Source organism: Sus scrofa, chromosome 5 (genome assembly GCF_000003025.6).
Source record: "Sus scrofa isolate TJ Tabasco breed Duroc chromosome 5, Sscrofa11.1, whole genome shotgun sequence".
Lineage (NCBI taxonomy): Eukaryota > Metazoa > Chordata > Mammalia > Artiodactyla > Suidae > Sus > Sus scrofa.
Window position 1 is genome coordinate 73,979,033 of NC_010447.5, and position 240,152 is coordinate 74,219,184.

At 39.9% G+C, this 240,152-nt stretch overlaps 1 long non-coding RNA gene across 1 annotated transcript; it reads left to right on the forward strand.

Annotated features, from left to right (window-relative positions):
- Positions 6,378-126,830, forward strand: LOC106510382. The gene is made up of 3 exons (XR_001308832.2): positions 6,378-6,623; positions 66,494-66,666; positions 126,658-126,830. It is a non-coding gene; the product is annotated as an uncharacterized LOC106510382 (long non-coding RNA).

Below are 240,152 nucleotides of genomic sequence, written 5' to 3' on the forward strand. Positions count from 1 at the left end.
TTTCTCTTGTAATAGTCTTTATTTTAAAGTGTATTTTGTCTAATGTAGGTATCACTGTTCCAACTTTCTTTTGATTTCCATTTACACAGAACAACTTTTTCCATCCCCTCATTTTCAGTCTGTGTGTATCTTTGGCTCTGAAGTGATTCTTTTGTAGGCAGCATATATGTGGGTCTTGTTTTTGTATCCATTCAGCCAGTCTATGCCTTTTGGTTGGATCACTGGAAAAAATTAAAGAGGATATCAAAAAATATCTAAAGACAAATAAAAATGAAAATACAACAATTCAAAGCATATGGGATTAAGTGAAAGCAGTTCTAAGTAGGAAATATAATAGTGATAAAAATTTGCCTCAGGAAATAAGAAAAATATCAGGTAAACAATCTACCCTTATACCAAAAAGAAACTAGAGAAAGAATAAATAAAACTCAAAGCTAAACAATCTACCCTTATACCAAAAAGAAACTAGAGAAAGAATAAATAAAACTCAAAGCTAATTGAAGGAAAGAAATCATAAAGATGAGGGCAGAAATAAATGAAATAGGTGTTGAAAATAATAAAAAAGATCAATAAAACTAAGAACTGGTTCTTTGAAAAGATAAATACAATTGATAAAATTTTAGCCGTACTCATCAAGGAGAAAAGGGAGAGGACCCAAATCAATAAAATTATAAATGAAGAAGAAGTTACAATGGACATCACAGAAATACAAAGGATCATAAGAGATCAGTACAAGAAACTATGTGACAATAAAATGGATAGCCTAGAAGAAATGGACAAATTTGTAGAAATGTGCAGTCTCCCAAGACTGAACTGGGAAGAAATAGAAAATATGAGCAGACCAATTACCAGCAATGAAATTGAATCAGTAATTTAAAAACTCCCAATAAACAGACATCTAGGACCAGAAGACTTCACAGGTGAATTCTACCAAACATTTAGAGAAGAGTTAATAATTGCCCTTCTCAAGTGAATCCAAAATATTGCAGAGAAAGGAACACTTCCAAATTCATTCTATGAGTCCAGCATCACTCTGATACCAAAGCCAAAGATATTACAAAAAAAAAAGAGAAAATTACAAGCCAATATCACTGATGAATATAGATGTTGACTTATATTCCTTATTGCTTATGTGTGCTAGTAGGTTTTATCTGTTTCTCTATATCCATCTACCCATTTATCCATCTGCCCATCAGTCCATCTGGCATGCTTGTATCCATTATCCCTCCATTCACCCCCCCCCGCCCCCCACATTATTCCTGCAAGGATGTCAGGGAACTTACAGGTAATACTATATTGAAATGTTAAATTAAAAAAAATTTCAGAATCAAGGAAAATATAGATAAGAACATATGTTAGTCACATGGTAAATGCTCCAAACAATTTTAATTGATCAAATAGCAAGCCAGCAAAAAATTGTGCTCATAGACCCCACTCTAGAGCTAGGATTTACACTTTAGGAATCTATCATTGAAATTAGTTTATGCTTTAAGATAAAAAAAGGAATTTGAATAAGTTAACATGAAAAGAAAGTAATATTTAAATCATAAACTCACTATGGATAGCTTTTAGTTAAAGCAAATTCTCCTTTGTATATTGAATTACACAGAGAAAGAAATTATTTTTATGTAATTTCTTCTATTCTTATCAGACCATATGATTTATTTTTCTTGTCATACCTATCCCTTAGGACAGATAAAACAAGTAGTGTTTTCAGTTGTTAGACCTTAGGGAATATATTACTATTTATCTTCTACGGAGTTGGGGAAAAGATTGCAAAATACATATTGAATTCCATTTTTTTTTGATACTTGAAAAGTTTCTTCTGCCTCCTTTAAAAGGAGATCAGTTTTTCACTTCACTTATTTACTTCATAATTCATACCTAGGAAATGTAAGATTATTTTTATATTCAAGAAATTTTGGTCAAAAACAAGAAAAATTTGGCTATCTTGATTAATTAATGCCTTTCCCAGCTTCTCTTCAACTGGTAGTGTAATAAGCCCTATATAAACCTCAGAGTTCACAATTATGCTACTGTTAATACTTAAAAGATAGATTTAAATGACTGGTTCCATCTACTTTTTAAGTTTAATATTTGTATAAATTGAAAATCATTTGGCAAACATTCCTATGTATCTCCTTGAGTTCCCTAAATAGCCTTTTAAGAAAACAAAATATAAACCAATCCAAGTCACTTGTAATCTCAGTCTTCAGGATGTTAATTTCCTCCAAAGTTTCTGGCAACGCAATTAATTCCAGTTATTTCCCAGACGCTTCCTACATCCTAAGAGCTGCTGTGATCATCTAGTGACAGATCATCCTTCTAAATGAGAGATAAGCTTTTCATGATGCTACCCAAGGTTTTATTATTGCATATCTTCTCTTGACTTTTAGAGTAGCTTTTCCTTACTCTGTTGATCAGCACCTCGATTGAAACCCTTTTGTAGAATTCTCTGAAATTCATTTATTCATTCACTAAATATATTTTTTAGGCCTTCTATTTGCCAGACATTGCACTAGGTCCTAGGAATACAATGGTGAACCAGACTGCAGTTCTTTATGGTACATTCTCTTTTGTGCTGGAGACAGGTAAATAGACAGGGCAAGAAAGCATGATAAGAACTCTTATTACAGAATTGGTTGCTTGGACTTGTGATGGGGTCCTAGCAAGGGCCAAGACCCTTTTTCTCAGCTGCAGAGTTTCTTTTCCCACTCAGATTTGCATGGCCAATAACGAAACTGATGCTGAGACTGAAACAGCATAAGCTTTATTTAATGGCCAGAGAACGGAGAAGCAAGAACTTCATCTGCAAATCACCTTCTCAAGCCAATTTGTGCTGAAATACCATGTGTTGGAGAATTGAAATAAAAGGGAGGGAATTGAATAAAGAGAGGGAGAAATATTCATGACTTATATGAGAACAGGGGTGTGGTTTGGGCCTGCAACTGTGGCAACACTCCTTTTCAGTCTTTGTTTGGGCTCTTCTGGCTATTGTCAGGGCAATTGTCAACTGTGAGGGGCTGGCGGGTGGGTCACTTAGCATGCAAATGTACTACAATGAGCTTGTAATGAATCTCAAGGTCCACTGGAAATCAAGTCTTCCAACCTCTTGGGCCTAACTGGTTCTAATCAGTTCTTATCTCTTTGCAGCTCAGATTAGAGCAGTTGTTTTCCATTTGAGGGAGGGGGAGGGGTCTGATTCTGGGGCATCAGCCTGGTAACGCTCTCACCATATTTATATTTTTTTTATTCCTCTTGCTGGATCAAAGCTTCTAAACTTGGGGTAGGAGAGTGGTAGTCTATGAACATACCCTTGGAAATCTAGGTATTTTCTATAATAACTTAAAATTTTTAAATTCACTTTGTTGATCCTAAAAAAAAAAAATTAAGCATATTCTTGGTTATCTGGATGACTAGTTTATTAACTGAGTGGTATTCCTCAATGTTTGTGCTTGTGTGTATTTTACAGTTATTTGAAAAAAAAATCAGTTGTGACACACAGAATTTTATTCACATTGTAAGATTTATTTTGTAATCAACAACATCATTGGTTGTGTAAAATTAGAGCTATTAATCCATAATGTATTGGTTTTGTTTTTACTTAATATGTATATTTTTTGATTATATAGTTGATAAGAACGTAAGCAGAAATAGTTAATACTAAGGTTTATGCTTTTATTATTAACATTTAGTAGCATTCTGATAGACTCCATGTAAGTCAAAACGGATGGGTCTGCACATAAAATTGTAGGGTAATTTTCCTTTGAAAGGAGTGCTTACATTGCTTGTGTTCAAAAAACTTAGTTCTAATTCTATGTCAGTGATCATTCAGGGATGCTCTTCCATAAAAATCCCTTTTCTTCATTCCCTTTAAATGGGTGGTAACCATCGACTGCCAGTTTATAATCTTCCCTATTTCCACCCTCAGCTGCTGAAGTAAGGGGAGGCCCAGTTATACACAATGGCAGAATATATACCCCAAGGGCTGAGAATTTTTTTTACTCCCTTTAACAATTATCTAAATGGCACACAAAAACATTCAAGCAATGTTAAGCCCAATAACCCTCTAGGTTATTTACCGGTTGTGTTTTCAGTTTATTAAATGGGCTATGTGGGAGTTTCCTTGTGGCCCAATGGGTTAAAGATCCAGCATCGTCACCGCAGTGGCTTGGGTTGCTGCTGTGGTGGTGTGGATCCGATCCCTGGCCTGGGAACTTCCACATGCCATGGGTGCATCGCCCCCACCTCCACCCCAAAGGCTATATGTACTCCCAGGGAGCTTAGCAGAATGGAGGGCATAAGGCAATCATGTTTTAATGTTGGTGAAAATTAGAACATAAAAAAAGGCTGTCTATTGATAGAATACAATGTACATGCTTATTAAAGTGAAATCTTCAAAGAAATTCCAGGCTTGATGCTGCACATCACTTTGCAATGTGCTAGGGAATCTCCCAGTCTCTGGCATGGTCCCTTCTCTGTCTTCAAGGACTACTTTGGTGGAAACTTTTGGAAAGCATTGTGCATGGGAAATGCTCCAAAGAGCTAGAAGCCCGAAGTTGTCCTCTCCCTACCAGATTCTGAGAATTTGCCTGGGAGATTAAGAAAACTTCATGAGATTCCCTTGGGATAGCTTTGTGGGTAAGAACCCACAAAGATATATGCAAGAGCATATATCCTCTCACTCCCTACGCCCCCTGCATGACAGTGAGGGCACTTTTCTTTGTTCAATTTAGAGCAAAGTGTTCATTGCAGATAAGGAGCTGAAGACATTTGCAGTAGTTACTAGGCCCCCCTCTGGGATTTTTCTGTCTATAGGTTGTAAACCACTGGAATAGTTGAAGTTCCTTTCATCTGATCATCTCATTTTCATCATCTCCTGGTCGCTGCCTACCAGTGAGTATGGAGTTCACTCATTCAACAAAATTGGCTGGGCCCCTGAAATGCAAGGAGCCATTTACGTGTAATTGGGTGCTTTAAAAATGCTTTCCTGCAACTCTCTTCTCTATTAAATAGGATATCTCCTTGATATCTCTTTTTGTTTAAATGCATTTGTCTATTTAATGCGGGATCTTTAGCTTTAACATCTCTGTTCTAGTCAGACTGAATCAATAAAGACCTATAGTTAATTTGGATTAGATCTCCAGATTACCTTTCCAATTTGGCAATCAGTAAAATCAGCAGACCAAATAGCCAGAGACATGAGCCCATTTATCTTCTTGGTCTCCCCAAGCCTCTTGTGAAACCATCTACCATCATCTTGTGTCTTATCTTTTGCTTGACTTTGCTTTTGATCAGTGATTCTCAAAGCAGGTGGTGAATGTAGGATCTCCACTGGCATCTGTATTTGTATATTTGAAGCATATTCTAAAATTATCATGACCTGAGTTATTTCAAATCGTATGACCTAATTTAAAAATTTTTCAAATAACAGTAAAGGAAGGCAGATGAGTTTATGTTTTTAAAAGAAGGCAGGGATTTTAAGAGATTATAAAACATGGCCTCAGCTTTTAGAGGGAGAATGGGATCTTGCCTGCTTTCCAGATTTTATCCAGCTCTGCACACAGTGTTAACACTCTACTTTTAATGCTCCCTTCCTGAAAAGTCAGAATAATTGCTGCTCATCAGTACAGTACAGTAATCTGTACATTTTAAGAATAAGGAAATGGGGGAGTTTCTGGTGGCTCAGTGAGTTAAGGATTGGGCCTGGGTAGCTGCTGTGGCTTGGGTAGCTGCTGTGGCGTGAGCTCGATCCTTGGCTTGGGAACTTCTGCATGCCATGGGTGTAGCCAAAAAAGAAGAACGTGGAAATAATAAACAAACAGAAGCCTTTAGAGACTTTGAGTATATATGTAACACGCTGGTCTTGAGAACCTTGCCTTGGTTTTGGTTAGGTTAGGCCAAGTTTTGGTCCATAAACTGTAACAGAAATGATGATAGGACTTTCAGTACAGTTCTGTACGTAGAAGAGTCGTATCCTTTGACTTTTCTTCCTTTGCTACTTTCCACGTCTTGGAACGGGGCTGTAGCAGCTGGAACTCCAGAGCCTTTTTAGAGTATGGCAAGTCACACAGAGCAAAGACAGAGGCCTTGGAGAGCAATTGTGGAGTCCTCCTAATTGTGGAGAGTGCTCGCCTCTGGGCTCCCTTTGCACCAGTGAATATACCTTTGCATTTAAGCCACTGCTGTCAGGTTTCTGTTCTTCGCAGCTGAACCTAACTTTAACTGATACACCTTGTTAATTTGGTTTCTCAGTAGCCTAAAAGGACCAAATTAGAAGCAGGAAGTGCTGCTTCCGGCAGCAAGTGAGGAAACAGAAAAATTATTCTAGGCCAGGAAATCAATTAATGGGGATGTGGCTGACGTCAATACAGCAAGAAGGCAGGAAAAGATGTAGAATATTCCACAATTTGTTGTTGTTGTTGTTGAAGATGGCTGATGTTTAAAAAAATCTCTGACAGTGTAAACTTCGGTTACTTTTAGATTTGGCATTTTAGACCTTTATTTCTCCTCAGTGCCCCCTTTGTCAGGGCCATTGATGGAGCCAGCCATTGTGTGAATGAGGACAGAAAAGAAACACAGTATGCTCGGCACTCAAGCTGTTCACAGTAGACCCCTGGAAGGTGAGACATTGTCTGAGTGAGTATTTGGGGGGATGGATGGACATTTATTTTGTGTGAGTGGGTAGCTGGGACAGCTTGTTAGTTCAGAGAATGCTCTTCTGGCTACCCATAGTTGTGTAAGTTGTCCTAGGTCAAGTGGGGAGAGGGTGGCCGAGTGTGAAGCCCAATAATCTAGCTCCTGGTTTGGTTCTCCAACAAATGACACTGCCTAGCTTGTCCTAAGCTCTCTTTAAATAACTACAATTTATTTCCCTCTTGACTACCTTCTGACAAAGGGGCTCCTGTTTTTTTCCTTTCTGTCCTTCCCAGAAATACCAGCACAAGAAAGCTTCATCAGCAACGAGGGTCACAGTGTCAGACAAAGCGTATTGTCTGGGTTGGTGATTTTTATTCCAGGAAGAGAGGTCTTAAAATACCAAAACACCAAAAAGGAGAGCTGGAACTTATTCATCTCCAATCTTTTCATGGTTCTATTTTGTAAACCTAACACAATGAATCATTAATTTTCAAAAAACTACGGGACACCTTAGTAACTACCCATTTTTGTGGATAGAGATAATGACTTGAATGGAACATGAGCAGAGAGTTGATTTTAAGTAAGGAAATGGGGTCAGGGAGAGGTTAAGTGGCCAGCCTGGGGTCAGATAGCAAGCTGGTGACTCAACCTTGCAGCTCCTGGATCTGAGGCCTGCAAAGAAAACCAGAGCCCATTTCCTTTTGATAAGTTAACGACGCCATATCTGCGGTCCGCATAAGCTTTTAAGAGACACATTCCTTTTGTGATTGCAGACCTGAGCTCCTGTAATTTCACCAGAGGCTGGAAAATACTTTCAAGGTCAGACTGTGGTATACAGAGGGCAGAACGGCACTTCGTTTACCACTAAACATCGTTATGCGATTCATAGGAGCTGCCATGTTTTTGGTGGCTTATGATCTCTGTCCAGTATATATTACTGATAACTGGACCACAGTTATTAGATGGCTTAGAAATGATGATGGCCCTTGCTATGTGTCAGGTACTCCGGGAAGAGTTTCCCATGGATCATCTCATTTGATCCTCACAATGACCTTGTTGGGTCCTTTTTATCAATGAGGATGGTGACAATTTTCAGGGGTTAAGTACTGAGCCCATGTGGACACTGCTAGAAGGCCACTCTGTGATACCAAATTCCTGCACACTCATGTTGATGTTTTCCACTCAATTCTATTATTTCAGTATTTTTGTAGATTAAATCTGTATGTGGCTATAATTTTCATCCTAGCTTTCGGCAAAAGATCTAAAAAAATTGAGATTTTTTCATAGTGAGGTTGATTGTCCTCCCTGCAAACAGATCAAAGGTGCCTTCTCTCACTGGGTGTTGTTTGGAGATCTTAGTTAAATTCTTCAGAAGATAACTTTTTCCAGACTAAAAGGCTGAAATTCAAAATAGTTGAAAGTGGAACTCTCTTTGAAAGTTCATGATGTATGGTAACTCTTCCCCAGTCTTTCTTGGGCTTCTTCCAATATTCTTCATTTTCTGGAAAACATGACCCACTAAACTAAAAACAAGGATGGAATGGATGTCTATTGAAGTTTCCGTTACTTGAAAACTTTGTTCCTAAAAATGGACTTATATGTAGATTCATTAGAGAAGCAGTTATTTCTTTTGGATGGTAGGCAATAATTACAAGAAAAGTAAAAATTTTTTTTTTTTTTTTTTTTTTTTTTTTTGTCTTTTCAGGGCTGCATCTGTAGCATATGGAGGTTTCCAGGCTATGGGTCTAATTGAAGCTGTAGCTGCTGGCCTACGTGAGAGCCACAGCAATGCCAGATCTGAGCCATGTCTGCGACCTACACCACAGCTCACGGCAACGCCGGATCCTTAACCCACTGAGCGAGGCCAGGGTTCAAATCCGCAACCTCATGGTTCCTAGTCGGATTCGTTTCCATTGCACCAGTACGGGAACGCTGAAAAGTACAATTTTTAGTTAGTTAGTTGTTAGTTAGTTGTTGTTGTTTTTTTTTTTTTTTCTTTTTAGGGCCACAGGTGTGGCATGTGAAAGTTCCCAGGCTAGAGGTTGACTTGGAGCTGCAGCTTCTGGCCAGTGCCACAGCCATGGCAACGCCAGATCCAAGCCGTGTTCGAGAATTACACCACAGCTTCTGGCAACCCTGGAACCTTAACCCACTGAGCAAGGCCAGGGATCGAACCCACATCCTCATGGACATGGATTCTTAACCCCCGATCCATAATGGGAACTCCAAGCATTAGATTTTTAATGGTGTTAGATGGCAAAATGTCATCTTAGAAACCAATAGTTAGATATTTTAATTAAGTTGAAAATATTAGTAAATAATTTTATTAAATAATATATTGGACAGATCATGGGTGTGTGTGTGTGTGTGTGTGTGTGTGTGTGTGTGTAGATGTCTGAGGTTTGGAGCATTGATAGATTTCATCTTTCAGTTAACCCAACTCTGAAATCAGTTACAAATGCAAGAGGGAGGGGACCAAGAGAAAATAAAAAGAATGAGAGGGGGATATTGTAATTTTTCAAGATACGAAGATTTGGAACTTCTAAAATGGCACACATTATGAATTTGCAAGAGTATAAAATGTTACGGTGGAAGCTCAGGGCCTCTGTGTTAAGTAAAATGGCTAAAGCATCCTATCACCTCTGGCAGCAGACCTAAATTGTAGGCTACTCTTTGGGAAGTGTGAGCAAATTTCTGAAAACTAAAAGTACAATTTAAAAGTTTTTATTTATTTATTTATTTATTTTTTGTCTTTTTGCCTTTTCTAGGCAAATGGCATATGGAGGTTCCCAGGCGAGGGGTCTAATTGGAGCTGTAGCCACCAGCCTACGCCAGAGCCACGGCAATGCGGGATCTGAGCCATATCTGTGACCTACACCACAGCTCAGGGCAACATCGGATCCTTAACACACTGAGCAAGGCCAGGGATCGAACCTGCAACCTCGTGGTTTCTAGTCGGATTCCTTAACCACTGCGCCACAATGGGAACTCCTACAATTTAAAAGTTTTAAAATAACTTTTTAAAAAAGTTTCCAAGGCAATGTTCATTGTGAAGCAATAAAATAGAAAGTACAGATAAGTGAAAAGGAGGTGATAGTTATTCACAGTCTTATCACCTAGAATAGCCACTGTACATATCTTGGCATTTGTCCTTGCTGGCCCTCTGTAACTGTGTGTTATGCATACACTTGGCTCATTTTACGTGCTGTTTGATAACATATTTCTTTCATTTCATTGTAAACCATGATTATGATATTAATATCCATAAATGTTCTTATAGGACAATCTCCCATGGCTGCTATTGGACATTTAAGATTCTTTTTGACACTTTGCATCTATGAAACCCTTGGATAACTTTTCCTTTTAGGAAAACTTTGCACTTATCACTAATTATTTTCTTAGGTTGAGCTCTTATTTTTATAATTTCTGGGTTAAAGGGAATATTAGAGACTTTTGAAACGGTCTATGGGCCCTCTGGAAAGGTTTACCAGTTTACACCATGACTACTGGTATTTCTAAGCAAAGGTTAGTTTGGAAAGTCTGAGGAATTATTTTTTGTGACAGCAGTAAGTGCATTAAAAATTGTGAATGTTAGAAATAATGTTTTCCGTGTGGGTAGCTAAGAGTGAAACAGAGTAGATGTCAATACATGGTACATGCATTTATTAAATTGTTATTACCATTAAGATCTGAGTTTTTTAGAGGTCTAATCGAATGTCACGCAATTCATTGCTGGTCCCTCTAAGTTGTGAATATTTGGCAAGTTTAGATATCATCGAAATATGATATCTGAAGAAATTTTGAAAGAATGGCATGTATGGAAAGCAGATGCTTTGTACTGATAAGAGCTAAGTTTTGCATTTAGGATGAACCAGGAGTCTAAGATTGATCTCTTTGAGAATATCTGGGTGTTTTTTTTTAACAAGGAAGCATATGTTTAAGAGAAAAAAATCCCTCACATAGTTTTAATAGTTAGTTGTTAGTGGGCAATTCTTTCCTAATTGTGCTTGAATTATTCAACACTCTCCCTTTATGGGACTATCATATGATACATTGGGTGGTATTTTAATTGTGGAGGTTGCATTTTTGTTTTTTTCTTTTAATGAGAGCAATAATTCTGCTCATGAACATTTATACATCTTTGATTAAAATGGTGGTTAAATTTCGTTGACATTTTCTCAGTCACCTCAATGGACCAGAAAAATCGATGTAGTGAGGTAAAATTATGTGGGACTAATTCAATATATCTAGGCTTCTTATAGATGAATGACTCAGTCCTTCATCTAGCCATTCATCCATTCATCCATGTGTCCATTCATCCATCTACCCACCCATTCATCCAGTACATTTTTATTGAATACCTACTTTGTATTAAGTCCAGTGTTAGGACCTACGTCTTACAGAAGAGAAGGTATTGAATTGGATCCGTTGGCAACAATGGAAGTTTAGCAAATTACAAGAGTAAATGTGTGTGGGTAAATAGAAAATGAGAGCATTTGGGATGAAAAAGTCACCTTTGTCTGTTTCTGAAAGTGTTAAATAGGCTACCTTTTTGCAATACCACAGCAGGCTTTGCATAGTAAATCCTGATTTGCAACTAGGTGTAACTCTATACTGTGTTAATTAGTTAATTCTTTTACTCAATCAACATATTTATCAAATATCTACTCTGAACTGGGTCCTGTTTAATCTTTAGGGATAGAGTGATTATGGAACATAAGGTCTGAACTACAATCCCTCCCCAGGCAACCCCCCTCCCCGCCCGGGCTAGCACTCTGTATTTCCACTGCTTCACTGGATTGTAAGTACTTGTTTATCAGCCAGTCTCCTTAAGGGTAGAATCTCTTTCCGCCTTCCTGTTTTTTTTCAGCCCCTGGCATAGTCCCAACTGAGGTTGTTCCACATAATACTTATTGGGAGAATGACTGTTCGTTTACTACTATCCCTTTAGTTTACGTTAGGGCTATGTTTACCTTGTCTAAAATAATTGTGTACATCTCAGGACCACAAGAAACTTCTTTTTGACTGCAATTTACCTTTTCCAGGTTAAAGTCCTACTCCATCCTTCTGCCTACCCTATGCTAAGCCATTCCGAGTTCTCCAAATGGGCCCTGTTCCTTTCCTCATGTTTTCCCTTTGCTTAGAAGAGCAGAATTTCTTTGCTTCTCTCCTTCGAGGCCCAGCTCAAATGATCCTTCTCTGTGAAGCCTTCCCCAGTGGCCCTGATTAGAGAGTATCACCACTTACTTCTCTCATGCGGCCTCAGTGTGTGAATTGAATCTCTTTAGAATACTTTCCTTTCCCCACCCCCGCCGCCACCTCCCCCAACATCAAATAATAGCTCTTTGTTTAGTCTGTGTCTTCCTTTCCTGAATATAAGTCCCTTTGACTAAGGAGCAGGTCTCATTCATTTTGGTTTTCCCCACAATGTCCAGAGCAGGGCTTTGCACATAGTAGGAGACCAGTAAACTCTTATGGAATGAATGACAGAACGAATGTATTTTCCACAGCGGATGGACCTATGTGTGACTTAGTGGAGGAAGCTTAAAATGTGTCCTTGGGATTAATGGCATTAGATAAGGGGAAGGACAGTCCGTGGGGAGGGACACAGGAGCAGGTGCATTGCTCAGAGAAGGCAATGGTGTTTACGTAGAGAGCAATAAAGGTCTGAGTCTGACCAACAGGTAAGTTCAGCGTCCAGAGGGCTTTGAGGATGGGGCCAAGGAATCTGGCCTTGGGCCCAGCAGAGCCACATTCTTGGTTCTTTTTTTTTCCGTACACTTAAAAAAAAAATACTCTTTTCCATTATAGTTTATCTCAGGATATTGAATATAGTTCCCTGTACTGCATAGTAGGACACTGATGTTTATCCACTCCATCTATAATAGCTAACATCTACTAACCCCAACCTCCCCCTCTATCCCTCCCCTAAGCCCCTCCCCATGGGCAACCATGAGTCTGGTCTCCTTGTCTATGAGTCTGTTTCTGTCTTGTAGTTAGGTTATATTTTAGATTGCACATAAAAGTGATATCATACGATATTTGTCTTTCTCTTTCTGATTTATTTCCCTCCGCAGGAGAGTCTCTAGTTCTACCCATGTTGCTGAAAATGGCATTATTTTGTTCTTTTTATGGCTGAATAATATTACATTGTATATATGTACCACATCTTCTTTATCCATTCTTCTGTCGATGGACATTTAAGTTTCCATGTCTTGGCTATTGTGAATAGTGCTGCTGTGAACATAGGGGTGCGTGTATCTTTTTGAATTACAGTTTTGTCTGGATAGACGCCCAGGAGTGGGATTGCTGGATTATATGGTAGCTCTATTTTTAGTTTTCTGAGAAACCTCCATACTATTTTCCATAGTGGCTGTGGCTTCTTACATTCCTACCAACAGTGTAGGAGGGTTCCTTTTCTCCATATCTTCTCCGGCATTTGTTATTTGTAGACTTTTTACCCATGCTTGATTCTTTGATTCTTGAGTTGGATTTCATTTCTTTCTTTTTTTTTTTTTTTCCCCTTTTTGGTTATCCCCCCGGCATATGGAACTCTCAGGTCAGAGATCAGATCAAGCTACAGTTGCGACTTATGCTGCAGCTGCGGCAATGCTGTATCCTTAGCCCACTGTGCTGGGCTGGGCATTGAACCTGTGTTCCCATCACTCCCAAGATGCGTCGATCCCATTGTACCACAGCAGGAACTCCACTGAATTGGATTTCAAATTCCAGATATTTGTGGCACCAACTCATGTTCTCTTCCATCAGTTCCTATGTTCTCAGCCAATGCATTCAGGAGATTGAATGTCACAGATATAAATGATTTTGGTGATAACTTTCATCCAACCATAGCAGGTGTTATAGTCAACTGGAGGGTATGGAAAAATAATACTTCTAACAGTCCTTTACATTTGAATGACACTTTAAAGTGTACAAGCTGTTTCCTAGCATATTATGTTTTTATATGCCCAATAAATCTGAAAGATGCTGAAGGGGAGACTGAGTCCAAGGCAGCACAAATAGTACAGTAATAGAGTTAAGACTTCTGGGGCTACTAAGACCAAATCTAGTGTTTTTTCTCTACAATTCTCTTATCTTTACGACCATAAAAGTAGCTGGGAAAGACGAGGAATGGATGATGAGAGAAGAGTAAAGGAAAATGGGGAGGTACATTTGTGATTTTTTGTTCACTTAGTAACGATGTATCAAACACTCTTCCTCTGCTGTCCCCTCCCCATGTCACAGAACTCAAGAATTCTCCAGGCAGACAATTGAGCAACAAAGGGATTAACGGCCTTGGGAGCACTGAATGGGATACCTAGTCTAGTTCTGAAAAATCAGGAAAGTTTTGAGAGAGAGAGACATCAAGATTTAGCCTTAAGGAAGGCAAAGGAGAACCTAGGTGAAATGTGGCTGGGTTTCTGGGGGTGGGGGAATTTCAGGCCAAGCCAAGTCATGAAGTTGCACAACTGATTTAGGGAAAAACAAACAAACAAACCCCCCAAAACAAGCCCCCACACCAAAACCAACCAACCAACCAAACAAACAAAAAAGCCACACCCCCCTCCCCACATCCTAGAGTGGAAAGATACTTTATGGAAGTGAGCAAACTGGGTACAGTCAGTCTGACATGTCTGTCTCCTAGCATTGTTACGAATTTTCTCTTCCAGCCCCAGTGATGAGATTAGTGGTCCAACCTGAGCTCCTGTGACTCACATTTCCTGCATTCCCTGCAGGCTTGGAGGCAAGGCTCTATTAGTACTGGACCAGGCTGAAGATGTAGTTGCTTCCATTGCGACGAGGCTGGCATCCGTAACTCAGAGAACAGACAGAAATATATACTGGGAGGAAAGGAGTAGATGTGATGCTGGGTTACAGATGGAAAAAAGAAAAAATTAATAATTTTGAAGATGTTGAATAATTAGCTTGTTTTTAGTGATGAAAAGAATAGCTCTTGTAGTATTTGTAATTATTGATGTTTACAGACTATGTATGTTCTTAGATTATTGCTCCTTTTTTTTCCCCCATTAAAAATTAATTCTCTGCTTCGATGAAGCTTTTAAATTTTATTTCTCACTAAAGTAATGTAGCCAAAAGCTAACGCAACATAGACGAAATTATGCTTGAATTGTATTTTAAAAGACTTTTCTTAAAATGTAAAACAAAATTACCTATTTTTGAACTCAAAAGTCAGGACATGTTCTGCATCATTTCTGAACATAAGAATTTCAGTGTAACAGTTAAACATTGACTTTTAAAAAATGTATGAGTTGATTTAACCTATTTACAGACTGCCAGAAGGCAAGAAAAAAAAAAAAAAGATTTCTTCCAGAGTGGAGCTCAGAGAGTCTATTTTGCCAGAAAAATAGGGCCAAACATATTAATACCCAGTGACTTTTTAAAGTCCAGGCAACAGGAGGAATGCATTTGGAGGAGATGAATGTGTTGTTTTAGTCAGTATGGTGAGTAGGAATGGAAAAGTCAGTGACCTCTCAGCAAATCCTTTCCTACACACTCAGATAACCAATATTAGCATACTTGCAGAGCCCCGGTTCCCCTTGGTCTGGGGATGTGAAGAAATGGAACTCAGTAATGTAGCAAATAGTCTTTTCCATGAAGAAATGCTCATGTCCTTACTATGTTTGTGTGTTGGAGCAAAGCTACTGCAGGCAGAATTACAAGGACTGGGTTACAAGCTCAAAAGTGTAAAATTCAACCTAACCGCTTACATGATATCTATGTGCAACAGAAGAGCTAAGCTGTGAGATTCATTTTCTTGTCTGGTTTATGGAAATTGAGCTTATTACACGATCACCACTCAGACAAAAGATTTTGTTTAGCTAAATTCCACCGTGTGAATGGAATTGTGCATGGCTCCCCCCTCTGTATACACAGGGGATTGGTTCTAGGACCCCAGTATACACCCAAAGCGTGGATGCGCGAGCCTTACAAAGAATGGCCAAATACAGTCCTCTCTGTGTGTCCGAGGGTCCTATGTCTGGATCAACCAACCTCAGATGGAAACTCACGGATATGGAGGGCCAACCATAGGTAGACAGAAGCACAAAAATGGTAGAACACTGATCGTTCAAACTCAGAGTATAATCTGGCAAGTTTCATACATTTTATGCTGTTGAATCGGAGCAGCCAGACTCTCTTATCTGGGCTGGGAGAGTCTATTCCATATCCATGGAGAGAAGAATAGGCTTGTGGATGCGCACAACATCTGTTTTTTCCCCTTGTAGAACAAAAGAGTTAATTTTTTTCTGCTCCACAATGTGGTGATTCAGAAGATGCTGCATTGCTGCTGGGACATTTCTCCATGGTCTCCACGGTGCTGGGCAGCACTGGGAAATCATGGGAGAAGGCAAAGAGCTTCCCTTCTCGTTGGTCTAAGGAAAGGCGAAACAAGTCAATTTTCTGACAACTTAGACAATTATCTTCCTCTTCCTCCCTCCCTTCCTCTCCCTCCCTCTCTCTTTTCCTTCTTTCCCTTCTTTGCCTTTTCCCTTCCTTCTCTTCCTGCTTTCTCTTCTCTCCCTTCCGCCTCCTCCCTCCCTTCTCCTCCCACCTTCCTTCTCCTCCCCTCTCTTCCCTCCCTCCATTTCTTCTTTCCTTCCTTCCTTTTTCCTTTCTCTAGGTACTTTTCCACACAGCACTGATTGAAATGAGGCAAAAAGATCAGACTGAACAGGGTATATATGCTATAGCAGTCTTTCAAACTATTTTTCTTCTGAGGTTTGTAACTGAAATTCAAAGGAAATTCTTCAAAGTTAAATCTTGGCCCTTTCCAGGTATTGATTTAACAGCTTGGTGATGATGTGTGTTAAAACCTTACATACTATTAAACTTCATAGAGAACCATAACCCTTTAGGTTGAAGGGGAAAAATGTACATATGACTTTTAATCTTATCACTTCAAAGGATATTTGTGTTAGAAAATGGAAAATGTATGGGGCATTGACCAATTAGGTGAACTGGGGCTTTGAGGTTTTGGAGAAAGAAAAGAACTCTTTATAAGAATTGGAAACAAGGATACTGGGTATTATCCAAGAGGCTTTCATAATGGAACTATGTTCCTCAAATGGTTATCTTGGTGTGCTTTAATTTATAGTCCCTAATGGGTAGGAAATCTCCAAGTAAGAACAAAGAATTATGAACCCACTAAGAAGGTTACAAATGGGTCTTGACAGGGTAGTTTAAAAGGAGACATTACGGCATTCAGGGGACAAGAATTTATATCTTGTTCTAGAATGTGTAATTTGCTTCCAAATCATCAAAGTTATCATCAGATAATATTTCTTAAGCTCTTTTAAGAACCTGGTATCTTAAGATCTAGACAAAATCAAACACATAATCACACATAGTTAATGTAAGTCACTTTATTTTTTTATGGTAACAGTCTTTTCCCCAAATGTCTTAACTCTAAATACCAACCTCACAAGTAAGAATTTTGCAAATACCATTTTCCTCACTGATAGAAATGGAAGATATCTATATCTATACCTATATCTATATCCATCTCTCTCTATATATATATGGCCAGAAACTTGCAAATCCCTAGTAATGGAATATAAAACTTGCTGTAAATATTTCAGGGCCACATTATGGAAAGGGCAGGAAAAAAAATCATTGCAAAAATAAAAAGACCACTGTAGGCTTCTATGCTCTGAAGAGAAGGATATTTGCAAAAAACTTTGTAAAGGTAAACTACACTTGAGAGAGAACAGTTTTTTTTTGTCTTTTTTTTTGCTATTTCTTGGGCCGTTCCCGCGGCATATGGAGGTTCCCAGGCTAGGGGTCGAATCGGAGCTGTAGCCACTGGCCTACGCCAGAGCCACAGCAACGCGGGATCCGAGCCGCGTCTGCAACCTACACCACAGCTCACGGCAACGCCGGATCGTTAACCCACTGAGCCAGGGCAGGGACTGAACCCGCAACCTCATGGTTCCTAGTCGGATTCGATAACCACTGTGCCACCACGGGAACTCCGAGAGAGAACAGTTGTAATCATGAAGTGGTCCCTCCAGAAATCCAAGGGTATTTGACTTGGTTAATTTGGACCTAACAGGAGAGTACTTTCCAGGGCACTATCTGGAGGGAAGATAATGGGGCTGTGTTTGTAATTTCCCCAACTGAGTTCTAAGAGAGCCTCACAAAACACTGACGTATGAGGGTTGATGGCTGAAATTGGAATCAACAAGACAGTGGAAAAGGCTTGTCAAAAATATGGACGTCATCTGCATTAAGACTTCATGAAGAAGTGGCTTGGTCCCAGGCAAAGCATGATATTTGCCATAGATCCAATACTGAAATCTATCCACTATACAGATTTCCTGGCACAAAGTAGCTTGGGTAGAGTGAGCACGGCAAACCAGCCAGGGTATATAATTTGCTTTGTTTCTCTTTATTATGGTTTAGGACACTGGGAGAAGTAGACTCACTTTTGGATTCTCTCCACAGCTAAAAGTTGGTAAGAAGTCAGAAGCGTTAGGACAATGACCACTAGGCCACACAAAGTGGGAGGAGGTGTAGCACCTTGATTCCCAGCCCTGCACGGCCCTGATCTCTGCCGCAGGATAAGTACTCACTCCTTCATTTTGGAATAGTCTTTCCTCATCTCTATTTCGGGGAGGTCAGGAGAGTATCTCAGCTTCACTCTTCAGCCAGGGAAGTTGTCACAGGGAGGTTATGGATTGTATACATGGCTAATGGCAGATCTGAGGTTTGAAAGGGCTTGTGCTTACATGGATCCTGCTCCCTTCTCTCCTACAAATGACCTCCAAAGAATGCCAAGCAGTGAGGCCCAGGGCTGAAGGGTCAGGCTGAGGGAGAGGTACTGACCAGGTGCCCAGACAATACTCAACAGGTCTTTATTTATTTAATTTTATGGCTGCACCTGCAGCATATGGAAGTTCCTGGGCCAGAGACTGAATCTGAGCTGCAGCTTCAACCTACACCACAGCTGCAGCAATGCCAGATCCTTAACCCACTGAGCCAGGCTGGGGATTGAACCTGTGCCCTGAAGAGACAATGCAGGATCCTTAACCACTGTGCTGCAGGGGAAGTCTCTTAATAAGTCTTTTGATTTTGATTCTGTACACACACATACATAGACACACACGACTCAACACTACAAATTACTATAGGGTGATTTATTTAATTGAAGAAATTATAGGCCAAAAATAATTAGGACAAACATTTCACTGAATATAGTTAATGTAATCAGGTGTGGAAAATTTAGAACTTTTGAAGACTATGTCCTAATTTCTCAGTCTTGCGCAAGCATACACACTCATAGAAATCAGAGCTCTCCATTCTCTTCCCAAGCTTTTTCCCTCTCAGAGGATACATTTTTTTTTTTTTTTTTTTTTTTTTTTTTTTTTGCTTCTTTGTTTGGGTGTGTTTAACCTGCATCTTTCCGACTCAGAGTCCCTTTGAAGGCTCTGAAAGTAGTTGGAAGACAGAAGTGCTAGAATTTCTCCATGATGTCATTAGTAAGGCAACACTGACCTCAGAACTTAATTCATCTTGAACAGCTTGTCGCTGAGGAGAGAAAATGTCATTTTCTGTTGGTAAGGAGAGAATGGAGTGGGGGTAGAGCAAGTGGGAGGGTCTGTGTCTGGCTTCCTGACAGCTGGATCACTGAGGGAAGTGTCAGATGACTCTAGTCCCTGCCAAATAGGCTTTCCCCAGTTGTTGCAGAGTCTTCAAAAGCCTAATAAAAACACTTCCATATTTCCATTTGTATTGGCTAGGGCTTCTATCAGTTAAGGTAATGCCAGCTGCTGCAATAGATAAAATTTGAAATCTCTGGGGCTTAACACAATGGAAATTTCTCTTGAATTCCAAAAAGGTTAGGAGGTACCCTCTTGGAGGGAAGAGTCATGAGAAGGCAAGGGAGGAGGTAGCATTCTGGTCCACACAGTTATTCAGGGATCCAAGCTGATGGAGGTGCTACCATTTCAACACATGGTGTCCAAGGGGGCCCTACCTTGTCAACACCTGCTCTACCCACACAGGAAGAAAGACAAGGTGGAGAAGGCACACCTACTTCTTAATCACTTGGGTCTGAAAATGTCACAAATCACTGCCATTCAGATTCTCTAAATGACAACTATTTACACAAACACAGAAGGGTAGCAGGGTACTTGGAAATGGAGTGCAGGCTGGCAGTATCTCTCAGAAAAAACTTTGTACTCTGGAAGGAGAATACAGAAGGGGAGTTTGCATGCTTTGCTAAAATATGCTTTGGTGAAAGCAATAGAAACTAACTGGTGACCTTTAGTAATAAAGACAAATTTTTAGGAGGATATTAGGTGGCTCAAAGAGCCAACTGGAACGTTTCTGGGTGAAGTTGCAGAAAATACGTTAAGATTTTCTCAAGAGGAAGCTGAAAAATAAACATTTTCAATCTTCTTGTTCAATATTCAAATTCCCAAGTGGAGTATGTGACTTAACGTGGGTCATCTGCATGTTCCTCAGACTGTGTCCAGAGGTAAGACCTCTGGAACTTAGGGGAAGAATGTTCAGTATCAAAGGAAGCGGAATGAATGTGAAACAGCCACAACCACAAATGTTCACTCTTTGATCCTTAGAGGGATTGGAAAAATCTTAGCCATTTTTGCAGGGTACCCACAATATTCATTCTGTCTTCACCTCCTCCTCATATTTGACTTTGCCTTGTCTATAAGTGACCTCACAGGTCCAGTGCCCACTGAAATTTAACTGTAGTCTTAGTTCAAGAATGTGTATGTGTGTGTGTGTGTATGTGTATGAGAGAGACAGAGAGAGATTGGAGAGAGGGAGAGGAGCACAAGAATGGTCAAGTATCCACAATGGACTCAAGTAGTACTTGTTGGGGGCAGGTAGGGTCATACCGTAAATTAGGGCTATGCCTTTCATGGGACATGGTTGGAACTGGTTAACTTAGAAAATTAGAAGAGGATAGTGGGTCTGGCAGACCAAGCGGCTGATTACTGTCATTGAACCTAGACAGGACTGAATCCAAAGTCTTTTCTCTTAAGCCCTGGGGTTCTGTTGAGGACGGTTATTCAACTGTTGCTTTGTGAACACGCCTTAATATAGTGCTTTGCACAGGAGAGAAATAAATAAATCCCAAGTAGACTATCTGGTCCTGATGGTTAGGAATTATGTCTTACTTTTTCTTACATATGCTTGAGGCATACAGCAGGATCTCACAAATTCTTGCTGGATGCCCTTGAATAGGGGAGGGGCTGAGGAGACATCATAAACCAAACATCAATGAAGTTTAGTAAACTCCAACCTACCAGTAGTGTTTATTCATTTGTTTGGTTCTCTGGAGAAGAGCAAATTCAACACAATAAAAAACATTATCAAGAGGATAGCTTGCATTTAACTGCTGTAAGACTTCTGTTGAGAATATTGTGTTCCCTACGTTATTAGGCAGTTAAAAGGAGCAAAGAGAAATAAGGTAGGACTAGCTGGGAAATTACGTGAAGACTACACAAATCTTAGAAAGTGGAACCAGACTATAAGAATTAAAATTTAATTTGTCTTAATTCCAAGACAGAAATTTTTTATGTTTTTAATTGAAGTTCTTTACCTTATTTGGTATCAGAAAAAGTTACTATTAAAATTAGACACCAAATGAGCCCTAAGTAAATGTTCCTTCATCCTTAAGTGGCACATAGATTGAGATATAAGTCAGGCACAAGAAAAACGTCTTTCTTGGCAGAGAATCTGGATAAGAAATGATGATATTCTGGAGTGAGGAAATAATGCCTGCAGGACACTTTCCCTTCTTGTCATAATGTAACTTCTTAGTACAACTCTTATTTTTTAAATTAGAAACACTGAATTTGCATATTTCATTTCTCAAAGCTTAATAGCAATGGGAAGAAGAAAATGAGTGGGGAGGAGAGCATGAAAGAATGCAGTCGGCCCTCCATATCCTCGGGTTTGGCATCCTCAGAATCAATCAATCAACCATGGATTGAAAATACTCGGGGCAAAAAATTTTAGAAAGTTCCAAAAAGCAAAACTCGAACTTGCTGGGCCATGACAACTATTTACACAGCATTTACATTGTCTTTAAAACTGTTCATGTACCAATACATTGTATTAGGTATTATAAGTAATCTAAAGATGCTTTAAAGTATATATGGGAGGATGTGTGTGGATTGTATGTAAATTCTATGCCATTTAACATAAGGGACTTGTACATCCTCAGATTTTGGTGTCCACTGGGGTCCTGCAACCAATACCTCATGAATACTGAGGGATGATTGTAGAATTGGTATCAACAGGTACTTTCCAAGCCTCATTGATTCATTTCATCCATCAATTTAAATTTCTGCCTCCATTCCATCTGATCTTACACAGAATAACAAAAAACAGCTCAAGCACATTTCTTTATTAGTTCTTTTTTTCAAAGTGATGGGGTTTTTAAAAGGTCCAAAGACACAAAAGCAGCTTGCCAGAAAGAAGGACAAATAAGAGTGTGAAAACTTGACTAAGAGTGGCCTCTGTTAGATGTGAACTAGTTTATTGGGAAAAGGTCAGTCATGGTACTTGTATTCCATGATCTCAGCACTGGATGATTGATAGGCTGGACACCACATCCCCTGGAAGAGGGTTGGGGAATGGCACTGACAAGAACAAACTCTGTAAGAAAAAGTGCTAAGAAGCAGCAGAACAAACTGGATTCCTAAGACGTCAATGCTAAGGTTGGGAAGGGGCAAATACATCAAGATTCTAATAATCTCAATGCTTTCTCCATTTACTGAGTGCCTATTCCGTGGTATTAAGGGGCCCATGTAGGGATCCATCACCACCCATCACCATGGTTAAACCTCTAAAAGTAGCCCTGTGGGATGGACGTTATTCCCCACATCCTGCATAGCATTCCAGTCCTGAGGAGGACTTGCCTTCTCCCAGCTGAGGAGATAAACTGTAGCCCTAATAACTGGATTCCATGAGCCTCAAGGCAAGTCTTGTTTATATCCATCAATAACAGCTGGGGATATTCAGGACGGAAACTTGGCACGAAGAATGTGGTCGGCAGGTTGTGGGGGTCTCTGTGAGACCAGAGGTATTAGATGCAAAAGCAAAGTCTTTGATGTCATTTGGAAAATACGGTCCTAACTTAAAAAGTGAGTTTGCTTTACTTTGTCATTGCTTTGCCAAATCAATTCCTTTGAGAAGAGAGGCCATGTTATTCTTTTTGTTGCACCTTGTCTGTAGGTTGCTATATGAATGACCATATTAAGATAAACTGGATCTCTGGAGTTCCCATTGTGACTCAGTGGGTTGGGAACCTGACTAGCATTCATGAGGATGAGGGTTTGATCCCTGGCCTTGCTCAGTGGGTTAAGGATCTGGTGCTGCTGTGAACTGCGGCATAGGTCACAGACATGGCTTGAATCCCCGTTGCTGTGGCTGTAGTGTAGACCAGCAACTGCAGCTCCGATTTGACTCCCAGCCTGGGAACTTCCGTATGCTGCATGTGGAGCCCTAAAAAGACAAAAAAATAAAACGGAAAAAAAAAAAGATAAACTGGATCTTGATAATTCTGAGAGCAGTCATACAACAGCTTGGCATTCACAACCTCCTTTTTAATATAAGATCAAGCATTTACATAGTACATATTGTGCCACTAACAGGGTGCTGAGCTTTGTAATGTACCATGGGAGAAATGCATAGCCTAGTCATTTTACTGAAATTAGGCTTTTGCTAGAAAACAATACAATAGCTAATAAAATGCGAACATATGCATTGTACATGTAATAAAGATTCTGAAGAGAGAGTAATGAATGGGTAGGGGCTGGAATTGTGAGGAAGGTTTCTGAGGAAGTTCAAGTTTGGGTTGGACCTTAAAAGATAAATGAGGAAGAAAGATAAACAGAAAGGAGAGGAGGGGGAGACCAAAAGTAAGACACTGGGGCCCAGAAGTTCCCTCCAGCCTAGTGGGGCCAAGGTGCCAAGGTGCTTTCTATTATTAAATGATGACTTGATTCAAAGATTGTATGGGTTTAAGAAAGCCCTATACCTCGTTCTGCAATGGCAAATATTTGGCATGTGTTTCTCAGCACATTGTTTGATGTAGAACCTGGCAATGTTTCATTTATTTCTTTATCTTTTTAGAGCTACACCCACAGCATATGGAAGTTCCCAGCCTAGAGGTCAAATTGGAGCTACAGCTGCCAGCCTACACCACAGCCACAGCAATGCCAGATCCTTAACCCACTGAGCAAGGCCAGGGATCAAACCCGAGTCCTCATGGATACTACTCGGGTTTGTTACCGCTGAGTCATAATGGGATCTACCAATGTTTTAGTTGAAATCTATTTGTTGACTTTTTTGAATACTTGCTCCAGAACCACAGCTATAGAGATTTATATATGTGGGCAATGTAAGCAAACTCCTCTCTCCTTGAAAAAGATCTGTCCCACTGCTCCTCAGTTTCTTTTCTTTTTCTACTTCTGTTTAGGAAAAGTAATGAGAGATACCTCTAGCTTTAAGTAAACACCTAGGTTCTGCTAAGTAACACACACCTTCTACCTTAATTCCTTCAAGCATCTTAAAAATTAAAATCTGCATTGTTGTTGGGCCGGGCCCCTCTAATTTCCATATTTTTCATAAGCAGGATGATATGTCCAACATAAACTGGTTTGCAAAATCCCTGGACCAAGGACCTAGATGATCTGTAGGATAAATCATTCCTGACCCAACTATCTAAATTTATGAAGGATGTCCCACCATGAAGTCAAAGCATTGGATTTTTCCTTATTGTGCTTTCCCTGAACTGGCTCTCTAAAAAACTATTCTTTATTCACATGTTATTCCCAAATGATATTAAATATATATATATTCATATACATAATTTACGGCTGCACCTGGGGCATTGAAATGTCTTGGATAGGGGTCAAATTGTAGCTGCAGCTGCAACCTATGCCACAGCCATGGCAACACTGGATCTGAGCTGCATCTGTGACCTATGCCATAGCTTAGGGCAACACTGGATCCTTAACCCACCGAGGAGGCCAGGGATTGAACCCACATCCTCACAGAGGCAATGTTGGGCCCTTAACCTGCTGAGCCGCAAAGGGAATTCCAATATTAACAAAATATTTAAAGAGTGCTTATAAAATGCTCTTAGCGGCTAATGGCCGCTGAGCTTTTGGAGGAATTTGACACAACACAAACCTGTCCACTATGCTGCCCTGCTGGTAACTGGCTTCCAGAGATAACTTGAATTATTGGATTCTTTAAGGTTGGACCATATCTTACTGAATAACTTGATTTTACTTGGTTGTATGTATATTGTCGTCTGTCTAGGAGGACATAAGGTGAAAAAAAAAATAACATTAGAACAATTTATAAATACTGTAGAGCAATATTTAGAGTTGGCTAGAGTTTAAACCCAAGCCAAATATTATTCCCTTGAAGTTCTTTAAAAGAAAGTATAAAAAGACAAGATAATTTCAGTTGGTAAATTATGGGTGTCACACTACACTTAACCTTTGGCTGTTACAAGTTTCTGTCATCAGATAATATAGCTTTTAAATCAAACTGTTGATGTTTTTTGTTGATCTGATAACCCCAGTGAAATGCTTCGTTCAGTGTTGTCCTTTATCTCTCAAACTGTGCCTTCCGAGGGCTGTGTGTCCAGAGCGGATGCTGCACTTTCCTCTTTGAGTCTCCTGCAGCCCCTTCTCGCTTCCCTTCTGGGGGAGCGGGGATGTCCGGGAGCACGGGGGGATGATGTCGATGGAGGCCAGGTCGAGGTGTGCTTTCACCAGCAGCACCACAGGCCCCCGACCACCTCTGCTGAGCGCCGTTGCCTGGCGGCAGTCCTGCCATCAGATGGAGGGTGCCCAATAATGTTGCTCAAAATGATTGGAAAGGGTTAACTAGACAGAACTCCGCTGTGGCTGATTTCTGGAAGCCCATCTTTACCCTCAGGGGTTCTGGATGGATCAAAGAACTGATGATTTCCTTTTAGCTCTGTCAGGTTCTGGGGTTCTTTTGGGTACCAGGCTCAAAGTAATCCAATTATTTAACACACATTTAATCTGTATGACTAGGTACCAGATATGGCACTAGATGCTGAGGATATAATGGAGAATAAGATAAAGATGCTCCCACTCCCCCCTCCCCCCACCTCCTCTCGCCAAGAAGCACTTTTTGTAGCCTACGTATTTGGAAAATTTGAAAACGGATTTGAAAATAGGTAATTATGACACAATATAATAAGTACCATGCTAGGACAATTTAGAGTTCCTTAGGAGGAGCATTTACCCTAGAATTAGGCCAAGGGAAATCTTTGTGCAGTCTAAGTTGAAATGGGATCTGAAAGATGAATAGAATTTGATTCCAGGGTTTGGGGTCGGGGGCTAAGGAGCAGGCAAGAGTGCTCCAGAGTAAGAGTAATAGAGTATATCCCAAACCTTTAGGGAACTTTCTTTGCCTCTCATCCTTAAAACGCTTTTATCCTTGTCCTTACATAATTAAAAGAATGCATTGTAGTGCAGTTCCTGTCGTGGCACAGCAGAAACGAATCTGACTAGGAACCATGAGGTTGCGGGTTCAATCCCTGGCCTGGGATTAAGGATCTGGTGTTGCCATGAGCTGTGGTGTAGGTCGCAGACACGGCTTGGATCTGGCATTGCTGTGGCTGTGGGGTAGGCTGGCAGCTGTAGCTCTGGTTTGACCCTAGCCTGGGAACATCCATATGCTGTGGGTGCAGACCTAAAAAAGACCAAAAAAAAAAAAAATTCATTATACTAAAAGTACATATTACAAGTAATATTTATGTATTAAAAGTGTTAATTCACAGGCTGATTTTACAAGTTTGCTCCTTTGTTTATTTAATGCATGTTTTATATATCCATAAACACTTGTTGGTCTAGCCTATTTAGATCTGCAGAGAAATGTGAAACTGGGTGCTTACTAAATGATGAGGCAGATAACTTTCCATTACAATATACAAGTATATGCACCTAAATAATAGCTGCACAAATAGGAAACAGAAATAATTTATGCAATAGGGAGTGAATATTTAAAAGTAAAAGAGACCCACATGTACAAATTCAGAGATAAATGCTTTAGCTTAGAGTTTGTGTGAGCTATTGAGTCCTTGGATTTCTAAAAAATAAAAATGAAATTCAGACTTTCAAAAATTTCCATTTTCTACCCAAGGTGAAAACAGCTGGCAGGAAAGTAGGACCTTAATCACAAATCTTGAAAGCAGATTTTTTTTTTTCCCCTAGTCGAGCCTCTGGATGAGAATACAGCCAGCTGACACTTTGATTCTGGCCTTATGGAATCTTGAGCAGAGAATCTAGACAAATGTGCCAGATCCCTGACCCATGGAAACTTTAACATAATAAATCTGTGTTGTTTTAAACCACTAAGTTTGTGGTGATTTGTTAAGCAGCAATGCAACACTCATACTGACTGATAATTACATTTCTCCCAGGTCGTTTTGAGGTACACATGAGGTGATCCATGTGAAATATTTAGCATAGCACCTGACACACAGTAAACACAACAAGCATTACTTACTCACTCACTGATATTAGTTTGATTTTAGGCAAGTGATTTAATCTTGTTAGATCTTGGTTTTTCTTATCCCTGATATGAGAACATTAAACTTAAACTAAAATTTTATAGACTTTGAAATTTGATTCAGAATGTCCAAGGATTTCTAAAAAGCCAAACCACTGTTAGGATGATGTATGAAAGAATTACGTGATGCTTCAGAAACAGGAACTGTTAATTCAGCATCATGACTGGTTTCATGGACCCTATAATATGTCTTTTACCTTCCAATGTTGGGGACAATGATCAGTTAGGAGGTACTTGGCAGGCAATTCCGATTTTTGGTTGTGTGTGTGATGTGTGTGTGTGTTTGTGATTGTTTTCAGAGACAACAAATATCAGAATACCTTGTGTCTATTGCATTATGCACTGTAAGCATTTAGTAGTGGCTCATCATTTCTTTCCGAAAATGGGGCTATTTTTAAAAAGGTGAATTCAAAAGATTGAGCTTTATTAGCCAATGAATGTTGAACAAAGGACATCCTGAATAAAACAAAAAAGGCTGCAGTATGTTTTAAAACTCTTTGAAAACATCAGTGTACCAACAGAAGCCACCTGGTCTCAGGCGGAAAGTGAGATGCGGTGATTTCAATTGTTGAAAGTAAAATTTAGAGAGTGTATCAACTAGGTGCTAATGTATCTTTATTAGGGCCCATAACTTCAAAATTAAGTTTTCAGAAAGTGCTCAGATTGGCTCTCATTAACCATTCTCCTCTTTCAGGATGAGATATTAGAAGTCAGTGAATTCTCACAGCTGTTTAAAAGCAGGGTTCCCGGATTTCACAGTATTTGTTAACAATGTGCAAAGATCAGCTATAAAACCTAATGTGTTGGACCAAGTCAGTATGACATCTCAGCCCGGATGAAACGGTTTTTACCATATGCTCATTACAGAGCCTGTGTGCAGTGTGCATAAAAGAGCAAGGATAAACCCACCTTCTAGCAACCTGTAGTGAAAAATTTTGCTCCTTTTCTTCTGACAGCCTGGCAGGAATGGCTTCCTTAATGCCTTTGTTGGAGACGTTAGGTAAACTTTTTTTTTTTTAATTTAAAAAAACATTTTTTTTTTTTAATTGGGGCTGACATGTGGAAACCCCCACCAAGCCAGGGATTGAATCCAGCGACCCAAGCCACTGCAGTGATAAGGCCGGTTCCTTGACTAACAGCGCCACAAGGGAACTCTGACTTTATGTGTTGGTAACTGCAGAAAGGAACCAGGAAAACAAGCCTTGTTAATGACACGGTGAAATACTCATTTTTTAAAAAAAGGGTGCACATTCCAGATTCAAGAGGACCACCAGAAGTCACCCCCTCCCTCTCTGCCTGTTTTTAATTTAACTTTACTTATTATGGTCTATGGTTGTGTCTATGTATCTGTGGTCATATTTACCTTTGTCTTTGACAGTGAGAACCTGTTAAGCACTGACCTGTGCATTTCAACTGCATTCCATTGGCCACTCTTGCTTGCGAGAGAATTGTCCAAACGGTTATTGGTCAGAGATCCTTCTCACGTGGAGCTGGGCTTTTCAGACAGCAGCCCTTGCACACCAAAGGCCTGCCCTGTTCATTGGCCTACTACTTGCTCCCCCTTTCTCCCCTCATTCAGCCCCTCTATAGCAACTCCGATTTCTCATGGTACGCAGTTTTGTGTACTGCTCTCACTTGCTGCTGTGTATTGCTTGAAGTTGCTTTCCTAAATACCTTGGTGAAAGGCAGGAATTTTTTTTCCTGACCCTACTTTAAAAAAATTTTTTTTTTTAATTTTTAAATTTTTTTAAAGTTGTCTTGAAGTGCAGTTGATCTATACTGTTGTGATGATTTCTGCTGTACCACAAAGGGACTCAGTTATACACGTACACACGTCCATTCTTTTTCAGATTCTTTTCCCACACAGATTGTCACGGAATATTGGGTAGAGTTCCTTGTGCTCTGCTTCCTACTCTACTTTTACACAATGTGCTCACGCTTCACTTGCCGCCTGGCACAAAGTATTGACCCTTTTGTTGCTCATAACGTTAAACTGTGTAATCTGCATGTGGAGACCACCCCGAGTTCTAAAATTAAGCAGTCTTTCTGGCAGGTGGCCGTCAGTTTAACAATGCTCCCTATAGTTTATGCTTCTAATACACATGGAGTGATTTTTCAGGGCTTCATAACCTATAATTATATTACAGTCAGTGTAGATGGCCCTAAACATCCCCTAAATTATCCCAAGGATTTTCTACGTGACTCTGTGTGAGTGGGGTCCCCAAACTTGACCCCAGGAAATCTGCGACAAGTTTGATCATCGTTGTGAACCATTAACCATTAAGGGGGGCCATTGCTTGGTATCAGGGTCTGAGAGCTCAGCAGGGAAGCTTAAAATCTCAGAGGGGTAGTTTTAAGAAAAGCATTGCTTATGGAGAGAGGCATGTATGAATCTGGAGCTGGCTAGGCAATGCATTTTGTTTAACTCCTTTTCTAAAAAAAATTTTTTTTAATAGCCTAATGTACTGGGAAAAGGGCCTGCATTCATGTTAGGCAGGTGGTCTCTTAAGGTAGATTCATAACACATTACTCTGATGGGAAATAAACTATATGCTTAAAGCCCTGAGCTATTTCAGAAGGTGGTCTTTGGATATAGGTGGTCTCCTTAGCAGTTTTTATTTTCCACATTTAACGTATAGTTTGGTCAGTGCCACTTTGCTTGTCTGTGTGTCCTGGGTCTGCTTATGAAGTTCTAATGGCCAGTATCAGAATTAGCTTGCTTTTTTATAGACGGAGAACTGTCTTTTGCTATGGCTATTTAGTATGTGTTTTTAAGTATAAAATATGCTGGTTGTGTTAAGCTTGTGGGTGGTACAAGGGAAAGCGGCTTACTAGGCAGATGACTGATTTAGGAAAGTCAAGTTACCCAGCAAAAGCATGAGGCAGGAACTCAGATGATTTATACAGAGGGTTAGGGATGTTTCTATATGAGAAGACAGTGACAGGGTCTAAAGCAGAGATAGATGACAAAAGGTAAGTCAAGTATCCATTGATCAGAGCATCATAGTGGGAACCACATACTGAAGCAAAGACTAGCTTAATCAGGGTCCAAAGCATGGTCTAGTTCTATGATGTAAGGTGACGTTGGCCTTCTACTGACTTGACATTAAGTGGCTACAGCAGGGAGGGAGGAATATAGGAATGTGGGTCTGTTTCTCAGAATGTTTCTGCCACGTTTTCCCTCCTGCTTGACTTGCACTAAAGCAAAGCCACCGTACTCTTGAGTTTCAATGAACTTAGCTATCTCTCTTCTTCTTCTTCTTCTTCTTTTTTTTTTTTTTTTTTTTTTTTTTTTTTTTTGTCTTTTTAAGGGCTGCACCCACAGCACATGGAGGTTCCCAGGCTAGGGGTTGAATTGGAGCTGTAGCTGCTGGCCTACACCACAGCCACAGCAATGCCAGATCCAAGCCGTGTCTGCAAACTACACCACAGCTCATAGCAATGCCAGTTCCTTAATCCAGTGAGCAAGGCCAAGGATGGAACCTGCATCTTCATGGGTGCTCGTCAGATTTGTTTCTCCTGAGCTGCGATGGGAACTCTAGCTATCCCTCTTCTTGAAATATTAAAGCAGCTTTGGTGTTGGTAGGGGTAGACTGATCAACTGTACCCTGCCATCTTACCCGTGAAATGATTGCTCCTGATATTTGATATAGAGTGAGGCCTGGAAGCGCTGATGCCCCGTCTCAGGTTTCTAGTGTGTTGGTCTCTCCACCCCCATTCCCTCATATTCACCTGGGTCTCCCACAGTTTCCTCAGACTCAGAATGGTCAAAATGAAATCCATTGTATTTTACAAAACCTTATGGATGACTTCTCCATCTTTAGAAATGGAACCACTGTCCTCCAGGAATTTGGGAGACATTTATGATCCCTGCCTTTCCTTATCCTGCCTTCTTTTAGCCAGTCAAGCACTAAAGTCAATTGCTCCTACTTTCTTCCAGATCCCACTCTTGAGCTGCTGCCCTGGTTTGGCTCTTGTTATCTCCAATGTGGACTGTTCCAATCCTTCTCTGGTCTCCTTGTCCCTAGGTTTGATCCCTCCAACCCATTCTCAACAATCTGCTAGTAGAGTCTTTCTCAAACCCACATCCAGTCTCTCCCTTGTAGCATTTCAATAACTACAAGTGTTCTTAAAGACCCGAATCCTTATTATGGACTACTATTTAATTTGGCCCCAGTTTCTCCAGTCTCATCTCTTGCTATGTTTTTTTTTTTTTTGTATACCATGAAGTAGTTGCATCGAACTATTCATAATTACTTGAGCAAATCATACCATTTCATGCTTTCTGCCTTTGTTTAGGCTCTTCATCAACCCTCCTCTCCCTCCTTACCTGGAGAATACTCCTGTTTATGTGGGAACATCTTTCCTTCTCAATGACCACCTTCTTTATGAAGATGAACATTCCCGAGACATTCCTTCACCTTCCTCATCCATTAACTGGAGGAACTAACTATTCCCTCCTGTATAGTTCACTGCACAAACTTCTACAGTAGCAGCTATATCATTTCATTTCTTCTGTTTGTGAGTGTGTGTCCCTCTATCCCTTTACAGGACTGTAAGTTTTTTAAGAACAAGTACTGTGTCTTACTCATCTTGCGTGGTGCCCACCATCTACTAGTAAGCACACAAATTTGTTGGAAAAAAAAAAGAGAATAGATTTGTGGCATATCTGGTGACCTCAGTTATAAGACTGTTGAGAATTTTATCACATTGGACTGAATAGGTGATTGAACCAAGATAAGGCCTCTCTACATAAGCTTTTAAGATTCTGGTGGCGGGGGGGTGTGTGTGTGTGTGTGCAGAGATCTACTTGTCTTATGGCCGCCCAAGACAAGCCTTATGAGCTTTGTAAATTCTCTTGCTTATTAAACCTACCGCCCACCAATCCGGAGTGATCTGCCTCTTTTCTTCAATTTCTCCTTGCTTTCTGTGCACAGGGACCTCTTACGAATTTCACCCCAGAAACTCTCAAGGTTATGAACCAGAAATTGGTGAGCCAGTCAGGAGGCAGTAGAAATGGGTCTTGGAAAAGGGGCATCCATTGGGAAATTCCAAGTTGGCCACTGAACTCTGTGTATAGAGGGGTGATCTATATGTTAGATGCTTGAGGACCAACATGTGAATATGGATACAGCCTGAAAGCAATGGCTAGTTTAATACATTTGTCTGAGAAACTGCACAGAGGGCATTGTGGCAAAGCAGGGAAATGAATGGCTGCTGCAGTAGGCTGGCATGTACCATGGGCAGGTGGACATTGATGCCCAATGAGAGGCTACAGCTCCAATTAGAAAGTTGGAAGAAGATTTTAAGTTAGAGAAGGACATGTGGATGTTTGCTGTTGTGCTAGGTATCAGGCTGGTGACAAAGTGAGAGAGCTGGATAATAAATGGGAGAACAGTGTGGTGCTTTGCAAAGCTCAGAGGGCACGAGATGCTGTGGACTTAGATCTGGATGATTGTGACAAAGTCTTATTAGGACACTAAGAGATGGAATTTATGTGAAAGTGAGGAGAAAAAGAAGAGGTTATTGTGGTGATTGACAGGGAAACAGATGAAGCGCCTCATGGCATCTACTCCCAGTACATAGGTGTGGAAGTCATGGCAGACAGTTATGGCCCCCACTTGCCTAGCGGATGAACCTGTTGTGCTGCTGAGAACACCAAGCTCCACCATGCTTGGGAAAGGTATTATCCAAGGTAATTTGCACTGGGACATCCTACTGGGATGGGTGACTTACTTTGCACCCCTATGTAGGGTTGTAGTTTCCACTTGGATCCTGCTATCCTGCTGCAGGGTGGAACTGTTGAAACATACAATGCCTGGAATGACGTGTGCACCATAGAAAGAGGGGGGGAATTGGGTGTCCTGGTCTGACATATCCTTCCCTATTCTATCTTCTCATGCCCGATGGTGCTGCTTCCTTTGCCAACGTTTATGGTATGGACCATAACGTCAAGTGCCTAAAGCTGCCTACCTCTCTCTCCTCAAGGCTAGCTGGGACATTCTGTTCCACTGGTACCATCACTTGATTACCATCTTTGCTGCCTACATTGGCCTGGAAACGTTATTGGACACACAGAAACCCTTACCAAATTCAGCCAGCAAAAACATGATTGCCATCAAAGCCTTTCCTTACTGAACATTGAAATGTCTCTAGTGAGAAAAGTTGTCCTCCAAAAGAGAATGGCCTTGGACACTATGAGTGCCTCACCAGGAGGCACCTGCGCCATTATCTGAAGAGAATGTTGTGTGTTCCTATCAATGAGTCTGTTAATGTGTCATCTGTATCAAATCACATGAGGACATATGTGAAAAGCCTGGGTCATCTGACCTCCAGCTTATGGGAATTAGTAAATTGATGGTTTGGATCATGGGGCTCTTGGTGGAAAAATTATTTCTTATATTGGGAATCATTATCTTAATCTGTGTTTTCTCTTGCATGTACTTACATTTTTGCTCTGGTCTCCGCCTCCAATGCAGCCAGAGAGCCACCAAAGGAGCCACCTCCATGCTAATAAGACCCTTTGCTGAGTGCTCAGGGCACATTATGGAAGAGGGGACATAGAGGCTTGTAAGAGCTGGCCCCGAGGGGTAGACTATAGGAGGAGGTCAGAAAGACGTGATTGCTGGTTGACCCTCAAGCCAGAACCCGCGATCAGAGGCTTCTTACCCCGTCCCTGTCCTTGGAGTGTTTGTTCCATTTACTATTGGCATTTAGTAGCTATTTCAAGGATGTAGGCTTGAGGGAGCAATATGGTGATAGGACCATCTGCGCTGTATATGTGGCTGAACCCAAGAAAGGCCTCTCATAAATTTTTAAGATTCTGGTGGGCAGGTGTGGAGATCTGCTATCTTGTAGCTGCTCAACACAACCGGGCATGTAAGTTCTCTTGTGTATTAAACCTGCCACCTGTCAATCTGGAGTGGCCTGCTTCTTTCTTCAGTCTCTCCTTGACCTCTCTGTATGGCAGTCAGTTCCTGATTTCACCCAGGAAGCTCCTGAGGAGGTTTCAAACTGACACTCTAGCCAAATGCTAAATGTCTTCACCAATTCCATTTTGAGTTCTTATTTGAACCTTGAATGTGTTTGTGCTAGATTGTGCTTTCTGGATGCTGTTCTGATTTTCTATTTAGCATATATTATTACATATTGAGATGGAATGTTGTGATAACCTCATTTTTTTCCCCCAAATTCACGTTAACTTCATTTGGGGGTTAATTTTTATGTTATTAAGATGTGTAATGAGAAGATGAAGATTGAGGTCCATACTAATGTTCTTTTTGGAAAAACTTGGAAAAAATACAGAGGAAAATAAAGTTGGATAATGTGTACTTGTTCAGTAAATACCTTAAATCTTTATTTTTTATATAGTTTGCTATATGATATTGTACCATGATATCGCTTTGGCCCTTAAAGCTTTTAAAAAGGTTTTTCTTCTTTTTAAAATTGAAGTACAGTTGATTTACAATATCATATTAGTTTCAGGTGTATATCATAATGAGTATTTTCAGATTATGCTCCATTAAAAGTTATTGTAAAATAATGAGTATAATTTCCTGTTTTACAGTGTATCCTGTAGTTTATCTATTTTATACATAGCGTTTGTATTTCTTAATCTCATATTCCTATCTTGCTCTTCCTCCCTTCCCTCTGCCCACTGGTAATCACTATTTTGTTTTCCATAGCTGTGAGTCTGTTTCTGTTTTGCTCTATACGTTTGTTTGTTATATTTTTTAGATTCCACAAATAAGTGATATCATATAGTGTTTTTCTTTCTCCATGTGACTTAGTTTGCTATGCATGATATTCTCTAGTTCCATGCACTTTGCTGCTATGAATATTGGGATACATATATCTTTTTGAATTTTTTTTTTCTGGGTATATACCCAGGAATGGAATTGCTTGACCATATGGTTTTTCTATTTTTAGTTTTTTGAGGACCCTCCACGCTGTGTTCCATAGTGACGGCACCCATTGACATTCCTCTCAGCAGAATACAAGGCTTCCTTTTTCTCCACACCCTCTCCAACATTTGTTATTGCAGACTTTTTTGATGATAGCTGTTCTGACAGGTTAGAGGGAATATCTCATTGTTATTTTGATTGGCATTTCTGTAATAATTAGTGTTGTTGAGCACATTTTCATATGCCTGTTAGCTATATGTATATTTTCTTTGTAAAAATGTCTATTCAAGTCTTCTACCCATTTTAAAATCAGGTTGTTATTTTGGTGTTGGGTTATGAGCAGTTATGATATTATTAGTTAATGTATTTTGGACATTAAGCCCTTATTAGTAGCATCATTTGTGAATATTTTCTCCCATTCTGTAGGTTGTCTTTTCTTTTTGTTAATGGTTTCCTTTGGTATGAAAAAGCTTTTAAGTTTAATTGGTCTTATTTGTTTATTTTTGCTTTTATTTCTTTTTGCCTTAGCATACAGATCCAAAAAAAATATTACTGCAGTTTACATCAAAGAACATTCTGCATATGTTCTAGGAGTTTTATGATTTCAGGTCTTATATTTAGGTCTTCATTAATATTTTATAGTTTTCAGAGCATAGGTATTTCACCTCCTTGGTTAAGTTTATTCCTAGGTACTTTATTCTTTTTGATGCTATTTTATTTTTATTAAAGTATAATTGATTTATAATGTGTTAATTTCTACTGTACTGCAAAGTGATTGTTATACATATATAAGCTTTTTAATATTCTTTTCCATTATGACTTATCTCAGCATATGAATATTGTTCCCTGTGCTACTATGTAGTGGGATCTTGCTGTTTGTTCCTTCCATATGTGATAGTCTGCATTTGATGCTATTTTAAATGAGATTGTTTTTTGCTTTCTCTTTCTGATAGTTCATTATTAGTGTACAGAAAAGCAACAGGTTTCTGTATATTAGTTTTAATTTTGTGCCCTGCAACTTTGCTGAATTCATTTACTGGTTCTAACTGTTTCTTTGGTGGAGACTTTAGGGTTTTCCATATATAGTATCATATCATAGGCAAATAGTGAGAGTTTTATTTCTCTTTCAATATGGATGATTTTATTTCCTTGTCTGATTGCTGTGGCTAGGCCTTCCAATGCTATGTGAAGTAGAAGTGACAGAAGTGGTCGTCTTTGTCTTGTGTGTTAATTTAGAGGACGGGGCTTCAGCTTTACACCACTGAGTATAATGTTAGCTGGGTTTATTATGTGGAGATTTATTCCCTTTAAACCCTCTTTGATTAGAGTTCTTGTTATGAGCAGATGTTGGATTTTATCAAATGCTTTACCTGTATCTTTTGAGATGATCATGTTATTTTTATCTTCCTTTTATTAATGTAGTGCATCACATTGGTTGACTTGTGAATATTGAACCACTCATATATCTGGAATAAATCAGACTTGCTCTCATAGTATATGATCCTTTTAGTATATTGTTAGATTCGGTTTGCTAATATTTTGTTGAAGATTTTTATAGCTATATTTATCAAAAATATTGGCTTATAATTTTTTCGGGGGGGCTCGTATCTAGTTTTGTTGTCAGAGTAGTGGTGGCCTTGTAGGATGAATTTGGGAGTGTTTTTTTCTCTTCAAATTTTTGGAGTAGTTTGAGAAGGATAGGTATTAGTGTTTCTTTATATATTTAATAGCATTTTCCTTTGAAGCCATCCAGTCCTGGACTTTTGTTTGCTGGGAAATTTTAAATTACGAATTCAATTTCACCACTAGTGATCTATCTGTTCAAATTGAGTTTTTCTTCTTGATTCAGTCTTGGCATGTTGTAAGTTTATAGGAATTTGTCCATTTCTTCTAGGTTGTCTAATTTTTTGACACAAAATTGTTCATAGTGTTCTTTTATGTATTTCTATGGTATGAGTTGTTATTTCTCCTCTTTTTTTTTCTTATTCTGTTTGAATCCTCTTTTCTTCTTCATGAGCCTGGCTTATCAATTTTACTTACCATTAAAAACAGTCTTATCATCATTTAGTTTTCCCTATTTTTTGGTCTTTGTTTTATTTAATTCCTCTCAGATATTTATTATTTATTTCCTTTTTCTGACTTTGGGTTGTGCTTGCTCTTCTTTTCCTAATTTATAAAAATGGTAGGTTAGACTGTTTATTTGAGATTTTTCTTGTTTTTGAGGAAGGCCTATTTTGCTACAAACTTCCTTTTTAGAACTGCTTTTGCTGCCTATCAAGATTTTGGAAATGTTTGTTTCCATGTTTATCTGGCTTGAGTTTTTTCTGATTTCTTTGACTTCTTCACTAATCTATTGATTTTTTAATAGCATAAGGCTTAGTCTTCATGTGTTTGTGCTTTTCATTTCTTTCTTTCTGAAATTGACTTCTAATCATACGATTGTGGTTGGAAAAATGCTTGATATAATTTCTATTTTCCAAAATTTGTTGGGTTTTGTTTTGGGACCTAACCTGTGATCTACTCTGAAGATTGTTCATGTGCACTTGAAAAAAATGTGCATTCTGCTGTTTTTGTATGGAATGTCATATTAAGTCCAACTGGTCTATTGTGTTATTTAAAACCACTGTTGCCTTATTAATTTTCTGTCTGGATGATCTATCCATTAATGTCATGGAGTGTTAAAATATTCTACCATCATTGTATTACTGTCAATTTCTCTCTTTATGTCTGTTAATATTTGCTTTGTATATTTAGGTGCTCCTGTTTTGGGTGCATGTGTTAATAAGTTTAAGATTCTCTTCTTGTATTGATCCCTTTTTCATGGTATGATGCCCTTCTTGGTTTTTTGTTATAGCCTTTATTTGAAAGTCTCTTTCATCTGTTGTGAGTATTGCTACCCCATTTTCTTTTTGTTTCCATTTGAATGAAATATCTTTTCCATTCCCTTCACTTTCAGGTTGTTTATGTCTTTAGCCCTGAAGTGAATCTCTTATAGGAAACATATTGATGGGTCTTGTTTATTTTTATCCAATTAGCCATCTTATGTCTTTTGATTGGGGGAATTTGTCTATTGCCACTTAAATTGATTGTTGTTATATATGTACTTATTAATTTTTCTTATTTTTATAGTGGTTTTCATAGTTTTCTGTTCATTTTTTCTTTTTGTTTCTTCCCTTGTACTTTGATGATTCTCTTTTTTCTTTTTTTGTCTTTTTGCTATTTCTTTGGGCCGCTTCCTCGGCATATGGAGGTTCCCAGCTAGGGGTTTAATCGGAGCTGTAGCCGCTGGCCTACACCAGAGCCACAGCAATGCGGGATCCGAGCCATGTCTGCAACCTACACCACAGCTCATGGCAACACCAGATCGTTAACCCACTGAGCAACGGCAGGGACCGAACCGGCAACCTCATGGTTCCTAGTCGGATTCGTTAACCACTGCGCCATGATGGGAACTCCTGATGATTTTCTTTTATAGTATGCTTGAGTTCCTTTCTTTTTGATTTTTGTGAATCTATTATAGGTTTTTGAATTGTTGTTACCATGAGGTTCATATATGTTGACCTAGAACTATAGCCACTTGTTTTAAACCGGTAGTCTCTTAAGTTTAAATTCATTCTAAAAGGCCTACACTTTTTAATCACCTGCTTGCATTTTATGTTTTTGATGTCATATTTTATATCTCCATTTTTTTTTAAACTCTTTATATTAGTTATAGTCGCTTTTATAATTTGTCTTTTATTTTTCATACTAGCTTATTTAAGTGGTTGATCCTCAGCCTTTATTATATATTTGCCTTTCCTAGTGGGATTGTCCCTTTCCTGTAGAGTCTTACTCTCTTTCTATTTAGAGAAGACCCTTTAATCTTTCTTTTAGGATAGGTTTCGTATTGTTGAGTTCTTTTAGTTTTTGCTTGTCTGAGAAGTTCTTATATGTCTCTCTTCCATATAATAAATTTATTCGGTAGAGTATCATAGGTTGCAGGTTTTTCCTTTTCAGCACTTCAAGCACATCTTGCCACTTCCTTCTGGCCTGTAAAGTTTTTGCAGAGAAATCAGTAGATAGTCTTGTGAGGATTCCCTTGTAACTCTGTTTTTCTCTTGCTGCCTTTAGAACTGTCTTTAATTTTTTCTATTTTAGTTACATGTCCTGTGATTTTTTTAGTTCCTTGTTAAAATGCTCACTGTGTTCATTTAATCTTTTCCCTAATTCAGTTCGCTTTCTTATTCGTAAAGTTTTGAATTTTTTTACCTGGGAAATTGTTCATTTCTGTTTCATTATTTTTTAAGAGGCTTTCTCTTGCATTTTCAGTTGAGACCAGCTCTTATGCCTTTTCATGTTGCTTAACTTTCTCTACCTGTATGAGTTAAGATGAAACAGTTACCTATAGTGGTCTTGAAGGGTTTTCTTATATGAGGATGTCCCTATGCAGATTATTTGTGTAGGACAAATAGTACCTTTCATGGGAGAGCTGGATTTGACATCAATGAAAGCTACATCTTTCCTCAGGGTGTTTTCGTAGCTATCAACTTGGTAGAAGGTAGGGCTAGAGGTAGAGGCCTAGAGCTGGAGCTGGTGGAGGGTGGGGTTTACCCTCTGCTCAGTGGCCGTCACTACCCAGTTAGGGGTGGGTTCTCATCCAAGCTGCTGGAGGAGAAGCCTTGAGCATTGTGCCCAAGCTGGCTCTGTTCCCTTTAAGTGTGTGCTTTTCCCTCTCCTAACACCAGGATCCTTGCCCTAGAGGGGGGTAGTGTGCAGCAAGGGGAGCCTCTTTGGGCTTTTGGCTCATGTTGACCACAAACAGAGGCCCGAGCTATCTCCTATAGCTGAGCCCTTGCCACTGCTGCCTTGTTTGGAGCCACATTTCAGGGCAGCTTTGTCCCATGTGGACTCTCACTGTATATCAGGCTGTAAGCTGTGGCAGAGTGTCCAGCATCAGAGTTCTGGGCTGCTTCTGATGCCCTGCTTGAGTAAGTATCAACAATGGCTGTCATCACCCCACTCAGATGCTGCCCTAGGATCAAGTTGCCTCTGCCTCCCACAAGCAAGCTTTCGCCCTGGTTATGGCAGCCTTAGATGCAATGCTCTGCTGTGATGTAGAGTGAGTGGGGCTGGAGTGTGTGCTTGGCTTGGGCTGGAGAATTGACAGAGGTGGTCATGGGAAACCTGGCAGCCACTGGAGCAAAACTGCCCTTCCTCTCCTGCTTTGGGGGCAAGCCAGCATGTGTGCTTCTCAGGAGCAGAGTCCAAGTTTCCCACAATCCTCCTGTTAGTCCCAGGGGGTACGCCAACCAGCAAAAGGGGTTCATCTCTCCTGTGTAGGACCCCAGGACTGGAGCACCCAATTCGTGGCTCGAACTGCTCATTCTCCAGGGTAAGCCCCCTCCCAGGGCCACAGGTCCCAACCCAATTGCTTTTCCTCCTTTCCTACTTAATTATGTGTGGACCGCATAGCCTTGGTTGTACAGGACCTCGCTGACAGTTTCCAGTCAGTTTTCAGTGAGGATTGTTCCATATGTAGACATATTTTGGATGTATTTATGGGGGGAGTTGAGTTCTACATTCTCCCACTCCACCATCTGATGCTATCTTTAAAGCTTTTTAGACAAGGCATTTTTTCCCCTCCTCATGTTCAGTGCAGCCTTTTAATAATACCACAGCATGAAAATAAGCTTACTTTGGGAACTTATTTTTTATGAATATCAAGAATTATCAGCAAAGACCCCATCCATACATGTTGAGCACAGAAAAGAATATTTCATAATTAGAACTCACTTCATCTCCTAGAGTATAAAGTAATCAGTCATCTTGTACTTTAGAACTTGTTCATGAAGCTATTATTTCAGTTGAAATAAAGTTGAACAAAAATAATGGCCCATCCTTACAATTATTCCAATTTTAGTCCTTATAGTAAACAGTTTTCATACATTTAATTTGTTTGCATTCCAGGAATTAAATCTTTTCAGCTCTTGAATGCACAGCAAGTTTATTTTTATTCAAAATGGTTTTGAAAAGATTTCCTACCAGACATTCTTGTTTCCTGACTGAGGAGTCATTTCTTCTGTTTTATCCCATTTTCCCTCTCTTCGTCCCCCACATTTTAAAATGAACGCCTGTTACCCTCTGTCCTCTGTGGTGTAAGAAGCCTCATGGCATGGCTGTCTAATGAGAAATCGCCTGGGAATGGTGGTGACAGTCACTCCCCTTTGCTACTGTAGGCTTGTTCCACATACTGACCAAGAACTTGGGCTGGGTCTGCAGCCCATATGGTCTTCTGATGGCCTCATTTGGGATAATGTTTAAGAAAAGCGTGCTATAGCAATGCCCAATTTCATGACCCATAATTAGTCTGAATAACATTTTCCATTTTAAACCCTGATTTTAGGGAGTTTACTACTTGGCCCATAAAATCTTGTTCCAAGCTTAGACTTGGCATAGATTTTAGTATAAGCAAATTTGCCATAGCAATAAATCATGAACTCAGTTCTTGAACCTATGGGATGAAGAGCAAACTCCTGTTAAGTGATTGGGAAAAACGATGGTTCTCCCACAGGTTTGGGAGAGGGTGGTAGCATCCTTGCTGTCGCTAGTTTTGTGTACAAGCCTTGCAGCATCAGTGACAGACCTTACTGGGTAAGTCCAGAGTGGGATCCAGAAAATGGATACATAGATGAACTCTTGTCCTCAGGAGAGTAAAGAAGGGGCTAAAAACTTCTCAGAGAAAGAGTAAGAATGGCCTGGTTTGAGGGAGTGTGACCCTGTGGATTTGATAAATTAGGATCGGAGACTCTCTGAAAAAAATTTTACAGAGGCCTGGCATTTTTTTTGTGATAAAACATGTCTCTTTGAGTACCAGCACCTCTTTTGTTTTTTCCCCTCAGAACACTGGCCAACACCATTAAACATTCCTATTTCAAATTATTTATTTGACAGGCCCATCCGTGGGAGGAAGTACCACTATTTTAGCATCAATTAGTGAACTATAATGTGGTTATTGTCACCTGGAACTTGTTAGAAATGCAAATGCTTGAGACCCCCACCCCTTTCTAGACTTACTGAATCAGAAACTGTGGATTGAGGCCCAGGGATCTGTGTTTTCACCAGTGATTCTTACGCTTGCAGAAGTTTAAGAGCATCTGGTACACTGGTGGGTACCCTTTGTAATTGGGTGGGTCTGGCTTTTTCTCTTGGCTGCATCTCTTCTTTTGCAAATTCTTGAATCTCCCTGAGTCTCCATACCTTATTTATTTATATGCTTATGTACACACATATGTATGTATTGATGATGATATCATACAAAGAATAAACAGAGTGATCCTACCTCCATCATAGGTTTTTATAATTATGAAGTGAGCTAGAGCCCTTAAGATATTGTCTGGTGGATATTAAGTGTTTCATAAATAATTACTGTTATATCACACAAATACTGTTATATCACACAAATGCTGAGGCATTTTTTTTTTGTTTGTTTTTTGCTTTTTAGGGCTGCGACCAGTGGCATGTGGAGGTTCCCAGGCTAGGGGTCAAGTCAGAGCTACCGCTGCCGGCCTACAACACAGCCATAGCAACACAGGCTCTGAGCTGTGTCTGTGACCTATACCACAGCTCACGGCAACCCCAGATCCTTAACCCACAGAGCAAGGCCAGGGATTGAATCCATAGACTCATGGTTCCCAGGTGGATTTATTTCCGCTGCGCTACAATGGGAACTCGGCTGAGGCATTTTTTTTTTTTTTTTTTTTTGTCTTTTTTTGTCTTTTTTTGTTGTTGTTGCTATTTCTTGGGCCGCTCCCGCGGCATATAGAGGTTCCCAGGCTAGGGGTTGAATCGGAGCTGTAGCCACCGGCCTACGCCAGAGCCACAGCAACGCGGGATCCGAGCCGTGTCTGCAACCTACACCACAGCTCACGGCAACGCCGGATCATTAACCCACTGAGCCAGGGCAGGGACTGAACCCGCAACCTCATGGTTCCTAGTCGGATTCGTTAACCACTGCGCCACGACGGGAACTCTGGCTGAGGCATTTTGAATTTATCAAGTTACAGGTACAAAGCCTCCTTGTTTCTTTTAAAACACGTGGGTACATTTTGTGGGGATGTAGGTTTAGGAGTAATTGGACAAATAGCTTGCGTCCTCTGTAGCTAAGACAATTTACTCTCACCTTGGCTGCTGAAGTCTTATTACATAACATAAGCCCAGCCAATGAGGAGGGTAAGGCTGGGTCTGGAATGTATGCTTTCCAAATAATCGAAGCAATTTAAACAAGAATGGCAAAGACATCATCTTCCTAAAGCCAGAAAAAAAACTTCAGATTTTATTTTCATGTTAGATGACTTCTAGTTGTTTTTAAATAGAAATTAATCAGCTAATGGAAAGTATGTAAAGTGTCAATAGAGCATGAGAACTTTACTCATTCGTATGATTTGTGAGGATATTTTTAAGCATCAATTAGGTAATGTTTGAAGATGAGCGTTACTGTGTAAGGTACAAAAATTATTATGTCAAAGGTTATGACTCTGTCATTGCCCATAACAACTATAATCGGCAGCTCTGCTGTTGCTTATATTTATTTCATCATTTAGCACTGAAGAAAACTTAGACGATTTAAATGTAAATTCAATAAAGAGAAGTTATTTTAAATAAATATACACTGTAATGTTACGTTCCTAAACAATGATCTGTGACAGTTGGTATGTCAAAGTTTTGTCATTACTACTCTGATTAAAAACAACTAATTTTTCACTTTGAAATTTGGAATTTATATTTATATTCTGAAATCTTTTTGCATCGTGAAAGTAGCTAGAATTGCCCCTCTGTACACGCACGCGCGCGCGCACACACACACACGCGCATGTGCCTAACGTCAAATTCTTTCATATACAGAGTAATATTTAGAATTATTTTTCAAAATAAAATAACTACATGGACTCAATTCAAAGTTTTCTTTTCTCAATTGGATCTGAGGGTAGAGATGAAGACTAGTAAAAATAGGGAACCTGGGAGTTCCCACAGTGGCTCAGTGCAACACATCTGACTAGCATCCATGAGGATGCATGCTTGATCCCTGCCCTTGCTCAATGGGTAAAGGATCCAGTGTTGCTGTGAGCTGTGGTGTAGTTTGTAGACGTGGCTCGGATCTGGCATTGCTGTGACCGTGGTGTAGGCCAGAAGCTACAGTTCTGATTCGACACCTAGCCTGGGAACCAGCATATGCCATGGGTGCTGCCCTAAAAAGACCAAAAAAAAAAAAAAAAGGAAACCTCAGTTACTTCATTTTGGGGTACAGCATTATGAACTAGATAGGACTTAATGGATGATGTCAGTAATTCCACTGATCACCCTCAGAAGGCTGTATTCTCTGTGTGAATGAAGTTGGAGAGAATATTCAGGAAGGTGATGGCCGGATGACATGGTGAAGTCCTTCCATGGTGATGATGAAATGCAGAAAGCTGGGAAACCTCCTCTTCCTGAAGGTGGAGTAGAAAGGGTGAAGGGCAGCCTTCCATGTAAGACGGGGCTCATTTCCTTCTCCCTTGTAATTTCTTTTTTCTTTTTATGGCCACACCTGTGGCATATGGAAGTTGCCAGGCCAGGGCTTGAATCAGAGCTCCAGGTGTAGGCCTCCACCACAGCCACATTGATTCAGAGCCACATCTACAACCTACACTGCAGCTTGTGGTAACACCAGATCCTGGTAACCCACGGATCGAGGCCATAGATCGAACCTGCATCCTCACAGAGACAATGTTGGGTCCCTAACCCTCTGAGCCACAACAGGAACTCCTCCCTCTGAATTTCTTAACCGAAGGAGAAGGTGCGGGGAAGTAGCATGATGTGTGAAATTATAAGGATGAGATGTAAAATCATTTGGATCTGGGTGTGAGTCTCCTCTTCATTACTTTCTAGCTGTGTGACCTTGGGATGAGTTGCTTAAATTTTCTTGGCCTTTGTCTTCTCAGAGTTGTTAAATGGTCATGTTGAGCTCAAATGCTATAATATATATGAAAGCAGGTGGTAAAGCTACAAAGTCTAGCTGCTATTATCAAAGATATTATCCAACATTAAGCTCATTTCCTCTTTTCTGGGAAAATAATTAGTAGGCCAAGGAGTCTGTTTCTTTCACCCTTAACATTCCCAGGAAGGTAGAATGAACACCTGGAGCAGTTGAGCTCATAAAGTGACCATGAAGCTCAGCTCTGGTTTTCTTGAGTCTTAAATCGTTGTGGCTAAAGCCACACATACATGCCAGTTGGGGGAACTGGTTTATTTTCCTAAATATCCACATCAGCTCAAATACATCAAGGCTTCCATCTCTGGTGAATGGCAATATTTCTTTTCTCTAACTCAGAAGACACCACATGGGAACCTCCCCGCCCCCCGCCACTGCCATTTTTAGGGCCATACCTCAGCATTTGGAAGTTCCCGGTTAGGGGTCAAATTGGAGCTGCAGCTGCTGGCCTCCGCCACAGCCACAGCAGCCTGGGAACCCAGCCACGTCTGCGACCTACACCACAGCTCACCCACTGAGTGAGGTTGGGGATGGAACCTATATCCTCATGGATACTAGTCAGGTTCATTTTTGCTGAGCCACAATGGGAACCCCATTGGGAGCCTTTCTAAATGCCATCTTTAGTGTCCAGGCTGAAGGGGAGCTTCGGAGAAAACGTTTTATAGAGAGGACTCTTGCTCAGTCTCAGTCTCCTTCCCTAGATGGGATTTGAGGCACCAGACCTTGCTGTGACTTTTCCTCTGTTGGCATCTTTATGATGAGGAGGTTTCAGCACATGCGGTGGTTGTCGATCTGTCTGGGACTTTGAGAGATTGTTGGAAGGCTCAGTCAAGCTGCTTTTAGAAACAAATATACAATAGAATGATTTCCACTTCCTCTCCTTTTGTTTTCCTTTTTGTTTCTCATTATGTAAATTCCAGAAAATTAATCAGGCATTAGAATAGGACAAGCAGGGTCTTTTTGGTTCACAGTCCTTGATTCCTCTGCGGTAGATGCTCAAGCACATGGTCCAGCATTGTATGTCTTGGGAAGAAGGGAGATTGAATATATTCCAGAATATCTTTGATTTAGGAAAGGAAAAATGTCAGGCCCAGAATGTTTCAGAATACAGGGCTGAGAACCGAATACTGCAATTAGTCACTTTAAAAAAGAGGAGCTTTATTCTTTTCATTGGAGTCTAATGACTGAAACACTTTATACAAATAAATCAGAGAACTTTCCTTTCTGTGTTGACATTTCTTGGTTTTCACTAACCCATGATAAAACTCTGGCTTTAAGTAAATCTAGTTCCTGAATTTTTTTCCCTGAAAAGCCTCTGCAATAATTTTAGGGTGGATTGGGTCAGTCATGCTCTGCTTCACTTCTTTTCTGTCTTCTATTTTTTTTCTTAAAATTTTTTTTTTTTAGAGCTGCGCCTGTGGCATATGGAAGTTCCCAGGCTAGGGGTTGAATCCGAGCTGCAGCTGCTGGCCTACACCACAGCCACAGCAATACTGGATCTGAGCCACATCTGCAACTCTCACTGCAGCTTGTGGTAATGCTGAATCCTTAACCCACTGAGTGAGGCCAGAGATTGAACCCTCATCTTTGTGGGTACTAGTTGGGTTCTTACGAGGTTCTTAACCCACTGAGCTACAATGGGAACTCCTGTCTTCTCCTTTTTAAAAATATTCTCCCCAAGTTTATCTATTTGACCCCCATCTACAACTATTAATTATCAGTCATGTAATATCCACTTGCCAACGTGTTAGGAGCACTTATCATGCACAATCCTATTTTCGTTTTGTAGTGCAGATGCTCTTCTTCTTTTTTTTTTTTTTTTTTTTGTCTTTTTGCCTTTTTGCCTTTTCTAGGGCCACTCCCGAGGCATATGGAGGTTCCCAGGCTAGGGGTCTAATAGGAGCTGTAGCTGCAGCCTATGCCAGAGCCACAGCAATGCGGGATCCGAGCTGCGTCTGCAACCTACCCCATAGCTCACGGCAACGTCAGATCCTCAACCCATTGAGCAAGGCCAGGGACCGAACCCGCAACCTCATGGTTCCTAGTTGGATTTGTTAACCACTGTGCCACGACGGGAACTCCCCAGATGCTATTCTTGTCCCTATTCTTTAGAGAAGGAAATTGAAGTGTACAAGACTAAATGAATGGGCCAAGGTCCCTCAGAGTAAGTGGTGGAACAGGCATTAACTCTCAGAGAACTTTTCACTCAAGATCCTGAGACCAACATAATCCCTAATTAGGAGGAAATAAAAGAGCCTAGTCTGACAGACAGGCGACTCAGCTCTAACTCAACATTGCGACATCAGTCCTATTTCATTTATTTAATTATTTATTTTTGGTCTTTTTGCCATTTCTTGGGCCACTTCTGTGGCATATGGAGTTTCCCAGGCTACAGGCTAAGGGTTGACTCGGAGCTGTAGCCGCCGGCCTACGCCAGAGCCACAGCAACGCGGGATCCGAGCCGCGTCTGCAACCTACACCACAGCTCACGGCAACGCCAGATCCTCAACCACTGAGCAAGGGCAGGGACCGAACCCGCAACCTCATGGTTCCTAGTCGGATTCGTTAACCACTGCACCACGGTGGGAACTCCCATCAGTCCTATTTCAGTTCCACACTTAGACTTTGTTCATTGATTAATTCCTAGTCCTTGATTTTGTGTCTATAACTGTCTTTATTTTATTCCATGTACTAGGGTTTCTTGCTCTCTCTCTCTGTCTCTCTTTTTTTTGGCCACACCTGTGGCATGTGGAAGTTCCCAGGCCAGGGATCCAACCTGTGCCACAGTTGTGACCTACACCACAGCTGTGCAAGGCTGAATCCTTAACCCGCCTCACTGCAGGGGAACTTCCTAGTTTCTCAATGGTGGCACCATTTTGGGCAGAGAATTTTTTGCCCAAAAAAATGGGACTGTTTTATAGACTTAGGAAGTATGGCAGCTTCCTTGGATTCTATCCTTTAGATGCCACTGGTACACTCCTCAAGCAGGAAAACCAAAGGGTCTCCAGACATTGCCAAGTGTTCCCAGTGGGGAAAACTGCCCTTGGTTTGGAAATTTCTATCTTAGAGCTACTCCCCTGACTGGGTGGCCTGCTGATGACTCCGTCCTGCCCAGACTGTGACTGTCTTGTTGGGTGCCTAGCCCTGAGCCTTAATCCCATGCCTGAGGATCTCTTCATATCACAGCTCCCATCACACTGCTTGCTGGGATCCCCGCATACTTCCTAGGTCTGAACTCCACACCGCCACGGATCTGTCCTTGTGACCCACCGTTGTCCATCTACCAGTAGGGTCCTAGCTTGATGACAAATTCTCACCAGGTACTCTGTGCTCTGACTCTGTGCTAACTCCCTCAGTGGACTTTCTCTGCCGGTGTCACCACGTCCATCCACCTTGTCTCATCTCTCCCAATTTGTTCTATTAAGTTCATGATGAGACTCTGTTCTAAAGCCTTTGTCTTCCCAAGGGCTACCATTCCCGAGTTAGTGCAAATTAACTCTCCATTTTGATCCTTGCATGTGTTTAAACGTTCACCTTGGATACAGCTGGATTTACACTTTCCGTGGGGATTAGGTAGTTTCTCAAGTCAGTGGGAAAGACACAAATATAGAGAGTAAAATTTTCTCTTGAAAATGTTCTATGAAGCATCTAGCTGAAGACTGTTTTCATCTTTCCGTAAATCCACCCAGTCACAGTTTGAAGTCTTGTCTGATAATTTCGTCTCACAAAATTTATTATTTCAAATAATACAGCAAAATTTTCCCTGTGGGGACACAATATGTCTTCAGGATAGATTCTGGAGAGTAGAACTTGAGGGTCGAAGGTTTCGTTTCAACTTTGATACAGACTGCTACGTTATCATTCTTAAAGAGGGCTCTAATTTAAGATTCTACCAATGGTCCGAGTCTTTCCTATACTAACACCCTGACCCAATTGGGTTATTAATAATCAATTTAATTTCTGCTCATCGAGTGGGTAAAAATGGTGTTTTGTTATTTTCATTTTGTTTTCCTGATCTTTGGTGACATTTGTCACCTTGTCAAATATGTACCAGCCGTTTATATTTCTGCTGTGGATTGCTTTTTTCGAACGCTTTGTTCATTTTGTCCTTCCTGATTGCTTAACTTTTTATATTGATTTTTCAGAAACTGTTTCCTGAATCCTGTTCTTCCAGTTGCTTGTGTCGTATATATTGTAGTAGAGTCGGTAGTTCATCTTCTAGCTCTATGGTTTCTTTCATTGTGCAGAAGTAAATATTCAGCTCCTCAAATCTCTCATTCTTTTCCTCTCTGACTTTGTATTGTGTTTTGCTTAGGAAGACCTTCTTCACTGTAATATTTTGAAAATATTATTTTAAGATGGTATTTTACATTAAATTTTTTTGTTTAAACATTACTTCCACACATGGTAAGAATCTGACTCTATTTTTCCTAAATATGTAGTCTGTTTTTTAAGATCACTTTTTGAATAATTCATCATTTCTTTATTGAGATCAGATGCCACATTTTTCATTTGTTAAATTTTTATATATAATCAGTCAACTTCTGAACTCTGTATTTTGTTTATTTATTTATTAATTGTTATACCAACAGCAATTGGTACAATATTTTAATTGATTTAAAGTATGTTATATTACCCACTGTTCTTTTTAAAGTTATTTCTTGGTTCCTTTCTACATTTTGTTTCCAGATGAAGGTTAGAGTTTGTCAGGTATGAAAAATGTTTGATTGAATATAGACTAAAGCTGTATTAAAATTATAGATTACAATGAAGTAATTGATTAAAAAAACACTAAGTTTTCTTATACCAGGAATCTACTATCTCACTCTCTAAATTATTGTGGTCTTTTCTCTTAATAAAGTTTCCTTCAAATAGGTATTGGATATTTTTGAAGTTTTATACTTTTTGTTGCTATTGCGAATTGGATCTTTCTTTTTTTTTTTTTTCTTTTTATGGCTGTACCCAAGGCATGTAGAAGTCTAGGGTAGGAGTCAAATTGGAGCTGCAAATGTGGGCCTATGACACAGCCACAGCAATGTGGGATCCCAGCCACATATATGACCCACACTGCAGCTTGTGGTAACACCAGATCTTTAACCTACTGAGTGAGGCCAGAGATCAAATCCACATCCTCAAGGATGCTCTGTCTGATTCTTAACCCACTGAGCCAGAACAGGAACTCATGAGTTGGACTTTAAAAAGGCACTTTCTAATTGTTTATTTCAATGAATGCTATTGATTTTCACATGTTCATGTTGTAATCAGTCACCTTCCTTCACACCTTAATTTTTCTTAACATTTACCTGATGATGTGTTGAGAGCCCTTTGATTCTTAGAGAAGGCATTGAAGTCTGAGGCAAGATGACTTACCCGATTTCTGTTGAAACCCTCCTGGTCCCTCGTCCTCTCCCAATAGCGGTGGAGCCACACATCACACAGACAGCCGCGGCCCCACTGCAGACATCTTCCCAGGCCGCCTCCTTTTTCCCTGCACTCTGTCCTAATCACCGTTCCCTGCCGTATCCACATCCTGGCTCTGCTGCTCTATTTTGCTGAGGGAGCCAGTTAGGTTTCTGTATCCCAGTCACGCCTCTGTCCACCCCCTCGGCTTCCACACAGCCTTCAGATCCCTGGATGGGGTGACCCTCTACCAGCCTCAGCTCTTCAGAACCCCGTCCTCCCCTCCACCCCCACAACCCAGCCGGACAACGGAAAGGGCAGGGGCAACGTGAACAGCTCTGCCTCACCCTCTCTGGTTTTCCCACACACCTCCACACCATGGCTTAACAGTAATGGTAACAGCTTTAACTGAGCACGTGCGAGGTTTCAGGTGTGTGTCTGGGTTCTAGGGAAAGAGGTATGAATATTGCAGACATGCCGTCGGTCCTTCAGGAGCTTGTATTTTTTGCGGAGGCCAGCAGTGATGGGGAAGTAAGTCTTCCACACTTTTCCAGGGTCTTCTTTTGACACGGGGATGCTCTAGCTCTTTAGACTCTCAACCGTCTCCCAGGAAGCATTTTCCTTCACCTTCGATGTCAGTGTTTGGGAGAGTGGAGTGTTCAAACCCAATGGAAATGAACTACTTTCATTAAGAAAACACGTCTTGCTGAAACTTATCAGTTCTGAATAACTTTGTGGTGGTATTAATGGCCAGAATTAAAAAAAAAATTCATGATTCTTCTACTTGTTTCTAATTTCTGGTGGAAACCAGCACTTATCTCATATACTTTTTATTCTCTTGAGCATAGTCAAGACTCTTGCACAGAATCGATGCTCTGCAAGTATTTGCTGTCCCTCAAAAATTTTTTTTCTTTCTTCCTCTCTTCCTTTCTTTCTTCCTTCCTTCTTTCTTTCTTTCTTTCATGGCTGCACCTGTGGCTTATGGAAGTTCCTGGGCCAAAGAATGAATCCGAGCCATAGTGGCAACCCATACTGCAACTCTGATCCTTTAACATACTGCACTGGGCCAGGGATTGAACCTGCACTTCTGCAGTGACCCGAGCCACTGTAGTCTGATTCTTAACCCACTGTGGCACAGTAGAAACTCCTGTCTCTCAAAATCTTATTTCAGCCCATCTAGTGAGTTTTGTACTTCAGGTGACAACTCACCTCTCCTTCCTCGAAGTTGGCAGTTTACAAAAATCAAGGGGAAAAACGGGCTTGCTAAGTGAAGATGGCAGCAGTTAGTTTGTGGGCCTGGGTGGCATATTTTGTTGTGTTAAATGAGAGCATTCACTCTCATTTGTGGTTTGCTAATTATTGTTTTTTTTCTTCTTCTTGCAGAACAAAGAAGTAAGAAAAAATTTCTTTTAAAGAAAAGCCAAAAAATTATTATAGATCTTCTCTTTTGACATTCCTAAACAAGAACAGACCTAGATGGTGTCATGTTCAATTCTTGCCCTAACTGGTATTTCTTGATTTTTTTTTTTCATATTGCCCTGAATTTTTGTGTGTTGGATGAACCCTACTTCTATATGAAACAACTAAAGTTTTTTTTTAATGGCCGACTTATATATAAAATATTATATTGTCTTCTGAGTTTGATTAACAACTCACTTTATGTATGATACTAGTTATCCTTTGAGTTTTTCTTTTCGAAGGGATGTACTAACATTTTGGCCCCCAGAGAGAAAGAATCCATGGAGATTGTATTAGGAATTTTCCCCTTATTATCTCCATATGGCAAACTTACAACTCAAAGGAAAACGATGTTGTATTCTATGATTCAGAGATTTGTACTTTTGTTTTAGATTTTGTATGCTTTCTTTCTAGATTTTCTTTCTATCCATCTGGCTTAAGAGCCCTTTTTGGTACTAAGGAAAGTCGGAGAATAAGTTTCATAAGGAGCTTATGAAAAACTCCCAAATCATTTTTTTCAAGCTTCAAAAATTGCATCAGGGATTTATAAAAATGTGAGGAGAGATTTGCTCTTTCATTTGTCATATTCAAACCAGAAATACACTGAAGTTTTAATAGTTTAGGGTTGGACTGAAAGTTTCTCAAAGCAAATTTCAAATAAGGCTACAAATAAAATTTATGACTGTCATTTCGAATTCTACTTTGTGTTGGTCACACAGCGCAGAGGTGACAGAGTACTGCTCTTAAAGCAAAGAGCAACTGCTGAACAGTGCTTATTGAAGCCGTTCATCTTTTTATTTTGATTGGCTGACCATTTTAGTTCTCTTTCCAAGGGTGCCAAAGCCATTTCAGATCCGAACAGAAACATTTAGCCAAGTAAATTAGACATGCTTCATATTAGATAATTACATCTGGTGTCTGGCCAAGACTGGAAAGATGATGGTCTAATGCCATCTCAATGCATCTCAGGGGACCCTTCCTTTTGAGAATTAACAAAGCTGGGATGAAGGCAAGTTTTGAGCCTGTGGATAGCTTAGGTGTAACTGGTTTTAGAGAGGAGTTTATGAATTCCCACTCATTGCTGAAGTCTCTTGGCAGATGTGTTTGTGAGAAGGAAAGAGGGGGAGACACAAGGTTTTGATCTTGGCATTTTTATAAGGCACCATTGCTCAATGAATAAAGAAAAGGAATTCTCACCCAAGAAGGGGTATGATGGCGCAGTATACTGTGAAGTCAGTACATGTGATTTTAAATGTGATCTTGCCCCTATATTTTCTGAAGAGATAGTGAAGTTATTCTTGAATTCATACATAATACTTTAGAATTGCTAAATATGCTTTTCTTTTGTCTCCTGAGATAAATGAAATACTTATGTGTCCAAGGGTCAAACATGAAATTAAAAGTTAAGTGGTTACTTAGGCACTGCTGTGCTTTTACTGACACAATTAAATTATGCCCTCTTCCCTTACCCACCTCCAGAGATTTTTTGATGGCCTTGCATTTTTCAGGTTTTTTGAAAATGCAGGTTTTTTTATTTTTTGGTAATGCAGGATGAAAAAAGGAGGATTCTTAAATCCTTCTAGGCATTGAAATCTAATTTTTAGAGTGGTATTATGTTAATAATAATTACTAGTCTTTATTGATACCAGGTGCTAGATAGTCTGCTAAACATCGTATGAACATGATTTAATTTAATCCACAGAGCTACCCTATGGGGTAGGTACTATTTTATTGGATCTTGTACACATGAGGAAATTTGGGCACAGAAAGGTTAAGTAATTTACTTAAAGTCTTGAAGCTAGTAAAGGGCAGAGTTGGGATTTGAACCTGGGCCAATGAACCTAGGTAGAGTCATGTTCATAACTATGGCTTGATAGTGCCTTCATTCTTGACCAATCAGGCAGTCATTTAAGAGATACTGGATCACAAAGTTAAAGAGCTTGTATGCTATGGTGTGATAGACACTTGGTTGTTTACCCAGCAGTCATTTCTATTTCCTGCCAATTTTGTTTAGGTGTTGGGCAGCCAAGCACTGTCCCAGTCTCAGGAAGTTAAATAGTGATTAGATTAAGCCATGACTGATAACTCCATTGTTTTGCTTTTAGTTGACTTAGGAATGAATGGTCTTGTGACAGAATTCTTGTTAGTAAGACATAAAGACAATTCTACATGATGGCATCTGGAAAAGTATACTTGGCTCTGAAAAAGGATGAGAAAGAAACGCACTCTGACTTCCATTCTTTTTTTTGTTGGCCTTACCCATGGCATAAGGACGTTCCCAGGTATTGAACTTGCACCACAGCAGTGATCCAAGCCATAGAAGTGACAATGCCAGATCTTTAACACACTGAGCCTCTAGGGAACTCTAGTCCTCCATTCTTAATTAAGATTGATGGGTGGAATGTGCAGCTTGGAGCAGCTGCAGCCAGCTTGAGACCATGAAGACGTAAGATTGAAGAAGACAGACCATTGACATTGGCAGAAAGAACTTGAGTCCTTGCAGATGTCATTAAGCTGCTGCATTAATTACTCCTGGAACCTCTTTGCCTCTAAACTTCTTACTTTGGACAAAATAAGTGCGCCCCATTGATTAAGCCATTTTGAGTGGAGTTTTCTTTCTTTTTTTCTTTCTTTCTTTTTTTTTTTTTTTTGTAGTTCAAAACATCCTAATTGATACATCTGGGTTCCAGACCACATTGCCCTCTCATATCCACATTTATCCTCTTATAGGTGAGATCACGTTGTGCTTTTCTTTATAGTTTTTGTTAGGTTAGAAACTCGCTATAAGATTTTCTAAACAGATGTTTGAGACTTTCCCAAACAGAGGTATTATGAACAATCGTGGATAGTTTTGACTTGCAGAACTAAATATTTACAGTTTTTCCAAACCTCTAAAGCTGTCCAGGAAGAAGATTGTGAGGGAATGTTCTATCATATACAGGGTGGAATAAACAACACACACGAGAGCCCTCGGGGGCTGTCAAACTACATGACATTTTACACATCTTTAAGGACATCTGCAGAGTCCAGGGCAAAAGGGCCAATGAGAGCTGTGAGGGGGTTTGGGACCCTCCCTGGAGAGTTTTCCCCTCTCCTGGAAGTATCTATTAGTGACCAACAATGCTCATCCACAAACAGACTTGTTATCATCAGGATGCAGTTTAAAGAATTCAAATAGAGGTAGACACCTTTCTCAGTTTGTTTCAAAAATTCTTGACTTCCTTTATCTCTAACCCCATGTGTGAAAGAGACCACAGCTAAACGGAAAGTACTCATGAAATCAAATGACAGTGGAGTTGCCATTGTGGCTCAGCAGGTTAAGAACCCAACATAGTGTCTATGAGCGTGCGGGTTCGATCCCTGGCATCTCTCAGTGGGTTAAGTATCTAGTGTTACCGCAAGCTGCAGCATAGTTTGCAGATGTGGCTTGGATCTGGCTTGGCTGTGGCTGTGGTGTAGGCAGGCGGCTGCAGCTGCAACTCGGCCCCTAGCCTGGGAACTTCCATGTGCTGCAGGTGTAGCCGTAAAAAGAAAAAAATAAGAAAAAAGAAAGTGAAGGGCAGGTCTCACTTTTTATTTATTTGTTTGTTTAGGAAGCAGCTGGAATGCCTCTGAGGGAAGTTAAAGCCGTGATGCCAGGCCTCCTGGGCAGTGGCCTGTTATGACCTGCTGTGATGGGTCTTTGATGTCAGTGGTATGCATGTAACATTTCACAGACGGGTACTCAGAGAGCTTTCTTTTGGAGGGTAACCCCCTGGGGGCGAGGAGCATTTCTTACAGGTGGCTCACTTGGTTTTGTTAGGGGTGGGACATCTCCGACTCCATACTAGTAAACAGGCTTGGGATTATCTCTAGGACTGGCTCAGATAACCTGGTGAATTATGAATGCTGACTTTCCACCCCGCCCCCTGCCCCCAGATCCATGAAACTAAATATACAATGTGTCTGGAGCCCTTCCTGTGGGTCTTGGAGGTGCTCTAACTCCGTCTGCTGACCGTGTAGTATATGTCTCTAGTGTGTTTTGCCTCAGTTAGTGACCCAAGATGGTGAGTTTATCTGTGTATTTATGAGGATGTCTCCCTCAGTAGATGGTAAATTCACGGAGGAAAAAGGCACTTCCAGGTGGCATGGTGTCTGGCACACAATTGCAGATGATCGGTAAACTCCATAACCTACCCCCCCCTGCTTCATTTGCATGTGGTCACAAGACGATCTAGAGACAAAAAAATCCTACCTGGATCCCTTGCCAGAGAATGGAATGGGCTAAGGAGACTCCAACCCAGTTGGTGTTCTGTATGCAGCCAACGATTTCAAGGAGATGGATAGTCTCCTGGAACTGACTTGTCCTGGACAACAAAGGCAAAAAGCCAGATGTGTATTTGTGGAAAATCCATGGTGCTCTTGTTACAACTGAGGAGCCAAAGAGAAAGATCCTTGCTTTTCCTCTAAGCACTGGAATTTGAAATTGGCAGACATATAATAGGGCATGTCTATGGTTACTAAAGAATGGAAAACTAGAAAAATATTAAATCTAGGGTTATAATTAACTGATTAACCACAAATGGTACAAACATTGAAAATCTAATAAGAAAGCTGGCATGCCATGTAGGATTGAGACTTTCATAAAGCTGATCAACATGAAACAGAAATGCATTAAGGGCGGTACTTGTGACTTGACAAGATTAAGGTCCCCCCCCCACCCCTTCCCGTGCCAACCTTAAATCATACCTAATGCAATCCCAGAGGTAAGGAAATTCCCCATATGTCCTGTGCTTCATTATACTTCTCCTGGTGATCAAAATGCAGAATGTTCTCGCGCAGGGTAAAGAAAGCTGCATGGGTATAATTACAAGCAGAATGTCTTTGTTGCAATATATTATTTTATGCTCATAAGGTACCTTCCTTCTCAAAGTGTTCTGGGAAGCATATAAAAATATGAAAACACATTACCTTACGAAGGAAAAGCAACACAGAGTAGATGAAGCAGAGAGCAGAAAGTTGGCTCAGAAAATGAAACTCGACTCCCGTTCTTTGAAAGGGGCCAGGAGATACTGAGGGTTTAAAACAGGCCAAAAGGAGCATTCACTTAAAAATCTAAATTACATTTCAGATCAGACTGGCTTTGTAAGCACTTAACTTTGGGATGGTGTCTGTTAATCCATGCTCAGCTTTTCTTAAACAACTGGCCTTCTATCGGTAAAAATGAATATCTTCCAGTTTTGTTTTCTCCCCACTCACCTTTGCAGCAGAGCCTTACTTCTCAGTATTAAACTTCAGTGAACAGGGACTGGGGGAGAACAGGACATTCAAAGATAAAGACTGTACTTATTAGGTGCTTTAATGGGTATTTCCTCAATAACCTTTCCCCTTCCTTCCCACTCTTGCTTGTAAAGCAGCAGGCTCCAGAAGTGATGGTGTTTCTGGCTTGGGGATATGGGCTTGGGAGAGGGGAGGTATGAAGCCCAGGGAGTGTCTGTGCCGTGGTGTTAGGGCTGTTCATTTCTAGCAGACGGTCACATAAGGGATTAATGGGATTGAAATCTTGAAAGGGAATCCTGATGGTTACCATTGATCCTTGACTTTGTGTGTGGTGCTATTCTAAGTGCTTGGCTTATATAATTTTATTTAGTCCTTATAACAAGCCTATTCGTTAGGTACCTGTCTGCAGTTTAAAGGCCCAAAGAGGATAAATAACAGCTTCAGTAGAGGCCACCGTACCAGCAAGAATGGACCCTGGATTTGAGCCCCAGCAATTCTACCTGGGGCTGAGCTCAATGACCAGCTTCAGCTGCCTCTACTGGTAGCATAAGACCAGACCATGGAGGGCTTTGAACATTGGATTTACTCATTTACCCTTTATTCTCTTTGCAGATCAGTGATTTGGAAACATTTTAGAGGTTGTGCAATGCTCTTTCATATGACATTCTGCCTGTATATAAAACAGCTAAAAGTCAGAGTGCTAATACACTAAGTAAGGACACTGACTATTTAACGAATCAAAGTACACATGCTCTGGTTGAAGTGGGCGAGCCCACAGACCCCATCTACTCAGCTGCGCTCTCTGCGGTGGTCCGGGAGCCTCATCTGTGGTACTCCTAGGGTCCAGGTTGACAGTAAAGGCTCTATGCAAGGGGAATGCTGGAGGTTTTGAATTGAGCAGGGTACCATTGAATGGGGTATTCTCTAGAATAGAGAATAGAATAGGGTCTCTTCCACACTGATATGCAAGATGCAAGGAAGACAGAGTAGGCAGATGACAACCAGTCACAAGGCCCCTGTGGGACCTCAAGCTTGATTTAATGAAGACCTGGTCTAGGTGGTAAGAAGAGAGAAGGAGGTGGAGGTGAAGGGAAAATTAAGCAAAGGATAAATGGTGGACAGAGGAGAATTACAAAAGGAGAGATTGTAAATATTTCATCCAAGAATATTTTTTCATTAAAGAAATTAAATGTCAAGAGTAACAAACTTATGGTTACCAAAGGGGACAGGTGGTGGTGGTGGGGGACCTGCTGTATGGCTCGGAAATCTACGCAATATCCTGTGATCATTTATGTGGGAAAATAATCTGAAAAAGAATGGATGCATGTTCATGTATAACTCAATCACTTTGTTGTACAGCAGAATGATCACAACAAAACTTTGAGAAGTGGAAAAAAAAAGTCATAGGGCCATTTGCTGATTTTTCTCCCCAATTGTCTTCCATTTACTTAATTTCTTTTTAGAGTGATTTTTTTTTTTTGTTCTTTTTTTTTTTTTTTTTTTTTTTTGGTCTTTTTGCCATTTCTTGGGCTGCTTCCGTGGCATATGGAGGTTCCCAGGGTAGGGGTCTAATTGGAGCTGTAGCCGCCGGCCTATGCCAGAGCCACAGCAATGTGGGATCCGAGCCGCGTCTGCGACCTACACCACAGCTCACAGCAACACTGGATCCTTAACCCACTGAGCAAGGCCAGGGATCGAACCTGAAACCTCATGGTTCCTAGTCGGATTCGTTAACCACTGTGCCACAATGGGAACTCCTGTTCAAAATATTTTTTAGGAGTTCCCATCATGGCTCAGCAGTTAACAAACCCAACTAGTACACACGAGGAAGCAGGTGTGATCCCTGACCTTGCTCAGTGGGTTAAGGATCTGGCGTTGCTGTGAACTGTGGTGTAGGTTGCAGATGTGGCTGGGATCCCGCAGTGCTGTGGCTGTGATGTAGACTGGTGGCCAGAGCTCCGAATGGACCCCTAGCCTGGGAACCTCCATATGCCACAGCTGCAGCCCTAAAAAACCCCCCAAAATACAAATATATATATATACATATTTAGTTAAACATTTTTTGTGTTTTCCTTCCATATTTCATTTTAAAATGTAGGTTTAAGATGCAGGATGCATAGAACATGTTGTAATCCACAAGCACTTGGGCATTAACTAAAAAGCACACGATTAATTTAAATCCCAGAATGGTCTGTCACTACTCCCTGATATCAAACAAACAAGAGATGGATTGAGCAGCACCAGACCCACAGGGGGAAATCCTAATATGCGGAGTGAGCGGCAGGCTTGTGGTTCCGCAGCCCTGACTTCAAGGAATGTATTTCTGGTTTTAAGAATCAGTAGAACATTTAAGTTTGGTTGTATCAAGCTCTTAAATCTCTTTCCCCTGTTGATGTCAACCAATCAGATTATGGAATTTTGCAAAAACAAAACCCCAAAAACTTCTGTCCAAAGTGAGATGGATATGTTGCCATGTGGATGGATGAACTTTCCCCCTAAAGAGTACATTATTAGACCCAGAAATATGATCATTTTTAATTGACTAAAGCTGGTCCCTGCAGAAGAGTACTCAACATTTAGTGCTGGCTAATGCATCCACTTGAGAGATAATTGTAGTTCCTGTGATGGATACCATTGTTTTTTAAATGGCCACTAAATTGTTTCAATTAATTTCTTCTGCATTTATGAATAAACATTCATTCTCTTTTGGGCTTTCTAACCTGTCTTTGCCTTGGAAACCCCACCTCATTTCCATCAATCCGTGATTTTTTTTTTTCCCCAGTGGTATGATTTATACACTCAAGATTTTCTAGTTTCTGTTTTTTTCAAAAGCCTATCTCTGGGGACATGATGTTTTTGGATGGTTAGAGCAGTGTATGGGGTGAAATATATGAGAATGGCTGAACAGTAGGAGACATTATTGGAGAACTCTTTGGAAACAAGTTAGAATACTGCCGCAGCTGGGGAGAGGGGCAGAGTCCTAGCACACTCCTGGCTTCAGGATTATTCCAGAAGCTGTACTGAAGTATTTCTTTAAACCACGAGAGTGTGAAATCTTTCTAAAGCTTCTCAGAAAGCAAAGGAGGAATACTAATGAACACAAAGTACAATACAATTCCAATTTTACAGCACACTTAACATTGCTGATAGCTTCTTAGAGCATAATTAAGTCAAATCGGAAGGAGATTCTGGTAGAGCAATAGTCCTCTTGGCTGAGAAAGTGGATACTCATTTAAGTATTATTTACCCTAGGCTGACGACGGCAAGCCAGCACCATGGAGTTTATATGGGGGATTGCAAGAAGCTATTCGAACTGTTTTGAGTATTTAGTGATTTCCTTTATAGTATGAAGAAACATCTACTTTGGGATGAGAGAAGAAAAGGGGCAATTATGTTTGCACACTTAAATTTCTCTCAATAAACGACCAAAAAAAAAAAAAAAAAAAAAAAAGGCAATACTACCCCTCCAAAAATATAACATAGTTTTCAAATAACAAGTTGCTGAAATGAACTAAGGGAGCAGTCTTCTAGAAGAGTTCATTGATTTTCAAAAGCAAATTTCCCTGAGTACTTTACTTTTCCTCTCCTCTTGAGCATCATAAAATGGAAAATTCTTGCAAATGACTTCTCTATTACAACGTTACAATGCTGCTTAAAAAGGAAGGGTAATGTCATTAAACTTTGAAAAGTCAGGAAATCTAACATAACTTCAAATCAATTACTTAGGAAGGTGCTTCTCAACTGTGGTCTTTATCCTGTTGGCTGCTGCTACACCTTTGGGCTCTCAGGGCTCTTACTGCTGGTTTCACAGGAATTCCACTAAATAGGGTCTGCCTGTCAAAACCACCTCCCTTCCACTTCTAGTCTGCCTTGCCCAGCAGCAGTGGACCGGCCATGCGCCCTTGGGAAAGGGATTGAAAATCTGCGCACAGCTCTTTCTTATCTTTCCTCATCCCACCTCTTTCAGTTTTAAAGACCTTATTACATCCTAAAGTTTCTGATGTACTGATCAAAATGTTGCAGTGAAGGACAACAGTAATATCCAAAGGGCTTGTGTCAGTGAAGGAGTTAAAGGAGACATTTTCCAGGCATTTGGCCTCAAATTAGCACTCTGGAATGTGGGGAATGTTTTAAACATTAAAAAAAAAAAAAAAAAAAAAAGCTGAGTTGTATATTATAATACATGGTAACTTTTTAAATGTTAGGGTTTCATATCACAGAACATACACACTGGAAATTAAATGACCCATTGTTTTGAAACTTATGCTGTTCAGAGCCTTACCTAAGCACTAGTTATAGCTGATTTAAAGACAGGAGGGGAGGCCTCAAATGCCTTGTGTATCATTTGAGGTTCTACTTCCATTACTTTTTATAAAAGCTTGGACGAGCCAAATTCCCAAACATTGGTCTGAAGATTTAGAGCTCATTGTACAATTACCTCTGGATCAGGTCAGTACTGAATTTCTTGAAAGGTGGGGGAAAACAAAATACTAGAGCAAAGAGAGGAACAAATTGATTTTCAATCTGCCATTTTTTGAGAGAGGTTTGTTTTTTTGTACATCAGGTAGGTTTCAAAGAGATTTCTACCGTGGAAAATTTGACTCTAAGCTCTTTGAGTCAAATATATACAAAATATAAAAATATATCCTGTGTCTTTCTGATGAACCTCACATAATTGTGTCCTTTGCTTGGAGGAGGCGGACGGAGATCTTGGAAGAGCACAGAGAGTCTTGTGATGGCACAGCTGTCTGGTCAGTGGTCAGGCTGGCAGTGGCCTGAGGCAATGGCTTTGGAAGGACAGCAAAGCCTGTCTGGTCCCAAAAGGCCTCCCCACACTTTACCATTTCCTCCATTCAGCAACTTCCCCTTCTCTTCACTCCAGCCATTGCTCTTTGATGAAAGTTAAGTTCCCTGCCCTGGACTTGCTTTAGAAGGCCACTTGGAGCTAAGTCCTGGCCAAAGGCGAAATGGAGGGGATCAAACTTTTCATTCCTCTCTTCTGCCCTGTTCTTTTTTTTTCGTTCTCTAGTCTACCTCCTTCAGAAAGAATTTATGATGGTGATTCTTTCATTAATTTATGGACCTGGAATCTTGGGATAAGATTTGATAATTTAGGGAGGGGAAGGAAGAATTCCGGGCCATGATTTGCTTTTTTTCTGCCTCCAACACATGAAGAGACACCATCCTTCTTGAGGTCGGGCCTCCTGTGTTTTCTTAACACCTTCCAAATGATCTAGATTTATCATGGGTTTCTCTATGAAAGACACTAGTTAGCCAGGAAGCAATGCAGAAACAACTGACTTCTCCCCATTCCCCCATTTCCTGGGTAGGGAAGGCTTGATGATAAAAGCAGTAAGCGTTAAGAGTAGAATTACGGTTAGCCAGTGAGTGGGAAACTTCATCCTCTTCAAAATAAGAATGGCTAAAAAGCTTTGCTTAGGGTTTTCCTTCCAGTGGAGCATGATGCAGCAGATAAAAGAAGATGGTTTTAGGTAAGTAAGAGCCCACTGCTGGATCCAAAGGAGGTGCAGAATTAGGTGATGTCAAAGTAAAAAGAGAATTTTACAAGATATAAATGAGTATATCTGAATGCAATGGAGTCCTTCAAGCACCTGCTTATATATCCTCAGGCAGAAACTCTTATAAATAAACCTGATCCATTAGGGCCTTTTGAAAGCTCACCTAAAATTGTCCTTGTCTATTAGATTGCACTCTCATTTTAGGAAGATAATAGAACCTGCCAGAACATTTGAGAAGAGAACATAAATAGTGATCAAATTTGTCTTATTCAAGATTTCTATCACATATCATCTACCATCTATCTATCTATCTATCTGTCTGTCTGTCTTTGTCTATCTGTCTATTTATCATCATCATCTATCATTTATTGACTTATTTTTTGCTATGAATTTAGAATACTTGATGGTGTCTAAATTGTCATATAACAAATGTAAACTGGCATGACATTTCTTCGGACATTAGGCCATATTCTATGTTTTGGGTTTTCAGGCATCCTAGAAAGTTTTCCCCTACTCCCGTAAAATTCCAGCAATAATGCTGACCATGGTTCTAATGCATAAATGTCATTATTTTGCTGTATTATAAATAAGCTTATTTAGAACCCTTTAGAGAATAGAACTGAAAATGAGACGAGTAGAAAGTTGCCTAAGGAGTCCTAAGTTTCAAGGGGGAAAGGAGTAAGAACAGTGGAATTTGGAGTCTCACAGTCCACTTTATAATTATGTTCAGCTATTGCCATAGATATCCTATAGGTGAATGAAGAAAGCTCTTAAATGATGGATGATCTTATGTGCTCCTCGTATGCGTGGGGAAGTACATTCAGTACCTTAATTAATGTGGGTTTTGGAGACCTCTTCACGCAGAGGAGCCTTGGTTTTAAGATGGGAAGGTGGCTGTATCAAGGAGAAATACTCTGTTGTTTGTGTCGGTCACCACGAGGTAGACAGAGGTCAAAAAAGCAGGGTATGCAGGGAGCAGGAACTAATCTTAACAATTTTATGGATAGAAAGAGTGAAAACTTACTTTCTGCAGACCTGGTTCTAGAAAACGTCAGTATAACAACCATGGTACATATTAACTACAATAATATGCTCCTGAATCATTTAACAGTATTGTCTTATTCTTTTATTCTTGGTATTAGATTTTTTTATTCCCTGTTAAATATTTAAGTCTTCATAGGCATTGGCTCTATGGTCTAAGTACCAACCTAGATCTTTGTGCAACTCCATCATTAGAATAAATTGGTAGAAGTGGAATTCCTGGGGATTTTGATGCTTATCAACAATCTGTAATCTAGTGGGGTTGTACTGATGTATATAGTTACCAATAGTGTTTTTTCCCTCACATACTTGCCAATAATAAATATTCTAATTCTTTTAATATTTGTTTATGTTGGAGGTGAACAAATTAGATACCTAATTAATTATGTTAGCTTTTGGAAGCAAATACTTTATTTTCATTTATTCTTTTTACAATAACAGACTTAAGGCTACAAATTTTCTTCTAAGCACAGATTTTACCATTCCTTTTGAGAGTTAGCTCCCATTGTTGTTATTCTTTAGTTTATATTAATAATTTTAAAAATGTTTAGTTTGAGTTACTTATGAGTAGTTGAAAATTGGTATATAGTCGTTCTTGATTGAAATGAAATGAAAATATTTAAAAAAATCACATGATGAAGCCCATGGAAGTTTTTTGAAATTTTATTTATATAGCATTTCATTTTTTGCTTTGGTAAACGTTTCAAGGACATTTTCTGTTTGCAGAGTTTAGGGTATCTATTACTAAGGCTCTTAATGTTATCTAAAATTTATATTCTTTTGCACTGTCTATTTAATGTGTCAGAGATAAGCCCACTGACAATTGCATTCTTAAAAATTATTTTTGTGTTTCTAATATTTTTGATTATATATTTTGAAATTTGATATTTGGCTTTTAGTTCTGTAATGTCTTCACTGTAGAGTATAACTTTCATTGACATAAAATAGCTCTCTTTTCTTCTATTAATGCTTTTGACTTGAATTCTACTCTTTTTGATATTAATGGGACTACTTCTCTTCTTTTTGAATATTTTTATGCTGTCTTAATTTAGTGTGTCTTGTAAATAACAAACACAGTTGTGGTTTTGTGTGTGTGTTTTGTTTTGTTTACTTACAATTAGAGAAAATGCTTGGCTTTTATGGAGGAGTTTGATTCACTTATTTTTTCATAACTGGTATGTATGGCTGTACTTCTGCATTTTATTTTCTGTCTGCGTGCTGTCCTCTCTTTTGTTCTTTCCTAACTTTACGATATTGATTAGATGTTCTTAGTTTTTTTGTCCCACTGCTTTGGAAGTTATGAGCTCCATATTTACATAACTAATGATTATTTTAAAAATTTAAATACTACATTTCAACCTGTATTTGTCAATCAACATAAAGAATGAAACAGTATCTGATTATTCTTTCATAGCTGTATATGAAAATTTCATATTTTTTAGAAACACCATCTCCCCAGTTTTTCTTAAAAAGTTTTGTGTTATTAGATCTTAAAGCAATCCATATCAGGGTATAATGGAGAAAAGTATAAGAAGATAGAATAAAAAGATAGAAGTTGTTTATAAATAATGTTAGAAGCAAAAAAATTACATTAGGCAGCTAGGGAGAGGGGCTAATTTGAGCAATAATCTCTTTGAAAAAAATTAAAGATTTTATTTTAGGTTGAATGGCGTAAGATGGCTGGACATACTTTCACCAAATTTGCTTGTTTGGGATGGTCTGATTAAAAATAGAGACCAGGTGGTGGGGCCACCAGCAAGAGACACCTCAGTGAGTTCAGCCTCCAGACTGGTGACCCATATGGGGTTGCAACCGAGATGTTCCATGCAAGCAGGTCTCAGGGAAACCTAGTACAAGATGAGCCGAAATGGGGTTTCATCTGTTTCTTGATGCATAATTAGCAACTCAGAAAAACCCACTACAGCAACAGTAAACTTGAATACACTGTAGGGATCAGGTAAACCCGTTCCACAAATCCTAGGTTTCAGAGTTTATTTATTTATTTTTATTTTAATTTTTTTGTCTTTTTGCCTTTTCTGGGGCTGCTCCCGCAGCATATGGAAGTTCCCAGGCTGGGGGTCTAATTGGAGCTGTAGCCGCTGGCCTACTCCACAGCCACAGCAATGTGGGATCTGAGCCATGTCTGCAACCTACACCACAGTTCACAGCAAAGCTGGATCCCCAACCCACTGAGCAAGGTCAGGGACTGAACCCGCAACTCATGGTCCCTAGTCGGATTCGTTAACCACTGAGCCGCGACAGGAACTCCCAGAGTTTAGATTTAATATGATGGATGGGAACCTGTTTCTGGTTCCAAGAGAGAAGTAAAATCTGGACCAAACAGCATCCATTAGTCTCCTCTGCCTCTATTAGTTCCTTGGAAAATTCTAAGAGCAATCATACATTTCCCACCCTTGTGTTCACCATAGGAAATGTTTTCCTATATAGGACTTATGGATGCATAGGCAATGTGACTTCCACAATACATTTTGTTTAAATTTTAATTATTAGGATTTTAATTCCACAAAGATGTAGTTCTTATGAAACATTCTACCTCTTCATGAAAGAGTCGCAATTTGGGACCATCATAGTATATTCTGGTTCCTGTAAACTAACAGAAAATTTATACTCTTTTTTTTTTTTTGCTTTTATAGGCATCTCTTTAATTGCCTAATAAGATCTATGGTGAAACTATGACTTGCCTGACCAGTCTTCTGTTTACGGAAAAGGTTAAAAAATGATCTAAGAACACTGTTTTGGAAAGGAACCAACTCTTACTTCATCGGGAGTCAAAGCAAAAGGAAGAATCCAGAAGTATCAGTTGAAGGTAGTGAGTGGGAGTGTGTGTGTGTGTGTGTGTGTGTGTGTGTGTGTGGCGGGGGCACAGGGCAGGGGTGTGTTCATAACTGATCTGAAGGAAAACAATTGGGAAGGGTAAAGTCCACTGAGTTTGGTTTTTGAACAGCTTGGCCTGTTTTGTGTCAGTAGACAACCTCTGAGATTATATGCAAAATCTTTCTAAACCAGGGCTATTATGACATAACTGTTACCCAACCAAATGGCAATATTTGCAATATCAGCATGGAGCATCCCACCTCCCATTATCCAACTATCTAAAATGCTATTCATTTTCCTTGGTGAGACCTTTTCTGATTCCTCAAATCAGAATGTTTTGTCCTTTCATTCGACTCCCCACAATATGTTGCTTGTCTACTCACTGTAGCATTTTATGAGGCATAATTTACATACAATAAAATTCACTCTTTTAAAGTGCATATGTTGGTGCAACTGTAACATTTCTGTAGCTATTATTACAGTCAAGGTATAGAACATTTCCATCTTCCTCAAGCCCCGTTAGAGTCAATCACCTCCATCTACCCCAAGATTCCAGCAGGCAGTGCTCTCTTTCCTGTCCTCACAGGTTTGTTTGTTTGTTTTTTTAAAGTGTCTTAGGAAGGCAGCATGGCATAGGTGCTATTTGATGCAGAGGTTAAGAGAATGAATCTGTCCCTATAGTTTCGCCTTTTATAGGATGTCTTAGAAATAGAACCGCACAGCTTATAGTATTTTTAGTCTTTTAAAAAAAATTTGGCTGCACCCATGGCATGTGGAAGTTCTGCAGCAATGCTGGATCTTTAACCTATTGTGCTGGGCCAGGGATTGAACCCGCACCCCTGCAATGATCCAAGATGCTGCATTTGGATTCTTAACTCACTGTATCACAGTGCGTTTTTAGTCTTTTATTTCTGGCTTCTTTTCCTTAGCACAATGCTTTTAAGTTGTCCATGTCGTTGCATATGTCAAGTGGTCAATTTTTTTTTTATTGTGTTGTATTCCATTTTTTTTGATTACCACAAATTGTTTAGTGCTCTTTATCTTCATTAAAAGTAAACTTGTTACTTATAGACAGATGGTGACATTTATCTTATACAAGGCATGTCATAGGTGCAGAGGGTAAAAAAGTTAAGACACAGTCCTGATATTTCTGAGAGTTTTATATAAGCAGATGATATTAGTATAATAAGGCTGGGACAGAAGAGGCACATTTAGAATAAATTGAGCTTTTCAAGAGAATAAAATTAGCTTAGAAAAGAAAGGTGGAGAAAAGCAGGAGAAGAAGAGGAATGAGCATGAATAAAGGCATGAGGACATATAACAGCATAGATAATTCTCAGGACTTGCCTGAGATGTCAAAGGAGGCTAAGAAAATACGTAGTAGGCAGCTCTTAGGAGACTTGGAAGGTGCTTGTTCTTTATTATTGTCATGTGAGGGCGTCTTTGTTTGTTTGTTTGTTTTAGGGCCATACCTGCGGCATATGGAAGTTCCCAGGGTAGGGGTCAGATCAGAGCTGCAGCTGTCAGCCTATGCCACAGCCAGAGCAACACCAGCTGCATCTGCAACCTATGCTGCAGCTTGGGGCAGCAGTGAATCCTTCAATCACTGAGCGGACCTAGGGATCAAACCCACAGTCTCATGAATACTAGTTGGGTTCTTAACCTGCTGAGCCACAAAGGGAACTCCTGATGTATTTGAAGATGGGAGGGAGTCTGATTTGTGTTTTAGACTAGATTTAGTGTGGCAAATGGAGTACAAAAACAAAATCAAACCCATAGTTTTAGCTGGTCTTTGCTCTGTTGCTGACCCGTGATAGTGAGGACCTGAAACAGAAGAGGAATCTAAAGGGTAGAGAAGTAAGAATCAATTTGAGAAAACTAGGAAAGGAAAGACCTTTGTTATTGAGCGATTATAGGCAGAAAGTCCTAGCACGACAGAAAGAATGACTCCCACGTTTTCAGAAAGCATGTTTCAATGGATATTCGAGTAGCTTTGAGGAAAGGAGGTGATTTTAGACTTAGTTTTGGACATAGTGGGTTTGAGGGGCCTAGTTTGCTTTCAAGAGGAGATTTTCAGTAGGCATTTGTGTTTATGAATCTTGACTTATGTTTGAAGATAAGGCTGCGTTTAGGAATAATTAGCATATAAATGAAATATATGAAAATGGAAGATTTAAAGTTCTTGGAGAGTAGGGATAAAAATTCTATTCGTGTCTGTGTTTTTCATGGCTCACAATACAGAGCCTGAAATGCGGAAGATGCCCTGAAATATTTGTTGAGAAGATGAATGAATAAAAGCCTATTTCCAAATGAAATTCTGTGTTCTGCCTTGCACTCAGGAATTCAGGGGATTTAGACATATAACTAAGGCATGGAATTGCATGACCTAGTTAAAAGCAGCTGGATAACGTTCTCTAGCTATGGCAGAGAGAGCTTTGTGCAATGAACGAACAATCACCTTATAGTTATTTTCTGCTTCTGGGTTGTTGAGAGAAAGAGAGATGGCCACCTGGAGCCTGGATTGCGTAGGGTGCCAAACCACCACTATGTCTACCGTTAAGTTCTACCCTGATTAGACCAGAACCGGGTAAATGAATGTTTCATCTTGCATCTTTCTACATAAACAGATGTCCTTTACCCACAGATAAATTTAGAAAACCGTGTGGTTTTAAAGACAAGGGAAGCTATTTTTTCGACTTAGGAAAAAGGTGGCTGCTCATCGTCACTCTTAAAGACATGTTTATTTTTTAAAACCCAGGTAACCAATCCCAGCTCTTCTAAGAAGCCTTCTGAGATCCTGCCAGTTGGAATTAATCTCTATCTACCACTTAGTGTTACAGTATTTGTTTTAGAAACTGCGTGATACATTGGAAAGAGCCTGGATTTGGGGGTTATGTAGTCATAGGTCCTATCTTGGTGTGGGTAGTTAAATTTCTCTGAGTCTCACTCTCCTTATCTGTAAACTGCCAGTAATAATGTATACTGGGGTGGGAGGGGGCCTGTGAAATAATCGTTTCCCATTTTTAAGCTCCAAACCTTGAAAGATAATAGGAGACAGATGGGCTTAACATGAGAGTTGTTCCTTCCCAATTCATTAATCTGTCAAGCCTCTCCTTCTTTTGCAAGAGGCTGATGAAGAAGCTGCTAGGGTGAGTCATATGCTTTTCTTTCCTTTGGAGCAGACTAGGAATGGGGAATAAGTATTTCCTTATAAAAATACTTTTTTTTTTTTTTTGTTCAATCCCAGCAGAACCCTGAGGCTTTCCTTTTATTTTATTTTTTTTAGATTTTTTAAAAAAATTAATTTTATTGGAGTACAAATAAAATTGGACTTACAATGTTGTATTAATTTTGGGTTTATAGAAAAGTGAATCAGTTGTACATATAATTATATCCATTCTTTTTTCCCTTTTAGGTTATTACAAACTATTGAGTGGATTTTCCTGTGCTATACAGTAGGGTCTCGTTTAATTATCTATTTTATACAGTGGTGTGTATATGCTATTCCTACCCTCACAATTCTTCCCTCCTCTCAATGGTTTCACTTACGGTAACTCTAAGATTGGTTTTGAAATGTTAGGAACAAATCTCATCTGTTTCATTAATGTTAGATATTGAATTTCTCTCCAGAATTATTATACTTCTTTCCCCATATGATCTTTAGATATTGTAGGGCCATACGCTTTTTTTTTAACTTAAAAATAACGTCTAATTTGAAGTATAAATATATGTACAGAAAGGTACAAAAATCACATATATACAGCTTGGAGTTTCTGTTGTGGCACAGCAGAAACGAATCCAACTAGGAACCATCAGGTTGCAGGTTCGATCCCTGTCCTTGCTCAGTGGGTTAAGGATCCGGTGTTGCTGTGAGTTGTGATGTAAGTCGCGGATGCAGCTTGGATCCAGCGTTGCTGTGGCTCTGGCGTAGGCTGGCAGTTACGGCTCTGATTAGACCTCTAGCCTGGGAACCTCCATATGCCGCGGGTGTGGCCCTAGAAAAGACAAAAAGACAAAAAAACCCCAAAAAACCCAAACCCCCCCCAATCCAAAAACAAATATATAGCTTGAGGAACACATCTGTGTAACCATCACCCTTATTAAGCAATAGAACACTGCTTGCATCCTAGAATACCCTCTTGAGTGCCCTTCTGGAGCTAAGGTAACCATTAGTTTTATTGCTAACCCTTATATTAGTTTTGTCTTTTGTTTGCAGTGTGTTTGTGCATGGTCTTAATCTGCTCAAGTTAGGTACATGAGCTGCATTTACTTTGTTTTGTATAAAAGTAAAGGGTTCATTTTTACTTGCTGTATCATTTTCTCTTGCATAAACATATTACCATTTATTTATGGAATTGATTAATGGACATGTGGATTGTTTCCTGTCTTTTGCTATTATGAATAAAGTTAAAATGAAGAGCCCTGAACATTTTTTGGATATTTGAGTACATACAAAAGGAGGGAGATTGTTGTGACAGTGTAATACGTATTTAACTTTGGTAGATAATGCAAAAATATTTTTCCAAACGGTTGTACCAGTTAACATTCTCACCAGCAGGGTAGGAGAATTCTACTGCTCCGTATCATCATCAACACTAGGTAATCTCAGTCTTCTGAATACTAATTACTCTGTTGAGCGTGTTGAGATATCTCATGTGGTTTGAGTTTGCGGTTACCTGATGTTAAATAATAGAGTTAAGAAACTACTCATTACAGGTTTTTTTTTTTTTTTTTCATTTAGCATTCTCTCATGTAAAATTCTTGTTCATGTTTTTCATCTATTCTTACGAAATTATCTGTATTTTGTTATTGACTTGCAATTTAACTTAGAACCCAATGTAATTATGATTAATGCTTTTTCATGTCCTAGTTTAATAAATTATTGACTACTTCATGTCATTAAGATATATTTGTCTATTATCTTCTAGAAGATTTCCCTCCCTTTTATATATATATATATATATTTACATTACTCATAGAATTCATTTTCTGTGTATGGCTTGAGATAGTGTCCACGTTTGTTTTTTATGTGCATAACCAACTGAGCGGGAATCTTTATTAAGAAGAACATTTTTATGAGCTCCCTCATGGCTCAGTGGGTTAAGGATCTGGTGTTGTCACTGTGTGATTCTGGTTACAGCTGTGGTGCAGATTCGACCCTAGCCCATGAACTTCTTCATGCTGCAGGTGCAGCACCCCCAGCTCCCGCAAAAGAACATCTTTTACATTTTCCAATTGTTCATTAGTTTATATACAGAGATTTGTTTCTGGACTTTCTATTATATTCCATTGTTCTGTTGATATAGTCTTTATTATCATGATGTCTTAAAGCCATTGATTTGCACTGTGTTGATGGCTTGTGGCATATTTTTCTTCAAGATTGTCTTGGTTATTCTTAGCCCACAGCACTTCCATGTACATTTTAGAATTATCTTGTCAATTTCTGCAGAAATATCTCTTGGCATATTTTAAAAAAGTTTTAAACTTTGTAATGATTTTATGCTTACAGAAAAATTGCATAAATAATAGAATTCTTGTATGACCTTTATCCAGTTTCTCGAATTAACATCTTACTAGGGTACATTTATCAAAGCTAAGAAACTGACAGTGATATATTACTGTTAACTAAGTTCCAGACTTCATTTGGATTTAACTAGTTTTTCCCACTAATGTCCTCTTTCTTTCTAGGATTCAGTTCAGCATACCACATTATGTTTATTTGTCATGTCTGTCTAGTTTCCTGTGGTCCATGATGGTTTCTCAGCCTTTATTTTTTATCAAGATTTTGATAGTCTTAAGAAGTACTGATGAAGTTCCCGTCGTGGCTCAGTGGTCAACGAATTCGACTAGGAACCATGAGGTTTCAGGTTCGATCCCTGGCCTTGCTCAGTGGGTTAAGGATCCAGTGTTGCCGTGAGCTGTGGTGTAGGCCACAGATGCGGCTCGGATCAGGTGTTGCTGTGGCTGTGGTGCAGTTGCAGTGGCCACAGCTCCAATTAGACCCCTAGCCTGGGAACCTCCATATGCCGTGGGTGCGGTCCTAGAAAAGACAAAAAAAAAGAAAAAAAATACTGATGAATTTTTTTGTAGAATGTTTCTAATCTCGGTTTTTCTGTTGTTTTCCCTATGATTATTCTGGGGTTTGGGGAACTAATGCAGCAGGGTTCACATCTCATCACACTCTGTCAGGGAATACCTGATATTCACATGAAATTGCCATAAACCACATCACTTGGTTAGTGTTTGCCAGGTTTCTCCATTTTAAAGTTACATATTTTTTTCATACACTATTCTTTGGAAGTGAGTCATTAAGTCTTGCCCACCCTGGAGGTGGTGCTGAGAGGGTGATATTAACCTCTGCCTCCTGTAGGATGCACTATCTTCACATATTATTTTGAATTCTTCTGTAAGAAAGATTTATCTCTTTTATTTACTCATTCATTCATCCATTCCTTCATATCTGTATGGACTCAGGTTTCTTATATTTGGACTCAGGTTTCTTATATTTGAGGCTATAATCCAATACCACTTTATTTTGTTGCTCAAATTTGGCCTTGGGGAAATTTTTCAGTGGGGTCCTTGTGTCCCTTTGATGTCTATATCATTTTGTTTTTTAAGCCATTCCTTACTTTTTGGTACTGCAAGATACTCTAGGTCCATCTTGTATATTCCCCACCTCAGTTCCTTTTATTGGAGAATGGTAGTTAGAAATACAGATCTGGGCATTGGGTATGCTCATGGGTACCAATGAAGGCCTAGGCCCTCTTAGTGAATAGTACTAAAAATAATATATTTATATGTAAACAAATATGCACACACACATATATATATGCAAATGTATTTATCTACCTATATCTATGAATACCAACCCATGAATATAAACATCAACAGCTGTTCTGTATCTTTCCATGTATGTATAGATGTATGTATGTATCTAGATAGATAGATAGATATGGACTAAACATGAGTTTGTACTGATATTTCTGACTCCAATCCAGTACGTCCAGATTCATTTTAGTCTTCTTTGCTTGTTCATCTGTAATCCTCTCCTGGTGAGAAACCTGGTACTCAGCATGTATTATCTATTTCTTTCTTTCATAAGTATATGATTAAGGCAGTTTCAGAATTATTTGCTTTATCTAAGAAATTATCTCTACAAGAAAAATTTTGTCAACTAGAGTACAGTGTTCATGTATATTCCCTTTTGTATGTAGCCTTATAATTTTTAGTAAAAACATCACTTTTCAAATGTTTGAATTAGTTTGCACACACTAATATTCACTCTTTGTAATGTACAATTCTGGGTTTTGGCAAATGCTCAGTCATGTGTCCGTCACCCCAGAACAGTGTTTCATGCTAGGGTACCTCTGTAAGTCTCTTTGTAGTGAACACTTCCCCAACCCCTAACCTCTAGCAATTACTAATTTGTTTTTATTCCTTACGGTTTTACCTTTTCATGAATGTCATATGAATGAAATCATACACTTGTAGTCTTTTGGATCTAGTTTCTTTCACTGAATACAAAGCATTTAAATTCATCCATGTCCACATGTAAATCACTAGCTTCTTCATTTTTATAGTTGCATAGTATTTCAGTGTATGGATAGTGTCATAGTTTATCCGTTCCCCTGTTAAAGGACATCTCAGTTGCTTCCAGTTCTTAGCAACTTCCAGTTCTTAGTAAAGCTGGTAGAAACATTCACATAGCAGCTTTTGTTGGACATAAATTTTCAAGTCACTTTGGTAAATTCCTAGGAGTGTGATTGCTGAGCAGTATGGTGGTCTGTGTTTAACTTGATAAGAATGGCCAAATGTTTTCTAAAGTGTTTAGGGGTTTTTAATCACAAATGTATGTTGAATTTTTTTTCATGCCTTTTTCTGCATTTATTGAAGTAATCATATAATCTCTATTGCTAACTTTCGTTTTCTTAGTGTGGTGAATTACTTTGATTGATAACATTTTTTCCTTTCTTTCTTTTTCTTAAGGGTCGTGCCTACAGCATATGAAAGTTCCTGGGCCAGGGGTAGAATTGGAGCTGCAGCTGCTGACCTGTACCACAGCCACAGACACAGCCAGAGCCATGGTAGATCAAAGCTGCATCTGCAACCTGTGCTGCAGCTGCAACATCACACAAATTTTGAGACGTTATGGTTTTTGTTTTCCACTTAGTTGAATATATTTTCTAATTTCTATTAGGATTTCTTCCTTGACCCATAAGTCATTTGGAAATAAACTGCTTAATTTCCTAAAATTGCATCTTTCACATTTTTCTTATGATTTTTAATTTAATTACACATTAGAAAATAATCTGCATGTTTTCAAGCTTTTGGGATTTATTAAACTTTTTTGGCTTGGTATATGGTTCATTTTGGTATATATTCTTTGTACTCTTGAAATGAATTGTTATTTCGTACAGTCAATATTAATTAGATGCACCTACGTTTATACCCTTTATATTGTTCTTTATTCCTTCCTGTGTTTTTCATACTATCATCTTATTCTTTCTTCCTGAAGTACTTGCTTTAATGTTTCCTTTAATGTGATCTAATTTTATTTGTCTGAGAATGTCTTCTTTGCCTGAGCTTTTGAGAAATATTTTTGTTGGAAATAGATTCTAGATTGGCATTTAGTAATTAATGAGTTTCTTTCAGTAGTTGTTTGAATTCCATTGTTTTCTGTCAAGTAGTCAGCCCTCAGTCTTACTTTTTAAAAATAAATATTTCTTTTCCCCCCTCTGCTTGCTTCAAAATTTTCTTTGTCTTTGGTTTTCAGCAGTTTTATTATTATTTTTTCAGATTTATTCTGATTAGACTTGTCATACTCTTCAACTTTGTGGCTTGATAGCTTCTTTCAATGTTGAAACTTTTAAGGACATTATTTTCTCAAAATTACTTTTGAACTATTCTTTCTTCTTCTTCTGGGATTCTAAACACCATCCTGAAATGCCTTGTCTTCTACATTCCCCTCTCCTATATTTTTCCACCCTTTTGCTTTGTGTGCAGCAGCCTGAATATTGATTTTGACCTTTGGTTTCACTACTAATCTCTTTGTGTCTGTTTCTTTGTTAACGTACCTATTAGTTTTAATTTTAGCTAATGATTTTCTCAGTTCTGGAATTTTTATTTGATTTTTTTGAATAAAATTCTCCATCTCTTCATCTCATTTCTTCAGCACATGAGTAAGATATTTCTAAAATTACATTTCTAATAACATCTTTTCTTCGTCTTCTTTTTTGTCTTTTTGTCTTTTCTAGGGCTGTACCCGCGACATATGGACGTTCCCAGGCTAGGGGTCGAATCAGAGCTGTAACCTCTGGCCTATGCCAGAGCCACAGCAACGCCGGATCCTTAACCACTGAGCGAGGCCAGGGATCGAACCCTCACTCTCATGGTTCCTAGTCAGACTGTTAACCCCTGAGCCATGATGGGAACTCCTTAACATCTTTTCTTTATGGGTCTATTTTTGTTTTATTTATCTTGGTTTTTGGCCACATAGCCTTGATTTCTGATAGGCCTTGTGATGTTTGATTGATTGCAGGACTTTAGATAGGAACAACTGTAGAGATAAACTGAGCCTTTGGATAGTGATTTCTGCGTCCCTAGAGGATTCAGTTTTGCATCTGTCAGGCAGTGAGGTATGAGTCAATCCCTTTAATTCAATCACCAATTGAGTTAATTCAAATCTGGGATTCAATCTTTGCAAGCACTCATTTAATTTTGGTTTCTCTCTTTTCCTAAGGTGAAGGACTTTGCAGGCTGAAAGGAAGGTCTGGGTAGTTTAATATAAACTTTTCCTTTTTTAACTCCAATATTTGTCCCTAAGTTATAAAACTGTGAGAAGTTTGCTCAGCTTTTTAGCCTCTTCAGCTGTACTTTTTGCTCAGCTTCCTGATTAGCTCAGTAGTCACTTGGGAACCAAAGAGCCCCGATTTAAGCGGAAAAGCAGGACCGAATGTTGATGCCGTCCCCCTCCGTTTCCCTTACTTTGGGGATCTTGACTCCTTGTCCTTATGGCTTTTGAAACTCTCTCATGTCTTCAAAGAAATGATATAATATATAGATACACGCGTAGTTCAGGTTCTCTGTTTTTCATCAGGAAAGAGTGCTCTGCAACACACTTGTCCTTTTTTTTTTTTTTTTTTGCCTTTGTCTTTTTCGGTCTGCACCCACGGCATATGGAGGTTCCCAGGCTAGGGGTCTAATTGGAGCTGTTGCCACTGGCCTATGCCTACGCCAGATCTGAGCTGCGTCTGCGACCTATACTATAGCTCATGGCAACCCCAGATCCTTAACCCACTAAGGAGACCAGGGATCGAACCCGCAACCTCATGGTTCCTAGTCGGATTCGTTTCCGCTGCGCCGCAGTGGGAACTCCACACACTTGTCCCTTATGGAAAGGAGAATTTAATTAAAAAAAATGTACCTTCTGCTTTCATACTGAAAAGATGTTGTTTTCATGATTGTAGTTACTCTTATTGTCACTAGTTTGTTGTTGTTGAATCCATAGAGTTTGTCAAGGGTAATAGAATGTTATTTATTTATTTTTGGCCATGCCTGTGGCCGGCGGAAGCTTCTGGGCCTGGGATCAAACAGGCACCACAGCAATGATGATGCCGGATCCTTAAGCACTAGCCCAGCGGGGAACTCCTATAGTATGCTATTTTTTTTTTTTTTTCTTTCTTTTTTAGGGCCGCCTGCATATGGAAGTTCCCAGGCTAGGGGTTGAACCCGAGCTGCAGCTGCCAGCCTATGCCACAGCAACCCCAGATTCAAGCTGCATCTGCAACCTGTATCGTAGCTTGTGGCAACACTGGATCCTTAACCCAGTGAGCAAGGCCAGGGGTCAAACCCATTTCTAGTTGGGTTCCTAACCCACTAAACCACAATGAGAATTCCCCGAGCATGCTATTTTGACAGATATTCAAGATGGCTGCTACCAGTATATCTCTTTCTTTCAAGTCTACCTGCCAATATTCGTAGTGGGAAACGGCTCTGGACTGCACCCCAGGCACTGCCATTCCCTCCTCTCCTGTCTAGCTCAGGATTGTCAGCAATCCTCCACTGACCTCCTCCTTCCTTTCTCCTCTACTTCTTACTAGTTCTCACTCCTCTCTGAGCTCAAGCTTTTTGGTACATTAAGTTTTCAAAGGCCAAAGGGTGGGAATTAGCATTCTTTTAATGCCAAGCATGGTCTCCCTAATGTATAGTATCTCATAAAGTAAAAAGGCATTCCCAAATAAATCTCACCCATTTTTTAAAAGCAGATCTTCTAAGTAACTGCAAAAAAGCATTGTGTATTAGCTGAGATTGAGTTAATGTATGTTCTTATAAAAAGAGTTATAGTAAAGGTTCAAATTATTATTCAGAGTTAAAAAGGCCACCTCAAATGATGGATGAAGGGACTGTCAACAGTAATATAAAAAACAAATAGTGGTTTAGAGTGAATATGAAAGGTGAGTCCTAATGTAAGTGCATTATTTGTCATAAAAGGGAGAAAATACATGTAGTTTTTTAAATCAAAGAATAGAGATAAACACATTTTATCTAATGTAATAACAGATACTCCCCAGAAGAACTAAGGCTAGAAACCTGAGTGATTATCTCAGGGAAGGGGGAAAAGGAATACTAAGTGAAGACTTTTTCTTTTAATTTGCTATCATTCTGTGCTCTGACTTTTTAATTTACCATGCAAAGCCTTCTTTTATATTAAAAATAGTTTTAAGAAAAAGTGGATATATAAGACAAATGCACATAACATAAAATAAAGATAGCAATTATAACAACAGAAATTAATATTTAAGCAATTTCAAACAGTAAACATGTGAGGAGTTCCCTGGTGGCTCAGTAGGTTAAGAGCCCAGTGTTGTCACTAATGTGGTGCTTGTTCAGTCCCTGGGCTAGGAACTTTCACATGCTGTAGGTTGTGGTCAAAATTAAAAAAAAAAATAAAGACAACAGAAAACTAAAGATGTTAAAGTGAATCTATTTAAAATTTTTTTGTTTAGAGAGGAAATCAAAAAATTTACAGTATTCTTCAAACTCATAAAAATATCATTGGGTAGAAAAGCTGTACTGCGTGGCTATTGGTTATATTATCTCTTCATCTGTTAATGGGCATCGGATTGTTTTCAGTCTGGGGCTGTTACAAATATCTCATTCATTTACCTGTGTGGGTATCCGGATGGCGGCGCCCTTCACTCCTTTCTATAGATCCACAGTTTTGCCTGATGTGATTTTTCACTCTGCCTGAAAGACTTTATTTCTTATGCTAGGGGTCCATTAGTTTTCAGATACACTTTCAAGCTTTTGTATGTCTGCAAGAGTCTTTATTTAGTCTTCATTTTTGAAAGATATTTTCATAAAATATACAATGCTAGGTTGACATCTATGTGCTTTTAAGTTCTTTTAAGGTGTTTCTCAACTCTCTTCTCGTTTGCATTGTTTCCAATGAGAAAGCTTCTGGATTCCTTATCTAGGTCCCTCTGTATATAATACGTCCTTTTTTCCTCTTGTTACTTTTAAGATAGTCTACTTATCACTGATGTTGAGCAATTGGATTGCGAAGTACCTTGGTGCAGTTTTCTCTATGGATACTATTGTATTCTTAGATTCTTTTTCTTTTTCTTTTTTTTTTTTTTTGTCTTTTGTCTTTTTAGGGCCACACCCGTGGCATATGGAGGTTCCCAGGCTAGGGGTCTAATCAGAGCTACTCTAGAGCCACAGCAGTGCCAGATCCAAGCTGTGACCTACACCACAGCTCACCACAAGGCTAGATCCTTAACCCACCGAGCAAGGCCAGGGATTGAACCCGCAACCTCATGGTTCCTAGTTGGATTCGTTTTTGCTGCGCCATGACGGGAACTCCGGTATTCTCATATTCTTGAATTTTATTGAAGAAATTATTCTTAAAATCTGTGCTTCTTGAATCTGTAGGTTTATAGTTTTCATTAAATTCAGAAAATTGTTGGCTATTATTTTTTTCAAATATTTTTCCCATGCCCTTCACCAAACCAACCATTAGGGAATCTTATTACATATATATTCGGCTGCTTTAAAAATTTTCAACATCCCTGATGCTCTGTTCTTTTTTTATTATCTTTTTTCTTTGTTTCATTTCAGATAGTTATTTCTGTATATTCATGTTCACTAATCTTTTCTTCTGCAGTGTCTAGTCTGCTCTTCATCCCATTCAGTGTACTATTCATATCAGACATAGTCATTTTCATTTTTAGAAATTTGAATTGTGCTTTTTTTTATATCTTCTGTGTCTCAACTTGACTTTCAAACATGTGGAAGAGAGTTATATTAGTTGTTATTATTCTTGTCTGCTAACTCTAAATGTGTGTCAGTTACTGTTGATATCAGTTAATTCATTTTTCTCTTCATTGTGGTTACATTTTCCTGCTTCTTTCCATGCCTGGAATTTTTGATTTGTTGTCAGATACGGTGAAATTTAGGTTTGTAGATGCTGGGTATTCATGTATTCCTATTGGGGTCTTTAAAAAATCTATTTTATATTTTGATTTAGTTTTCTAAACTTTTAAAATGTTTTCATGTACTCATTCTAACATCTTGCATCAGATCTCTGCTTTTGTTGTTGCTGTTGTTTGTGGCTGCACCCAAGGCACATGGAAGTTCCTGGGCCAGGAACTGAATCCAAGCCCAGCTGCAACCTATACTATAGAAACACTGGATCCTTTAACCCACTGCATGGGTTTGGGGATTGAACCTGTACCTCCACAGCTACCTGAACCACTGCAGTTGGATTTTTAACCCACTGTGCCACAGCAGGAACTTGTCAGTTTTTTGATTTTTTTTCCTTCATTATGGATCATATTTTCTCTTGTTATGGGTTACTTTTTCCTGCTGCTTTTCGTGCCTGCAGATTTTTGATTAGATGCCAAACATTATACCTTTTACCTTTCTGAGTAATAGATAACTTTTGTAGTGCTTGAGCTTTGATCTGGGGTATAATTAAGTTACTTGTAATCAGTTAGTCTTTTGGGTTTTGTTTCTGTGATTTATTAGGTGGGACCAGAGCATTGTGTAATCTAGGGCTAATTATTCCCCACTACTGATGCAAGTTCCTTCTGAGTACTTAAAGCCCTGCAAAAATAAGGTTTTTTGGTTTGGCTAGAGGGAGCAGGCATTATCCCTTGCCATGGGATACTGGGTAATATTTCCTCTCTTTTGGGTAGTTTTTTCCCTGCACTCAAGTAGATTTTTTTATTCTCCCCCCCCCCACACACATTTGCTTTGATTAATATACTACTGACTCAAGGTGACCTGGGAGATCTTTGGAGTTCCTTCTGTGCAACTCTCCTATCTAGGACTCTATCCACCTTGGTCTCCAAGAACTATCTCTTCAACTTTGTCTCTTCAGCTGAGACAGTCAACCAGCCTCTGCCTAGTGTTTCCTATTTTTCTGTACCACTTCCTAGAAACTTCCTCAAGGAAGTAAGTTGGGGCAATCATAGTCTCATATCTTCTGTTGTCCATCTCTGCCCCAGTATCCAATGTGTTGACAACCAATGTTTCATAATCTTTTTTCTTTTTTGATTGTTTTAGGTGGGAGGGTATGTCCAGTTCTTTTTACTGCATTTTGACTAGAAGGGGTAGATGGTAAATTCATTTTAAAGTGTTAATTTTAGAAAGTATTTCAAGAAAGATTTTGTTAATTAATGAGATAGCAAAAGCAGTAGGAGTTCTTGTACTGGATACTAAATCATCCTAGAGTAGGTTTCATACTGGACATTTACTTTTATGAAGACACAGACTTTATACAATTTTCAAGTTTTCTAAAAATGATCTGTAATCATTATAGTTCTGACAGTAGAAATTTGAGCAATAATACATCAGCACATTATTTGAGTATACTAAGTATAAAACACATAACAACTTACATAAAGATCAAAATATCTAGAATGAAAAAAAAGGCTGATTATGCTCCAGGCATCTCATTTTAAAACATCAATGTCTTTTAGAAATATTTCTTTTATTATTCCCTTTAACACATTGCCTTTGATTTATAATATCTGCTGATAACACAAGATATTCAATGCATTTGTTATTGTGACATTGCTTTAGGATATTTCAGGACATTTTTAATATATGTGAAATGGAAAACGGTAATGAGGCACACCTTATTGCGTATTAAGTATATACAGAGGACCCAGTTTTGATCTTTAATAATGAGTTATTTTAATGTAGTTGCAAAATTTACACGTATTTTCATGTGTTCTGTGCAAAATGCATGGATAGGCTTGTGATAAATAAGACGTCAATTAAAGTGATAAATTATACATCAATAATTATAGAGTAATTTCAGTTTGAAATCAGCTTGGTTTAAAATACTTCTGAGTTAATACATGTAAAGTGCTTAGAACATGGTCTGGTATACAATGAGTTCAATAAAGGTTAAAATTAAATGATTTCCTCCTATTTGATATATATATTTTTTTTTTTTGAGATGTGTATGGCTGAGGTGTATCTGAAGTAATGGCACTGATTCTGTAAGTTACCGATTCTTGCGCTAATGGTCCATTGCAGCCTTTTACCACCAGTCAGTGTCTGACTTAAGATGAGACCAAGGTGTACCACATGCCAGTGAGGATGCTTTTTATCTCTTTCGGCCTTTTGGTAATTTTTCATTTTAATTCCTGATTGTGTGGCAGAGCTTTCACTCAAAACTGACACCAAGTGAGGTAGAATATTAAGGTAAGGAGCTGTGAGCAAAAAAGAGGATGGAGAAGGGACAGGTAGGGCAGGAAGGAAATTTCTATGGCAGAGGCAAGGGAGCTGTATAGAATCAAGATGCATTTCTTGCATATTAACTTTGCCAGAGACTTCTCAGTGAAAAGTGCTTTCCCTGAAATACAGTTCGGAGACAGAGAACGAATAGAATTTTAAAGCTGGAATGAAGCTTGAAGCCTGCCAGATAAAAGCAATTAAACAGGTGAGAATAGTGTTTGCAAGGATTGTAGCAAGACAATTAGTACAAAAAAGCTGGCAATGTAAGAACGGCCTCACTGGTTGAGCCCATACTATGGGAAAGTTGTTTTACTATATTTATAAATTATAATTAAAGTATAGCACTTCTTTAAGTAAGTAAATCTTTTTTTTTTTTTTTTTGGATAAAGCAGATCATATATAGTTGGTAATATAGCCATTATGGACATGAAAAATTGACTATTCCTTTCGAGACGCAGAATATCAGTGTTTTCCAAAAGTATAAATCTCCTTAATAGTATTGCCAAATGTAATCATTGAAAACTTACAATGATTTTATTCAATTTTAGGTGGCTGTGGGGCTACAGATTCTTCTTTATAGTGAACTTAATTATCTCTCTGTTACATTTACTCATTGCAGTTCATTTTTTTTTTTTTTTTGGAATGAAACAGAATAAGCCTTATTCAATTTAGATTTTGAAGATAGCTATGCAACCCCAGTCACCCTTTAAGTTTTCGTCAGATAACATGGCCCCTTTTCCTTCTCAATCTTGATTATCTTTCTAGATATAGAACTGATTGCCAAGGTCTATCTAGAGATAAGAAAAAAATATAAAATGAGCTCAATACCATTAGAGTACTTAGGAAACATGATTTTTTTCACAATGCTTGTTATGTATTTTTATGCCCAACAAGAAATTCTAAAAAATGAAATCAATTTAAGGGACCTGATGAGTCCTAAGGGGCAGTGAAAGTTTGGTTGTAGCATGTTCTGTCCAGATATATACATCCCACTAGAAAAGGACAAATACAAATGTGCTAATTCATTCAAAAATTATTTTATTCATTGACTCAGTAATGTGACATTTCTCAAAATGTGTTCTGGGGACCACTCTCGTGAGAAAAGTTTTCTGTAGTTAAGAAAATGTACGGTGTTGCCCCTTTGAAATTCTCTGCAGTAATTTTCACATAAAGGATTCTGGTTCATCCAAATGTAAAGAAACTCCTCTAACACTGTTTCAATCAGCTTTTCCAAACTTCACTTTGTTATGAGAAATTTTGTGTGTGACATGCATCGACTTCTTGCCGAGAATACTTGGGAGAAGAGCCGTCCTAAAGCATTGCACCACAGAATTGACTCGACTTTTTGTTCCAAACATTTCAATGTGAATATAACCATTTTCGTGAAAAGAGTTTCCCAGAGGAGGCTGAATGGCATCTGACCTTGACTCCTGTTTCTACTGAAGATTTACCCCAAAACCCTGTGAGAAGGGAAGTGAGTAAGGTCTAAGGGACAGAGGAAACCAGCAAAGGCATGTGATTTGGGGGGAAATTCATAAAAGAGCCGGAAGGAAGGAAGAGCATAAAACTGGCAGGAGCCTTGAGAGATTTGTATCTCTGTTCCATGGCTTTGCTTTAATTAGGACACTATGTATTAAACAATCAGTCATCATGAATGTCTTTGATTAAGTTAGAGTATTTACAGATAACTAACCGCAAGGCGATATAAATGGAGACAAAACCATTGTGCCAATGAGCTTATAACTTAACCACAGAGGAAAGCGATACATCCACGAAATGATCAGATAATGCTATGACGCAGTGTGTAATTAGTTGTTGAGTCGAGTGGCTCAGGTTAGAAGTGTGTGGAGTGAAGAGAAGGAAGTTATCCCTGTGAAGGGAGTTAGAGGAGGTTTTCAATTTTTTTTTTTTTAATTAATGAATAAGACCTTTTAAAATTAAAGTATAGCTGATTTACGAAAAAGTTTTCTATTTTTACGGACTCTGCTGGAAGGAGAATTTTAATTGACCTTAGTAACTGTTGTTACAAGAGAATAATTGTTAGGTTCTTTATCTTTAACAAAGATATTTATTGCTGTCGTGCATATACATTTCTTTTGGTGGGGCTTCAGTGGAAATAGAGAGTGGATGTCTCCTAGTATGTGAATAGCATTGCTGCCAGGAGAATATCTTCAGGAAAGGATCATTACAACACTCTTTTGTTACCAGAAGGTTTTACAAAACATTTAAGTCAACAACATATAGGTCTGCAATTCAGTGATAGCATTTAGAATGAGATGGCTTCAGAGAACAGTTGGAAAAACTAGAAGTGTTATGATAAGAAACAAATAAAAGACAGGATAAAATCTAACCAAGGCAATCGGGTGCAAGCATCAGAAAGAAAAGGGCTAATAGGGCACGTGTATTTAAGTCACAGAAGACAGAAAAAAAGATGCACAGAGGAAGCAGGTCCATGGGATAAACGGATGGCTGAGATTAACAGATGGAAACCAGACAGCAGGATGGGTCAGAAGAGAGGAACAGCCACCTGGGGATAAATGTAGCAGCAGATAAGAAGGAATGGAAATATTAGATGGAGGGTTTACTTCCTATCTTGGAAAGACAGGAGAGAAAAAAGGAGGACCACTTTAAACAGTTTAAAAATGACATACTTCCTCCTTTCTCAAAAGGCATATGTAATTTGTAAATCTTAAAGCAGACCTTTAAAGAAACACTGGCATCCCTCTCCATGTTATTTTTAAACATCTTTTCATTCATTAGGCACAATTAAGCTATCAAGTCCTCTGTTTTAACTATGAAGAACACAGTTCTCACAGCCAGGAGCACACCGTGGATTAGAAACATCACGAACAATTCTGAACTTGCACAAAATATAATTGGCCAATTTGGAGACATTGTTTTGCGCAGAATGATGTGTCTCATACATTTTTCATATAGAGGCAATGCATTTTATGAGACACACAATAAGCATATGGAAATGCAGGCTTTCTCAGGAGGCTGAGAAGAACAGTAGGGGGGATGGGCCACCAGGAACTGAGCTGAGTGCCTGACGAGATTTGTGAGCTCTGAAACTTGACATGCTTGGAAAAAGACTATTCTAGGCAGCTTTCTAAGGCACTTACAGTGCTAATTATATCTGGCGCACTCCATTTTTCCTGGCTATAATTTCTTTACTGGTTTTAATTAAGTGCTTTTTTTTTTTTCCCTTGGTCTTTTGTCCTTTAGAACCGCACTTGCGGCGGCATATGGAAGTTCCCAGGCTCGGGGTCTAATCGGAGCTGTAGCCGCCGGCCTACGCCAGAGCCACAGCAACGCCAGATCCAAGCCCCATCTGAGATCTACACCACAGCTCACGGCAATGCGGGATCCTTAACCCACTGAGCAAGGCCAGGGATTGAACCCATAACCTCATGGTTCCTAGTCGGATTTGTTTCTGCTGCACCACGATGGGAACTCCTTAATTAAGTGCTTTTAATGTCTATTAAGGAGGTAGAGGAACAAGGAGTGTGAGAATTTGCTGAACCAGACAAGTTTTGCCTGGCCGACACTCATTTTATGCCCTACCCAACCTGTGCCTCTCTGTTCACCTTTCATATGATTACTTGTATTTCTACTAATTGATGGCTTTTTATTCTCTTCTTTTGCTAATTCTACAAATTAAGGTTCTATTTAAATGTTGTCAAGTTCAATCAACATCCTTGTTTGAATCATATTGGAGTTAAATGGGTAATACTCTTTTGTTGATTGGCATGGAGATATTAAACATTACTGAGGCAGCCTGTGAATATCTCGGTGGAGAACACCGAAGAGGCACTGCACAGTGGCGGAAAAAGCCTCTGGTGGATGGCGAGCTCCTAACTATACATCCCTAGATCTGGGATGTAGAAGGAGCACATGGCTCCACCCAGCCCTGCTTTAGCTGAGTCTGCACTTCCTGACCACAGTGTTTGGTACAAAGCACACCGGCAGTAACTTCAGAAGTGCGTTTGAAAATGTAAATACGCATTAGAGCATTTTAATTTTTACAGTCACTGGCATTTAAAAAGATGGAATCACTCAACATATCTGTTTTTTTTTTTAACCAAAGTATAGCTGATTTACAATGTTATGTTAGTTTCAGGTGCACAGCAAATATATATATATACATATATACACATACATATTCCTACATGTATATATTCATATATATATATTCTTTTTCAGATTCTTTCTCCTTATTGTTTATTATAAAATATTGCATATAGATCCCGGTACTATACACTAGGTCGTTGTTGGTTATCTATTTACATATAATAGTATATATATATGTTAATCCCAAACTTCTAATTTATGACTCTCCCCCCTTTGACTCACTTTGGTAACCATAAGTTTGTTTTCTATGTCTGTGGGTTTATTTCTGTTTTGCATATAAATTCATTTGTATCTATTTTTTAGATTCCACATGTAAGCAATATCATATAATATTTGTCCTTGTATGGCTTACTTCCCTTAGTATGATAATCGCTAGGTCCATCTATGTTACTGCAAATGGCATTATTTCATTCTTTTTATGGCTGAGTAATATTCCATTGTGCATATATATATGCGCCACATACATCTTTATCCGTTCATCTGTTGATGGATATTTATTTATTTATTTATTTATCTGTCTTTTTAAGGCCACACCTATAGCATATGGAGGTTCCCAGGCTAGGGATTGAATTGGAGCTGTAGCCACCAGCCTATGCCATAGCCATAGCAACGCCAGATCGGAGTCACATCTGTGACCTACACCACAGCTCATGGAAACGCTGTATCCTTAACCCATTGAAAGAGGCCAGGTATCAAACCTGCATCCTCATGGATACCAGTCAGATTAGTTTCTGCTGAGCCACAATGAAAACTCTTGTTGATGGACATTTAGACTGCTTCCATGTCTTGGCTACTGTGATAGTGCTGCAATGAACACTGAGGTGCATGTATATTTTAAAATTATGGTTTTCTCTAGATATGTGCCCAGGAATGGGATTGCAGGATCATACGGTAGCTCTAATTTCAGTTTTTTAAGGAACCTTCATATTGTTCTCCATGGTGGCTGCACCAATTTACGTTCCCACCAATAGTGTAGGAGGATTCCTTTTTCTCCACACCCTCTCCAGCATTTATTTTTTGTAGACATTTTGTTGATGGCCATTCTGACTGTCATGAGGTGATACCTTATTATAGTTTTGATTTGCATTTCTTTAATAATTAGCTATGTTGAGCATCTTTTCATGTGCCTGTTGGCCATCTGTATGTCTTCCTTGGGGGAATCACCCAATATATATTCTGTACATAAAGCACTAAAATTGAATATAGAAATGGATGGAATGAGACCACCTCAAGGAGCTGACATTCTAAGGGTGGGAGAGACAAAAATAAGAACCATCTGAGACATTCACTTTTTTTTTTTTTTTCATTAAGCCTTTATTAGCTAAGTGCTCTGTGTTGATAACTATGCTGGGGATAAGAATATGAAGAGGATGAGAGCATAGTATTTGTTCCCAAAAGATTGGGTCACTAGAACAGGGGCACAGGCAAGTAAATGACCTATTACAGCAATGGACTAACTGCCTTTACATATTTATATGCAAGTAGTTATCAGAACCCTGAGAAAGACTTGCTGAACAAGGAAGAGTCAGCCATGGCTCCTGGAAATAAAGAAAACCTTCCAGGGGTGGTTTGAGTCTCAAGTTCCAGTTACTTCTCACTCTCCTGTGCTAGATTATGTGAACAAATAAAAAACCCACTTCCTTTTTGCCTCAGCAAGTTTGAATAGGAGTCCTATAATTTACAGTCCAAAGAATCCTGTAAAATTCAGAGCCAGATAAAGCCTTGTGTGTGGATTGCTGCAAAAATGCTTGGCAAGATACTTAGGAGCCATTCTAGGATACTTGGTTTGTCTTATAACCAGAAAGAGTGCTGCATTTACATTTAAATTATCTTCTTGCACATTTACAATCATCTTCCCTTCTTTTGTATTTGAATTTATTTCTACTGTTTTACTCTGTGTTTCCTATTTACCTTGATTCCCCCCCCCCCCACCATTTTCCTGCTTTTTACTGGATGGATTACTTTTTCAGGATTCCCAGTTTTCTCTTTTCTTATCTGGCAGTCAAACATTTTATGTCTATTCTTTTTGTAGTTAGCTTTAAATTTTTTAATGTCAAGCGTTAAGTAAAAAGTTAATATCTCTATCCTTCTTCCATTCAACACACATGCTTTAATGTATCATTAATCACCATTCCCTTTTATATCCAAATAATTGCTTGGCATTGTTTTACCTCCCCATTAATATTATTAATAGTATTACTATTATTATATCAATAACCTATACTTGTGTAGGTTTACCAGAAGTTTACAGATTTATTGCTTGCTAATTTGTCTTTAACCTATCATTTTATCTTGGGCTTATCTTCTTCATTTTGAAGTACCTGTGTTTTTTACCGGCTATTTCAGGTATCTGGTAAGTTAAAACTGTTCAGTCTCCATCTGAAAAACCTTTCATTTTTGATCTCAGATTTGAAAGTTAGGTTTGAACAGGGTTTAGGATGACAGTTGTGCTTGATATCATCCTTTTGCCCAAAGCAGGTTCGCTCTCCACCCTTCTATATCCTTCTCACTGCCCAAGAAGCTGATCTATATAAACAGTCAAAGCCGATCAATGTCTCTTTGACTTCAAATTAGTTAAAGCAATGGGAGTCTCTGGTGATGGGGTCTCCCACTGGAAATAGAAGGAGGATGGGTATTTATATCCTTTCCTCTTCTCTGATGGGTTTCAACGAATCTGACTGCTTCCCTTGACCAAAGGCCAAAGCTACCATTAGGTGGCCTTCCCTACCAACTTTGGATTTTTTTTTTTTAATTTTTATTTTTTTGCTTTTTAGGACTGCACTCAGCATATGGAGCTTCCCAGGCTAGGGGTCGAATAGGAGCTATAGCCACACCAACAGCAATCTGGGATCTGAGCTGGGTCTTCGACCTACACCACAGCTCACAGCAAGGCTGGATCCTTAATCCCCTGAGCAAGGCCAGGGATTGAACCCGAATCCTCATGGATGCTAGTCAGATTCGTTAACCACTGAGCCCATGACGGGAACTCCCACACCAACTTTTAAGGGTCCCAATAATAGCTCTTCCCTCTATTTCTTTGAGTTTAAGAGTTGTATCATATCCAGATGTTATTAAGCCTAAGTCTGTGTTACTAATAACATCCCTTGATGCTTTTTTCCTAAACCTACCCTTACGTTTGTAACTAGCCCCTTTATTGAAATCTCCTCAATTGAGTTGAGTATGTCATTTTTTCCTGGTTATAATATTTATTTTTCCATTAATGTTTTTATAAAATATTGTTCATTTTCTTCTGTCTTCTGTTATGGTTGGTGAGAATTACACCACCACACTAACCATGGTTCCTTTTTAGGTTATCTTTCTTTTCTTTCTGGTGGCTATTATGATTTTTATTATGTCAAGGAGCTCAAGATGGCAGAGTAAGAGGATATGGAGTTCACCTCCTCTTTCAAAAACTTAAGAAATTCATCTACATGTGGAACAATTCTCACAGAAAACTAACTGGAAATTGGCAGAACTCCTGTACAGTCAAGGCTGTAAGAGAGATGCCCATGTAAGTGGGTAAGATGGGAAGAAGAACATCAGGTCAGGACCTGCACCCCCGGGACGGAACTAAGAGGAAAAAGGGGATTGAACCGGTGAACGCGTGCCCTGGGGAGTGACAGGATAGAACCACTTACTGGATGTCCCAGTCCTGGGGTCCTATGCCTAGAAGACAAGCCCCTTTGGCTGATGGGAGAAACTCTGGGACAGATAGAAAGTCTGGAGAAGCCTAGACTCCACTCATGAGGAGAACGTGGGTGCTGGCTTGCCCCCAGGCCAGGCAGAGAGAGGTCTGCTGTAGCAGCTGCAGCCTTATTGTATTCACCAGTCTGAGCTGAGTGAATGCCCCAGCCCTGTTCACTCCATGCCACAGCTTGGCACTGGATCTAGGATAGCCAGGACCTGGGAAAAGAATCAACCTAGTAATGCAGAAGTGACCTGGGGTACTGCAGGGCAGGGGTGACCATTGGTGGTGCCTACTCACATAGTGCCTCAGAAGCAGCCTGGACTTCTGACAGTAGTGCAGCAGCTCGAGTTCCCACACCACCATGCCATGCTTCCCAGCCCCAGCAGAACAAACACTCCAGCCCTGCCCAGTCACTATGGGGAAGAGTATGGAGGTTTCTTAAGAACGAATAATAGAACTACCTTATGGCTTAACAGTTCCACTCCTGTGTATATATCTGGAGAAATACAAAAACACTAATTTTGAAAAGATACATGCCCCCCAATGTTTATAGTAGCTCTTTACAATAGCCAAATTATGGAAGCAACCCAAATGACTATTAACAGATGACTAACTTAAGAAGATAATATATACATAAAAAATGTAATTCTGCTATTTGCATCAGTGTGGATGGACCTAGAGAATATTATGTTTAGTGAAATAAGTTGGACAGAGAAAGACAAATACTGTATGATATCACATATATGGAATCTAAAAAATAATAAAAATGAATGCATTTGCAAAACAGAAGTAGACTCAGTTACAGAAGACAACTTGTGATTATCGTAGGGGAGAGGGTAGCTGGGAAGGACAAGTTAGGAGTATGGGATTAACAGATACAAATTACTATCTAGCACAGAGAATTACACCTATTATCTCATAATCACCTGTAATGAAACAAATCTGCAAAAACAATGTCACTATGCTATACATCTGCAATGAACACAATATTATAAATCAATTATACTTTAATTAAAAAAGATTTCTATTGTGTCATTGGTATTTTGTAGTCTCACTATTATGTACATAGGTGGTAGTTTGTTTTTTATTTATGACCTTAATTATACTTCTTAAACTTGAAAATTACACTCGAGATTTCCTCTTGTCTGGTGACAACCTCCTAAGTTACACTGTTAAATTTGAGAATTCTTTTTTTTTTGCCAATTCTAAATATTTCTTAGTTATTAGACTTCACAAATCCCCTCTCTTTTTTTTCTGCTCATTCTTTCCTCTTATAATTCCCATTAGATCTATGCTGGGCCTTCTGTTCTATTCTCCATTTCGGTCTTACTTTAAACTCTCTTCTATTTTCCATCTCTCTTTATTTTTCTGTACTCCTTTATGAATTTTCTTAGAGCCATATTCTAGTTCACTAATTCTGTCTTTGACTTTATTTAAACTGCTCTTCTCCAGTTCCCTTAGTTTTTACTTGAGTTACTGAATCTTTCATCTTATGATATTATAATTTCTTTTTCACGTTGCCATTTAAAAATATTGCCCTTTCCTTCTTTCTTAATATTTTACTTCCTTAATAGTTTTATTTATTTATTTTTTTCTTTTTCTGGCCACCTCACAGTATATGGAGTTCCTGGGCCGGGGATCAGATCTGAGTCACAGTTCTGACCTATGCTGCAGCTGCAGCAATGTCTGATCCTTTAACCCACTATGCCGGGCTGGGGAATCAAACCTATGTACTGGTGCTGAGAGATGTTGCAGACCCCATTGCACCACAGCAGGAACTCCTACTTCCTTAATAGTTTTAAGGAGTTGGTTTTATAATCACCTTAATGTTATTTTATCCCATATTCTTGGTAGTGCTAATCTCTGTTACATTTGCTGATTCTCTCAGCCAATCATCTCCTCTTGTGTTGTGAACGCATCTTCATCACATGCCTGGCCTCAAAGCCATATTTTTAGTCACGACTTGTATATTTTTCTTTTGGTCAAATATATCCAATATACAACCAGACTGTACTACCATTTCGGTTCATGAGTTTCATGTTCTGGCTCTGGGTCCTGCTTTGTTTCTGATAGAGTTCCATTTTTATCCCGATACCAGTAATTTTTGAGGAATCTGTGTAGTTGGCATTTGAATGACTTCAATATACTAGAGTTCCAATGTTTGATTTGACTTTCTACTTGGACATTTTCCCCTTTAGTCACACAATTTTAATCAGGTCCACAGTAAGCAGGAGAAGTACAGTTACATGAAACGTTCCACATTTTAGGTTTTTAAATTTTTTACACTGTCTTGTCTGGTGTTGAAGATAGTGCCTGCTCCTGAATCTTATTTCTAGTGGAATAATCTAGATGCTGTTCTGCAGTGCCACTTGGCTGAATTTATGATTTTTCCAAATGCACTTACCAGAGGTCCTGGATCGTGGTCTCGTTGTTAGAGAGTCACTGGTTGTACTGTGAAGCCAACGAGGCCATTAACGGGGGAACCAGGTGTCCATCCACTTCCAGGGATATGTTTTTGCCGTACGTTTCAGTAGTGTATGACCCTTCAGGCCAAAAAACTGCTAGCTGTCCTCAGTGTGTTTATTTCCATATTTGTCTCCCCCACTATGTATCCGCCCGCATGCCATTTGCCCTGAGGACAATTCATTGACTGCTGTGGCCACGCACCTGCTGCAGCTCGCACTCGCATTCAGGACTTGTGGGAATGGCATCCTGCACCACAGGCCCCGTCGCCTGGGGGGCACTGCACAAAACCCATGCAGGGATGAGGCGGCCAGGAGCAGAAGCCACAGAACAGCTGGGAGCCCAGGACAGAATGTTTCATGTGGAAGAGGATTCAGAGGTCGTTACATCTTCTTGGGGAAGAAGTAGGAGCTGATTTTATACATTTAAAACTCTTTCTTTTCATTGTCATCATAAAAACTTAATTTAGGAAACATATTAGGATGGATATACACATGTATATTTTATGGCCAAATTCTAAGACTTAGAGTGAGCAGAGCAGGGAAGCAGAACCTTCTGGAAAATGAAGCCCTAACCATTATTATTTTTTTCTGGCTATGTTTACAAAACAGCATTCAGACGGCAAATGCTTCAGTTTTAATGAACTGTCTCAAAGGGAACAAACCTGATTTGAATTTCCTTGGCTGAAAATTAATAGTTTGGAAGTTTTGAAAGATAGAGTCTTGGACTGCTGATAATTGCCATTATAGTTGTTTTTCAGTTACGGAACCAAAACTTTATATAAGATAAACCATTAGAACAGAGGAAAAATGTAAGAATACAGAGGTACTTTGAGGACCAGGAAATTATTTTGTATTCTCAGGCTTGACAATACCTAGAATAGATTGTGAGACTCAGTAAACACTTGTGAAATAAAGAATGGATGGAAGAGTGAATTCTGACTCCTTGAAGGCAGAGATTGTGTTTATCTTCTCCATTGTTAAACTTACAATCCCTATTTTGGGGTCAACCCCATATAGTGTCCCTGAGGATGCCAGTTCCATCCAGGGCCTCACTCAGTGGGTTAAGGATTGGGCATAGGCTGGAGCTATAGCTCTGATTCAGCCTCTTGCCTGGGAACTTCTATATGCTGCAAGTGCAGCCATAAAAATAAAATAGAAAATTATGTGGTCTACAGATATATCTTTGTGTGCAAATTTGAAAATATATTTTCAGTGCTGGACATTTCCAGGTATTATGTAACTGAGACGTTATACTAAAAAATAAGAGCCAATATAGTAAATGATATACTGGTTAGAGGAGTTCAGACACCTCTTCCAACCTAGTGATGAAGGAAATTTATGTTGAAAATAAGATTTGTGCTGCAAAACCCAGAGATGCTGGAGAGTTCGTCTGTAGGTTATTTCTTGTTCCATTTCTGTTTGAAGTTTATTCCAGGCTATATTAGCATCAGGAAGCTTCAAGAGCTCAAACTGCCACAAACTAGGACTGCCTGTGGTGAGAAATGCTGATTTTACAATTGATTCATTTCAGTCTTACTCACTGAGGTTAGACTTCAGCTATTGGTGGAGATACTTTGGGGCAGTTAGGTTAACACACACACACACACACACACACACACACACACCCCACTGCCTCCAGTCCTCCGCCCTCCCTCCCCTGCCTGGGATGTTGGAGAATCTCTGTGAGCCTGAAACCCAGCAGCCGTCCCCCTCACTCTTTTCCATCTGGACGCCAAGCAAACAGTAAGACCCAGTTTGGGAGGACTTGGCCATTTCTCCACTCAGCAAAAGACAATTTCCTCTGTGTCGCAACTTTCTATTTGGCGAGTGGATGGAAGGGTTGGCAGGGCCAGAGCTGGCTACTAAAAGCAGGCACAGTGAAAGCTCACAAAGATTTGCCTCTTTTTCAGCTTGGCACATCATGATAGGAGCTGGAATAGAGAGACATTTGTAATAAATTGCAGTTGGGAGGAGGGTGATGGTGCTTCTGAAGACGTCCTGTGTTTCTTCCCTCCACCCCCCCCCCCCCCCAATTTTGGTGGCATAGTCATGAGCCTCACTTTTCTTTTCCGTATTTTTAAATTCAGCCTGTACTGAACTTGCCCCAGAAATAGATCTGCACTGACACTCCTACTCTCAAGCTGCCGGCACCGCAGTTGCAGGTTTGACATTGCTTGAGCCAACCCAGAAACTAGAAAGTTGAAGTGGAATTAAGGAGGTCGCTGCATGAATAGACCCCCTCCCTGGTTGGAAAACCTGGATTGGATTTCACTTCCATCTCTGACACTCTCACACATCTTTACCATCAGCACGAGGCTCGTCACACGGTAATTGTCCATATTCCCAACGTCTTGTTAAAAAAAAAGAGTATTTCTTTATGACACAGGCATATTTTTTTGCCCAAGTGAAAGGATACAGTGGGAGTCATTCTCACTTGGACAAGCTCTGTGGCGGATGCCTGGTGCCTGGAAATCAGATTAATGGAACCACTGGGTCAGGGCCAACCATCAGAGTGGGAGGTCAGCATCAGGGAGGCCTGGAGGGAGGCAGCAGGAGGTCCTGGCAGGAGAGGTGGACAGAGCATCAAAGGTGGAAATCTGGAAAGGCAGCCCAAGATGTCAGGGACCCTTGCCAGAGGGGACCTCACTCCAGGGCTGAAAACCAGAGCTGGCCTTAAACTCTTGGAAGAATGCTAAGATGGGGTAGGAGGAAGGAGAGCTGGGAGCTCTGTCCCCAGGGTCTAGTAATACCAGTCAGCACTTATGGAGCAACGGAGCCAGTGTACACCAGTCATCACTCTTGTCCCAAAGCCTGTCATCTGTTCATTCACTTTTGTGACTCTCACTGGATGGTGAGTTCCTGGAGGGAAAGTCCTATGTATGTCTTGATCACTGAATTGGGGACCTGGCATATAGAAGGTGTTTGGCAAATACTTATTGAATGAAATAACCCATCTTTCAACAACCCTGAAAAATATTATTATTCCCAAGTTCCTGTTGACAAGGCCAAGTAGGAGAGAAATTAAGTGGCAAGAGAGGTCCCAGAGTCTTCAAATGGAGTTCAATGGGGATGAATTCTTCAAACTGGAAGTTCTGGGGGTGGTGAAAGTACAACTAGCATAAGGGCTGACTTGCCATAAAATCCCTGAGTCACTGAGATTCTGTTCACTATACCCCTGTGCCCCGCCTCTTGTTCTGCCCAGCCCTGTTGATGCGGTGGAGGTAAGGTTGCCAGACAAAATCTAGGACACTGGGTCAATCTGAATTTCTGATAAATGACAAATAATTTTTTTAAGTACAAGTATATCCCAGATATTGTGGGTTATTTTAGCCTAATATATCCAGATATGGATATATTTAGATATTTTGTGTTTATCTGAAATTCAAATATAACTGACATTTTGTCTTTTTATTTGCCAGATTGGGCAACCCAGATAGGAGTTGGTTTTAAGGATGCATGTGGGAATCAGGAGGTCGGCTAAATCATCTCAGCAGCCACAAGTTGAGCTCCATAGAGTCCCAGCACTGCCAGAACTGGAGGGCTCCCTGGAATGTATGGAGTGCTGGAGCCACAGGGCACTGGGTTCTGATTTGGCTGCAGCCCGAGTGGCCTCTTGTTACCACCTCAGAAGGGGACCCCACTGCTCCTGGTGTGGCTTCTTTCCCCTCGTGCGTCTCGCTGTGATACTTCCTAAGGAAGCATGAAGCTGGACTGGTCTGTTGCTATTCAGTATGGGTGACCAGGCACAGAAATAAATATTTCTTGAATGAATGAACAAATCACTGGGCTCGGTTCCACATCCTATTTAATCTGGAACCCAGGCTGATGAGCCTTTTTTATCTGGATTGCTGCAGGTCTCACGGCAGAGGGAAAAGAGATATTGAATTGCAGATGGGATCTTCAAGCTTCTGCTCAGAGGAGAACGTTACCTCCACTTGGATTCCATTGCCAAAGCCAGTTGTGCAGCCAAGTCTGCTTCAGTGAGGAAGGGAAATAGAATTCTCTCTCAGGGAAGCATAGCACATGTTTTGAACAACAGGACAAAGACTACCACAGACCTAGCAAATGTGAATGGAATTTAATTTAGCATCATTATTTAACTCTATAATCCAGACTTTCCTGACACGATGGTGGGGTGAGGTGGGATGAGATGGAGAGAGAAAGAGCACACTTCATGTATGATATTTGAGGAGCCCAGCTTCTCTGCTCACCTTTCTGCTTTCTGTTCAGGGATATTTGCACCGAAAGAACAAGGTCAAATAATTGTTTGATTGAAACAAGTCTGAAAGGTGAGACCTATGTATGAACTGGAATTCCTTGGGACCTTTGATGGCAAGAGATGGGGCCAGTTTTCCTGAGTTCTGTGTTTGTGAAGATGTGTCTTTTGACATTTTTCAGTTTATAAGCGTCATGTTAAATCAGGTAACTCTGAGAGCATGTGCTGCCTGGTTCACAGTAGTACTGATTTTTTAAAAGTCAGATTTCTGAGTCATGTGGAGTTATCCACACAAACAAAACCTGAATCTGGCAAATGGAATGAGAAAGACAAACATAGTGACATTACATGTCTCTTCTATAAAAGGCTGGAGAGGCTCAGAAAGGAAGTTTCTCCAGGAATTAGGGCAAAGTTGGATACCAAGCAGCACCCAGTTACAGTGACAGATAAGAAAGGATTGTCTCTGGTGAACGTGACTTATTTGAGATATTGTCTTTAATAAGCATCAAACTGCTGGTTGTGTGGAATGCACTTAGCTAAAAGTAAATTGAATTGTGACTTAGCTCTACTGGCTCCATGAACATCCTCATACTTTTGGGGTTCTTTTTTGGATACTCCTGCCTCTTCTCCAGGAGTCAAAATACTCATCTTTCAGGGACAACTCTTATTAATAAGCTTCTTAATCCTTCTGGCTTCCCTCTCCTTGGCACTCTGATGGCAGTTTGAATAAGCATCCTCAACAGCCATCATCAGATTCTGGCCAAGCATATGTAATTATCATCTGGTTTCATTTCCTGTGCTATATAATAAGCCACCTGAAGACAGGGATCATGTCTTTTCTCCTTTGTGTCCTCTCAAGGTCTAGCACTGTGACAAGTACATCCTCTACATCCTGCGAATGTTTGTGCTTTTATTTAAGGCAACTGAACTATACTTGAAATGATAGGGCCCAGGCTGACACAAAGCTTGAAAAAACATTGTTCGTTCATAGAAAAGAAACCAGAGAAATGCTGAACATTTTAAACATCAGAATTAAGATGGTGGAACAGGGGCTTTTCAAACTTGGAAAAATTTTTCTCTTTTGTTCATTGTGTATTTTGTATGATATGATTACTATATATTTGCAAAAATGAGCTAAATATCTTTTGTACTTATAAGAAAATATGTTTCCTTATGAAAATAGAACAAAGACTGGGAGATACTACTTTCCTCCTTTTCTATGCTTATAATACCCTTATAATACAAAGGACACATTAACGACCTATGTTAGAAAGTTAGCTTTTCAAAAATCATCACAAGGTGTTATATTTTTATTCAAATTCCATGTGCAGTCTCAATAGTCCATTTACCCTTTTAAAATTCTCTTTATTCAGTGGTGTAATAGAGGACCAGATCCCTTGGAAACACTAGAATATTTTATGAGTGGACAAAGCTGAGGCCAGCTCAAACGAGAGTGAGAAAAAGATGAAAGGGACACTAGCCAGCTTATGACACGCCATCACCTTGTGGGTTCTGGTTCAATACCTAGTGCAACCTCTCCAGAGAAGATTCTTTCAGTAGATGAATCACTTTAGTCTAGGGTGACATTTTGTGTGGTCAATTGTAGATACTTGGCTTGTGTTAATAAGGAGAGTTTATTCAGACATTTCAAATGTATTGATATTCTAGGTAGCATGTGTATGTGTTATGAACAACCAATACACAGGGGGAGTGAATAAAGGATATAATAGCTGTTGAGGACCTGCCACGTTGTAGGTAGCATACCTTTAAGTAAGAGTAATAATAATGATGATGATGATAAAAATAGTTTTTATAGAGTATAGTTGATTTTTAGTAAAGTATATAGTTGGTTTACAATGTTGTGCCCATTTCTGCTGTGCAGCGAAGTGACCCAGCCATAGTTTATTTACAATGTTCTGTCAATTTTTACTATACAGCAGAGTGACCCAGTTATACATATATATACATTATTTTTCTCACATTATCCTCCATCGTGTTCCAGCACAAGTGATTAGATACAATTGCCTGTGCTACACAGCAGGATTTCCTTCCTTTTCTTACATTATCTTCATCATGGTCTGTTCCAAGAGACTGGCTATAGTTCCCTGTGCTATATGGTAGGACCTCATTGCTTATCCATTCTAAGTATAATAGTTTGCATATGGAGTTCCCATCATGGCTCAGTGGTTAATGAACCTGACTAATATGATCCCTGACCTCTCTCAGTGGGTTAAGGTTCTGGTGTTGCCGTGAGCTGTGGCATAGGTTGCAGACACAGCTCAGGTCCAGCATTGCTGTGGCTGTGGTATAGGCCTGCAGCTGTTGCTCTGATTCAACCCCTAGCCCGGGAACCTCCATATGCCGTGGGTATGCCCTAAAAAGAAAAAGTTTGCATCTACTAACCCCAAACTCCATCAGTCCATCCCACTCCCTCCCGCCCTCCCCCACTGTTCTGTATATCTGGGTCTGTTTCTGTTTTGTAGATAGGTTCATTTGTGCCATACTTTAGATTCCACATGCAAGTGATATCATACGGTATTTTTCTTCCTCTTTCTGACTTATTTCACTAACTATGATAATCTCTATTTGCATCCATGTGGCTGTGAATGGCATTATTTCATTCTTTTTTTATGAATGAGTAGTATTCCATTCCATTGAATATATGTATCACACCTTCTTAGTCCATTCATCTGCCGATGGACAAAATCATGTTACTTTTAGTAAGTGCTTACTCTATCCACATATTTAACCTTTATTTTTTTATTTTAGGGCTGTACCTGTGGCATACGGAAGTTCCCAGGCTCAGGGGTGAATCGGAGCTGTAGCCATTAGCCTATGCCATAGCCACAGCAACACAGGATCTGAGCCACATCTGCAACTTATGCCACAGCTCACGCCAGTGCCAGATCCTTCACCTGCCAGGCGAGTAAGTTTGCAAGACTAGTGGAGAAGAATAACAGAAAGATAAATCAACAATAAAAAATCCTGAACCTTCAATGGTACTATTTACCACAGCCGAAACATGGAAGCTACCTAAGTGTCTGCTGACAGATGAATGAATAAAGCAGCTCTGGAATAGGATACAACTCAGCATAAAAGAGAATGAAACGCTGTCATTTGTAGAAACATGGATGAATCTAGAGATTATCATACTAAGTGAAATAAGCCATACAAAGACAAATATCATATGAAAGACAAATATCACTTATATGAATCTAAAAAAGGATACAAATGAACTTATTTACAAAACAGAAACAAACTCACAGACATAGAAAACAAACTTACGGCCACCAAAGAGGAAGGAGGAGGAGGGATAAATTGGGAGTATGGGGTTAACAGATGCACGCTACCATGTATAAAATAGATAATCAATAAGGATTTACTGTATAGCGTAGGGAAATAGATTCAATATCTTAGAATAAACTATAATGTGAAGGAATTAGAAAAAAATCTTGATATATACATATCTATATATACACACATATATATGTGTAAATGAATCACTTTGTTGTACACCTGAAGCTAAAACAATATTGGAAGTCAATTATACTTCAATAAAAAATTTACTGAAACTTCCACTGTTGGCAGATGTCCTGTTTTATGGATCTTAATGTGTATGTGCATATTGGCTAAGGCGTTGGTGGAAAAGCTGGGAGCCATGCGTGTTGAGGCTACTTACTGATACCCTTAATATCCTGGGATAGTAAGTAATTGCTTGAACTTATGGGAAACAGCCCAACTTAATCCTGACTTTTCTTAGTATGTCAGTGGATATAGCAATGACAAAGTATTTAGCAGAAGGTGAAAAATGATGGCAGCTTGGACAAGTGGATGCCGGTAGAGGTAGAGAAGACTAATGGGTGGTTTCAAAGCACTGAACGAGGAGGCAAAGATGTGGAAGTTTCAAGGAAGTTGCCTGGGTAGTGGTGTCATTTACTAAGATAAGGACACTGAAAAAAGACCATATTTGGCTGAGAGGGGTGAAGCTGTCAGGACTGTGGATTCTTTAGACATGCAAATGGAGGTGTCAAGGGTCCATTATTGGATGTAGGACTAGCACTCAGGGAGAGGTCTGGGCCAGAGAGGTACCTTTGTGAGTCATCTGCTCACAGGTGAGTAACACACTGGGTATTGTCCAAAGCTCCTAGGGAAAGAGCGAAAAGATGAGAGGGCTGAGTAGCTAGATGGTGATTAATTTGCAAAGGAGAAAAATAAGTAATAGACCAAAAATTAATAGTGCACTCAGAGGCCAGGCAAACAAATATGAGAATTGGAAGTAATCCAGGGCTAGGAAAGAGACTATTTCAATAAGAGAGATAGATTATAGAATAACAGACTAGGGAATCATTAGTGAATTCATCAGTTAATGAAACTATTAGTGAAAGTTTCCTTTGTAAAAACAATAGAACACTGTTAGGATCCCATCAAGCTTAGCTCTTGGATACAGCCTCCTGAGTTGAGTCAGAAGATGGTTGTGGATTAACCATGTTAGTCACTCTCCTCTCCATTTCTTCTCCCTTTTATTTTTGTCATTTCTTTGCATTTAGCACTTCCATCAAGGACTAGGCAGGAATAGAGAAAGGAAGTCATAGTAAAAGCACTAATTTTTTTTTCTGGATATTTCCTAGTGCAGATAAATGCTTGATGGTGAAGGAATAAAATCCGGGGAATTACTAGGCTTTTTAAAGTCTCTGTTTTACAGAAACAGACTCACAGACATAGAGAACAGACTTGTGGTTGCCAGAGGGGAAGGGGGAGGGAGAGGAATGGACTGGGAGTCTGGGGTTATGCAAACTTTTACTTGTAGAATAGATAAACAGCAAGATCCTATTGTATAGCACAGGGAACTATATTCAATATCCTGTGATAGACCATAGTGGAAAGAATATGAAAAAGAATATATATATGTATACACACACACACACATTTTTCCATACAGCAGAAATTAACACAACATTGTAAGTCAACTACAATACAATTTTTTTTTTAAAGTGAGGAAGCTAATATTGTTGAGGAGACAATACACACTTGGTAACAATTTAATATTTAAATGTTTATGTTCAAAACCATCTAAATATTAAGAAGGTAAAAATGTGAACAATTAAATGTAAGATCATATTGGAGTTCCTGCTGTTGTGCAGTGGGTTAATGATCCATTTTGTCTCCGTGACATTGCCTGTTCGATCCCCAGCCATGCACATTAAGTTAAGGATCCAGCAAAGCTGCAGCTGTGGCAGAGCTGCATTTGATCCCTGGCCCAGAAACTTCCATAAGCCACAGGTGTGGCTTAAAAAGGAAAAAAAAAAATATAGATATAGACTCATAATAAAACAGTGTCCTACTAGCAAAAGTAGTTATTTTCCCCTTCATACCATCCCAGAGGAGGAAGAGCCTTGATATAGAATAACTCCAGTGTTGTTGCACTGGGCTGGGATAATGTAAAAACTCAGAATAACTTGAAAATGCTTTCAATTAGAGAGAAAACAGGATTCATTTTGTGAGAGTCCTATATTATGGGGAAACGTTTTATATTCTTTTTTTTTTTTTTTTTGTCTTTTTGCCTTTTCCAGAGCCGCTCCCACGGCATGTGGAGGTTCCCAGGCTAGGGGTCGAATTGGAGCTGTAGCCTTGGGCCTACGCCAGAGCCACAGCAACGCAGGATCCGAGCCGCCTCTGCGACCTACACCACAGCTCACGGCAACGCGGGATCGTTAACCCACTGAGCAAGGGCAGGGACCGAACCCGCAACCTCCTGGTTCCTAGTCGGATTCGTTAACCACTGCGCCACGACGAGAACTCCCGTTTTATATTCTTAATGTGTCCTGTCTGATAATGACAAACATGATTTAGGATTACAGCTTTCAGACTGTTGTATCTTTTGGTATGAAATGACGCTATGCAATAAAAAGGCCGTCTCTTTGCTGGCGAACATATCATTCGAATCAGATACTCTGACTTGCTGTCCCACACCAGAAACAGAGTCAGGTCTGGCATTAGGAGCCATGGAGCTGGCACAACCCTCTCTTCTGGATTTGGTGGTTTCTCCAAATGCTCTGAGCTCCTTGATATCTCCATGCCAAACCTCCACTCTCAACCAGCCGTTAGGCTAAGCATTTCCATTACTCACTCTGAATAAAAGCACTGATGTATAAATATTATCTTGGAGTGATAAGATATAAAGTAATTTTTAAGATAAGGCATTTCATATCCACTTGGGAATGAGACATTTGGATATGGGAAATAGCCAATTAAACACTCAGCACCATGTTAACCAGCTTGCATGATATAGTGTGTTTGTTTCATGTCCTCATGCAATTGGTGTTCTTATTTTAAGGTGTACCAGATAGAAAAAGAGCTAGGCATTCATCTTAACACTGTGAAGACTAAAACCTAGAAAAACAGTGTGTTCTGAACAAAAGGAAAACGACCACAAGAAATCCTCAGTTTGATCTAGGAGAATTTCAGTGGTCTCTTAAGGGGAAAAAAAGGTAGCCAAATCTCCTAGGCAAGAACCTCAAAATACCGCATGAATGACCCATGAAGTTTGCAATCCTTGGGTTCAGCAATATTATTATTATTAATTTAATTTATTTTAAAAATCATTGTTGAAGCATAGTCAACTGTATATTGTGTTAATTTCTGCTATACAGCAAAGTGACTCAGTTATACATATGTATCTATACGTAAGGTTTTAAAATATTCTTTGCCATTATTGTTTATCACAGGATATTGAATATAGTTCCCTGTGCAATGCAGTAGGATCTTGTTGTTTCTCCATTCTATATATTTGCCTCTGCTAACTCAATCTCCTACTCCATTCCTCCCCTACCTTCCTTCCCCTTGGCAACCACAAGCCTGTTCTCTATATCTATGAGTCTGTTTCTGTTTTGTAGATATGTTCATTTGTGTTATATTTTAGATTCCACATGTAAGGGTTGTTTGTCTTTCTCTTTCTGACTTATTTCACTTAGTATGAGAATCTCTAAGTACGTTCACATTGCTGCAAATGGCCTTCTTTTGGTCCTTTACATGGCTGAGTAGTATTCCCTTGTCTATGTGTACCACATCTTCTTTATCTATTTGTCCGTTGATGGACATTTAAGTTGTTTCCATGTTTTGGCTATTGTGAATAGTGCTACTATGAATATTGGGGTGCATGTATCTTTTTGAATTATAGTTGTATATGAACATATGCCCAGGAGTGGGATTGCTGGATCATATGATAGTTCTATTTTTAGTTTTCTGAGAAACCTCCATACTGTTTTCAATAGTAGCTGCACCAAGTTATATTCCCAATTCCCACAAATGGTGTAGGAGGCTTCCTTTTTCCACACCCTCTCCAGCATTTCTTATTTGCAGACTTTTTAATGATGGCCATTCTGACTGGTGTGAGGTGGTACCTCATTGTAGTTTTGATTTGTACTTTAATAATTACTGATGTCGGAGTTCCCATCGTGGCGCAGTGGTTAATGAATCCGACTAGGAACCATGAGGTTGCGGGTTCGGTCCCTGCCCTTGCTCAGTGGGTTAACGATCCGGCGTTGCCGTGAGCTGTGGTGTAGGTCGCAGAGGCGGCTCGGATCCCGCGTTGCTGTGGCTCTGGCGTAGGCTGGTGGCTACAGCTCCGATTAGACCCCTAGGCTGGGAACCTCCACATGCCTCGGAAGCGGCCCAAAGAAATAGCAAAAAGACAAAAAAAAAAAAAAAAAAATTACTGATGTTGAGCATCTTTTCATGTGCCTGTTGGCCACACATGTATCTTCTTTGGAGAAATGTCTATTTAGTCTTTCTCTCTTTCTCCTTTCTTCTTTCTTTCTCCTTCCCTCTCTCCTTTCTTTGCTTCGTTTCTTTTCTTTCCTTTCTTTTCTTTCTTTCCTTTTCCTTCCTTCCTTTCTCTCTTTCTCTCTTTCTCTCTCTCTCTCTTTCTCTCTTTCTCTTTGTTTCTGGCTGCACCCATAGAGTATGGACGTTCCTGGGCCAGGGCTTGAATCTGAGCCATAGCTGGGACCTATACTGCAGCTGCTACAATGCTGGATCCTTCAACCCACTGCACCAGGTGAGGATTGAACCCACTCCTTCACAGTGACCCAAGCTGCTGCAGCCAAATTCTTAACCCACTGCACCACAGCAGGAACTCCTTTCTGCCATTTTTTGATTGAGTTGTGTCTTTTGTTGTTGTTGATAGCATTATTATTATTACTCTTTGTTCTCTGGACCACTTATTTATTTTTAATGTTTCACTTATTTACATCCATTTGCCCGTGTCAAAAATTTGGATATATTGTGGAACTTTGTTCATCTCACTACTTGTCACATCTCAGCAAACTCCCACCAACAGTCTCCACTGATCTTGACCCCACCGAAGTGCCAGGACTCTCTGTTGGCAGTTATCCCAACAGACAGACCTCCCTGTGCCCAGGCAGAAAGGCGCCAGCTTGTCAAATAATGCTATCCTCTGTGTCCTCAGATCAGAGAATCTTCTTCTGCCAGCCTTGTCCAGCTATGAGCACTGGTCAATAAGGAACCTCTTTTAACTTTTGCCCCTCCTCCCCCAGCCCTGCTGCTTCTGACCATCTGTGCTAGAGTTCATTATCCCGCAGGCCCCACTTCCCAGCGAGACTCTCACTTATCTGCACGTCAGACTCCTGCCTGTTCTGGACACTGTTGTTCTGGATGACTTTGGTCCCTTACTGAAAGTGAGACAGTAAGCAAGTCAGAACCTATCAAGGGTGCTTGGAGAAAAACAGCTAAAGAAGAATGACTTGGGTGGAAGATAAAAGTCCAGTATGGTTTCATTTAATTTGGCTGAGAGAGTATGATATTAAATTATCCGGTCATCCATATTCATGGCCAGAAAATCATTTTTGTGGTAGCTAACGCTAAAAGGAATCTGTAATAAATAGACATCCATAAATAAAATCAGCTGCCTTATAATTTTTATTGGCTTCAGTGAGAGGATCACATAAATAGTATTTTGTTTCTATCATAACAGTTATTAAGGCAGGATAGTCGAATGTTATTATAGCTCCTCCTAATTATATAATTCCTATTATATAAACCAATTTCCGTTCTGCTGGTTAAAGAAGAGACTGTCTGTTTTATAGCAGTTCAACGATGTCACTGTTGTTTGTTTGTTTTTTTTTTTCTGTGCTCCTGGCACTCAGAAGTTCCCAGACCAGGGTCAAATTTGAGCCACAGCAGTGACAACGATGAATCTTTAATTGCTGGGCCACCAGGGTACACCTCATGGATGTGTTAATAAAGCATTATTTGTATCATTCAGGATTCAAGTTTCATTTTTTCATTTATAATGATTTTTATTTTTTCCATTATAGCTGGTTTACAGTGTTCTGTCAATTTTCTACTGTACAGCAAGGTGGCCCTGTCACACACACATATATGCATCCTTTTTTCTCCCATTATCATGCTCCATCATAAGTGACTGGACATAGTTCCCAGTGCTATGGACATCAAGTATCATTTTATACTTAAAACCTTTTAATCAACCTCATCATTACCTCTCTATGGAAAGTAACAGTTTTACTCCTGGAGTTCCCTTGTGGTGCAGAGGGTCAAGGATCTGGCCTTGTCACTGCAGTGGCTTGGGTCACTGCTGTGGCACCAGTTTGATCCCTGGCCTGGGAACTTCCACATGCTATGGGTGTGGCCAGAAAAAAAAATTTTTTCCTCCTGCAGAAAAACAAATCTGACTTATTCTTAGAGCGTGTTTTTATTAAGAACTAATATCCTTACAAAATAATTGACGAATGTTTTTTCCACCTAAAAAAGACACTGGATGGTATCGTGTGTTCTTTCTGATTGGATGGTATATTTCTAGCTTTGTTTTTAACCTGTGTTAGAAGTCTTTACCTGCTTTAGAAAGTCTCTTGCTTTAAATTGGGGTAAATTTGAGATGTTCTCAGGCCATCTGTAATCAAATAGGCAGAGTAGATCATATTTTTAAAATGATAGCATTCTTTGCTGGAGAGGGTATGGAGAAAGGGATCCCTCCTACACCATTGGTGGGAATGTAAATTGGTGCAGCCGCTATGGAGGACCGTATGGAGAGTCCTCAAAAAACTAAAAACAGAGTTGCTATATGATCTTGCAGTCCCACTCCTGGGCACATACTTGAAGAAAACTGTAATTTGAAAAGACAGATGCACCCCTATGTTCACTGCAATACTATTTACAATAGTCCAGCCATGGAAGCAAACTAAGTGTCTATCAACAGATAAATGGATAAAGAATATGTGGTATGTATACACAATGGAATATTACTCAGTCATAAAAAGAATGAAATAACACCATTTGTGTCAAGATAGGATGGTTCTAGAGATCCTTATAGTAAGTGAATGAAATCAGAAGGAGAAAGACAAATATCATATGATATCACTTACATGTGAAACCTAAAATATGATACAAATAAATTTATCCATGAAAGAGAAACAGACTTACAGATATAGAGAAGAGACTGGTGGTTGGAGGGGGGAAGGGTGATGGGAGAGGGATGAGTGGGAGTTTGGGATAAGCAGATGTAAACTATTGCATATAGAATGGATGAACAGTAAGGTCCTACTGTAGCATACAGAGAACGATATTCAATATCCTGCCATAAACCATGATGGAAAGCAATACGAAAAAGAATCTATATCTCTATCTATGTGTATATCTATCTGAATCACTTTGCTGTACAGCAGAAATTAACACAACATTTTAAATCAAGTATACTTCAATAACATAAATTTTTAAAAAGCAATAGCATTTTTGTAATCCATTTTCACAGTGCCCTGTAGCAAGGGGGTGACTTTCCTTCTCTTTATTTCTTGGACATAGCTGGTAAAGCGCTGGCTTTAGTGGAGTCAGAAACTCTGGCTCTGTGATGCTGGGAAAGACATTTAGTAGGTTTGGGTCTCAGTTCCCCCTCTGCAATGTGAGAAGTTGAGTGGGATATGCTTTGAGCTCCCTTTAAATTATACAGAGATTTTTAAAAAACGGATTAAGCTGACTTTTCATACCTATTTATGAGGGTTCTTTGAAACAGATGATAGAGGGAAAAGCAGCAAAACCATGGAGGAAGAAAACCCCAAAAGAGGAGAATGTGTGGGAAGATGAGAGGGTGGCTCATCGTGGCTGGCAGCCTGGCTCTCGTTCCTCCCTCTGCTTCCGACAACTTTCTCCACGATACCCTGAATGATCTCACACTAACAGGAAAGTCTGGGTGTGGGCTGAAAAGGAAGGGGATGAGTTTTACAGGTTGAGAATGCCAAGTTTTACTGGTTGAAATTCATTGGTTCCTTCAGAGATAGTTAAAATAATGGACTATTAGGTCAGGGGGCAGTGGTTAAAGAAAGAAAAACGACTGTGAATCCCAAGGTCCCCTGCAATGTCATTCGAGGCAAACGTTTCCCAGCATTAAAAAAAAAGATTAGCTCTATCACTTATATGGTCAACATATGTCACACCCCTAAAACATATGCTTCTCCCTAAAATGCTCTTCAGAGAATATTTTTCTCTTCTAAATTTGTATCCTAGCTGCTCTCTCACCATGTGTGTGTGCAAGCTTGTGCGCCGCGTGTATGTGTGTGTTTATTTTTTATAAAGTCACCTGGAAACCTATGATGGCCCCATATAAGTCTGCCTGCTGGCTAGGCACATCTCTTCCTTGGCCCAAGGTTTCCTCCAGCTCTGTGTTTGCCGCAGTGTTGCTCTGGTGGTTTGTCTTCATTTCACTGCTCCCCAACAAGAGAAGTCCCTTGAGGACACACATTAGATCTTATGTTGTCTCAGAACCCAAATTGTCCATGACTCAGGCATGGTGCTAGGGTGGGCGATGGGCAGATGCAAGTCCAAACTTAGATGCTTATAGTTCAGTGGGGTATCAGGAGTACAGAATGTCTATGATGTCAACATATGGCAATAAATCTTCTAATTAACATGTGACCCATGGAACAATAAGTCATAAAATATTTGGTTGTAAGGGCACAAGAATGAGAGACAGTGCTCATATAGTAGCTCGCCTTATAACCATTGAATGTGAGACTGTTTCTATCCTCGCTAGCTACTGCATCGCCAGGATAAGAAATGTTGAATTAGAGAATCAATTTCTTCTTCTTTTTTTCTTTTTCTGTCTTAGTCACTCTGCAGCACATGGAGTTCCGGGGCCAGGGGTCAGATCCAAGCCACAGCTGTGACCTACACTGCAGCTGTGGCAATGCTGGATCCTTTAACTCACTGTGCTGGGCTAGGGATTGAACCTATGTCCTGATGCTGCAGAGATGCTGCCAATCCTGTTGCACCACAGTGGGAACTCCAAGAATCAATTTCTTTACTTCCAATAAGATGATGATATCTCACAGTTCCCCACAGGTGCGATATGAAGTAAGGATTTAAAAAAATTGAATACCACGGAGTTCCCACTGTGGCTCAGTGGGTTAAGGATCCAACATTTTCTCTGTGAGGATGCAAGTTCCATCCTTGGCCTTGCACAGTGGGTTAAAGATCCAGCGTTGCTGCAGACTGTGGTATAGTTCGCAGATGTGTCTGGAATCTTGTGTTGCCACGGCTGTGGTGCAGGCCGGCAGCGGCATGCTCCAATTTGACCTTTAGCTTGGAAACGTCCATATGTCACAGGCATAGCTGTAAAAATGGGGGGGGGGGGGGACATATAATAGGCATTAGCCCCACCTTGCTCCCAACTCCAGCTATGTGCCTGACACTCCAAACTGGGATGAGATAAACGCAGGGTCACCTCCAGCTTCTGTCCTCACACAGTCTGTTCTCTAGGTCTGGAAATGCTTCCCTCCACTTTTCTGTCTGATGATTCCCCACACGTCTGTGACGGATTAAAGGTGGCTGCAAATCTTTGCTGCTCTTCCCATTGAGAGATGATGTCTGCATCCCTTCACTCTGGGACTCTGGTTTGACTCTGGGACTGCTTGGCCAATAGAACCTGACAAGCCCAAGCCTCAGGGACTGATGGTTTCTACTTACTGTCTCTTGGAATGTGAGCTCTGGAGAAGCTAGCTGTCTTGTAATGGGTCTGGCTACCCTGAGATTGCCATGCCTGGGAGAAACGCGGGCTCCATGCATGAAGGGCGACGTGTCACAGGAAGAGAGGGAGAGGCCAAGAGACACTGAGGTTCCAGGCAGATGAGGGACAAGGCCTCTTAGGAGTGGATCCTTCTGCTCCAGCTGCCTCAACGAACACCCATGGGTCAGAGATGAACCACTTGCCTGAGCTCTTCCTGAATTCCTGACCAAGAACAATCATGAGCAAAATAAAGTGGATATATTAAGGTAGTAGGCTCTAAGTGTATTTTGTTACATAGAATAAATGCTTGGGCAGTAAGGGACCTGTTGTGGATGCAGAATGAGTCTTTGTCTAAAGCAGTCACTTACGTTGCTTGACTATCTCCCATGTGTCAGGCACAGTACTTGGTGTTCTACATTCATTTTTTGCACTGATCTCTCAAAACAGATTGATAAAGAGGATATTCTCATTACACTGATCGGGAAGAAGTTGGGACTGGGAATTACCCGAGATGACTGGCGGTTCCACAGTTGAGCTGGAATCTGAGCCTGGGGCTGCCTGACTCTCTCCACAGCACAGCCCTGGATCCGTGCCAGCCCTGGTCTTTCTGGATGACCATGAGCTCCTTCTGAATCTTTCTCCCCACATCACACCTTGCAAGAGAGATTTTTCTATCCTTGGTGACGTTCCCCAGTGTCTTGTGTTCCATCCGTGAGTGAACAGACTGCAGAACAATTTCTAGAAATCAATGTGAGGCCCCGTTCATGAAAACGGAGTTGCTTTCCAGTGGAAAGGGAGTATGTCTTAGCCTTTGAAACTCAACTTCTGCAACCTACCTATTCCTTTCTAAGAATATTGGCAATAATAGCATCCTGTGTGTAACTACAAGCCTGGACTATCTTTACCGCAATCTTGAACAGACAATACCCCAGCAGGTGAATGGGGAGTGAATATGCGAATATTGTTGTCTGCAGTTGCTGCCGAGAAAACCGATCTACTAAATGAGCTCGCGCTAAACAATGGCAAACCCAGTCACCTCTATAGCAAGGGGATCCTTCTATCTTTCACAGCTAAAGCTGCAGGGAATAGAGAATGCAGAGCTGGGGCTTACTTAAAAGGAGGGAGGCAGATAAGCAACCTTAGATAAGGCAGCACGGGCCAGATAAAGATAAGATGTCTCAGAGGTGGGACTTTCTGATTTGCTGGCGCTCTCACCCTTATTTATTACAGACAAGAATTTTCCCTGGGTGCCCTCAATCTTGTGCTCGCTGACATTGTACTCCCCTTGACACTTTATTGGGTGCCTTCCATATGCATTTGCCTAACAGGAAATATTCTGCAAAGAATGTTTAAGAGAAAGCAGCACAGCCTGACTCCTTTGTTGAAAGCAGAGCTGATGCGAGGGATTTCCAAGTAAAGCAAGGCAGAGAAAATGTCAGCTGAGTGCTTAAATCCTGCCAGATGATCAGAGATAACTTACACAATGTGCCCTTTTCTCAAGCATGTTTGCATAAGGGAAGGGCTACAATAAGTAGTGAGAAACGTCTGCAGGAGAGATTAGACCTTGAGATATCACTTGGTGTGTCTTGTGGCTCCCCCTCCGTGTGGTTGGAGATGCATGAATCATTTAGGAGAGCATAGAGATTTTGTTAATTTTGGCTTGTATTGAAGGAGAAAAATGAAATCCCATTATACTTCCTTTACATTTTGTTAATGGAGTTGATAAAAGATTCTGTGATGGATTGATTTTTAATTAGCTTTCCGTTGCCTTCTCTGAGTAGACTGAGGTTTAATAAAAAAAAAAATGCCTTAGTCTTATTGGGGTCAAGCAGCTGTTATCTTGTGGGTCTGGGGATGTGCACACCCCCTTTTGCCAGCATGGGAGGGACTGTACTCTTGTCAGTGACACGTCAGTGTTGTCTGCTGTGTGAGGAATGTACTTGAGACTCAAGGGGAAACTATGGATTATCCATTGCTTGCATTATATTTCTTTCTTTGCACGTCTGTCATTTTCGTTGGAACATTCAGTAAAATCAGGTCAGTTATGGTTTGAGTTAGCAAGGCAGCTCTTGTGTCATACACAAATCATATGATGTTTCTAATTATCTCTGCTTTTTCACATTGATCTGAAACCTAATCCTTAACTGTGCATGGCTTAGAGGTGTTTTGCTCTCCCTCTTTCCTTTTTGCTTTGACTTCTCTCTGGGGTGAATATGAAACTTAATCTTGCAATAGCGAGATACAATATTTTTGGCTTTATAGACAGCTGGAAAGCCCAGGGTTAAGAGGGAAAGATGGAACTTTTTGGAGTGATTAATTGGAAGATCCACCACCCTGCTTCTAAGAGGTACTGGGATGCTTATCTGAACTTTCTAGCTACACCAAAGAGCCTTTGGAAGTGTCAGGAGGCTGCCTGAGGCCTAGAGCTCTAGACTTTCTGACTCTTGAGCTATGTTCCTTTTCTAAAGGTACAGAAGCAGTTGGAAAAGATTTCTGAGGGTCTTCTCTGTGGTGGCAGTGGGAGGAGAACTTGGGACATCTAAGGAGACACTAAGCTTTTCTTTTTTCTTTTTTTTTTTTTTTTTTGTCTTTTTTGTTGTTGTTGTTGTTGTTGCTATTTCTTGGGCCGCTCCTGCGGCATATAGAGGTTCCCAGGCTAGGGGTCGAATCGGAGCTGTAGCCACCGGCCTACGCCAGAGCCACAGCAACTCGGGATCTGAGCCGCGTCTGCAACCTACACCACAGCTCACGGCAACGCCGGATCTTTAACCCACTGAGCAAGGGCAGGGACCGAACCCGCAACCTCATGGTTCCTAGTCGGATTCGTTAACCACTGCGCCACGACGGGAACTCCCAGCTTTTCTTTTCTTTTCCTTCCTTCCCTTCCCTTCCCTTCCCTTTCTTTTCTTAATCCAAGTACCAGTGGGAACGGTGTAACACAGAGAGATTTTCAAAAGCGTGGCTCTGTTGGCTTTTCAAAGCAGGACTGATTCTCTTCAGTCTAGATTATCAGATGCTAGGACAATTTCACTGTGCAGATGAGCCTCAAGGCAGAAACTAAATGACCTTTGAATGCTTTTTCTGCAACTCTGTAAAGAGACAGGAAAACCTTCAGTGTAGCCTGGACCCCTGGGGCTGATCCTGGGTCATGTTTATTAAGAATCAGGTTTGTAGCAACGTGGGTGGACATGGAGGGCATGATGCTAAGAGAAGTCAGTCAGACAAAGACAAATACTGTATGTATCACTTTATATGTGACATCTAAAAAATACAATAAGCTAGTGAATAAAACAAAAAAAGAAGCAGACTCACCGATACAGAGAACAAACTTGTGGTTCCCAGTGGGGAGAGGGAAGGGGGGGGGCAACATAGAGGCAGGGATTAAAAAAAGGATTATTATGAGATTATAGGAAATCTTGTGTGTGAAATCTTTGAAACTGTAAAACACTATAGTTTAAAAAAAATAAATGAAAAAAGTTGAAAACGTCTTTGGGATGGAAGAGTCTTAGAAGCCTAAGGCTTGAGAGAAGATGCACGTGAGGGACAGGCAATTCATTTGTAACCCATCTGCTTTTCCCTTCCTTCTTTGCAAACATATTTATTAAGCACTTACTAGGTACCAGGAGCTATGACAGCTGTGGTGATTATTTAAGAAAAAAACAGTAGGAGATGACCTTTGTCCTCAAGGAGCCCAGTGTCTGATGGAGGTGACACACATGTGGACCAATTATTACAGTGCGATTCTGACAGAGGAACTGTAGTGGGTTCAGTTGTGTCCCACAAACAGATAGGTTCAAGCTCTTCCCCCAGTAACCTGGGAATGCAAGCTTATTTGGAAATAGAATCTTTGCAGATGTAGTTACGTCAAAGATCTGAGGTATGCTCACCCTAGGTTTAAGCTGGGCCCTAAAACTTTGACTGGTGTTCTTATAAGAGAAATGAGAGGGAAATTTGAGGCGATGAGACCTACAGAGAGGAGGGTATGTGGTGACAGAGGCAGAGATGGGATGAAAGCAGCTCCAAGCCAAGGAATGCTAAGGTTTCCAACAGCCATGAGAGGCCTGAAAAAGGTGAGGAAGGGTTATCTCTTGGAGCTTCCAGCAGGAACCAACCCTGGCAAATCCTTGATATTGGACCTCTGGCCTTTAGAGCTCTGAGAGCACACATTTCTGTAGTTTAATCAACCTGTTTTAATATGTGATGATATCCTTAGGAAATGATTACAGATGTGTATAAAAGAATAATCAAGTAGCAGTTGTGTCTTAAAAAAATCAAGGAGGGCTTCTCAGAGGAGGTGTCACTTAAGCAGAATCTTGAAAGAAAGGTAATTCACCAGTTGCACAAGGGGGTAAAAGACCCTATAGGCAGAAGGAATTCAGTGTTAACAAATGTGATGTCTTCAGGAAAGTCTGTGTCATTCAGTATTACTGGAGTACAGGGGTGATGTTGGGAATGAAAGACAATGAGAAAAATTGCGGCAAATTGTGAAGGTTTTGTATGGCATGCTAAGGAGAGTTGGGCTTTTCTCCATGTTATTCATACTCAATTTCTATACCAGAATGCAAAGTGCTCGTAAGATATAAGAATTTATTATGAGTAATAAAATGCTGAAGTTTTCTAAAATGGTTAGTTTTAATCTCAACTAGAAAAGATTTATTTATTCTTTTATAGAATTTTTATTTTTTTCCATTATAGCTGGTTTCCAGTGTTCTGTCAATTTTCCACTGTACAGCATGGTGACCCAGTTACACCTACATGCATACATTCTTTTTTCTCACGTGATCATGCTCCATCATAAGTGACTAGACATAGTTCCCAGTGCTACACAGCAGGATCTCATTGCTCATCCATTCCCAAGGCAATAGTCTGCATCTATTAACCCCAAGCTCCCCATGCCTCCCCCTCCCTCCCCTTCCCCCTTTGCAACCACAAGTCTATCCCCCAAGTCCATGATTTTCTTTTCTGTGAAAGGGTCATTTGTACCGCATATTAGATTCCAGATATAAGTGATATCATAAAGTCGTTCAGGTAAGTAAGTCATCTTTAATTGTATTTTGGTGTATTTCTTCATTGTGAGGGAAAGGGGCAAGGCTATAACGAACATTCAGAGGAAGATGTAGAACTGGTACCCACTGGTGCCTGTGAACATGTGTTCGGTGTGTGGCGGAAGAGAGATGGGAGAGTCACTGCTTTAGGTAGTAGGTCTCCAACAGACCCCTTGAAGTTAAATAGTGAAAAGATGATTTCGACTTTTCAGGATAACTTTGAAGGTAGTGATGAGAATGGACATTTCCGTGGGAAGATGCCTGTGCTAGGAAATTGTTGGTAGTCGTTGTGACCAGGATCAGGGAGAGTCGTGATCTTAGACAGCGGCTTTGGGCCTGGAAAGGTCAGAGTTTTCAAGAGATGTTTCTGAAAGAGAAATGACTCGTCTCTGCGACAAGGACGATTCCTTTGAAGCGTGGGAGATGGACAGTGATGTCATTGATTGAATTAGGGAATGTGTCGGAGGTGGGGTGAATGGGAGCGGAGCGAAAGAGGGGAATAAGTTTGTGAAGGAAGATAATAAGTTGAAGTTGAATATGCTTGATTGGAATTAACTGTAGAACATCCAGAAAGAGGTATATGACTTCTGGCAGAAGACAGTGTCCTGGGTATTATTACCCATTATGGAGTCTGATACCATGATGGGAGACTGTCAGTTGAAAGAAAACTATCTAAGGTGTCCAGAAGAGGTCCAAGAACAAAGTTCTGCAGGCACATTGCATTATAGGAGACAGACAGGAATGAGCGAGTGAAGGGGCCTGAGAAAGCCTGGTCAAAGATATCAGGGGAAAAGGGCAACAAAAAATGAAGGCTCTCTTGAATACCAAGGAAGGGCAGGTATCTTCAGTTCCTATGGCTGCCATATAGATTACCACAAAGTTGGCTAAATACAGAAATTGATTCACTTACGGTTCTGGAGGGTAGAGACCATGTACAGCCAGGGTGCTCTCATGTTGAGATCCTTAACTGCACCTGCAAAGACCTTATTTCCAAATCAAGTTACATTCACAGGTATTGGGTGGAACTATGACAGCTTTTTACAAAACACAATTCCACCCACTATAGATGTCAGAGCAAATGTCAGGGGAAGGAGGACTGCACATTGGATTTGATGATAAGATGATTATTGATGACTTGAATCAGAGCAATTTCAGAATAGTGGCCTGGAAGCCAAACTTAATAGGGTCAAGCAACAGATAGGAAATTACTTGTCTTTCAAGATATTTGTTGGAGCGTTCCTGCTATGGTGCAATGAGTTAAGAATCTGATTGCAATGGCTCAGGTCGCTGAGGAGGCATGGGTTTGATCCCTGGCCCAGCACAGTGAGTTAAAGGATCTGGCTTTGCCATGCTGTGGTTGTTCACAGCTGCAGATCGGACTCAGTCCCTGGCCCAGAAACTTCCATATGCTGCGGGTGCAGGAAAAAAAAAAAAAAAAGATATTGGCGCTCAGTCCAGGTTTTTAACTTCAAGGGCTCTCTCTGCTCAGATTTCCTTATTTTTGAAAAATACGGAAAGCTATCCCCCCATGTAAAAATTATTCATAAGCCCATAGCTTTATAAAATAAACTCACAGAGGGCTAGAGAGGCTAGTGTTCTATTTTGGGACCGAAGGAGAGGAGACTGGTCAACCAGTCTCTGTTTGCTCAGGTCTGAATGAGTTCTTGGGACAAAACTTTGGTGCCAAACAGAGAAAATCCTCAGCAAACTGAGATGACCTGATGACTATAGTTAGAGGAGGGGATTGTTATTGGACCCAACAAGCACTCTAGCGTAGGGACAAAGGTGGCAGCACAGAAGCACAGTAAAGCCACTGATGAAGCAAAGTTTATCCAAGGAGTGGGAGGTAAAGGAGTGGGGGAGGAGCTAGAAAGATTTGGGAAACAGAGACCCTGTCCTCTCTCGCCTCCTAATCTCCAAGCTGTTGACTGAACGAGAGGGTTGAGGAGTCCAGGTTTTTATTCCATCAAGGTCATTCCTGGGCACTTAGAAGTCCAAGGCAGGGCTGAGAATGCATCTGGAGAAACAAATAGCAGTAATCACCAGAAGCAGAAGCATCTGTTATATGCTGAACATTGCGCTTTACAAAATATTATATCCTTTAATCCTCAAAACTGCTTTGAGAAGTGGAGATCTTTAATCCTAGCATTCACAGAGGACGGAATTTTTTTGTGTGTGTGTCCTTTTTTCCTTTTCTAGGGCCGCTCCCACGGCATATGGTGATTCCCAGGCTAGGGGTCTAATTGGAGCTGCAGCCGCCAGCCTACACCAGAGCCACAGCAACGCAGGATCCTAGCCACGTCTGCAACCTACACCACAGCTCACGGCAACGCTGGATCGTTAACCTATTGAGCAAGGCCAGGGATCGAACCCGCAACCTCATGGTTCCTAGTCGAATTCGTTAGCCACTGCGCCACCACGGGAACTCCAAGGAATGCTTTCTTATGACAGGTCACAACACAGTACCTCAGTTTCCTCCTTTAAATCCTCCTAATTACCAGATTTGACTCGGGAACTTCCACATCTATATGTTTGTAGCTATAACTTTATTGATAGTTTCTAGGGTGAATTTTATATATTTTTTTCTCTTCATTTTATGTAAAGAATTTAAATTATGTTATTAAAATATGGACAATTTAATCAGAAAAAGTCAAGGGTGGCAAAAATGTAGATGTGAAAAAAAGTCAAGACTGAAGAAAAAACAATGGAAGTAGATACTGAGGTAGCAACGCATTACCAGTTGCTACAATTGGGCTGAAAACCTGAGCTGAATTTTCTGGGGTAAAGATGAAAAGGTAAACATAGGCATTTACCTAGTTCCTGTCATTCACAGGCAATAAAAAGGAGCACTCACTCCGAAATAGATACCGCTCTAAGTGCTTGGATGTCTACCCATGTGATTCCCCCCACAACACCCTCATCTGCAGATGAAGAGAAGGAAGCACTGAGAAGCTGAATAGTTTGCCCACAATCCATTAGGTAGTCATTGGTGGAGCTGAGTTTCAAACCCAGACCATCTGACTCCAGGTGCCTTTTACCACTATACTAGGCAGTGTCTTTCTTTTCTTTTTCTTTTTTTTTTTTTTCTGTTTTTATTGCTCATTTGATTTGATTTTGTTAATTTTTAAAATGATTTTTATTTTTTCCATTATAGTTGGTTTACAGTGTTCTGTCAATTTTCTACTGTATAGTAAAGTGACCCAGTCACACATACATATATACATTCTTTTTCTCACATTATCCTCTGTCATGTTCCATCATAAGTGACTAGATATAGTTCTCAGTGCTATATAGCAGGATCTCATTGCTTATCCATTCCAAAGGCAATAGTTTGCATCTATTAACCCCAAGCACCCCATCTATTCCACTCCCTCCCCGTCCCCCTTGGTAACCACAAGTCTATTTTCCAAGACCATGAGTTTCTTTTCTGTGGAAAGTTTTGTTTGTGTCGTATGTTAGAGTCCAGATATAAGTGATATCATATAGTATTTGTCTTTCTCTTTCTGACTTACTTCATTTAGTATGAGAGTCTCTAGTTCCATCCATGTTGCTGCAAATGGCATTATTTTGTTTTTTTTATGGCTGAGTAGTATTCCATTGGGTATGCATACCACATCTTCTTAATCCATTCATCTGTCAATGGACATTAGGTTTTTCTAAAGGAAACCATATCTGTCCCTGAGAGAAAGAAAAAGTTTTTCAAATATTTCATTCTATGTTTTCCTATGTGGGAATTATATATATTGAGAACCCTAAAAGAAGTAGTGGGCCAAGTTTTTAATTATCTTCCTTTGCTTAGAATTAAAGATTTAACAGAAATTCAGGTCAGTAAGTAGAATCCTTCAGGATATGAGACAACCTATGGTCTACTTGGATAATTGCACCTATATATTAATCTTTGTTAGTCACTGTTTCCATGTTCATGAAATCTCTTACTTTTTTCTTATGTGCAATACAAAACACAAGCCATGTGTGCATGTGCTGCAATGCTATTATTGAGGATGAAAGGAGAAGGAAGGGCTGGGTCTTTATAAAAATGCACGCCAATGCAAAGGAATTAAATTACCAGGATCTGGACAAGGGATTTGGGGTTATGGACTGAGAAACTTCCATGGCAAGAGTCAGTTGCCAAGGGGTTCGGAGGAGAGTGGGATGATGGGAAGCTTGGTAGATGCAAATATGACATTTAGAATAGATAAGCAATGGGGTCCTACTGTATAGCACAGAGAACTATGTCCAATCTCTTGAGTTAGAACATGACGGGAGACAGTATGAAAAAAAAAATTATATATATGTGTGACTGGGTCACTTTGCTGTACAGCAGAAATTGACAGAACATTGTAAATCAACTATAATTTTTTTTTTTTTTTAAGAAAAGGGAGTCAGTTGATGTTTCAGCCTGCAGATATGGAATTAACCCTTGGCTCTTAATAACACTTTGTCATGACTTATTTCATATGATGTTGAAAAGTCTTTGAACCATGACAAATGTCTTACGATCTGTCCCAAGGCATTTCCTCATTAGAATTTTTCAAGAGTATAATCATGAGCGTCAAACACTGGAGAAACACACATCTTGACCAATATATTTTTCACATCACGTGCGTAGGATTTAGAAAGATTTAGGTCTTTGCATACTTGATGAGTCACAGGTGGCTTGCAAACCGATAAAAACAATTTACAGTGCAGTTCACATTATGTAGCTTGGCTTAAACATATCAGGCATTGAGAGATTTTTCACTGCTTGTTTGGGGATCCATTGTCAGTCTTCTACAGGAGTATGCATTCAATTCATTGTAGGCATCTACCTTAGACACTAGTCAGAATGGTTGTAGCTTTGATTTATTGGTTTTTGTTGGATCATTTCCGTTTTGGAGAAGTCATTTATTCCATCCTCACTGCGTGTGTATCAAATGAATGCGCACTCTTGGAAGGTGGAAAACCCAGGGCATATGAACAGGTTGGCAGGGGTTGGGGGTAGGTGGTGGAGGGTGGGGTGGTCTGGCACAGGCACAAGTTGCCAACTGCCCGGGAATATTTAGGCTGAAAATATATGAGGTAGAGGCAAGGACATGGTCGTGCTTCATTTTTTAATGTACTCTTTTTTTGGGGGGGGGGGCTTTGGTTTTATGCCTAAATTTAAACATGGGAGGATCTTGTGGGTGTGTGTATTCTTCCTGAGGGGGGAAAGAAAGTTGTTTGATGATGCTGTGAAATTTTGATTTCTTCAATCATGTTCAGAGCAATTCACAAGGTCTCAAGCCACAAACATTACCTCATAAATGGCACCCGTGGAAATGTGTCAACAAAATTCAACCTACTCCAATCAGGTCTTAGAATAACAGCTGCTGGTGCTCTGGCTCCACAAGCAGGTGTGAGACCACCTATGGTACCAGCTCAGAAAGCTTCCTGTCAGTATGAAACCAGCATGGGCTTCCCCCATGGTGCCAAATAACACAGCAGATAGGGTAGCAACATGAAGATAAAATGTTAATATAATTTACTTTTCATAAGCACTTGGGTTAGTGCCAGAGACACAAATTAATTATAAAACAAGCACTCAAACCAAAGCACTCAGCCTGCAGCTAATGTACCAGGGCTGGTTTCTGAACATTTACGGTTTTTTGTTTCCAGGGTACCTGGCTATGAAAAAATCTCTGTGCACAGAGGTAGGGTGGAGATAGGGTTGGTTTAATCCATTGTAGGACAGCACTTTGCATCTGTTTTTACAAGAGAGAACATGTAATGTAAGATGTATGTGTCCATGCTGGGGGGTTGGGGATGGGGTGGGACTGATTAAGACTGGAAAACCGAGAGGGCCATCAAACAGGCAGGGGGCTCTGCAGTCAGGGAGGTCCCAGGCTTTATTGCCTGAGAGCTGTATAACTCACTGCCAGAGGGGAAACAGGGCTCCACCCTAACTGAGCAAATGAAAGCTGCAAAACCCAAGGACGCGAGGAGAAATCATTAGGAAATCTTTGCTGGCAACATAGAAACAGCATGGGTGCTCCCTGCTCTCTTTCATAGGACGGCCCCCCACCCGTGCAGTTTGGAGAGACAGGCAGCATCATGTTCCCAATGCTGGAAAAGACATCATTTGCAAACTCTCTGAAAATCTTGCAAATTTGGCTTGCGTTTGTTTCCCCCAAGATCTACTTAGAAGACTTTTTTTTTTTTTTTTTAAATCACGCTATGCTTTCAATAGCAATTTATCTTAAAGCTTTCTGGTTAATTTTAGAGTTTATTAAAAGTCTAAGGGTTTATGGTACAACTAAGTGCGGGCCAGGATTAAGTGTTGGAGAAAAGAGCAAGCTGGCTGATGATACCGCAAGAAGCTGGAGAAGGAAGAGAAGCAAGAAACTGTTTTGCCTTTATGCAGTTCATGTTAATATGAAGGATGCCTGCATTTTTGAGGGCCACATACACTTTAAATAAGGTTATCTATGGCGACTAATGCGTAGTGTGTAGTGGTCTAAGAGTGTTTTATTGTGTTGTTCATTCACTACAATTTATTTTCCTTGAAATTGATATCTGTGAATAAAATGTAAAAGTTTGGGACCAAGGCAGCAACAACGACACTGATTAAAATTGGATCCCATTATGTTTGTTCTCTTTGGAAATCCAGCATCCTCTGATAAAGGAGGGCAAGTCAGCAAGTTATGACTGCAGCATCCTTAGTTCAGCCTTGGGTCTCATCTGAGTTGCCTGGGACCAAGTATCAGAGAGATGATCCCAATTAAAAGATAAAAACCTAAAGAGATACTTTAAGACTCTTCTGTATAGACAGACTTTGGAATGGCCCAATAAAAAAGAAAAACTATCCTTCTGTATAAGCCCTGGATCAGCCTCTTCATCAGGTATTCATCTTTCGAAATTAATAAACTTTATTTTTTTTAGAGCAGTGTTAGCTTTACAGTATATCTGAGCAGAAAGTACAGAGTGTTTCTTACATAGTTCCTGGCCCAGCGCACGGGCAGCCCCCACCCCCGCTATCAACACCCTTCACCAAAGTGGTGCCTTTGTTCCCATGGTTGAATCTCCCTTGACCCCTCATCCTCACCCAAAGTCCACAGTTCACATTATGGTTCATTCTTGGTGTTATATATTCTGAGGGCTTGGGCAAATCTATAGTGACACATCCACCAGGACTGTATCACACGGAATGGTTTCACTGACTTAAAATCCTGTGTTTTGCCTTTTCATTCCTTCCTCTCCCTTCCCCTCTGACAACTAATGATCCTGTTACTGTCTCCAAAATTTTGCCTTTTCCATAAGATCATAAGTTGGAATCATACTATGGACAGCCTTTTTAGAGTGTCTTCTTTCACTTAGTAATATGCATTGAAGGTTTCTCCGTGTCTTTTCACAACTTGATTTCTCGTTTCTTTTTAGAACTGAGTAATATTCTATTGTCTGGATGCAGGGATTTAATTTCAAGTAAAGGACTGCTGTGAAGTTCCCATTGTGGCTCAGTGGAAACGAAGAAGTTTGAGGGAGCTCCCCTTGTGACTCAGTGGTTAACAAATCCGACTAGGAGCCACGAGGTTGTGAGTTCAATCCCTGGCCTCGCTCAGTGGGTTAAGGATCCGGTGTTGCCATGAGCTGTGGTGTAGGTCACAGACGCAGCTTGGATCCCGAGTTTCTGTGGCTGTGGCTGTGGCTGTGGTGTAGGCCGGCAGCTGTAGCTCTGATTCAACCCCTAGCCTGAGAACCTCATATGCCACAGGTGTGGCCCTAAAAAGACACACACACAAAATGTATTCTGCTGAAATGGGAGAAACAGAAATGTGATTTGTGCAAGGTGGGACAGAAAATTGACTCAAATGAACAGCTCTCTAATCCAGTGATAGTGGAATGAATGAGACCACACCATCTGAAAACAGAATTGAGTTTTCCATCATAGAGGATGCCCTCCATTCTGGGAAATTTCCTCATTGTCACAAGGGAAACCTCATTCTACTGGGTTCTCTAAACGTTTGGACTATATTTGTTAGTGAGGACAGAGCTTCCGGTTCAGCCACAGCACACTGGACTCTCTGTAATCTTGGACTGAATTTTTCAATGGAGAGAGAGAGCTTCTCATTGAGAGAAAATTTCTGAAAGTCAGCGCCCATCACATGAGAAATTTGCATGTCATTCATAGAGCATCATACTGTGACATGCTGCTCGCTGTTTTGCCGTCAAGGACAGTTCTGTACTAGTACATTTTAGCTTTTTTTCTTTGTTTGTTTTTGCTTTTGTTGGTAAACTTAAGGGAAATTATTTTCCTTCCGATTTCATAGTGAGAGAAGAAAAGCAGTTTCACATACAAGGCAAAAAACACATAGGTAGAAGAGATGTTTAAAGTTAGCAGGAAGAGATTAAGTTTTGGAGCCCTTAAACAAATCAATTAATTAGGTAACTGTGGGGTGCAGTAATGCAGATTCGGGAAACCATCAGTGCTTTCCCAGTCTCACTGGATTTCAGAGAGTTGGCTTTGCATGTTCTCCAGTTTGATGCTGGATATCATGAGGAGACAGATGGGTTTTGCTGTTTGTTAATGATGTGTTGTTAACATTTAGTTGAGTACTGACATGGAAGGGCTGGTGCTGCTGACTCAATGCAGTAAACATTTGACTCATCCTGACAGAGCCTCTTTCATGATGAAGGGCACCACCTGGCAGAGGGGGTGCCAAGACTGATTTATAGCCTCCCCAGCATGGACACCACTGAGTTCTGGATTCCCCCTTTCGTTGCCTGCCACCTTGACAATGCTGGAATGGGCATCACCCGGTTCCATTCCATCATCTTCAGCTCTGCAGTGCACTTGCCCTGATGTCTGACTCCAAGCCCCCTTTCCAAATTCTCAGCCACTCTATTCTTCTGTTTCGAAATGAAGAAAACATTTTAATTCACGGTGGACTTCCAATAAGCAGCATAATCAGGGCATATAGAAATTCCCAGAATAGATCCTGAAAAATTATCTGTATACACAGGAAGAGAATCAAGGGTCCGTAAACAGTCACATTGGATTAAGACAGATTAAACTCTTAGCGTATGCCAGGCACTGGATTAGGGATTGACGCCATACACATGAATAAAGCACAGCTTCTAAGTTTGAGGTGTTGGCAGTAAATGTGATAGGAAATCATGGAAGCAAAGGCAGATAGAATAGCATGATACAGGCAACAGTACACACATCAATACGAGGGCTATAAACTTTATGTGGGGGCCACTGCAGGGTGTGTGTCATGGAAGACTCCATTCGGTTCATTAGGTGGACAAAAGGAGGTGGAAGGGGGCTTTCTAAGCAGAAAGAATTGCATGTCCAAAGCACAGATGTGAGTGTTATAGTTATTAGAAATGTACTGTTTCTGGAGCATAAAGATGGGAGGGTGAGGGTACCACAGCCTAGTGGCTGGAGATTCAAGAAAAAGCCATATCAGGAAGAAGTTTTTAGGTCATTAAGGAGCTTGTGTTTATCTTCTAGAAAATGGGAGAGCATTAAAGGATTTCATTAGAAGAGTCACTTGGTCGTCCTTGTAATTTGGAGAGATATTTGCGAGCCTTGCATAGGTGATTTAGAAGAGGACAAGATAGGACAGAGGGAGACCAGTTAGGAAGCTGTCACTCATATGTCATGTACCTTCTATAACCGAGAAATAGAAAACATGATGAAACAGAGAAGACAGAGTTAGATGGGGAATGGACTGCATTTGGAGATACAGTCGAATGTGGGGGACAAGGAGAAAGTCTGGATGACCCCCACATTTCTGTCATGGGAACCTCATCACTGTCACGGTAAAGCCACAAGGGAGGTAGAGAATACACGAGAAGAAGGAGGTGTGTGGTGGGGTGGTGACTGAGGAGGTATGGAGAGTGAATGATTTGGGGCTGGACACCCTGCATTTGGGGTGTCTGTGGAGGAGCAGGTGAAGGAGTCTAGGAGACAGTAGAACTGTGAGTGCCTAGGCTGTAAGGTCCAGTTGGCATATTTCACAGGGGCCCTCCGAATAGGTGTTTTGTTCTCTGATAAGAAGGTATGCTAACATTTCAGTATTGATGATAGTAGCCAAGGGTTCATCTTGGCAGGGTTATTCTTCCTAAGATATCTGTTATTCCAAAGGCGGATAAAAATATTCATGTCGGTTTTTGTTTTAAGTGCTTATGGTCAAGACAAACACCGATTCCTACTCTTGTTCTTTAACTTTTCTTCTTGCATGGAAGACTATTGATGGCACCTACTTTGGACCAGAGATATGTCCCCCACCCCTGTCTAATATTCTACCTTCGTCTTATGCCTCTTTCTCACTCTCTCTCATCATGCTCTAGTCACCACAATAAATGCAACGCCTGTCTTTTGTTATCTAATCCTGGTGGCAGCTCACTGAAGGAAATATTTATAACTCCATTTTAAAGATGAGCAAAGAGGCTGAGATGAACGAAGTGAATTGTCCATTGACAGAGCTGGAATTTGAACCTGACCAGTTTCAATGCCTGTGCTCTTAACTATTAACTTTTATTGACATATCCATCTTATCGGCTATTTAGCTAAGTCAAAGAATTTTTGATTATTCATTCATTTAACATTCCATGGAGTTGGAAAAAAAGGAACAAAGGAATACAATTCAACACAGCCTGAGCCCTTTTAAAAAAATATCTCATTTAGTACAAGGGTCTGTCTATAACATCCTAGAAAAATTTCATTATTTGGGCTGATTCAAGATAATGTTTCTACTTCACATAAAAAAATCAAGAGCCTTGGAGTTCCTCTCATGGCTCAGTGGTTAACGAATCTGACTAGCCTCCATGAGGACGCAAGTTGGATCCCTGGCTTTGCTCAGTGGGTTAAGGATCCGGCGTTGCCATGAGCTGTGCTGTAGGTCACAGATGCGGCTTGGATCCTGCATTGCTGTGGCTGTGGTGTAGAGTGGCTGCTATAGCTCCAATTAGACACCTAGGCCGAGAACCTTCATATACCACGGGTGCGGCCCCCAAAAGCAAACAAAAAACAAAAACAAACAAAAAAAGAGCCTCATTTTGAGGTTTAGCTGGAAACATCTCCATTTGCCAACCTTACTGTAGGAGTTTCAAAGAGAGGCAGTGGATTGTACTTATGAGGACATGAGATGTTCCTAGGTTTTGGTTCTTAAAATGAATATGCTAGAAGCATTCATGAACAAGTCTTGGTATGGGCATATATATATATATATATATATATATATATGTTTTTTTTTTTTCTCATGGGTAAATACTTATGAGTGGAATAGCTGGGTCATTTAGTGCTAAGCTGTTTTCCAAAATAATCACACAATTTAACATGCTTACTGGTAATATGTCAGAGTTGCAGTTCTTCTATGTCCTCAAGCACTTGTTATGGTCAGACTTGTTAATTTTAGTCACTCGGTCAGATGTGTATCACTGTTTCATCATGGCATTTTGTATTTCTCTAGTGACTAATGATATAGCACATCTTTTCAGGAGTTTATTTACCTCATATAAGACTTCTCTGGTGACGTTCGTGTTCAAATAATGCCTTTAAAAAAAAATGGGTTCCTCTTTTATTATCAAGTTTTGAGAGTTATTTGTTTACTTTGGTCCAAGTCCTTTGTCAAATACATGATTTGCAATTTTTTTTTTTTCATTCTGTTGCTTGTCTTTTCATTCTCTTAACAGTATCTTTAAAAGTGCAGACACTGGAAGTTCCCTTTTGGCATCATGGATTAAGGATCCAGTGTTTCCACAGCTGTGGTGCAGGCAACAACTGTCGTGTGTGTTTGATGTTTGATCCCTGGCCTGGGAACTTCAACATGCCACAGGTGAGGCCAAAAAAAAACAAAAAAAACCAAACAAACCCCCCCCCCAAAAAAAAACCCCAGACATTAATTTTGATGAAGTTGAATTTGTTAATATTTTCATCTATAGAGATAGTTTTGCTGTTATATCTAATGTATAATTTAATGCTATAAATTTCTCTATGAATGGTTCTTTGGTAGCACCTCCCAAATATTGATATGTTATGTCCTCATCTTAATTCAGTTGACAATAATTTCTAATTTCCCTTTTGATTTCCTCTATAACCTATGGGTTGTTTAGAAGTGTATTATTTTGTCTTCTAGTATTTGGAAATTGCCCATTCAATTTTAAGTTATCAGCTTCTAATTTAATTCCATTCTGGTCAGACAATGTATTTTCTATTAATTAAAACCTCTTAATTTATCGAGACTTGTTTTATGGCCCATAGTATAATCCATCTTGGAAAATTTTCTTGTGCATTAGAAAAGAATTTATACACTTTTGTTGGAGTGTTTTATATATGCCAATTATGTCGAGTATGTTGATAGTGTCTTCTATAATCTTATGCTTTTTCTGTCTACTTATTTTTATCAATTACTGGGAGACGTGCATTGAAAACTTTGTAATCATGAATCTGCCTATTTCTTCCTGCAGTCCCGTTTTTCTTCATGCTGAAGTTCTTTTACTAGGTTCTTAAACCTTTATGCACTTGATGGTGGATTAACCCTTTATTATTATGAAGAAACTTCTTTATCAGTAATAGTCTTTGCTCTGAAATCTTTCTTTCAATTTGTGTTAGCATTTTCCAGCCCTTTATTTTATTTATTATTATTTTTTCTTTTTAAGGTCACACTTGCAGCATATAGAAGTTCATGGGCTAGAAGTCTACTTGGAGCTGCAGCCGCCAGCTTATGCCACAGCCACAGCAATGCCAGAGCCAAGTTGTGCAGCAATGCTGGATCCTTAACTCATTGATTGAGGCCAGGGATCCAACCCGCATCCTCACAGATACTATGTTGGGTTCTTAATTCACCGAGCCACAACAGGAATTCCTCCAACCCTTTATTTTTAATGAGTATGTGGCTTTACATGTAAAACACATTTCTTGTATGGGCATAAAATTGGGTCTTGCTTTTTATCTAATTTGATAGTCTCTGCCTTTAATTGGGGGTATTTAGACCATTTACATTTAACGAGATTATTAATATGATTAGATTTAAATCTATCTTGCTATTTGTCTTACCTATTCTTTGTTTTCTCTGTTCCCTTTTTCTGCCTTTTGGATTAAAATTTTAAGGTTCTATTTTATCTCATTAGCTGACTTATTAGCTGTAACTCTACTTTTTAATTTCAGTAGTTATTTTTTTATTTACGTTATATCTTTAATTTACCAGAGTTTTATTTCAAGTGACATTAAACCACTGTATAAATTGTAAAAGAAACTTTCAATAGTGAACTTCCACTTATCCCTTTCCAACCTTTGTGTTTTTATTGGCATATATATTACTTTTATATATGTTATGTTGTTATTACCTTTGGTCAACCATCAGTCACCTTTTCAAAAGCTTTAATTAATGATAACAATCTTATATATTTACCATGTGCTACCATTCCTAGTGTCTGTTATAAATCTGTATTTCATCTCTTATAATTTTCTTTCTGCTAGAAGGACTTCCTTTAACATTTCTTGTAGTGTAGGTTGGCAGGGGATATAATCTTTCAATTTTTATATATCTGAAAAAATGTTTCATTTTTTGGTTTTGAAAGTCGCTTTCACAGAATTCTAAGTTGACAGTTTTTTTTTTTCAGTACCTTAAAAATGCTGCTATATTCTTTTCTCACTAGCACTAATTCTGATGAGAAATCTGCTGTCATTCTTAACTGTTTCATTTTTACATAACATATTTCCATTTATGTATGTATGTATGTATGTATGTATGTATGTATGTATGTATTTATTTATGTAAGATTTTCTCTTTATCCCTGGTTATCAGCTATGATGCATGCCACCAGCCACTTTGGGTAAAGGAAATTAGGAGTAGGCCTTCATATTGCAGTATGTGCTATAAAGCTCTGATTTCCCTGGCAAGTGGCTGGCCAGGATCCCCCCAGGTGGGGAGGAGTCCCAAGTCAGGAGCCTAGTAATAGAGGATGGGCCTTATGACCAAGGGTTGGAGGACACTGCATCTAGACGTCCCCATGTTTCTTGCATTATGACTCATTCCAGAACTCTCCGGCTTATGACTGAAGCATGGGGTAAGAAGTGGTATGGTTGAACCTAGATAGGGAGGCATCAGAAATCCTAGTAGAAGGACTGCGAGATGGCAGACCTCAAAATAATCCAGTGTAATATTAGAGTACAATAGTGGAAATGATAAAAGGGATTATATCCTGAGGCATTAACTCTTGAAAGTAAACATTTGGATGTGTATGTATTTGCGTTGTTTACCTGGTAGAATTCCATTACATTTCCAAAGTGTCAAAAAGTGAGAAGCACTTTGTATAAAATAACTACCTTATAAAATAATTTTGGAAAATATTTTTTTAATATTACAGACTAACAATATTATTAAAAATCAGTTTCGTGTTAGACATTTTGGAGTAGTATCAGGAAGTAAAAAAGACTTTCCCCCTAAAAAACCCACCCCCTAAACAAAAACAAAATTTTGCTATCCCCATGCTGTTAAGTAAAAAAAGAAAAAATTCTTTTAACGTGTTGCTCTTGGTATAATTTTGTTCTGACTTCTTATTGGTCCTAGTGTTCTGTGCAGGCAAATTCTTGTCATCTATGGCCATCTTTTCAAACAGAGAACTCCTCTGAAAGCTTTTATTTAATCTGGTTAAATAAATTACTAATCATCTTTAAGCAGGGACAAGTCCAAAGTCACCACATGAAGGATAATTCATAATAGATTTTTTTTTTTTTTTTTTTTTTTTTTTTTTTTTTTAGCAACAACTTTCTCTTTTTTGCCAAACTCGTCAGCAGTCTGGCAGTTTGGTTTTTGCAATGAATCAGAATATATGTGCCAGGCCATTTGCACCATCTGCTACAGGAGTGTCACAGGAGAGAGGATTGTGGACACCTGGTGGGTTGATGTTGAAATGTCAGCTTGAGGGTAAACACCAGCTCCAGTGAGGAAAGGGCAGAAAAGCATAAAGCCTGGGAGAAGTTGCTGGTAGCAGCATAAGAGAGAGGCACATCTGTTTTTGAACTGGGGAGAATATATATATGTGTGTGTGTGTGTGTGTGTTTATTTTCAACATTGGTGACTTTTCAGAATCTAACTGATAGGATGAGATGAACTTCTTGGGAAAGGTAAAAGATCATCAAATAACATTACACATGGAAGTTCTAGTAAAGACAATTGATGCTATTTGTACTAACTGTAAAACATACATAGATTTATATTTTCTGTGGATACTTGCTTGAGATTTTCCAGTTGCCTCCTTTGGAAATGAAGCCATGACTATGGAAAAGCGCTTTTAAATTTCCTAATGGTACTTGCCACCCAATATACTTAATTTTGGTTTCTTTTTTTTTTTTTTTTTTTTTTTTTTTTTTGCTAAGTAATCATTCAATATCCTCCCCCATTTTTGAGGTGATTAAAATATCCACCATTTGAAACCAACTGTGGAGTGCTTAAGAACATTGGTTTTGAGTAACACAAGCCCTCTGGGCATGGTGGGGGAAGATGTGGGTCATTCTCCAGTTGTAGTATCTTGAATTTGGTTCTCTACAGGGATAGTTCCCTGTAGAAATGAAAGCAACTGTCCTTTCTGTACAGTTAACCAGCTTACATGTACACACACATGCTTGTGTGCACACACTTGCACAAACATCCTTTCCTTCTCCCTGGTGATACACAAGGAGTAAAGGTTATCATCAGTGTCATGCTTGTTGGAGTTTAAGGTCAAAAAGTCAGCAGTGGGGTCAGCTTTCAAAGTCAGGTCCTCCAGCCCCCATCTTGGTTCACACTGAATTTTTCATGTGGAACTTTGCAGCTTCCCAATAGACGTTCTTCCTTCTGCTCCCTACTATGGCACACAAGGTCATTTATGATGTGACCTCCTATATCTTGCTTCCTCCCCAGCATCCTGAACTGCCTGATGTTTACTAGATGTTAAATGTGCAAGAATGTTTTGTGTTCTTGGAGGCTTTTTCTTCACTGCCCCAAGCCCCTTATCTGAGCTGCCTGAGGAACTCACTTCTAAGATTCATCTCCAAAGCCTCCACTTTCTTGAAGCCTTCCCTGATTGTTCCAGGCTTCCTTCTCCTTGCTTTTCTAGTACCTTGATTATCTCAATGACAGTGCTCTAATTATTTTTACCTGTCAACCCGGCTGCACTGAGTACTTCCAAGGCAGTGTCTGATATTCATCTCTGCAGCCCCCAAACCAGCACAGTGCTTTGCAGATAAAGGTACTTAAATTGAGTATGCTATTGTTGGTCTTTGGGGAAAAGTATTACTATTGAGTATCTGTGGTGTGTCTGTAGGGGAGGCGTTTGAAAACAACTGGGCTTATCAGACACAACTTAGAATAGATTTACAAGGAGATCCTGCTGAATAGCATTGAGAACTATGTCTAGATACTCATGTTGCAACAGAAGAAAGGGTGGGGGAAAAAATGTAATTGTAATGTATACATGTAAGGATAACCTGACCTCCTTGCTGTACAGTGGGAAAATAAAAACAAACAAACAAACAAAAAAACTGAGAGCTACTGAAAGAAACTTGATGAATATGTACTTTATAAACATAACTCATGCCTTGGAATTGGCACCGTTTTCAACTCTGATGCTCAGGGAATCAGAGACATAAATTGCCACGTACATGCAGATGATTCCAGTCTTTAATTGCTGCCCAGAGAGCTCTCTGGAGGGAACACCATACCACAACCTCAGAATACCTACTAAACATGCCTGCTTGCATACCTCCCAGGAACTCCAAATCCTCCCCTCTCCCCATCATTGCAAAGACGAATGAATGGTACCTAGATGCCCAAGCAATAACCTGGAACTTATGCAGAACACCCGCTCTCCCTCATGCTCATCTGTTGCCTCAACAATCACCAACTCTTGCTTATTCTCCATCATTAATAATATTGCACATCTGTCCAGTGTCATAGCCACTCCCTCCCCATTCGAGGTCCCCATTTTGTTCTCCCTGGAAAACCGAAGACATCTCTGGTTTGTTTTGTCTCCTCCCATCGTCTGTTCTATAGCGCACAGGAGTGATTTTTTTTTTTTCTTCTGAAAAACAAATCTCATCATGCATCAGTCTACCCAGAGGTGTCCGTGGCTTTCCATCTCCTGCAGGATAGACCCTTCATGCAGAGGTGCCTGCTTCCTTCTCTAGCTGAGCTCCCCTTCCTTCCTACCCTTATCCCGATGCATCAGCCATACTGAATTAGTTGCTTTTTTCCCCAAAGGGACACATTCTTTTGCCTTCAGGTTTTTGAACATAATGTTCTCTTTTTCTAGAACTTCCTGCTACCTCCTCATTCCCACCTTCAACTTCCTACACATCTTGCAGTCCTTAACTTAAAACATTATCTCTTTGGAAGATGTCTTTATGTGCCGAAACTGAGTTAACTGTTCCCCCTAAGTGCCCCACAAAACATCTAATATCATTCTTACCACCAGCATTGTGGTTGTCTAATCTGTGTTTTTCTCTGTCACCGGACTGTGGATTTCACAGGTCTTACTCATGATTATAATCTTAATTTCTAACACGGTGTCTAGGCACAGAAGTTGCTCAAGAAATATTTGTTGACTAATCAAATAGCCCTCAATACCTAGCTACATAAATATATTGGGCAATCTGCAAATACTTTGAGGATCTGCTCAGACAAAACTCTTCCTAACTAATACAATATTGACATTTGTTTTAATCCAGATACTTTGAGCATTTAAACATCCTCGCCTACTTCATTCAGATCTTTATCTGTTTGCTCATGAAGGGTGAAAGAGTCAGGCCAGTCTAATGAGGAGTTAAAAGTGTGCAGCCTGACCCTACAGTGCATGTGAAGGGCATGTACTGTCTTGGCCACTGCTGGTTAAAATAATAATAAAGGAGATGTGAAACCAGGAGACAGTTCATCTTCTTATAGCTGGAGCAGATTATGAATTTAAGACAAAAGAGATTAAGTAGAAAATATTTTGGCATGGATTAGTAAAAAAAAAGTCCGAGAAAGTTTTGTAGAGATAGAAAAATAGTACTAACTTTCTTGCCCTAGATTGCTACTGAGGGCAAAGTTGACTTATGATTTCTAATTCTTACATGGATGACCTCATTTTAAAGGTGTCGAAAGTCAGCAATCATCATCTACACTGATCTCCTTTGTTTAGTTTCAGGTTTAGGTGCAATTTATGAATGTTTTCTGGAAACACTAGAGAGACTAGTTAAAATAGGAATACACACGTGTGCATGCACATATATACACATTTAGTGGAATTACCAGTAGCACTCTCTTGTATGGATCATTTTTTTTTTTAAGTTCCAAAAGATAAATAAGCCATTTGAAAAAAATGTATATCCACAGTAGTCTTGGAGAGAGAAGACAATTTTTAAAATGTAGGAAAATGTTTATAATCCCAGAAATTGCTGATGTTTTTGACAGTGGGTAAAAGAGACCTTGATAGTGGTAAATCTTTTGGAAAATATCACTGTCGTGTTTGAGGATGTCTGCTGTCAGCCGGCTTGGTGACATGTCATTATATCCTGTGTATATTTCTTGTCACTTTACTTGTACTGTGACTTATTCAGCACTCCTCGTTCATTCATCCAATACTTATTAGAAACATAAGTACCAGGTAATGCCTAGTGTATAAAGGTGCCTGAGAAGGAGATGCTGCTCATGAGAAGTGCATAGATTCATAGGGCAGAAACATCTGTAGAAATAATTACAGATTAATAGGATGGGTAGAGGGACTAATTCTGCTTGGAGGAGAGAGGGAAGCTTCAGGAGGGCTGACGTGATTGATATTTGACTTCTATAAACTCTTTACAGGAATTTTCCAAGCTTTAGTTGAAGGTAGAGATTGCAGAATGGGGACTGGGGTGGAGTTTTAAGAGAACATTAAAGGCATCAAAAGTGGCATGGGAAGAGCAGAGAAATATAAAGATGCACAGCGTGTGAGGGAAAGGGTGATTTGTGAGGGCATTTCAATAAGGTGTTTGGAGAAGGAATGACAAGATAAAGCTACAAACGTGGGTTATTTTCCATCTTGAAAAATATGATGTAATAACGTCAGGGCATTATTACCACATTTTGTTCATTTCTCAGACACTTTTTAAGATTAACTTTAAGCCAATCAAAAATTTATATGTAAATATATTCATATACACAAATTAAACAGAGAAAGAGTTCTACTAGACTTACCATAAAATTTTATTCATTTATCATTCATTTACTTATTCCTTTATTTGTCAAACACTAAGACTGCTCTTCTTATCCTTCAGACGCTCTACTAAGTACTTTACCAATATTAGCTCATTTGGAGTAAAACACAGCAGCCTTCTTTCCCTCTTTCCTTCTTTCCTTCTTTCATGCACTAGATTCTTACTCCCCAGGGCCAACATTTTCAACTCAGTTATTTCTTTTGGTGTTTTCCTTTGTGTTTCTAAATATGAGGCTTAGATCACCACTGAATTCCTGCTCTTTCATAGTTAAATCATCATTTTTGCAAAATAATGTGAACACCAAATTGGATGAGGAAAATTGTTAAAGAGAAGAAAAGTAAGATGATTATGAAGATCTTGGGTGAGAAAATGCACAGAGCATCACATCTCCCTGGAAACATTTGCTAAAATTGGGCCACAATTTTTCATCTAAGTTTCTCAGCAGTTACATAAAGAAGTTTCAGAGTTGATGACTTGATTCACAGTGTCTTTAAGACTAAAAACAATTTGGTTTTTCAAAGAGGAACAGCATTTCCTAGAATTGTGACTTCGACAGACATCTGCTTGGGAACATAGTAAGTTTTTTCCAAAACATTTGACTGTGAATCCCACAGTGCATGTCATCAGACTCCTCCAGCGTTCTGTGTGGCCCACTCCCTCACTTCACTGAAAGACAGCATCTTATCAGCTGTCACCTTCTCAGACAGTGGCCATGTCTAAAATGGCACCTGCTCTCATTCCCATACTTATCCTTTCTCTGCTTACTTGTTCTGCTCACCCGTTGACATATCTTTATTGCTTTGCTTATTGTTTCTTTCCTTTTTTTTTTTTTTTTTGTCTTTTTGCTATTTCTTTGGGCCGCTCCCGCGGCATATGGAGGTTCCCAGGCTAGGGGTCGAATCGGAGCTGTAGCCGCCAGCCTACGCCAGAGCCACAGCAACACGGGATCTGAGCTGCGTCTGTGACCTACACCACTGCTCACGGCAACACCAGATCCTTAACCCACTGAGCAAGGGCAGGGACCGAACCCGCAACCTCATGGTTCCTAGTCGGATTCGTTAACCACTGCGCCACGACGGGAACTCCTTATTGTTTCTTATTTTAAAATAGCTTTTTAATTGTTATTTCCCCAATACAATTTTTTTTTCTACTGTACAGCATGGTGACCCAGTTACACATACATGTATACATTCTTTTTTCTCATATCATCATGCTCCATCATACGTGACCAGACATAGTTCCCAGTGCTATACAGCAGGATCTCATTGCTAATCCATTTCTCCCCCTTTAGGCTGTACGCTCAATGAGAGCTGGGACATAGTTTTGTTCATATCTTGCAAGTGCCTAGGACCGTGTGCGGCACACAGTGGTGCCAGTATACTGTTTCAAATAAATGAATGTTTCAAATGCCATTGGTAAGCTCCTGGGACTTTAAGGTTGTACTTATTGAAAAGCATCTTGTTCAAGGTGGAGCATGAATAGCCAGATGGCTTCTTGTACCAGGCTGAGATTTGGTGGTCAGCAAAATAAGGAATGTTCTTCAGTGAAATTGTGAGCAGAGTGACTCCTGTCTTGTTCTATAAGCAGAAAGGATTGGCAGCCATGTCACTTCCTGAGATGGGGAAGGAGTTGTGGGTTATCAAGGTGTAAGATAATGGGGCAAGACTGGTTCTCAAAGATTGTCCCTTAGCATACTCGTCAATGGGACCAAATAGGAGTGCTATGGGATGAGAGTGTGTATGGTGGGGACATAGTTTTAATGACTGAGCCATCCTTTGCAGACTCAAAGCTTTCCTTTTTTTCTGTAAGAAGATAGGAAAAAAATTAGGGAAACCAAACTCAGCTATGCTCCTTAACTTTTCTGAGGGAAATTTTTGTCCATTAAGGCAAGAGCAGGAAAATGTAAAAATTGAAATTATAAGACTAAAAACAGATTAGGGTATTTATTATTTAAAAGATTAATTAGCAGGTAAAGGAAAAACTGGTTTGAGAAAGTAGAGTATCTGGCAGCCTAGCCCTCCCTGTGGGGAGAGGGGCTTTGTGGGGGGACACTTGTAGTGGCCTTGGACTTGGAGTCCAGGGGCAGGGGGCTGGGGCTAACATCCCCCAGGCAGCTGGGGAGAGGGTGGCACGAGTAGGACCTGGTCCAGCCTCTGGAGACTCAGAGGGAAGCATCCCCTTCATCCATATTTAAAAACTTCCCACCCACCAGCTGTGGAGAAAAGGGAGCCCTCCTACACTGTTGGTGGGAATGTAAATTGGTGCAACCACCATGGAGAACAATATGAAGATTTCTTAAAAAACTAAATAGAGTCTCACCTTAAGATCCAGCAACCCCACTCCTGGGTATATATCTGAAGAAAACTCTAACTCGAAAAGATACATGTACCCCTATGTTCATAGCAGTGCTATTTATAATAGCCAAGGCATGGAAGCCACCTAAATGTCCACTGAGAGAGGACTGGATTAAGAAGATGTACATTTACACAATGGAATATTACTCAGCCATAAAAAGAACAAAATAATGCCATATGCAGCAACATGGACGAAACTAGAGATTCTCATACTAAGTGAAGGAAGTCAGACTAAGAGAAGTATCATATGATATCACTTATACGTGGAAGTTAATTTTAAAATGATACAAATGAGTTTATTTACAAAGCAAATAGACTCACACACATAGGAAACAAATTTATAGTTACCAAAGGGAAAGTGAGGGTGAGGATTAAGCTGGAATTTGGAATTAACAGATACAGATGACTGCATATAATATATACATATATATTCAACATCTTGTAATAACCTATCATGGAAAAGAATCTGAAAAATAATATATATATGTACATATAATATATTTTATATATATACAACTGAATATATATATAATTGAATCACTTTGCTGTGCACCTGAAACACTGTAAATCAACTATACTTCAATAAAAATAAAAATAAAAAAGCTAACCCTTCAACAAAAAGGCTGTTATTTTAAAAACAGATGTACCTCATTTCATAAAAGTTAAAAAAATTCCCTTTGACTTGCTCTCTGTGTCCATCCCCACTGCCACCCACCAGCCTTGGCCTTCAGTAACTCCTCCGTGATGTTTGACTTGGCTGCTGCCCCAACACATTCTCCTTCCCATCTCTCGACACACTGTATCCAGGCTGATCTGAAAACACCACTTCAGTCATGGAATTATATCATATGAAAATCTTCTGTGCTTATTTTAATTACTAAGTTCCCAAAAAGCTTTGCAAAATCTGACTTTAGTAAGGTTTTTTTTTTTTAAATTTTCAAATGAATTAGAGATTGTCTCTGCTTGGACTTATAATTCAACTTGTCTGCCACATTATTTATGTTAAACCCCAGGATATCTGGAGGTTAAGTATTTTGAAGTGCAGAGCCTGACCAAGAAATTCAGAATTACTTCAGAATAAAGAAATTCTTAATTTCATTTTGGAAAAGTTAACATTAGTTGATATTTTGTTTCACCTTTTGGTTCCTGGAGAAATTAGAGACAAGAGTGAGGAAGAGACAGAGAGATGGAAAGAGGGTGAGAGAGAAGGAAGACAACCACAGAACTAGAATTTATGTGTATGTGATGTATTTCTGGAAAATTAGGTTTTTGTTTTAACCAGAATGAAGAGGGAACTTTCTTTTGAGCTTTCCTTGAATAACTCTCTTTCCTGGATTTAAGTCTACATTACCTTTTTAGAATGTTTCTTGAGTGTTTCTCTATTAGGTTCTGCAAAGAATGAAATTTTAGCTTCTCTTAGTGTTTGAGGGGAAAAAAAAAAAAAAAAAAAAAAAAAAAAAAAGATTTGGGAAAGAAAACTAACCAGAGTTAATATTATTCCAATGAGTTTTCTGCCAAAACACCAGATGCTACTGGAAAAAAATATCTGCCACAATTTGCTGTCTGGGAGCTGTGCCTGCCTCTTTAACAGGAGAGCAATGTAAAAAAAAAAAATGAGGTAAATGGCAATCCTACTCCAAATAAACAGTGCTTTTATATTAAAAATCCTCTAGTTAGAACTAGTCTAATTATAGGACAAATTCATATTAAAATTCTATTATTTATCAGGAAATACCAGAGCACCTCAGGGCAAATGCAGAATAAATGCTGGTCCCTGTCACACTTGGCCTTCCTAAAAACTTTTTCTATCTTTATAATTAAACTTTCTAGCAATGTTATATGTTTTAGCTTAGGAGCATTACAGCTTTGGAGTGAAGTCTTACATTTCTATTTTCTCATGTTGACTTTTGTTTTCCTTTTATTTTTTACCTAGTTTTGGATATGTCCTAAGCCTTTTTATAAGCTACATCTCTACTGCCTTTGCCACAGCCACATTTAGGTTCCTTCCCTCTCTTTGCTGTGAATTAGAGCAGCATCAGAAATAGAACTGAATTTTGAGAAATGGAATATGTATGTAGCTTAAAGTGAGGCAATGGAAGCAAACATCAAATTAGATGATCATTCCAACTTAATATTATTTTTGAGCATAAAAAAAAATTCTTGGGTGACTTGTGTCCTCTATTTTCATGCAATTCTGCTGCTTGGCTCCAGGCAGGAACAGAAGTGCCTATAAATTGTGTGAAAGGCAGATTTTGCTATGCTTCTCAGAATTCTCCAGGATATAAAGGAAACCCAGAAGGAATATGGGATCTAAAATTTCCCGCCTCCTGCTTTTCCAGTTACCCTAGTCTTACTCAATCTGAGGTTTGGCTTTTTTTCAATAGTTTCATCATATTTTAAAATTTGCTGTGGACTAAAAGTATGTGTCACTCTCAAGTCATGTGTTGAAGCCTTAACCTCTCCCTCACCCAAGTATGGTTGTATATGGAATAAGGAAGCAATTAAGTTTAAATGTGGTCCTAAGGATGAGGCCTTGATCCAAGAGGATTCATGTCCTTATGAGAAGGGACAGCAAAGAGTTCTCTGCCAGCTCCAACCATCCCTCCTGACTGCTCATGCACGAAGGAAAGGCCGTACGAAGACATGGTGGAAAGACAGCTGCCTGCAAGTCAGGAAGAAACACTTGATCTTGGACTCCTCAGTTTATGCTATCTTGTCATGGCAACCTGAGAAGACTAAAGCACAATTCCTCTTTGTACTGATAGCAAAAGAAGAGAAATTAGCTCCAAAAAGGAGATGGGTTATAGAAGAGGACAGGGACCTCGTTTGTCTTGTTTAATGACTACATCCCTAGAACCTGGAGGAGAGCCTTGCTCATGGAAGGTACCTGGTGTTTCTATTGTTAAATGAATGAATAAATGAAAATCTAAACTCGTGATAACTGATCACTGAAGTGGATTACAAAAGGGAGTTTACGTTTCCTCTCTTAGAAATATTATGTATACATATTATATATAATTATATACATATAAAATTTCTGATTTTGGGGGGGCAGTCCCAACTAAAAGCCATCACATGTTTTGTATCTTCAGATTTTACTTGGATTTCACTATTATCTTCATTAATGTTCTCTAATTCCTCCAGGATTTAACTCAGGATATCATGTTGCATTTAGTTGGCAGATCTCCCTAGCTTCCTTGGTCTACAATTGTCTCTCAATTTTTTCCTGGTTTTTCATTACCTTGAAGAGTACTGCAAACTATCCTGTATAATGTCCCCCCAATCTAGACTTGTCTGATATTTTTCTCATGATTATATAGGGGTTATACATTTTTGGAAAGGATACCAGAGAGGTGAAATGCCCTTTTCATCACATGATATGAGAAGGCATGTGATAATAACCATGGGAAATCACTAGTGATGTGAAATTGAACATCACTAGTGATTAATTGTAATAATCAACTAGTTGTTGTTAATTGTAGCAAATTATTGTGATTGCTTGATACCTCTGGGTATTTGCAACAATAATACCTCGTACCTTCTGATTGGACATGGAAGACCTCAACTTCATCTCCCTGCATTCAGAAGTGAAATCTTCTTCCTTTCCACTAATATTATTGAAAGTAGGATGATATGTACATCTTTGCGTATAGTCTTATATGTAACAAATATTATCTTTGTAGCCTAATATTTTACTATCTGAAGAACTATAGAGAGATATGCTAGATAAATTAAGAAGGAGGAGGTTTTCTCTAAGGTTTTTGGTTCATCTCCAAGATCCAGGTAGGAACTTGGATGGCGCAGAGCCCAACTTAGCTCTCCTGGTATTAGCACATTAGGCACCTTATAAAATATAATTTATTTAATGTCCTGCCAGCCATACCACCCTTGAGTACGACGTCATCAACACCTTAAATAAGGACATTTGGGACCTCCAAAAGCTGAGTTTTGGCAGGTAACCCAGAAGGTAGTATGGAAGTAATGGTGAGGCCTCCCTTTGGTTACATTGGAGTCACACACTGGTGAGTAATCCCAGGGCAGGTTGCTGTGAGCTGATGCGCAAAAATGAAGAGCCAAAAAACTTAAGAGTAACACCGCTTCATTCTGAAAAGATTGAGGTGTTTCACTCAGGCTTGTATTTTGTGGGAACATTTATATTGGAGCACAGCCAATGTTGAATCCAGTGAGGGTGAGGAAAGTAGCCTGTGGGGTATAATGTTCTTGTCCAGAAGGGCTTGTTCACTTGCCTGGAGTTTGGCAAAGGAATGAACAATTAGCTCCCAACAAGATCTTTAAGTTGCCCAGCTCCACTCTTGTGCCTCGCTACACTCTTGAAATTTTATTGGATATTCATACTTGATTTTCTGTCTTGGGATGTAATAGAATGCATCCACACTCATAATGCAATCAAGAAGAGCCTGCAACTCAGAACTGAGACGTTTGCACAGATAGGTAGTGAAGAAAATTTCTGGATTTGTTATCTTGACCATGACTTGACCATGATCTTGACCATGACCATGTTATCTTGACTTGAGCTGTGATTTGAAAAGGGGAATTTTTAAAATGTTTTTTTTTTTCTTCTAGTTCAACAACTGTTTTTGAGTGCCTGCTATGTGCAAATCATTATGTTAGATCTAAAAGGGGATAAAGAAAAGTGAGGGAAAAAAAGCAGATCCCATTGTGGCTAAGTAGGTTGACCTCACAACATGGTGTTTGTGAGGATTTGGGTTCAATCCCTGGCCTTGCTTGGTTAAGTTCCTAAAGTTGCTGCAAGCAAGCTGTGGCATAAGTCACAGATCTGCGATCTGGTGTTGCTGTGGCTGTGATGTAGACTGGCAGCTGCAGGTCTGATTCAACCCCTAGCCCAAGAACTTCCATATTCTTGCTGCAGGTGCAGCACTAAAAAGAAACAACAACAACAACAACAAAAACAAACAGAAAATAAAAGTGTATAAAGAGAAATGAGAAATGGCCCTGCCTCCGCATTAATGTAGCATCAAAGACCAAATCTATACTCATCCAATAATCAGATCCAGGAGCTTAAATAAAATAAAAATAGAATGAAAATATAGTCATAGATTTTATGAAGCTGTTTACTTTAAAATATATACTGGTATGTAAACTGGATGGACATTTCATTTTGTTAAGAGGTAAAAATGTGCTTGGGTGTTGTGGCTTGTCTTTGGTCATCCATAAACATTTCCAAATCTCATAGATAAAACTCCATACTTGCCTTTGGGATTTTGTTGTGAGCACATTATCTCACCAAACCAGAAACTAACCTTAGACCTTTCAGTTGCTTAACTCGGCAGTTCTCAGTACTACACCCACATGCCTTGGTGGAAAACGGCTCCCAGGAATTCTGAGCTCCTCACCTCTAAGTTTTCTTGTCATCACCCACACCTGTAATCACCACCTTCATTCTTTAAGCATTCCACTAAACAGAGTACTGTCAGCTAATCTACTCAACACACACTCTTAACTTTCAGAGTATTAAATGATGCAGTAAGTATTGGAAGGCTTGCTGAGAAAAGGACAGGTGAAAGCATTGCAGAGACTTCTGTCATTTGTTAATTCTGTCATGTCTTTCCTAATCAGTGGTTCTGAGTAGGTTCTAGTTTGGAATGTTCTGCCCAGCAACAAGGATTCCATCTCTAGTTTCTGGTAATAACATGTTTCTTAGTATATCCACAGGTTTTTTTCTTTCTTTCTTTTCTTTTCTTTTTTTTTTTCTTTTTGCTTTTTTTTAGGACTGAACCTGACACATATGGAAGTTTCCAGGCCAGGGGTGGAATCAGAGCTGCCAACCTATACCACAGCCACAGCAATGTGGGATCCAAGCCATGTCTACAACCTACACCACAGTTTATGGCAACGCTGGATTCTTAACCCACTGAGTGAGGCCAGGATAGAATCCCTGTCCTCATGGATACTAGTCAGGTTGGTTACCAGTTACCATTGAACAACAATGGGAACTCCTCACACTTTTTTTGTTTTTTTTTTTTTTTGTTTTTTTTTGTTTTTTTTTTTTTTTTTTGGCTGCACTCGTGGCATGCAGAAGTTCCTGGGTCAGGAATCAAACCCATGCCTCAGCAGTGACAACATTGGATCCTTAACCTGCTAGGCCACCAGGGAACCCCTATCCATGCTTTTTGTCTTTGCTCCTTCCATGTATTTTTTTTTTTTTTTTTTTTTTTGTGGGAGAGAGAGAAGGTGAGGGCGTGTGGGGAATTTTCCCTATTTTCATATACTCTCAGCAATGCATTTAAAATAACTGTATTATTATTATTATTATTTTTTAGCATTTCAGTTTTTATTGTTGAAGAGCTTTTCTAAACATGTAGTTTACCACACTCTCAAAGTTGAAGTAGTCTCTAGGAACAAGAGAGAAAGAAAATGGAATAAATATATATGATTTTATCTCATTCCGTTGAGTTTTATCCCATGTGCTACCCATGAAACATGCTTTACGATGAATGAATGAGGTCCTGCAGTGCGTTCGTTGATACTATGAGAACACACAGAATTTTGTTAGGTTCTCTTTTATACTTTCTGCAGCACTAGCTCTTCCTCTCCCTCCCATGGTCCCCACAGCTGTGTCATTCTTGCAGAAAAAGGAAACATGAAAATGTGACCTGGTCCTCTCTTGAGAGAGCAACAGAAAGTCCGGCCTCTTCTGCCTATTCTCTAGGCAGCCTTATCTGATGGACTTGGCCTCATGTGAGAACATGAAAGAAAGTTTCCTGATGGGGCATGGGTTGGTGTATCCGTGCTAGGGCCACGGATGGAATCAGGGTGTGATCTGAATAACCAGAGGGTCAGTTAAGTTACAGAAGTCATGATGATGAAGGTGACAATTGCGAAAAACTTATTTCGGTGCTTATGATCTGTAAAGCATTATTTTAAGCTTTTGATATATTTAATGCTTACTACAACTCAAAGAGGGAGGTAGCATGATTTTCTCCGCTTTGCATTGTTCATACACCTTGCCTAAGATCATATAGCTAGCAAGGGGAGGATCCTAGCCTTAAATCCATGCTCTAAATCTCCATACTGCAGCTCGTGAATCACTCAAGATGTATAATTCAATGGTTGGGTCCTCAGGTCCACACAGTCAACTACTTAGATATTTAAAAGGAGATACCTTTCAGTTGTGTGTTTATTGGCAATGGGTGATTAGTTACATCTAGGACTTTTGTTCATTTACATAGTGAATTAATAGTTTTAGCTTTTTAGAGGTAGGTGGTAAGGGTAAGATCAAGTTGTGTCCTTTTTGTGTTTATAAGACCCTCAATTGGGAAATATACCAGCTATGGACTTAACTAAATTCAATTAAACTGTAGTCTTTAGATCCCTTTTCATCATTTGTAACCATCTGGTGTCTATCACGTGACGGCAGAGCAAAGAAGAGAAGGAGTTTATTTCTTTGCTTTTATATATAATCTCCCCTTGCTCAACTATAACATTCAACAAACATTTCTTTTTCTTTTAAGTGTCCTTTATGTGCCAGTTGTTATATTAGGAGCCAGGATAATGATGCTGAGCAAGAAAACAAGGTTATAGGGCTATGTGGTTTTAAGATCTGGTGGAGGTTATAGACAAGTAAATAAGAAATGTAAATTTACATTTGGATGACACAGAAGAGCTATTTCAACCTTTTCTATGCATAGACACCTAGTTATCTCGAGATTTTGCTATTAAAGTCAAAATTTCAAATGAAAAAGACCACTGACATAGATACAAGAGAAACTTAGAGAAATTGTGGCTGTTGGCCTACGAAATTTTGCAATAATGATTCTCTGGCATAGCGAGCTTTTTACATAATAAAAAGCATTAATAGGAAAAGCTTGCAATTTAACATCCTTATTTAAGAAAGATGGTAGCAAATTGGAATAGCATCAAATGAAATTCAAATCGTTTTTGTTGAATGGATGAATGAAGAAAAACAAAATTGGCTAAGAGCTCTCCCTTCTCGCCCCTTACTTGAGATCCATTTGAACTATTCTTGTTACTTGCTTAATTTCATTCCTCATGCTGATGATTGACCTGCTGGATCGCAATTATTTTTTCAGGTTTTATTTTTCTTTGCAAAGAATTCAGCAATTCTTTTCTTTGTGCTGTTTTAAGAACATCTGTTGTGAATCTAGTACTGAGTTTATTTGAAACAAATAGCTGCCCAGTAGCACGTTAAGAGGAATAGCTTAGGTAAAATTTCTCTGCAGATTCCTTTCTGAAAGGGCTAATTTCTAAAAATTTTACCTTTAATTACATTTAAATGATGTGATATGAGGGAGAAGGGAATGGCTACAATTCTCCCTGTTTAGAGGGATAGATCAGTGTTTTGTGTTGATGATAATCCTAATGTATTTAATCCAAATATTTAGATATTTGAAGGCTACAAAAGAGAAAAAAAGTTGCAATTTAAACTTGAGGCCAGCTGGCTTATCTGGCTCTTGGCTAATGCTCTCCAAGTGAAGTGCCACTGCCCAGATTCTATGAGTTTCTTTCACAAATTCCCAACTCACATCTGCCTACAAATTATGTTAAAATACATTTGAAAAGTCTCACAGTCTGAGTCTTTGAGAGGAGCTTACTTTTCAGAACTAAGCAGACAGCAAGCTCCTACTAAAGCAACCCTACTTTTGAGCAAATAGTATAAGCATAACTGCTCCAAGCATTTAAAGAAATATGCATAATGCACAAGCATAATGAGTAGAAAATTTGGGCTCAGCATTACTACGTTGACTTTCTATGAGGGGTGGAATCTAATTTGATTCTGTCTAGAGGAAAAAGGGGTGGAGACATGCAAAAGTCCCGGCATTCAGGTGATGCGGATCCAGTGTCAGTCATTAGACTGACATCTCATCAGTTCATATTCAGGACAGGAAGGAAATTAGGATTAAATGAGAACCATAATTGCTTGTAATAAGTTGCTCCAAGTTGAATTGAGTCATGAATTTGTACACCTACATTCCATGACATATAATAAAAGAAAGTCCCCACCCTCACTGCCTCCCCAAGCTTGGGCTTTGTTCCCTACGTGTTACTGAGCAGGGCCACCGGGGAAGACAGACAGCAGAGGGACACAGAGCCAAGGCTGAAGTCTTGGAAGAGCGTCTCCTGAGAACCACAGAAAGTTACTTGTGGCACCGACTTTCTGACATTTTTCTGTTTTGTTTCTGAACTCTGTTCAGAGTTCTATTAAGATACTCCGAGTCCATTTTATTGTAGGCCTTTGTGATGTGACAAATGAATGACATATGGACTAGTTCCTGAAGCTTGAGAAAGAACAGCATGGCACCTTCTGGGTGTATTACCTCCTTGGTGGCTGTGTTTGAGGCCGAGAGTGCCTAGCATGTAGTAAGCATGCTATAAAAGTGTAATTACATGTCTTAATTAAATTAAATGAATGAGTAACTAGATAATTCTTAGTAAATGTATGTATGGCAGTATAGTTATGGTATGTTGACTTATTCAACTCTTGATAGTGCTGCAAAAACTAGCTTGTAAGAGTCCCATTTGAATTTTTATTTTCTAGTATTTGGTTAAAACTCCCATGAATGGACCATGGGGTGAAAAAGTAGTTTGGAAGAATAATAGCAAAATTGCTTTAAAATATGTTGATTTCCTGTTAAAATGCCTTGAAATCATATTGCTGTGCTCAAATCTATAATTCATGAAGATGAGAAAATCATTCCTTGCCTCACAGAAAAAAATTCCCCCAAACAGATTAATGTCTAAAATTTTATTCATATGCATAAGAGCTAGGCTAAAAATCTTTTTAAAGCGAGGTTTTTCTTCTTCTCTGTTCTCAGAAAGTCTTTTGTTAGTTTGTTTTTTAGTATAAGCCTTAGAAATATGATGGGTCGGGTTAGCTCCAAGTCTTACCACTTTGTATATCTGATGCTGAGGGTGACTCACTCAACAACAGTGCGGTCCTACTGTGCTTGAAGTAGTGAGTCAAATGAGATCTGATGCCCGCTGTCAGGGAACGTTCAATCTCCCAGAAAAGAGCTGTCCATAAACCATCAGTGAAAACACAGTGGTGAAATACAATGAGGTAAGTGCTATAATGACGATTTCCACAGGGTCCTCTGGCAAGACAGGGAGGTAGATTAGTGTTATTTTAACCATGTAAGCTTGGGTTTCCAAGTCTGTGTTTAGGTTTTCTCATTGGCTTATGCTGCTCGCTAGTTGTGTAATTGCTTTATCTCTCAGAGCCGTAAAATTTCTCATCTGTAAAATGAAGAGGGTGGTGATAGTTATCTCAGAAGGTGCCATGAAGACTTGATGAGATGTGTTCATAATGAAATCACTTAGAATAAAATACAAACTCTTGAGCGTAATGCTAAGTTCTCGCGTGGCTCTCACCCATGCCGTTGTTTCCACCCTTTCCTTCACGCCCTTCACACCAGCCACACTGCCCCCAGGTCCTGCAGTACACCAGGCTTTCTCTGCCACAGGGCCTTAGCACGTGTGTTTGTTTGTTTGTTTTTTGTTTTGTCTAAAATGGCCCAACACCCTAATTCACCCTGATGATTTTGACTCGTCTCTGGGATTTTAGCCCTAATGTGTCTTTTCTGACCCCAAAGTGTAAATCAGTTCCATTCACTTTGCTGCCTTCTTCCCTAGATGCCTTATTGTTTTCTTAAACAGAGCTTGTCATCACTTATAATTCTGTTTTCCATTGTATTGATATAATACTTGTCTTCTTCACCAAACAATCCTCAAGGAGGGTATGAATCATAGCTTTTTAGTTTGTCACCATAAGCTCAGTTCAGCACAAAGCTTGCCACACAGGGTGAACTTTAAATATTTGATATTTGGAGTTCCTGTTGTGTGCTCAGGGGGTTAAGAATCTCAGGGGGTTAAGTGTCTGTGAGAATGCAGATTTGAACCCTGGCCTAGCTCAGTGGGTTAAGGATCCAGTGTAGCTGCAAGCTAGGTTGCAGATGCAGCTTGGATTCAGTGTTGCTGTGGCTGTGGTATAAGTCCCAGCTGCAGTTCCAGTTCGCTCCCTGGCCCGGGAACTTCCATATGCTGCAGGTGTGGCTGTAAAATGATATTTGATACATAAATGAATGAATGGAAACATGACTTTGCATATATAGCATTGTGTTTGGCTGTTCATAAATGTTTATTAAATGTCACCTTTTAATCATTTCAAAGAGCAGGTGTCAAATTTAGATTGTAGAAGAGAGTCAGAATAGTTTTCTTACAAGAGACAGCATTGAATTATAAAGTCAAGCCCTTATACGCCTCATATTTCTGGCTTTACACAACAGAGGTTTACTAGCTTCCGTGCTATGTCTTATGGCAATCTAGAAAATCTTAGGAAAAAAATGACTAGTGCTTCACTTTGGAAATTCTTTAGCAGTTTCTTCTGAAGTGTTAAAAGTATTACCTCTTCTTGAGGTGAGTAGCAGGAAAGATGATTATTTCTGTTTTGGAGGGGAGAGCTATTTCACAAAAATCAAAAATTAAGTTAGGCTATGGGATGCAACTTCTGGAAGGGATGAGATGCTAAAAAAGTCAGAGGGCAATAAAGCAAACCTGAAAGCCTGCAGGTCAAGGAGGCAATTACCCAATTCCCAGCATGTTACACACTTGGCAGTTGCAGATTTCATGCTGGAACTGCCCTGCCCCAAAAGAGCATGTAGGAGAGGGAGTGGCCCACATTCCAGCAGTTTGGACCCCCCAAGTAAAACTCACTAGAGCCTCATCAGGACCCAGGATGTCTCAGTCTTGGTGGGCCTTGGTCTTGATTCTGTGGACTGAAATGACCTCCACCAGGTCAAAATAAGATGCTGATAAAAGTTTGAAGAGTTACAAGGTACTTATAGTCTTTATTTAGGGATATCTATTGTTTTCTTTTGGGGTGGGTTCTTTTTTTTTTTTTTGGAAATACTGAAGATTTCAGATTTGAATGCCTGTCTGTGGAGTTTGGGAGGAGACCATCATTCCACCACATACTCTAATATTTTAATTTTGCCACTTTAAGCTCAATTAAGGAACTTAAAATAATCAAAGATGCTGAGGTACTTTAACATCTGTTTTCCTTAAAATAAGTAGAAGACAGGAAAATGAGATCTTCTTTTTGGGAAACTCATCAAAGTTTTACAGTTGGAAGAAAAAAACTCTGATTTCTGTTTAAGAAGGTTTTTAAATTTTTTTTAAAATTTTTTTGTTTTTTGTTTTTTTAAGGTCACACCTGTGGTATATAGAAGTTCCCAGGCTAGGGGTCAAATCAGAGCTACAGCTGCCAGCTTACGCCACAGCCACAGTGACACCAGATCCAAGCCATGACTGCAACCTACACCATAGCTCATGGTAACACCATATCCTCAACCCACTGAGTGGGGCCAGGGATTGAACACAGCTCCTCATGGATAACTGGTCAGATTTGTTACCACTGAACCATAACAGGAACTCCAAGAAGGTTTTGTTGTTGTTGTTTGTTTGTTTCCTTTCTTTCTTTCTTTGCTAGGGCTATACCCGCAGCATATGGAAATTCCCAGGTCTAATTGGAGCTGAGCTGCCGGTCTACACCAGAGCCACAGCCGCGTGGGATCCGAGCCGCGTCTGCGACCTACACCATAGCTCATGGCAACGCCGGATCCTTAACCCACTGAGCAAGGCCAGGGATCGAATCCACAACCTCATGGTTCCTAATCGGATTCGTTAACTACTGAGCCACGACGGGAACTCCTCTTTTTAATTCTCTTGGTCTCTGGCCTCTAAAGTAACAACTCTCAGAAAAGATGACAACATAAACTCTGTATAAAGCCTGGCTCCTCAGTTTCTTCTGTCTCAGCTTTGTCAGGCCTGTCCCAGAGCATTTGAATCACGAGATTCAGTGTCATTCTTGGGTGAGCATAGTTGCTTTTTCATGCCTGACATGTCAGTCTCATAGACTGAAACTATGATTTCTTTGAGTCAATGTTTATTTACTGTTGTTGTAGGCCAAACTCTAATGTAAGCACTAAGAATGCAAAAACAATAAAACAAGATCATTTTTTATGAGGAACTTTAATCTAGTGGGTAAGAAGAAATGTTAATAATTTTTTTCAATATGTTAAGTACTCCATGATAGGTAAACTTTCTATAGAAGCCAAAAGAGAGAGAGCATAGGCCATTAAGTCATTAATCTGTGTGGTGTTCATTTAAGGCAAAGCCTTGCCCTATAGCTGAGGAAGATAAATACTGAGAAAAAAATTTTTCCTCTGGGAATTCCACATCATTCTATAAGCAGCAAACACAGATTCATAACTCAAGTAATATATCATGAAATCTGTTATAGGTTTTTTTTTAAAAAATAACTGTAAAAATTACTCTGTGTCTGGGAAGATGACTATTTCAAACAATATGGCAAACTGGAAATCCTAAAACCTTCCCATACCTAAAAATGCTCAGTAAGATATTTTATTTATTTATTTATTTATTTATTTTTATTTTATTTATTTTATTTTTTTTTGTCTTTCCTAGGGCTGTTGCACCCATGGCCCAGGCACCCTGAGGTTCCCAGGGAAGGGCTCGAATTGGAGTTGTGCTACCAACCTACACTATAGCCACAGCAACACCAGATCCTTTAACTCACTGAGCGAGGCCAGGGATCGAACCTGAGTCCTCATGGATGCTAATCAGATTCGTTTCCCCTGAACCATGATGGGAACTCCAGTAAGATATTTTCAAATGCGGTGCTGAACTGGAAAAAAAAAAAAAAAAAAATCCTAGGGGGCAGAAAAATAAAGCAAGACTATAAATCTATGAAAGTGAGCCAGTGGTGAAAATCAACTTTTCCTCTAAAATCATCTACCATTTCCCATGACTCAGAGCTTTGGTTTTGTTGCTAAATGTGGATCATGAACAAATAGTATAGCCATACCAGAAAGAATATCAGATTAGAGACAAATAGTCCAAACACCCAAAGTGACAGTCAGTGAAATGGTGAACTAGAAAAATTCCTTCCTTGGTCTTGACTCTGTGTGGGAGAAAAAATTCTCCCCTGAGTTGGTCATAGCAGGGGTTTAGGGTGCACATTCATGTTAGTTTTGGTTTGAGATACCTTAAACTCAGAATTTATTATAAAGTGATCCCATGTTGGCAGTGTCCCAAAATGCCTGGAAGAAGCAAATATAAATTCTCTCTGGAGGAATGCACCTTTTAAATCAAGGCTTCAAAAATTCCCACTGATGAAGTTTGTGGAAGATTTGCTTATAAAAAAAATCATAAAATTCAAGGAAAGAAGCAATAAAGAATCTGAATCAGAAAAAAAAAAAAAAAAGAAAGAAACAGAAAAAGCCAAAGAAATTAAAGAAGACAGCAGCCTCGGACCCGCGAAACCATGAGATATTGTAATTATTGAGTTAGTTTATTTAATGTGTTTAAATAAATAAAAAGAATATTTGAACTATGAGTATAGAACAAGATATTTTAAAAAATGAGGAGTTCCTGTCGTGGCTCAGTGGTTAACAAATCTGACTAGGAACCATGAGGTCGTGGGTTCAATCCCTGCCCTTGCTCAGTGGGTTAAAGACCCGGCGTTGCCCTGACCTGTGGTGAAGGTTGCAGACGTGGCTTGGATCCTGCGTTGCTGTGGCTCTGGTGTAGGCCGGTGGCTACAGCTCCGATTGGACCCCTAGCCTGGGAACCTCCATATGCCGCGGGAGGGGCCCTAGAAAAGACAAAAAGACAAAATAAATAAATAAATTAATTAATAAAAAAAATGAATAGGGGGATTTGAAAAGCTGCAAATAAAAATTGTAGAATTAATAAATACAGTACTTGAAAGGAAAAATCACAAAGGATAGGTTAAACAACAGCTTAAACAAAACTGAAGAGAGAATTAGTAAACAGGAAGATATCTGAATAAATCCAAAAATTAAGAAACATGAAAGATGTAGAAGACAACATAAAATGCCTAATTGAATTTCCAGAAAAAAAGCAAAGATAATGCAGAGGCAATATTTGAAGTGATAATTTCTGAGAATCATCCCGAAATGATAAAAGAACTAGTAATCCTTAGAAGCAGAAAGTCCAAAATGTTCCAAGCAAATTAAGTAAAAAGAAATTCAGGAGTTCCTGTCGTGGCGCAGTGGTTAACGAATCCGACTAGGAACCATGAGGTTGCGGGTTCGGTCCCTGCCCTTGCTCAGTGGGTTAACGATCCGGCGTTGCCGTGAGCTGTGGTGTAGGTTGCAGACGCGGCTCGGATCCCGCATTGCTGTGGCTCTGGCGTAGGCCAGTGGCTGCAGCTCCGATTCAACCCCTAGCCTGGGAACCTCCATATGCCGCGGGAGCGGCCCAAGAAATAGCAACAAAAACAACAACAAAAGACAAAAAGACAAAAGACAAAAAAAAAAAAAAAAAAGAAATTCACATCAAGACATTTTGTAGTGAACTTTTTGGATAACAATAACAAAAACAAAAACTACCTCTTAAACGCAGCCGAAGAGAAAAAACTTGGGAGGAGGGGGCGTAGATTGACATCTAACTTCTCAAAAACACCAGTGTAAACTAAATGGACAGACAACCATCTTCAGAGTGTAGAGGTAATACTTGTCAACCAAGAGTTGTGTACTCTTAAAATTATTTCAAACTTGAGAATAACATAAAAGTTTTTTTCAGATAAGCAACACAGAGGAATTTTTGGATCAATAATAAACTAAATATGCACATGAACAATTGTATAAACAATAACAATACTATCTAATTTTGTGGGTAAAATAGTGATATAACCAAAATATTATAGTAAATAGATTTTCTTTGATTAAATACAGATGTTAAAATTCTAGGTTAAGAATTAGAATAAAAAAAGGAAGAATTCATAACTCTAAAGGCGTTGTGGGCAGAAACAAGAATGAGAAAAAAATAGCACCAGGGGATGTAAGAAAGAAGATTACAAGAAGCAAAGAATCATAGAAAATTTAGAATGCACAACATTTGAAAGTAGGAATGAATCAAAATATATCAGTAATCACAACAAATGCTTATGGGCTAAATTTTTTTAAAGATAAAATTGCCAGATGGAGGAAGAAACAAAATTCAGCTGTCTGTTGAATTCAACGAGGCATGCCTAAAACAAAAGAATTCAGAAAGGTCGAAAATGAAAGGATGAAACAATAGACATATAAAAATGCTCAAACTCTAATCATCATGGAAATGCAGTAATGAAATCCTTCAGATATCAAAAACTAAAAAGTTCCTATTTGGTAAGGATGTAGAGTACTAAGAATGTTTATATGCTGCTGAGGGGAGCATATACAATTGGTGCCATTGTTTTGGAAAGTGCTCAGACATTTTCTAGTAGAGAAATTCACACACATCACAGGATACATGTTCAAGAATGTTCAGAGCAGCACTGTATATGATATCCCAAACTAGAAAGAAATCCAAATGTCCCTCATTAAAACAATGAATAAATGTGGTATATTCATATAATATGCAGCAAGAAAATGAAGGAAACAGCTGCACACAACAGCAGACCTTATCACTTTAAACTAAAGAATAAGTACACAAAAGAATACATAGATAATGACACCGTTAATATATTAAGTCTTTTTATTAGTGCTATTTTACCATTAAGGTAAACAACCAAGTAGCTTGTTGACAAGAGGTGGAGATCAGATTCAAACTTGGGCCATCTGACTCCAGAGACTGTCCTTAACCACTCTGCTAGGCTGGCTGGGAACAGCAAAGATGGAGAAACGGGACGATGCAAGATAGATTTGGGGAAGGTGTGAACAGGTACAGGTGGACTGTGGGGAATATTGGTACCAAAAGTTGAAAAAGTATCTGGTAGTGGGAATAGAGGAAACTTGGAATGATAAATTGTATTAGTGATGTGTGTCCTAAGGAGATCCTGAAGATGAGAGAGCAGAGAAATGAAACCATGAAATTTGCATGTGTGGAAGATCTGTCTGTTATCATGAAGGAGAAACATTTGGAGAGAGCAAGATTTTTCAGAAGAAATTAGAAAGGACCTATGCCAGAGAAGTTTGGATGGATGAAAAGTGTAAGAGGAAGGTGCATTTCTACAGCAGCAGAATTGCTATTTGATCCATGATTTGAAATTTCCAAGCCTCTGCAGCGGGAAGATGATGATATCATGAACCGAGATGAGGAATGAAGATGAAGGACTAGCATGTGGGGAAGATGAAGACCAAGGCTGGATGTGCTGACTCTAAGGCCCCCACGAAATAGAAATACTTAAGAGTTCTATTGCCAATGCTGGAAATGTGGGCAAAATCAGCCAAAGAGAAAGGGCCAGAGACGCAGGCGTGGTCATCATTCTTTGTGGTGCTAATGTATCACAGGCAGTTCCTAAGAGACATTTCTTTAGAGGAGGGAGACCTAATTCCAGATGGAAAGTTTGGAGGAGGGAAGCGATGGAAACTGCAGACATCTAGTGTCTGCTGATCTTTTAAGAAGTTGGGTAGTAAGAAGGGAAAGGAAAGGAGAAAATGGTAAACTAGAGTAAAACAGAATTAAACCGGTAACATTGCTGACATTTATTATGTGTTTATGAAGAGCTTTACATAGATTATCAAAATTAACCCTGGAAACTTTGAGATGGGTACTTTTGTGGTCTGCATTTCATAGATGGCACAGAGAAATTATTTTTTAATGTTTTATTGACGTATAGGTAATTTACAAGGCTGCGGATATTTCCGCTGTACAAAAAAAATGACCCAGTCATACACATGCACATATCCGTTCTCTCTCAGATTCTTTTCTCACATAGATTATCACAGAACACTGGGTAGAGTTCACTAGGGGCACCAAGAAATTAAGGCCACACAACAATGTGGGGATGTCAGCATGTATACACAGGAAATCTGACCAGAATATACTTCATTTATTTATTTATTATTTTTTTATATAATGATTTTTATTTCTTTCCGTTTACACTGTCAATTGTCAGTGTTCTGTCAATTTTCTACTGTACAGCATGGTGACCCAGGTACACATACATGTATACATTCTTTTTTCTCACATTATCAATGCTCCATCATAGTATATATACACAATGGAATACTACTCAGCCACAAAAAAGCCATAAAAAAGAACAAAATAATGCCATTTGCAGCAACATGGATGGTACTAGAGACTCTCACACTGAGTGAAGTAAGTCGGAAAGAGAAAGACAAATACCATATGATATCACTTATATCTGGAATCTAATATATGGCATAAATGAACCTTTCCACAGAAAATCATGGACTTTTATTATTTATTTATTCTTTGTATGGGCTCAGATTCAGCATATTGAAGTTCGTAGGCTAGGGCTTGAATCAGAGCTGCAGCAGCAGGCCTACACCACGGCCACAGGAGCACCAGACACAAGCTGCAACTGTGACCTGCACTGCAGCTTTTGGCAATGCTGGGTCCTTAACCTACTGAGTGAGGCCAGGGATGGAACCTGCATCCTCATGGACACAGTGTGGGTTCTTAACCTGCTGAGCCACAGTGGGAACTCCCAGAATATACTCTTTAAACATGATGACTAAAACACAGCAGGGACTGCAGCAGTAGGTGAGAATTCAACATGCTGATACCATCAAGGAAGTGGAACCAGGAGCGAGATTGTGAAGAAAGAGGGCAAAGCGGAGGTGCTGGGATGAACCAGGAGGGGAGGTGGGGGTGTAGAGAGTGTTTCTCTTTGGGACTAGAGAAAAGGATGGGGGATGGAGATGCTTTGGCGGGGGTGGTGGCAGGAATTCTTGGAGGTTCGTTTGGATGATTTGGTCCCATGGTTTAGTCCTGGAAATCATCGGTTGAGGTAAAGGGAGACCAGAGAAGCTTTGTGGTATCGAGCAGGGCCTCTGGTTTCAGAGATGTGGGGGCCAGAGAGGCTGAAACAACAGCGAGGCAGTGGAGTAGAACATTACTTGAGGTTAGGGTCTAATGTCAGCACAGAAAGTCAAAACCACATATAATCAAAGTTACTTTTGAAAAATTCCTGAAATCTCTCATAAAGTACAGTATAGACAGTTTTGTGTGTACTGTCTTCTCTCTCTGTAAGTCTGACAGAGCTAGCTTTTGCCTCTAAGGGTGAAACAGCAATTTCTTTGGTTGAGCCCCGGAAAAATGAGTCGGCTTGCACTGTGCCCTTTGTATGGAAAAAAAAAAAAATCCACGTAGGATAATACTTCACTGTGCAGGGAGGAGTTACAAGGATAGCCTGTGTAGACAGACTAGGGTGTGACTCCTGGCCTGAACTCTTAGCTGTGTGTTGGTGGGCAACTTCACCAGATTTTTCAGTCTCATTTATCAGATTTTTCCGTCACATTTTCTTTCTCTGTAAAAATGATCAGGATGGGGCCCGGCATAGATTAGATGCTCAAGTACTACTAGAGAATAAGAAAATATAAAATCAAACAGTGAAACCAGCTGGTATGGAGACAGGAGATAGATGAATCCCAGGCTGAGCAACTGGAATCCGTTCCCTGTGGACAGATAACTTCAAGATTAAAAATTATGCCAGGAACATCCTTCTTGGATAAAAGAGAGCACCTATTTCTCATTCTTAAGGTCAAGGAGAACCCTGGCACTACACAATTGCAGAAAGGTTCCTCAGGGGCCGGAGAAGGGAGGGGCACCAGACCATAGTACATCCTGTCCCCTTCCCAGAGATCCTGGCCGGAGACTCCCTCCTGCCTAAAAGACGTGCGTGTACACAGGGGAGGGCCCTGAGTCAGGCCAAATGTGGGCTTGAGGCCAGAGGAAGCCAGATGATTGGCCAGAGGAAGGAGGACTGTCCCCATAGGAGTGAATTAAACGACCTCCAAAGCACGTGTGCGCTCTCCATCTCTTACTCTTTCTGTCTCTCTCGCCTTCTGCCCCCCCATTCCTCCTGCCACCAGAGCCTGCCTGTGCTTTCTCCTCATCTGTCTTCTTTCTCTTCTCTCTTAATACACATGTAATTGCCTCACTACTCTCAGTCTTTGCTGAATTCTTTCTCCAAAGGGACAAAGTCTGGGGACCTACATCACATGGTTAGGGTTCAGTGTTCTCACCCCAGAGCCACCCGAGAATGAGATGGACACCTAAAGGAAGGTGGACCTTAAAGCAGGAAACCTCAGGGGTGAGTTTACCCAGACTCGAGGATCTGTGTTAATAGTGGACATGCCCATCTAAGGTCAAGAGTCATGGCATAGAAGGCACAGGTAGAAGAAAATGCTGAAAATGGTTGCATTCAGAGACTGCATTGCTTAAGGACAGAGGTGGGAGGAGTTAATACCCTGAGGGAATAGGGACACTCGAGGAATGAAAAGTCACACTGAGTTTTAGGCAAGATCAGTCAGGATGATGGAAGAAGTAAATTTGGGAGGGGATGGTGTGGAGGAGGAAAGACTCTTTTTTCTTCTCTCTCAGGTTCTGTGCCTGGGCCCTGCAAATTAAGCTGGCAAAAGACAGATTGACAGGGAAGAAAAAAGACACACAAATTTTATTTGATATGAATATTTTTAATGTGGCACTGAGGCTTCACAGAAAGAAATGACCTCCCCCCGCCACAAGAAGCAGTTTGATCTGGGGGCTTTACTATTTAACAAAGAACAATTAATTGTGGAGATGCAGCAATGCCAGGTCCTTAACCTGCTGCAGCAGGATGGGGATCAAACCCATGCCACAGCAGAGACGATGCCAGATCCCTAAGGGGCTGTACCACAGCAGGAACTCTGGGAGCCTCATTATGTTTAAGGACAACAGGACCCTATGATGCTAAGACCATTAGATCTGGAGCCAAAAGCATGGGGTCTGAACCATGTCCTTTAGGCTCAAATGCTGGTTCTCCCACTGACCAGCTGTGTGTCCTTGGTCCGTGGGACTAACTCCTCTGCCCCTCCGTTTTCCCATCCTATAGAAGGAGGGTCAAAGTGATTACTGAGAGGTGTAAATGAGTAACACTTTCTGCCATGAGCTCTTAGAACATGCTTGATAAGCAAGCTGTTACTTACTCAAGAAGATGGAAGAATCTAATTTACCCTTGGGTCCTGAGATTTTTCTGGTCTGGCTCTAGTTTCATTGTCTAGTCTGCTTTTAATCAATATTGGGGACTTTGGAGCTTGCTGGCTGGGATTCAAGGACCATCTGTAACACTGGGGCACACTGTGCTCTGTCAAGGCAATGACCTTGGGTGGGATGAAGGGTTTAGTCTGTGACCATAACTTCAGGAGTGCTGTGATCAACATGACCGAGAAATGTGACTGTCTGCCAGCACCTTTCCTTCACCACCACAGTGACAGTCAGAACTTTTCCCTGTTTTATTTATTTTTTTTTCTTTTTTGCCATAGGAATTTTTATCCTTACAGAGGAAATGTATCTATCCCCAACTCCTGGATTACCCTGACAGACAGACCCGTACAATCACATCTGCTGTTTATTTTTTGTCATAATTTTAACGTAAAAAGTCTCTGTAGTTTGCAACCCAATGATGGCTTCTGGAACAACCATCACTATGGCAGAGACCATGATACCCAAGTAGAACAAAAATGACTAATTTCACAGGAAAAATTTGAATCCCAGTATAAGCTCTGCAAAGGGCTGTTCTGAATGGAAGGTGGTATAGAATAAGTTAACCCTTTTTTGTGTCTTCATAGCTTCTTGGAGGATTGAAGTTGAAACAATTAGGCATTAGCTAAATATCTAAAAGCATCCATGCAGGATGTTCTTGTATGAAAAATCTTTTGAATGGTTAGTGTAACACTCAGTCTAGCATAAATGTCTAACCTATGTTTTCACCTAGTCTTTAAAAATGTCTTTCACATATGGAATCCCAAACTATAGGACTCTCTGTAGCCACATCACCCTTGACTTCTACTAGTTGGAAAACCAGGCTACTTTGATTTCTTCTACAAGGTTCGGAAACTAACTCTGATGAGATTCCAGCACTGTGTGCTCTTTATGTTAGGATGGGGCAGAAGCCAGTTTTGTGATTCACTTTTCTTAACATACAAACAGTGTTTGCTGATGGGAAATAGGACAGGAGAAACCATTAGAGGATATTGGTATTGCTGACTCCAGAGGGGTTAAGGAAAATGTGGGGCCTCAGTGAAATGCAAGTTGAAACAAAGAGGAAAGATGATTTACATTTTAATAAACCATGATAATTTTTGACTTTTGAATTTCTTCTTGAACCAGCAATCTGGAGAGCAGTAGCCAAGTAGTGGCAGTAAAGAGTTTAAAGAAGAAAATATGTTTTTGGTTTCAGTATCTCTTTAAAATCATGCCTGGAAATAAGGAATGGATGTTTGAGTCTGCAGCTGGGAGGTCAAAAGGCCAGTGGAGAAGAGGTTCTTTTTTTTTTTTTTTATTGTAAACATATGAATGAATCATGACTCCAAAATGGAATCAGGAGAAAATCTGCAGCTGGAAAAGGAAATAAAAAAAGTAAAAAGTTTTTAATTTATTTATTTGCATAAACACACACAGCATAAATAAATGCTCATACTCTGCAGCTAGTTCTTAAAAATCATAACCTCAAAAGTGGGCGCAATAGCGAGCTGACACTTGGAAACAAAAGCCAGCTTTCCTCTTTTTACCTTGGGCTCAATTCACACAGAATTTATGCTGAAGTTGGAGTCTTCTTAGCAGATTTTAATACAAAAGACTTTCCATACCCGTATTTGCACCCCAGATCTGATATATTTCCAAAAGCAGGAATTATATGCAATGCCAGGTGAGTTCTTTTGTGGCAAAGTCTCAGAGGGGCAAGAGGAACATGGACCCTGCAGGAGGATAACCCTGTGGCAAATGGTTCTTCTTCTCTGCTTTCAAGTTTTTTTTTTTTTCTTTTTTCTTTTTAAAATTTTAATCCATCTTTCTATCTCTGTACCTATCTTTACCACAGTACAATGTACAGAGACATTTCTACCTACTTTTCTCTCTGTTTTTCTTCCCAAAGAGACTTTCAGAATTTACAACCCAGAATCCTAATTCTAGTCAATGTGGTTAGTTCTCCCTCACAATTACTGGCTACTCCAGAGGGCTGGGGTCAGAGGCTTGATTAAATAAATTACAGCTTCGGGTCTGTCCAATAAACCATGCCAGGCTGTAGGCAACCCAAAACAATGCTCCCTGTTTTAACCCATAATGGGCAGTTGAGTTCAGTAAATGGCCTAATCACAGCAGCATAAATATTTATGGGAGAATTTTTCCAATTAAGGCAGAGGCTTGTTTAGATGCTATCGGTTTGGAGAGGGCTTTTCCAACAAGAAAATTACTGTTAAAAGACATCAGGAAATGGTTAAACTCCAGAAGGCCAAGAGGTCAGCGAGTCTGCAATGCAACAGGGCTGCGGTTCTGTTACTGCTGTCTGCATGCGGTAAACCTCCCTCCTGCTCCTTTCAATGGGGGATTAAAAAATAGCCCTTTGTACCTAGGGAAAAAAATATTGGTTCATTCATATAAAAAATATTTACGTTGAGAAATAAAAATGTGGGCAATGACTCAACCAGATTTGGTGTTATCCCAGCTTTTACAACAGGCTGTACATAGGTGTTGCTTGTTTGCTGGGTCTAGAGTTTGGAGGTGGACACCAATAACGGTATTGAATAATATCCATGGTAGGTACTGTCAGCATGGGCTTCAAGAATCCCTGTTCACACAGCCTAGAAAGAGATGTAAACATGCAGTTTGCAAGTCACATTATCCAGAAAGAGCTGCAGAAAATCTGAAACGTGGAGTACAGGCAGAAGAACTCCCGGAGGAGAAGAATATGTGATCTCAGTGGGAATTCATTAATCTACCAAACAGTATACATGCCTGTCTACCATATGGTATTTTGCTCTAAGGAAAACATAAAAAAAAAAAAATGCAAAAGAGAAGGTGGGAAAAAACAGTCCTTGTAAAATGTGAACACAAAATACCTTTGCCTGAAAATACATCTGCTAATTTTGCAGCAGAAGAAACGCAGGAGGGTATCCTAGATGGCATTATTTGAGCCGAGCTGGTTTGGAAGCACTGGCATCTGATTTTGATTTTCCTTGGAGGATGGAATGAAGTAAGGTTATTTAGCAACAATTAAGGTTATTTAGCAACAATTTCAACAGTTAGCTCTGACATAAAAACACATCATAAACCACATAAGATGGGGAAGATCGCTCTATATTCTGATAACTTGAGTCTCTTGAAGCCAGAAGTCTGTGTGATTCTTTCCAAGTCGCAGCTGTGGCACAACCAAAGGGCAGTGCAGTACCTGAAAAAAATATGAGACCACAAAGAGAGGCATTTGCCATTTCAGAATTAAATTGGAAGACAATTTACTTTGAATCCCTATCCAATCCCCACTTCCACCCCCTCCTCCATACGAACTTATTAAGAAGTCAGGAAAAACACCTCCAAGCTCAATCTTAGCAATGACTTTGGCTTTTGCCCCAATGGCCCTTTTCCTTCTCGGACTGTGGATTAACTAAACCAGCTCTTAGAACAGCACAGGTGAGAGAGCCCAAGAGTTCTCTGGAGCATTCCTTCCACCAGGAGATGCACAGAGCTGGCTTTGAGGCAGAGCCACAGTGAAACAGTGACACTTTGTCAGGGCAGATGTGGGTTCTGCACAGGGCATCCCTGGAGCCTGGAGAGGGTAAGGCTGGTTGTCTGTTAAAAAGTCATCCCCCTGGGGTTGGCTCTGGGCAAGGCATTTGAAGCAAAAAAGTTCTAATACTGTTGCGCTTGTCCTTATTCACTCATCTTTTTTTTTTTTTTTTTTCTTTTTCTATTTAGGGCTGCAACTGTGGCCTATGAAAGTTCCCACGCTAGGGGTCAAATCAGAGCAGCAGGCCTACACCACAGCCATGCAGGATTGGAGCCACATCTGCCACCTGCAGCAACACTGGATCCTTAAATCACTGAGCAAGGCCAGGCATCAAATCTGCATCCTCATGGATACTAGTTGGGTTCTTAGCCTCTTGAGCCACAATGGGAAATCCTTATTCCCTCATCTTAACATAGCATATGGTCCTTAGATTTCCCATTTTATTGGATATTTTCAACTGAATGATATTAGTTGTCTCAGAACTGAATTTCTCTCGAGAGGAAAGATGAAGCATGATGGTAGGACTCTTCTTAATTTGAGCTCAAAATTACGTACTTTCCATGGATGTCTCTCTCTCTGAGGTAAGGGAAGGAGTGACAAATAGAACATGCTGGGTTGACCTGTTCGACACTGTGGTGGGGGAAGGGAGCCAGTGATACAAATCTAAATAAATTCTTATTCTACTCAGACTTATATTCTATTATGTAAAAGTGTGTTTGTAGTTAGGAAACTTGAGTTTCCACTGAATAAAGACCATGTTCTATAATATGCTCAGATTCCTATAATTACCCTTTTTGTTTTCTCTGAAATGTTGACTGGCCTAGGCCTCCAGGAGGACATCCTTTTTATGCTGCGTTTGGTTTATGAACGAGCAGCTGAGAAACAGCCGAATTTAGAAAGTTCTTCTAAATTAGATCTCAGATAGACACGGAGATTGGAGATCTGGGCAGATTTGATTTGGTTTTCCTATTTCCCAACCAGAAGTGTTTTAAAGATCAACAAAGTGACATTGATAATTGCTCTAGGAAAATGCTAGAGAATAGCGTGAGTGCTCATTGCTTATTGAGAAAAGGAAGTTAATCTTCTGCATTGTCTGTTTAAAGAAACCATCACAGACGATGTTAGGCGCTTTGGCAGGATTGCTGGATCGTTGTGATGATCACACTGGGGCTTTGGTGGAGTGGCCGTTCCCTTCCTTGTCTCCAGCTAATGTATTTTGCAGCCCTGACCATGTGTAACTTGTGATAATCTTTCCTTTTCTTGACGGAAGTCTTCAAGATGACTACTTATGCAAGAACTTTTTTTTTTTTAAAAAAATGGGTATTTTTATTATAAAAACTGTAAGCTGTCCTTTAAAAAGAAGTCCACAGGTTGGAAGAACAGGCAGGATGCTTTTTTTTTTTTTGAAGTTTGGGCAAATGGCATGTAGCAACACTTCTCCATTTTTACATACTTCCTGTGGATGTCTCTCTCTCTAAGACAAGGGAAGGAATGACAAAGAGAATATGCTGGGTTTGACTCTGATTTGTTTTCTGATCCCAAAGATTGAAGGGAAGTGATTTTTATTGATAATGCTATGATTTAAATTGAAAGATTTTTTTTTTTTTGGATAAAGGTAAATAGGACACTATTTATTTATTTATTTGTCTTTTTGTCTTTTGAGGGGTGCACCTGCGGCATATGGAGGTTCCCAGGCTAGAGGGCTAATCGGAGCTGTTGCTGCAGGCCTACAACCACAGCTCACGGCAATGCTGGATCCTTAACACATAGAGCGAGGCCAGGGATCGAACCCACAACCTCAAGGTTCCTAGTCAGATTCCTTTCTGCTGTGCCATGACGGGAACTCCCTGTAGGACACTATATAAATGTGCGTTTCATTCCTTAGGAAGTGGCCATGGCTAGCCACCCCTGCCCCCAAAATAACTAAACCACCAAATCACAAACAAAATAACTAATCAGAACATGTGTGAGATGTCTTAGGAAACCTACTCTTTGTATACGGAAAAGTGAACCCACCTGAGACTCGCCCTGAACCAAGCTAAGATTCCATTTTAACACAATGAGCTGGAGTCTGCGGTGGACCAGTTGGCCAAATGGCTTTGAGACAACCGTTTGCTCCTAGCAAGCAAATCAATTCTTTCCTGAGAATTCGGGGCTTCATTTAGAGCTGTTGTGGAATTAAGCAGTCTCCTGAACACCCAGAAAAGGCAGGACAAGACTCAAGAAACTTAGGTGTGGGATCTAACTGTAACTCCACATATATTTTTTTCTCTTTTTACTTTATCCTTTTTTGTTTCATTCTCATGGAAACCAACATTTGTGAGGAAATGATGAGTTTGTTTGATGTTAGTATAAGTTTGTCCCATATAAGTCGAATGATATAAAAGAAAGAATAGTTTTTATAAAGTTGATTTAATTGAATGCAAATTTTGAACGTAATACTGAATTGTTCATGGACTTAGGAATGGGCTTAACCTACTGTTTTTCAGTCATTTTCCATTTTATTCTGTGGATGGATTTATATTCTTTTGCTTATATCTCACCATTTTATAAACAATTCAAGTACAGCCACCATCAAAAATACATATAACACTGAAGGGCACTGTAGTGAAAAAAATGCTAATTTTAATAATACTTACATTATTGAAATGTTATTAAGATGAGTCCTGAATTTATGTTTTGTTTATAATATATTACTTCAAAGATACATCCACAGCACACAATGGTAATTGAATATTACATTTGTATAGTACTTTACACTTTTTGAAGTTATTTTATATCTACTACTTAGAAACAAATGATTTTATTAACGTTTTGGTGGCAATATGTAACTGGCTCTTTTTGCCAGTATCCCCGAGGGCTAAGGGTTGAGAATATTTTTGAATTAGATCACTTAAACATGACAAACACTTGACTGGAATATATTTTTTGGTGATTGGCCATATTAAAGCAAAACCACTGTATTACCAACTTGTCTCTGTATTAAAAAATACTACACTTAAAAAAATTTTTTTTTCATTAAATGACTGTAAGTGACATGTGAATTTGCAAAGTCCAGCTGATCTGTTGATTTTTAAGGTGGACAGCGTGATGATCTATGATGTTTTCCGAAAAGAAATTTTCCAGATTTACTCAGTGTAAGATTCCAAGCAGTGGGTTTTAATCATTTTCAGTAAAGTGGTGGTGGTGGTGGTTGGGGGGAGGTGGGGGATGGGGGCAGGACTCCATTTAGAGTTTCTGAGACACGAGTTCATAATCCCAAATTTGGCCCTTTGGATAATTGTGGCACAGACGACATTGCTGTACCATACACCTCACGACTAAGGAATGCGTGTCTGGAAATTTCCTTCTGAAGTGAATTGTTCCTTCTGCTGCTAACTCTGGTGGTGAGGGTTACACTCTTGCTCCGTGGCTCGACTAGACGGTGCATCAGAAGTCATGTGTTCTGACAGCTGGAGCCTCTTTTCCTAAGACCTTTGGAAAGCATCCATCTTTCACTTTTTTGTCCACCTGCTGACAGTTTCTTAAATGGATCAGTGGTTGCCTTACTAGTCGACAAAACTGATGACAGTTTTCAAGGGGGTATGAAAAATATCCCGGCCTTGAAGTTGTTTACACCAATATTCACCGTTGATAAATTGGGCTGTCATTCTGATCTCACGGTCGAGGGCGCAAAGGGGATTTGGCGGTGGGGTGGGTCACAGCCACGACAAGGCGCAAGCGGACCCGGCCTCCATTACCAGGTTCCTGCTTTTGCCACCATCTGTTCTTCTCCGTCTCCGACAAGGGCAACACGGAGGAAGCAGGTTGCGATACCGAGGAAAGGACACTGGGAAATGAGGTGTTACATCCTGCCCTGGACGCTTGAGAGAGTTTATGTTCCCTCCTTACACTAAAGGGTTTTCAACTTAAACTGGAAATTCTACTGTCTGGGGGCTCGTTTACTAACGAAGACAGGTGAAGAAAAAATGGTCTCTCAGTGGTTGTTCCATGGTTTTGGTTCTTTGATTCTTTGGTTTGCTTCTGAACAAACTGAAATGCTGGAGAGTCAGAACAGATTGCAGAGTTCCAAATATTTAGGGCTTACTTATTTCTGATGATATCTCCATATCCCAGATTCCCAACTAATGTGCAGTGTCGGAACCATATGCATAATGTTTGCGAACTGTGCAAGGCAGGCCCTGACAATTTCAGTGTGACCGAACTGGCTTCTTGGGGCTGGCGGGGGGGGTGAGCAGCAAGGCTGGTGAGGTCTGCTCAGGTGATTAGCCACTGTCCTGCCAGTCAAGAATCACTGATTTTGGTAAGTCAGTGTTTCCTAAAATCTCAGCTTATCAGGATCACCTGGGGAGGTTTATCAAAAGATAAATATCCAGGCCCTACTCCATCCCTGAGCAATCAGAATCTTGAATCTTGGTAGGGTAGGACCTGTTTCTCTGCTTATTTGTTTGTTTGCTTGTTTTCATTTTGGGCTGCACCCATTGGCATATGGAAGCTCCTGGGTCAGGGACTGAATTTGAGCCAGAGCTGTATCCTATGTCACAGCTGTGGCAATGCCAGATCCTTAACCCACTGTGCCATAGTGGAACTCCTGGATATCTGGTTTTTTTTGAAGCAACTGTCCAGCTGATTCTTATGTCCTGGCAGTTTTGGGGACAGCTACCCTAGAGGGCAGAAGAACTTGGTGGAACGAGAATAGCATTTTCTTTCTTTCTTTTTTTTTTAATGCCACACCCTTAGCATATGGAAGTTTCCAGGCTAGGGGTCCAATTACAGCTGCAGCTGCCAGCCTACACCACAGCCACAGCAACACTGGATCTGAACTGCATCTGTGATCTATGCTGCAGCTTGCCCACTGAATAAGGCTACTGATGGAATCTGCATCCTCACAAAGATTTCATTGGGTCCTTAACCTGCTGAGCCACAATGGGAGCTCTGAGAATAGCAATTTTTTTTTTTTTTTTTGTCTTTTCTAGGGCCACGCCTGTGGCATATGGAGGTTCCCAGGCTAGGGGTCTAATCAGAGCTGTAGGTGTGGCCTACGCCACAGCCACAGCAACGCCAGATCAGAGCTGTGTCTTCGACTTACACCACAGCTCACGGCAATACTGGATCCTTAACCCACTGAGCGAGGCCAGGGATTGAACCCGCAACCTAATGTTTCCTAGTCGGATTTGTTAACCACTGAGCCATGAGAGGAACTCTGAAAATAGCATGTTTAATCACAAAAAGGCCACCTGGCACCAAGGGAGATATTCATGGAAGATTCAAAGCTGAGATTTGAGGAAGACTATTTTCATTAGATCAGTATTCTGCTTACAAAATCAGTTTATCTAAGTTGGAAATTTTTTTTTGACAATCAGAAATATGTATTGTGTTAATAGTGGCAGTGACAGGGGAAGCATGGAGATGGTTCTCAGCTTTAGGGTAGGACAGTTCAGAAAGGAACTTTAATTCAGAAATTAGTCTAATCTAGAAGCCTCATGGAGAAAAAAAAGACATTGGTGAAAACTGTCCAACCTGCGGGCTGATGGATAGATGAACAAGGGGCAATACTGATCCAGATGTTAAGCCATTCGTGGGATTCTTGCGCTGTGCTCTCTGTGGTGACTGGGCCTTGAGAAAGATTGCAGCAGAGTACTGGCTATTGAAATATGTAAGTGGTTACCTGAGATTGGCAGAGTGCTCGGTTAGGGGTGTAGGGTGAGGGGGTGGGGGACGGGTAGGAAGAGGCTGAGAAATTTTGAGGAAACAAGGGTTAAAAATAGTCTGGTACATAGTCTGATAAGGGTTGAAGAGAATAGATTTTTATAGGGAGAAGGTGGTTCTGTTGCACCCAGGTTTTGTCAGCCTGTTGGAGTAATAACGGAACTCTATTTCATTCCCTGGCTTCTAAGGACATCAATCTATTAACCGAGTTAATATCAGAACCCAAACTTTTTGTTTTAGAAAGTATAGGGGTAAGAATATGGATTCCTGTTACAAAAATCGTGTTGGGAACTTAAAACCACTGGAAAGGAGCCTGACTTTTATTGTCAAATCATCTTTCTCAGACGTGGCTCACTAATCTCCAAACTGAAGTTATGGGAACCATTATATCTCTAGCAGAAATTGGACAGCAAGTAAATGGAACTGGTTTTCTAAATGACCAGGATCAAACCATTTGGAAGCCTTAGTAGCAGATGAACGGGAGCCCTGCTCTGAGAGCCTGACGTCAAGTCCCTTTAAAGTTGTGCCACTGGCTTAGGAGATAAGTGGTGATAAGGAACCGACAGCAGTGGGGCCAGGGCTGTTTTCTTTCAGGGGAACACCCCTAATATGAACTCTGCTCCTCCTACTTACGTCCCCTATTTTCCAAATTCTGGATGCTTGTTTGATTTTTTAATGCTGTCAACTTCCAAATGTGAGATCCTAAAGGAACAAGGACTGTTTCATTTGAATGTTTTAGTGTGTGTGTCCCAACACAGGGGGTGCCTTAATAAATACTAAGTTTCTCAAAACTTTACTTTGTATTTACCTACATTTATGCTCTAAAACCATTCTGTTTTATAAGATTCCTTGGAAGAGAATCTAACGGGTTTCAGAGAAACTTCTTAGATGTTTTAGTACCAAACTGGAAAAGGACTTTTGCTAAATGAACCCAGTTCACACATAAGATGATCAGTTATCAATATCCCATTAATAAAGCCAGTGTAATTAGCATTTAATTTCTCTTACAGGAAGTGTGTATGAACTTATGGCAATGAACGTGAATGCAAAACACATGGATATATATATATATATTTTTAATCCATTACAAGAATGCTATTTAACCTAAACAAGTGAAGCAAGAGGTTGAGGAAATATCTGGAAAGCTGATTAAATTTTAAGGCACCAGAACAGTAGTGGAAGATCCGATAATTTTCTATAGTCCTGATACCCCCTGACCTGAGGAAAAAAGCATTTGATCTCAGGACCCAGGCTAACTAGATAGCCTGCGGCACAACAGCCTAATGAATAATGGGATCTGAGCGATACATAAATGTCAGAAAGAACTTGACAATAATGACTTACAAGCAATAATCTGATTTGGAAAAATATTAAATTAAGCCTAGATGGAAAACGGTGCTTAAACCGTTCCATTTGAGGGGCGCAGAGTGCACACTGCTGAGCTGTGTTGGTGGGCAAAGGCCGGGTTTTGTTTCTGCAGGAGTGTGATTGATGCAGCTGCTCCTGCAAGCCCGGTAACCAACTTATTATGACAGCAGTTCTAAGGTTTGTCGCTGGGCTGTGCAAACAAACGATCGACATGTGGGAATGGCAGTAAGTGGAAGGGCCTCGGTGGAAAACATCGTTTGTGAAACAGGCTTTTCAGCCCAGAAGTTAGCTACCGAGAGTGTAAAAACAAAGGTCTTTGCAAGAGAGACAGTGAGCAAAGCATGATGGATAATGGCGACTGTGCACATAATTGCTTCCAGGTGTCTGGCTGCTTTATTACTCTGGGGGCTATGCTACCACCCTGATAATGTTTTCTTTCTCAAACACGATAACTCCCCAGAAGGCTGGTGCCAGCGGTTTCTGTTACCTCCATCACCCTAGGTTTGACTCGGTTATAGCCCAGGCTCCAGACAACTGCCACATTAGGGAGATTTAATAAGGTGCATGTATAAAATGGAGTTTAAGGGAAACCCCATGAAAAGTCAGCTGAGGGCTGGAAGTTTGCTTTCTCCATCTGGGTTACCTTGTCCACGGCTAGAGGTAGCGTTAATTTTTTCAGAGGCAGGTTTTTTTTCCTTCTCTGTAGATAAAGTACATAGCTTTCTTTTCATTAAACTAATGTCATTTGCAAAAATTTTTGGTATCCGCAATTCAGTACTTAATAATTTAATTCAGATATAAAGTGTTCTTGCCTAGATAACAACACCTGGAAGTAAGAAAGTTTCGAGCAGTTTTCATCACTACCTGCTTTTCTAGGCTAGGGAAAACAATCAGGAAAGCTTAAAAATAATGTCACATTTCATAATCAATTCAAATTATTATACTCCTTAATTTCCTTGATACGGGCAGATTTAGGGGCTTTGATAATTCAATATTTAGTTTTTTAAATTGCTAAAAAGATCAAAACCTTATAAATTAAAATAAATACCAAGGACATTTTATAGCTACTCACAGTCTCACTGTCCCTCCATCGTCCACCCTCAAATCTCTAGAATGCATGGAGAGGGTGGGGATACTTTTTGAAAGTTGGAAAAAAATGACAGATTTGGTGAAAATATTATGGTATGTAGGTTGAAACAATAACTCATCTATTTTATCATTAGGCATTATTTGACTTAAAACATCTCTAAAAGAAATATATATATATATACATTGTATATATATAATAGTTTGCATCTGCTCATCCCAAACTGGATAAACAATAAGGACCTACTATACAGCACAGGGAACTCTACTCAGTATTCCATAATAATTTATATGGGAAAAGAATCTTAAAAAGAATGGCTGTATGTGTTTGTATAAGTGAATCACTTTGCTGCACACCTGAAATTAATGCAGCATTTTAAATCAGATATACTCCAATATAAAATAAACATTAAATTACATTAAAACCAAAATGTATGTACTGTATGCCTAATCCTATGAGAGTATTTTTTTACACCATTACTTGAAACTCTCACAAGAAAAAATGTCAACAATCTATGGGAATAATTTTACCTGTATTTAAATGTTTTATTACTCTGTTATCTTTAAAAAATTAGTCATCATGTCATCAGAAAAAGCCTTTCCTGCTAAACACTGGCAGGCACCTGCATGATGAAGATCCTGCCCTCGGGACAGGAAAGGACATTACATTTTAAGAGCACTATTTCAGGGCTGGCCCTTCAGCCACCCATTTTTTCATGAGTTCGTGTTCCTCTTCTCTTTTTGACCTTATCTAATACAGCCACAATTCAGGAACGAGCTCAAAGGTTAGATCTCACATATAAACATTCTAATGTATTTTTACTGGCTTGGTTCAATCAAATTTTACGCTAAAAGTGAATTGTGTTGAAATACAGACCTAATCCCCAAGGATGCACTGAAGCATCACTTTTGACCTGGGTGAGGCCAAATGCATCTGTGCACTGTGCAGGGGGGCCGCCCCAGAAAGCAAGATGGTTATTAAAAAATACAATGGTGTGAGAATTGCAATGAATTTTAATAAGCTCATCTTTCTGCAATTTAAGTCCGTTTCTCCTACAAGAATATGTATGTATATATATGTATGTGTATAAATAAAATGGTCCGTTTTCCTATTAAAAAAAATAATAACAATAACTTTTCACCATACCAGTGGGCTAAGCAAAAGGCTTTTATTTTGTACAAAGCAATTTAAATGGGGGCCTGGAGTAAACCATTTCACATGGTATTTAGTACTGCAACAGTTTTAATGAGTTGCTTGAATTTTTTTTACATTCCTCATGCCTGAAGTGGCCGGTTGAGTGTAGAAGAGTCTGGAAGTAGGACTTTCATAAATACACAGCCTGGTTCTGCCCTTTCTAGGGCACTATTCTCTTGGCCTGCTTTTGTACATTCTGCCCTCATTTGCTGACATGTACTTGCTGTGCGGGTCTCTCTTCATCTGGAGCCAGTGAAATGACTGACCCTCTTCTCTTGGACCCACTGTTTCTTAACCCTCTCTCCCCATCCTCTGGTTGTTGAAAAGAACATTTCTTTCTTTCTTTTGTTTTTGTCTTGTTAGGGCCACACCTATGGCATATCAAAGTTCCCAGACTAGGGGTAGAAGCGCTGCTATAGCTGTCGGCCTGCACCACAGCCACAGCAGCGCAGGATCTGGGCTGTGTCCGTGACCTACACCACAGCTCATGGCAGTGCCAGATCCTTAACCCGCTGAGCGAGGCCAGGGATGGAACCTGCATCCTCATGGGTGTTAGTCAGATTTGTTTCCCCTGAGCCACAATGGGAACTCAGAAAGGAATATTTCTGAGTAACAGCTCCTGGCTCCTTCTCAGGTGGTGCCTGGGACCCCTCTGAAAATGCAATCTGTGCCCTTTCACCCTCGGAATTGGTTAGGTTCACAGTGTGAAGCCAGGTCAGGGCCTTTCTCTGAGAACCTCACCCAAAAAATCTAAGAAGTCAAAGTGAGGAAAGAGCAGCAGTGACTCTGGAAGGGGGTAGCCCGGGATAAAGTGTCTCCTCTTCACCCAGGGTCTTGGAAAGGCTTTCAGCACAGGAACCATATCATGGAATCATTATTTTTCTCTTAATGGTGCTGAGCATTCTAAATAAGGCCACCAGAAACAGGTGAGAAGAAGCTAAAGCTTAGTAGCTTACAGCACAAGGGTGAATCTGAAGGTGAGATGGCCCCCACTTTCTTGGTGTTAGCCGTGGGTACATATTACACAGGTGTCTAGTTGGTCACAAGAAACAGGCGTGGGAAGAGGGGATGGAGGCTGATTAACTCAGCAGTTCTACTTCCAGAAGGTGACTGTCAAGGCAGAGGCAGTTTAGAAAAAGAAGGTTTAGTTTATCCAGAAAATGGCCATTTGGGCTTGAGTCTTACAATCCTTTTTACCTGGGGGCTGTGTAAGCTTTGACCATGGCACTGACTCCTGCGCACCCCCCCCAACCCTTGCACACCTGACTGGGTGAACCCTCCAGGGCTCTGCTCCCAAATTTCCTACCTCTGAGATGGAGCGCTTGTGTTTTCTCTATCTCAGAATTTCATCCAGCTCTACGTCGCCAGTTTTGACCATGCCATGTGGCTCAGCTCAGATGCCACTTCCTGAAGTTTTGCTCTGATCACCTTGGCAAGGACTGACAGCTCCTTTTGAAATCCATGTGGGTGCATTGTAATGCTGTATAACATTTACTTCCTATAGCCGTCCAGGGCAGTTATTTTTGTATTTATCCTGGTTTTTCTATTGGGCTCATAATCCCTTAGTGGAGAGAAAATTCACTTATGACAGGCAGTGTATTACTCACTGTTTGCATCTAATGTAGTTCTGGTGAAATATCTCTAATCTAGGCATTACTGTGCTCACTTTAAAAATGAAGAAACTGAGGCCCAGAGCATTGAAGGAGCTTGGTGGGGTCCCGTAGGTGGTGAGTTGGAGGGTGGGGATTTGGCCATAAATGTGTATGACTGCCCAGCCTGTGCTCTAGCCTAACGTTTTATGCTACCACACGCAGATGGGATCTAATTTTTACCCTCTCTAGGGACTGTTAAATAATTAAATAAGTTAAGACAATAAATAATTGTTGAATATTACTTAATAATTAAATAATTGTTTATCTCATTGGTGATTTTGACAAATCATTTGATGTTTGGCTTTGTAAATATTTTATCCTAAAGTGGGTGAAGATGGCATTGTAGAAAAAGGAGTTAGTTTCGTTTTTTAAAAAATTTTGTTGGCGTATGGTTGCTTTACAGTGTTGTGTTAATTTCGGGTGTAGAGCAAAGTAAATCAGTTACGCACATACATATATCCACTCCTTTTCAGATTCTTTTCCCGTAGAAGTTATCAACAGTACCGAGTACATGTCCCTGTGTTATACGGTAGGTCCTTGTTGCTTATCTATTTTATACACAGTAGTGTGTGTAAGTTGATGCCAACCTCCTAATTTATTCCCCACCCCCCTCCAATGCCTTCTCTTTGGTCACTCTAAGTTTGGTTTTGGCATCTTTTTCTGTTTTGTGAATAAGTTTGAAAAAAGAGTGAGTTTTGTATTTGCCATCATAGTTAATTGATTACATGTCATTTTAACATCATAGGGTCCAGTGATAGGGTAAAATGATAGAAAAAAATGATTTAACTAAAGTTTCTTAAATTTCTCTCTATCACTTTTGTGCATTTTAAACTACCAATGGATTAAAGAGATGTTGGAGGCAATTAGTTTATTTAAAGTTCTAGGAGTGGAGTTCCTGCCGTGCCTCAGTGGTTAATGAACCTGACTAGTGTCCATGAGGATGCGGGTTCGATCCTGCCTTTGCTCAGTGAGTTAAGGGTCTGGTGTTGCTGTGAGCTATGGTATAGGTTGCAGACGTGGCTCGGATCCTGAGTTGCTGTGGCTGTGGTGTAGGCCGGCAACTGTAGCTCCAATTCGACCCCCTAGCCTGAGAAATTCCATATGCTGCGGGTGTGGCTCTAAAAAGTACTAGGAGCAAATAGGAGACATGGTGTTCAGATTTTCTTGACTTTTTCATAACAGATTAAACAGATGTTGAATTTCAGGTCATCTTGAGAGCAAAGAAAAGTATACACACTTGGTCTAAAGATTACTGTTTCTGGGAAAAGAGTAGTTTTGACTGCAGTTTAATGTAATGTCCCTGGAACTGAGGTCCATTTCAGGGAAATCTGAGCCAGGACAAAATAAAAAGGCCCAACACTTGATGGGCCATAAAGTGCTTTGTGGGCCCAGTGACTGAGCAAAAGCACAAGAGAGACAACAGATAGGGCTGGGTTCTTTCCCCTCCAGCTGAAGAGGCCATTGTCATAAAGCAGAGGAGCCAGGGGACTTTTGCAAGCAGGAAGGGAGGGTAGCAACAGAGTCAAGACTAAAAATGTCTCAAGGGTGGAGTTCCCGTCGTGGCGCAGTGGTTAACGAATCCGACTAGGAACCATGAGGTTGCGGGTTCGGTCCCTGCCCTTGCTCAGTGGGTTAACGATCCGGCGTTGCCGTGAGCTGTGGTGTAGGTTGCAGACGTGGCTCGGATCCTGCGTTGCTGTGGCTCTGACGTAGGCCGGAGGCTACAGCTCCGATTAGACCCCTAGCCTGGGAACCTCCATATGCCACGGAAGCGGCCCAAACAAATAGCAAAAAGACAAAAAAAAAAAAAAAAAAAAAAGTCTCAAGGGTAGAAACTGTCTTCCTTGCTCTTTCTTAACCCCTGCTACTCAGTAATTTGCTTGGTCCAGAGTTCTTAAAAATTCTTGTTGAATGAATGGTTATTGGAAGCTGCTTGGAACTGTGCTTTTGCAAAAGGGCAAATGATGTTATGTCATATATACACTGGAGTACTACTCAGCCATAAAAAAGGATGAAATAATGCCATTGGCAGCAATATGGATGAAACTAGAGACTCTCATACTACGTGAAGTAAGTCAGAAAGAGAAAGACAAATACCATATGATATCACTTCTATGTGGAATCCAAAATATGGCTCAAGTGATCCTATCTACAAAACAGAAACAGATGATGGACAGGGAGAGCAGATTTGTGGTTGCCAGGAGGGAGGGAATGGGATGGATGGGGAGTTTGGGGTCAGTAGATACCAACTATTACATTTAGAATAGATAAGGATTGAGGTCCTACTGTCTAGCACAGGGAACTATATCCAGTCTCCTCAGTTAGAACATGATGGAGGATAGCATGAAAAAAACAGAATGTGTATATACCCCCATATGTGTGTGTGTGTGTGTGCGTGTGTGTGTACATACATACACATGACTGGGACAGCAGAAATTGAAGGAACATTGAAATTAACCATAATAAAAATTAAAAAATAAAATGTTAACTAATATCTTCTCAGAGACCGAGGGACACATTATTTGTGAGTGCCCGTGAGACGTTCCCAGGATGATTCTGTGTTAGGTAGGAGGGAATTCAGGGCTGAGTGACAGTGATGTCCACAGCAGGAGATAACCTGGAGATTAGCGTTTCTTTCTTTCCTATCCCGTTATCACCCTGGAAATGGGAGCAACATGCTTATATATTTGTTTTGAGATTTACATCATGGGAGAGAGCTTCTGGGATAATGAGATGAGTATTCTTGGAAACTGTTTTGTCTTGTTCAAGGATCATTTAGTAAGTTATTATTTTTTTTCCCCAAATCTTACAGGGACCCCAATATGGCCAGAAAGAGTTAATGTAACTTCCAAAATGTCTTTATGTAATCCCAGGGACTGACCTAGTCCCAAGGGAAGCTATTTCCAAATTTAGTTTACAAACATAATAAAAAGATCTATGTGGTAAAGGATTTGAAGATACTATAAAATTACTTAATTAGGCCCTGAATTTAGCATCCATTTAACTTACCTTCCATAGCCTGGTGGAATACTTCTAAGACTGCTGACTTTGAATTCCATTTTGAGCTTGTAAGCCTTTTTAAAAACCTTATTTCCTTAAAAGGAACAAGAAGCCCTGTTTTTGTCCCTCACAGAGGAATTTGTGCAGGAAACAAGAAGGTAACAGGGTTAGTTATTTGAAGCAGATTCCTGCTGTGTGCTGCATCCTTGACTAAATTACATCGGAGGCTCCAAAGACAGTTTACTCAAAACAGGTCTAAGAGTTTTCTGTTGATCTTACAGAACTCATGAAATCAAGACACACCATACATCTTCTGCATTTCAGAATTCCTGGAAGATGCATCTGCTTTTTTTTTTTTTAATTGAGACATGATGGAGAAATTTATGGTGAAAGGCAGATGTTCTTAATTAGCACCTAGGAATATTGCTGATAGCCTATAAGTCTAGCCATTTGGTAGTACATCCCTCAGTGAACTTGAGACGTCAAGAAGTATTTTGAGGGAGGAGGAGTGGAAGACTTGAGAAAAAGAAACTCTGTTAGACAGAGCAGTGACCCCAATTCTCAGTTGATGAATAAGGTTCTTGTTTCCAGGGAAGTGACATTTATTCAGAGGAAAGAAGCAAAGAGAGTGAACTTCTAACTGGAGACACAATTTCCTTGGCTCCTAAGGCCTAAGGCAGCAGCCAGATCCTAACCCAGGATGGCGTCCTGTGCGGTTGGATTTTCAGAGATTATCATCACGTTGTGCTCAGTGATGGAGTTTGCTTATCTATTTATATTTGGACCTTGTTGATTAAGCCAATATGGGCTATGGGGGTCCAAGGTCCCTCACCAGATGGTCACAGAATTGTCCTCTGTGAGGTTTGGTCACCAGGGTCGTCCATTTATCTGTTGTTTAGAAAGAAAACATAATCAAGATTGTAAAATGGTTTGGACCCATATCCAATTCAGACATGCAGCCCAGCTAGGAGGGAATGAGGTCGAAGCTAGGAGGACAAAGCCAGGTCCCAGTAGGATGCGGGGGTAGGTGTGGCAAAAGGCAGGGTGTGCATAAGATCAAAAATGGAAAAATCAAGGTCAGAACTGAGGGTGGAGAAAGGCAGGAGAGAGGATCGCAGGGCAGGATGCCAGGGAGCCACACTGACGCCTTTCTTCTCTCCTTCTGGAGGAGAAGCCAGCCTGCCCTCTGTGATGGAATAATAATGTTTCGGATTTGCATAGACCCTTCGTATACAAGAACTTTGCTTCTATAAAATATTGACATTTGGAGAACTTAATATTTTCTTAAAAAAACTTTTTTTTCTTAGAGTTTTTAATGCCATAAACATTTCTTTTGAATCTAAAATGTAAACCCCGTAAAAGCAAGGGCTGAGTTTCATTCACTATTGAATTCCCAGTGCACAGGACAGGACAGTACCTTGTAAATATTTATTAAGTGAATGAAGCAAAAAGGAAACTCTCATGTACCCAGCATTGTGCTGGACACACATAGCTCCAGGTTTCGAGAAGTTTGTTAGAAGGTTTTGGAGCTTCCACAAGGCAGAAAATGGCAATGGAGGAGATGAGTTTATAGCCAGGACCGCATCTTCCTGGTGGGTGGGCGTGGGGGGGATAAAGGAAGACTCTCCATTGCCAGTTATATTCTGTTGCGGCTTTGTAGGATGGGGTGGACTTCAAAAATGACAGGGATGAAGAAAAAAGCATTTCAGGCCAAAGGAAGTACATGAATGAGGGTATTTGTGAACGTGAAAGGACCCTGACTAGTTAATTTCAGCTAATGCGAAAGGCACGTGATGAGGGCTCATGGGAGGTGGGGTGGGGAATGTGAGTCAGGACAGATTAATCCAGTTTATCACAGAAAGGAGTGTGAACAGCGGAGAAAGGAGCTCGGGCTTTATTCTGTGGGATGGGGAGGTGTTGAGAGTTTTTCAAAAGGAGAAACGTGGTTAGGGAAGAACTTTTGAAATACACAGTGGGCAGCGGAAGAGGTGATAAATTCTAGGAAAGTGAGGTAAAAGGCCATGAGGGCACCCTTCACAGGGTCCAGGCAAAACCCCAAGAGCAGTTGAACCAGGCTGGTAATAATAGGGGTGCAATGTACGGGTGTACATGAGGGGTACCACAAAAGGAAGGTCTTAGGTTGCTGAGGGAATATCCAGGTCTAACTGTTTTGAGGTAGACTTGGAGATGGGGCAGTGAAACTTGGGAGAGAGCACAGGTAAGGAAAAGATTTGGAATCCTTTTAAAAAAATTTTTTTTAAAAATTTTCTTGAGCTGTTAATTCAAGCTGTTGAATCGAACCAGGCCCCGACAAGCCACACTTGAATGAACAGGGAATTTGGCCAGAGAAAGATCTTTGAGGAACACTTGCATTTATGGAGATGATTAAGGAAGAAGAATTGGACAAAAATGCAGAGGAAAGATTGTCAGGGACATAGAGAGTGAGAAGCATGCATTATGGAAACCATAGGGAGAGGATTTCAAGAAGTGAGTGTCCATGGCTTCTAATGTGCTCATAAGGTGAAGAATGGCAAATGAGAAAAAAGCTCCGTCAAAGGTCATTCATTAGAGACCCATGAGGGAGTGCTCATGATAAAACCGAGCAGTGACAAATCACTAACTCTGGAAGTTTGGAGGTTAAGAGCCAAGCGACATGTAATGCCTTCACTAAGCGCTAAAGGAATATGGCTAAGACTGGCTAGTGTTGCTTTGCTATGAGTGGAAGGGTAGAAGGAGGAGCAGAAAGAGGGAGAGGGGAAAAATGAAAGGAGGTGAGGGGATGGAGGGAAGGGGAGAGAAAGTGGGGGAAGGAGGATATACAGATAGAGAGAGAGAGAGAGAGAGAGAGGGAGAGAGAGAGAGAGAGAGAATGGATGGAGCATTTGGGAATATCCTGGAATCACTGGGAATTTTTCTTTCTCTAATTTTTTCCAGTAAAAGTTGGAAAGGGGGCTTCGTAAATAAGAGATGTCAGATTATCTGTTGACTGTGGAATGTTTATCTAAACTCTGCTTTTGCCAAGGCACAAAGTTATGTCTTTGTAGAAGATATTTTTCCTGTTATTTTCTCATCATCTGTTGGCTAGGGTGTCCCCTGACTGCACCTGGTCTGCCAGTTTGGAAACACAGGCCTGGACTCTGGGTTTCAATGTATAAAAACTTAACTGTGGACTATTGCTATAACCTATTCATTCATTTATGTGAATGGCTCAGATTGAAATGGTCCCATCGAGTCATTTGGTATCTTTTAAAAGCTGTTTCTGCTTGTTTGTTGGCATGAGCTTGGGCTGCTTTTGAAAATGGATGCTTATGCCAAAATTACACGCATATTCATAAACTATAAACAAACACACAATTATACATACACAGTCCAACACACCCCTTGTAATAAAACTGAAACCAAGGACACCACACAAAACACTTTTTTTGTTTTGCTGGCGGAGGTTGGGGAAGGCTTTTTGTAATACTGGGCTCCATTTTCAGACTTTGTTACAAGTCCAAAATTAAAGATAGTACATACAAAAGAATTATTCTCAGATGTAGGATTGCAGTTTGCAACTCAAATATGCACTATCTGGGGGTACTGTTTGAGTCTCACAATACAATACTTATAATTGTATGTAGCCCTGGTCATGTTTTCAACATATTCTTGGAAAAGTTATTTTATTTGCTTTTTAGTGTCCATGGGCCTTTGCAATTTGTTCTGTTATTTGGACTGTATAAACAACATCAAGATGCTCTTTTCCTTTCATTCAAACAAAAAAATGGCTTTGTAACTAAGAAGAAAATTAGTAACAGGTGAAAGTTTATTTTTAATGAAGTTAAAATCAAATTGCTATTTAACTTATAGAACAAACGCCCCCCCATGTCTCTTTTAATGTTTCAAAATTATTTATAAATTAAACTTACACAACCTCTTAACTGTGCTCATGGCATAAAAATGACCTCTTTATTCTGTTTTATGAACAGAAAACAAAGAATATTGCTTTGTTCTGACCTTTTTCTTTGCAAATTTATTTTTAGAACATCTTGCCTTGGAGTTCCCATGTGGCTCAGTGGAAATGAATCTGACTAGCATCCATGAGAATGCAGGTTCGATACCTGGCCTTGCTCAATGGGTTAGGGATGTGGTGTTGCTGTGAGCTGTGGCATAGCTCTGATTCAACCCCTAGCCTTGGAATTTCCATATGCTGAGGGTACAGCAAAATAATAATAATAGTAAAAAAATTTATACTAATGTTTACTTTTATTAGATATGTTTCTTATTTCATTTTGTCAACATTATTGAGCCTTTGGAGGGCATTTATTTACTTTTTATTTATTTAAAAAAATTTTTAATTGTTACTTCCCCAGTACAATTTTTTTCTACTGTACAGAATGGTTAAACAGTTACACATACATGTATACATTCTTTTTTCTCCCATTATCATGCTCTATCATAAGTGACTAGAAATAGTTTTCAGTGCTATACAGCAGGATCTCATTGCTAATCCATTCCAAAAGCAATAGTTTGCATCTATTAACCCTAAGCTCCCAATCCTTCCCACTCCCTCCCCCTCCCCCTTGGCAACCACAAGTCTATTCTCCAAGACCATGATTTTTTTTTCTGTGGAAAGGTTCATTTGTGCCGTATATTAGATTTCAGATATAGGTGATATCATATGGTATTTGTCTTTCTCTTTGTTACTTACTTCATTCAGTATGAGAGTAACAAGTTCCATCCACGATGCTGCAAATGGCATTATTTTGTTCTTTTTTTATGGCTGAGTAGTATTCCATTGTGTATATATACCACATCTTCCTACCCAAATGTCCCTTGACAGATGACTGGATTAGGAAGAGTTGGAGGACTCTTATGTATAGCTGTCTGATTTCATTACTATAATTTACATGGCTTGTAATCTACCAATCTAATTAGAATGGTCACTAAAGTTGAAATCCTCCCTAGCCTCTTTCTCTTTAAAAAGTCAGAGTGTTTAGCACCTATAGAACTACGTAAACAATAAATATCGAGATCAAGTTTTACTCATGTCTCTACTTCTATCATAAATTTCTGTTGAAATAAATCAGATGTTGAATCATTCTATTAATGATAGTTTTATAAAGTATTTGGGGTAGAAGGAAGATAGATTTGAGATCAAACAAAGAATGTTTTAAAAGTCGAGAGCTCTTCAAAGATGGGCGTGGTGGCTTTGAAATGTGGAAGGGTCCCCATAAAGTGGGTTGATGTTCCCCTGGGAAGGGGGTGTTCCTCTTAGGTGGGAGACTGGGGCAAATTGCCCATACTTTCCTGAAATTGTTACATGAAATGCTATGAATCTAACAGTCTATGAGCATTGCAAACTTGAGGATAATTCCACAATGGGACCCAATTGAAATAATGCAGATTTTGAATACTGGGCTGTGACAGGGTGAGTGGATAAGTCTGAGGAAGGGGGAACAGGTTTGTATGTCCTTGAAAGTGACTTTGTTGAAAAATTAGAACTTTATGTTTTCCTCCAACATTTAGGATTTTCTGTCTCTTTGAAGGCTTTTTACTAACACTGTAAAACACATGTGAATATTTCTAAACTAAATTTTAAAATGTAGGTTAGAGTCCAAACTCCTGTGGGTAGAGAGTGTGTCTTCATCTAGCCCTTGGTGTTCTTATGCAACATTCTATAAATTCTGGTGAATATGAGATTCTGCAAATACTCCACAGATTTCTTCCACTTCCCCTTAATCAACAATTATTAGATATCAGTTATCTGTGGTTATTATGCCAGCATAAGACCCTCTAATTAAGGGTTTTGCAATCAGAGGGATAGAAAGCAAAGAGAAAACTTAGGTGTTTTTACTCCTCTTCCATGCTGTCCATCATATTCCCTTTCCTCCTTTTTCCCACTGACAAACTGAATGAGGAAATCCAGACGAGGGAGCCAAGGGTGGTGTGGAGGGCAGTTTAGTTTGACAAGAAAGTTCTGAGGATAGAAGATTCACTGGCTTGGAGGTGAATCTGAACAAAGGGAAATATGCGATATATATATTTTTTAAGGCCAAGGAATGGGTCAAATTCCTCGATCTTGGTCAGTGTCTGTGGCCAGGGCATGGAAAGCACCCATCCTTGTTGACTTGACCAATTAGTAGGCAATTTCAGTGTTCCTCTCCCAGCTACTTTCCTGAAGCCTTTGTCCTCCTCCTTATTTGGGTATAAGCCTGCGGGTCTCCAAAATGCCTTCCCTTCTACTCCAAATCTAATCTACCATTCTCTATGGAGATGATTTTGGTCATTCCCGCCCTAGCGTTAATGAGTCCCAGGGCACCTCTAGAAGGTATAGAATTTTAAAAAATTTTTAACTGAAATATAGTTGATTTACAATGTTGTGTTAGTTTCAGGTATACAGCAAATTGATTCATTTATACATATGTATATGTATATATGTATTATATGTGTTCTTTTATTATATTCTCTTACATTATAAGTCATTCAAAGATATTCAGTACACTTCCTTGTGCTATAGAATAAGTCTTTGTTAATTATCTATTTTATATATAGTATATTTATATATAGTATATATATTTTATATATAGTATATTTATATATAGTATATATATTTTATATATAGTAGGGTGTATATTTTAATCCCCATCTCCTAATTTATCCTTCTCCCTACCTCCCCTTTGGTAATCATAAATTTGTTTTCTGTGTCTGTGTGACTATTTCTGTTTTGTGATTAAGTTCATTTGTATCTTGTTTTTAGATCCACATGTAAGCAATATCATACGACATTTGTCTTAAAAACTAAAAATGGAGCTACCCCATGATCCCCAAATCCCATTCCTGGGCATATATCTGGAGAAAAACATAACTTGAAAGGATACATGCCCTCCAGTTCATAGCAACCCTATTTACAATAGTCAAGACATGAAAGCAACCTAATGTCCATCAACAGATGAATGGATAAAGAAGATGTGGTACATATATATGTTGGAATATTATTCAGCCATATAAAGAAGGAAATAATGCCTTTTATAGCAACACGGATGGATCTAGAGATTGTCATACTAAGTGAAGAAAGCCAGACAGAAGTTCAGAAATTGGAAGACAAGCGTATTGATCAGGTGACCATCAAACTGGTATGAGACATTGGGTGACAAGATAGGGAACCCAGTTCTGAGAAGGGGGCTGCTTGCCTGCTCTTCTTCCACATCTGCTTGCTTTCCCTTTTCCAAGGACTAAAGTGTATGCAGTCAGCTTTGCAGAAACAGATGTTTGACTGCTGCTTTCTCTCACCTGTGTGAACACCACATCCCAGGGACGCAGAAGAAGGAGCTGTTGCTCATTCAGAGAAAGCGTTACCAGAGTATAGCACAAATATTTGAAATCTAGGTTCTTGATTGTGGAGCCCTCTTTGAATTCTCTTGCAAAACAGTTCTAAATACATTACCAGCACTGTCCAGTCACCCAACTTCTGCCTAAAACCAACCAAATTGGGGGATGTGAACTAGCTGTCATTTTATTCCACTCATGATTTGGTGGATGAGGAGTCACATGTGAGACCTCAGCTGGGAAGCGTCCAGTGACTGCGGTGACCCACAGGACTGAGTAGAGTCACCTGGAGATGCCTTCAGTTGCATGCTTGCCACCTGGGCTGGAATTAACTCAGAATGGGCTCAGTTGGGATTATTTACCAGAACACCTACTCTCAGCTCTCCATGTGGCTTGGGCTCCTCATGACAAAGTAGCTGGGTTCAGAGAGGAGGTGTCCAGGAGGGTCAGGGTCCGGGAGCGTTCCAAGAGAACCAGAGGATGCTGTGGGGCTCCTCACCTCACCTGGGAGGTCAGGAAGCATCATTGGTGCCATACCTTGTTGGGTACAAGGGAGCCCAGGCCAGCCAGATTCAAGAGGAGGGGAAGTAGATCCAGTTCTTGATGGGGACGAGTCACGGTCACACTGTGGGAGAGTGTGTAGGAAAGGAGTTACTGGTGTGGCCCTGCTCCGAAGGCCCCGGCCCCTCACAATGTTGCCCCTTATTAGTACAGCCCGCGCTCCGTCTCGCACAGGGTCTCCAACACGCTCAGCCACCCTGCAAGGTAAACATTACCCTCCTGTCAAAACTAAAGAAACTGAGGCCCAAAGAAGCTTAGAGACTCGCCTTGGGCCACACAGTGATAAAGCCAGGATTGTACCCAGGCTCTGTTTCGCTCCCCAGCCCACACTCCTTCCATTATATGACATTTTTATATTAGATTATATGGGGAAAATTGTGTTAAATAGAACGAGTTTTAACTTGCTATGGTAATTAGCGAATTATAAGGGATTATTTAAACTGAAATAAATACATGTTCACATTTGAGAAATGAGAAGTCCTGCACAATACAACTCATTTTCCCTTCTTAGAGGGTTTTTTTTTTGGGTCCATACTGGAATGAATTGAAACTATGATGTAAACACGAATGCAGGCTTTCTAAATTTAGCTTATGTACAGTTTAGGCAATAAGGGGGTAGTCAAATGCTTTGGGAGGAAAGGAACAAAACCTCCAAATTTTTACAGTCATTGAACAGCAGATCATCTGAGGATGTTAACAATATGTGGCAGACATGGTGTGAGAGGGAAAAGTCACGAACGTTTTTAAGCACATTCCTTCTTTCAAAAGTTTCCAACGCATCTCTCTGCAAACTCTCTGATGTTAATTAAAACCAACTTGTTGAAGCATTTGTGACATATTAGAATATTCAGATATTTGATTTTTCAAAGGAAAAGCGTACATGACAAATGGTCTGTTTGCGTCTCTATGTCCATGTACCTTGCTATGACCTGGAGTTGACTAAAAAGGCGAAAGAGAACATTTTACAAAATATATACAGATATTTCCAGCTCTAGCGTCTTTGTGTCTGTGAGGATGTATGTGTGGGGGAGGGAATGGGATACTGGGAGAAACAGGCTGCTTTTCCCATGAGGGAAAATATTGGTTTAAAACGAGGTTTGATTTATGTAACTTGCATGTATTTACTTTAGAGAACAAAGAGGAAATTATCAGGCAGACCTCTGAATGCCTGGTACATTCCATGGACACAGATTCCTCGTAATAGTGCGCTGTTAGGCTTTCTAGATAAATGTGTCAATAATTTATGACACCAGGCAGTTCGAGTGGCCGTCCGGAGGTGTTTTCTGGGAAGGGAAGCTGGATTCTCATCTATGTCATCTTTGTAATTGAACATCTGCGTCATTATTCACAGTTTACGTTTTCCTCTCCAGAGTGTCCATGGAACACAGCTCCAAGCCACTGGCCTAGAGGACTGTGGCCAGAAAGCCTCAGGGTCTCAGAATCTGGGGCTGGGGAGAAAGACAGTTTTCCTAGGAAGGGCAGCTCAGGAACCAAAAAGGGCAGGAGATACCTTTCTCCCTTGGACACCCATTCATCCCCTAGGGCTGGTGTCACTGAGAAGGGACCACACAGCAGGTGCATCAAACAGCAGCACTTCCCACACTTGTAGAGGTGCCGGGTCTGCCATCAGGGTGGCAGCGGGGTGGGCTTGGGGGCTGTGAGGGAGGCCTTCTCTTGGGCTGTGGACGGCTGTTGTCTCCCTGGGCCTGCACATTCCCCTGTCCTCCCTCTCTGCCTGTTTATGTCCGAATTTCTCATTTTTATGAAGACACTAGTCATGTTGGATGTGAGCCCCCCTAAGTGACCTTAGCCACATTTGATAACCTCTGTCAAGACCCCAAATACAGTCGCATTCTGAGATGCGGAGAACTAGGTCATCAGCACCACAGAGGGAGGGACACAATTAAACCCATTGCTGACTCCATCCCGCGCTCGGACTCAGAGGCACTCTCTCCTCAGAAGAAGGCAGATGCGGATCTGGAAAGGGGGCGCGAAGCCCTCTGACCATACATTTGGCCACTCAGAATCGCTCAGAGGAAGAAGGACATTCAAATTCCTAGTGCAAGGGATACAAGAAGGCCACCGGGGATGCCAGAGAACACGAGGGCCACTAGCCAGAGCATGTGCAGGGCCGAGGTGCACCCTGGGACTTCTCCTGACCCTTGCCATTTCAAGCGTCCCCAGTTCAGAATGGATGACTTCCCACAAATGGCACTGCCTCTCCCCAAAAGCCTGACAGTCACTGTCCTGTGCATGGCCTGATGCCAGCAACACTGACCATTCCCTCGGCAGCAGGAGAATGCCAAGCCTTTCCTACGTGGTCTTGTCACCTCTGTAATGTTCTTCACAGCAAGTGTCATCTCCATGAAGAAAACAAGACCCAGAGAGAGCTAGTGATTCAATGAAAGTCACACATCTACTTAAAAGAAGAGTCTGGATTCCTACCCAACTTATCCAATTCTTCACTATCGGACTTTTCTCTCCCTCGTGCTCTCTTTCCATTTTGTTTTTCTCTCATGACCATTGCCACCCTGGAATGCAGCCAACAGATGCAGAAGGACTTTATCAAGTCTGAATTTGCATCTGCCACTAAGGCTTGGCCTAACACACACACACGCACACACACACACACACACACACACACACACAGTGAAAGGGCTGTTGGTCTTGTGTTGCTTCTACAACTATACACACCCAAAGTAATCCTCACCCTAGAAACATGCTGTTGCAATATATTCTATTAAGCTGACTCAGATAGTGTCAGAGAGGGTTATTTTATTTTATTTTACTTTATTTTTGTCTTTTTTGCTATTTCTTGGGCCACTGCCGTGGCATATGGAGGTTCCCAGGCCAGGGGTCCAATCGGAGCTGTAGCCACCAGCCAATGCCAGAGCCACAGCAATGCGGGATCCGAGCCGCATCTGCAACCTACACCACAGCTCAAGGCAACGCTGGATCCTTAACCCACTGAGCAAGGGCAGGGACTGAACCCGCAACCCCATGGTTCCTAGTCGGATTCGTTAACCACTGCGCCATGACGTGAACTCCGAGGGTTATTTTAAAGAACAGGATGATGGGGGGAGGAAGGGGGATGGATGGGGATTTGGGGTTGATAGATGCACACTATAACATTTAGAATGGATAAGCAATGAAGGGCAACTGTATAGCACAGGGAGCTATGTCCAATCTCTTGGGTTAGAACATGATAGAAGATAGTACGAAAAAAAAGAATGTGTGTGTGTATATATATGTGTGTGTGTATATATGTGTATGTATATATATTCATTCTGGGTCATATTGCTGTGTAGGTGAAATGAAGGAACATTGTAAATCAACTGTCTTTAATAAAAAAAATTTAGCAAAAGAACAGGATAGGTGGGGCACACCTCTGGTTAATGAATACAGGTTTGGTGAGCTTACTCCAATAAGCCACCTGAGGTCTTTGCTGCTGGTACCATACTCGGAGTCTTGCCACTCTGTTCTCACAATACATCATTTGAAAGCTCTTTATGAGTCTAAGTTCCGGAGAGTGATTGCACATATAGCACTTTGCAGGGTTGATAATTATGTCCTTTGACCCAAGAAAAAGGATTAAGTGATTCAATTCACATTTAATCATTTTTATTTCATTCTGATACAGAAATCCATTTCCTTCAGAGTGAAATAAAGGAGTCAATCTTCCTCCAGGGAAGAGTTAAGGTAAATGCAGTTGCCACATAAAATCCAAATGGCTCAAGGTAATATTACATATTTCTAAAAGTAGGCAGTTAGAGATGGAAATGAAACGTAATAATAAGACCGCAAGCATGCCCTGGGATTTTATTATAAGTTTATTGTGATCATAAATATGGAATTTACATGCAATATATACATATTTCAATATTATATTTTTGTTAAATTAGTTCAGCATTTAGTCATTAACTTGTTGGTGGTGTGTTCTGGTATGTTATTTATATTCCCTTTGCGTTACATGCTCGACGTTTGAGACCCACAAAATGAATTAAAAATCAATTCTTTACCTTCATGATATATTCTAAATCAGAGTTTATGTATATTCTCAGTGTTTTCACCACTTAGGAGGTTTCCAGCTAAAACACCTGTGAAAAATTAAATCTGTTCTGTAATCTGTGTGCCTGTGTGTGTGAGAGAGAATAAAATTGAGGGTTTGACATGGAAATTAAGCCATAAATGACTAAATGACTCATCTAATGATCTACAAAGAAATCAAATGACTTCCTTCTCTAAATTCCTAAATGAAACTCCTAGGGCAGTCCATCATATTCATTCACCAGGGAAACCCATATGCTGTCTGTATCTGAGCTGCCATTTTCCTTTTTAAAATTTTTTTATTTTAAAAAATGTTTCATTAAACTATAGTTGATTTACTATGTTGTGCCAATCTCTTATGTCCAGGCAAATTGACTCACTCATACCTATCTATTCTTATCTCAATATGATTTCCCATCGTTTTCTAAACACACACGTGAACAAATCCCAGGCGGAAGCTCAGGACGGTTGTCACTGCAGTGCACTGCAGGAGGTGGGCTGTGGAGTTAGTTTTCCCTTCCATCATATTTCCCTGTTTTGTTTCTGTTTCAGCCCCCTCCACATCGCCACATTTCTCCCATGCCCGCCGTCACCCCCTCCTCCCATTAATAAGTTAGGAGCGTGGCATCCAACAGTTTTTCTAAATTCCTGTGTCCGAAGCCAAGTCAAATACATTAGGACAGTGCATTTTCCCTTGCTTTGCACTATCCTGGATCTTGTAAGAAGTATCATGAATTTCAGTGTCAGAAAGACTTCTTTTTAGCTGATGCCATTGACCATACTGATTCTTAGAGAGAATCCTATTTAAGTTCAGTTCCATTTAGTGTAAACTTATTACACATGGTTTTAGTAAAGAAAAAATGTTTCAAAAGGACTTGCTTTGCCGTATTTATTAAAACACACAATGTTCTGAAACCTCATCATAACATCATTTTAGGGTTCAATGCACACAACTGCACAAACACGAAATCTTCCAGTACTTTCTGTAACTAAATTTACTTGGATGAAGTTCAAGATAGATCCAGTTTATAGTCACGCACTGAATTGCTATATCCCAAATGTAAGCTGGGTCTACACCCATGCCACCTACTCGTGAAAGCATGTGGATAGTGAATAGAGCCTACAGAATTTTTTTGCAGTGGGTTTGGGCTGGAGAACTGTAACTTGCGGTGGGGAGGTGCATTTTCATGACAAGCACATTTTTTCATTTTTCTAAATAAATTTGCTTTGTTTCTCAAATGATCTGTATGTTACCAATCAATTAAAACAGCAGGCTTCTATTTCCAGATGATTTCTTTCACACCTTATTAACACTGAGAAATGTCAAGGGACTATCTTGAAAATATTATTTCATTTTCCTTAAGGCTGTTGATAGATAGCATTTTTGTGTGGGATTCAAGCTCCCTCCCTACACTCAAGCCACCCCTTGGTGCCAGGACTGGTGAAAGTTCAAGCAATTTATGAAAACAACAACCAAACACAAAAACTCAATTTTGACCACGTGATTTGGTTGGTGGATTCAGGTCTCTGATTCCCCACCCCAAGCTTCCCTTGCCTGAAAAGTATTAGGAGGGGATGCAATTGTAAGCATAAGGCAATTATGGATAGAGAAAGGAAAGATTAAACCTGGAAAGAGAAAAAAATGATAAAGGTTCAGGGAGTTCCCATTGCGGCTCAGTAGGTTAAAGAACCTGACTAGTATCTATGAGGATATGGGTTCAATCCCAGGCCTTGCTCTGGGGTTGGGGATCTGGCATCGTGGCAAGCTGCCGCCTAGATCTCAAATGCAGCTCAGATTCCTAGTAGCTGTGGTTGTGGTGCAGGCCGGCAGCTTAAGCTCCGTTTGACCCCTAGCCTGGGAACTTCCATAAACAGCAGGTGTAACCCTTAAAAAAAAAAAAAAAAAAAAAGATTCGCATATCAGGCAGAAATTCTTCCAGAAATCCAAGGAAGTTTAAAATGTGACTGTTTTCTTGGTCTCTTTGCCTAATCCCTTGAGCTGTGGGTGGGGCTAGTGTCCTCTTTGCTCTCAATAGCCCTTCCAACTCACTGTTTCTCCTTTTCCCTGCACCCTTCACATTTTCTGCTCTATATCCTGCACTACCACCTAACCTCCTCCTTGGTAAAGTCAGCCAAAGAGCTCTGGCTACTCTCCCTTGTGACTGGAGAATTTTAGCTTGTGTTGACTAGCTGTCCATCTCCATTCAAAATTCATGGGTGTTTCAACATCCACATAGACCATCCTTCTAATAACTTGCCCTCAAATTTCCTCTCTCTCTCTCTCTCTCTTTTTTTTTTTTTTTTTTTTTTTTTTTTTTTGGCCATCCCTATGGCACATGGAAGTTTCTGGGCCAGGGATCAAATCTAAGCCAGAGCTGCCGTCTATGCCACAGCTATGGCCATGCCTGATCCTTAGCCTGCTGCCCTGGGCTGGGGATCAAACTCAGCACCTCCACAGAGACAAGCCATGTGAGTTGCCCACAGCACCACATAGGGAATTCCCAAAGTTCCTCTCTTCCAGTTTCCTTATCCTCCATACCACTTCAGGTATTGACTTTTACGGTCATACATACCATACGCGGGTTTTTAAATGACCATCCTCTCTTTTATGATGAATAATTCAGCATCGCATTCTCTGACTTCTGCCTCATTTCTTTCCAACTCACTCCATCTAGAACGTGGCTCAAGAATTCTCTGGACCCCCTGGGAAAAACAGTCCGTTGATCCTATTTCTCTCATTGTTTTACGTTTCCTCTGTCCCTGTTTCTCTCTTTACCCAACTCCTCTTCCATGTCTTTCTTCTCCGTCATCATTATTATCATTAGTTACTGCCTTCACCGTCTTGCTCTGTCTGCTTTCTCTTCATCCTGCTCACCTAAAGAAGCTTAACTGTGCACAGACTCAGCCTGGCATCCCTACAGCTGAATGTGGCTGGAGGAGAAACCCTACCCTGCTGCCTGGTCTCACTTTAAATTCATGACTGCCACCCTCACCTGGGCGCTCAGAGCTGCCACACCGTCCCATCAGAAGACTTTTCCTTCTAGACTATTCATTCTACTGTCCGTCTATTATTTCATTTCTTATCTCTTTAAGCTCCCAAAGTGTCTTCCAATTTCTCTACTTTTATCTGATTATTTTGCTTTCTATATCACTAACATTGCATTGTAGAGTTCTGCCATCATATCAACCAACCTGCTAGTACCTGTTCCATAAGTTCAGGGTCCACCTATTACTACAGAAGAAATATCCACGTTCCTTCTGCCTAATGCTTCTGACTGTGCACTAGATGCCTTCTCCTCTCCTTTTCCCAAGGACACCACTTCAGCCATTGTTCCCTCTTTCGTGGAATCTATAAACTGCCTTCTATGGTTACACAACCCATAAAGACACGAACATGCTGTAATCTCTGCCAGGTGAGACGAAACAACTTTCCCTTCCATATACTGCCCCATATGTCATCTCTTTACTAAAAAAAATTCCTTCAAAGAGATTAAAGTGAAAGTTTACTACTTTTCCTACTGAATATGTGTTAGTGGCTAAGGAATTGCATCCAAATTGTAGATCAAAAAAAGTACACCACTTTTGGAATGGATTAGCAATGAGATCCTGCTGTGTAGCACTGAGAACTATGTCCATTTACTTATGATGGAGCATGATAATGGTAGAAAAAAGAATGTATACATGTATGTGTAACTGGGTCACCATGCTGTACAGTAGAAAAAAAAATTGTATTGGGGAAGTAGCAATAAAAAAGAAGGAAAGAAAAAAAAAGTACACCAGCATTTGGGGGAAAAGGCAGAAACAGAAACTGGTATTTCTTGGTTATAGTCAGTCTGACCTGATAAAAGTTTCTGTCCCTTCCATCTTTCTCTTCATGTATCAAAATCATTAATATTATTTTTCTTGTCCTTGGCCGCGCTGCCCCATGTGGAGTTCCTGGGTCAGGGATCACACCTATGCTGCAGTTGCAACCTCTGCTGCAGCTGCGGCAATGCCATATCCTTAATCCATTGTGCTGGGGCAGGGATTGAACCTGTAACCCAGTGTTCCTGACAGGCTGCTGATCCCATTGTACCACAGTGGGAACTTCACAATCATTAATATTCTTAATTATTATTATTATGAAGATCTTGCTTTAAAAGAATTCAATACCTAGAACTTTTTATTTTGCCAGCACTAGTTTATAAGACATGGATTTTATGCATAAACCTTGAAAGTTTTGGTAAATCTAAAGCAGCATTTTGTTTGGTGAAAGCCTTCCAGAGGGTCTAAGGGAAAAGTTGCTGATCATAAGGGGCAGGTGGGAAGAAGTGTCAGAACAGAATTCATTCTGCACTTGTTATAGTCTTTTCGGTTAGAATTTTTCTAAATGTTTATAATAGATAGTATATTCATTTGAGTAGCACCTGATGGCCATAAATTACATAAAGAATATTTATTCAATCATTGCCTACCACTTTATTTAAGCTTAGCAGCTAACATGAAATCCTGCTTTCAAACCACACAGACACACAGACACACACACGCACGCACATATTTGGCATTTCTTGAAAAGAATATTTTGAAATACAGTGCCCACCCACCTTGATGTACAAGTGACTTGAGCAGAAAAAAAAAAGATCAGAGAAAAATTTCATGAGTAAATAGAATAAATTGGGACTTAAAACAAAACAAAAACAAAAACACAAAAAACCCCCCTAGCCAAAGAATAAAACAAAAGTCTTCTGGACAATTTAATTTTCTAAGGTAGTAAGTAGGTAATGAATTAGCTACCTTGAGAAAGATGTGCATAGAGTTGATCCAGGCTTCATTTCATATTTTCATGGGAAAAGATAAAATGCTGCTATTAAAATGATTTTGCACCTCTTAGACATTTTGTCTCTATAGTTTTAACATCTCACAAAGTAACTAAACACCTGACAATTCATGAGTTCTGAAATTAGCATACTTCAGTAGTCAAGAGACACAAAACTGCTGTGCAAATGGAATTTTGCTTGGAAAACCTGCCAGGGAGCATAGATTTCTGAAAAACATGTGAGGGTCCCATTGATTTATAGTTTTGCATTTTATGTGTATATGACTTCTGTATTTACTTATTCATTTTTTTCCCCAGAAAAATTCAGCATCAAAGTCTTCCTTGAGGCCATGTATAAAAACGTGAAAACCAAGGCGAATAAGAATAAACAAAAGCCATGTGTATCTGAGCAAGCTGTTTGAGGCATGCTTAGGAGATGCTGTCTTTAGAAGTCCTAAAAGTAGAGCTAAAAAGTGACCCAAATATCTTCCTTTCTAGAACTGTTTTGATTTATTATAAAAAATGGATGCTCTCATTATTCCTGAGAGCCATTTTTTCCCCCTTCTATTTCTCTCTTCCTTAAGGATACTTCATGATAAGAAGGAACAATGGTGACTTTGATTTTTTTTCTTTTGGTTAGTGCCCGTTCCCTCCTCTTCCCTTGGGCACTTCTGGAGTCAGCAAAAGCCTTTCAGAGCCCTCCTTGAGCTGGGGCCTTACAGCTAGCAGAGGCCAGGGTTCTGGCAAGAATCCAGTTCTTATCATTCAAAGTCACTGTTGTTTCTTCTCTGGAGGGCGTAGGAAAAGGAAGACAATTTCATGCCCTGCTTGCAGGCAGAATAAGTCTTTATTTTGAAGCTGTGCAAATAATATTTTTTTTTTCCCAAAAGTTTCTATCTGTAAAACGTGATGCAAATTTTGAAAAGGCATTTTGGGAGAAACCAGAGTTCATGACAGTTGTTTTCCATAATTCATTGGCTGGCTGTGAAGACACCTTTTATCTAACATAAAATGTCTTTTATTTAAAATCTTTGTACCCAAGATAAAGAAAAACTTGTTTCTAAGGCCCGTGTTAAATCTATTTTTACCATCTTCCTTTGATAACATGTTTCAGTCACGCAAAGTAATGGTGTAAAGTCATAGAACAAATAACTGTTTTTAGCGCTCAGTCAGGAAGCAAAACATTACAAATGCAATGAAAACCTTCTGTGTATCTTCTCCACTTTATATCTAATCCACAGATAAATATGATCTCAAATTCAATGCTGATCATTTCTACTGTGACTTTATACTTTCATATGCTAAATATTCAGGACAAATTTGGCCACCTGAGTCAAAGCACATGGAGCTTTAGAATAAGAATAAGAATACACAGAGACTGTATTTGTGGATAAAAAATGGAGCGCTTTATAGCCTCTCCCCCCTCTAAAATTCCATGATTCTGTAAAATGTGGAAAATGCAGTGAATCAGCTAATTTTTTTAACACAAAATCAAATGACAAGTTTGAAATCCAGTCCAATCTTCCCATTACTTTATTATTTTTTTATTAAAAAAATTTTTTTTATGGCTGCACCTGTGGCATATGAAAGCTCCTGGGCCAGGGGTCGAATGGGAACTGCAGCTGCCAGCCTATAGCACAGCTACGGCAACACCAGATCTGAACTGCTTCTGTGAGCACAGCTTGGGGCAACGCTGGATCCTTAACCTGCTGAGTGTGGCCAGGGATCGAATCCACATCCTCAAGGACACAGTTTTGAGTTTTTAACTGCTGAGTTGCAAAGGGAACTCATTCATTCATTCATCATATTATTAGCTGATGGGTAATATATTCTTGGAAATTTGAAAATGAAAAAAAAAATCCTATTCCTAGGGATGTGACTTCTTCATTCCTCTCATCCATCCTTCCCTGGATATATACTTATAAGACACAGCTCCGATACTGGAAGCATACAACAAAGCACCTTGAACATTAGAGACCCTGAAGGCTGTGGATTCCATTTGCATTGCAATTTGGCCATCCTCAGGACTAGACTTTGAGTTTGGTTCTTGGATCTGCAGCTTCAGAAACAGTGACTGTGCAGAGGCAGTGGTTTCCTTGGACTTCCACCATCTTCACTTTGTGGGCTCTGTCTGGTAGCTGGTGGAACCCTAGGTTCACCTGCAGGTTCCACCTTGGTCACCTGCACCAGTGCTTTAGGAGAGCTGCTTGCTACCTTTCTGCCAATGCATCAACTCCCCTCTGTTGGGAAACATAGCTATAACTTTGCCAAGTTGACAAGTAAAAATTTTATAGTCCCTTCCCCTGACCTGGAGTTGGGAATTTAAAATCTTGTATTGGGGAAATAAAAACAACAACAACTTGGGTTCATGATTTTCTTTGTCCATGTTCTGCAGTGCACTAAGAAGTGACAAACCAACACAATGTATTATTTATTTCCATTGCAATATTATCTGGTTGCAACAACTTGTTCATTTGAAGCCTTATCTTCTATAAGCAATTGATTACAAGTGATGAAGGGTGATGACTTAAATAACTGCCATAACATGTCATGGACAACCAGGGTCCTCTTTATCAAGGGGCACAGGGCCACTGATGCCTTCAAGTTCAATTTCATCAGAGCAATAAGTCCAGATTCCCATCATTACATGTAGTTCTGTCCTATGGAACCAATTCTGGTAGCAATAACTGTTAGGATTCAACTGGGGGGAATTCATGTTGTGGCTCAGTGGATTAAGCACCTGGCTAGTCTCCATGAGGATGTGGGTTTGATCCCTGGCCTCACTCATTGGGTTAAAGATCTGGTGTTGCCACAAGTTGTGGTGTAGTTTGCAGATGTGTTCTGGATCTGGTGTTGCTTTGGCTGTGGTGTAGGCAGACAGCTGCAGCTCCCATTTGACCCCTAGTCTGGGAACTTCCATATGCCGTGGGTGCGGCCCTAAAAAGAAAAGAAAAAAATTATTCAACTGGGGAAATAGAAGCACTGTGAATATCATGAAATAAGGTTTTTTTTTTTTTCCTTTCTTTTTTAAAATAGGAATGCAGTTGATACATTTGTGGGAGAAGCTGGAGACATAGGATCTGGAAAGGGGAATTGGAAATCAGAGAATACTTGCTAAGCAACCTCCTAAAGCCAGGAACTCCACTGCCAGGTGTCAGCATGTAGGAGAGCTGGTGGAAAGAATAGGGAAGGCCATTATCGCTACATCTGGGGATGGACCTGCCATCACCAGTGGACCTGGAATGGGGAAAAGGGATGACAAGCTGGACCCCATAGCACCTGTGCATCTGTCTCTCACTGAATCTAACCACCCACTTGCAGAGGGTAATGGCCTCTGAGTCACTTCCACCACCTCTCTCGCATCCTCAAATCTTGTGCCTATTTCTCTTTCAGCCAATTCCCACCTAAAACCCACATAGGAAAGGGGATTCTGGAAAACCAAGTTCTAGCCTAGTCAAGTTGATGCCAAACAAAACCACCACACCTTCTTATCTTCAGTTCTTGGCTTTGATTGCTAACTAAGAATCTATCCTTAGGCTTGGATTTCTCATTCTTGTTCAGACTTGTCTACTAACTTTTTTTTCTGGCCTATTTTTGCCATTTATCTGAATTAGATCTACCTTTTATCTATGTATCTGTGTTACTGTTTATCTACGTATTGGTAAAGGATATCTATGTGTTTATCTGATAAGGATATCTATGTCTTTATCTCTGGCTCACCCAAATTACCAGGCTTTCTTATTTTATCTATATTTTCCCTGTATCTAACTTCAGCCCTTAGGATATTTGTTATATGTTCGGCCACCAGCATCTTCTGAATACATTTTCCACGTTATGGGATCTTCCTTGACAAAACATAAGATGCATTTCATTTTCCCAGCCTCTAGTGATCCAGGTTCTGCAAATCAAACTCACTATCATAGTCTCGGACTGATATTAAGATTTTGGATGCAGCAATAGCAGAGGTCACAGTGGGTGTCTTTTGTACTGGGCATCCACAAGAGAAAGATGTACTGTCTATTCCCACAGACCTAGAGATGCTGCAGGCACACCTCCAAGAGCATCCTTGATGTTGAGATTATGCATGATTTCTGCACGCTGAGTCTCTAAGATGATTCTCTGGACCTCCCAGGGGCTCATAGAACCTTCTTATGTCCTAATATCCTTTAGTAAAGCACTTCCCAAACTTTACTGTACATAAGAAGTAGGTCTTGAATAAGGCCTGGACTTTTGTATTTCTTTTTTGCTTTTTAGGGTAGCGGCTGTGGCATATGAAAGTTCCCAAGCCTAGGGTCATATCAGAGCTACAGTGCTGGCCTAAGCCACAGCCACAGGAATGGCAGATCTGAGCTATCTGCAACCTACACTGCAGCTCAAGGCAAAGCTGGATCCTTAACCCACTGAGTGAGGCCAGGGATCGAGCCTACATCCTCACATACAATCCAATCCTCAGTTGGATTCTTAACCCCCGAGCCACAATGGGAACTTTCTGGGCTTTTGTATTTTTAATAAGCTCTTACTGAATGGCAAAGCTTGTGATCTACAGGCCAAACCTGTTTTCATCTTTGCCACTTTCTTGCCATCAGTGGTGAGGCCAGAGTAGTGAGGAATAAATAAGAACTTTAACTGGTAAGTCTGATACTGGAGGCAAAATTTCCAGCTGGAGGTCTGGGAGCCCAGTGTTCCTGGGATTTTAGTGGGGTGAACTTTCTGCTACAAGTAGAAGTATGACTATTACCACTTTCTACCTGAGGGAAGAGGGACTTCTTAAAAATATTACTTATTATTTCATAAGCTTTAATTATGATTGGCAATGCTGGATGGTCTCATGGCTTCAGGCACCATTTATATACACTGTTGACTCTCATGTTTATATATCCATCCCAGGACTTATCCTTGACCCCTAAACTTGGATAGCTACCTGTTAGTTAGTTCAACATTGCCACTTGGATGTCTCATTTTAAATTTAATGCAATCCAAACTGATCTCATGTTATTTCCCCCAAACCTTCTCTACTCATAGTCTTTCTCATCTCGGTTAATGGTAACTCCATCATTTGAGCTGCTTGTATCCAAACTGTAGAGGTATTTAGACTTTCCCTATTGCAAATAAAACCAATTCATCAGCAAAATCCAATGCCTATCACCTTTACAAGTTCTCAGTCTGGTCTAAACCACTATCATCTCTCACCTGGATTATAAGCTTTCCATTTCTTCTGTCCTTGCCTCTGTTTGTCTGTTGATAGCCCAGAAGTTAAAGTTTTACCTATAAAACACATCACCATGTCACCCCGTTCCTTGTAATATACTAGTAAGATGCCTTTTCTTTTGCAGCAAAAGCCAAACTCCTATGGTGGCCTGTAAGGCCCTAAACAGTTTGGCCTTTGTCAATGTTAGGCATATCTTCTATGACTTTGATCCTCCACATTTAGCTGCAGCCAGACTGGTCTTCTCTCTCAAACACACCAGTCATGGACCTACCTCAGGGCCTTTGCATCATCTAGTCTCTCTTTCTGAACTATTTCCCCCCAAGATATTCATATAATTTGCTCTTATGCTACCTTTAGGTTTTACTCAAATGTCTCATTTTCTCGGGGAGGTGGGGGACTTTCCTGGCCATACTAAAATTCAATTCCCTCTCCTGACCTTCCCTGTACCCCTTCTCTGCTTAAATTTTTATCCTATTCTTATTATCACTGGCAATACGTTTATCTTGTCTTGCATATTATTTATTTTTCTTACATGATCGTAAGTTCCATAAGGGAGAGACTCTGTCTCTTGTCTCGCTCTCTCTCTTTTTTTTAATTGCTTTTTACACAGTGCCTAGAAACATGCCTGGCACATAGTAGGTGTTCACTGAGAATTTGTAGATTGAATGAATGGATGGAAGAGAAGGTAAGTTGATTTTAGGCTTGCCAGTCAATGAGAAGTGAATTTCAGACCTTTCCAGTAGATATAGTCATAAAATAGGAGGAGTTACATCCCATTAGATAAGATGACACTACATGGGAACAATTCTTTGTGGTGATGTTTATTCAGTACTAGGAAATGTGGGATACAAGATGTACAGGACATAGTCTTTGCTCCTAAAAATTCAGATAGAAAATATTTCCACAAATAACTGTAATACAAGATGGGTATTTGCAGATGGGGTCTTCCTAGAATGTGCTATAATCAAATAAATTTTTCAAGGTTCACGCGGGAATGCTGCGGTGGAGAGGTCACTTTTAAAGCCTTATAAAATGAGATGATATCTGTAATCACACAACCCAAAGCTTAGTAAGTGGTAACCATTATAAATAATAGCATGTCTTCATAATAATGCCACTGCAAGTAGGAGAGGAGCTGAATGAAAGAGCGCTTGTCTCAGAATTGGCATTAAACTACCATAATTTTTCTGATTAGTTAAGCAGGACTGCTTATTATATAAAATTGCAAAATTGAGCAAGGTCAAAATATCAAATGAGGAAATTGAAATTCACTAGTGATTCTACTATCCAGAGTTAACCCACTTTGATGCATATAAATGAAATCATAAGGCATATTCTGTCTTGTATTTTTTTTACTTATTTGATCTAGAAAATTTCTCTTTATCAATAAACACCTTTTAAACTTAATTTTAAATATACCTAAAATGTTTCATTTTATGTATGTTACACAATTTTAAAAAGGATTCTCTAACTGTTGAATAGGTATGCCGTTTCCTTTTGTCAAAATCATAATATCTATTTCCTATTATTTCCTTAAGATGAATTCCACAAGGTTACACTATTAGTCAAAGGTTTGATTATGTTTAAAGCAAAACACAAAACAAAAAATACTGGTGTATAGCACACATCATCTAAAAAGGTACCAGTTTACTTAGTATGTGAATGAATAAACAAATAGAGGTGGACATTTTTTTTTTTTTTTTTTTTTTATTTCTTCCTCCTCATATAGCCAGCTAGGCTAATCAGCTGTACCCCCCCCCCCCCCCCCCCCCCCCCCCCCCCCCCCCCCCCCCCCCCATGGCCACATCGAACCACCACACAACTCCGAGTGGACATTTTTACCAGCTGCATAATTACGTAAAATACTTTTCCCACATTATAATACAAGCCCTATTGTGTATTGCCTGTTGATTTGGTGAATGTCCAACATCCTGAGATCCAATCAATCATTTTACTGTTGTTAGGAAGAACTTGGAGGTGAAAATTTTGGAAACTTGAGAGTGTTGTTCTGCTTGGCCTACTTAGTTTGTACTTATCCCCAGAAGGATTTCTCTTCCATGATGTAAGTATATTTAAAATGTTTTCTGTGAATCAATTCTGTATTCTGCTGGTGAACTGTTTAAGAGTAGTTAGTTGGGTAGGAGAGATTGGAGCCCTCCGCCCCCCCCCCCCCCCAGTGCTTCCCCTGGCAGCAAGCAAGCTTGGGAAACCTCATAATGCCAAAGTAAGCTATTATATAATGGTGGAAGTGTCTTCTCATCTTCAAAGCCGTAGCCGACATTAGCTCGTTAACCTTCATGCCATCCCTGTGAGGCAGGCGCTGCTAGTTAGAGAGAGTGAACTAATGATTATAAGGCGCCTTTAAAATAAAAATGCTATCTAAGTGCTGAATACCAAATCATAAAAAGCAGATAAATATTATTGTGCCAGTTTTATAGACTAGGGAACGAGGTCATGGGCATTAAGTATTAAGTAATCGCCCACTGGGGACAATGTAAATAAGGGGACAGAAGAATTCCTAAGGAGAGCTCAGGCATCCTCCAGTCTGAGAGGCTGTGCTCAGAGATTTGCATCAGGCCTTTTGGCAATAGTGTTATGCACTGGGACCTATTAGGAATTGGGAACTACTAGTAAAGATCAGCTACTTGAAAGCAAAAGATTCATAGCTTGTAGTGAAATGCTCTTTATGTTTGGCAGTAAAAAAGCTAGTTGCAATTGAATCCATAGCAGGGTCATGGCAGAGTTCCTTCCTTTGAGCTTCCATTGCACATGAAATATGTTAACATAATAACTTCTCTTTCTTCTAATAGTTTTTTGACATTTGTGTCTTTCATTAAAGGCATCTCCGAGATCATGAATTGCACTTTATTTATTGTATCTTTGGTGCCTTGCTTAGTTCATGATACCTTGGAGATATCAAATAGTTAAATTTCATTGCATAAACAAACAAACGAAAAAAAGAATAAATGATTAGAAATAAGGCAGCATCATTATCTCATACAATAGGTATATCTTCTAGGAAAAACGATTATAAATGTTCTCAAAAGAAAGTTCACATCAGAAGGAATTGTAGAGCTTTTAAAAATACAATATTTACTCTAATCCAGACCTTGTAATTTATAATCTCTAAGATATCTCTAGAAATTAGCTGACCTTGGAAGGAGTGGTGCATCCGCGTGTCCACAGACCACCAAGATGTCAAAGCATCATAAAATATGGAAAAAATTTTAAGCATGATAAATACACTCTCTTAATGTCTTTACATACCAAGGTTATAGTCAGCGGGGAATATGACTCAATGCATTTCTCATTTAAAACAAAAGAGAAAGGAAGCTGTGGGACTAACTGTGGAACATGCATAGAAGGTATCAGGCTAAATACCTTTCTAGAATTACTTTTCTCTTAAAAGAAAATTTTAATTTAGGAATTAATCATTAAGTTCCAAAAGACTTAAACTCGTATTTCACTACGGTAAAAGAGGTGAAAACAAAGACAGATCGAACTGAACCAATGACCCAAAAGGAACCATAATAGGTATAGAACCCCCAACTTTTGTGGAAGAAGACAAACAGAGGGCCAGCAGGCACATGAAAAAATGCCCAACATCACTAATTACCAGAGAAATGCAAATCAAAACTACAATGAGGTGCCACCTCACACCAGTTAGGTGGCTATGATTAACAAATCAACAAATAACAAATGCTGGAGAAGGTGTGGAGAAAAGGGAACCCTCGTACACTTTTGGTGGGAATGTAAATTGGTACAAGCACTATGGAAAACATTATGGAAATACCTCAGAAAACTAAATATAGAACTGCCATATGACCTAGCAATCCCACTCTTGGGCATATATCCAGATGAAAATTTCATTGAAAAATATACATGCATCAGCACGTTCATTGCAGCACAATTCACAATAGCCAAGACATGGAAACAACCTGAATGCCCTTCGACAGATGAATGAATTAAGAAGATGTGGTACATATGTACAATGGAATGCTACTCAGCCATAAAAAGGACAAAATAATGTCATTTGCAGCAACATGGATGGAACTAGAGACTCTCATATTGAGTCAAGTAAGTCAGAAAGAGAAAGACAGACCCCATATGATAACACTTAGAAGTGAAGTCTGAAATATGGCACAAATATTTTTTTTCTATCAACAAAACAGAAAAAATCATGGACACATAGGACAGACTTGTGTTTGCCAGGAGAAGGGGGAAGGAATGGGATGGACTGGGAATCTGGGGTTAGTAGATGAAAACTCTTGCATTTTGAGTGGACAGGCAATGAGATCCTGCTGTATAGCACAGGGAACGATATGTCTGATCACTTGTAATGGAACATGATGGAGGGTAATGTGAGAAAAAATGTGTATGTATATATGACTGGGTCACTTTGCTGTACAACAGAAATTGACAGAACAATGTATTCAATCATAATAAAAATTAAAAGTAAAACTGATACAAGAAAAAAAAAGATAAAGGAGATGTGCAGTTCAGTCTCTAAGCTCAGAAAGATGTTTTTTTTAATAAGAATAAGCATGCTGATCCAAGTGCCCAGGACCAATAGCAGTATTGTAGCTTAATCACTCCCCTGCCCCCAACAACAATGGTCCTAGGACAATTTATAACCTAGAAACACATTTTGGGGTAATAAAATAAACATATAATTAAACAAAGGAGGATATGTTAGTCTGTTGAAAATCCTTGAATAATGTTCAGCCCATGAGGCAGAATATATCTAAATGTCAGCTTCCTACTCACAAAAAATGCAATAGTGAGTAATGAGAAGTTGGATCCACTGAGAAAATAAAAATCATCTCGTGTTTTTCCTGGCAAAGTAAATCATAAATATGCTGGTTGGAATTTTTTCTCCTTAATGTACATTTCATTCCAGGTCAGGAAGAATTCATGAGGCAATATCTATGATTGGAATACCAGCTGCTTAAAAAAGAAGATAAAAGATTAAAAATACTTTAAAGTGAAGGATTATGGGAGAATGTGGTGGCTAACAAAAAGGTCTTCGCATAGCCTCTTCTCCGAATTCCATAGGAAATCACACTCATTGAAAGTGTTCTTAATCAGGTTGTACCTTCAGTATTGCTCTTAGACGGGTGAAAAGATGTAATTGCATTCCTAGGGCCTTCTGCACACGGTCACTTCATTCAGTGTTCAGAACAATTCTGTAATCTAGGTTATTGTTTCATTTCACAGATAAAAAATGAGAGACTGAAAAGCTATGTGACAAACCAAGTATAAATCCTTGCAGTTGGCTCAACTGGGATTCAAGTTCAGAGCTGTAGCTGATTACAAGTCTCATGCCCTTTCAACCACAGCATCCTGCTTTCTTGCCCACTGTCAGTGCTAGACAGATGTGTGTTGAAATATACCGGGTTGACTTCAAATCTTAAAGGAATTCCAAGATTGCATAGAAATTTATTTTCTTTAGCAATCCTTTTCTTTTGAAAGTTAAAATAGGCTGATGAGTAAAAAGTAGACTTGGTCCCCCAAACTCTAGTAATTTTTGACATGTGATAGGAAAATAGAACTAAGACCATAGGGATCCAACAGTCCATGGTTCCATTAAAAAAAAATTCATCCCCTCTCTTCAGATTTCTGGCCCTCCTGCAGCTGTTGGGGAGGTATATGAGAGCTACCTGTTTTCTTTACCTTTCCTAAAAATCCAGAGATTAAACCTAGTCATCAGTGGAAGAGGTAGAAGTGTCTCCATCTTTGAGGTGTACATGGAAGGGAGGGGAAGGGGTAAAAAGAAAAGATATGACTGGGGTTATGTGTTGTCAAGGATACAGATCATTTTCACAGTTCCTGGATTGGGAGCTGTGCTTCTCAGCAGTGGGGAGTTACTTTTCCATCTTCATTGTCTCCTAGGAAACCTCCCCAAATGATCAAAAACATAGTGATTATTCCATTTGTTTCTGCCAGGTGGTACAAATGCCATTCTGATCTGACAGTAGCCAATGTCCAATGGTTGCTTCACTTTACTGCTCAATCATCTCCAAAGAAATGACTATTTTGCAGGGGTGGATGTGAGGGAGTAACAGGGAAATCCTGAAGCTGAGACAACAGAGAAATTTATTTTTCCTGGAAAGTATCTCTGAGGCACAGATGATGTCTCTTGTTAGATTACTGCCTTTGATAAAAATGGAAGCAGCACAGAAAGCCACGGTTTGCATCATTTTTTCTCTGATCTTCTATTGTGAGTACCAAAAATTGTAGACTTTTGGGGTATAGATCAAGTTTCCTTAGAATAATACTTTCTTGCATCTGCTTCTTTAGGGAGATTTATTTATTTATTTTTCAGAGAGAAAGAAATCCTCTCAATGTTTGTTCTGGCTCTTAAACTCGATGAATCTCTAATTCTAATATCAATCTTCTGTCAAAATCTCAGTTGGACAGCTGGGCTAAATGAACATATCCTTGATTACATATGACTCCCATCCATCTTGCATTTAAGAAAAATGCTTTTTAACATGGTTCAGAGCTACTCTAATAAACCTAATGGCAATTCACCTCTCCCAAAGGTTAAGGGCAGCATCTTAATTCAAAGCTAGAGTGATATTAGGATTTAATTGTAGTAAATGTCACTAATGCTGCTTTTGGCAAAAATGCTTTGGCACTGAAATGAATGTCCTCTGGGTTTTATGCTCTTGGGATGACATACAGTTTGTTTCCCCCCCCTCCCCCCAAAAAAACAAAACAAAAAACTGAGTAAATTTTTACTGATTGGGCCAAAGGGATGTAGAGCTAGTCATAGAAAATGAAAATAAAAGCTAAATCTGTTTTGATGCTGTCAATGGCAAGGGGGCAGAGTGAGTGTGGGGAAGGAGAGGATACATTTCATTTAACAGTTGCCACTTTGAGTAGTAAAAATTAGGTCAAGTGGTAAAAACAGCATTGTACTTCTAATGTGCTATTAGATCATACCAAGTAGTTTTACAAGATGTAGCCTACTTATAGAAGGGTCATTATAAAGAAATTCCAAATTTTGGATTCATGGCCTACAGTGCGTTCATAATATCCCATCTGATATCATTTTTTTGTGTTGGTTGTTTTCATGTTGCAGCTGGACATAAAACTCAAAGCCTTTTCTTTTATTTATACTAATCACATAGTTTCATCTGTAAGACTGGCATAGAGAAATATTCTGATTTATAAATTGGAATTGATAGTGGTTAGATAAAAATTGAACTTTATAATGAAAAAATTTTAGGGGAAAAGAAGTTTAGAGTAGTGGTGGGCTGGAGTGTATCAAATATGTTCACATATGATCAATTGCAAAAAGAGCAATAAATCATCAGTATTGATGAGTGCTTTGTCCCTTTGGAGTCAGGCCTATTTGCTCAGAGCACTAAATAACAAGCCGAGCTTCCTGGGTAGAATGAGATGGCTTAAGACATATGCCTATCAAACTTATTCAAAGCCACTAAAGAGAACTAATTTTGCCAGATCCTACATTTCTTTCTTTCTTTTTTTCTTTTGTCCTTTTAGGGCCGCACCCATGGCATATGTAGATTCCCAGGCTAGGGGTCGAATCGGAGCTATTGCTGCCAGCCTACGCCAGAGCCACTGCAATGCCAGACCCAAGCTGGGTCTGTGACCTACACCACAGCTCACGGCAACACCAGATCTTTAACCCACTGAGCGAGGCCAGGGATTGAACCCACAATCACATGGTTTCTAGTCGGATTCATTTCTGCTGCGCCACGACGGGAACTGCAAGATCCCACATTTCTAGTGTCTTCAATATTCCAACAGATAGAGTTAAAATTTTGAAACATCGTATGTCAGTTATAAATGAGATTGACAGGAGAAGGTTAGTCATACTAGGGAATAATATGTTCAACTGACTTCCAATTGTCACTGTTGACTTCAGGCCAGGTAAATACACAAGATGGACAGATTATATGTGGATATTTACATATAAATTACTTATGTTGAAATTAAAATGCCATTATGTATACAGCATTCTTTATCTCATTGAAAGCTTGATACATCTTGCCTAATGCTGTCATTAGGTAGGAGAACAGACTTTCTAGGAATCCAATGATCATATCTGTATTTTTTATTTTCCGGTATGGTGGTGATCTAGTATTCATCATATAAGCTGAGAGTGGGGACATTGGGCTTCTTCGTGCTCTTGGTTTTCAGCCAAAACATCCATAGGTCCCTAAATTAGTAATCCAAGATGAAAGATGAAAAATAATATCTTCAGTAAGCAAAAAGTCATGGCATATATAGCAGGCTGTAGTTAGCTAAAAAGGTGGGGCACATAATACTTTTAAAAACCATAAAATTTTCAGTGATTATAGCTCTTTATGTCAAAATATTCAGGGCTGAAATTATAGAAACCCACAGAACAGGTGTTCTGAATGATAATCTAAAGTATAATTAGAGTTTCTGAAGAACACTGTGAGGTGAAGTTAATTGAAAGAGACTATATGGTTAATCGTGGAATGTTTATTAAAAAATTAAAAATAGACTGACAAGCTATTTAAAAACCCTATTTCCAAAATCTGTATTTTGACCAAACATATAGCTGAAATATGTTGTTGCTTTGATTTAAAAGGTAAACAATTTAGTTATGTCTTTAAAATAGTGTATAATTATCTCACATATTATGATATTACACCTCATTATTTACATAATATGTAGGTTGTTTCCAAAGTTCAGAAACCATGATGAGCAGACAGATTATAGGGATAAGTAGTAGGACAGTGTTTTAAATTCCGCTTGTATTAAGGGACTAAAAAATGTAGAATGAAACAGAGATGTAGCCCTCTTCTCTTGATATTTGTAACCACTTGGGATATTCATATTTAAACTATTGTAATCTCTATGTGTCTATCAATAACTTCTTAGTCACTGCTTTGATTTTTTTCAAGTCCCCCTAAAACTGATCTAAAACTCTATAATTATTATGAAAACAATTTTAATGGATGACGGTGGGTGCTGATGTGACAAGTTAGAACAAGAATCCTTCAGTGGTAGGACTTCATTTGAATATTGGTATGTGGGGACAGGGATCACAGATTATTGATAAAGAAGAGATCAAAAGAGCAGAGGTGGATGCAACTAGAGATTCTCATACTATGTGAAGTAAGTCAGAAAAAGAAAAACATCATATAACATCACTTATACGTGGAATCTAAAATATGGCACAAGTTAACCTATCTACAAAATAGAAACAAAGTCATAGATGTAGAGAACGGACTTGTGGATGCTAAGGGGGAGGGGGAGGAGTAGGATGGCCTGAGAGTTTGGGGTGAGTAGAGGCAAACTACTACCTTTAGAATGGATAAGCAATGAGGTGCTACTGTATATCCAATATCTTAGGATAGAACATGATGGAAGATAATATGAGAGGAGGAATGTATATAAAATGTATGTCTGAATCACTTTCCTGTACAGCAGAAATTGACACAACACTGTAAATTAACCATAATTTAAAAAAATACAGCAGAGCTAGAAAGAGTATTAGAGGCATCACATGATCCCCCTTTATTATGCAAATAAAAAGTCAAGACCCAATGAGATTAAGAGATTTTTCAAGTTCCCAATAAAAAGAACTGGGTTCATAGAGAAAATAGTGTGATCACAAAGCAGTAGTTTGAAGTAATCCACGAGAAAGGCACAGATGAAATATTAGGAGGTTCAGGAGAAAGGAGACATCACCTTCAGTAGCAGGAATGACAAAGGCATCATAGAGAGAGTGATATTTCCCATAGCTTTAAAAAATGGGACTTTAGTATTCCTAACGGTGGAGATGGAGGTTAAGAGGAATGACAGTGGGAAATATTCTACTGGGAATGATGATCTTGTGACAGAGGATATGAGCTACTTTAGAGCAGGGGTTCTCAACCTCAGCTCATCCTCAACATTTGGGGACATAGAATTCCTTGTCATGGGCTGCCCTATGCATTGCAGAATATTTCGCAGCATCCCTGGCTTCTACCCGCTAGATACCAGTAGTATTCCCACCCCCTGCATTCCTGAATTCTGACAACCTAACTATTCCCAGACTTTGCCAAATGTTCTGGGGGTGGGAATGGAAATTGCTTCCCTAAACGATTGAGAACTACTGCATTGAAGCAACTGAGAGCATTGAAGAAGGGTCTTGATCACTGTGTATACATTCATCATTTCTAAATATTTGCTAACAATAAAGAAGGAAATAAAAGATGAGAGCAAAGAAGACATGGAAAAAGATGACAGGATCAGATATTTTCTCTCCTCAAAACTCTGTCACTAAGTTAAAAACCATTAAAATAAAAATATTTTTATTAATTTTAATGGAAAAAATGATGCACCCCATCTTTCATTTCTTAAAAAGTATAGTTTATTTACAATGTAGTGCCAGCTTCTGCTGTACAGCAAAGTGACCCAGTCTGTATATATACACATTCACATTCTTATATTATCTTCCATCATGATCTATCCCAAGAGATTGGATATAGTTCCCTGGGCTATAGAGTAGGACTCCATTGCTTATCCATTCTGAATGTAATAGATGCACCACATCTTAATCTGAGAGGTCCAAAGTATTTTCACAGATAGATATTATCAGTTAATTCAATTTTTCTTTTTTCTTTCTTTCTTTTTTTTTTTTTTAACTTAAGGACATGAAATTCAGTGTTAAGGAAGATTTATTGTACTTGACAAAGGAGGAAGAGAGTATGTGATAGTTGGGGTGTTGGTGGCAGGGTATGAGGGAGTCATTTGTTGGAAGGTGGTGAAGAGTCAAATGATCCACTTTTGGCAGGCAACCTCTTTCTGACTCATGGTTATCTTGTACTCAAACCATATTTAAAATAAAGTAATAGCACAGAAAAAATCTTCAAGCCAAAATAAAAGTTCAAATTGAGGGTGTTTGGGGTCATACAGATATAGCACGATGAACACAAGAGAGTAAAGAAGAGTAAAATTTGCTGCCTCTTCATCCTACTCACAAAGCAACATGTTTTGAGTTTGTCATAATATGGTGCATAATTCAAATGTGTTCTCTATGATAGTCTCAAACCAGTAATTGATATGTCAAGTAAATTGCTAAGAATACCTTTGCCTGAAGAGTAATATCAGGGTGTCACTTTTTAGAGTATTTTTTGAGGGTTAACATATTAAACTGTGAAGCAAAAATCATAGATATCTTTGAGTATGATGTTAAGGCTGTATATGCTGAAGAGAGACAAAGCTGTGAAAGTAGGATGGAGACATAGGATTTAACAAATATTATGGTCAAGCATATGGGACATAAAGATGAAAAAGATGTGGGACCTATCATGTAGGGGAAAAAATTGCTCTAGATATCAGAGCAGCATGCAATTAAATGTGACCAGGAGAGCTGAGAAGGCTTCACACAGAAGGTCACCATGAGTGAGTAAGACTCCAAAAGAGGTGGCCAGGAGAAGAGCATGCTCTAGTTTGAAGGAAGCCCGGAGACCAGGCAGACAGGGTGGCTTTGTAAAACAGAATGGAACTGAGGTTTCTGAACATAGTTTAGATGTGAGATGACATGCATATGCACATAGGACCCTAAGTCAGATCAGAGAGCTGCTTTCAGGTGCTATGAATAAGTCAGATTTTGCCGTATAACGAACCATCTCGAAACTCAGCGTCTCAAAGCAGCAAACAAAGTCATGACTACATAAATATAAAGTACTGCATATTTATAATGTTAAACAGCAGGGGGTCCTCAGGATCAGGGGAGAGATTATTTATAGGAGCTGGATTCTTGTGGCTGAAAGAAGACTAATGAAAGTCTTGGTGGTGAGTCACAGATTTTATTCTTTCCTTATAATTGTTAGCTCCTGAAAGTGGCCTATGCAGGAATTAGTGTTGAAAACATGTTATGTGAGCAAGTGAAACACATCTTGCATATCATAGTTTGGGATTGAGAAAATGTAAGTGTTCAAATACAATTTAGAACATTATAATGTTGACTTTTGCAAACAAACCAGGTTTCTCATCCTTTTTTGATTCTTATGTGTCAGTGAGGAACAGCTGCGGGAGGAGGCGGGAGACGTGGAGGGGATAACGTGGTCTTGTCTCACACTTTCTGCTTTATCTCCTTTCCCCTCCGTGTAGTCCCGCAGTACTATGATTTCTTAACACTCCTGGTGAAAGAAAAAAACCTCTGCTGAAAGTTATTTTCCTCCATTGTGGGAGGTTCAAAAATCTAACATTTGTTAAGGGTCTGGATCATTGGAAGTAGGTTCTTTTGTTGGCACTTACTTTTATGTTTTAGTTTGATGGGCCTCTGCTCAAAGGGCCTTTATAAGAATATTAAAGTATAAAAGAGAGATCTTCTAACAACGCAGGAGGAAATGGATGAATGTTTCTTATTATTTGCAGACCAGTCAGCAGGCACTCGGGACACGTCTTTGTTGCCCAGCTTCCTGGCACCAGTGTTGCACTCCTTTCTCTCATAAAACATATGACTAAAAAGTTCACTCCCTTACTCCATGGCTTTTCGTGTTGGGAAAGTGTGGATGATTCCTCCAACGGGGACTAGGTGGTAGGAAATTGGAAAAGGAGACTATTGAGAGTTGGAGAGAGTCCCAGAGGAAAATGATATTGGAGGAACCCTAAGGGAAACAGAAGGTCTAGTGGTTGAAAGCAGAAGTCGACAGAAAGGATAGAGGGGGAGGACGTGAGGTGTGGCTAGAAGGACTAATGGAATTTAGAACATAAAGGAGAAATTATGGTGGACAAACTACAGGTTTTAAAAAATGTGAATATTTCCTTTTGTGTGTAATGAGTATTAGTAGAATTCTAGTCGAAAAGTTATCTTTTACTAGACAACTGTAAGTTTAGTATAATATTTGTTAAGGTAATGTGATAAAAGCAGAATAGTCCTGGAGGCAAGCATATCTCATAATTGGAAGAAATCTCTTCTTTCTTTAGTTGGCCAGGCTGAGGCTAGAGACCTTAGAACAAGATACTAAACAAGCCGCAGAATGTTTCACCAGACAGAATTAGTGTCAGGTAGATGTCTGCTCTTCAAATGCAGAGAAATATTTCATGTTACCAGTATTTTAAGTGAAATCTTACCCCTGAGTCATAAACAGAAGGTAATGCTTGTACCTTTAGATGACTTGTCAGCATCTCTGTTTGCAGTTATCACTTTTTGCCACTGAGTTAATTCAATATCTGTCTTTCTTCCTTTCTTTCTTCCTCCCTCCCTCCTTCCCCCTCCATGCCTCCTTCCTTCCTTCCTCTTTCTCTCTCTTTTTCATCAACAACAAACCTACAGTAAAACCAGGCAACTGACTATTATTCATACATAATTGCCACATCCTGTTAGATAATGAGCCTACATATAAAAGACTCATAAAATAGCAAATTTTTGTTGAACAACACACTTCCTACATACTCCTCACCCCCTTCAATCCGGCTTCCACCCCCATCATTCCTGAAATAGCTCTTGCGAAGGCCACCAATCATCCACAGGGCTGGGATTTAAAGGCTGCTGCTCAGCCTTCATTTTACTTGACGACTCAGCTGATTTCACAATAGGGAATCATTCTGCCCTTCAAACAATCTTTTTCCTTGTCTTCTGAAACAAAGCTCATCTCCTAGGGTTTTAGACCCTTCTGCCTTTTCCAGCCTCCTTTTGCTGGCTCATTTTCACTCTACCAAATGTTTAAATATAGGAGTTCCCTTAAGTTTGCATTCCAGAATTCTTTCTCTTCTCATCCTATTCTCAATTTCATTGCCGCAGTTATCATCTGTGTCAATGACTCTCAAATTCATATTTCTGGTTGAAATGAGTCTTTAGAGTCTCAGATCTAAGTACTTGGTCCCCTTGATATCTTCACCCAGAGGTGTCATGAGTACTCCAAGTACAATGTGTCTAAAACCCAACTTATTTTTTATTTTTAAAAAAATTCATTGGGAGTTTCCATCGTGGTGCAGTGGTTAACGAACCTGACTAGGAACCATGAGGTTGCAGGTTCGATCCCTGGCCTTGCTCAGTGGGTTAAGGATCCGGTGTTGCCGTGACTGGGGTGTAGGTCACAGACGTTTCTCGGATCCTGCGTTGCTGTGGCTCTGGCGTAGGCCAGTGTTTACAGCTCCGATTAGACCCCTAGCCTGGGAACCTCCTTATGCCACAGTGCAGCCCTAGAAAAGACAAAAAAAAAAATTTGTTTTATTGAAGTATAGTTGATTTACAATGTTGTGGTAATTTCCACTGTACAGCAAAGTGATTCAGATATATATATATATATATATATATAATACACACGCACACACATATATATACACACTCACACATGAATATAAATGTATGTATATATATAAAACTGAATATGTATTTTCCCTTATGGTTTATTACAGGATATTGAATATAGTTCCCTGTGCTACACAGTAGGACCTTGTTTTTTATCCACTCCAAATACAACAGTTTGCCTCTGCTAATCCCAAACGCCCAATCTACCCCATCTCTTCCTCTTGGCAACCACATTTCTGTTCTCTTTGTCTGTGAGTCTGTAAAACCCAACTTGTGATTGCATCTGCAGGCTTTCAGTACTCTGGACCATAGTAAGTGTTGCCATCATTCACAGAAGTTCAAAAGCCAGAAATACAGACATCATTCTGACCAGACCTAATTCTGTATATTCGCCTTACTGTCATTACTTTAATCAAAGACATCATCAATGCGTGCTCGGATTAATACCAGTTACCCCCTAAAAGATCTCCCAGACATTTATTCCTTGCTTTCTATAATCTGCCGTTTTCATGGTCACCCAAGTAATCTCTTAAAAATATAAAATTCATCACCTTAATATCATGCTCAAAACTCTTGAATGACCTCCTGTTATCATTAGGATAAAATCCAAATCCTCTCTTCCCAACTCTCCCAAACCCTCTCACTAACTCCTACTCTTCCTGTGATGCACATATTGACCTTGTTCATTTCTTTGAATGTGTCACATTTTCTTCTCATCTTTGCACATACCTATCTCTCTACCTGAAATGCTTCCTTTTCTGTGCTTCACTGAAGATTTCTACTTTCCATCAGATTTTATCTCTACCATCATGGTCTCATGGCAGCTTCATATTTTCTGCAATAATCTATGCTCTCACAACCCTCTGTTCTTTAACCTCTAGAATTTGCCAGGGTTTGAGATTCTCTATTTATGGGCTTATTTGCTTATTATATGTGCTGCACCAGACTCAAGCACCATGGGGGCAGAGACCATTTCTGTTCTGCTTATCATTGTATACCTAATGCTAATCATAGTGCCTGGAATGTAATTGGTACTCAATAGTTACTTATTGGGAGTTCCCGTCGTGGCGCAGTGGTTAACGAATCCGACTAGGAACCATGAGGTCGCGGGTTCGGTCCCTGCCCTTGCTCAGTGGGTTAACGATCCGGCGTTGCCGTGAGCTGTGGTGTAGGTTGCAGACGTGGCTCGGATCCCGCGTTGCTGTGGCTCTGGCGTAGGCCGGTGGCTACAGCTCCAATTCAACCCCTAGCCTGGGAACCTCCATATGCCGCGGGAGCGGCCCAAGAAATAGCAACAACAACAACAACAACAACAACAACAAAAGACAAAAAGACAAAAAAAAAAAAAATAGTTACTTATTGAACCAATGAAGAGGCTGTTTGGGTTTCTGACTCAGGCAAAAGAAAAATGAGTTAATTTTAGTATGCCACAAGTCTTTATATATATATATATGTGTATATATATACATTTATAAAACATGATGTTGTTAGGGAATGCTCTGAAATAACTGTACCCTGTAAAGCAAGACCTTAAATCTAGATAGCATTCAGCCTAGAATTTCTTTGGAGATAGAAGTACATTTTTTTCTGGGGTCTTTGGGGGAATGAACCTTATTTGTAACTATTATTGTTCCCTTGCTGTGGTCCACAAGATCAATGAGTGAGGGAGAGGAGAGGGATTAGAGTGTGTGTGATGATGACGTCGGGCAACGTGGGCAGATTTCAGTTCTCCGCTCCAGTTACCATCACAGAAAAGTAATGGTGGGTCCCGTATGTGGCTGCGAGAGATGCCCGTGCAAAGCGTAGGTATGAGAAGGAATGTGCTGGTGGGTGCAGTCAGTGGCAGGCTGAGTTGTTGTCACGAAGGGAAAAGAGCAGGTGGCCATTTACGACATACTTCACACACGCATGTCTTCATCTATCCTGAAAGGAAACACATAGCGAGTCTACACTCCAGTCTGTAGACTGTATTGCTCGAAAAGTCAGAGACTAAGTGTCAGCTCCCACAGGTGTTTCCTTTCAGTTTTTGCCTTTAGGAAGAAACTAAAATAAATAAAAACTATGCTTATGCCATTGCCACCAGAATAACGTGTATGTATTTTTAGATCGCTGCATTTTACTTAAAGTTATAAAGCATAAAGACAAGAGTGAAAACATTATATGAGAATTATCCTTTCTGCATTTCCTGATTATTTTAATGTCCATCATCTAAGGTAAATTTAATATTCAGAATTCTAATTCTCCTAACAGAAACTCAGTAAAGAGAGAATGAGCACCAGTATTTCAAATAGCTTTTGTGTCACTGGCATTGAAATCTTGTTTGTTTTCTTTTTTTGAGGTGAAAAATTTGTTTTTGTTTCATTATTTTGTTTTAGTCATGCCGCTAGGAAACGAGGCATATTAAGTTAATTATTTTAAATCCAATAAAATAATAACCAACTGTAACCACTTGATTTCTTCCTCAGCTGGTCAATTTATTTAAAAAATATGTAAACTAGACCTTTTCTTGGGTGATCTGTAAACAAAGGGCCAAAATAGTCCTTATGGAAATGAATTACTCTAAAATCATACTGTCCTGGAGAAAATCTGGAAATGAATGAAATACAAAATTGTGTTCTATTCTATCCCAGATGTCTTGTCAATATTACTATACTTTCAAAAGATTTAAAACAGTTGTTGAGACCCACAAGAAGCTATGCTAAGTTGTGATGACCTTACCATATTTATCCCTCAGGGATAATTTTCTTTATGAGTCTTGAATCTGGTGTAAAATCTCATAAAATTTTGCAAGAACCTCTTATGAAGTAATTGTCATCTTTAGGGAACATGGGTTTTCAAATTAGCAAACAAATAAAAATCACTTCCCCTACATATTGCTGGACTGGGTTGAACAGTGTCCTTCCAAAATTCATGTTTGTCGGAACCTCAGAATGTGACTTTCTTTGGTAAAAGGGTCTTTGCAGGTGTAATAGTTAGGTTAAGATGAAGTCATACTGGATATGATGGATTTGTATGCTTGTCCCCCCCCCCATTCATGTGTTGAAAATCTAATCCCCAATGTGATGGGATTTGGAGGTGGGGCCTTGGAGAGGCAGTTAGGCCATGAGGGTGGAGCCCTCATGAATAAGATTAGTGCCCTTATAAGAAAGGTCAAAGAGACAGCTTGCCCTCTTTCTAACTTCTTTGCCCTCTTTCAAGAACTTGGCCTTCTGCAGCCAAGAAGAGGGCTCTCACCAGGACCAATCATGCTGGCACCCCAATCTCAGATGTCTAGCCTCCAGAACTGTGGGAAATATGTTTCTGATGTTTAGGTCACCCAGTTTATGGCATCTTGTTGTAGCAGCCTGAGCTGACTGAAGTACTGGATTAAGGTGGACCCTAAGTCCAATTTTTAGAAGAGAAAGGAAGAGAAAATTCAGATATTGAGACCCAGACACAGAGGGAAGAAGCCCATGGAAAGATGGAGGCATAGACAGAAGCGCTTCAGCTCCAAGCCAAGGAATGCCCACCATTTCCAGGAACCCCCAGAAGCTTGAGAGGCAAGGAAAAATCCTTCTCTAGAAACTTCAGTGAGTCCACTGGCTTTGGTGATACCTTGATTGCAGACTTCCAGCCTTCAGAACTATGACAGAATGAATGTCTGTTTATTTTGTTTGTTTGGTTGGTTGGTTTGGTTTGTTTTTGTCTTTTTACAGCCACACCTGCAGCATCTAGAAGTTCCTGGGCTAGGGGTCGAATTGGAGCTGCAGCTGCCAACCTATACCACAGCCATAGCAACCAGATCCAAACCACATCTGCAACCTATACAACACCTTGTGGCAAGGCTGGATCCTTAACCAACCGACTGAGGCCAGGGACTGAATCCACATCCTCACAGAGACTATGTCGGGTTCTTAATCCACTGAGGCACAATGGAAACTCCATACTGTTATTTTTTCAAATTTTTACTTCATGTTGCACCTGTGTGGAACAGTGAGACATCATTGTCTCCTTGGAAGGAAGGAAAATGATTCTCTAATTCACCACTTCTTATCTTAGTGATGCAGTATCCAGTGGAGATGGAAGAGGTCTTACATTCAGTTATAAGGCGAGCTATTCTATGAGCACTTTCTTATTCTTCTGCCCTATAACCAAATATTTTATGACTTATTGTTCTGTGGGGTTACATATCAATTAGAGCATTTATTGCCATATGTTGACACCATAAACATTTTGTACTCCTGATACCCCCCCGGAACTATAAGCATCTAGATTCGGACTTGCATGTGCCCATCGCCCACCCTAGCACCATGCCTGATTCACTCTGAGCCATGGGCAGTTTGGGTTCTTGGAAAACATAAGATACAATTTGTGAATTTGGATCCTGAACCCACGGAGCCTCAACAGGAACCCCTAAATATCTGTTGTTTTAAGCCACCTGGTTTGTAGTAATTTGTTGTGAAAATCCTGGGATACAAATACAATTTCCCAAGCTTTTTCCTCTATCTTCTCCACTTCACAGTCGACTCTATTCAGAGAATTGCCTACAATTGCTGTTTCTTTTTCATTGCATGACAGTCATGCCTCATCCACTGCAGTCTGGGGTCTAACAACAGAAATTGCTTTCACCAGGTTTACCAATAGCTCCTCGTGGCTGTATTCAGTGGATACTTCTCAGCCTTTGCATTCGTTCATTATTCATTTTTTCCTTTTATGATTCCCTCCCTGAGCTCTTGGACTTTATGGCCACAATATTCTCTCCCTATCTTTATGGCCACTCTGTCTCACTGATCGCTCAAGTGCCTCCTCCTGTTGTTGGCCATTGAGCATTGGATTCTGCCGTGGATCTTCTTCTCCCTCTAAATCCTCTGGGTGGTTTCGTTCACAGGGACCTATTTGCTCATGTTTGACAAATCTATCTTCAGACCAGATTTCCCTTCTGAGCTTCAGACTTATAATCAGCTCTTCAATTTAACTGGGATGTCCCAAGTTCAATGTGCCATGGGGCCCACAAAAGTAGTGTTTTCAGAACAGAAATCACCATTTTCTCCCTCAAACCTGCTCCTCCTCTTTGGTCTGTGCCCAGTTATTAAAGTCAGGAACCCTGAGATCCCTCCTTCCCTCTGCCTCTCACAGCCTGAATCCTGTCCCTCCTTTCATCCTCACAGGCCAAGCTTGAGGCACACCGGCTGGCATCTCTCCCCTGACTTTCTGCCAGGGTGCACTAGCTGGTCTCCTCCCTCATAGGCCCTGGAGCGAATGTCATGGAACATCTATTTGCTTTGGGGACTCTCTTTTTTAAAAGCCTGCGACATCTTCCCAGACCTTGCAGGGGAAAGTCCAGCATGGACGACAAGGCTCAGCCTGATACATCCCTTTATGCTCAGGCCAAGCAGAAAATCCCCCTCTCGGCTCTTCACATATGACATGCACTCTCTGGACGTGGATGAGATGTCACCCCCTGGGAAAGCTCTTTCTCCTCCCATGGCAAACATCCCACGGTCTCTACTTTCCCCCATGGTCTTCTGAAATTTGAGGAGCACATGTGTCTTATTTACCCTGGATCTCTGGTGCCAACTACGGTGTCTGGAGTAGAGAGGTACGACAAATATTGGCTGAATGAATGACTCAATCCGTCCCCCTCCCCACCCCCACCACAAAGCAAACCCAGGGGCATAATAATTAACCCATCTGGCCAAGCAAATGCAAGCCAGGGGAGGACTTCTCTAGTGTCTTTTCCATTCTTCTATATTCTCTGTTGTTTTTTATTTTTTAAAGAAAAGAACTTGCATTGTTAAAAATTAAATCATGACCGTTAGAAAGCATCACTTGTAAATGATGGCACAAAACTGCAAACAACTGATAAAAACCAAGAAAGGCTTCTTCGTAAATGCTGTCCCTTGTTACCAGTTTAAAATAAGGTTTTTTCCTTCTAACCATGACCTCGTTGCCTTTGCCTTTTTGTGGGCAAAGACAGGCGCTTCTGTAGCTTTGAACTTTCCTCCTTTAGCTTGTACTCAGCTGCTGGTCGGTCCACAGGTGTCAAATGCTGCGCTCTGCCATTTGCTTACACCGAGCACTGAGCCTCCCGCGCATTGTTAGCTTCATCCACCCATATGTAAGCTCTGACTCTGCGCTGAACTCTTGCTCACCTTGCCTGCCTCTGAGCTGCCTTTGAAGGGGCAGGCCTGTCAGGGGTCTGAATCTGCTCCAGCTGTTCCTAATTCTTTCATTCCTGAAGGCTGCCTCAGAGCATCAGAGCATTGCCTGCTTCTCAGAGAAGAGGCTGTACTGGGAGAAGCAGGGGTGCGTGCTTTGCTCTGCCCACAAGCCTGCTCCTCTCCCTCTGGGCCTTGGGAGAGATGCTAGTCATTGATGCTAATGAGTTGTCTTTGTTTGTCCTATTTTTGCTTGGTTTTATTTCACCAAAAATTTTACTCCTGGGAGTTCCCATTGTGGTTCAGTGGTAACGAACCTGATTAGCATCCGTGACGACACAGGTCTGATCCCTGGCGTTGCTCACGTTAAGGATCCGACATTGCCGAGAGCTGTGACGTAGGTCGCAGACATCATTCAGATCTTGCATTGCTGTGACTGCGGCATAAACTGGCAGCTGTAGCTCTGATTCCACCCCTAGCCTAGGAACCCCTATATGCCGTGGGTGTGGCCCCATAGGAAAAATTACTCATGATAGAAAAGTTGGCAATAGAGAAACCTGGGAAAAAAATTTACCAACCTCACTGCTCCCATTAGGATTTCGATATATTTCTTTTTAGTCTCTTATCCACATTGAAAATGTTAATTTTGAACAATTATTCTCCTTTCATGCATACAATTTTATTTTATTTTTTAAATTTTTATTGAAATAGAGTTGATTTACAATGCTGTGTAAGTTTCAAGGTGTACAGCAAAATGATTCAGTTATACGTATCCACATACTTCTGTTCTTTTTCAGCTTCTTTCCTCCTATAAGTTTTACAAAATATTGAGTATGGTCCCTTGTGCTATACAGTAGGTCCTTGTCAGTTATATATTATATTTATATTAGAGTGTATATATTAATCCCAAATCCTAATTTACCCTCCCTTCCTTCTCCCCTTTGGTAACCATAGGTTTATTTTCTGTCTGTGAGTCTCTTTCTGTTTTGTAAATAAGTTCATTGGTATCATTCAAAACTTCTTTCCTGATAGCACATTTCCTGGGGAATAAAAACATCTCCAATTTACTGAATTGTGACCAGATGACATTGGTGCCCTAAATAGGTTATAAATATCACTTCAGGTAATCCTCACTATAACCCTATGAAGTTAGTATTGATTTTAATGTCCTCATTTTAAAAAAGTTAATTAATTTTTTATTATATATTGGAGAATAGTTGACTTACAGTGTCATGCATATACTTTTATATTTTTAATTCTCCCTTAGCATTGTTGAAGTCTATTTTGCATAATATTTCACTGAATGGATATCCCAGAAAATAATTATTCTCCTCTCGTTACACGTGTACACTGTTTCCATTGTCAGTGTAAAAGAATAACAAAATGAATGGAAGTGAAGCACAGAGAAAAAAGCAAAACAACCGCAAGCTTTAAGCCTAAAACCTTGTCTCTATTTAGAATGCTTTCCTTCCTATCTCCATTCTGAAGGGAAATTACTGAGTAAAAGAGAGTAAATATCTCCAAAGATCCTATTTCATTTGCTGGAATTGTTTCCCAAATATGTACTGATTTATATACAGCTCGGTGTGGGTGAGGGTGGCCATTTCATTCATTCTCGACAGGCTGTGCTTATACATTTTGTTTTTCTCCTGAATTTCATAGATCAATGTGGCAGCATTATTTTTGATTCCCAGTGAATTGAAACATTTTCGCAAATGTTAATTTATATTAATTGTGGGGTCCTGTGAAATTCTTTTCATGGCCTTTGATCATTAATGTGTTTGGGATTTTGTACTTACCTTTCTTACAGCTTGTTATTTAATAAAGAAGTTAACCGTCACATTTGCTGCAAATGTTCTTCCTGTGGTAGCTTATGTTTTCAATGTTTGTGCCTGTAGCATATGGGAGTGCCCAGGCTAGGGTCGAATGGGAGCTGCAGCTGGGGCCATGGCAAGACGGGATCTGAGCTGCATCTGCCGCCAATGCTGCAGCTTGTGACAATGCTGGATCTTAACCCACTGAGAGAGGCCAGGGATCGAGCCTGCATCGTCGTGGAGAGAATGTTGGGTCATGAACCCAGTGAGCCACAACGGGATTTCCTGTTTTGAATGTTTATCTATAGATTTAACATATATTGGTGTAATTAAATCAATTTATCCTTTTAATTTGTACTTTATTACAGCTTTAAAAATCCTTCTCACTCCTGGTCTGCTCCTCCACTCACCCAAACATTTAGTAATGTTCACTTCCGTATCGTTTTCTGAGATTTTATGTTTTGATATTTTTTGCATGTAACATATGGCATTTTATTCTAGTGTATGGAGTCAAGCGAAAAGCTGTATTTTTTTTTTTTCCTAGATTTTTAACCAAATGTCCCCAGAACATTTCTGGAACATTCTTTACTTTGTCCACTGATTTGTGATTCTTTGTTAATTATATTTTCAATTCCTGAATACACTGGGGTTTATTGTTGGACAACTGGCTATAGTTTATTGATCTGTGGCCATCTTTGTGCCAGTAGTCAGTATTTAGCAAATTGAAACTTTATAATATGTTTAAGTTTCAGGGTAAAGTTTATACTTATTTTTCAACATTTGCAAAAAGCCCCCTTTTGGTGTGTATTTGAAAAAAAAATCCTTGCATTTATTTGGGATGTATTTGCCATGATTAAAATATGTTGTCTTTCCTTCCAGAGCACAGCAAACCTTATGGGTTCCATTTCTATTAATGTTATTTCTGGATTTTTACTATATATATTTTGTGGATATTATTAGTGTAGTCTTTTTTTCCTTTGAATTTTAAAAGGTTATTTCAGTTATACAAAAAAAAAAAGACTATACAATTGATTTCACTGACCTCTCATTACACTCAAAATTAAATCAAATTTTTTACCATATATCAAAAATCTATGATCTGGCCTCTGCCTACCTCAACCCCACTCATCTCGTACTACCTTCCATTTTGCTTTCATAGGCTCCTTTTAGTTTCTTCAATGACCTGTTTTTCCACAGGTTTCTTCCACCCTGTGCCCTCTGCCTGGAATATTCTTCCTATCTTCTTCATGAGGCTAATTCTTTCTTCCCCTTCAGGTCACCTGTCACTTCCTCAGAGAGGCCTTTCCTGACCACATAATATATTATATGCCTCACACTCCCCATCTTTTTTCTCTCTCGTGGTAACTTGTAAATACCTATTTACTTATGTCCTAATTATTTTAGTGGTAGGAAGCCTCAAGATGAGCACCCATATTCCCCACCTCCTGGTTTCATGCCCTTGGATAATCCCCTTCCTATGAGGGTGGGCTGGACTGGTGACTTGCTCCTAATGAATACAAATCCTTGAGGAGCACTTTTGATGTCAGGTTCCTTCTGTCCTGCCCTCTGGCTGGCTTGCTCTGGGGGAAGCCAGCTGCCATGTGAGCCTCCCTGTGGAGAAGCCCGGTGGTAAAAAATTGGGGCAAGTCAGCAAGGAACCGATCTGTTCAGTCCAACACTCCATGATTCCTGCCAAAAGCCCCTTGAGTCTTTCCCCAAACATATCAGGAAACAGATTTGGTAAAAGCCTATCCAGTCTTTACCATAACAAAACCAACTTATTTAATTTCCTACTCTTGTGTGTGTGTGTGTGTGTGTGTGTGTGTGACCACTGTCTCACACAAAACCTATTCTCCAGCCAGTAAACTGGCACTTTGTTATTTTTTTATTTTATTTTATTTTATTTTATTTTGTCTTTTTGCTATTTCTTAGGCCGCTCCTGCGGCATATGGAGGTTCCCAGGCTAGGGGTTGAATTGGAGCTGTAGCCACCGGCCTACGCCAGAGCCACAGCAACGCAGGATCTGAGCCGCGTCTGCAACCTACACCACAGCTCACAGCAACGCCGGATCGTTAACCCACTGAGCAAGGGCAGGGACCGAACCCGCAATCTCATGGTTCCTAGTCGGATTCGTTAACCACTGCACCACGACGGGAACTCCCACTTTGTTATTTAGTTAGTTATTTGAGTTGATAAAGATTTACTGAGTACCTGTTATGTTCCAGTTACTGAATTAAGCATAGGAATAAAACAATGTGCAAAACATACACACCCCTTGTATTGTTGGAGTTTAGGCCGTAGAAAAGTACAGACAGGGAGTTCCCATCGTGGCTCAGTGATGAAGAACCTAACTAGTATCCACGAGGATGCGGGTTTGATCCCTGGCCTCGTTCACTGGGTTAAGGATCTAGTGTTGCCATGAGCTGCAGTGTAGACATGGCTCAGATCCTGCATTGCTGTACCTGTGGTGTAGGTCAGCAGCTCCAGCTTGGATTTGACCCCTAGCCTGGGAACTTCCATATGCTGCAAGAGTGGCCCTAAAAAGACAAAAAAAAAAAAAAAAAAAGAGACTTTTGTAATGTCTGTCATATGCGTAATATGTCAAATATATCATTGTGTCATGGTGGGATTATGGGTCACTATTCTATTTTGAAGTAGTCAAAATAATACTCCCTGAGAAGGTGATAGCTGATCAAAGACTCCAAAGGAGAGAAGGAGAGAGTAACTCAGCTTACAGGGGAAACATTCTCCAAGCAGGGGAAAGCATATATAAAGTCCCTAAAGCAGGTATGTTTGAACCCACCAAGACTGTACAGAGTTCTAGATATTTAACAAAGGTAGAGATGATAAAATGTGCTATGGATTGCATGTGGGAAAATAAAGGACTGGAAGAGTTGTCTAAAGTTTCCAGTTGACTGGATGAATCAAATTGCCTTTTATTGCTATAGAAGAGACTGTGGTTTAATTTTTGAGGGGTGGGGTGGGTAATGGGAGTTTGTTTTGTACTTATGTTCTGGGAACATGTATTATCGTTCACTTTTTCCCCCCTATCAATTGATCTTTCTAGAATGTTCCACCACTCATTTTTTTGCCAGGCTGACCCCTGAGTCCTCAATGGAGGCATTATGCCTCCAGATGCCCGATGCTCCAGGAGCACACTGTGCTTACTTTGGTTACAAAGACTAATGAAACTTTCTTACAATTCTTCCTGATAAGATTGCAGGCTTCTGAGAACAGGAACTGTGGCCTGTTTATCTTGCTAAGTTCAGTGCCTAGCACAGTACCAGTCACCAAGCTGGTAGTCAATAAAAATAAAATGTTGGAGTTCTCTGTGGCTCAGTTGGGTTAAGGATCTGACATTGTCGCCTCAGTGGCTTGGGTTGCAGCTGTGGTGAATATTCCATCCATGGCCCAGGGACTTTCCCATGCCACCGGCAGGAGAGCGGTGGGTGGGTGGGTGGAGGGGGAGGCAAAAAGAAAATGTTGTTGAGTAATTGAATAAAAGTATACAAGGAATTGGACAACTGTGGTAAGGCAAAGCGTAAAGCATTTTCCAGATGTGAACAATGAAACAGCACAATCTATTTGGTGAGCTTCAAATGGTTAAAAATTGCTGAGACAGGGAGTGCAGCTGTTTTGAGGTGGGAGAGGATGGGAGGAACAAAGCTGCTGAGGCAAGGGTGGAAGTGGGGGGTGGAGGGGCTCTACTTCATGCCAGGGTGCTTGCAAATAGGTTGACCACTAACAGGCTACGATCAGAGCACATCTTTTGTCTTTGACGGGAAGTCTTTCAGTTTACCCCCAAAATGCAGAACTGGCATTCTACTCAATTTCTTTTTCCCTATAAAAATCTAATTTGGAGGAAGCCTTTTCCACCGAATCTGTAGAATATTACCCATCCACCCACCCCCAACTGGTGCTGAAGAATTTATTCATCTGCTTCATTTTAATTTTCTTCTGTTTATTCATCCTTCAGTAATTCTAAGAGTTAGGTTGTTCTTCTTCCATCTCATGTTCTCTTACCATCCACTAGATTCCTCATGAGACTGAAAAATCTTTCAAATTATTTATTAGTCATTTTTGTTTTTTTGGTTTTTTTAAATTGTTATTTCCCCAATACAAATTTTTTTTCTACTGTACAGCAGGGTGACCCAGTTACACATACATGTACACATTCTATTCTCTCCCATTATCGTGCTCCATCATAAGTGACTACACATAGTTCCCAGTGCTACAGAGCAGGATCTCCTTGCTCATCCATTCCAAAGGCAATAGTTTGCATCTATTAACCCCAAGCTCCCCAACCAACCCACTCCCTTTTCCTCCCCCTTGGCAACCACAAGTCTATTCTGCAAGTCCATGATTTTCTTTTCTGTGGAAAGGTTCATTTGTGCCATATATCAGATTCCAGATATAAGTGATATCATATGGTATTTGTCTTTCTCTTTGTTACTTACTTCACTCAGTATGAGTCTCTAGTTCCATCCATGTTGCTGCAAATGGCATTATTTCGGTTTTTTTTTTTTTTTCTAATTGGGTTCAATTTTTTATGAGACCAGTGCTCTAACCCCTGAACTATGGAGCCAATCCTGTGTTCAGTTTTTTAATTTCTTTGCTCAGTAGTTCTTATTGACTATGTAGAGCTGTTTATATTTTAAAAATTAATGTTTCGAAAAAGTGTCATTAAATGTGATTGAATTATTTCTAGCATTTACAGTATCTGTTAAATTGGCTATTTCTCATTTAGACATCTACCATCACCAAGAAATCTGTTTCAAGGACAAATAGCTCATTGGGGACAATGGGATTTATATTTAATTATTGTAAAAGAAGCACTGTAGTTCTTTTCTAAAAAAGCCAGGGTGTATGCAAATGCAATCATCAGAGCTGAAGAAAGACTTCAGTGTAGTTTTTATTCTTTGATTCTACATAGCGTTATAACTAATTTAAAGAGAAATATTAAGCTTGAGAATGAAAACTTAGACTGTGGAATTCTTGCCAACTACTCCCTTCTTTAGAATTGTAAGTTTTAGAAAATGATGTTATAAAAAAAAAACAAAAAAGAAATTAAATGGAGTTGAGAAACCAGCAGGGGGAGCTCTCATGCCCCATGACCTTGGCAGAGCCCAATAGGAAAAAGATCTCTTCTTCCCTGACAATAACTCAGCCAATGAAAAGCCAGAGACCCTGTTTACTATAGACCTCCCAGCCTCTTTTTCCCTTCTAAAAGTGTTCTCCATCTCTTGCCATGTATAAACTTGGCAAGAGTTCCCACACCATGGTTGCAGATTTCGGAATGCAGTTCTTACCATGGTTGCAGATTTCAAAATGGAATTCCCTGCTAATTCCCACTAAACCCATTTTTGTTGGAGAAATAACTGTAAGTCTACTTTAATTTAATTTAATTTAATTTAATTTAATTTTACTTCTGGCTATACCTGAGGCATGCAGAAATTCCCAGGCCAGGGATTGAACCTGCACCACAGCAGCCAACCTGAACCACAGCAATGAAAACACCAGATCCTTAACCTACTGAGCCACCAGGGAATTCATATTTGTTTCAGATAAACACTTTGGTGGCCTCTAAAGGGATCATAGAAGACATATCTAATGGCTCCAGGGATCGTGAGCAAAAAGATGAGGTACCCATAATTGAGCCCTAGGGGGTCACTACTGTTCTCATTGACTGTGGAGTTTTTGTTTTTGTTTTTTTTTTAAGATGATGATGGGATTTTTATTATTTTTTATTTTTTTCCATCATAGCTGGTGATCCTGGAGTTTGAAGGCATGATGTTCTGCTGAATCTGAGCTTCTACCCTCTTTGTGTTTGAGGCTCTCTAGGCTGTATTTGGGATCTGTTTTAAAGTTTTGTCCTTTCTGTTTAAGGCCTTTTTCTGTATGCAAGTACTCATTTGGCACTTTGGTCTAATCTTGAGATCAGATTGTTTCAGTTGAAATTGGTTAGGCTTTGACCCATTCCTTTGGTAACAAGGGCTGTTTCATCAAAACTGTGATGTTTTCAGCTGTTAGTCCATTCCTTTGGAACTGGGGCTATTCTATGAGAAGTGTCCGAGAAGCTCTTGGTCTGGCCCCTCCAGGACCAATCTGTACCCTCAACTCGCTTATATTAAGCTTACAGGTTGTTTGAACAATTTGTGCTGTGAGATTTATGAGGTGTAATCTGTTTAGGCTGGTTGAAAATTATTCTTTTACTTTAGAGAAAAACCTCAAGAAATGAGATCCTAGTTATCTAAATATTCTTTGTGCACCCCACCCATCTCCAGGACTCTGGCCAATTTTATGTTTAAAAACCATAGTCCTCCTTCGTGTGCATTTCTAAACAGTTGGACCTGGACTGATCTGAGCAAGGGCAATTTAGAATATCAATGGCAATTATGGGGAACTTTGAAATCCCCAAATTTAATCTTCTTAAAATTGAATAGGACCACCATAGCTCAAAAATTTCCAGAACTGAATGGAATAACTATTTCAACTGGCAATTTTAGGTTTCCAATGTTTATCAAGAGCCTAAAACTACTTCTACAAAAAATAATATTTTCAGATTAACTGAGGCAAACAATTAAAGGAAGACAAAATGGATTCCACAGCCTCAGGCTCTTCTTCCTTGGCATTTTGTCTTAGGCTCTGCCTTGTTGTCATTTCCGTTTGTCTTTCTATGTCTCCTACTTTTCCTCTATACCCTCTGCTCTCCCCTACTAATTCTCTCCCTGAACTTCCCTTCTTCTCTGAAACTCTCCCCACCCCCTTTCCCTTAAACTTATCAGAATCCATCCCTTTAAAAATAAGCCTTCTGAGGATCCACAGGCTACACTCTTACTTTTTTAGTCTCTGGACTAAAGCTGAACCGTGAGCCATGGTCAAAGATTTTCCCAGAGTGACTGAAGATCTTCACAGGTTTGCTGAAGCTTTCAAGATAGTCATTCAACCTTATCAACCTGGTTTCTATGACTTATATCAACCAGTTCACATTCTTGTCAGTGAAGGCCAGGCCCAGCTTTGGATGAAAATGACTAATTGAGCAAAATTTTTCTTTACAGAGTAGTTTGGTGGCTGGGTCTGACCATTCATGTGTAGTTTCTTCTTAGGCTAGGCACTACATGAGGCCCTAGGGACACTCAAACAGGAAGGTCCAGAGACTTCCCAGCATGAGGCTCACCTGTAAGCAGAGATGACTGCATGGCCTGCCATTCATGTGTTAGGCAACATAAGAGCAGCAAGGATGAAGAGGAGTGAGGGACACCATCTCCATAAGCCCACTTTTCTCACCCCTGATCTAGATTGAACCCTGGGATCCACTTAGATTAGTGTGGGGCCCAAGAGGGCCTGGAAAAATCTAGTTTTCACATCTGAACTAGATCTCAACTTAGCTGTGCAGTTATAAGACATGTATGGGACCTAAGATGAAATGTCCAGGGCTGAGCACTGGGGTGAGAAGGAATAATGAAGACATAGATGGTACCCTTGCAGCGATGACTCATGGCCACGGTTCCTGTCCCTATGAGTGGGAAGACGCAGATAGAGTTTAGGCCTGAGAAGGCCAAGACCATTTCAGAGACACTCCCAATTTGATGCCTCTTTGTCATAGAGAAGAGTATCAAGGACAACCTTATCCCTGGTGGTCCCAGTCCTTTGCTGAGCTCACCCTGCAGTGGAATCCTTGCCGCTCCCCACCTCTGCTGCAACTAGAATGTTCTATAGCTACCTTGACCATGTGGTGTGGGATTTCTTCAGTTTAAATGCTTTTCTGGGCCAGACAATCCTTGGTTAATATTGTCTGGAAAAGAACTAGCTGTCAGGCAAGTTTTAAAAGCAAAGGTAGGAGTTCCCGTCGTGGCGCAGTGGACTAGGAACCATGAGGTTGCGGGTTCGGTCCCTGCCCTTGCTCAGTGGGTTAACGATCCGGCATTGCCGTGAGCTGTGGTGTAGGTTGCAGACGCGGCTCGGATCCTGCGTTGCTGTGCCTCTGGCGTAGGCCGGTGGCTACAGCTCCGATTAGACCCCTAGCCTGGGAACCTCCATATGCCGCGGGAGCGGCCCAAGAAATAGCAACAACAACAACAACAAAAGACAAAAAGACAAAAAGACAAAAAGACAAAAAAAAAAAAAAAGCAAAGGTAAAGCAAAATTTGGTCCCTGTCCTGGATCCCTTCTGGCTCTGCTAGACCCTGTACTCCATTCCCTCTCACCCATGTCAGACCTGACTCTGTTCTCTGCCTCTCACTCGTTCCCCTGAAAAGTGCCTGGCATGTCACAGTAGATGGAGAAGACAACAGAACAAAAAGGAAGCTCTTTGTAGACCTTAAGAAGCTGTCAATGTCATGCTCACCCAAGCCATTATTCCCACTAAGAAGGAACACAAATATCGATGTGCAGGTGGCCATGACTGGACTCAGGAGTTCATTCTGTACTGATTCTCCTCATATTAAGACTTTGGAATCCATGACTCCTCTACCCTCCCATGTCCTGGGTTCCATTTGTATCTTCCTTCTGCCCCTCCATATCTTTTCCCTGTTGAGGCCCTACCCAAGGCTCTGGGTCCTGCTTTTTCCCATGGAGCCCACTGGCAGCTCTCTCTGGATTACTAGAGACCCTGAACTTGGCATCACTCATCTTAAAATTTAATTACACATGGCTAAAAAAGATCTTTTTATTTTATTTTTATTTTTTGTCTTTTTAAGGCCACACACATGGCATATGGAAGTTCCCAGGCTAGGGGTCAAACTGGAGCTGTAGCCACTGGCTTAAACCACAGCCACAGCAACCCCATATCCAAGGCGCATCTGAGACCTACACCACAGCTCACGGCAATGCTGGTTCCTTAATCTGCTGAACAAGGTCGGGGGTTGAACTTGCGTCCTCATGGATATTAGTCAGATTCATTTTTGCTGAGCCACAACAGGAAATCCTGAGATCTTTTCAACTGAGCAATCTCATCTTTGTGTTTTGTGGGGGAACACATCAACACCTGCAAGGCAATCAAATTCTATTAAAATGCCATGTGTTTCACACAGGATTCATAATCCAAGAGGATCATCAAGCCATAATTTGCCTCATTTAATATTTATATTGCTTTAAAACTACTTCCTTGACTTGTTGCTTGCAGAGGGCTTCAGAAGAAACCAAGACTGAATTTCTCCTGGCAGGTTCACAGGACACAATTGGCCATGCTCCTGTCACACTGCTGAGTTTCTTTTTCCCCATCTTGCAATGCACTAGCTCCCCTTCATCCTCTAAGCACGTGAGCTCCCTGCCCACCCAGATGATCAATCCCTGCAGGAGCCCTTTTTCTTCTCTTTTCATTGTGCACTGTGATTCTCGCCTAGCACACAGAAACCAGGGCCGTCATAATCAGTGGGAGACAGATTTTCCACAGGACAATGCAACTTCCTATTTTTGGCAATATTTTCTGAAGCAAACTAGTAGGCTTCAGTTGGTGAAACTTGGAGAGAAATCACCCCAACTCTGCCTGGAGGTTCCTCCTTTCTCAGATTCCTCCAGAACAGGCTAGAGCATGTGGGTAAACCAGGGCCTCCGAAAGAAAGGAACCTTGTGCTAGCACTCCAGCTAAGATGTGGGGAGGGTTAAATCTGAGGCCCCTAAAATGAGAGAGCTTTGGAAATATGGATAGGGATGGGGAGGATGCTATGTTTGAGAAAGTATCCCTTTAAGGCTAAAGTTTCTGAGGGAGCAAGGGCTGGGGTTCCTGCAGTCTCAAGCCTGGCAAGGAAGATCAGGAACAAGAATTAAAATGATACTTTTTTCTTTTTTTTATTATAGTTGGTTTATAATATTCTTGTCAATTTCTGCTGAATAGCAATGACATATATGTGTGTGTGTATATATAATATATATTCTTTTTCTCACATTATCCTCCATCACGTTCCATCACAAGATATAGTTCCCTATGCTATATGGCAGGATCTCATTGTTTATCCACTCTAAACAAAATTGTTTGCATCTACTAACCCCAACTTCCCAGTCCATTCCACTCCCTCCCTCTTCCCTTTGGCAATCACAAGTCACATTTGATGCCAAACCCACAGTAGAGGTTTAGAGTCTCTTCAGGAGCTGAGGTGTGAGAGAAAGTGCGTAGGATTTGGAATTGAGGGCTTAATCCATAGTGCCTGGTTCCCTGATTGCCATGTTTGCCGGCTGTACAATTCTCTAATTCATCCACCATCTCAAGTCTCTCTTTTCTCAATAAGTGAAATAAATACAGTTGTAAATGCTTTTCTTGTGTATCATCAATCAAAATATCAAGAGCTGAATGTAAAGACCTATTCACAGTTGAGATTTATTATTAAATGTAGTGGCTATTGTCCCAGTAATAGGGATTGTGAAACACTGTTTTGTCCATTTAGAGCTCTGAGTGAAAAATTTCCTGGATGGCAACAGTTTTTGCCCTGACTTATTGAGGTGTACTTAGCCTGCAGTATACTGCATATATTTAAGGCTTACAGTTTGATACATTTTGACATGTATACTACAGCATAACAGAGATTCTATCTGGTCTCTGTTCCTGGTTCTTGGCAGAGAGCTTCAGAATTCCTTGGAATTTCATGAGTGGTAAGGTTGCCTTTGTTATGCCATGAGGTGGTTCTTGTGGGCCCTTGGAAAGCTTCAGGAGGGGAGCGAATGATAGCCTGCCTGGTTTAATGGCTGTAACCTTGAGCCACACTGACCACTAGGGAGGGTAGAAGGCTGGAGATTGACCTCAGTCACCTGGCCTGTGATTTAATGAATCATACCTGCATAATGAAGCTCCAGCAAAAACTCTGGACACCAGTGCTCTATAGAACTTCCAGGTTGGGGAGTTCTTTGACGTGCCAGGAGGGTGATTAGAAAATCTGTCTAGGACTCCACGGAAAGAGGACATGGCAGCTCTACCGCCAGAACACTTGTAGGCTTCACCTGTGTGTATCTTTAATCGTGAAGCTGTAATTATGGGTATTGTATTTTCCTTGGTTTTATTAATTGTGTCCGAGGTATTCTTGATCTTGAGAATCCCTGTTTAGACTGTGGGTATCCCTAAATATGTAGCCAGATTGTCAGAATGTGGGAGGCCTAGAAATCTTCAAATGTGCCCGGTGTCTGATGTAAGGGTAGTCTTGGGGGTGACTTTGTCCTAAGTGGGATCTGATGCCAACTCTGGGTGGTTAGCATCAGAATGATACGGCTATATATCTACTTGGGAGGGAAACAGAGTATTTGGTGTCATAAATGTGGGATCACTCTGATCAAAGAAGGCAAAAATAAATTAGTTCCATGGGCTAAATTGCATGCTGTTTGACCCCATGGTTAGGTTTTTACAGACACAGGGGTGGGTAGTGACCAATAACCTGGCAGAAGGGCAAAGAAAAACTTGCCAGATAGGAGGATGCTCAAATGTGCTTTCACTTCATCTGACCAAAGAGGGTTAACAGTGGATGCGCCCATATGCATAGTGGTAGAAACAGCCCATTTGTTCTGTACATATGGTGAGAAAGGGAAATAGTAGCTGAGGGTAAAATGTACCTGAAATTTTGCAATGATGGAGGTCCAATAGTCTTACAAAAAACAAAACAAAACAAAACAAAACAAAACAAAAAAACACCTCGGAGTTCCTGTCGTGGTGCAGTGGTTAACGAACCCAACTAGGAACCATGAGGTTGCGGGTTCAGTCCCTGGCCTCGCTCAGTGGGTTAAGGATCCGGCGTTGCTGTGAGCTGTGGTGTAGGTTGCAGATGCAGCTCGGGTCCCGCGTTGCTGTGGCTCTGGCGTAGGCTGGTGGCTACAGCTCCGATTCGACCCCTAGCCTGGGAACCTCCATATGCCATGGGAGCAGCCCAAGAAATAGCAAAAAGACCAAAAAAAAAAAAAAAAAAAACCCAAAAAACAAAAACCTCTTAGCTCAGTTGTGGCAAATTCTTGAAAGGGTGAATCCATATAAATCTATAGCCACACCCTTCAGAACCCAACAGGCTCAAAAGAAAGCCTGAAAACCTGTGCGCCCCTGGCCCTGGGCGTCATTTTGGTCATACAGGTTGACAATGGGCTGGACTAATTAACACTGCCTGAAGGGAACTTTCATAACGTGACAGTACCTTTTGACCTTTACTTTTCAGGTTGTATTTATCTTTATATTGCAAAATAGTCTAAGCAACCTAAATGTCCATCCACAGAGGATTGTGAAGAATGAAGATGTGGTGTATATGTATATATATATATATATATATACATATACATATATATATATATATATATATATACATATACACACACATATATATAAAATGGAGTCGTATTCAACCATAAAATACATGGAATAGTGTCATTTGTAGCAACATGGATGGACTTAGAAACTATCATACTGAGTGAAATACGTCAGACAAGAAAGACAAATATAGGAGACCACTAATATGTGGGATCTAATAAAAATGATGCAATAGAACTTACAAAACCTGAAGCAGACTCAAAGATTTTGAAACCGAATTTACATTAACCAAAATAGAGACATGGAAGGGGGAGGGATAAATTGGGAGGTTGGGACTGATGTATACATGCTACTATATATAAAATAGATGGGTGACAAGGAACTATTGGATAGCACAGGAAAATTGACTCAATACTGTGTAGTACCCTATATGGGAAAAGAATCTGAAAAGGAATGGGTAAGTGTGTGTAGTATAACTGATTCACTTTGCTGTACATCTGAAACTAAGACAAGTTTGTAAGTTAACTATATTCCAATAAAATTAAAAATAAAATATACAGAAAAAGATAGCCTAACACTGGCATTGTTTGTAAGATTATAATATTGATAATAGCAGTCAAATATGTTGGGAAATACTTTTGAGCTAAAAACCTATCATCTGTACCCAACGCTCACTCCTTCAAATAATAGGTATATTCAAATTGCTACTATTGCTGTATCTGTGATATAAATGCTACACAAAATGTAGATGCTCAGAAAGGTATGATCATTTTGCCATAAGGCAACCCTAGCCAAAGGCCGAGGAGAGGAGGGCAGACAGAGCTGGACCTCAATCATGTGGGCAGTGCTTTATTATGCCTACAGAATGAAACCCTTCTAAGAATTATGGACTCTGAAACTCAGTGGAATTTTTTGTTTGGTGAATATATGGATGTGCTCGGAAGGGGATGTGCCCTGACTCCATGACTCCTTCATGGAAGTTCTGCTTCCAGGACCCTCCCAGATCTCACCCTATTGGTGCCTTTTATAATAAAACTGTAACATCAAGTACAATGCCTTTCTGAGTTCTGTGAGTTACTGATGAAACATATCAAACCGGAAGGGGTCCTGGAAACCCTTGAATTTATAGCCAGTCTTTTGGAAGTGGATAACCTGGGGCCCACCACAGTGTGGCTGGTGTCTGAAAAAAAGGGCAGTCTCATGGAAGACTCTTTAATTTGTGTAATCTGATCGTAACTCTGGGTGGTTAGTGTCAGAATGGCATTACTATACATTTAACTAAGGTGGCGAGAGGACACACATATATCTGTGAAGCAATGGTGATGGGATTTTTTTTATTGAGAAAGTTGACTCTTGCAATTTTGCTGTGTAAGGAAGATATAACTCTGGGGAAAGATACACACATGCCCACACTATCACACCACAAAATCTCACATATAGACAGACACCATCCCCCATGACACAAACCTGTACATCTAAAGGAAACACAACTGCTTGTGGAGTCATGGCCATGTTACTTTACCTAGAAAATCATTTTATTTAGCCACACCTTCCATCCTCACTTCCACCAGAAAGCTGGAATCAAGTTGGTTCTCTAGACAAAAGCCAGCAAGGAAGACCTACCATTCTTAGTACCTTTAAAAAAAAAAAAAAAAAAAAAAAAACCATAGCAAGTGACTGACCTAGAATATGCACAGTTTTTTCTTTCTCTCGAGGTCACCTGCAGCTACAGAAAAGAAAGCACAGAAAAGAAAGTTATCAAAAAGAAATATTAGGTCATTCTGTGTCCTATTTGCACAGATCTTTTGTTCTCCTGTTGATTTTAGAAAATCAGGTGGGCAACAGTGGCCAAGAAAAGAGAACCTATAAGCAAGAGGACACCTGCCAACAGGCATGACCTTTCCTTGGAGGATGTGTCTCAAGTCTATCTTGGTTGGGAACTATAAAAGTCTTGATCAAAAAGGAAAAATCTCTGCTGAAAATGGTCCCCTACCAAGAGTTTATAACCTGATGCTCCCATATTTAAGTGCTTCTTGAATCAGGCAACAGTTAGCAAGCTACTATCCTTCCATACCTCCAAGGAAACTGTAACCAACCTCTATAATGTATAGGATAAATTTCCACATCTGGACTAGACTGATTAAGAAAAAAAAATCAGGAGTTTCCGCCATGGCACAGTGGTTAACAAATCCGACTAGGAACCATGAGGTTGCGGGTTCAATCCCTGGCCTTGCTCAGTGGGTTAAGGATCCAGCGTTGCCATGAGCTGTGGTGTAGGTCGCAGAGGCAGCTCAGATCCCGCATTGCTGTGGCTGTGGTGTAGGCCGGTGGCAACAGCTCTGATTAGACCCCTAGCCTGGGAACCTCCATATGCCGCAGGAAGTGGCCCTAGAAAGGCAAAAAGGCAAAAAGGCAAAAAAAAAAAAAAAAAAAAAAGGAAAAAAATCAATAAATTAACATTTCCCCCCAATGTTCATTGCAGCAATATTTACAATAGCCAAGACATGGAAACAACCTAAATGTCCATTTGCAGCAACATAGATGGACCTATACATTATCATAGTGAGTGAAGTAAATCAGAGAAAGACAAGAATCATATGATATCGCTTATATGTGGGAAATGAAAAAAGGGTACAAAAAAAAAAAGAAAAAAGAGTACAAACAAACTTATTTGCAGAACAGAAACAAACTTATGGTTACCAAAGGGGACAGGTTGTTGGTAGGGGACATGGATTTGAGGTTTGGGGTTGACATATGCAAACTGTGGTATAGGGAATGATTGGCCAATGGGGACCAGCTGTATAGCACAGGGAACTCTACCCAATATTCCATGATAATCTATATGGGAAAAGAATCTGAAAGAGAATTGTTATGTGTATATGTATAACTGAATCACTTAATTGTACAGCAGAAATTATCACAATAATATAAGTCAACTATATACTTCAATAAAACTTTAAAAAATTTGGAGTTCCCATCGTGGCGCAGCGGTTAACGAATCCGACTAGGAACCATGAGGTTGCGGGTTCGATCCCTGCTCCTGCTCAGTGGGTTAACGATCCGGCGTTGCCGTGAGCTGTGTGTGCTGTGGTGGGTTGCAGAAGCGGCTTGGATCCCGAGTTGCTGTGGCTCCGTCATAGGCCGGCGGCTACAGCTCCGATTAGACCCCTAGCCTGGGAATCTCCATATGCCATGGGAGTGGTCCAAAGAAATAGCAAAAAGACAAAAAAAAAAAAAAATTTCTCTCTCAGACAAGATAATTTTAACTTGGCATTAGATGGGGCCTGCTCATCGGTCCTGACAACTGGTCCTCTGCGGGACTAGGAGAGCGTAGATAAACTTTCGGTACGTCAGCAGGACTGCTCATGTATTACTCTAACGCAGTTATGTAAGAGAGTTGCTAAAAGGGAGTTGGACACCTCAATAATAAGCCACCTGTACTATGTCACTGTCTCTACATTATGAATCTTCCAGGACTTGCTCATTCATAGGGCTTGTGGCAATAATCCTATAAGATACCTCTAATATGTCTCCTTGATAGGTATTTGCTTAGGTCAGATGCTGAGGAAATATCCCAGTAATGACAGAGCCACACTTCTTGCCTCCAGACTCTAACCTGTGAGCTGACCAGAAGCATCTGACCTTTCTATGGGCCTTTTACATACTTCCCAAAATGGCAAAACCAAAAAATTCTGAAAATACCAATTGTGGGTGAAGTTGGGCAGCAACCAAACTCTTCCACAGCAGGTGTGAGCCTCAGGTGTGCACTCCATTTGGAAAACTCTTGGTCAATATCCACTAAGGGTGAAGATAAGCTTCCCCGATGTCCCAGTGATTCTTCTGGTAGAGGAATATCCAACAGAAATGCATGCATATGTTCCTCAGAAGACATTTCAGGAGTGTACATAGCAGCATTATTCTTAATTTCCCAAAGCTGTAAACTACCTTAATTGTCATAAAAGTAGAATGTGTCAACAAATTCTAGCATACTGAAACAACTATGTGTTACATCTTCAAAGGAAGGAATGATCCTTAAAGACACACAGTAGTATAGGTGAATCTTACAAAAATTAAAATAAATGATGCCAGAGACACAAGAGGAATCATGACTTCCTTTATTTTATTTATTTTTTATTTTATAATGATTTTTATTTTTTTCATTATAGCTCGTTTACAGTGTTCTGTCAATTTTCTACTACAGCAAGGCGACCCAGTCACACATACATGTATACATTCTTTTTTCTCACATTATCATGCTCCATCATAAGTGACCAGATATAGTTCCCAGTGCTATACAGCAGGATCTTATTGTTTATCCATTTCAAAGGCAATAGTTTGCATCTATTAACCCCAAATTCCCAATCCATCCCACTCCCTTCCCTTCCCACCCTTTATTTGCAAGTGGTTGACAGTGGTGACCCGTGGAGGTTGAGGCTCATGATGGAAAAGAGGCCAGAGGGGACTTTTTAGGTGCTGGGTTCCAGTCATGTATTTAATTTTTTGTCTTTGTTTTTTAATCTAGGGGATGATTATACAGTTTGTAAAAATTCATTGAACTGTATTATCATGATATGAAATATTTTTTCCTATGTATGTAATATTTCAACTAAAAGTAAAAAAAAAAAAAAGAAACAGAAGTGTATATAAAACATGTTATGATAATCTAAGCAACGACATACAATTGTAGACAGGGTATTTGATTAATTCATCGCAAACCACAAATCACACCTCTGTTCGCTAATGCAACAAGTATATCAGGATGTTTAGAGTAAGTATTTGGCAGCGCCAGAATGTCCCAGATTGCTACAGGAGCCTCCAACAGGCACAGCCACTTAACCTCACAGCCAGGACCGCCCCGCAGCAGCATGATCTGTCTATCACTCACCTCTGCGTGAGCCTCAGATACCAGTGGGAGAGTCTCCTAAGCATGCTAAGAGCATCAATGTTGGGGCTTTTTAAAAAAAATTTTATTTTTATTAGAGTATAGTTATTTGCAGTGTTGCATCAATTTCTACTGTACAGCATAGTGACCCAGTGTGTGTGTGTGTGTGTGTGTGTGTGTGTGTGTGTGTGTGTGTGTGTGTATCCTTTTTCTCATTCTATTTTCCATCATGTTGTATCCCAAGAGATTGGATATAGTTCCCTGTGCTATATAGCAGGACCTCATTGCTTATCCATTCTAAGAAAAAAATCTACATTGGATTTTCTTTCTTTATGAGCTCTTCTTATCCACCTGTTAGACTTCAATTTTCCATGATTTTTCCATGTTTTATTGAGAATATCATTTGGATGCATAGCACACTTTAGAGGGCTCCTCACACATACACAAAATGAGGAATCAATCATATGGTGATGGAGATTATATAGGTTGCTTACACCTTCCTCCATTCCCCTTTCTTCCTTAAAAAGAGGATGCTAATTTTATTTTAGGACTGAGATGTGCTCCTCTGAAATAAGTGTTGAAACATGACTAAGTTTATTAAAGGCTATGGTAGCTTCATCTGCTTGTGATGTCAAGAACAAATAATTTGTTTTATTTCCCCTTCTATATAAATATTTCCAAATATGAGCAAATACACGCTTATACAAAGGGTCCATTTTAAATATCATTCTAGGAGTTCGCCTTGTGGCTCAGCGGTTAACGAATCCGACTAGGAACCATGAGGTTGCAGGTTCAATCCCTGGCCTTGTTCAGTGGGTTAAGGATCCGGCATTGCCATTGGCTGTGGTGTAGGTTGCAGACGTGCCTTGGATCCCTCATTGCTGTGGCTGTGGTGTAGGCTGGCGGCTACAGCTCTGATTAGACCCCTAGCCTGGGAACCTCCATATACCATGGGAGCAGCCCTAAAAATGGCAAAAATAAATAAATAAATATCATTCTATTCTATAGTACCACAGTGATAAAAAGGAAGGAAAAAAAGGATTAGAAAAAAACTAGATGTAAAATCTAGATAGCTGGAGAGGATCGAGTCCACGAATTTTCAGAGTATTAGAAGTTACCTGTATACTTCTGTCAAATTAGACATCCAGGGCTTGAGATTCTATAGTTGTCAGAATTTATTAATATCTTAAAACATTTAAAAAATGAAATGTAAAACTAAAAACATGGTTAAGGAATCATAAATTATCAAAAAATGGAAATACTAGGAAAGAAAATTACAGAAATTAAAATGAAAAATTCGTTTGATGGGCTATTCCAGAAGACTAGAGATAGGTGAAAAAATAAACATAGAAATGGAAGTAAGATCTGACATATTTTCCCAACTCAGATATACAGAGAAAGGGAATATGCAAATAAAGATGTTAAATAATATGGAACACAGAATGAGAAGTTCTGATAATCTTCTAATTTTTATTCCAAGGTGAAAATGGACAGAAGGGAGGAGAGAAAACATTTGAAGTAATAACAGCTAAGCATTTCTTAGATTTAATGAAATACATAGATTCTCAGCTCTAGGAAACAGGATAAAACCATGCTATGTGAATAAATTTTAAAAATCCACATGCAGATATAAGGTTCATCTCATGAAAAACCAAAGGAAATATGAGAAAGCATGCTGCTTATCCCAGAAGAATAACCAGGAAAAAGTAGAACCAAAAGAAATTGAAAAACATCTTAATGTGCTAAGATTCAAAAGGTCTGTGTAAAATTATAGACTTAAGCTTTTTCAAGTGTCAGTGAAAATGAAGATAATTTTTCAAAATAAGTTGAGAAAATTAAAGGGAGAATGACCTCAGAATGAAAGCTTGAGAGGTCAGAATACTCAAAAAAAGAAAAAAAAAAAGGTAAATATTGGTTAGCAGTAATGAAATTGTTACAAAGTCAAATAATGATATTTTCCAAATTGAAAGTTAAAAAAAAAGTTGGAAGCAAACTGCTAAACGAAAGTAACATATAGGGTAGGAAGAATGGTGTTCAGGTTTGAAGTGGTCTTGTTTTGTGCAGAGCGAGGTAAGCATATTGATAAGTTTGCATTTTAAGTTAATTTTGCTTGTTAAAATTTTAAGACTAACTTTAAAAATGATAGAGTATATGAATTCCATAATAGCACACTGGTAAAAATTACAAAATAATAACTTTAGTGAGTGTATTCAAAAGCAGAAAGAGAAAGAGTGTAATCATGAAGCTATCACGGCAAATAGCAATAAATAAATAAATAATATATCCACATTCATACTAAATTTGTTTATTTATTTATTTTTGTCTTTTTTTTGCTATTTCTTGGGCTGTACCTGCGGCATATGGAGGTTCCCAGGCTAGGGGTCCAATCTGAGCTGTAGCCACCGGCCTACACCACAGCTCACGGCAACGCCGGATAGTTAACCCACTGAGCAAGGCCAGGGATTGAACCCACAACCTCATGGTTCCTAGTCGGATGCGTTAACCACTGCGCCACGACAGGAACTCCCTCATAGTAAATTTAAATGAAATTAACATGATGGCTAAAATGCTTTATCAAAATCGAATAAACTATAAAAAGGCATCCCTAAATATGTATACATAAATGTTTCTGATTAAAATGTTGGCAAACACTATAACAAAAGAATAAAAACTGAAACTATATGAATAAATAGCAAATTAAATTTGCTTAGAATAAAAAGCATGATTTTTGTCTTTAGATGGTCAATATCAAATAATAAGTCATCTGATTCAAAGAAAAAAAATTAATTTTCAGCTCCAACACTAACTATGTGACTTCAGACAAATTGATTTGGGCTAGAAGAGGACCTCAATTCTTGTCTATTTTCAAGAAAGAATTCAGCAAAAAGACAAGATGGCAAAGTAGGCACGGCGTTTATTAGAAGCTCAGTATGTTTGGGAGAGCCTAAGAGTGAACTCACGGAGGGCGTTGTGCACAATAGGAGTGGCTTAGGTTGGTTAAGTGGGGTTCGGGCGCGGTGACTGCGCGTTTCCCTCCCCTGTGATCAGGTGCATCATTTGCGATCCCTCACTTGGACTCCCACCAGCTCCATTCTGAATCCTTCCTGGATACCCAAGCAAAACTTATAGGCGGTCAGGGTCAAAATCATCCTGCTGACGGTGTTATAATGAGATTGCACTTCGTTGCTAGAGGATGACTTGAGACCCCCTCTGCTCAGTGTCAGACTAGGAAATCCCCCTGACTACACAAGTGGGGAGACTGCAGCGGGTTACTTTTGTTCTTCCTGACACCCATGGCAGGGGCTGAGTCCGAAGCCTGTCTATCTCCTACCTAAAAATCACTTTCTTTCTCTGAACTTCATTTTCCAGATATTGTCACTTGGGGATCATAACAGTTCCCAGCTCCATCGTGATGAAATTTAAGGGATATAGTAAGTCCTCTATAAGCTCAGGCTTGAGGGTTTGCTATTAGAGGGCACCCCCACCCCCAGGGCTTCCCTCAGTGCCAGGCACACATCAGATGCTCAGATTGCTGAAGGAACTGAATCTCACTTCTGCAGCTCTTGGGCTGCAGGTCCAGAGAGCCAGTGTAGGCTCCTGAAAGCTCCCTGCTCCCAGACCGACTCTCACCTATTTTTCCACCTCAAACTCTTTCCCTGACTAGGTGGAGACAGAGCACCAACTGTGCCACTGCCTTCTGTGCTGAGCTGCTCCTCCAGAGGAATGCTTCCCAGTGGAGGCTGAAAAGGAGGTGGGGGTTGGGTGGGGGGGGGCTGCGTGGCAGCCCCTCCAAGGTTAGGCTTGCACAGACAGGGTAGCTGGTCCAGCACCAATCCTGCTAGCTGTGCGACTGTGG